Genomic DNA, 288,358 nt, shown 5'->3' on the forward strand with positions numbered 1-288,358 from the left:
TGTACCTTATTGATCACTGTAATATTGCATTTCATCAGAAACGAGGGTAAACGTGTCACAAAATGAGAGCTTAGGCAAAACACTGGGTTGTGCTGTGAGGCTACGAGCACGTCTTCAGGGTTGAAACAGAAACTTCTGATGATAGATGCTGGATTAGCTGTTCATACTGCAGTTGTGCAATAAGAAACTGTTTATTTAGAGTTCCCATGAGAGCTTTAATCCATGCTTCTATATACACAGAGAGGTAGGGCTGCCCTCAAGGTGAGCTCTTAGTGGGAGTGTGTGTGGTAGACAGATGATTGTCTGGAAGGAGTCACGCATGGGTTTGCAGCCACTCCTATGTGACACATTTCACACCATACTGGGTCATCAGAGGGTCAGCACTCTGCAAGGGGAGAGCAACAGAGAGACAGATGTATCCTCAAGGCCGTTTTATGCTTCTGCGTCGAATCAACGGCGTACCCCTACGGACCCCTCTGCGTCTACGCCAGACCCTACGCCGTAGCCTGACGTGCACCTCTCGAAAAAATGTAACTACACGTTGCAGCGATGCACGTGGTTCGGCCGTGGCTCGGTAGCGTTGTATTTCCCCCGACTCATTTCCTGGTTTTCATTCCTTCCTGAATCAAGGAGAGGGTTCACTTTTCCTGCTCCAGATTTCCCACCTTGGTCAGAAATCACAGGGGAGACACTTTGTTTCTCTCACTAGGACTCTAGAGTCGCTACTCACTCCAAAGCTAATCGCCGTCACTCTCTCCCTCGCTCTATCACCCACTCCCCCCGCCCACACACACACACACACACACACACACACACACGTCGGCTTGACGCACACACTAGCGCACAAGTATAAACTGATAAACTGACGTAGGCTACGGCAAAGCTCTGCGTGGAGCCTCCGCAGGACCATAAATTACGCTTTATCAATGACAAAATTCAACAAAGAGTGGGAAGCTCACACACTGCCTACACCGCGGTGACACAGAGCTGGTTTGGGTTAGTTCATTTGAAGAGACCTGTCTTATTTCCTCTTTTCTATATTTCCTATTGCTCCATAATTAAGCATTAGAATTTATTTTCGATCACTCGGATAATTGATGAAATAATCAGAACACTCGAGTACTAAAATAACTGATAGCTGCAGCCCTAGTGTAAAGGTTTCTCGTAGTGTAAAAATAAAAAATAAAACGTAGAGCCACATTACAAAATTCTGTTTTCCCCTCTTCAAATGTTGAATAGTCCTAACAGTTATGGGCAATGTGCTGTACAGCAGAGCCCTATTGTTTTTAATTAATGTGACAGTTTTACTCTCACATCAAGGAGAGAGGAATTTGGCAGCGAAAGGCGTTTCTGACCGTAGTATGAAATCGTTCACAGTTACAGTGCAGTAAGACACGTCTCCTGGCTGTAAATCTCACGCACACAGACAGACGAATCAAACACAGACACAACACGCACACGCACACGCACGCTGTGATTTAGGGTAATTGCAAATGACAAGCCTTCTACTCTGACATCCAACCTCTATCAATTAAACATCAAATATTATCTCCAACAGTTTTGCTGCCAAACACATTCTTCATTCCTTTCATCCCAAAAGCTGAAACACAATCCAGTCAGGGGAGAGAGCGAGAGACATTGGAATCAAAGCATGTTAATCAAGACCTACAGTGCATTATGCTGTGTGTGTGTGTGTGTGTGTGTGTGTGTGTGTGTGTGTGTGTGTGTGTGTGTGTCCACAGGACAGAGGGAGGGATGAAAGGAGTTTGATTTGAATACAATGACTTTAGCTATTTACTTAAAGCAGCAAGGCTATTCCTTAAAAACAGCTCCACACATGTATATGTGTGTGTGTGTGTGTGTGTGTGTGTGTGTGTGTGTGTGTGTGTGTGTGTGTGTGTGTGTTTGTTTTTGTTTTTGAGAGAGACGGTACAGCAAAAGGGAGCCAGAGTAGATGTGAAAATGTAATCATTTTTATTCTTGAACTCCCACCTCTCTTTCTTTCCCCTTTCTCCAGCCAAGATTTCTCTTCCTCTTTTTCCATGTCAGTGTCTATAACGCACTCTGACAACACACAATTCACTGGAGTGGTTTCCCAGCAACAGGAGAGAGGGTTTAGGGTTTTGGACCCTGACGGAGCCAAAAACGTCTTCCAGGAGAGGAAATTGATTCAGTGGAAGTTTTAAAAAAAGAAATCCTTCAAATCCAGTCAATAATCACCACCAGATTAAAAAAAACCCCACCGGAGTAGGGGTGTAGTGGGGGGTGTGGGGGGCATTGATTAGTCTTGTTTTCCGCTGGCCAGTACACAGAGGCAGGGAAATCAAGGGCTAGTAAACAGCCAATGAAACAGCAGGACAGTCTGATTAAAGACAGTAGGGCTTTAGGCTTGTGGTCAGAAATCAGTGTCCCCTCTCATCTCCTGCTGCTCTTCCCTCTCTCAGTCGGAACCATGTTTTCCTCTCCCAACCACTCCCTCCAACCCACATTCCTTTCTCTCTGCCTCCCCCCTGTGGCCGCTAATGATCATGGCAGCTCTTTTAGCTAGAAAATAATTCTCAATCAGTAAATGAAGTGGAACAGATTAGGATTCTTTTGCTTTTTTAAATCCCAGGAGACAAGTTAAGACTAACTACATTTATAGAGTAGTCTATTCTGATAGATATTTCAAAGCTGACGTAATGAGCTACCTTACTTTAAAATACATTTATGGATGAAGTGGTCCATTCTGATAGATATTTCCTACCTGACAGAATGGGCTACCATACTTTTAACTACAATTTTTTGATTTCCATTGATAGAGTAAGTAGTTCAATCTGAGGATTTCTTTGCTGACAGAATGAGCTACCTTACTTTAAAATACATTTATGGATGAAGTGGTCCATTCTGATAGATATTTCCTACCTGACAGAATGGGCTACCATACTTCAATTGCATTTATGGATGAATTAGGGTATTTTGATAGCCATTTCCTATCTGACAGAATGAGCTACCTTACATTTAACTACGTTTATGGATGAAGTATGGCATTCTGATAGATATGTTCTACCTGACAGAATGAGGTACCCTACTTTTAAAGTGCTCATATTATGCGTTTGGCTTTTTCCCTTTCCTTTATTGTGTTATATATCTTTTTTGTGCACGTTATAGGTTTACAAAGTGAAAAAGCCCAAAGTCCACCCCAAAGGGACTTACCATCTCCAACAGAAAACACTGTTCACAAACTGCTCCAAACAGCTCTATTGTAGTCCAGCCTTTACTTCCGTGACGAACGTGCGTCACTTTGTAACACACGTTATAATGCTCGCCTAGCTGCTAGCGTAGCACGCCCTCATACTCTGCTTCTGACTGGCTAGTAGTCCTTACCTTGGTACTGAGCATGTGTGACTCCCAACAAAGATGGGACAGAAGTGAGATGTCTCACTCTGTAGCTAAAACAGAGAGCTGGGGGTGAAAAGGGTGAAAAGAGGAGCTGCAGCAATGTGTAGTACAACAAAAATATGGTGTTTTTTGAAAATTAAACCACATAAACCTATTCTGGTACAACCTCTAAATACAATTATGAACCTGAAAATGAGCATAATATGAGCACTTTAACTACATTTATAGAGGATGTAGTCTATTCTGTCTTGGTAAAAAACTAAAGTCTTTTACCAAACAAATGCTGTTTTTTCTTTGCTGCAAGAAAAAAAACTAAGTCAAGCTGTAGGAACTGTAGGGCGATGTGAAAAGGTTCGGGTGGAGTGAGGGTTTGGTGAGCTAACAGAGTCTCGGTCAGAAGACGTCAAGTGATATGAGTGATGAATAAGAGCAGGGGGAGGGCAGGGTTTGATGCAACACCAGTGGTATTTTATTTTCTTATCCTTCAAGGTGATTTTGATTCTCTACTTTGCATTCATTGCATTCATGTTTGTGTGCTGCATAAAAGGGACAACAAAGAGATAACAATACAATTGGACAGTGGTCAATCAACACTTAAATTAATCAAATTATACCAATGAACAAAGGAGATGGGAGTTTACTACTCACAACTGCACAGGCTTTAAAAGATAATTCCAACAAACAATCTTTCCACATGGCTCATGTCTGGCAAACAAAGGAATCCAGTCAGCAGTGCACATGTTAGCAAAGTGACAGTAAATCAAATTGCTGATTTGATTTAATGATAATGTATGCATGTTGCCAAACATGCAACAACATGGGTTTGCGTGTGTTTTTTGAGTATCTCATGAGTTGTAACCAACTTAAGTGAATTTAAGGAAAACACGTTCAAGAAACGTACGTATATCAAGTTGAATTAACAGTTGTTTAGTCACACTGATACATGTTGCAGTCAGATTTGCTTTGCAATCACACATAGAGCTAAGGCGGTCATTATAGCAAATACAATCCTGACAGGGTGATGGTCGGAATCAGCCTAAAGCAGGGGTCTTCAAAGTTTTTTAAGCCAAGGACCCCTTAACTGAAAAAGAGACTGGAACAGGTACCCCCTACTACATATATTGTATAAAATGAAGTTGCATATTAAACTGGGCCTACAATTACGTGTAGGGCAGCCCAAAGCCTTTATACATAGCCTTTTGCTTGGAATACTAAGCTATTAAATTAGCCTAATAATTGTTGCCATGATTTATTAATCATTTTTTAATGTTAAAACCTTGTGAACCATGTGGCTCAGTGGATTCATTGAAAAAGCTTTCAGAAGTTAACAATAATTTGGAGGCCCCCCTGCATTGACTCTGAGGACCTCCTAGGGGCACCGGACCCCATGTTGAAGATCCCTGGCCTAAAGGCTTGCTCTACATTATCCCTTACTTACTTGATACTAACCTTCATCATGGTTAGTATTGTTTCCATATTAAGTCAAGAGACGATGTCACGTTTTCAAGTCCTGAAATTGTCTTCAAATGAAAACTAGAAATGTTCAGACTTTCCTTCAATTCACACGTTAATGAAGATAGACTATTAAATATTGCTCCATTTTTTAAATTTTTTTTTATTAATGTGTACTGTGAGACCCATATGGAACAATCATTAACAATCATTAAACAAAACAAACCATTACATGATCTGCCACAGAAAGACGAGGACAAATTTAAGGAACAACGGTAAATCCCCGTCATGAACACGACAGAGAGGATACACATCTGTCAGGATGAAGACTTTCAACCGATTATAATCACAAGCCCTGCAGTTGAGTTTCCCTCTAAAAATGGTGCAAAGTATTGTGCAAGAATTGGTAAGTTGACTGATATTTACAGTGTGTTACAATTCATTTTTTTCTCCTAATAATTATCCCGTCTCATACTAATTCAAATAAAGACATTCTAATTAAACACAAGAGATGACAGATCCAGAACATTAAAAGAAAATCCCCCCATAGTGGGAAACGATCTACAACATATTGTAGAGATAAGTGCATAGAAGTTATTCCAGGGTGTATTAATGATAAATGTTTGTGTTTTTAGTGGACACCTCACACCAGTGTTTGCTTTGAACAAATACCTCAAAAAGGGAGGCAACAGAGCAGAAACTGTTTCTGGGTACAGTGAATAATGATACAGCTTTATACACTTAAAAGTACAGTAGATGGGCGCCTGGTTAGCTCACCTGGTAGAACAGGCGCCCATATATAGAGGTTTACTCCTCGACGCAGCGGCTGCAGGTTTGACTCCGACCTGCGGCCCTTTGCTGCATGCCATTCCCCCCCTCTCTCTCTCCCCCCTTTCAAGTCTAAGTTGTCCTATAGAAATAAAGGCCTATATAAAAAAAAGTACAGTAGATAGCACTTTATGAGAGTCCTTTCACCCAGTTACTCATTAGTATCATAGATACATACTCGTGTTTACAAAAATATTTATTGTAAAGCTAAATATATTCTCGACATCATATTAACACGAAGCCCTTTGAGAAATCCTATTATTTTCATATTTTCTGTTTGCTAAGATTCTTTTCTCTTTTTCCTCTGCTTCACCACTGGTCATGCTCCACCCAGACGATCTTCTTCTGCTCCTCCCAGATGATGGAGCGCAGGCTGGTCAGCAGGGAGGCCTGGTCACTCCAGGAGTCCGGAGCCACGCTGTGATACAGGCAGGGCAGCTTGTCCAGCAGCGGCTCCTCGCTTTTCGAACAAGCCAACAGCTGCTCCTCCGACTGGCTGTGACGCTGCAGCTTTGACCTGGAAGTGTATAAATGAACCAGATGAATGAAGATCATTTTTGGATGTATTTTTGTTTAGTTTGTTTGTTTGTTGGTGGTTTGGTTTTGGACCTTTGATCATAACTGTCTAAATGATGTAGAACAGTGGTTCCCAACCAAGTTTTTCATACAACTGAACTATCAATATTAGTTAATTAGTCAGTTAGTTAGTTTGGTCAGCAATCGTACTGATACTAGCCTACTAGGCTACTATTACTTAAAATGAAGCTGAATATTTGACCATTTCTCCAATAGAGTGCGGATACCCGACCCAAGCCCAACGGGACCCGACGGGGCCGGGTTCGGACAGATATTTAGAAATGATGTTCTGGTTGGGGTCGGGCTCGGTCACATCACCGCGATAAGGCATTGAACATTTTAAATTTAAAACAGCTTATTATGTAGGTAGCCAATGGGCCTGTTCCACTTGATGCAAAGGTTCGTTTTTGTGATTAAAATACATTTCAAATATTACCCTAACATCCGTCTTCCTGTGTGCAGAAATTTGTTTATGTAGCTGTGACGTGCGCTTGTTTCCCTTGTGTGCGCTGATACGCTCATCTGTTGACATTTCCGAATGCCTTCCTACAGTTGCTTAATAAAAGCGGGCTTTCCACACAAACAAACATACATGTGTCATTAGTATGAGAACAAAAATGAGATTTTAACTGTGTCGGGCTCGGACATAAATATCTTAATGCCTGTCGGGCTCGGGTCGGGTTCGGTTACTGCTCTGTTGGACGCGGGCCGGGCTTGGACGGAAAAATGCGGCCTGATCAGCACTCTATTCTCCACTAACAGTACTTTTAACAATTTCTACCATTTATTCAGTACTTATAACTAATCATTTGAACTGTTTAGCCTTTACTTTAAAATGCTCATATTATGCTTTTTGGCTTTTTCCCTTTCCTTTATTGTGTTATATATCTTTTTTGTGCACGTAATAGGTTTACAAAGTGAAAAAGCCCAAAGTCCACCCCAACTCTGCTTCTGACTGGCTAGTAGTGCTGACCGAGGTACTGAGCATGTGCGACTCCCAACAAAGATGGGACAGAAGTGGGATGTCTCACTCTGTAGCTAAAACAGAGAGCTCAACACACAGGGTGAAAAGAGGAGCTGCAGCAATGTGCAGTACAACAAATATATATATATATATATATATATATATATATATATATATATTTTTTTTTTTTAATTAAACCACATAAACCTATTCTGGTACAACCTCTAAATACAATTATGAACCTGAAAATTAGCATAATCATAGCACTTTAAGCTATTTATTCATTAGTTGTAGCTACCTGTTTAAACTTCTGTGCTTGCTTGCTGACCAGATTTATTTTACATAACTGCAACACAGTGTTTAGGTGTTACAGTTGACTTAATGTTAATATGGATGTATTCTTTTTATCAAATCATAATTTCAACATTTTCAAATTACAATAGTTACAGATACAATCATTCCAGCATCGTACGGCAACGGCAGAAGTACCCCCTGGGGTACACATCACTGATGTAGACAATGTGACATCATATCAGTATATTCTCTTACAGCTACAATTGACAAAATGATTCCGTTCACCAAAACATCAACACTGAACGTCAGGTTTTCATATCAGTCCCTCAGAAACAGAGGGAACCGGTTTCACTCTAGTTTGAACTGTCAACAAGGAGAAATCCTCATAGAAGAGGCAGAGATACCAGCTTGTCCAGTGACAGCAGCATCAATAGACCAGAAGACATTGCAGCCACAGGAGTACACCACTTTTTTTTTTCGTTCTTTGCTTCAGTGGAAAACCTGAATGCTTATTCAAGCTACAACACAAGGCTGGTCACAAGAAGTTGAAGCCTGTTTGTTGTCGAGGTTAAACATCATTCAGGGAAACTACTGAAATACACAGTACACAACTGATGACACTGATACATAACAGTGCATTCAAAGGTGGATTACTCCTTTAAGTCAAGTGAATCTTTTTATTTATTTTCTAAAGATTATATTTTGGGCATTTTTTGCCCTTATTTGATTGAACAGCTGAAGACAGGAAATGGGAGAAAGAGGGAATGACACACAGCAAAGGGCCATGGGTCGGAAACGAACCCCTGGTTGCCATCACGTGGGGCGCACGCCACAACCAGGTGAGCTAACAGGGCGCCCCTAATGTAAGTCATAGGTTTGTTGCAAATGATGCAAAATGGAAGAGAAGGGCATCTACTGTATGGTCTTAAAAGCCTCTATCATTTTCATACTTCATAAAATAACTATTTAGGCACACTCGAAATGTCCTTCCTGGTTTGGAGCAACAGACAAACAACATAAATTGTTTTAACAAAATATAATATATGCAAGATCTGTTTAGTACCAAGGTGGCAAAACAAACCAGTGACCAAATACATCATGGGAATTACTGGATGTAACAACTTGAAGAGTAAATGTTTGTGTTGTATGATTGCACATCCATACAGCCTCTTTTTTTTCCCTTAATGTTAAATAGCTATATGTTTGTGTTATTTGTTTCTGTATTTATTGTTTGTTTATGTCATATTCATGTTTAATATGTTTATGTTTGCACCAACAACCAAGGCAAATTCCTCGTAAGTGCTACTTGCTTGGCAATAATCTTCTGATTCTGATTGTACTCTCCCTCTAACTGTGCGCCAGTATCTAATCTGGGACTTCTAGGTGGAGCGTTAATGTCAATTAAAGGACAAAATGGAAACATGGAAACTATGGCAGATATCAGCGAGGTCGTCAAGTTTGCCTAGAGTGATTATCTAAATGTGATTGCAGAGAAATGATAAGCAACAAGGTGAGCTCTGTCAGCACTGGTATGAAGAAGAAGAAGAAGAAGGAGGGTTTACTTAAGTTTCCGTGCACTGCGCGCTGACAGGCCAATGAAGATGATAATAGGGAAGATCTTGGCCCGGTGCAACCGCCGCACGCAGTCCAGCCCCAACGGCAGCACACAGTGAATCCCCTGGAGGAGGAGGAGAATACATGGAATATGGGTTAAAGAAAGAGGATTTTTAAATAAGCACGAGCGCAGTTTTCTAGGAGCACATGAAAAAAATATATGCATTCATTCATTCACGATGTGAACACAGCACCACAAATCTGCAGCCAGATGCAGTGGGTGTGGTTGTCTTGTTGCAGCTGGTTTACTTTTTTTTAATGGTTAATAAGCGCAATGATTACATTACATTTAGCTGACGCTTTTATCCAAAGCGACTTACAGTTGCTATATATATCAGAGGCCGCACACTAGGGGGTTAAGTGTCTTGCTCAGGGACACATTGGCTGATGTATCGCAGTGGGAATTGAACCCAGATCTCCCACACCAAAGGCATGTGTCATATCACCACCCCACGATGATAGAAACACATAAGGAAAAAAATAGTTTATATGATCCCTCAATCAATCTGATACTTTTTTGTCATAATTCTACCATATATCACGTTGCAAATGGTTACATCATATCTTAAAATGTGACGCAGCAGCGTTTTGTTTTTCAGAAGACATTTCAAGAAGAAAACCTGCACTGCTGAATTATTTCTTTGATTTTGAAAGTAGGATGTGACAGACAGGATTAATGAGCTCCAATAATCCGATGTCTCCCACATAAACAACAGCATAGAGGGTTATAACAAGCCGGGCTGATGTGTGTGGTTACTTTGTAGCAGCCTGATTTATTAAATCTAAACATTGTAGACGACTGTGGGTAAAGGGCCGGATGCTGCAGACTTGTAAAGCTCGTGGCTTACAGTCTGGACTAACGTGGTGAAACAGCCGACCACATAACACGTCTTCCCTAGAGCCCCACTGCTAGAGGCATTAAGAAAATGTGATTTGTCACCACATTTTTTGCTCAAAAATACAATACTTAAAAGTGAACAAACCTAACAGCCACATACTGTATTTCCTTTCCATCCTCTTTCGCACCACAATTAACTGAGCCCCATTCTTTGCTTTTTGAGCAACCAGCCTCCAATGTAAGTGTTTTAATATTATATCAGTTGTGGATGTTCTGACCTTCTTCATAACTTTCTCGACACACTGCAGGGTGTAGCAGCAGTGTGTTCCCTGCTCGAGCTCTTCCAGGATCTCGGACCTCTGCAGCCGGGCTGCATGCTCGCTAGCGCTCAGCACCTCTGTAGAGCAGAAGGGGGGTGATGATATATGTGAAGTCATATGATAATGTCGTGAAAAAATGATCAATATATTTCAAACTCTATATGAAGATATGCGCAGGGATTCCGCCAGAAAAGTTGTCAAGCCCGGTAGCAAGTGAGAGAAAACTAAAAGCTAACTGGAGATTTAAAATAACTACGTGTACGTTTTCAACCGAGCCGTCCCAATGTAACTGTAGCTTTGATAACATCTTAAAAGTACATTAAAATCTTATTACCAGAGACTAGGCTTGGTGGGGGGAAACTTAGGCCCGGTGGGCTTACAACACACTGGGGGAAACCCATATTTACCTTTAGTAGTGGCATTATCTTTAATTAATTTGGTACAATACCTGAAACATCTTCTGCATGTCGTTCTCTTAAATACACCGATCCGTGTAATGATCAAATCTTCCCACAGAGATCATTAAACTTTCATTTGGCTCTACCATCGAAGGGAACACTGGCAAACATTTGTCGTCTTTATAGCCTATATCATTTTTTATTACTATGTATTTTACTAAATGTATTTCCTTCCTGGTTTTCCGCGACAGCCAACATTTGATCTGTCAATTCAAACAGACTTATCTGTCAGCACAGGAAGGTGCTTCCCTCCTCTCCGTATCTAAACATGCATCTTCAGTGGCATATGCTCCAGCGGAAACAGTTATGAAATTTCATCATGTGACGACGCTGTGTTTCCTACCAGGCTCACAGAGCTGGAAGCCCTGCCAGTCTGCCACCTTTTTGTTCAGGCAGTGTCCCAGGATGGTGGGCAGCAGCAGGACAGGCCTGCAGATGGGTGGGAAGATGGGGGTGACCAGGCTGTAGGGCATGAGGGTAAGACAACTTTTGGGTGCAGATGTAGCCCCTATATAGGAAATAAAATACACTTGTGTGAGACAGGTAAATGTTTTCATACAAAAACCATTCAAAATGTTTATCAAACTGCGGATTCAAGAAGAAATACAGCACCTTTGTTACTGTGCAGCTGCCGGCTATCAATTTCATTGATAGTGTCAAATCATCAACAGGAGTTATCTCAGGCCACTTTACAGATACAGTAGGTCTACACAAGACAAGAGCAAGCATTTGTACCTGGTTCTGTGCTCTTGGTATTTTCCTCCTCCACACTGACCCACAGTGGGCTCCTGCCATGACGTCCGGTGCCGACAATTCTCACCGCCTTCTGCTTATTCTGTTCCACCACACGCCCAGCCTGTTGTGAGAGAGGAATATAACCAGAAGTGAGCACAGCGAAATATCAGATGCAGTCACTGGGTGGCAGTATTTTCCGATTATTCTTACCTTTCGAGACTTCTTTGTTTGAAAGCTCATGTCTTCAATTGCTCGAATCAGAAGCCGCTGTGCCCTGTGCCATCAGACAATGGTTTCAGTTTAAAGCACTGTGAGTGGTGATTTTCTTTTCACCTTTCCCTTGCACAAGTATGCAGATGATTCTGACTCCCTACCTACTGTATGTATACCCCACAAATTCTATATTCCACATTGGTGTACCAACCTGTAATAGTTGGGTACGTTTCCAGTCTGGAGGTCCAGTAGCTGGCAGGGGTGAACTTGGCTGGCGCGCCATGAGTCCTCAGTGCCAGCGGGCCGAGTGTGGGTTACATGAAGGATGTCGTTGCAGGACACAGCCAGGGTTCCGTTTGGGCCGGCAGAGAGAGACATGTTGACACGTACGTAGAAGGAGTCTCCGGATATTGTCTCACTGCTCTGCAGCTGCTGCAGCAGCGCCTCATAGTCTCAACAGGCAGAGGAACACACTTCAACTAAAGCCACTGTATGTTTGTCTCTTATAAATTATTTACATAGTCTTCACTTGCTGTACACCATGATTTCAGGTGTGGTCATATAAGCTCCACTGTCCATTTAAGGTTTAACATTAAGCATGCTGTAACTACCTGCTCCAAAGTTAAAACCCCCTCTTATGTTCCTGTAGTGGTTTGAACCAAGCAACTGACTGACAAACAATGATATCCTCTCTTGATATAGGGGCTTAATATCCCATTAAATACAACACAATCACACTCTTGAGTGACAAAATGGTGTTGGCACAGCACACCTCACTTCTCTGCAGTCCGTATGAAAGCATGAGATAACCCATTAACAGTTGGCCATAGGGTCAAAAGGAGAAGGGTTTCAAGATAAAAAAAAGAACTCAAGGTTTTGTGCTTTTTACACTGTTTTGTGCTGTGTCTTTATGTGATGCCCTTTGGATACATTAATATTGTACTCTGTCTCAGTAGCTCGTCTTGTGAACCTCGAAGAATGTTGAATTCTTTGAACGATGCAAAACACCCTCATAAATACAGCAGCTTGATCAACATCATATCCTGTTGCTATTTCAACAAGTAGCAGTGTCATAAGTTATCTCATGTGGCAGCTGGCCACATGGCTTTAATCTCTAGAGAAACAATCTGCTTCCTTATAACAGCTGAAGCCATAAACCTTTATTTCCAACTATGGCTGAGATACAGTCACTGTGATTTGTTATAAAACAGTCCTGCCTTATGAATTTGCTCTTGCATGTTTGTACGTGTTTATACATTTGTGTATGTTTGTGTACAAACATATTTTCTCTAAGCTGTGAATTATTATTATATATATAACAAAAAAAGTACTATTTTGGCTTCAAGAATGGATATATGTTTCAGAGTGGGATGCAACATCTTCAGTAAAATGTATGGAAATGATTTATGATGAGTCATACCATCTTGGTTACAAGGCAAAAAAAAAGAAGTTTTATGTACATGCTGTGGGACATACCATCTTGCCTTGGCCGGAGGGAGAGGTGACAGAGGCCTGTGACTTGGCCAAGAGCCCACATAGCTTCCTCTAAAGTGGAATCCTCCAGCACCATCCTCAGAGCCTTCTGGTTCTGCTCGTACCTGACCTGCAGAGCAAGATTATTATGAGAAACGCCTCCACTTTAGGCAGTACGATTATAATTAGTGTTCAGAAACACACTTCAACCCACCTCCACTATCTGTGCCCCGCGGCTGATGCCAACAGTATGGGCAGGGGTCCCTTCTGTCACCTGGTGCACAAACACTCCGGTCTTATTGCCTCCCACCACGGTTAGCTGACTGAGCAGTGCCTCCCCCTGCAGGGAGATGCTGAGAACGCGGCCATTGACGCGAATCGCTTTCGGACGCGAACGCATCAGGAAGGGAGGGTAAGAGGTTCTTGACACGCTGGTGAGAGAGCAATGAGGATAGAATGCTTCATCAAACATTTTGATTATTTTAAGGATCACAGTTAACTTTTGTGGAAAGGAAAAATTTTACTTTTCACTGAGCACAGAGCCAATCCTTTCATACTCTACAGTTTATACAGTGTGGTCTGTACATTTTTAGTATGGGTGGGGGGAAAATAATAAATTGTAAGATATGTGTCCCATTTAATCCCATGGGAAAAGATCGTTGCTACACTTTCGGCATAACTATCGTATATTTACAGTTTGAATTTCGTCACGGCATGTATATCACAGGTCCCTAAGGTCTTACAAAGCTTAGCTAACTCCAATTTCAATTTAATGCATTTTTCAATACAGCCTAGTATAGTAATATTTTTCGTGGCAGTACTGTATCGATACACAGATGCCAAGTATGGGTTAAGTGTCTTGCTCAGGGACACATTGGCTGATGTATCGCAGTGGGAATTGAACCCAGATCTCCCACACCAAAGGCATCACCCCACGATGATAAAAACACATAAGGAAAAAAATAGTTTATATGATCCCTCAATCAATCTGACACTTTTTTTGTCATAATTCTACCGTATATCACATTGCAAATGGTTACATCATATCTTAAAATGTGACGCAGCAGGGTTTTGTTTTTCAGAAGACATTTTAAGAAGAAAACCTGCACTGCTGAATTATTTCTTTGATTTTGAAAGTATTAGATTAGATTAATGAGCTCCAATAATCCGATGTCTCCCACATAAACAACAGTATAGAGGGTTATAACAAGCCCGACGAACTGCCTGAAGTATGTCCTGAAGTTGGCATTCAGATGTATGCCGATGACACTGTGGTTTATGTGTCCGGCAAAAGCCCTGTTGTTATCAGCAGTACATTGACTAAAAGTCTTGAGAAAGTGTTTGATTGGCTAAACAAATCATGTTTAACACTTAATCTGAGGAAAACTAAATCTATGTGTTTTTCTATAACAAGAAAGCGGATAATAAATGATCTTAACATTAAAATGAATGGTGAACTCATCGATCAGGTCAAAAGTCAAAAGTCATATTATATATCATATTTGAATGTGCTCATGTCTTTCTGAACACTATGATCCTGTCCCACCTGTCGTACTGCACCACTGTTTGGTCCCAGGCTAGCCAAACTACCCTAAAGCCTATTGAGAGGCTTTCTAACCGTGCCCTAAAATGTTTAGATAAAAAGCCCATTCGATTCCATCACTTTTACATTTTAAATAAACATAAAATCTTAAACTTTGTTAATTTTGTTAATCTTAAATACATAAAGTTGTTTTTTAAATGTTTGACTGGACTTGCACCTGAGCCACTTTGTAAATTTGTGAACAGGCTGGAATCCTCCAGAGCTGCTGTATGTGGAGACTGTAAAGTTCCATTTTGTAAAACATCTTTTGCCCAAAATGTTTTTTCTGTGAAAGGAGCCAATCTGTGGAACTGGCTTCCTACAAATATAAAGACTCTAACTAAAATGTCCACCTTTAAAAAACTATCAAAAGCATGGTTCATACAGCAGCAGCAGTGTGATCATGACATATGAAATGTATAGCTGTGTGTATGTGAGGTGTGCATCTGTGTGAGCTTGAGTAAATGGGTTTATTTACTACACTTATTTGTATTGCTACTAACTGGTTTTTGGACTTTTTATTGTACTCACTGTAAAAATTTGACTCCTATATTATTTTAACTGTTAAAAGCCTTTCTAGGGACAGGTGTTGCGAATTAGCCATGGCTATAAACACTGTGATACAGGCATCGGATTGTTCTTTGTGTAATAATCTATGTTTTTTGTATCTGTCCCTATTCAAATAAACAGAAATAAAGGGCCGGATGCTGCAGACTTGTAAAGCTTGTGGGTTACAATCTCTATCAATCTTTTACTATACAAATTGCACATGAGAATTTGACTTTTTGGTACCAGAATGATATAATCATTTGCTTTTTCAGTCCACTAGAACAACATGTATCTTTTGACAAAGTTTTGCTTTGGGTACATAATTTGTTGGAAAATGGTAATAAATTGTAAGATATCGCAATATGTTTAAAATCGCAATAATATCGTATTGTGACATAAGTATCGTGATGATATCGTATTGTTGGCCTCTGGTGATTCCAACCCCTTATTTTTTGTAGCGAGTGGCTCTGTACTTTAGCACAGGGGATTTGGACAAAATTGTTGGAGTACTCTTTAAAATGTGAGTCAGCACTCAGTCATTGTTTCATTTATGTAAACCCCAGTGTGCTAGATGAGACATAAAACATGAAACAAGACCCGACTTTCTGCTACATATGCCCAGAGCTCTTACAGTATAGCTCACTTTTAAATCTAAGTTAGTAAATGGGCTAAAGGTGGGTATGTTGTGTTAAATTAACCAGTGCTGATTATTTATTATTATCTCCACTAACTTTATTTCCAGCATTTATTACTACCTACTGTATGCCTTCATTTTACAGTCTATTGAACACATTCAGGTAGACTGGCGTCTGTTTTACACAAAAATGCTTAGTAACATGAAACTCTTTATTAATAGCAATGTTGTGCCCAGTGGACCACCTCACCCATCAATGCTGGAGCCATTAGACGAGAGAAGCCTGGGTGTCTGCTTGTCTTCACTCCCCACTAAACAAAAGAGAGGCTGTTTAATCATTTGGCATCAAGGATGTTTCCCAGGAAATAATGTGCGTGTGAGTTACTGTGTGACTTTACAGCCCTGGCACAGGTTCAACATTGAACAATGGCTAATTAAAGTCCTGCGAAACAACACCAAACCATCCACCCAAAAACACATTTACTTAAACAAAGAAAGTTTGTGTGTTTTCTATACATACCATCGGGGATAAACACAAAGTCTTCAAATAGAGATTCAGTATCCACTGTGTCCAAGCTGCAAGAGAGAAAAAGATGAGAGGAGAAAGGATTTGTCTCGCTCACTTTTCTTGCACATACAAACATGTACACGTACACTGATAATGCTGAGCTATTTACTTTATACTGAGCTTACTTTAATGCTAAGTGTGAGATAATCATCTGCCCTATTACAACCCACAGACTGGTTTGGTGGGTACAGTGTTGTAATGTAACAAAGTACAAATGCTTTGTTATTGTACTTAAGTAGAATTTTTACATTTCTGTACTTTACTTTGTTATTTATATTTCTGGAAACCTTTACTTTTACTTCATTACATTTCCTAAATAACATTTATACTTATTTATACTTTTACATTTCCTCTAAGCATCTTTGTTACTCGTTACTACAAAATAAAGTCAGAAGAAATTTGTTAGATGGCAAAAAGCAGTTTGGCGAATCATTGCTCCTAGATTGCACTCCCCATTCCAGTTGGTGACGTAATGCCTGTTTGTTGCCATGAGCCAAAGGCATGGGCCAAAACTACAACTAAAGAAGAGGCGGAGGAAGCATACTAACTGATAGTGTAATGAAAGCATCTGCTGGAAGCTCTGCCGCCAGCGTAACAGGCGATGAGCCCCCCCCTGACGACAGTGGGGTGATGAAGATAACGTTACACACCTGTGGCCATATTTGTAAGAAATGTCTTCGTACGTTGGAGTGAAAGATTCTTCCTCCTCTTTGTTAATGTCAGACTTTAAGAAGGTGTGGAAACCCTGAATGCTTTACTATATGGAAAGCATTCCTGGCATATGGAAATATATTTACACAGTAAGGTTTATTGTAGGTGAGTGAGCACACACACACACACACACACACACACACACACACACACCTGTTGTCTGTGTATAGAGCTTCCTCTCTTCTGCGGAAAGACTCTGGACTGGGGGGCTCTGGGTTTTGGGATCGGACACTTGCCGTAGAATCTTCACACTGTACACATAAACATGGCATACATGTACAGACACATTTTAATTATTTACTACTATACTATACTATAAAAAGTGCAATAATCAAGATTTTGCTTTAAATCTTGCAAAATGATCAGTAAAAAAATGTATGGCCTTTAAAAGCAGATATCAAATCTAGGCCTGGCTATTATTTGAACACATTTTTAATACGGAACATAAGCTTCAGTAATTATACCAAAATATTTTTTTTCTCCAAAAATATATTTTTTAAACAAAACAATTTTTTGAATTTTGCAGAATATGTCCAACTTTAAAAAAAAATATTACTGTTTAATGTTGCTTTAATCTATATTTTTCTTATTGTCAACAAATCCCAAAAATAGACCAAAGCCAACAATGTTTCCGACTTCCTTACCCTGCCTGTGGCATGCAGTGTTGGGTGTAACGTAACTATTTTTTTCGGGTAAAAAGTAGTGTAACGCACTACTACGAAAAATTTGGTAACGAAACGTAGATCCCCTTTTCAATTCGGCGCAACGTTACTTTTCCCAGGGACAGATTTGACAGCGACACTGCCTTCTCAACTGGTATTGGATCGGTGCATAAACTCCAGTACTTCCCGATACCGATACCAGCATTTTAGGCAGTATCGGAGCCGATACCGGAACATCTCTAGTTCAGACACTTCACTGATAAACCAGAGATTAGCCTTATGGTCAAAGATAGTTTTTGTATAATTAACTTCAGTCTCTGCCAGAGACCCCTGCTTTTAAAAGTAACGTAAAAGTAACGAGTAACGTAAAAAGTTACTTTCCATATGGGGTAACTAAGTAAAGTAACAGATTACTTTTTTAAGAAGTAACGAGTAACGAGCAAACACTACTTTTGCTGAGATCAATTCATCTGTAGTTTTGCTCTTCATGGTATTTGTTGACAATTACTAAAAATATAGACTATTGTCAGCCTTATTCTTTAACACAAGCAGCTGTACAAAGACTTTAACTAAATAAAAACATAGAAAATCAAACAAAAATCAAACACTTGATCAGTCATTGGTCAGTGTAAAAAAAATGTCAATACCCAGCCCTAATAAAGTAATTGTGGCTGAGCACGTACGCATGCACGTACTGTGTGTCTTGGGATCGGCATACTGTTTTTTATGCACGACATGATAATTAAAATGATTCATTCATTCATTCATTCATTCATTTAAACACACTCACCTCTGACCTCAGTGACATGGGATTGATTGCGTCCATGCGGCAGAGTAAACGCCTGGTAGGGGATCTGAGTGGGCATAGTTCACAGCTGGATCTCAGGCTCTCCCAGTCCATCTCCGTCTCCTTCGACAAAAACACAGAGATTAGCATTATTACGTCAGTATTTGTTGCGTTTATGGGTGTGCTGATGTGTGCTTGTGTAAGAAATTACATCAAAACTTTGCCGTTGTCCTCTGGGGCTGCGTTTGGCCTGCAGGCTGAAGACCTGCTCTTGGAGCTCCACCAGCTGACACCTCAGGGTGTCCTTCTCAGCCAGGATGCGGGCGATCATGGTCTGGGCCTCGTCTCTGGACAGGTACGCCTAGGAACGGGAATCGTTCAAATTTACTTTGCATAGCTATTTTACTCAAAATGGACACACCTTGTTTCTTGTTCATGCAAACAAACACAACACAAACAGGCTGAGTTCATGCCTCATGTAGAAATCACAAAATCAGGATAACCACAACGGTCTAACCTGTCACGCGCCGCCTGTAACTCAAACAGGGGATATGCACCTGTCTGAGTCAGGGATTGTTTGAGTATTAATGTACAAGGCAGCGAAGCTGGCATGTGGTATGCAGAATGTCGTCAAAGTGGTGTCTGTGGCTGGTCGCTTTGTATTTTTTGACACATTCTTGTGAACACAACAACTCAGGAACAACACATGATAGACACTTGGAGAAGCACCCATGTTTGAATCATATGCCTATCTCACTGTTTATAATGCATGTTACAAAAAAACCTTAAATTGAATGATGCAATCTGATTTTGAAGCAAAATTGCAGCATAGTATATCTTGTAAGACAAGGGGCCTTTTTGGTGTATTTGTGTTTAAAGCTACTATCTTGATCTTAATTCAATATATCTTAATTATTTGATCCAACATGGTGGATATAATAGAACATCGGGAAATTCAAATGACAGTTGCCTTGTTTTAAAATTTAGGAAGTCAGATTTTCCTGTCAAGTACTGACATTTTCTGCCAGCTTTTAAAAACATTTTTGAATGAAAGAGCGAGAGGCATGAAACAAAAGGTATCAGTCACATGCAGATGCAACTCCTTTAAAAAATGGATTCTGCATATCACACTGCATCACATTTTGTAACAGATGCAGGCTCAAGCACTCGCTATTGCATTCTATATGGATCTTTGAATGGTCCTCTCTGTACCAGAGGAGAAAAATGCACGCTATTTACATAAAGGATAAATAAATAAACTAAATGCATGATTGACTAATTATACCCCGGAGCTGTCAACTATTATCATATTATCGTCTTGTGTTGTGCACAGCTCCAGTGGAGCAGCTTGCAGCTATGTGGCCACCTGACAGCTGTTAGGATGTAGCTGGATTGTTCATTTCAAGCCTCAATGACGTTTAAAAGAGATACTGGAAGACAAGTAAGAGACGCTTTAAGATGAATCATTCCCGCATGGCATCGACTGGTGTAACACAGCTAAACACTACATTTATGTACGTGTAAAAGTTTTGTTCCTTTAATACTGCTCAATTTGTAGAATAGTAATTACAGTTAACTTAATTCATGTCCCATATCAAAGAGACATAAATAATTACACCCACACACACAACAGGGAGATCCAGACAGTAAGATCTAAATGAGAGGGGTTGATATTTGATACTCTCCACAACAAGTAGGCTGGGTAAATACTTTTTAGGCACAGAAAATCGTCAACTTTCCCTCTTTAGCGTTAAGCTTAGCATAGCCCCATTGCAACCATAACACTGGCTTGTCCGCGTCATCCTACCCAGCTCCACCCTGTCGTCAAAAGTTGTCACATCCGGTTTCAAAAAACCAAGATGGCATAGGCCATATTGCCAAACTAGAGGCTTTGAAACGGCAGTCCACATACCAATGAGTAAAGTCACGGCTGCTACTTCCTCTATTCTTACAGTAAAAAAACAGAAAATACTGCTTGGAAAAGTGACTTCATCTTTACGGGAGACAGGACAATTTGAGTGGCGAGGGTGTTAAAAATTGCTTACTTGGTCTCTCTCTGCCTGCAGTTCTTTCATCTGGTTCTGAATCACTGTGCTCTTCTGCTGGTGCATTTTACAGTCCAGGGTCAGCTGCTGCACCTGGAGGCTCAGGCACTCCTTCTGATCCAAGAGCTGAACGCAAATAGACACACATTACTCCAATGTGGCCTCAAGTGTTTTAGGGCTATGTTATAGATGTACAGGATTTGATGAGCGAGTCAACGCTACTAAGCCACACGGAAACTACTGTGTTCTCTGAAATAGATAATGATGGTGTACTGTATGTAGTACAGAGTTCCCACAAAGTTTCATTGACAAAATTTCAAAACTATTTCATGACTTCTCTATTGACCGATACAAATTGTATTAGGTATTAGAGAACCATGAAATAATAAATGTACACGTACCCGGCATTATTCAAACATATCACATTCCAACTCTATTTTCAACTAGCTGGCATACACAGAGGGAGAGACGGAACGAAAATGAAGAAACGCACGTAAATAGTAAACAAAACGTCACGCGTCGACGCATATTGTAGGCCTAGGTTCCGTCAACATCTACAGAAAATAAATACGTGGAAGGTTATCCACGGAAGATCACTGTAACGACAGTAACACAACAAAATTCCATGATTTTTCTAGGCCTGGAAAATGAGATTTGGAAATTCCATGATTTTTCCAGGTTTTCCATGACCGTGGGAACCCCGATAGTAACAATTTGTTGTCACTTTATTATTGTATTGCCCAGTCAGAAAATAGTTTTAATTAGAAGTTTTCCTCTGGCCAAAGGCTTGTGTACGTCATGGTACTCTAGCAGTGGGATAATCATAATGGCTCTTTTCAGTGTAGTAGATGTTTTGCTGAATTTGCATGACATTTCCTGATCCATGAAGCCACAGTTAAACACACCCACGCACCCACCCCTTGCTTGTCTGTGAGCAGCTGTTCGTTCTCCTCTCGGTAACACCTGAGCTGCTCTGCGAGCTCCACCTGGCTGTCTATGGCCTCCGCCAGGTCCTGGGCCAGGATGTCCTCACGGGCCTGCCAGAGACACATCAACAGAGATACAAACATGACGTCACAAGTTGCTATTTTACTTTCACTGTTTTACGAATATGTGCCGACAGTACAGTACAGTACAGTACTCCACATAAATCAGCTGATAACACAGAATGATTAAATGATTATTCTCACCGGGTCCAGTTTTTCCACTTTCACCAGCTGGCAGCGCAGACTCCTGACTTCTTCTTGCAGTCGCGGAGTGTCAGCAGGGGAGGCACACCTGAGCGAGCATTTCTTCTGGAACTCGTTCTCCGTTTGGGCCTTCTGCAGCTCAGTCTGCAGCTGATATATCTGACCCCAAACAAGAACAACAATGCTGAAGGGGCTGCAACTAAGACTATTTCCACTAGGGCTGGGCGATTTATCGATATTATATCGACATCGATATATATGAGGCTAGATATCGTCCTAAACTTTGGATATCGCAATATATGACACAAGTGTCTGGTTTCAAAGGTTGCACAGTAATGTCATTTTCTGAACTTACCCGCATTACTAGCTGTTCTATTTATTTTACCCACTTAGTCATTGTATCCACATCTCATTGTGTGAACATTTTGTGAAAGCACCAGTAGTCAACCCTACAATATCGCCGCAGTATCGACATCAAGGTATTTGGTAAAATATATTGTAATATTTGATGTTCTCCATATCGCCCAGCTCAAATTTCCACTATCGATTTTGTTCAATTATTCGTTTAATAAATACATTTTTGTCTGTAAAAAAAAAAATGGCTTAATCAAATAACTTCAGCACAAAATGTTAATACACTATGCAATGATACTCAGGTAAAATGCATCTGTGGTAAAAAACCAAAATGTTACAACCATGACTGAAACACTTCAGCTACCATGTTTAGTATCAACTGCGATAAGTGTATCAAAAGGATCTCTGCTCTTTTATGGCACTCATCATACCGAGCCATGACTAAAGGGTTATGCCAGAGGAGAAGAGGCTTTGTGCGTCAGTGACTTCTTTTAAATCACTTCTTAAAACTCATTTTTATAGACTTGCTTTTATGTGATGTCTCTTTTATCGTCTTTTGACCCCCATCATCTGTTAATTTCATTTGATTTTATTTATTCATTGTCGTTTTTACTGCCCTTTAAATACGTCCCATCTTCAATTTTAACGATTACAATGATGTGTATTGATGTGTGTGTGTGTGTGTGTGTGTGTGTGTGTGCTTCTGTCAAAGCACTTTGTAAATTTTTGTTTTTAAAGGTGCTATACAAATAAACATTATTATTATTTTTATTTTATTTTGATTCCTGTGACAGGTACAAATCTTTCAAACTCCACAATCCCAGTTTGTAATTCTATGGGCCCTATTTTAACGATCTAAGCACACGGCGTGAAGCGCATGGTGCGTTTAGGGCGGAAAAAAGGGTCCGTGCGCCGGGCGCATGGTTCAAAAGGGTTGTTGTCCCAAAAGACAATATACAACTGTTTTTACACGCTGTGTTAACAATTTACATCAAGCTACGTTGCTCAAATTTCAGTTCTTTAACCCTACATTTTTTTTATGACTTTCCCCTGAGATCACAGCTTTGTGTCAGGGAGGAGAAAGTCATTCTTTGCATTTATGAGTTATTTTAAGGTGAGAAACTTTAGTGAGGATCACTGACCTGCAGGTTGAGGTCATGGAGGCGCATGTTTACAGCTGATTTCTCCTCGATGGCTGCTGTGTAGCGCATATACACGTCACACTTTTCATCCTTCAACTTGGTGACGTCACGCTGCAAAGAACACAAGTGTCTCCGCATGCGTTCGTTTTCAGTCTGAAGGCCTCTGGACTTCTCCTCCAGGTCCATTATCTTCCTAATCTCCAACTCAAGGGAGGCACAGTGAGCACTCTTTTTACTAGCCTCGCAGCGAGCCTCCTGGAGCTCCTTCTGCATCCCCGTCACGGCTCTGACCAGATACTCTGTCAGCTCCGAGTACTTTATCAGGCCTGCGAGGAGCGCAATGCAAGTCAGACATAAAGCAAGGTAAACTAAGACAAATATCCCCTTAAAATTAAGAGCATGTAAAGCCACTGACCACTGAATCTTGAAGGCTCAGTGCTGGGTTTGCGTCCAGTGACTTGGGTGTACAGGGTGGGGTAGTGGATCATCAGGCTCTCCAGTAAAGCCACAGCCCCATTCCTCCCCTGGGTCCTCAGCAAGTCCAGCATATAGCCTGGGAATGGTAGAGCATAATGTAACGTTGTCTAAAACTCCAACCCTAACCCTTGAATCAGCAGGCTCAATCTCAAGATAAGTGATTCCTCTATGAATGTCTTAATCTATAGGTACATAAAAACACTGCATTTTAATTTATCTTCAGAGAAAGCAAGCTAACAATTGTTCTCTACAATAACCACAATCAAGAATTAGAAAATAAATACAATAAGCAGGCAGCATAACATATTTTTTGTTTTACTAATAAACATTATATGAGTGTGGCTGGAATTCCAACTGTATCTTGGCAATACCCTCAACAGTCAGTGTAAGCAAATCAGGTGCAGTAAAAGAGGACGGAGCACAAGCCACTTGTCGTCTACAAACTGAAGCTACGCTTTTAACATTGTTTAAAATCCAAGAAGCAACAAGCCAAGTCAGAAATCTCACTGGTTCTCATGCTGCGGTTGGTGAGGTTGTGGCTGGAGAGGATCTCATCCTCGTCCATCTCAGTGAGCACCCTGGCCTGCCTCAGGTACGGGATCAAAATGCACGGCCGCACACCCAAGGAGATCCGGTGGCGGTTGTCGTTGATCAGTTCCCACAGTTCCTCCTCGCTCATGTCTCCCATGTCTGGACCCTCAGGAACACACTCCCCTGCCATCCTGAGTGTGTTATGTGTGTTTGATAGAGATACGGTTGCCTGCAGGTGAGATGATGGGCACGGCTAGAGCGAACTTAGCGAACACACACACACCCACACCCTTAGCTGTAATGACATAGGCTCATTCCTGGTAACAGACAGCATAGCATGCTGACTGGAAGAAGAGCTCTATAAAAGGGCCAGGAAAACCGGTAAGACAAGGGCTCTGCAATGCAACAAGGGACATGTGCAAAAAGAAAATTATGCAAACGGGCCTGAAAAAAAACACACACACACACACACACACACACACACACACACGCGTCTCTTCCATTCATACTCTTTGTAGCTTTCTAACCTGTGTTTGCTTTCAACAGCTAATTCAACATCTAATCACACCATAAACCATAGGCTGTGGCTATGGCAAAAATGAACAAAACCTCTCACTAACACAGAAATGTTAGATGACATGCCAGTTCGCATTAATAATTCCTAATCATCACAGTAAAGCAAACACATACCTGGCCTCCGCTGACAGGAACACTGAGCTCTGCAGTGCAAAGTCCTCCGTTGAGGAAGGAAATCAGGTTGGAGGCGTAGCTGACATGAGTTGTAAGCGCAAGGGCAAGGGCTTTATTCATAATGTAACCTATCTTACTGCCAGAACTTACTGTTTACTGTACTGTATGCAAACAAATGGAGCGCTATCAAGGCAACATACTGTCAATGATATACCGGCACAAAGGATGTAGGAGATCTAACAGCTACAGCAAATAGCAAAATAAACAGCAAAATATGGAAATGTGAAGAAATAGTTTGAAGGAATATCTTTTAACTATAGAAGTGAAAGAAAAGTAATGCACAATAACATTTGTGTGGAGCTTAAACAAAGCACACACAAATTGTCTCACAGTCATATTTCTGTATTTTCAACTAATGACGCGGCCAAAGATCAAAGGACATTATTAAAAAAAGGGTGCATGTGCCAGTAAACTGCAATAGTGACTCAGAAAATAATATGGAAGTCGTCCAATTGACAACATTACTGTCACTAAAGCTTGACAGATAAACAAACATACAGCATGACTCTACGGCTCAGTAACAATGCATGTTCAACAAAGAGGATTAACAAAATATGATCCTTTCACCCCCGATACAATAGTCTGTAACCTGACCAGCCTCAGTCAACACAACAGTACAATGCCCGTTCGTCTTATCATCTCATATACAGTAGTCAGGACAACTAAAGCCCATAGCACATGTATAATCATTTTATTCTCTGTCCAAATCTGATAGGGTCTGACCCACCCAACCGCCGTGTTTGGCCATGCTGTAATTTCTCAAAATACCTTTGGGCTTGGATCAGGTCAGGTTCGTGAAACTTCCGTTTTTTGTGTGTGTTAGTCCACAGTTTATGCAGACCTTAAGGTCTGTGTAATGTCATGAATGATGTATCCTGACTCCCGCCTCTCAATAATGAGGAGACACGTTATACAATCTCTATTTAATATGGCGTATGACAGTTTTTGGGCAGCGCTGAACATTCCAGAAGGCACATGTCGGAGATCATGTCACAAAGTCTGTTAGTGCACTGAAAATACTTTAGTTGACTTTAGATTGTAATAAATGTGTTAATATTAAAAAGAATATATCTTATTTATTTTACAGAGGAAATTCTCGTCTTTTTTTTTCCAGGCTTGGGACCAAAATAACTGTAATGGTTTGGCCTCAGGTCAGGCTCAGACAGATTTTTTTGGGACCGATCATAGCTCTAATTGTAGCCAAATGTAGCCATAACATAATAATGTCAAAAAGTACTGTGACAGTAGAGTAGAATCATAAAGTCAGTGAACTGCCTCAGTAATGTCAGCTACAGCATCATCTATATCAATAATAATAATAATAGATTTTATTTGTAATAGGAGCAAATCTCAAAGTGACACAGTTAAGATCATAAAAGCATGGTAAAATCATCAATATAGAATACAAATAGACAGTGCAACGACTTGCAGGCTTAATTAAAACTCATAAGTGCTCAAAATAAATGTTTTTAGTCCTTTTTTAAAAGTCTCAATAGTTTGAGGTGCCCTCAGATGGTCGGGGAGGGCATTCCAAATCTGAGGAGCGGCAGAACAGAAAGCTCGATCACTCATGGTGCTGAGCTCAGTCCTGGGGAGAAGGAGGCGGTTTGAGTTTGTTGAACGGAGGGATCGAGTTGTAGTTAGAGGGGTGAGTAGTTTTGTCAGATGGGGAGGGGGGCATTTCCATAGATGCACTGGCGGGTAAGAAGGGAGACCTTATATTCAATCCTGGCGGAAACGGGAAGCCAGTGAAGTGAATGGAGAATGGGTGTGATGTGGTCGTATTTTTGTACTCTCATCAAGATCCTTGCAGCACTATTGTGAAAATACTGCAGTCTCTGCAGGCTTTTGTTAGGGATCCCGATGAGAAGTGTGTTACAGTAGTGCGTATCAGCTTTGCTAACCATAGCTAACATTTGCCACCATAAGCTACTGTAGTAGTAAGTAATGCTGTAGCAGAAAACCCCATGCTTGTATTGAAATTGGGCAAGGGTGTGTTTTATTCTCCATGAACAGAACTTTTGACAGGAAGAATGGAATATTTCTTCTTTCAAAAAGTAACAAAGCCTCATTTCAGGGTCACACATCGTCGCTGGTGGGAGAAAACCTTGTATGTCCAAAACCGTATCTTTTCAGAAAATGGTAAAAAAAGGCTTTATTTGAAATCAATTTCTTTTAGACAAAGTCAGACAAAATCATCCCGTCACTGTTCAAATATATGTAAAGCCCACAGACGGACACAAAGGGTAACCAAAAGCATTGATTTATGAACAAATGTTGACAAAATATGGATGAGGTTTCTGTCCGACAGTGACAATATGTAGGTCAGATTAGAGAGCCTGAGAAAGAACCTTAGTAATGATGTTAGTATCTAATCATAACAACGGAACCCAGCGTTCAGAAGTCCTAATCAGAAGCCAAGGAGCAACTTTTAAATACCTTAACTGGGAGTTAATTGGGCATAAATATTTGTACTTAATATTTTCCCAGGCAAAAGATGACAGATAAGTTGAAAGTGGGACACCTCAGGTAATAACTCAACTTTACACACACAAAATATATGCTTTTCACATCAGCATATTAAGATAATGAAAAATGAATCTTTACATTCTCTATGGATGAGAACAGCTTCAAAGGAAGTGCCTGTTATCTATGATAATGTATGAAGCTATTTATAGGAGACCAAAGGTGCTGTTAGCCTGGAAGTGCAATACATGTTTTCCACTGTGCTGTACAGAAGAATGCCTTAACTATATTTCCTGCTAACAATTACTGTAAGTCAGACAGAAGTCAACTGTCATATCCAATGAGTAACTATGAGCTTGGTGTGCCATGAGCATAGATATACGCGAGAGAAGTGTGAGAAAGAGTGTGAGCCTGTGCACGCATACAGACAGTTCTAGTCAGACAGTCTGTAGGGTGCCTCTGTGTACTCTGGAAAGTCCTAACAGAACTAGTACAAGATGGTGGTCACAGTGAGCGTGCAATCAGAGGAGCTGGTTCCACAGCATTGCATGGACAAGGCTGTGTGGCAACCGCTGCAGGAAAGTGTTGAAATCACTTGACGTCACTGTCGCGTCAAGCAGATGTGCTGCCTTGAAGGACGGCCTGCAGCCGCCAGTGATTGGACAAGTGGCATATGTTGTTGATTCCAATGTTTGACAATGCAGACATGGTGTGAAATGCGTCGCCACAGTGATCCATTGTATGATGAAGTTGCAGTCTTTTAAGATGAATACTGATGTGGTGAGAATGTTTTTTATGTCAGTGATATGTAGTGTTTGGAGTAGGGCTGCAGCTATCGATTCTTTTAGTAATCGAGTATTCTACCGATTATTCCATCGATTAATCGAGTAATCGGATAATAAATATTTTTGCTTTATAGTAAACAGCAATAGTAAATATAGTAAAACATCGCTATTTGCAGAGTTGCATGCCGTAGTTGTGTAAAACAGCGCGGTGGACGAGAGCAGCAGGCGTCTATGTTACCTTGTGTCAGGTTGTTCCGTGGAATGGATGAGTACACTGGACGTTTTCTACTGAGATGATGTAGCAGCATGTTTGCAGCTTTAAATGATCCCAAACCTTCTGTCGTTTTCTCTCGCCTGTCTCTTCTCTTAGACCCTCACTATTTTCACTGTCTTCCTTCATTTGTAATCTGCGCCGTCTGTCTTGTGTCCACAGAAGCGTAGTAATAGTAATAATCATCCGTGCGGAAACACAGTGAGCTGTACGTTAGTTACATTGATTAAACGAAGCTTCGAGGTAAAGAATTTTGCATCGAGGATTTTTTTTAATCAAATTATTCGAGTAACTCGAGGAATCCTTTCAGCCCTAGATTGGAGTTACTGAGTGGCAAGGTTATAATCGTTAACGAAAATGAACGAAATAACGAAAACTAGGTGGGAAAAAACATTGTCGTTAACTGAAATAAAAATAAAAACGAGGCATTACAAAAAAACGATAACTAAACTTAAACTGTAATGTCTGTTTGCAAAACTAACTAAAATAAAATAAAATTATCGAGTAAATGTCCTAATTAATAACGTTATATCTTTCCGACCATGACATTTCCCGTAGACATGTATAAATCCCGACATTCCACGTCAAATTGAACACAACATAGTCCGTCCCTCTCGCCTGGCATCATAGCGGCATCGAAAGTCGGAAGAAATCGGCACCTATTTGATTATGACTGTGTCAGATAAAGTGCCTTGCAGTGGAAGGTGGTAAAATATGTCGTCAATTTATTGACATAAATTGATATTATTTTAAAATCCCATGAATTTGAAAGTACATTTGAGAAGCGCACACAAGCTAGGAGGCTAACGTAGCTTACCTTAACAAGGTAAAGGAGAACGCAAAGCCCCCTTTCCCCGAAACAGAAGCTAACTCCGGTAACGTTACGAGCATGGATGTATGGATACAGGGCCAGGCAGCATGACGGAGACAACAGCAGGACAGAGAACACTACAGGAGGGCTTTCACCGGTGACCTGATAGCTGCTGGTTAGTAAATACGCAGGAACACCAAAAGCGGGAGGAAGCGTGGGTTCATATGTGGATTAATACTGGGACGTCTACACAACTGTGTGACTCGACTGACTAAAAAAAGTTCGCCACTTTACTCGAACCAAAATTGAAAACAGCTGTTCATGTCTTCTTTAGTCTGTTGGCTATTTAGGTTTTTTTCCTGGAACACGTCACTTACACATTTTGCACTTAATGCGGTGTTTTGTGTAGACTGTTTACATATTTATGACCATATGTAGGCTACATTTTATGTACTGGTGTTATTGTTGAATACATTGTGAATACATATTTCTAAAATGGTATGATGTTTTTGTTGAGTTATTATTACACAAACATTTTTCTGACCTTTTTGAATCCCCTGACAAATAACCCATATTACAAAAAAAGTAAAAAAGTTTCCTTTTTATTATAATATAATAAAAAGTAAACTAAAACTAAGCATTTTCAAAAAATAAAAACTAAACTAGCAAACCCGCTTTAAAAACTAATTAAAACTAAACTGAATTTGAAAACAAATATTGTATTGTATTTGTATTTATTGTATTGTATTTATGCTCTATCTTTTTATGGGCATTAAGGTGGGTATGTATTTTTATGGATGAAATAAACATGACTTGACTTGACCAGACTAAAGTGCCATTGTCAACCAGGATGAGTGTGATCAGTTAAGAGTATGAAGACACATCTCCACCGATGGTGAATAAGCAGGTGCAGCGTTTTACAAGAAACTACCACAGATGACTAACACTATGTTAATTAAAACATATTACAGATTCCAGCTGTAACTGCTACCCAATTATTAATGTTGCCCTACCTGGTCAGGTAAAGCAAAACTTTGCCATGGCTCCACAACAATTAGGCTCGATGGTGTTTAAAGCCCCCAACGTCGACTTCAAGGCAGCGCTGCGACCTTCGACTTCAAGGCACCTATAACCCTAACCATTGCCTAATCCTAGTGCTGCCTGGAAGACGACGTTGGGGGCTTAAAACACCAAACACCAACAATTAGATGTGCGCTGTAGTTTCTGTACGCTAAACTGAAACTTTGTAGTGCAGTGCTGTTTTTGAAGTTAAAAATGAACGTGCTTTTATCATTTTGTACTCACAGGATATTATGTAATATGTGCACTGACAGATGTAAACCAAACTTAATAGACCTCACAAGAGAAAGCCAAATGTATTTCCAAAGATTCTGGAGCTGTCTCACCACCATCCACAAGTTATTTGAGTGTTTTGACGCCGTTTCCTTCGTGCATTGCATTGTGGGACATTGGTGTACGTCACTGGCACACTGAATTAAGGGTTTTTAGTATGCATACTTGATCCTTTGAGAATACTTAATTTAGCCACAGCTAGCTGTGTGGGATGAAATTAGGATGCAGCAAATAGTAGATTACAAGAGTAGTTGTGTTGAATCTTTTGTGCACATAAATCAATCTTAATGAGCAGATTGACCTGAGAATTAAGATGACTGTAAAAAGAAGAGAAGAAAATACTGTAAGTAATTTAAATGATGGATGTCACACATTGTATGGCTACTAAACACTGGATTAGACACGTGTTGATTCATCAGGGCTCTTTTTGTAATTATGCAGGCTGCATGCTTTGAGGATTTTAATGTGATTGAAACCTCAGAGACCTCAAGACTGTTTCAAATCCCCCATACAAGTTAAAAAAAAGTGGAAAAAGGGAATGATTTAAGAGCTCAAATGTGCTGCTGTCTGCCTTTTTTTAGTAACCGAACGAATAAAAGGTAAATGAGCTCAATACATGATTATACTGAATGAATAAGAAATCTGATTTTTTTTTTTGTCATTGCTGCATTAATGGCTGGGACAATGTCACTGGCATTGTTTTATGTATGTTACTACTACTTTTATCACCGTTTTAAAACTTTTAGTACCACAAATCAATTCCATACTAGCAACTGGATTGAACTGTTTCATATGTCTTTATTTTATTACATTTTGTTTCACAATCTTAGTTTCATTCAAAGCATAAAAGAATGCAAACAGTAAAATAAATGAGCTCTCATTCTTCTCCGGTCATTACTTATCTAATCTTTCCCTATTACCTTCACCTCATGTTTTACTCCCTTTCCATCCTCTTCTCCTGTACTCACTGTCACGTCTACATCCTCCCCTCACTGTCGGGACATCTGCTCCAGGGCCTGTGTGCGTGTTGCCAGTGCTAGCGACAGCCTGCGGAGCGCCCCCTGGTGCTCGGGGAACTCCTCGCACACGCGGTGCAGGATGGTGCTGGTAGTGTGCACGCGCTCCGTATGGCTCTGCAGAGTGGCTTCAACGGATTCGACGGTGGACAAGGCTTGGTAGCTGCCCTCACACACCCCCTGCAGCTTCTTGGTGCGGCTCTGTAGAGCCACTAGGTGGGCGAGGTTCTAGAGAAAGGGAAGGTTGAAGAATGAGGGTGGATATGTTCTGTGCATTAACTTGTTAGAACATTTACAACACTGATCACAGAAGGTAGAACTATTATTAGTATTCTGGGTGTATGGGAGTAGTTTCCATTTAGTGCTTTGTCAGTACCCAGAAATGCTTTAAGGAACATTTCCACCACACCTTGATTCATGTTATTCAACAATTACGGGCAGAAGACTGAGGGTGCATATTCCAGTTCTGATCGGAGACTTGACTAACACATACCAGAAATTATTTATTACTTAGGTATCTTGAGCAATGCTCTTGTGTTTGGTTCATTACAGTTAAACTGTCAACTGGAACGTCCCGTAAAGTCAGATTTACTACTCAGAACTTCACCAACCCCCAACCTCACAATCCAACAGGCTGCTCTGGGCGTCAACTGTTGTGAAAGTTGCAAAAATGTACTGTTTATTCAGAAAAGCTTCATTTGATCAGGTAAGTCCCATTGAGATCAAGATCTTATTTTCAAGAGAGACCTGAGTACATACATATCAATTGTGATAGTTACAATAATATAGATATAATAAAATAAAATTAAATAATAAGTCAATTAAAACAAGTTAAAAACAGTCACAGCTAAAATCAATCAGGACTGGGACTAGATTTCTGGAATGAGCCGTTGTAAGCAGAGTATCAAGCTTCAGAGTACAAGGAAATTCATTCCAAATGTATGATGTATAGAATCTAAAAGTCAGTCTTTCCCAGATCAGTGTTTCTCAGTGTCTCAGTGTTCTAGGAATCCGTAAGACGGGTGTTATTACAGCCCGACCGATATATCGGCGGGCCGGTATTATCGGCCGATATTAGGCATTTTCCAAACTATCGGTATCTGCATTTATAATGGCAATAAATAAATATTTAAAAAATAAAATAAAAACGGACGAAACCCCCTTCAACCATGTTCTGAGTGTTGGCGTTGTATAGTTTGTCCAACTCTACAACATCCCTGTTGGCAACACTCTTTGATTTTTTGTTGTTGTGTTTTTGTTCAAAGGATTTTAAGTTTCATATCTTAAGTTTGTATTTTTATACATTTTATTTATCAGAACTTTAATATATTTTGATGTTCCTCTGTTCTGTTGTGACAATAAAACAAGTTTATTTTTTAAACTGCATTATCATATTATTTTAGTGAGGACTCATAAATAGCTACAAATAACTAATGTTAGGGAAATCTGTTTATGTTTCGTTACACGTTTCTGGATTTTTTAAATATACAGTATATCGGCCGATATAAAGGAATATCGGATTTTTAAATCACCAAATATTTGTATCAATATCGGCCTTAAAAATCCGGTCAAGCTCTAGAGTGATGTCAAATATAAGGGCAATTTTTAGAGAACCCATTATATAAATAAAAGCAAATGTCCTCAGGGGCGTTGACTGTGGCCGGAACACTAAACACCCGGAGGAGAGGAAGCTGGGCTGAAGAAATTGTGGCATAAGAAACAGTGGCAGCGTCTTGTGGCTTGTGCAGGGCCAAAGATGATAGTGTACAAGTACCTCCTGGATTTTGTAGCGTGTGGAAAATCTTTGCTTCATGTCAGCGACCTTCTTGCTAAGACAGACGCAGCTCTTGCAGCCAGACGGTGAGGTGAGTGCAGTCATGGCTGCTTGAGCGTGTGCTCAGCATGTTTCACTGATACCTTAAAATCCAGATGTATGATTGCTAAAATCCTTTATCCACTTAAAATATCTGGTAAAAAACAATCAAGATCTAAAAAGCGTATTGTAAAAAAGTCATAAAACTAGATAAAAGTCTGTTTCAAGGAGAGCTTCTTGCGGACAACACAACGCCTGCTACTTGTTCTGTCTTATTTGCGTCATACACACAGTATTGTCCATCTTCTATCTGTGGACATGTTGCTACAGTGTTTGTATGCACAAAATACAGCATAATGCGATTTTATTAACTGGTATTACTATGGTTAACCCGGCTTGAGTCCCACACAAATTTTTACTGAAACGCGGTCAACTCGGGTGGAATATCATTCCCAGTTCCGAGCTCCGACTTCTGAGGTTTATGGAACGCAGCATTAGGTTAAGACAGTGAAGAGTCAGTCACACACATGATGTAGGTACAAACCAGTATAAAGCACAAATACAAAATTTTGAAGCCGATGTACTATATAGGTTGCTGGTATGTGTCGTAATGCGGTACACTGTACAGTATGTGCTCCTTACCCTGTCTTTGGTGTCCTGGAGATTTCCGATCTCAGGGTCAAGGACGTAGCTGGTGCCACAGAGTTCTATCAGCTGCTGCTTTTGCTGCGCAAGCCTGTCGCTCAGACTCACCTGGCTCTCCTGTAGCTCCCTGATCACCTGCTCACACTCTACCACATGCTGAAAACATACATTGTGCATATAAGACAATTGTGAATCCTACTTCAGGCACATAAGCAAATATGGAAACGCCACGTCCCCTACCTTGTGTGTGTCCTGGATCTTGCGCTGCAGGGCCTGTGTGACGCGGCTCAGCTCGCCCTTCGTAGTCTGTCTGTGGGAGCCGTGAACCATGGCCTCCCTGCGCAGGACGATGGTCTCCCGCCTCGCCACCGTTGCTTCACTCTCCCTCAGCAGTCGCTCCTGCTGCTTCATCAGCTGGGTGAGTCGCACCTGCACCGACACACACACACAGTGTAAAACAAGCTCAAAAAAATCTAAGTAAAAGCATACAAATCATTACCAGGCTGTGGTGCCTTATTCATTTTACCTTTTAAATGACTTGAGAGGCCCAGCCATTCATTTTTTATTCACTCTAAATTAGGGCTGCACAGTTTGCACAGAAAATATGGGATAACAATAAAAAGTGTACTCAGTTTTGCCTTTCTGCTGCTTTCTGCTACAATACAACAAACTGCTTGTTGAATAAAAAAAACCCAAAGGAATTTATTTCCAACATTTTTCTTTTATAACAAATTGAACTGAACAAAAAAGACACAAAAGAATGATATTTATATTTTTTAATGATACTCTCGTTTAACTAGCCCCGAGTGTCTTTCACGATGTGTCACAGTTTTTCGTGATTTTCATGCACAGGGTTCATACGCATTTTAACCAATACTTTTCCATGACCTTTTCATGACTTTTCCATGACTTTTTAGGCAAATTTCCATGACTATGTATTCCTGAAAATGTCAGTCAACATTATACAATAAGAATACAAATCTGTGTTAAAGTTTACCCTCAGAGGTTTAACAATAAAATGAATGACAATTTATGTGGTTCATAGTGGGAGTCGTAATATCGCGCCACGAATAGAACAGTGAGGTTAGGACGACGTGAAAATACATTTATTAATCACATATTATTATACCGTGTTAAAAAAAAAGTTCCATGACTTTTCCAAATCTTTCTGGGTCTTTTTATGTTTCCAAAACCTTTCCAGGCCTGGAATTTGCATTTTTCAAATTCCATAACTTTTCTAGGATTGTTCAAAACGTATGATATCGCGGTGACGATTAAACTAACTGCAGACCTGTCAGCATCGTAGAGGACTCGGGTCTTAAAGACGTACTACGGTTGGCATGTTCTGACCCGTCTCATTGCTGTCGAGGGGGACAGTAGTTTTCACACATACACAGCCTGTACGACACGGAGATAAATTCCAATCAACTATGTTGACATGGCAATAAAGTTTTTAATTGAATTGAAAAAAGCAGCCCAACTGGAACTGCTGCAAGGTGCTGCAAACGCTGTCTCATTAACCATGAAGAAACCATTTCATTTGGCTAAAAGGTGAATACATGGTGAACACATACTGTATTACCATTACATATGTATTAAGGAACAGTAATAGCATTTCTATGCTGCATCTTTCCTCATCACTCCCTGTCATAACTCCAGCATAACAAGAGCAGGTGTATTTTCATCTCAAGTAGGTCATTAGTACGGGAGGTAATCAATCTGTAACTTAACTACTTGATCTCTGTGTGCTGTGTTCTTATTGCTGTTGCAACTAACTTTTTGGAGGTAGGGGAGATGAAAGGCGTAACGTGTGTATTATAATATCCAAATATCTGACCTAAAACCTGAAGGCTTTTTCTTGTCAAGATTCAAGACATATCAAGATACTCCCCTCTGTCCGTGAGTCACTGTACATCTAAAACAAGTTCCACAGTGCAAAGAAGGTTGGGAATCTTGTATATGCATAATGGTGATGGTGAGGGCCAGCCATTTGTACCAAAGATGTAATTTCAGGATTCATTGTAGTTCTTAATCCTTTTCACCACAGTGTTTTTTTTTTTAACCTTTTTTTTCCAATTAGTGTGAGGTATGAGGTGTTAGGGGTACATTTCTGTATTTCCAAAGTGTTCTTAAAAATGTATTGCCTTAATATACACACTGTACAGTACATGTATGCACATACAAAGGAAAACAGCTGGATGATAACTCACTATTACCGTTTACTGTCTTTACGTATAACCGCACTGTGTGCAATGTGTTTACCTCCATTCGGTGTATCTCAGCCTTCATCATCTGGATATCTCTCTGGCCCACCTCTGAGTCCACAACTGAACGAGTCTCTTTTACAAGCTGGGTCTTCTTCTCCCACAGCATAATCTGCCGCCTGCCACGCACAAAACACACGCACACAACAAAAGACGCATGTGAAAAAAGTTCCCAATATGTGTGGTATGAGCTCTTGGCAAAAATGACAAAACCAGATTGATGTGAGCTGCCAATGCCAATTGAACAATTTAATTCCAATAGATTTAAGGTATTACATATTGGTAAACACTTGACTTATAAATCAGTATTGGGGCGGCTGTGGCTCAGCTGGTAGAGCGGTCGCCTACCAATTGGAAGGTTGGTAGTTTGATCCCTGGCCCTGCAGTCTTATGTCGAAGTGTACTTGGGCAAGACACTGAACCCCGAGTTGCCCCCGATGCTGCGCCATCCGAGTGTAAATGTGTGTGAATGTTTATCTGATGAGCAGGTGGCACCTTGTACGGCAGCCTCGGCCACAGTGTATGAATGTGTGTGAATGATGAATGGTTCCTGCACTATGTAAAAGCGCTTTGAGTAGTTGTTAAGACTAGAAAAGTGCTATATAAATGCAGTGCATTTACATTACATATATTTAAAAAAAAACTCAAATACCCTATAGGGAACTGTTTACTAAGCAGGGATCTAAAATTAGCTACTAACCATAAGAATATACTATCATAATTTTTTTTTTTGCATAAGGCCAACGCATACATTTTTGTTAAATAACTCGTTAGGGAATCAAATTCATCAAGTTGATTGGCATACAGACATAAAAATATAAACCCATGTTGAACAGAAATATAAACCCATATTGAACAAGTACAAAATGAATATTTGACTGACTCTGCCTCCACCAGACTGTTGAGGAGTCTCTCTTTTTCCTCCTGGGTCTTCTCGTGTTTCATCTGCATGTCGACAGTCTCCCGCTCTGCCTCCTAAACACATTACATCACCTTTGTTAATAATAATTTTACAACTGCAGAGAAGAACAAAACAAAAGATGAATGAAATAATCACGCCGTGCCTTGAGTTTGTGAAGGAAGTCCGTCTCCATGAGTGCGTTCTGCTGCTCTAGCGCCTGGCTGAGCTGACCGTTCTTGCTCAGCATGGTGTTGAGCTTCAGCAGGTCTCCGCTCAGCATCTTGGCATTCTTTTCCAGCTCCGCCTCCTCACGGTGCTCTAACTCAATCTGACCTGGTGGGGTTAGAGTTGGTTTAATAGCAGCTCATGTACTAGTGAATGGGGAGAGATGTCACACTCTACGTTTACGTGCACATAATATTCAGGTTTTTGCCCTTATTACGAAAAAGACAATATTTCAACAAAGCTGTTTACATGGCTAATGAAAGTGAATATTCCACTAATATTCCCGTTTATATGCAGCCGTGCAAAATACGATTTTTTCAAAGTTTTACACCGGTGGCGGACTTGTTTGACCGTGCAAACACTGCCTCCCTCTTTCATTCCCTCAACCACCTTTTTGAAAAGGTCAGAGTTGCGATGTTTGTGCATATCCCAAAACCTGTTAAAATCCAAGTCTTTCACAATGTTTAAAAATAGGTGTGTTTCTCCTTCTGATGAGATGCAGGCTTTTCTTTTGGGCATGCATCTCTACCGCAGCCCTGCAAACTGTTGGCTTGTTGGTTTGTGTTCAACAACCTATTGTGTTATATCCTTTTTGTGCACGTTATAGGTTTACAAAGTGAAAAAGGCCAAAGTCCACCCCAAAGGGACTTACCATCTCCAACAGAAAACACTGTTCACAAACTGCTCCAAACAGCTCTATTGTAGTCCAGCCTACACTTCCGTTACACACACGTTATAATGCTCGCCTAGCTGCTAGCATTGCACGACCTCATACTCTGCTTCTGACTGGCTAGTAGTCCTTACCTAGCTACTGCGCATGTGCGACTCCCAACAAAGATGGAACAGAAGTGAGATGTCTCACTCTGTAGCTAAAACAGAGAGCTCAACACACAGGGTGAAAAGAGGAGCTGCAGCAATGTGCAGTACAACAAATATATGGTGTTTTCTGAAAATTAAACCATGTAAACCTATTCTGACATAACCTCTAAATACAATTATGAATCTGAAAATGAGCATAACATGAGCACTTTAATCTGAAAATACTATATTCAGAAAAAGGCCTTATGTAGATATTCAAACTGAATATGCTGTTTACATGATCTGTATCAAAATACTCGCAACAATAGTGGAATATTATGTGAATGTAAATGTAGTCACTGATGTTGTTAAATACCTAAAACTTCACAAATAGTTACATTCTCAGACATGCTGAGCCGCCTACGTATAATTTATAATTATTTAATGACTTGGACCCGTGTTTGTACATGTGTCTGCTTCTTAATAACCAGATTACGTACTCTCCAAGCGTATTTTCTTCTGCTGCATGCCAGTGTACTCTGTCTGCAGTTTGAGCATGTTCTTGCTGTTGGCTTCTATCTCCCGGGTCAGCCCTACTAGAGTCCCCTGCCGTTTCATCCAGAGCTGCTGGTCACTCTTGATATTCGCTGCCAGCTCCTCGATCTGAGCCTTTAACGCCTCTACATTGATTTGCAAAGGACTCAGGTCCTCAGTCTGGGAATGGAGGCACACAAATCAGAAAGTCTGATTGTTAAGATTTTCAGTTTCTAATGTACGTATATTTCACATAAACAACAGACAACCAGGGATTATTACTGAGGCCACAAAATCTCTCACCCCAGTGCTAGCTGCGATCTCATAGATCTTTTTGTTATGGTTAGCAATGGTGGCCTGCTTCTGCCCGATCAGAGTAGCAAAGGAAGAGATCTTATTCTGGTTGGTTGCCAATAACTTGTTGTACTTTGTGATCTCCTCATCCAGGGCCTCCTGGGTGATGGCCAGGTTATCCAGATGTTGGCCGACCTCGCTGCTCTCCAGTCCCACCGCCACTACAGAATTCTCCAGTTGCCACAACTGAGACATCTAAACGAAAGGAAGAGACGATAAGCAGGAGAAAAATATTACATCATTGTATGAGCCATTTTCATTTTGTATTTTATTTCAGGTAATTTTGCCCTGTGCCACTAGGGGGCTGTATGTGCTTTGTGGCTCAGCTGACTTCGGGTCAGCCCAGGTAGGCTATTTACCTTAGAGGAAACCCAGACACAGGTGTTGCTGATTTGGGAAGCAAACAGTTTTCGACTGTGCCTTTGTGCCTTGCCTTCGGGGTGAGCAATTTGGTTTGTCGTTTTGGTTACATGTATTATGAGTCAAAGTTATTGCCGTTGTATGATATATGGAAGTAAATAAACGGTGCGAGATAATTGTAACATTGAACTCTCAGTTTGCTGTGTTCGAGCGCACTGGGCGCACGTCTAAACCTAATCCGCCGTATTAGCAACCAGTACTAGACTTCGTTTAGGACTTAGTCAGTACATTTAGGTCGAAAACTGCTTCGATTTGGATAACCGTTCATCGAGAGGACGTGGACCTGTTACATAGTGGATTTAAAGGTGTTCGTTTGGAAACGACGTATGTGAGGTGGGCAAATGTTTGGAGTTGCCAATTGCTGATTGGAGCTGCACCGGAGCAAGCTACAGGGCCACCGGGACACCATTCATCAAAGCCGCCCAACGCTCGATTGGGGTATGTGGTGATCTGATCAGCGCTGATATTGTGAATGGCCATGGTAATTTGTGTGCATACATTCGCGTAAACCCAATGCATTGGTAGCAAACTCGCAAACCGTCTAAAAATAACTTTATTTTTAGCATCTAGACGAATTGTTGCGCAACATAAACTATTTTGCGGGCTTATTGATTAATTTACTTTGTGTGGTCATTATGGCCGAAGAGGGAAAAGGCCAACTTGGCCTTCAGACTGAACTTTGTAAGGGTGCAGGGGTAAAAGCTGTAACTGAAAAACGTGTGGTTAAACACCCAAAGCTTTGTTGGAAAAAATAAGCACTTTAGAAAAGGAAAGAAAGTCTAAATTTGGTAAACTGTCGAACTCAAAAGAATCTATTGCTAAATTGATGGGTGATAAAGAGCATGTAACTGAGGTTGAAAATGAATTTAACACGTTCAATGTGTTGTGTGACAAAATACAGCAGGTGCATGCATCTTTATTGGGTTTATTGCCTGCTGATGAAGCAAACAAACATGAAATGTGGTACCAAGCTAAAATGTTTTATGTGAGTTTATTGTGGATACAAATCAATGGTTGTATGACACTAAAGCTTGTCCAGCTATCAAAGTGGGTGATGATCATGATGATGATTTGCCAGGTCAAACTGAAAGTCAAAATGAGCAAACTCAAACTGTCCAAAGTGAAAATGTAATTGGAGCAACAGAAACGCACACGGTTGTTGATAACACTTTAAAGGAACATGAAAGGGATGGTCCTCAAACTGTTGACATCAATGCTGGAAATGAGGTTGAAACCAGCAATGGAAATGGAGCTGCTGGTGGAAAGGATGAGGAAGAGGAGGATCAGATTCGACCTCAAGACAGCATTTCAAATGTGCAGTCAAGCCACCATGGCTCAAGTAGCGGATCCTCAAGTAGCAGATCTTCCACTTCTTCAGCCAGACGCAGGGCGAAGGCGGAACAGGCTGCGCTCTTGGCTCGAGCCGCTGCTTTAAAGGATAAGCATGCATTGGAGGAGCAAGAGCTCATCTTGAGGAGAAAAAGGGAGCAGCTTGAGCTGGACACTGAGATAGCTGCCACTTCTGCTAAGCTAGCAGTGCTACAGGTCGGTAGCAGCGTTCATTCAAGACAATCTGATGGAATGGCTTCCTACATCAGGAAAGGGGCTAGATCTAAGCTCCCGCTCACCTCTCTCAATACACAGGCCTCAATATTTGTGTCTATGCCCTCACAGCGACATGCATCTCTACCACTGCAAAGCAATGCTTCACTATTAGCCACGCCAACTATCATGCCAAAGCCAACTGTCATTCAAGATTCTCAACCCCCTCAGTTACAATCAAAGACACACAGGGAGAAACTGAACTATCTAAAGGAGAAAGGTCTGTGTTTCAGTTGCTTGTGCACAGGACACTTGAGCAAGAATTGCGACAAGTGCAACCGAACGTACCCCAGTGTTTTGCACATAGGAGAGAAGGAAAGGGTTACTCAGAAGGATCAGAAGGATGGTGAACAGAAGAATACTGAGCAGTCAAATACTTCTGACAGCTGTACAACATCCTCCTGGCGGACATAAAGGCTATGTTCCACCAGGTTAAGGTGGCAGAGGAACACCGGGACTACTTAAGATTCTTATGGTGGCCTCAAGGTAACCTGGAGCAAGATCTTGTACAACATCCTCCACTTGTAGTCTTACAGGGGCTGGCCACTGCAATGGAATTCTTCCCATTTTGCCTGTTAAGGTGAAGTGCTCAAAGGGAAACAAGGTTATTGAAACCTATGCTTTTCTGGACCCAGGGAGTACAGGAACTTTCTGCACCAGGAAGCTCATTGAAGCTCAGGAAGCTCATCAAGTTGAACATGGAAGGACGTAAATTCAAGCTTCATATCCGCACCTTGGGCCATAATAACGCAATAGAAAGCTCCGTTGTTTACAGTCTGGAGATTTCAGGACTTTCTGGTGAGTGCTTCTATCCACTTCCCAAAGTGTGTACCCAGAAAGAGATGCCTGTCTCTACAGCCAACATAATCAGCGAAAGGGAGCTGAGAAAATGGCCTTATTTAGAGGACGTAAAGATTCCCCATATAAACACTGATGTTGACCTGTTAATTGGCACAAACACCTCCAAGTTGATGGAGCCTTGGGAGGTGATTAACAGTCGTGAAGATGGACCTTACGCGATCAGAACCCTACTGGGGTGGGTAATAAATGGTCCGTTACGAGGAAGTAGCAACTGTGGAAGTGACCACCCTTCAGTTTATGGCAACAGAATTGCCATTGACAGAATTGAAGAACTGTTAACCTGCCAGTACAACTACGACTTCAATGAGCGAGCTTCTGCAGAACAGGAAGAAATGTCAAGGGAAGAAAAGAAGTTTGTGGAGATAATGGAAAGCTCTGCACAGCTTCAGAATGGACACTACACGTTTCAAATGCCTTTCAAAGGGAAAGAGGTTTCGATGCCTAACAACCTTGGTGTTGCCATGCAACGTGTTCGTGGTCTAAAAAGGAAACTTCAGAAAGACGCAAGCTTTCATGAGGAGTACAACAACTTTCTTGCTGATGTCATTAGCAATGGCTATGCCGAAGAAGTGCCGCAGCATCAGTTGGAAACGCCAACAGGGAAGGTGTGGTATATCCCGCACCACGGCGTGTACCATCCACGGAAAGGAAAGCTACGAGTGGTGTTTGACTGTGGAGCAGAGTACAAAGGGGTCTCGCTCAACAGTCAGCTCTTGCGAGGACCGAACCTCACCAGCTCGTTAGTTGGAGTTCTTATGAGGTTCAGACAGGAACAAGTGGCCATAATGGCAGACATAAAGGCTATGTTCCACCAGGTTATGGTGGCAGAGGAACACCGGGACTACTTAAGATTCTTATGGTGGCCTCAAGGTAACCTGGAGCAAGATCTTGTAAAGCATCGCATGACCGTCCATTTATTTGGAGCGGTTTCATCACCAGTGTCGCCTGCCTTGCTCTTAGAAAGACCGCTGAAGACAATCAGGCCAACTTTCCAACAGAACAGACGGACACTTTCAAATTCAAGCTGAAAGTCAAAGAGAAGCCGGCAACCAAGCGAGGCATGCTATCCATCATCAGTTCCGTCTACGATCTATTGGGATTCCTGGCACCTCTAGTACTCCCCGCCGAGTTGCTGTTGCAGTTATGCAGGACGAAGTGTGTTTGGGACAATCCAATACCTCCAGCTTTCCAGCAGAAGTGGAACAAATGGCTGACAGATCTTGAGAAGGTGGCATATTTCAAGATCCACAGATGTGTGAAGCCTGAAGGATTTGGGAGGACTGTCAGCGCCCAATTGCATCACTTCGCCGACGCGAGCGAGAACGGCTATGGTACGGCTACTTACCTCAGGATGCAGAACATGGATGAGAGGGTTCATGTTGCTTTCTTATTTGGCAAAGCCCGAGTGGCCCCCCTGAAGCCTGTAACCATTCCCCGTTTAGAGCTCACCGCTGCCATTGTTGCAGAACGAGATGCTTCAATCAGAGCTCCAGCTTCCACTAAAGAAGACTTGCTTTTGGACTGACAGCACATCAGTTCTTAAGTACATAAAGAATGAGGACCGAAGATTTCAAACCTTTGTAGCAAACAGGGTAATCACCATCAGGGACAACTCGGAAGTTGAGCAGTGGAGATACGTTCCCACATCCCTGAACCCTGCTGACGATACTTCACGTGGATTGAAGGCAGAAGATCTTGTGAAGCAAAGATGGATGGAAGGCCCGGAATTCCTACGGGAACCTGAAGAAACGTGGCCAACATTTCCTGTGGATACAAGTGTCACTGCCGACGACCCAGAAGTAAAGAGAAGTCTGACGGTCAATGCAATACTTGTTGACACCATCGCCACATCGCAACTGATGACCCATTTCTCTGATTGGCAAAGATTGAAGGTTGCAGTTGCATGGCTCATTAAGCTGAAAGGAACTCTGCTCAAACTGAAGGAGAAAAGAAAAGAGTTGGAGCGTGCAAACACCAGTGCTACTGGAGCAGCAAGGTTGGATGTGCAAAAGGAGATGCAAGCTTTCTCAACATCACTTGGGAATCAGAAGGTGACGCTGGAAGATCTCTTGGAGGCTGAGACCTCCATAATCGCTTTTTGCCAGCAAGAGAGATTCCCCACTGAATTTGCTGCACTAACTTCTGGCAAGCCACAAGTGCCGAGAAGTAGCATCATCCTCAAATTGGATCCGGTTCTAGAAGGAGGACTTCTACGAGTTGGGGGATGGCTGAATAAGGCATTAAACACCCCCTCATCTTGGCAAAAGACCAACACATCTCCGACCTTTTCCTCCGTCATGTCCATTTACAGCTTGGACATGGAGGTAGAACTCATGTTCTTTCCGCTACAAGGAGAAAATACTGGATCACAAGTGGACCTACTGCAGTGAGGAAGATCATATCAAGATGCCTCATCTGTAAGCTCCATGGTGGAAAAACCGGTGAGCAAAAAATGGCAGACCTGCCAGAAGAGAGAGTGGTTCCTGATCTACCGCCGTTCACTAACTTTGCCGTAGATTACTTTGGGCCTGTTGACGTGAAAAGAGGGCGTAGCATTGTGAAAAGATATGGAGTAGTATTCACTTGCATGACAAGCAAGGCCGTGCACCTGGAAGTGGCCTATTCCCTTGACACAACTTGTGCATCAACGCATTGCGAAGGTTCATCTGTCGAAGAGGACAAGTCTCACACTTGAGATCCGACAATGGCACCAACTTTGTGGGTGCAGAAAGGGAGCTGCGAGAAGCCTTAGCCTCTTTTGACCATGAGGCATTGAAAGAACCTTGTCCCAGAAGGGAATCAAGTGGAGCTTTAACCCTCCAGCTGGGTCACATCATGGTAGCGCTTGGGAGCGCATGATACGGATGATCAGGAAGATTTTGTGCTCTGTGCTCCGTCAGCAAACCTTGGATGATAAAGGGTTCCATACCGTGCTCTGTGAGGCTGAAGCTATGCTCAACGATTGCCCCATCACAAGGCTGTCAGAGGACCCCAACGACCTTGAGGCGTTGACGCCAAACCATCTGCTACTCCTCAAAGGAAAACCAGTTCTCCCACCAGGACTGTTCGACAAAAGGGATGTTTACGCAAGGAGAAGGTGGAAACAAGCCCAGTACATCTCTTTTGGAAGAGGTGGATCTGCGAGTACTTACCGCTTTTACAGGAGCGTCAAAAATGGAACCAGGAGAAGAGGAGCTTTGGTCATGGTTGCGGACTCCACAGCACCACGTGGGTCATGGATGCTAGGAAGAGTCCTGCAAACCTTCCCTGATAAGAGAGGTCTGGTACGTGTGGTTCGTTTGTAGACCAAGACAAACATCATTGAATGACCCATAACCAAAATATGCTTGCTTAATGAAGCTAAAGAGTAATTGGTTCCCATTTCAAATGGGCTATTTTTTCGGTATTTATGGCTCTTTTGAATTTGGTGTAATTGCTCTGGCAGACGCAATTAGGGGCTGGAGTGTATGAGCCATTTTCATTTTGTATTATTTCATGTAATTTTGTCCTGTGCCACTTGGGGGCTGTATGTGCTTTGTGGCTCAGCTGACTTCGGGTCAGCCCAGGTAGGCTATTTATCTTAGAGGAAACCCAGACACAGGTGTTCCTGATTTGGGAAGCAAACAGTTTTCGACTGTGCCTTTGTGCCTTGCCTTCGGGGTGAGCAATTCGGTTTGTCGTTTTGGTTACATGTATTATGAGTCAAAGTTATTGCCGTTGTATGATATATGGAAGTAAATAAACGGTGCGAGATAATTGTAACACTGAAATCTCCGTTTGCTGTGTCGAGCGCACTGGGCGCACGTCTAAACCTAATCCGCCGTATTAGCAACCAGTACTAGACTTTGTTTAGGACTTAGTCAGTACAATCATTATACTGTATATCTTTATTAGGGCTGTCAATCGACAAAAAAATTTAATCTCGATTAATCGCATGTCTGTTCTAAATATACTTTAAAAAGGATATTTTCTAGTTTTTGAGACTCAACGTACTCCGGTCGTAACTAAATTCACATCGACAGTACATGCAAATAACTTGTCAAGATAACCATGTGGAAGGTGAAACTGAATTTGCCATTCAAAAGACCCTTCTCTAAATCCATTTCTGCTCAAGGAGTTTTGTTTCTGCTAGCCATCCACAACGTTACTGCTGAATCACTTACTGATTTCCCAAACTCCGGAGCGGCCTGAGGCCCAAATCACACGCACGTCAAAAAGATTAGTGGTGTTAAAAGGAATTTGGGTTAACTCGTTATTAATTTGTTAATTTTGACAGCCCTAATCATCATCCTTAGCATATTTTACATGTGTTGTTTGTAATGTTCTATCTTCAGCACATTGTACTTTTGATATTTTTGGAGTCCTCTTTGCCGTTTACTTTAGTTATGCAACTGTAGGGAAGTGCATTAATAAATTGCTAAGTACTCCTTTAACTAAGACAGGTCCACTTCCAAACTGAAGACCTAAAAATATAATATACTTATTAAAATAATATGATGTTAATTAAAGCATGATTACGCACTATATGTGTATATAGAATGACTCTTTGGACTCGGTGAACAGATATTTGCTTTCACAGCACCTTACTACTGAACGATAGTCAACCATCTTACTAGGCATTCCCACAGCCTGAAACACAATGATTATTTTTTTTTTTTTAACTTTCTTATTCCCATCTTTACCTTATCCTTCTTGAGTGTGGCTATCCTGCTGGTGAGCCGTTGGGAGTACTTGGCAGCCTTGTTGTGAGTGAGCTTGTGCTGGATGTAGGTCATGATCTTGTCCTCCGACTCCAGACGCACAGCACTCTCTTTCTCCAACTGCCTCCTCTGATCGTTCACTTCAACCTGGTGGGTGCTGGTTTCCTACGACAATGCAGGAAATAAAATTGGAGAGTGAAATGGTTTCAGAAGGAAAGAGAAGGTAGGAAGACATTGTGACTGGACACCTCTCTGGACAAATCAGAAGCCTTTTGTCCCTCAGCTACCTTAGAGAGCCTGGCCAGGGTGTGCTCCGTCTCCCTCAGAGTGCGGAGGGAGGCACTGTAGTGGGCCTGCTGAGCCTCTTGCTGGGCCTGCTTCTGGCTGATCAGCCTTTTGGAGGTGGCACAGTCCATCTGGGACCAGTTCAGCTGCATAGTTAGTGTCTCATTTTGCTCCTGCTCTTCAGCGATGAATCTCTTGTAACCTTCGATCTCTCTGTCCAGCAAGATCACCTGATGCTCAATGGTACTGAGGGAAACAAAGCAAGCAGTGAAGATTCAATAGATGCATGCTTTTATTACCAGCCAGTGATGCGTTTGTGCAATTTTGAGTACTTTGCCAAGTGTTTATGTCTGTCTATCCGCCGAAAGATGTTGTCACTGTGATAGTGTCACAACTGTGCAAGAAACAGTCACAAAACTTGTGTGCAGTTGTGGTCCAAGCAAGGGCGCCGGAAGTAAGAGGGTAGGAATTAGGGAAGGGGCCCCCTGCTTTACACCCCTGGCCCCATTAACCGTGCAAGATGCAGTCACGAAACTTTACAGGTGTGTTGTTGAGAACAAAATTAAGGCCAAGATGAAAGATGGGTGTGGTCAGAGCATTGGCGCTGGAAGTAGTGGGGAAGGAAGTACCCCCCCCCCCCCACATTAAGCCTCTGGCCCAAATTGACGCCTTGGCTGGTGTGATCCCATCGCAAGATGGTCTCTAGTTTTGATACTTTCTGTTTAAATCTCTTGCTAACATTTTGTGTCCAACTAATATTGTGTTGTATTTTCTACATATTACACACGTGCATATATTTTTGCTTCAGCCTGAAAAGCAGAGGCTAAAGCAACAACAATCTTTCACTACAACACCATCCCAAAGATGCTGTTCATGAAGCTTTTCTCCAGCAGGGACATTGTTAGTTACATGTACGTTCAAAATGCATTAGCACATTTAAAGCGCAGTAGCATATTAACATTCAGCCTTTCCTTGCCCCCATTCTCACCGCACAGCCTCCTGCATCGCACTGAAGGCCTCGTCTCGTTTCCTCATGCCCAGCAGGCTGCCGCTCCACTGCTGCAGCAGCTGTTTACGCGACATCTCCAGATACTGCATTTCCATCTCAGCCTGCACAGACAAAAACATGACTGGACCACCTTACACCTCACGTGTCGTGACTGATGTTATGTATAGACACTTCATAGACACTCAGAATATGAGAATGAGAATATGCATAGTGTATTACTTCATTCAACCAATTCAAAATATGTTGTTCTGAAAGGGAATCAATATGGGGGTATGGCGACAACGGCATAACCAGCTCAAGTTTGTCTTTTTCTACTTAAATTTTGTGGTGTGAGACAGATACTGAAGGCTTGAGTCCATCAAATCAAGTCAACACTGTATTGTCATAATAATCACAGGTACTATGTTGTCTTTGTTGTCGGTTGAGACAAAGTTATTAGTTGTACTCATAAGAAATATGTTTTTAAAGTTTTTTTTAAAGATAATTAAAACCTAAATGCAGGCTAAACCAATATAAACACTAATTTGTGCCTATGTATATAAAGCTTATCAACCCTAACATGTAGGCTGGCTGGGTTGTGCACTATGTCATCGTGCAATAAGTAGGTTATTTGGGGTAAGCAATATGTTAGTGGTGCAATACATGGGCTGTTGGATTGTTCAATATGTCATTGTGTACTGCATAGATTATGTGGAAATGTGTCATTTGTGCAATACACTCCTGAACAAAATCTTAAGACCGGGGGAAACATTGCAAGTTTTCCGCATTTTGCGCTAGTGGATCATAACCGGGTTGTAGTACTGCTTCAAAATGCCAAAAGAAGAAACAGGAGCGAGAGACAAAAAATAGAGAGTAGGCAATTTATTGAAAACTGCATTTAAACTTAAACAGGCTGTTCATCAGCTGATCAAAGGTTTAAGACCATAGCCCAAAAATAAACCCACAACAGAACTAAAAGTGTCAAAAAAGGACTCAGTAGTGAGTAGCCCCACCGTTCTTGTTGATCACTTCAAACACTCGTTTCGGCATGCTTGATGCAACTGTTCCCAGGAGTGCTGCTGGGAACGTTGCTCCATGTGGTGAAGATGGCTTCACGAAGGGCATCCAGGGTCTGGAACTGACGTCCGTTTTTGTAAACTTCCCTTGCCATCCATCCCCAAATGTTCTCAATGGGATTAAGATCAGGGGAACACGCAGGATGGTCCAAAAGAGCAACGCTATTCTCCTGCGTCAGGCGGGCGGTGTGAATTGCAGCGTTGTCCTGTTGAAAGACCCAGTCTTTACCGCACAGACGGGGGCCCTCAGTCAAGAGGGATGCCCGCTGCAACATGTCCACATAGCCAGTCGCCGTTTGACGCCCCTGGACAACCTGAAGTGCCATTTTCCCATTGAAGAAAAAAGCACACCAAATCATGATGGAGCCTCCTCCACTGTGCCGCGTAGAAAACATCTCCGGTGGGATCTCCTTCTCATGCCAGTAACGTTGAAAGCCATCAGGACCGTCTAGGTTACATTTTTTCTCGTCAGAGAATAAAACTTTCTTCCACCTTTCAATGTCCCATGTTTGGTGCTCCCTTGCAAATTCCAAACGGGCAAGTTTGTGGCGTGGGAGGAGACGTGGCCTTTGAAGACGTTTTTTTGTTCTTGAAGCCCTTCTCTCGCAGATGACGTCTTATGGTTATTGGGCTACAGTCAGCACCAGTAAGGGCTTTAATTTGGGTCGAGGATCGACCTGTGTCTTCACGGACAACCCGTCGGATCCTGCGGCTCAGTGCAGGTGACATTTTTTTGGGTCTACCACTTGACTTTTTTGTCCCATAACTCTCAGGATCTTTTAAGAAATGTAAAATGACTTTGTCTTACTGCGTCCAACCTTGGCAGCGATGGCGCGTTGCGAGAGGCCTTGCTTGTGCAGCTCAACAATCCTGCCACGTTCAAAGAGAGAAAGCCTTTTTGCCTTTGCCATCAGGAGATCATGACAGTGTGACTGCCTGAAGAACAATGACACGAAAGCCATATTTTTGTGCAGATTTTACCTTTTTATGCCTATGGTCTTAAACTTTTGATCAGCTGATGAACAGCATGTTTAAGTTTAAATGCAGTTTTCAATAAATTGCCTGCTCTCTATTTTTTGTCTCTTGCTCCTGTTTCTTCTTTTAGCATTTTGAAGCAGTACTTACAACCCGGTTATGATCCACTAGCGCGAAATGCGGAAAACTTGCAATGTTTCTTAAGATTTTGTTCAAGAGTGTATGTAGGCTATATGGGTTGTGCATTATGTCATTTGTGCAATATCTCATTGTGCAAGGGCTGTGCTACACTTATTGCGGAGAATGCAGCCGACAGAGTTGTTCAAATAAAAACTGCCACTGAAAGGAGGAGTTAATGTGCTTACTATATAGGTACCTGTCTAATGTACTGTATATGAGAGCATGTTTTGTGTTGCATGAGCGTACGTGTTGAGAGATGCTTTTTTTCTGTATTTTGTGTTGTCTTTGTAAAGCTGCGGAACGGACAGAGTCCAAAACAAATATTATTATCTTATCTACATTAACAATGGATTAAATGTGAAAGGTGTCACTTGTAGTAATGAATTCACGGATACTGTAATTACCACCTGATGCTGCAGTATTTTAGAATTTTTTAGTTCACTGTTTTGGTTTTCTAGCCCATTACTGACTGCACGCTACCTGCCCAGCATCAAACAGCAAACAAAGTTAGTGACTAGCATTAGCATGTGAACAAAGTGGAGCAGCTAAGTAGCCAGATTTTTCTCTTACGAGTTGGTGGAGACCAAAACAGAGCTAAAAGGAGATTGAATATTGGACTTACATTCGTTATGTGAAGGCTGATGTTGCTTTGTATCCAATGGATGTGTAGTTAGCCAACTGTTTGCTAACACGTTAGCCATAACAACGACATAAGGTGATAATTTGTCAATGTTTGAGTTTACAGCTAGTAACCCTGTGTCCAAGTGGCCAAAAACATATACTGTAAATGCAGCTTTATTCTTTAATTGGAAATGGTTTCAGTATTACTGTAATAGTTGCACTAATGCACAATACTTGCTTTGTGATTGAAGCCACTTTCAACTCAAAGGTATATACTGCATTACCTCAGAGAGAGCCTCTTTGGCTGTCTGTGTCTCCTCTGCTTGAGCTTTGGCTTGGGCCTCGTACATGGCTATCTGCTGTGTCAGCCTCTCCAGTTCCTTTGTTAGACGCTCCACATACATGTCCTGATGACCCAGGAGTATTTTCAATCAATCACAGTACATTCATCAATGATAATGATGAATTTGAAACATCTGATGTTTTTAATCTGTCCACCTGCTTCAATTTCTGGTCTTCGGCCTGCGTCTTCTCAGCTCCCGCTTTGCGTCTGGCATTCTTCATGGCTTTGACATTAGATTGCAGATGTTCACTGACTCCTTGTGTGAAGACGAGATTCAGCATCAAGTTGTCCATCTCCGCCTGTAACTGCGACACTGGAGAAAATACACAGGAGTCAACAGTAGCTCAGTCAGTAGGGACTTGGGTTGGGAACTGGAGGGTTACTGGTTCAAGTGACCCCATACGGACCAAAGTATGGTGGTGGACTGGTAGCTGGAGAGGTGCCAGTTCACCTCCTGGGCACTGCCAAGGTGCTCTTGAGCAAGGTACCAAACCCCCAACTGCTCGGGGCGCCTTTCCCTGGGCAGCCCCCCCCTCACTCTGACATCGCTCCATTAGTGCATGTATAGGTACTGAGCATGTGTGTGTATTTCAGGCCTGTGTGTAATGTGTATTCTAACAACAGAGTGAAAACATTGTAATTTAATAAAGTATTCATTATTATTATTATTATTATTATTATTATTATTATAATAACGCAAGTTTATTGTTTTTCAATTCAAAAAATAAATCTAAAGAAAATAAAAAAATAAAGGTTTAATGGTTGAATCTTTTACAAAAAACATATCAACCTGAAATCTAAACCTAATTTAATTTAAAGGATTTAACCAAGCTTTATATTACAATTTGAAAAGTATAATTATTTGGCACTTTAATCTAGACTCATGTGTTTCAATCCACATGTCTTCTACAAAGACTTTTCAGAGATTGAGTTACCATCATAACCAAAGAAAGTGAACTTAAAATAGACTCAAACTCTTGGGTGCTCTTGTGTGTGTCTATACTCCTTTGCCTGGGCATGGCTGCACAGACACATATGTGTTGCTGACTATATCAGCTGTTTAAGAGGCTCTAGATTGTGGTTTCTGAATTTTCAGAAATTACAGGCCTAACTAGAGTTGTTATTGCTTATATGGTGTTACCCTAACCCTAACCCACCCTTGTTTTCTTCTCTCCTTTCTTCTCTCTGCTCTTCTTTCTTTCTCCCTCGGGTGCTCCTGGTCAACTGATTGGCCTGATAAGCCTCCTGACTGTTTCAAGAGGGAGGTCTGGTAGCTCAGTTTTCATGGCTTTGTCTCTTAGTTCAGTTTATGCAATGTTTTGATAGTTGGGGGGGGAGTAGAATCCTCGGGTATTGGTGTCCTTTTAATATATTGCTGGTCACAAGGTGGAGCCAAATTCTTTTGTTGTGGCTGTTACATGATAATCATCAAATAATTAAATCAATAATCTTATAAATGTTAATTATAGTTTAAAGTAAATGGTGCAACACTAAGAATGAAATATAATCCTGGTTTAACACAAAAGCTAGCCCACCACATTGCCAGTCAGTCTCACCATTGGCTTTGGCTTTGACGTTTTGGCCAGTAGTAAAAGAATACTGGCTCTTCATTGCCTCCAGCTGATCCTGGGCCTGTTGATGTTTGCCTTCAGCCTGTGCATTGGCTTGATGACGGTCATCCAGCCTGGTCTGGAGTCTGGCCAGCTGCTCCTGAATCCTGTACATCTCAACTCCTATCTCCAGTATGTAGTTGGCATCTTCCTTCTCCATTGCCAGCTGGGCCATTGGGAGAGAGAGCACAGACATAAATCAGAAAACAAATCATCCAATCGTCTATCATTCTATTAGACTCAGATGGTTTCCTTTTGTCATGCACACACTCTGTCACAGATAGTTTGTGTTATAATAGACATTTGGTGATGTCATGACTTTTTTATTGTTACCATTTTTATGCTGGCTTTTCAAATGTAATGCTGTATCCAGGAAAAAAAGATCAAATATATATTTTATTTTATTTCTATGCAGGTCAACACCGCCATCTTCTGGACATACTGAGACACCATAGCTGTAAAGTCAGGAAAACGTAAGCTTTGTGTGTATGTTAACCACATGTTGTTTGCTTCTGCTTGTGTATATCTGTGTACGTGTGTACGAATAGAGCAACATTGAGAAGAAAAAAAAAATGCAGATTCTTTTGGTATGTTGACAGAAAAGTAGCCCACCTTTTCCTTCAGTCCCAGGTTGATCCTCTCCAGCTGTTTGCTGAGCTGGCTGTTTAGAGCAGCTTGTTGCCTTCTGACCAGGGGCTACCAACAGATCAAACACGGCATTAATGACATGACACTGTGCTAAACATCTAGTATAATGTTTATGAACTTACTGTACTACAGATATCTATGACTTCAAGCAAATTCCCCTTTGTGCAGCGTTAACATGGAGTGCTGTGCTTAAACTTCAGCACACTATGCCTGAGTTGCAATACCCTTTCACCCTGCCATACTATTTAATATGCTAGAAAAAAGATTTAGTATGTCCAAATACAGTAGATATTATGTCAAATGCCAAAAATACCAGGATGTCCTACTGCATCTGGTCACATTTTGCAGTATGCATGCTTTTCTGGCTATTATGACCCACAATCATTTGCACAGCATACAGTATATGAGCAAGAGGGTGAAAGTTCAAGGTGCAATTTTATGAAGTAGTATATCCCAATTGCATGCATACTGCATGGAGCAGCCCGTACTTTGTAGAGGCAGCTGCAGTAAGTACTAAATTAAATAGATAAATAAAAAGAAAAAATATGCGATTTGGAACTCAGCTTGTATATTCATTACCAATGCACCTAATACATAATATAGGCAGGACTCAGATGAGACATTGGCACCAAGATTCTCTTTAAAGAGCAGTAGGACAAAATCTGTTCATTTAATAAATGCTGATTGCGTAAATATTGAAGAAGATACAGACATGTTCAGAGTCCAGAACAACGAATTCGTCCTCCTCTTCCTCCTCCTGGGCCTCCGGCAGTGGCTCCTGGTCCTCCATGTCTTCTGATGTGTTAAGGTTGGGGAGGTGAAGTGTCAACGGCACCTGAGCAACATTTGCTTGCACTGAAACACAGAAAATAAACTTGAAATGTGAAAATGTATAAATATGGCTAAGTGATGGAGAATTTGTAAAAATGTACTTGAAATGTTTGTCTGCCTTTGACCATGTCTTCTAAATGGATATATAATTGTGTTTTTTCGGCATATACTGATCTACGCTTTTGTTGCCATTCTCTTTGTTCAATGCAAATACTGGCAGGATCAAGAAGGTTTAAAGGACCAGTGTGTAGGATTAGTGGCATCTAGCGTTGAGTTTGCAGATTGCAACCAATCGAATACCCCACAACAGAACTAAAAAGTAAAAACGCAAAAAGGTCCTTTCTAGAGCGTGTGGTTTGTCCGTTCTGGGCTACTGTAGAAACATGGCGGTGCAACATGGCAAGCTCCGTGGAAGAGGACCCGCTTCCTATGTAGATATAAAGGGCTCATTCTGAGCTAACGAAAACACAGCGATTCTTAGTTTCAGGTAATTATACACGAATGAAAACATCAATATGAATATTAGTTTCCATTTCTGGCAATAGATCCTCCTGAGTACTACACACTGCTTCTTTAAGTTAATGAAGGCACTATAATCTTGGAAAGAGGAGGATGCTGTCCAAAGTACACTCCATCCTGGACAACTCCTCCCACACACTCCACAATACACTGGTCAGTCTGAGGAGCTCCTTCAGCGACAGACTCAGACACCCAAGATGCGCCACAGAGCGCCCCCAGGAGCTCGTTCATGCCTGTGGCCATCAAACTATAGAACTCCTCCCTGTTGAGTGTCACAGCACGCATCTCCACATCCCATCTCAATATTCTTGGACACTTATGTACAATCATTCCTGCAATAGTTATCAGCTACTTGTATTCATACTGTAACTGTACACTGCACTACAATAGAATTTGTACAATCTATTGAAACAATCTTTTTAACCTAATGTGACATTTTAATGTATGTCTTATTGTAGATATGCTACTTATTTACTGTATACACTTATTGACTTGCTCTTTTTTTACTCTTATTTTACCTTGAATGTGACTGTGAGCAACTGCAACTAAACAATTTCCCTGAGGGGATCAATAAAGTATTCTGATTCTTATTATCACAGCATCTTGCCCTTGGACAATAACGTTTCCTGTAGTAAATCTATATTAAATAAAAGGTCGGAATGAACCTTTGAACCAGGGAATCCCAAGCAAAACCAGCCTAAATAAGCAGTTTTACCCTACTTACTCTATGTAATTTTGACTGATTTCTGTGTTACACGGGACAATTTAATTTCCCTCAGGATGATACATGATATTGTATTGAACTGTGCTATGTTGTGTCATACTGTAACTGTTGCTTTGAACTTGACTGTAAATCCCAAACAGGGTTAGTGTGTGACTGACCAGTCTTGCATTGCAAGACATTTCTCCAAAGTGCTGAGTACACCGCCTATCTATTCTGGGAAAGGAGAAAACCCCTCTGGCTTTTTTGTACATCTTTAAACCAATCACAACCGTCTTGGCGGAGCGAAGCCTCGATAGTGGAGATAGTGGAGATAGAGAGAGAGAGAGAGAGAGAGAGAGAGAGAGAGAGAGAGAGAGAGAGAGAGAAGGGACATCCGGTGCGTGATGTGAGGCGTTATACCAGCAATGTTTATCTGTTGAGCCAGACTAGTGTGTGACTGACCTGAATTAGTGGATGCAGGGGAGTAGTCATCGCCACTGTGGTCCAGGTGAAACTGGGGGGTCGAGTCATCAGGCTCTGGCCCTGACTGATTCTGTGAGCCACACTGGGACACAAACAGAAAGCATGTATGAAGGCCATTGACATGATTTAGACAGCAAGTAGCGTAAGACACACATTACATGTACACATTTTAGACTTTTATATTTGCTGTCCCATAGGACTAACATTGTATACAGACGTTTAATATGCTTGAACTCCTTATGTGACGTGCATCCACTAACAAAGACTACAAGTGCAATATCACACAGCAAATTGACAAAAGATGAAATAAATATCCCTTTGTCTATATATTAGCTCGACTTTTCTTTATTCCTCAGGTATAGCTACCTGTTCAAGAGTCGCTTCACAGTCCTCTGCTGCTGTGTCACTTCCATCCTGCAGCTTGCTGTTTGTCTCGGTGTGACTGGAGCCTTCCTCCCTTACCTCCTCCCCGCCTTCCTCACCTTCAGCACTCTGCATTGGACCTTTGTGTGATGACGACCAAGAGGTCTGAAGATAGTTACGTTAGTTACGTTAGCATACTTTTTTAAAAACGTAGCGTTAACGTTAGCTGTTAAGCTATTTTTCTTCTCTAATTAACGTTTAGAACTAACCAAATAAATAACGTTACACATAGTGTGAGCTAGCTACGTATTAGCGTATGGTATTTTTCAGCTGAACAAGCAAACTCGCTTTCAGTAGCTTGCTAACTAGCTATATGTTTCAGAAAACACCTCAAAGCTAATATTAACGCCAACACTAACGTTACGCTATTTTAGGTTAGTTGACGTTAGCGTAAGTTGGCTAGCTAGCTAACGTTACTGGCTCAAACAGAGAAGTTAAGGCAAACATTAACAGTTACAATAATGGACAGCTAACCTTAGCAAACAAATACAGCCTCTGAATGGATTATTAATAATAATTTCTTAATTTTGTCTTACAATTAGCTTAAGCTAGCTATAACGTTAGTTACTCACCACCGTAGCTGACAAACCAGCACACTAACGTTGCTAGGCAACCGTAAACATCCGTTGGAGGAGGAGGGGTGCAGGGTAGATCCTAAATCGGATCTCCTGGAAAGGTCGACGTAGTTAGGTTTAGGCATGGGTTTAGGTATGGGAAGTGGGGATAGGTTATGGTTAGGGTAATAATACCAGGGTAAGCCAATCAGAAGCAGAATAAGACGGGCTACGAGGCACGTCCTTTGACTTCGCCACGTCTAGCGGACCCGATCTAGCATCTACCGAGGTTGCAGTGAGTGCTCAATATCCCAGACCGGATGATGTGGTCAATTTTGGGACAGCTTGTCATAGTACAAGAACTGTGTGTGGACGTTCATTTTCTACTACTATTGCTAATTAAAAAGTAATACAATAATTATTACCATGAGTTACTGACATTGCTGCCATGCTTTTAGCTCATCACATCCATTACCTTTATTACAATTACAGTATATGGTCACATCTTAAAAACCTTCCCGGTTGAATGTACCAATTTTGGGCTGCTGGTGTTTGCTAAACTCCCCATATAAAGCATTTCAGAAAAAGCTGGAAGGCAGAGTTATAGTTTAGCAGGCTAACTTCAGCCACTAAGTACATTGAATACTGTACTACACTACACTATGCCTCTTTAATCGACAAACATAGCGAAATCCAAATCCATTTTTTTATATAGTAAACCTGATGAGTTATTTATATTTGATGCATTGTTATAGCTTAAGCTACCAATCACCATATCAATGTATTGTAATGATCATGTAATACTAACAGGGGTCATTCTGCTGCCTATGAATTTGTTTCTTTTAACACACTCAAGATTGCTTTATTTTAATCTGGAGTAAATACAAAGTAAGTGAGATTTGCTTCTCAGAAAAGAACATTTGAAGCCAAAGAACTTTCATTAAAAGGCTTTCATTAAACCGATTTATTTGCTCTATAAATAAGGCAGATACATACAATTACTGATTTTGGCCTTAAAATGACCTTATCTTAAAAAGGCATCAATAATTCACAGATACAAATCATGACATGATCTTCATATATCCTCAAAAATCTTATTTCATTACGTTTATTCCAAAGAAATAGACAAACAAATTCAAACATAACCCACCTCGTGTAGTCATTCTAAAAAACAAATACTTAACAAAAACTAACCAAGGCATAAAGGATTTGTGTTGCAGTGCTTTAGTATCCTAAGAGAGCAAAAAAAATGAAAACAAGGTAAGAACTCCTGTAAACAATGTTAATGCAGCTAGGTATTGTAGCACATATGCAAATATAACCTCACAATGCTATATCAACACAGCATGTGTACCTTTGAGCAGAGAGAGAGATCTGGCACTACAGGCCTAATCAAAGGACTTTGGTTTAATTAGAAATATGACACGGTTAAAATGGTATTTTCAGAAAGGAAACCTGTCGATAAGGCTATACATTCTTGGCAATAGATGCTTCACTATATGGTACATACCTTAACGTCATCTAATTGTTGTACATACAGTATGGCGGGTAGAGTCTTTTTAAAGCACTGTCACATATCGAAGTTGGTCATTTAAATGAACTTCTAACAATATCATCACCGCCATCAACATGAACACAATTAAGTAGAAATGATGTTTAGATAAATACACCACGTGGTACTCCATACGATTGAATGACACCTGGAAAAAAGGTATGCAAGATGAGATAGTGTTTATCATAAGAAAAAGAAAACTTGCTATTTGTGTAAGAATTTCCATACGACAGTCAAAATGTGACTGGGTAAAAACTCTTGTCATACAATAACCAAAACTATCCACACATACATTCAATAGGCATGTTAGAAGTGTCATACTTCTCATTAGACATAAACTCTTATATCATATCTATACAAGCTCATACTACAGTTAACCTTCAATCATTGCACTTCCTCTGTTTGTCATTAGCATGGAATTTACATAGTGAATGACAGTTGTCCTAGGTAATGGGCGTCTGCTCTTGAGCATTATTTCCACACAGACACGGACAGGGGCATCACCAGCGTAAAAATGGGGTCTTGGCAAATATAGGGAGAGTTCAGGGTGTGGTCACAGCACAAATGAATACTGTTAACTGTTAACACCAGATCAAAAAAACGCTGACATAAAGCCACTTAAAGTTTGAATGTTTCACATGGTAAATAAATCAAGTATCTGAGCTTCTTCGATATACTCTTTGCTTACCCTTTGTTCATTGTCAACAATGGAAATGACAACTCCATAGCACACTTATCATTTACTATGAAACACCTCTAATTTCAACATATTACCATGTTGTAAAACTCCACTTACTGCATTGCTACAATCTAGGGGCTACCACGCTCTATCTCACTCTCTAGACTCAGCAGAAACTTGGGTTACACACTGAGGTATCCACGTAAGAGTGACATGACACTGTCATGAACAAGTCATTAACGTTTATGACATAACACTTCTTTTAGTAAGTGTCATTCGGTTTTTGTCATGACAAGTTAGGGTTGGAGTTAGGGTTCATGTGTCATGACAGTGTCACGTGACTCTTATGTAGATACCTTCAAGTAAAGTGTTACCGAAAACGTGTCACCTGGAGGCTGTAAGGTATCTGGTGAATGCTTTCACAATGTGTTCATACGACATTATATACTTATGTATCCCGATATAACCCCCCTTATTAACTTAAACCAACCAAAACTCTGAGCCAACTATGACTCTCTTCACATCCCTACTCAATAGGTTCTTATAGTTTTATAAATCCTTCATAAATCACCTTTTCCTCTGGCACAATAAATACTACTGAACAGAGCAGCAAGCGACAGGTTGTCTTTAGTGTTTCCTTGGTCGACTCCACCTTGTTCCTTTAAGATTCATAAGGTTTCCTCTATGGCAAGTGAGAAGCCCAGTCACTACGGGACTGGATTTGTATTAGCGTCTGACCGATATCCACTTTGGCTCCAGTTCCAGTTGAGACTTCATAAGCTGTAGGAAATACTGTAAACAATCTTCATGGCTGGCTGGTGCTGTCCTTCCCTGGCTGGGAAGGCTCCGGGTCCACTGCGAGGCCAACTAAGGGTCCGCCGGCTGTGCGTGGGTCCATGGCAGAATGCATGACAGTCAGCCATATATCGTCCATGTTTGGCATTACAAAGACTTTCTAAAAGAGGAGAGAGAATGATAGATGGACAGTCAGTGATCTTGTCTGTCATTTGTTTTTACTATTCCTGACACATGTAATGTCTTGGAGTTTGGACCACAAATAGTGAGCATATAATAATAATAATAATAATAATAATAATAATAATAATAATAATAATAAGTAGTGTGCAACTGTTAAACCTAAAATGTTTCAAGTCTCTTAGGCCCTAGTGTTCTTATGTGGTTTTAATATCCGTCCGGAGTGATCCAATCACAAGCAGACAGCCCAAAAGTACGTGTGTTCACACCTGGCAGTAGAATGTGTGTGTGTGTGTGTGTGTGTGTGTGTGTGTGTGTGTGTGTGTGTGTGACCACTTGATCGTGATCGGATCTCACTTCCCCGCTCTTTATGCAAACAAACCCGTACATAGCTCTCGTTTGCACATACCGGTGTAGGCTGGTTGTGTGTGTGTGTGTGTGTGTGTGTGTGTGTGTGTGTGTGTGTGTGTGTGCGCGTGTATACATTTCAGTCGTTACTCTCACATAAATGATATTGTGGTCTGAGTGATGGGATCTCAATGCATCCTGGGTGCCTTCACACCTGTACTTAGAGCTGTCCACTTGTGATCGGATCCGTCAGGACAGATGTAAATACCAGGTGAGAATGAGGTCCTAAAAGATCATTCTAGGATCATAGACTAGTGTAATATTGTAAAGATGTTGGATGGCTTAGATCTTTGGAATCTTTGATATGGTTAGCTTGTAGTATTCGTGATTTAGGAGTTGAATATAATAAAATATGGTGGCACAGTACCAGCATTTATAACAGCAGAATTTCACACCAAATGCAATTAATTCCAATTAAACGGATGCAGCGCATCACATGAGGTTCAACTTTGGTGAACTTTTACATGTATCTTTCTTCTTTGCCTTTACGTGCATTCTGGTTGCTTATGTCTCATGTCTGTCCATTGAAAAAAACAAAGGCCTCCGTGTCTCTGAATTACAGAGCCTAATAAAAATCACAATGTAGCATTAATCAATACCTGGAACTCCTGGTCCAGTTTTTTCTCTATCCAGTCCGTAACGTGAGCCAGGGTGACTACTCGTTCTCCCAGTTTAGGGCGCGCCTTCAGTTCCAGGTGAGGCGGCTTCCTAAATCCATACCTACAACGGAAGAGGTCAAAACAATTAATGGTTTCATTACAAACACTATTAAGAGTTGGCAAATGAACTAATATTTTGACTTGTTGACAGGGAAAGCACAGGGGTTACTAATACCACTAATGATGTTCTATTCCAGAGTCCCAGTGACAGTGAGCCAGCATGCACAAAACATGGACCCCCGGAGCCAGCTTACCTAATGGGCTTTTTTCGACATGTCCCAGTAGGAAAAAGCACACGTGTCAACAATCGCTGTCATGGCTTACTGGGACACTTGATGCAACCGAGCCATCGTTCATGAAATTTGTTTCCCCTGTGCTTTTCCTGCGATGACAAGTCAAAATGTCTGCCGCCAAAAGATCTATTAATGCAACAATAAAACATGCAGTTGCAGGGTAGAATGCATTTCAGTTGTTCCGAGTACAGATATCCTATCCTATCCCACATGAGAATGAGCCACTGTTCAGAAATAAAAAGGATGGGCTCTTCTCATGTCTACTTTGTTTCTCTTCCCATCCTCTCCTCCATCCTCCTGTCTGATCCATCCCGGCGCTATTCTGAAGGATGTCTCAATTTCTAAAATGCATCTCGAGGAGAGAGAAGGCTTGCCGGAGGAGCTGTGAGCGAGGATGCGCACAGGTGTGCCAAAGCACGGATGTCTCGTTTTGTTAAATTCCTGTCGCCCCGACTACAAGGCGAGGCGAGGAAAGGATGTGAGGATGTACGTAATGAGAAGTGGGGTATGTGTCTTAGTAACTGTCGACACAAGTGAGGACATTGGCTTATTAAGACTCATCTGAAAGCCATCTCTGAGGAAGATTTGATTATTTGTCCCTCTGACTGAAACGGTAATTCACTTTGCACAGAATTCCAATAATTACGTAGTAGAAAACCAAATCAAAACAACAACAACAACAACAACAACAATAACAACACTCCCTTTACGTACCATATCCTGTCAGTGGGTGGAGGGGGTATGTTGACAGCAAGCATTCCCTGGAGTTCCTGCACCTCCACTGTAAGCAGAAGGGGTGTGTTGGACACTTCCTCCATCTTCTTCTTGATGAACTCGGTTTCTGTGGCCTTCTGGAAGTATTTGGACTTGGTGATCTTGTCCACGAAGCGCATGATCTTGCTGGGTTTGTGGCCTCCGACCAAACTGCATTCAATAAAAAAGGGGGTTAGGAGTTAAAGTCACATGCTAAATTTAGCGTAGCTGTACTTTCCATGTGATCTAATGAGAACGTGGTTTTGAGTCATGACATTTCATATTTTGTAATGAATTCCTAGCCTTGCCTGCGAACATACTGTTGGCAGACAGTTACGTCTTATGTCTCAATTAAAAGGATTTTAGGTCAGTACTTTATTTTCACTGGGACCTTCATCTTACCCGCTAGAGGGTCTGTTTCAAAGTTAATAACAAGAAAGCTTTGGTCTCAATTTTTTGTCTTCTTAAATCAATATTATATAATCCTGTGATTATGGAAATGGGTTAACTGAGCACAGAGAATGTATATGAACTCATTCTCACCCCTCGGCTCCCGCCGAGTCATTTGAGAGCTCTGAGGAGTCTTCCTCATCTGATGAGCCTGCGCTGGAAGACTCTTCATCACTATCAGCCAGGCAGTACGTCCGCGGCCTGTATCTGGAAACGCATTAACAACACAAATGGATTAGGGTGAGACGCACGCACACATCTGTGCCTCTGCTGCGTTTCTTTGTGCTTTGCACCTGGATTCTATTGTACTGTACCAATGACACAATGAACATATGAGGCATGGAAACACTCAGAAGGTGACATGAGCTGTAGTGGGCCAATCACATCATGTCGCATTAAATCGTAAAAAAAAATAAAAAATAAAAATAAAAAAACTGCTTGCGGTGATTTGCTGCGAGCAAAAATTATACAAATAGTTAGTTTTCTAGATCTGGGTACAACAAGGATTGAATTCAGGTATGGTTTGACTGGAGAAGTTTTGATAATAACAGAGTACCGATCATAGACTGTATCATATTAATGGACAAAGCATCCAGTTCGGCGAAGTGCTGCAAATGCGGAAGTGCCTTAAACCTGCATTCTATCTGAATTCCAGCAGGGGGCGACACAAAAGGAGGTCGGCTTCTGTAGAAGTCTATGAGAAAGTGATCCGCTTCTCACTTGATTTATCTTACCTCAGTAAACATTTTCATAATGAGTTTATGGTCTCAATCGCTAGTTTGAAGTCTTCTGCAACACAGAATGATGTTCATTTTATTTTTTTTTTAGATTTTGTGCATTTCTGCCTCTATTGGACAGGAAAGCTGAGACATGAAAGGGGAGAGGGGGGGGGGGGGGGGAAGACATGCAGAAAAAACGTCACAGGTCGGATTCGAACCCTGGACCTTCTGCGTTGAGGAAAAAGCCTCTGTACACGTGCGCCTGCTCTACCAACTGATACAAACTGCTAAACAGCCACATGATGTTAATTTTTTGAATTATGGTCTCGTCGATTTTAAAATCGGCGATAAAGCAGGGGGTGTTTTAGGGCTATGATGTGATTGCCAGTGAAAGTGTGTAACGTAACGTAGAGCGTAAGCAGCTCCTCCCTCACTCCTCCCTCTCGTCTAAAATCGTCACATCCGCCACCAGGATGGCTGCGCCCGTAACGGCAAACTCGACGACTCATAGCAGATCTCCACAAACCAATGGGTGACGTCACACATGCTCTGTCCATTAATAATAACAGTCTATGGTACCGATACCGAGCCCTTGTGCTCAGCATGTCTTCTGTAGCGTTACCGCTTTCAACTTTCAGATGTAATTTCATGTGAAACTAAATCTTGTTTACTTCTCCTTTACTGGAAATCAATCTAGCCCTGAACAGTACATACTGTACATGCGCACAGTATTTTATGGATGCACCAATCCAATGGATAGGTAGCAGGGGAGAAAAAGTTTCATTGGTGCATCTCCACTGCATTTACCCTGACATATATTAACATATTCTGTTCCTCTTCATTGTCGAGAATGGATTTGGGGGTTGTAAACAGCCAAAAACACAGATGAAGGCACTAAACACACTAAGAAATGAATACTTAATGAGATGCAGCACTGGGTTGTAATGAAATGAGACAACCCAAAAACTATAGATGTACAAAAGTAGAGAATGAGAGTTGAACAGAAGGGATCATTGCTGAAAGCAGCACTCACCAAGAGCAGAAACACATCCGATTAACAGCCGCATAAAAAGGTGGAATCCAGAAGGTAAAGAAGGAATAGCAGAGAAAAGAAAAAAAAGACAGCAAAGATATACAATACTGAGTGAGAGCCAGACAGAATGTAGCAGAGACACATATACTTTCAAGTAGAGGGGAAAAAAGGGGCGTCTAATCCAACCGAAAAACATCTTGAGGCTTTTCTAAAATGTCTCACCCATCTTTGCCAACTTCCCCAAAGCGGACGCTTTCGCCCTCCTTGCCCAGGCGAATGAGGTTCATCTTGGTTTCCAGGGTCATCAGAAAGGAACCACTGTAGGAAATCTCCAGGTCAAACCACAGACCTGAAGGGACACACAGTGGTTATTAGACACGCAGGCTCAGTTATGATACACTGGTGTGTATAAGGTTGACAAATATCTACGATCTCTTAAATATCATCGCATTTTCCAACCCTGTTTACGAGTGATACTTGAATGAAGCCGAGTTAAACCTAGGTGGCTAAGAGTTTTAAGGCCAGTCTCAGTCACCTCGGGCCACAGTCCTCCTCCCTGCCTGTTAAATCTCTCCATCTTTCTCTCACTCCTTTGTTTTCCCACCTCTAACATTCCTCCCTTGCCCTTTCTGTGGCACAACTTTATACCCCAAGCATCACAGAAGTGGGGACTCCAACAGAATGGCTGCATAAACAGGGCTCTCCCTCTATTCCTTTCACCTCTGCTCTATCAAACCTGCTGTAATCTGGATTATACAAACGCCTCAATCGAAAGCCTTGCTTGCATGGGGCAAACTATCCCCCCCCCCCCACAGAATCACATGTTCTGGTGTACAAAGAGCCACATCTAACCATAAATGTGGGTGTGGTTTCTCTTTATACCACTGGGAGGCAGCAAAGAATGACAGACTATGCAGTCAATGAAGTGAGGAGTGAGTGAGTCAGAGGATGGCAGCCATTAAAGAGATTCTAAATCAAAAACACATTGCACTTTGCTGCAACTACGCCCCATGTGCATTTAGTATGCAATGTAAAAGTCCATAAGGTGTGTACAAACACATGATGTGACATTTAGTGCACAGCTACCGCAGTCCTTATAATCTGATTACATAGCTTTCCTGACAACAGTATACGTGGCCCAGGTCCATGAGTGGAAAAAGTAAAAATGTTGTTCAGATAGGATCAAGAAAAGTGCTACTGGAAAGCAAAAAACACGAGGACTAACAGCAATGAGACTGAGTGGATACGACTCTCCCCACAGCGCTTTGGTGGCACCAGCTGGTTGTGCTAAATGATGCGATAATGCAATGAGTCTGGTGTGTCAGAGAGAAAAACAATCAAAGTGAGAGCGAGTCAGACAGAAACAAGTGGAGAAAAAAAATTAAATGTAAGTCACACGAAAGAGCCCAACGTTAAAATGGACAGGCAGTCAGACAGACAGAGACAGACAGATAGACAGAGGGTGAACAGGGTCTGCTGAACCCAGTGGGCTTTGCTACCCACCTGTCCTGGGGACGTGGTGAATAAAAAAGTGTGTGTGGCTGTGTATGGGTTTATGCAGGACACTGAGGTTTGTTAGTTTGGGGAGAGAATAGGAAAGCCTCAGTGCAAGCTGCTGGACACAGGGCAGCGCTTCCCTAATTGGGGTGAAGCCGTATGGCGAGAAGTTAAGAGTGCGTGTTGCACACGCTGCGAAGAAATGCCTTCAATAATGCAGGGGGACTGCTTGTGTGCATCCAGTAATGGACATTCCAGAAACTGATGAGCATGAAGCAGAGTGTGTTCAAACACAAATGTGCATGGACACAAGCGTACAACATACTCCTTTGTTAGTTAGTTATGTGCACGTACACAGCTGGAGGTTTGTCGATCCATTGCACTTGGAATGATTGTTCCAGGAAGGAGCTGGGTCAGACGGCAGAACTTGAGACGCCAAAAAGGACTCAAAAAGGGGAACTAAACTGACCGTTTCTACTACCACTTCAAGGTAAAAGGCTATTGATCGTGGAAACACACAGCAGAAAAGAGGAATGAAATATTCACTTTCTCTGAAGAGGCAGCGTATAAACTGTATAAAAACAGACTCAAGGCTCAGTAAAGCAAAACGCCTTCATTTATCTTTAGTCTTTTCTTTGGAGCATGTACCTCTTTCCTGCTTCCTTTCACTTCCAAGAAATAGGTCTAAAAATGAAGCACTTGGCTGTTTTAGATTGACAGTGGGTTATCTGGATCAATTCACTTGCAATCGGTTAGAAAGTAATCAAAACATTTGGCGACATATTGCAGTTTCCGAATGAAAGTGCAATTAAAGCTGACGACCTAGACATAACATCAACAAAATGGTGGCTTTCATACACTGATTGTGTTGCGAGTGGCTGTTGAGGTGTGTTTTGCCTGGAACACATCCAGTAAATGCAAGTGGTGCCTCAGTTGGAGATGCAATCAATTCTTGCTCTCATTATAGGGGTTATATGAGTGCAGCAGTAATAAAAATGAGGCAGTGACTCATAGCACAGGAGGGAGGAAGAGATATACGGACACAAAAGCGTGAGTAAGGACAAAAAGAGGAAGATGAACTGAAAGGGAAAAATAAGAGGAAGAGAAAAAGTTGGAGACTGTACATCGGTCACTGAATGAACAGGAGAATGACAGAAGCAATGTGATACAAAGGGATGGAATGCTCAATGCCGATGCGCGTCTAAAAATGACAAAAACTAGAACACAGTCAGCTGAAAACTTCCGCGATACTTGAACCAACATAGTTGTACAATTGCAGCAGGCGAATGCTCGGTCCCTCACATAGCTAACTCTGGACTTATCCGATCCACAGAACCAGAAGAGCTGCTAAGGTGTTTACAGCCTGAGTGTGATCTGATTGTACTCAGCTAACACCTCACTAACCAATCAAATTATACTCTGTACGCAAAGCCTTCATTTTTGAAGTGTTCTCCAGGATCTATCGTACACAACACCTTTGGTAAAGGAGATTTATTCAAATTAAAAATCGAGCACACGTCTTTTGTAACACGTGCAACTGCCCAGTAAGCAACACCACCCTACTGAACTTTGAGCAGTGTCACGGTTAAGTCAGGTCGTCTGGCAGCAGCAGAGGCCTGTACTACGAATCCAGATCAACATGCCCTGGATTTCTTTCAGTTACCCGGCTTCACTAACCCTAACAACCGTGGCCCCCGAATAACCTGTGTCACGACGGTGTTTAACAACTAGTTCAGTCAACCCAGGGTTTCCCAATCCAGCAGCGCGCGCGTTCACATAAAAGAGGCGGGGTTTGCGCACCACGACCAATCGCAAACATCTACCATATTTTAAACAAGAAGAGCAAACTATAATTATTACATAAATATGAAGAACACAAACACGTTTTACAGGCAAAATGCAGGAAGGAAAGCTGGCAAAAAAAAGCTGACGCTGTTTTACGTAAATCACAACGCTTATCCTATCAATATCACTTCCAGTGGTGTAGTCTACGTGATAGTAAGCTCCAGGATTTCTATATAGGCTACCCACTTAAAAATGCCCAATGACACGTAACAACATAGGCAACTTACCATTATATTTTTGATGCATTTTGAATCGTCATCCGTGCTTTTTTCTTAAACATCTATAGGCTGAATAAAGGTATTTTTACCGTAAATTGGTGCATTAAAGTGTATCGGAATGCAGGAAATGAAGTTGTTATTGGCTATGGTTTTATTATTGCTCACTTATTGGGGCTGTTCTTTTTTGTTTTGTTTTGTTTGTGTGTATTTTTATTCTAATCAACGGATTATTATTTCTAGTATTTGAAAAATGTATGGAAAGTTGCTTAATGCCGATTCACGTTTACATGAAAGTCTTACCACAAGCAATGAATCAGAACAAGATGATGGTGTGACCCTTACTGCCGTGTTATATTTTATTACAGCATTCTCATTTGATTTGATAGCGACGTCTGATGGTAAATATTGTCAGCATCTCCGTCTGGACAGTGTTGTTTTCAGGTTTAGGATGGAGAGCACGCAGACACAGCCTCAGTACTGTGATCTTATTAGTCACAGCAGGAGGACAAGAGAAAGAATGGAAGCAGTGGCCATTAGACACAATGTCACTTCTAGCTACATTGGGGATCCATGCAGTAGATTGCGAAAAGTATTCACCCCATTTGACATTTCACACTACTACTTGTACTGCTCATGATTTGGATTTTTGGAAAGATTGTGACAAAGCTCCAGTTCCTGTTACTCAGTGCTCTTGGTAAGTGAAAGTAAACTGTTGGATTGGAGACCTACAGAGGCAATTGTAGACAAAGTTACCTATTTGCAATCGGTCAAGCTACAGTAGTTTAAATGAGTTCAACTCTTTATTTCACCTTTGTTTTCACCTCTGATCATGACACTGAAGAAGTGGGTGCACTGACTGACGGAAATTGTGAAATCGGGCATAATTCTTACTTTGAAGAAGCTTTGTCTCGTTTATTCCACATATACTGTAGGTTCCAGCCAAGCGGATGTTTGCCACTTTCTCCTGTGTGTGCTTGTTTGACACAGCTAGAGTTCAAATGTGGACCCCAGGAAGGGTAGCCGATTCTAGTTCTACATCAGCTAATGGGGATCCGTATAAAATCAACAACAAGATCCATGTATGTGCATGGACATAACAAATGTCGAGTGATGGAGATCGATCGATCCATCTATCTAACTAACTTTTACAGTACAAATAGAACTACTAAAAACTTAAACCTTCAAGAGCCACCTACCTCTGTGATCATTAGATTTTGCAGTTACCTAATATTGATACTGTCAATATTGATTTCTATTATTTAGCTAGCGGTTTTGAATAAGCCCTCCATGGGCCTTCATTTCCCTCTTTCTGCATAAAACATTCATTGTTATTGTTATTTTTTTTTATGTCCTTTGTTTGATTTTTGAAAATCCAAACTCTTTAGATTGGTGGTGATGAAGCAAAAATGATGTCACTGCCACACTAAATGAATAACGTTTTAGTTAGAAGGATACTGTTGCGTAAATAGACATCTTTAGGGATCTGATCATATTTGTGAAGGTGTTGCATGTGTAGAAATGCTGCCTCCTTTAATGAGCCAGCGCCTTTAAGAAGGAGCAACATTGTACCTGGCCTAGAGAAGAGTTTTCACAGAAGATCAGAAAGTGTCTGTGGAATTGGAGTCATTGTGTTTGTGTGTACAATTCATTGTCTAATGTGTGAAACATTTTGTGTGTGTATTTGATGTTATGAATGCATGCACTTACGCTAATGCACTGACTCAGGGGGTGAAGGTGCAAACTTACTGTACCACCTTCACTAACCAATTTCCTGGGGAAAAACCTGACACTTTACCTACTTAATATGAGTAAGCTTCAACGCAAATACATCCTGACAGACAACTAGCTAGTTCTTTTCTTATCTCCAATATTGACATAGCTAACTGACTGGCAGACATACTGTGTAGGTGTGTTGTGCTTTCAAACATAAGCACTCATGTATGCTCTGTCGAGAAGCAAAGTCTGCACAATGAATGGAGTCTTCCCAGAATACAGTGCACAGAGCTCAATGTACCACACATGTTAGCGTTACTGGCATGTCTGGCCAGTATCTCTCTACAGAAACCACAGAGTGTGAGTGTTTGTGTTTGACATCGATTTCTCTCTTGCCTCTGTAGTCGATAGAGGGTTTGGATGCCCCAAGGATTCTGGGAGTGGCCGAGCCCATGTCCAGTTCTGTCAGGGTTAGCTCATTCATGAAGTAAGGTAACTGGGAAAAAAACAAACAAAAAAGCACACAACTGAGCTGAGCACATATAATATACAAATAACATTTGCAGATTAGGATCTAACCAAATTGGGAATAAAAACCTGTAGTTCATAACCATACACCTTCCTAGTATATAGGATGCCAGCTTGAAAAAAAAAAGAAAAAATGGATACATGAATCATGAAATAAATATACTCATGCACATAGACACTTAGACATGGATGACACACTCTACCCTCCACACCACAGCTTATAATCAACTGTCTCTACAGTACGTGTCAGAACTGTGTTCAATCTCTTTCCACAATTGTACTGAGACTCTAAGGTAACCTGCAGTTATTGCCACAGGCCATGTGGACAGTCACACAGACCAAAACACGTTGTACGGTTGAAGCAAAATAGGTCTGCCTGGGGGACAGGATCAGTAAGAAACAGCAAGATAAAGAGGCTAGAAGTGAAGGGTGACGCGTTTCTCCCTCTGCTTCTAAACTAAGTGTGGAGCTGTCGGGGCCTTTAAAGAGCTGCCCAGAGGTACAAACAGACATTTGAAGAGCTTAATTGCGTGCGTGAATCCTGTGTGGACTTGGACACGTGTTGTTTTTAGCAGGACGGTGAGCATGACTCAAAGGACTCTTTACTTTGAACTTTCTCCTCTCGTCTGGCTGTTTAAATTGAAATCCCTTTTTAGAGTGAAAGGTGGTTTGGGGCCTTGCGCCACTCACCCGTATTTTGCTGAGCTTCATCTGAATCTTCTTGGAGACCAGTTCAGCCCAATAGGGCTCGGTCAGGAAGTCCCAGCAGACCCGGCCAAGAGCTGCATTCACCCAGGCAACGGTATCCTCCTTCTTCTTCTTCTTCTTTTCCTCCTCCTCCTCCTCCTCCTTCTCCTCCACCTCCTCCACCTCCCTGGGCTGCACTTGAGATGAACTGGAGCTCGGAAGCTTAAGACACAGCAGGCAAGTTAACAAACTAATGGAGCTATTTAGGAGAAAATAATGTGAATCTCATCTCTTTTGTACAGGATTCTAAAACATTTAACCCCCTACAATACAACGTATTCTACCCCTGTAAATATTCCTGAGTATACACCACAATATCAGCTTGTTGTTGAAATCACTTGGAACAGTAAGGTTAAACTGCAAATGACGTGAAGTTTGTCACCTATCAAAGGAAATTAGAAAGGAAACGGTGTTATAGTGTGAAAAGATGAGTATATGTGCTACCTTCTTATCAGCCCCAGGGCTGCTCTGAGGACTCTGAAGAGCAGAGTTCGCAGCTGCAGGGCTGACTACCGCCTGTTTTGGCAGTAAGGAGGCCATGTATACATTGTAGTCAACTAGTGGTTTGGTTTTGGCACTGCCTGCTGTTGTTGAGGAGACTGAGGAGTCCTTTGACCTGGGCTGAGATGCCAGTGCCTCATCCAGACTGCCGCGGCTGTTGCTGCGGCTGTGAGAGCTCTGAGCTGTGGGCCATTGCCAACATTAGAAAGAAAAAGGTGAGGAATTAGATGATGTGCTACGTTTTTGCCGTTTGTAACCTACTTTATTACTACTACTACTTATGAGCGGAAGTGCCATTTCTCTACCCGTATAGTTTACAAATATATTCGTCAAAAATAAAGACAAAATGAAGGACAAATGAAGAAAAATCTCTAAAATTGTCTTCTACATTTGAGGAAGGAGACAATTGCCTTGTGGACAGCGAAATCGGTTTTGCTCACCATTCTTACTCCCGGCAACACTAGAAGCTTTCTTCAAGTCCTCCTTTAGCTGGGAAGCTGACAGAAAGTGCTGGAACCACTCCTCCTTCTCTCTCCCAGTCCTTCCGAACAGAAAGAGGGTCAGGTCTCTACTGGACGAAGACGACCACCCTCCTGTCCCCTCTCCTCTGTCCCTTGTGTTGGAGCTCTCACCGGGCTCCAACCTGTCACCCTCGGCCTTTGACATGAAGTCATCCTGTTTGCCAAGTTCAATGCATATGGGGTATTTTTTGTTCCATATACGTTTCCTGGCCAGGCTCGGAGGTGCTAGATATACCTGGGGGATTAGGGAAGGCAGACCTGAGTCACAAACAGTTGGGTTTCAACACATTTTTACCAAGTTTCACGGCTTTTTAAAGACAATTTAAAACCATAGAGGACATATTCCACGCTGTAGTACGTGTCATCATCTATGTTAAAATGTAACATTGTTTAGTGAATAGCATATTCTAATGAACTAGCCTTGGATTCAATTTATATAGACTTGCATATCTCTGAATGTAGCTGTATAATCCTTTTAACATTTCTACTAGTTTGAAAGGTGAACAGTTGACCTTTACCTCAGTTACTGGAGGATTAGGGAAACAACTTAAAACTAACTACATACTTTGCTGTTGGTGAGGTCATAGATCTTCTGACTGATGTAGGTGACATCGGGTTTTGGTTCATTGTGTATGGCACGGCGGGCGACGTTATGGTTGGGTTTAGACAAACGAATGATGGAGCCCTCTAAGCGGACATACACAGAGTGTGTCAGTGTGGCGTGGTATGTCTCTGGGTCATAGTTCGATATCTCATTCATCCAGCCCTGGAGGGAAGACATAAGCATTTGACATAATGTAGACTTTTCAAGGATTGGGATACAGAACAATCAAACTAGAAAACAGTTTCAAATCTGACATTTAAATAAGTTTTCTCATATATAGTTGGGTCCGTCTTTAAAAGATGCAATTGAAGAGCGAAAGATGCTTTGAACAACCGCAAACAGAGAGAGAGAGATAACAATCTAAAACTGTGCCTGGAAAATGAGGACACTGTAAATATCTGTTCACAGTGTACTGTCTTGTAACCGCTCGGTCTTTTCAAGTGGAGACAAACAGTTTGTTGTCATTTGCTTTCAGTGGTAGACTTTGAAGCTCCTCTGCCTAAATTCAGCTCAGGATCCACATTTAGTTTGTTTGCTGCTATGACACTTCAATGCAAAAAATGTGTGCATATGCATCTTACATTGCATGTTTGCCTTTATTCTCAGTACTCAGCCTCAGCTCAGCTGTACCCATTGCCATGATGAAGTCAAACCCTCTTTCAACAGTTTTTAAAAACACACAATTCGGTGGTATGTTTCTTTAACGTATACATTTGGCGTGGCACAGAGTTTAATCAGCACAGGTAATTAAAATGAACTCCTAAATTACTGAACAAATGATGTGTGAATGTCCTGCTTCAGTTTTGCTTCTTGCGTGTTTGTAGCCTGTCCTCTTACCAGGTTACATGGTTAAAGGGTAACTCTCGCCAAAATGCAACCTAGGGTCTTTTTGTGAATGTACCCGAGACAAACTTTCGTTTAAAAGCATATTTAGGATGGAAACGCCACTTTTAAGATGTACCGTATTCTCATTTTTCATAGAAGTGCCCCTAGCACTCCCATTCAAAAGGCCATTTGACCAAAAAACGAGAATACGGTAAATCTTAAAAGTGACGCTTCTGTCCTAATTATGCTTTTAAACGAAAGTTTGACTCGGGTACATTCACAAAAAGACCCTAGGTTGCATTTTGGCGAGAGTTACGCTTTAAGAGGAGGTTGTGCGGCTCAGGCGCTAGCTGTTTGGAGACACCTGGAAGCTGCTTGACATCCTCCTGGATCCATCTTTTTACAGTCTATGTATCATTTTGTCATATGGATTGTATAATGTGATTTCATTATGTTGGTCTATTATATACACACACACACACGTCATCGTCTTATGTAACGCTGTCAAAAATAAAAACATGTTTCTGTTTCAGTACTGAAATCAACAAGAAGGCCATCAGCAAGATTCTTTAAGGCGATTAAGGCCTTTGCGGCACGACAAAATGAATTTGAGGAAGTTTTAAATATTCACTGACCTTATAGATTTCTGGTTCCTTAATGTCCAACTTATTCAGATTCCACAGCTTCCCAGGGTGTCTGGAATGTCTTAAAGTACTGCCAGAAGGTTTTGGTCCTGTCAGCCACACAACACCAATGGCCAAAAGGAATCCCAGCCCAATCCCAAGCAGCATTCCTCCTATGTAACTTGGCAGAGGTAATACTAAATACCCATAGACCAGTACAGTAAGGAAGATGAGAGTATAGTGTGGAACACTAGGTGCCGGCTCAATACTTTCAGATTCATCTTCACTGCACGGTTCAGTACTACCACTTAGTGGCACTTTAGTTTGACTCCCAGTTCCAGTATCATCAGTTCTATCACCACCATCACCTTCTGTGTCAGTACAATCCTCAAAGTCCTCACTGTACAGGATGCAATAGTCCTCATACTCTTGTTTAGCAAGAGCGGACATAGAGCATTTGTCCAACGACATGGAAAGTAATGATTTGTTGGGGCTCTTAGTGTCAACAGAGGGGGGAACAGGTGATTCAGCTGGACCAGAAGTTGAGCTGTTGGGGCTCTCAGCCTCTAGGTCACCTCCTTCTTCCTCCTTGATGCAGTAATTGTTGTTCTCCAGGTGATCATTGATAGAAGCAATGTTGGAGAGTTCTGAGGCACTGGCAGAGAGGGCCTTGGGCCAGTAAATACTGCTGCAAGCTAAGCTGCCACTCTTTTCATCCATTATCTTACTCAACAGTTGGAGCGGTTCGGAGATGACCTCAGAGAGACGCCGCTTAGTGTCTTCATATCTTGCCTCCACATCTGAGACTTTAAAGAAGCTGCGGTTTTCTGGTGAAGTTAACGGAGAGGAAGGAGCGGTTTTAGAGTCGCTGGCTGACGATGTGGTAGCAGACAGCATCCGGGACTGTTTGAACTGCTTGAAGAGTTGCAGGTTAAGGCGGGATTCTGGAAGACGGTAGGGTGTGGAGGAGGGGGAGGAGGAGGACAACTCCTGGGATGTATCTGAAGATAAAGATTTGACAAGAGTCTTCATCAGGTGCCTATGCCTTACTGTAGGAGCCTCAACTGAAGGGATCCCGTCACGAGACTCCGTGTCAGAGGAGAGAGACTTCATCAAGCTGAGGAAGGGTTTGTCACTGGAGGGAAAGCTCAAAGATTTAGGTGGAGAGGAATTTAATTTTGAGCCTTTTTGCTCAACATTATGCAATGGCAAAGTGTGTGTGGGAGGACGGTTAGTGCGATGTCCAGGACCTGGAGAAAGTCTGGATGATTCAGGCACGACAGCAACTTTGTCTCCAGTGTCCAATTGCACGCTTTCAAACATCTCCTCACTTGCTTCTAATGCTGTCAGAATCTCTTCACTTGCTTCTAAGGCTGTCAGAATCGCTTCACTTGCTTCTAAGGCTGTCGCAATGTCCGAGTCATCCTGATTGGCTAAGGTAGTGGAGACAGTTGTCCTGTACAGATCTTCTTCCTCCTCCTCTTCCTCCTTCCCAAGAGCTGAGAAGTGGATGGTGATGGTGTCCTTTGATGTCGATCGCTGGACATGGAGCTTGGGGGACAAGGCTGGTGGCTGTTTTTCTTTGGGGTGAGCGCTCTCTGCATGGCTAGGATGCTGGCTATTCATTGCAGTACTCCCACTAAGTCGCAGTCTGCGAAGAAGGAGAGCATTTCAAATGATAGTAAATTGAATATTTTTGGGTTTTGGAACTTTGCATGCTGGGCGTTTTTATTATTTCTGACATTGTATAGACAAAGCGATTAATCGAGACAATAATTGGCAGATAAATCCATAATTAACACTTTCAAAACCTCATTACTTAAAAAAATAAATACATAAATAAATAATCATACACTGTACACTTTCAGAGAAATGTTTGATTGTTTTGAAGTGCTATACATTCATTCATGTATGTTTTTCCTCGAGTTAAAAAACTGGGCAGAAATTGGGCTTTTTGTTTTATGTGTAACAGCCTTATTACCACGCAACTAGCCAGCATGCAACAATTATGGTTACAGTTTTGGACAGTGGGATGCTGTTGAAAGTACACCCTTGAACCAAGATTATTTTATTTATTAGTCCTCTAATAAGTCCATCTCATTGAAAAGGCTTGTTAGTATATTGCAGGCTAGAAAACCAACAGACGCTATCCAAGCAAATGATGAAAAGGTTTTCACTGTTGGTAAAGGAAGTCATCTCTTCATATCACTTCGTCAGGCGATTAGCCATCCATTTGATTGTTTCTTAATTTAAAAATATCTTAAAATCTACCATGTGAAAGCAGTTGCTTAATTTAGGGTGACTTGAAATTCTGTGTATTTTGTAATGTATAGAAGCAAATAGCTGTCCGATAAGCAGCAGTGACATAAGGACTGCAAGCAACATTATAAAAAAAAAAGGAGAAGATGATGCATCATATTCTCAAAAGACAACCTGCCAATACATTACAGGGTCACTAACCATCCATCTAGGAAGGACAACAAAAGGTATACAGTATAATGTTAATGATGCCATTTCCAGACAAAAATGTGTATTTGCATGTGTGCCTGTGTGAGTGCTGACAAATGCAGTGTATGTGTATGTATCTCTAAACCAGTTTGACTGCCTCAGACTTCAGTTCAGCAGCAATCAGAAATCTTAAAATTACCACAAACACACACACTCACCCCCCGACCACCACCCACCTCACCACCTGCTGACACTTTTGCAAATACCTACCACAACTAACACAGACTGCTCAAATACTCTGCAAAATCAAGGAGTCTAATGGTTTTGAGCTTCTGTATATTACATTCAAACCAAATAAAACCTGACTTGTCTTGTGACTTTTAATCCCATTTTAAACCTTTGCCAAAAAAACATTCAACAATTGCCATAATGCTCCCACAGTCCTGACAGGTCTTTATAACTTAGTTATACTGTGTGACATGCATAAAAACACAGCCTTCATGGGGACATGTCCAGAGACAACAGACGCCAGCCAAAATCCAGATAATAAATTGAGGTTCGGATTACGTAACTTTGCATGATGATGCAGATCGTTGGGCACCACAACAAGATGCCTGAAGTGCATTGGTTGATTAACTGACAGCAATTTCAGGAGTATTTGTATGGGAAAAAGAAATGTATCCAACTTTATAAAAGAGTACATTAGTAAAGGCCACGGGGATAGGCCAATGGACAGATATTCAGATTCAATGTAGAACATTCACAGCCAACATTTTAACTTAAAGTGCTCATATTATGCTCATTTTCAGGTTCATAATTGTATTTTGAGGTTGTACCAGAAAATGTTTACATGGTTTAATTTTCAAAAAACACCATATTCTTGTCCTACTACACATTGCTGCAGCTCCTCTTTTCACCCTGTGTGTTGAGCTCTCTGTTTTAGCTACAGAGTGAGACATCTCACTTCTGTCCCATCTTTGTTGGGAGTCGCACATGCTCAGTACCTCGGTCAGCACTTCTACCCAGTCAGAAGCAGAGTATGAGGGCGTGCCACGCTAGCAGCTAGGCGAGCATTACAACGTGTGTTACAAAGTGATGCATGGTTGTCACGGAAGTAAAGGCTGGACTACAATAGAGCTGTTTGGAGCAGTTTGTGAACAGTGTTTTCTGTTGGAGATGGTAAGTCTCTTTGGGGTGGACTTTGGGCTTTTTCACTTTGTAAACCTATAACGTGCACAAAAAAAAGATATAACACAATAAAGGAAAGGGAAAAAGCCAAAAAGCATTATATGAGCACTGTAAGGAAAAGCTAACCACATTAATTAAAAGGGGAACTCCTCCAATTTTACACATCAAAGTCTGTCTACATGTCTTGGGAAGTACTACTGAAATCTGATTATTGTCTTAAATTTGAAAATCTGGTCTGGGAAGAAGTGAGTTCACCAGACCTCTTTAGCCCACTCCTTATCTATGCTTAAGGCTAGCAGCTTTAGGCTTTTTAGATATTAGCCGCTACTAGCATAACACAGAGAATCTCTGACTGAACGTGGTTCAGTTGCACTGTGAGTAATGTAGACGCCAGGTTTTGACAAGGAGGACGAACGCATGGAATAAAAAAAGACGATATTTCTCTGGTGCTACTGCGTCAATTTTGCTTTTTGCTTAGAAAAAAGTTGTTGTTTGGCAGTACTTTCGGTCAAAAGAAGGCGATGTGCGATGTTCAATTTGCAATGCCGATTTGTCTCGTGGTGGCAAGGACCCTAAACAATACACAACATCGCCACTGTTGAAACATTTGCGTATGAAACATCCGAAAGAATACAAATCCTTGGGGGTGGCCTACTTTATGGGATTATAAATCTAAAAGGCTAATATTTTGGATATTGATTGGATCTTGAGATAGGGTATACGTAGGCTTATGCTAATTATCAAATTAGTTTTTCCCACTTGACTTCCTGGCATAATGTTGACTATTCTTTTTTGTTTTTTTACAGTTAAAATAAAATTAAAAATACACTGCTTTGGTTTACTTGTTGTTTACTTTGTTAATGTGTTTACTGTGTTAATGGACTGAGGATGGGAGTAGGATTCGGTATTTGGTTTCGGATTCGGCAGAATCTTAACCAGTGGATTCAGTATTCGGCCGAACCCCAAAAATCTGGACTCGGTGCATCCCGACTTGCCACGCAAAGAAATTTGCTTCCGGTTTGGTCTGAAAACACCTTGAAGCTGTACTTTTACTTAGCTAGCTAAAAACACTCCCCTATTCAACACTTGACATGTGGCATCTTGCAAAACTCAAACATAAACAACACAATTAATGTTTGGAACATTAAACTGTATACTTTACAGGTTACATTTCCTCTACTGTTAGGCAAATGTGTCCAGTCCTGGTCAAACTGCTGCCTCCATTTGTATTAACATATATGAAAATAGAATCATGGTAATCTCTTGGTGACATTGGCATTTTCGTGCCTTGTCCAGACAACAAATGTGGCATGACATCATGCTGGCTCACTCACATACAGACTCAACTTGGCTACTTATTGTCACATGGGTCACGAGTGAGCTTGTTACCCAGCCAGGCAGTCTGCCAGCCACCTCTGTCCCTATTTAGCCAGCAACACAATGAGGCCATTCTAATGGATCGCCAGTTAGACATGGATTTCATTTCAACATAAAAGACTTAAAAAGGACCTAGCAGTATTTGCTAACAGCACATTAGGATTAGTAAGGGGAAGTATGTATCCATGTATGCGTCTGTGTGTGGGCTATGTAAGCTGATTCTATCTCCCAATTTATTATCGACCGATATTAGGCATTTCGTACTATCGGTATCAGCATTTATAATGGCCGATAAATTAATATTTAAAAAATAAAATAAAAATGGATTTGAAACGGTTTGTTTACCAGAGGGCTCTCTACAACGTCCCTGTTGGCAACACTCGTGTTTCACCCTTTAAGTTTCATATCTTAAGTTTGTATTTTTATACATTTTATTTATCAGAACTTTAATATATTTTGATGTTCCTCTGTTCTGTTGCGAGTTTATTTTTAAACTGCATTATCATATTATTTTAGTGGGGACTCAAATAACTAATGTTAGGGAAATCTGTTTATGTTTTGTTACGCGTTTCTGGATTATATTGTTTTTAAATATATATCAACCGATATATCGGATTTTTAAATGACCAAATATTTGTATCGATATCCGCCTTAAAAATCCTTTATCGGTCGGGCTCTACTGTCTAAGTGTATATACACTGACAATAAAGTCCCGTTTGGCTTGCGTCCCTAGTGTCTTTTTCCTGAACATGTGAACAGCCTAAGAGGACAGAGAAGAACGAAATATTGCCATTGATGCTGATGAAGCCAATTACAGGAGGGAGCCAGCCTCATCAACCCTCATGTTTTGCACTTATTAAAGACATGCTCACAGCTCACTTCTTCTGTATCAAGTAGCACACACTAGTAATGAGAAGAGACTCACAGAGCCATATGTATAGAGTGCAGTATAAAGGTGGATGAATAATTTCTGTCTCATCATGTATTTTTTGTTTTTGTTTTGTCAATGTATATGTCACCATTATGTGTACCTTTTCATTTATAGTGAATGAGTGCTGTATGACTGCTGACCGTCTCTGTGTTAGTCCTACGTTACCTGCCTAGGGACTGCAGATGAATAGTTATTTTTACTAATTCTGGCATATTTACATGATGTTTCTATACAACAATGTTCATAAATATGCATGAATTAAATGAACCGGAGAAGGACTCGCTAGTGAGGTGAGATCATAGCAGTTGCAATTAAAAGCTTTCATTTAATCCAAAATGTGTTTTGACGCAGTGATGTCTCATAATGTGGAGTAGCCTACAATAGATTCATCCAATGTCTAAAAGGGTAAGTTACATTTCTAAATGCAATCTTTCATACATATAGGTATCAAATGTGTGTGGTATTTTTAGCAGAAAAACATGTTTTTTTTTTTCACAAGATCTATGGAAAAAAAAGGTGACAAAGTCTTACTATAAAAAATCTGCATGAAAAGCCTTATAGGTGCCCGGTTTTTTTTTTTTATAAAATAAACTAACATTATGTTTACATTCAGTGTAATTCACCCACATTCATTGTGTGTATCCTTGAGGTCTAACACACATGTTAATGCATATTCTTCCTTATAAAACATTTGCAAAACTGGGTTTTAAGTGTTTTTAAAATCACGTGTTTACTTGCTACCAGTCTTGAAAATTAACATTAGTAATAAAGAGTAGGAAATAACATGAATGTTGCATCCTTATTAGTGAAAGGGTCTATAGAAAATGACAGAACTAATATTGCACAGTGAAGACTACGGATCTGAACCAATAGTTCCCCTTGGCTTTCCAACTGTCATGCTGCAGCTAATGAGTCACTTTGAGAGCAGCCTGGTCTAATCTGCTGACCCCTTGTTCTCTCAGTATCGTTTTCTGACAACATGACCCCTAACGTCTGTTGTCAGGTCAACAAAACATCTTAGAATGTACACAGAAGCCTATTACTTATTAGCTTATCATCATACTTATTATGATGGGAGAAATTCTTTGTGGTGGAAATCTTTTGACAGTGCCGCAGGAGACAATGATCAATGTAGCCACAACACACATTTTCTTTTCTTAACATGACCTTTTCCTGCCGTTTCTCTACTGTTAAAGTTCAAAACCATGCTCTAGAGATTTCACAATGTCATAATAGGAGATGTAGGAAGTCCCTAACTGAAGCAAAAATAGCTAAATGTAGTCAGAGGAAAACTGGGTCCGTCAAAAGAACAAAAATGTACAACCTAGATAAAAGGAATACTTTTACCATCATTGACTGATGCCATAAAACTGGAAGTGTACCATACGAGGGATGACCCTTCTTTCAACATCGAACATTAAATCTACTGAGGTGTAATGTTTGAGAAACTTTGGTTTCCTTTAATAACCAGTTTCACGGATTGCACTCAGCGTCTCACAGTGGGACCACCTCCTGCATGACCTCATCAGAAGCTCAAAATCCCATAAAAGGATGTGACTGTCAGGAAGGGAAGAAACCCTCCCTCATACCATGCCATGTGTCATTCAGACAGTTGACCTTTTCCTTTGCAACACATTAGCAAAGAGATATGCATGGTGAGACAACTCCTTACTCAGAGAACCGTGGTTATGTTAGTTCTATGCATTTGTTTAGTGTCTAACAATGGGAATTACTGACGCCTGGAATCAGTATATTACAGGAAAATCCTAAGCAACAGAAGTCACACTATCCACAGAGTGAGCCAAAGGAGGGGCTAGAATACTGAACACACATTGAACCTGGTAAAAAGGTATAGGTGAGGACCAACCTCTGGTGTGCGATTATCCTGATTGGACACCCCTTAGAACAGAGGCCATGAGGTGATGAGATGAGACTGGCAGCTATAGGCCCTTGAGGTGTCAGTATGCTTCAATTAAAAGGCTTATCGGAATTTGGGATGTTTGCATTGAATAAGCAGGCCCTCTTCACGCAGCAATTGGCTGGGTACAGTATGAACTTCTAGCTCTCCCTGTATAGCCTACCTATTTGCATTTGCCCCTTTATATGCTGCAAGGCTATTAGCCCCGCCTTTGAGTGTGGACTTTGTGGACACGTTTGCCTTCATACATGGCCGCATGACTCGCTGTACGATCTAGTTCCCAACACTGTGGAATGCACCCTTTAAAATGTTGTACTTTCTTCAACAATCCAGGGAGAAAGAAGCGTCCTCATATGATGTTTTGCCCAAGACAAACAATTGGTCACTTTTCCTAAACCCCTTAAATGTGTCCAACTATATCCACTCTGAATGACAAACAAACCTTGGACCACTAAGAAAGCAAATATCAGTCAACAGCTCTTTGCAGCTCACTTACGAGTGAACCTGAATCATAATAAACAGAACAGTTAGGGAAATTGCTGCTATGTGATCATGGGACAAGACATGCCACCTGGGGACCACCACTAGCCTTCATGGTCTTCAACAAAAGACAATGATTGTGTTTGTTTTTCAGAAGCTAAAAAAGTGTCTGCATAGAGACTGGACACTTTTTTTTAACCTCCCTACATTCATGCCTCTATCTCCTAAATGCATATGGCCCCAAAATAACAGTAGAACTGGCTGACAGTGTTTCCGGAGTTTGCAGCTCAGTAACTACACAGCCAGGGTGTTTTTGCAAGTCATTCTGCCTGTTACTTTCTGCCAATACAACACCACGTGCCAGCCCCCTCAGAGGATCTCAAATGTCATACACCACTGTTTCAGATGACATCAGTGGCACTAAGAGGATGTTTGCTAAGGGACAGAGATTACACTACAAGAGAAAAAGACCTTAAAAAGACTTGCAAACATGCTCACACATTCCCCCATGGAAGACTTAACGAAATCCCAGATCGCTATACTGTATCCAGGTTGCCTATGAAGGGATTAAAAGAAGTCCCACATTAAATCCTGCTGTATATTTGCAGTAGTAATTGCTTTGCCTGTGCTTACACTGTCCAGGCGCATTTCCACCTGGTATTTAAATCCGATCTGAATGATCCGATCACAAGTGGACAGCTCATAGTGTGTTCCCACCTGGCAGTGGAATTTGCCTCCAAAATGCGTCTTGAGTGACCACTTGCGATCGCATCTCTCTACCCCGCTCTATATAGAAACAAACAAGTACATCATTTCTGTTTGCACATACCGGTAGGCTGGTTGTGTGTTAGAGAGAGAGAGAGAGAGAGAGAGAGAGAGAGAGAGAGAGAGAGAGAGAGAGAGTGTGTGTGTGTGTGTGTATATATACAATTCAGTTGTTACTCTCAAATAAATCATACATTAGAAATGTGCAATGACTATAGTCTGTCAGGCAGGAGAGGTTTGAAGAAGTTATTTTACGTTTCGTATTCGCTTACAGGAGACGTGTTAAGTCACTGCTGTTAAAGACCCAACGTTTCCTAATTTTGCAGCTTCATAGTTAAAGATGTTACAAAACAAAATGAAGGTGGACTTTTATGGTGAAGAATTTATAGGAAATTAAACCATTCCACTGCTTTTTTAGCCGCTGCTTTGACCACTGGCTACTAAATAGCAAAGGGAGAAGCTGCAACGCAAGAAGAGGAATGTCTGTAGTAATATTCTACATATTCGTGAATTTGGGTACGTTTTATTAAACTAAAAATAAGGTTATTGTATACTGGAGGCTGTCTTTTCCAGGCAACCGCGGTGCACAGAGCTCCAGACAGCCGGGGATATAAAAACAGGTAGCACCGGAACAAAAACAGCGACACATCACCAACAGTTTGGTAATAACATCTAAAAACGCATAATTCACTCTGTTGTTTCTGTGACATGTGAAATACTTTGAATGAGTACGTAGTTCTGCTCACAGTTGAGTAGGCGGTCCTTAATGTGTCCCAGGACACAAACAAGTACAAACTACCATAAGAATGTGTTCACGTTGCCTAAACCACCTCCGAATATTATATGGGGTCTCAGTTAAGCCAAATATTGGTGTGTGTCTCACAGCCCAGTGCTCCCATTAATGCTACTGCCAACATTTAAGCTAAAGTAGCTAACAGTTAACTACCATGTAGGCAATGACTATTTACAGATATCTAATAGCTGCACAAGAAATGTATGCCCCATTGTCTGGGATTCTTATTAAACCGTAAATGTTGAGGTGGGACAAAGCTTAACATGACTAAGACATTTCTATAGAATGGCTTTGTTTGAGATTTCTCTCATGTGAACACTTCAAGGGGGTGGCAGTAGCTCAGTCCGTAGGGAGTCCCAGTACAGACCAAAGTAGTGTGGGAAAGAGTGTGGATTGGTAGCTGGAGAGATGCCAGTTCACCTCCTGGGCACTGCCAGGTGCTCTTGAGCAAGGCACCACACCGCACCCCCCCAACCGCTCAGGGCGCTGGTCCAGCACTGGCACCTGGCCCACTCACTCTGACATCTCTCCATTTGTGCATGAATAGGTCCTGAGCATGTGTGTGTGTGTATTTCAGGCCTGTGTGTAGTGATTTCTAACAAACAGAGTGTAAATTGTAATTTCCCCACTGGATAAACAGTATAAATATAAATAAATTCAAGGCCTCTTCTGTGCTTTAACTGGATGACACATTTAAAAAAGAGAAGGCAATAACCATCAGATTACGTGGACGCAAGTCTGTCATGTAGTGTGCCTTCATGTTTCTCATTCTCCATTTGTTTTTCTAATTGTAGAAATATGTACAGTGTAGATGAGTCAGCAGAGCAGTATGGTAGCACTCAATGTGGTTAACTAACTGCATTAGTTGAGACAAAGGTGTGCGTGTACAAGATTGTTTGAGTGACTAAGAGGCAGTGGTAAACTGGTCATTTCAGATTCCATTTTCTGACAAATAAACAATAGCAGCCCAACAGAACCAAAACTGTTCTCTCAGGAATGCTGACAAACTGGTGAGACAAGCGGGGATTGAAATGTTAGGTGGTGAGATCATGACATGTCTCAGCCTTCCCCCGCCAACTAAAGCACACGTTGCCATTGAAACAAGACAAACCAACCTAGTGTATTATTGACAAAATATGATTATGTTATTGCTTTTGGAAAGTCAGTGTGCAGATGTCACCCTGTGCAGGCTGTTAAATCTCAAACTAGCAATATTCTATTTTGGACAGGCCTCGTTCAATTGAAAAACATTTTTTTTATTTTTTTAAATTAGTCTTAAGACACTCATTAAAAACACTAATAAACAGATATGCAGTGTATCATTTCAAAAGTTTATGTCCAAAAAAAATAACGAGTCTTTCCTAAAATCCTGAAAAGTGACTCTTTAGAAATAACATGGTTTCTGTTAGAAATGTCCCGCTCTCTCAGCATTTACAGTCAATATATTGGGACAGAGCAAAATAATATTTTCAGTGTGAGAGTGTGAATTCAAGTTTTTTTTCCCCTCTTTTTGCTAATATTCAAACATTCTGATTCTAAAGCCACGGCGACAGATTTGGCAGAGTTTTACACTTGATCTCAAATGGCCTTCAGGGTAGTTGGATTGCTCAATTACTGCCTGCAGTGGATCAGCTGTTGTGAATCATAACAGTGAGAACGCACTGGCTCGAGGAGAGCATGTGACAAAGCGCCCACTGAGGCAAGGACGTAAAAAATAATCCTGTATTAAGAAACAGAGTGGGAGAAACAGTAGGCCTTCACAGTGACCCTGGCTTTACACAACCACAACAACAACAACAACAACAACCCAGACTATCCACTACTACTTGCTTTTACAGAACATAAAGAAGCCTTTGTGTTTCTAAATACAGTTACTTAGTAAGATTCAGCCTATTGCAAACCATGTCGGTTCACTGGCCTACTAAGGGCAATACATACAACGCTGTACATTTCTATAGTTGACCAATGCACCTTGAATTATTGTAGTTGATTAAGCTTTTTTAAAAATTCTTTAACAATAAGGATCATGTTTGTTCAGCTTCCATGTGCATTGTATTTGGCATTTTTAGAACACAACTGAGGATTGTACAATTTTAAGAACATATCCTAATTGTACAATCCTCCCAAATTATAGTCTTAGTTTACTGGACCAGTAACCGTCTAGTGATGTAGGCTACTGTACATTCATGTAACAACAGGGGGAGGACACCTCAATGGTTTTTGACCTTGTATTTTGCTGGGGGGGGGGGAATAACTGATGAATATATTCTGTTCCATTCAGGTTTACAGTGTGCATGGGATTTATCACTTAATTATCTTTATAGTTTCTAGATTTTAGAGTCCAAGTTCTTCAGTGTCTTTATTTTCTATGTCCATATATACACAAGGGAGCAAGGCATATAATATGTAGAGAAGGAAACTCGTCCTCTATAAAAAATAAAAGAAACGCGAGAAAAAGCGTGGCAGATAATAGGCTAGCGGACAGACTGAATGACAATAAAAATATACATTTATGAACTACTGCTCTTAACTGAAGCCATTCAATGAGTCACTTGTCATTTGCAAAAACGAACAGTTGTACACTTTGCATTAAAAGCGAGCTGTGGAAGTTAATATGACTTAGGAAATGTATATTTTAGCCCATGAGAGAGAGGGAGGAACAGAGTGAACGAGATATTTACGCATCATATTCTAGTCTAGAAAATTGATCTTCATGGTAAATCTCCTGAGTAACATTATTTCTGCTTACTTTTAAGGCAAAGAGTACAACTGTTAATTAGTGCAAATGATTAGTAGCCTAATCCTTGAATGGAGTGATTATGACGGTTTCAATTCAGAGCAGTGGTCAGTTAATGTCTATATTTAGGCTATACTTACACGGTCGGTCCGTGATCGTCTGCTACGCTTTCTCTCGCCGTTTCATTACAGCGGCCGTGTTTCTTTTATTTTTATACAAATAATGTGTTTCACATCATCATACTTCCACAAGAAGCTGCTGCTCACTCTGTATAAAGTATGTACGATGCGTATTCTCCATTTTGGCATCAGTAAATCTGTGATCGACCTCGCGGTCTTTTGAGGAAAGCCGTGGACGCGCATCTATCTGAATTACTTCAGCCTGGCTCGACCTAGTCGCTCCTCCTCAGCCTGGCTTGGCCTTTGTGAAACGCACCAAGCCAGGATGCACAGATTAGACTAGGTCAAGCCTCGCTTTATCAGTTATCCTGGATTTATATATTCTGCTTTTGTGAATCAGGCCGCCGATGTTGTTCGTGATAAATAATGCACTCCTAACTTAACTGCTTAACCTCGTCAACAAGCCCTCATTATTTTTAAATGGACCCCTTGGCTTCCGTGGTGACAAAACCGTGACATGGCTCAAGCACAGAGAGCTGCCTCTCCGGTTACAGATACTGACTCAGTCAGCCTTAACGTTAGCTCCCAAGAGAGAAACTTTAACTAGTTTTCAAAGCCGAGGAAAGTTTATAAGACATTTTAGCTTGGGTTGGTCTATTGTGGTTTTGTTTTCAACATTTATTTCATTAGAAAGTTCTTCCACTGCCATTTTAGCTGTCAGCCTCACTTCAATTACTATTCAATAAAAGCTAGTCAAATGTACAGTTCTTAAAAACAAGCCACTCGTAAAACAAAATAAAAAAATAAAAAAACATCGTATAGAACAAGACACTTGCTATAGGAACAAAGGAGAGTCAAGATCACTGTTTGAATTGAGTGCGAGAGATCTACCATGTAATCGTGTTTTGCCGACAGGCTATCAAGACAAACCAGGGCTCTTTTCGTGAGGCATCGGCCTCTTTCTTGGGTTTAGTTGTGGTTTCTATTACTGACAAAATTGATGGAGAAACGAAAAACAGTCAACTGTCTCTAAACCGTATCTCATCGGCAGAAGGTTAAAATCACTAAAACACAACACAACAAGCCTAACAGCGAGAGAATGGTGCAGTAAGCCAAGCCACAGTCTGCCTCCAGGCCTTTGGGGCAGCCATCTACATAGCTAGCCACATCTGGTCGAACCCAAGAGAGGACTGGACCAACTTCCTGCTTCGTCTCCAAACTGTTTTTTCCAGTCCTTTCCACAAATAGAGAATGAAAAACAGACAACAGTCGTGTTTCCGAAACGGCAAAATTAAAAAAAAAAGAAAGAAAAAAAGTTTTCAAGTCAAAGCAGATTGAACCTTTTCTCCATAGAATTTGGGCTGCAGATGTTTTTCTTTTTCTGATGACATTTACACAACTGAAACTGTCTGCCTGCGTCAATCTAGGTAATTAAACTTTCCTGTAGCCCAATTCACTTTCACAACCTCAGTCTTTGAAGCAAGCATGAGGCCTCTTTCACACCGGCTGCGTGGCGTGAGCGTGTCAGCTGCGTGGCGTGAGCGTGTCAGCTGCGTGGCGTGTCCGTTTTTATTTCGGCTCCCATGTTAACAGGTTAGAGCTTGCACACTGCCTGCGTGACACGCTCGTCTCAAAACGTGTGCATGCTAGAAATAAAACCGACGACTATTTTTCACGTGACACGCAAGCGTAGAATGGGCAAAATAGAATAGGAAGAGACGTTAATATGTCATTTTGACACAAATACATATTAATAAATGACATGTTGAGGTTTGAAAGTCTCTAGGTTTTGACATAAATGCAGATATAAATGTAATTTAAAAAAAAAGAATAATAATTATCGATTTTCAAATATTGCACCTGTCGATACTGCCGACGTTGTCTTTGCTGTAATCAAATCAGTATATATATTTATGTTTAACATAAATAATAAACATGGTATTTCATTTTATCAATGGGAAACAGCAGTGACACGTTACTGGTGTGCAAAGACATCGAAAACGCCACGCAGCCACCACGCAGCCGGCACGCAACAGAAACGCCACGCTCACGCCACGCAGCCAGTGTGCAGGAGGCCTGAGACATGAAAAACACTGATAAGAATATCAGATTTTAGGGCTGCACATGTAGTCATTAGCTATTGTATAAAACTAATGACTTCACATTACTGAAAGATTTCATTATTACAATATCGTATGTCATTTAAATAAAAAAGGTGTTTAAAAGAACTGTCCCTCTTACCATCAGAATTTCTCAGAAGCATCTCTCAACATAATCAGGATGCTCAAACAAGGCAATAATTGTGCCCTCCTGGCCAACAATAAATCAAACAGAACTACGAGTGTGGAATGCAGTAATCGTACATGTATTGTTATCAGGGTTGGACAAAGTGAAAGGAGCTGGGGAAAGCATTTGCCAGCCAAACTGTAATGACAAAAGACTAGCCTACATTATTATCAAGTGTGAGAGCCGCTCACGGGAGACTGAAATGGTCTGTGCTATGTCATTGTATTCCAGCCTAATCTGTAGATCATGGTGAATGTGAAATTCTAAAAAGGAGTGGCTTTAATCTTATTTAAAAAAAAAAAAAAGACCGCTGCACTATTCCTCAGGGCTCGAATTAAAATAGCAAATGAATTCCCTGATGCTCAGACATCTCCATTTTTCCAGCCTTTTGCACTCACACAAAATGCTGCCTGTGAACGTACTGTAGCTTTGTGAATAATGTCTCGGTTTCAAGCGAGAAACTGAAGTAGTATTTATAGACGGGCTATATTTATACATCTCCTAACCTCCTACCTCGCTTCTGTCTCTTTCCTCTGGTAACAAGTGAATATTATGACGGTAGCAAGATGAATGGCTCTGTCAGCGTAGAATGGAGGCTGCACCTGAAACAGGTCCGTAAACGCTGCTGGCTGGCAGACTGACACGTTATCCCGATGTCTCAGTAATGGTCATTATTTCAGGGGTTGGACAGGCGAGAGAGAAGCACCTGATGTTTGCGGGCACCTGCTTGAATGAGGAGGAACCTTTATTTATTCAATCTGAACCTTTATGTTGAATTCTGGAAATATCACATGTCCAACAAAGCCCTGGACATTGCCCTGATAAAAACTAAGACACACACACACACACACACGCACGCACGCAGTGTGTAAAGCCTGTTTTACAGTTCTGCGGAGGCTCCACGCAGAGCTTTCGCCGTAGCCTACGTAAGTGGCCTGATGTTTATACTTGTGCGCAGGTGTGTGCGTCGAGCCGGCGTGTGTGTGTGTGTGTGTGTGTGTGTGTGTGTGTGTGTGTGTGTGTGTGATAGAGGGAGCGAGAAGTGAGAGAGTGACGGCGATTAGCTCTGGAGCGAGTTAAACTAACTGTACTCATTTTTGTTTACAGCTTTGTGTAGTTTTTACCTGTTGGAGGGCCACACTGCTTTCGTTAATGCCTTTGCATTGTTTCCAACTGTGTCAAGCTGGGCCAGTTTTATTGACAAAGACATTCTCCTGTCTCCTGTCCAGTTGCCTCAAGGCTTCTTTGGATCAGAAGCTAAAAACAGATCACAGTGGTACAGTAACAATACTGTACAAATGTTGAGCAATAGCCTTTTTTTCTATCAAGTAGACAAATGTGGTAAACTGAAGTCATACTCTATTGTATAGGTGCCAGTGAACTGCTTGTGACGGGCCATTGAAACAGGAAGAGATCAATTTCAGGTAAGGTGTGATTGTACTGTAAGAACAAGGTAGTCCAATTGTCATGTTAATTCCACGTTAGCTGACATCAAGAGAGTTATACGGGTAGCAGACCTATTATGATTGATACATCTTTACTTATGTATACATATTGCCCATGTCATACATCTCAGCTGGTCAACGTTTTGACCAAAACAAGAACATTTCAGTTTTATAAAAATAGGTCACACCTGGTGTGAACTTGGAAGGCCACAATGTGAATCAAAGCTCTGAGCAGGTGTACAGTCAACAGGGGTGTAGGCCAGTTCCTACACAGAGTATGATAAGCAGGGCATGTTCCGTGTCTCAGCGTGAAAGATGAATATGACACTCGAGGGAAAAAAGAAAAGAAAACACACACTAGTGAAAGGTCACCGCACCTGCTGCTCAAACCATAAACCTTCTGTCTCTCAAAGCTGTGAGAATAATGCTTTTTCCTTTCTCTAAAAAAACAAAAAAACAAACTGACGCCGCTCTCTCTCTCACTCTCTCACTTACACTTTCTAACATGACAGCTAAGCTCACACAGTGTACTGGTTCAGTGTCTTAGCTGTGACAGATGTCATGTAAAGGATATATATATAATCAATAACAAACAAAAAAAAAAAAAAAAAAAAACATGAATTTATCCCACCAACAAATGATGTGTGTAGCCAATGTCTGACACAGCCGATACCTCCCTGGCTTAGAAATCTATTTTTCTTACTGTACATAAAAAAAATTAAATAAAAAGTAGCTGTAATTCTAGTCGCTTCCTCTCAACTCATCATTGTTGCATTTCTTCCGCTGAATACTTTGTCTCATATGGCACAGTGGGTTCACCACATCCAACCCATTTATTATTTTTAAACTCTAAAGTATGACTCGCTCTTCATCACAAAATGTATGGTGAAAGTAGCTAATGGTTAAATTAAAAAATAAAAAAATAGCAAACCAGTGTAAACATGAAACATGTCTCACAGCATGTGCAATGATGTCAGCCCAGTGTGGAGCTACTTTACTTCCCAGAGAAAAAAAATGTTAAAGAATATGTAAGCCAATAAAATGATGAGGCTTTTTTACATCTTTGTAGGCATATCTATCTATCTATCTATCTATCTATCTGGACTAAGGACTACTGTCATGAAAGCATGATATCACTTTAACAAAAACAAAGAACTAAACAAAACAAAAGAACTCTGCAAATGCTCATATGAGTACTATGTGTAAGGCCGGCTGCACACTGGCTGTGTGAGCGTGGCGTTTCTGTTGCGCGTCAGCTGCGTGGCGGCTGCGGCTGTGGATCTTTCTGTCTTTACACGCCAGAAACGTGTCTGAGGCGGTGCTTTCTGCTGCTAGCCTTGTCTGTGCACATGTATGTTTCCCATTGATAAAATGAAATACCATGTTAAACATAAATATATACTGATTTGATTGCAGCAAAGATGTCGGCAGTATTGACGGCAAAATAGGCTACAGAATATTTCGTTCTGTATTGACAGGTGCAATATTAAAAAATCAGTTTTTTTTTTTTATTATATTTATATCAAAACCTAGAGACTTTCAAACATCAACATGTCATTTTATTAATAAGTATTCGTGTCCAAATGACATATAAACATCTTTTCCTATTCTATTTTGCCTGGAAACACTTCCAACACGCTTGCGCCCGAGACGTGCGTGTCACGCAGGCAGTGTGTAAAGCCTGTTTTACAGTTCTGCGGAGGCTCCACGCAGAGCTTTGCGTAGTCTACGTAAGTGGCCTGATGTTTATACTTGTGCGCTGGTGTGTGCGTCAAACCGGCATACGTGCATGTGTGTGTGTGTGTGTGTGTGTGTGTGTGTGTGGGGAGTGGGGAGTGGGTGATAGAGCGAGGGAGAAGTGAGAGAGTGACGGCAATTAGCTCCGGAGCGAGTTAAACTGACTGTACTCATTTATTTTTACAGCTCTGTGTAGTTTTTATAAAATGACAATAAAGTATATTGAATCTTGAATATCAGGGTTCTTTTTTTATAGATTACTTGGGGTGACCTCTAGCTCACCCCGTAGAGTGTGCGTGCGCACGTAGGCCGAGTCCTTGGCAGCGGCCGTCCCAATCCGACCCACGGCCATTTGCTGCATGTCCCACCCTCTCGCATCCCTTGCCTGTCTATAAAAGCCCCAAAATATACTTATTTATAGGCTAGCAGTTCTTGGAATTTGTCCTTTGTTTGGTTAGTTTGTTGATAGTGAAAACAAAAAAAGAAATGATCCTATGCACTTAATCATCCCCTCCTGTTATGTCTACTTCCAGTTCTTACCATGCACGATGTTTTTAACCAATCACATTTTCTGTCACATACACATTAGATTAGACATCTTCATTTTCCCCCCATTCAGACAGTGCCATGTCCGCTACATGTATTCTCATCTAAGATACGAAAGATTCTCTTTGTGGATTGAACACTGCCATGTTTCTAAGAACCACTAAAACACATTCCAGATATGTAGTTTGGATGTATGTGCAACAATGGCATACATTTTAAAATCACACAATATATTCAAACTTGAGTTTAATGCAATAAAGAGATCCACTTTTATGTATTACATGTATGACTGGACTTTTGATATCATGTGCAAAACAAGGACCTCTTTATCTAAGATTGTCAGTATTTAATTAAATCTAGTTTATTTCGAATCAAGTTATTTTGACAGAAATTTGTAGAAAACTAACACGATAAAGAAATGATTATATTACAGCTTACGTGGTACAAATTAGACTACAATGTTGTTGTGACTTTTAGCAACAATTCATTTAACAATCTAAATGCGTCTCCAAAAAAATAAAGTGAATGCTGTAGTATCTAAAGTCTCTTCTCCTTGATAGTCACAGCATCTTGGCCTTAAAGGTCCCATGGCATAAAAAATTCACCTTGAGGTTTAACATTAATATGAGTTCCCCCAGCCTGCCTATGGTCCCCCAGTGGCTAGAAATGGCGATAGGTGTAAACCGAGCCCTGGGTATCCTGCTCTGCCTTTGAGAAAAAGTAAGCTCAGATGGGCCGATCTGGAATCTCCCTTTATGACGTCATAAGGAGGAAGGTTACCTCCCCTTTGCCCGCCCAGAGAATTTGGCCAGCCCATGAGAAGGAGAGCAAACGAGCAAAGTGACAGTTGGTAAAGGCCACACCCCCACTCTCCACCTAGCCCCCCCCCCTCTCTCCTCCTCAATAGCATTTAAAGCTAAAGACACAGAAATGGTACATCCTAAGGAAAGCTCATTGTGGGACTGGCTCTAGTGGCTGTAATTCTGCACCAAGGCTGAATTTCGGGAAAGAGACTTCAGATACAGTATTAGGGGACCACTAAGGTCTATATAAAAGAGACTTCAGATACAGTATTAGGGGACCACTAAGGCCTATATAAAAGAGACTTCAGATACAGTATTAGGGGACCACTAAGGTCTATATAAAAGAGACTTCAGATACAGTATTAGGGGGACCACTAAGGCCTATATAAAAGAGACTTCAGATACAGTATTAGGGGACCACTAAGGTCTATATAAAAGAGACTTCAGATACAGTATTAGGGGACCACTAAGGTCTATATAAAAGAGACTTCAGATACAGTATTAGGGGACCACTAAGGTCTATATAAAAGAGACTTCAGATACAGTATTAGGGGACCACTAAGGCCTATATAAAAGAGACTTCAGATACAGTATTAGGGGACCACTAAGGTCTATATAAAAGAGACTTCAGATACAGTATTAGGGGACCACTAAGGCCTATATAACAGAGACTTCAGATACAGTATAAGGGGACCACTAAGGTCTATATAAAAGAGACTTCAGATACAGTATTAGGGGACCACTAAGGCCTATATAAAAGCATCCAAAAAGCAACATGTCATAGGACCTTTAACAACCCTGTATAAAGGCTTTGAGAGTAGTTGCTCAGACACAAGTTGAAGGTTTTGTGTTGGTGTCAATTCTAGATCTAATAACTCATGTTAATGCAAATGAGAACATTAACTATGAATCATTGACTCAACAACACAGCAGCTGTCTGCTGAACCAAGCAAGACTTTACAATCTGCCATATGCCTAAGTAAGGAAGGGAAGACTGCAATAAGATTACGAAGAGAACACTGTAGGAGTGCAATGATCAGAGTCAGTGCCATAATCGTGTAGCAATATATCTGAGACCTGTAAATGATCATGTGATGAATTATAACAAGGATAAGGTGAGACAAAGGGGATTTTAGAAACGGAATGGCACCAAAAAGCATGTTCTGGTGTGTATGGCTAGGCCATGGCCTGTAGGTATGTTTGTGCAGATCCCTTCAGCAGATATTGTAATCAATAAATCATTACATGACTTTGGCCCCAAGATATCAAAGCCTGTTATGAGTCGAAAACACTTATACTTGCAACACTAATGTGACATGTTGAAATTCCGTTAGAAAAAGTAAAATAGAAATGTAACGCACACTAAGGCCTGCATTAAGGTGCTGACCACTGGAAGTAGACTTAAAAGTAAGAAAAAAGGGTTGCGCACTCTGGCTCCATATGATTTTTTCTTATATTTAAATGACATTTCGTCCAGGCCCCCAGGAAGTGTGCCAGGCTTTAAAGACAATTTGACATTGCGGCCAAACAGCAGAATTACAACTTCAGTGTACATCATGTGATTTTGCAGAGGCACCGTGGCTCCGTTCGGCACTTAGCACCGCCCAAGACCATGGTGGTTGATTTAAAGAAATGCCAATAAACCAGTCCACATTTTTCTCCCACCCCGGAATGCTGTGTGGACTAGCCAGACCTTGACGTGTGGAGGAAGGTCTGGCAATGCGAGACTAGCGGCGCGCTAAACTGGAATTAGCCGGCCTGGCCAGCAGAGGTCTCTAACGCTCCTGCTCTATGGGTCCTTTAGTACGGAGGAGCTGATTATCCGGGTAATTTTATACGCAAAATTGTAACTTTTTTGACTTAATGCGGCACTGAGCAACTCTCATGGGAAAAAAAAAACGTGGCTTGCCTCGAACGCTGTATCCAGGTATTATTTTACAGCCATCGTTTGGGCCCTCAGGCCTTCTTCAACAATCAAAAAGGCAACAAACTTGGTTGATCTTAAAGAAGATCAACATGGTTTATTGCAGCAACAGTAGTAGTACAAACTGGTGAAATGGGAGGAGCTCATTATGCATAGAAACCTTGTATAGCATTACATACTGTATACCTTGAGGTCAAAGTGTGCAAAGAAACCTGTAGAACACCTTGCTGCTATTGACTTTAACCATGCATACTTTAGGGCCTTTAGTTGTAGGCCCTGGACGTCGTTTCTAAAAGCTGCTGGAAAGTCAGTCAACTGGAGGCCAGGTTTGCTGAGAGCTAATCAGCCTAATACATTTTCAAATGTTTTATGCACCAGCATCACGACAGGTGATTGACAAAGATGGCAAACCTGCTCTTTGCAGTTCACATGCCAAACACAATTTCTTTTTGTATTATCCCACATATCTGTGTTCCTGCAGGATCTATATACATATCCCTTGATATGGACTTATTTCCCTAACGTTTCCTATGATATGTGTTCAAGTATTTGTGTACACAGATGTCTGCGAATTCCTACTCTGATCTTCTTTCTCCTGAGCTATGTTTGTTCATCCTCTCTCTTCTCTCTCGGTCTATCTAGACTTTGCCCTCACTAAGGTCATTTATAGCTCAGGAAACGGATCAATAATCAGTTCAAATTTACTGGCAAAGTGCTTACCTTGTATCCTCAGTGCCATTCAATCCAGCCTGGGAGTTGCATACTGCCTACTGCAGAGTCAAGTTTCACATGTCCACGATGCTCAGGGGGCTTCTGTGAAACACATTATCAGCCAGAGAAATGCTAAATCATTACAGACTTAGGTTAAAAACACAAAGACTGCCAGTAAAGGGAGTGTTTCTGCTTCTACTACTACGTAAGTAGTTACATTGGTAGCCTTTGTGTGCAATGTTTACAGATAATGACTAACCATATGGCAAACAATAAAAAGCATTCCTGGTAGCATTTAGCCTAACATATGGGTGTTGTTGGAAGGAGTTATATCGGCTAATACGCAAGCTAACGTGGTCTAAATAGAAACGTGACAAGCTTTAATATCAACCTAAAAACGACTAACGTTAGTGAAAGCAGCCCGTCTTGTGATGCAATTATCAGAAGCTAACAACAACATTAACTGACAGAGTTGTCCTTCCTTTATTAGCTTAAATATAACCATATTGACTAACTGAAAAAAAAACTAGCTGGCGACAAATTGAATCACGAATTAGTTTTTAAAGTCCCTGGTGGCCGAGGTCATCTCCTCAAACCCGCAGAATGTTTCGAGAAAAAAAAAAGAGACAAGTCAAAGATAGCTTACCGTGTCCAGGGGACTTCATTTTGGTCTGGATACACCGAACAAAGCTGAACTTCCAAAACGAGTCCTACGGCTTTTTCTCCAAAACGGTAACATGTGTGTTATCAGTTCCACGTACCAAGTTGTATCAACGGCTCGTTTCTCGCCCAGCCTGTTGACAACTGACTAACTGGGCTCAGTTCCTTAAAGAAAAAAAAACGCAGGAGTCTATCAAGACCAGACCAATCGAAACCGAGCAGCGGGATAAGAACTGTTCCTGTCCGCGATCGACAATCGATTTCTCGATAGAGCTTGTTAGGCCTAGCGCAGATTAGGCAGATGTGAGAAGTTAAAGAGTGTAACATGTAAATAAGTTACTACAATGTTGTTGCACAGTGCTTTCTGGCGTATCAATGCAGGAAACAAGAAAAACACAAAACAGTTATTACCAAATTTACAGCACCTCATAATTAAGCAAGATTGTGAGCCCTTGTTAAATTAATATCTTGCCCTACAAAATAACCGTCCAACAGAAACGAGCACAGGTTTTCCGCCAGTTTTATCAAGTTATAGTGTATGGGCAATGAAATGCTGATTAAAATCCCTCAGAATAAAAACATTGTTCAGACCAATCTGCTGTAGGAAAACATGAAATATATTCTCACACTTAATGTCCAGTCCTGTGATTGAAAATAGGCATGTATGCTTTCTTAGACAGTATAAAAAAAGTAATTCATACACACATTCAATGATGCCACCCAGTGTTAGTGGACTGCAACTGTTCTCATTAAATTGAGGCTAATGCAAGCTTGATTTGTGGGCTTTACTGTAACGTGTGTGATCTGTTATAAGTCTGCACCTTTTGGTGTCACTGTTTTTATTTTAAGCTTTGTTTTAGTGATGACTGCTGTTTAGCTGCCACTATATAAACCAGGTTATTATACCCATAAAAGATGCTGTGTGCTTATGAGTGAGTGCACGTGTTACATAACCCAAGTTTATGTGTGTCATAGTTAACTGCACCATAAATGTCACATATCGCTCTCACACATGGCAGTTAAATGATGCTAAATCAAGAGTTTCATACATGTTCTTTTCTTCATTCTTGGCTTTAAGTTTAATATGTAAATAACTTGTATAGGTCTTATACGTTAGCAATTCACAGGTCTAGAGAGAGTTTGATTACACAGCAATAATTAACAGCAAAAACATCCACTCGGTTTGACTTTTACACACATGATTTTCTCCTCAACTTTTCAGGACTAGACATGATGCACTTCACATGCAATACATTGACTGTCTTATTTCATAAGTGACTTCTGTCACACAACAGTTTAATGGCGAAGGCGAGGTCCACTGAATAAGCTAACATCGTAATACAGGCAACCACTGTTTCCATGATTACCAGTTCTCCACTTTTATCAGGGATGCTATACTGTTCTCTCAGCTGCAGTATCTTGGAAAAACAAATCACCGTGGTCACCATGTAGAGCACCACCCCAATCAGACTGAAGCCGGCCAAAAATCTGTCAAAAGGCAGAAAACATTGCCCAGCAAAGTCTCCTAATATTACCACAAGTGTGACTACAGACATGAGAACACAGGCGCCGTATGACACACCAGAGACCACCAGCTGCCAAGTGTGTACACCGTTGGGCGGCCCACTGACTGTCTCCAGGAGTAGGGGTATCATCTGACAGCCTCCCCAGAGTTGGAGTATCTTGAGGAGACCAGGCATGCTGCCCATGTAGCCTCTTTGTTCAAGGGCTTGGGTGCAGAGAACGTAGGACTCAGAGGTGTAGGCCAGGAAGGTGATGCAGGAGGCCACAGCAGCCGCCACAGGGCGCGGCGACACCTGTTGATGGTCCAAGATGATCCAAGGGAAAACCACAGAGGCACTGAGACACATCAGTGCGCCTAACACTGCCGCTGTCACAGTCAGGTTCTTCCAGGATATCGGGATAAGGCTGTGGAACTGGATGACGCTGAGGATGTGGATAAGGAGTGTAAGGGTGAAGAAGAAGCACCAGGTAAACATGCAGAAGATCCTGAATGTGTGGAGGTGTTCGAGGTTAGATGCATTTTTGTTTAACTCTGAAGGTTCCAGCGAGGCCGCAAGGCTGAAGGTGGTACAGCCGGATAAGATTTCCCATGTCCGCACCAAGAAAAGGGGACTGCTGAAGTCTTTGGCCTCTAGTACGATCACAGGCATTGTCACAATGGTGAATCAGAGAGATCCAGAATATAAGACAAAATATATCCTTAGGTGTGTCAAATGATACCTCTGTCTCAGTTCCTCCAGATTGATTTAAAAAAAGAAATCTTGCAATTCAAAAACTTCATCAACCAGCTAATGCAAAAAGCACTCAAAGCAAGAATAGTCCACTGCAGTCAATGTAAACACCTCCGACAAATGTTACCTTGAACTGTCAGGTATCATAAAATACGCATGCCTTCTCTCGGTTCTGTTCACCAGTGCTTTATCCTTTTTACGCTCAGAGTAAAACTTCAAAAAAGTTTCTCTTGGAACGTATTTTGCAGCACTGTCGATGTCATAGTAGGCCTCGCCTACTTCCTTTTTGAGGTTGCAGCAGTGCTTTCAGTCTTACTGTAGGTAGGTGCAAAATGACCACAATAAAAAAAACATATGCAAATAAGGTTACCTTCCTCCCACCCTTGATTCTCATGAAATGCTGTTCCCTTTTTTTTCTGAGGTCATAAAGTACTGTGGGTTCAGGTCTCTCTGCATTACTTGTTGACCTCACTGCTAGAGGCATAAAATATGGCCACAGGTAGTTCTCAGAATAGTTGTTGCCATGGTGTTTGAAGCTGTCTGTGGAGCATTTGAATTCAGGCAGGATGTGTTGAGTTGTTGAGTGCTGTAGATCATTTGAGTGAAGTGTTGCTCAAAGGATCTGGTTGTGGGTGTGGATCTGCTTTACTCTCAGGGGAGAAGATAAAGAAACTGATATTGTGAAGAGCATCTTCTCTCACTTTTTATTTGACAACACTTAGAAATGTGTTGGAGGTTTTTGGCTGGAAATGAGTGTTTCGACAACTGTGTGGGTGCCAGCAGCAAGCTGTAAATTTTGTATTGTCTGAATGTATGCATGCATGAGAATGGCTTTGTCTTGTATAGACACCTACACTGTAAAAAAGGGTTCATGTGTATGTGTGCATGCGCGTTTTCATAGGGCATGTGCGACTATGTTCTTTGTTTGAGTGCATGTATACATCAATGTATGTGTGCATGCATGTTTTCATAGGCATGTGTTTGTGTGTGCATGTATTTACACAAGCACAAAGAGTGCTCTAAAGATCCCAACCAATCACTTTGCCTCTGTGTGTATCGGCACACCTGCTCTCTGTGTTATAAATAGACGGTGGCTACATCAATTCCCTCGTGTCACACAGCTCAAGTTCAGAAACTTGTGTTTTGACAGAAGGGAGAGAAGACACTCTCCACAAAGACAGACGATAGCTGATAAGCTGTGCTAACCTGCCGCCACACAATCATGGCTGTAATGTGTGTATTTGTATTCTTAATAGCTTAATAAAAGTTAAGATGTAATCTGATTAGTTTATGGTTAAGACTCGTAGGGCAGTTTTATTTGATGTCTTCTTCTTTTTTTTTAAATCATTTGATATTAAAATACAACTAGTTCCTTTTCATCAGAATCATAATTAGAATCAGCTTTAATGGCCAAGTAAGTGTCAACACATACAGGGAAATTGACTCTGGCTTTTTGTTGCTCTCACAGTACATACAGCACACAGAAATAGACATATACAGTTTAAACCATGGACAACAAAGCTGTACATAGTAAACAAGGTATTTGTATTTTTATGCTGTAATCACAATAGGATGCCTATTAACAACAGGTGAGGGGACTGCTGATGAAAACTAGCCATTAAGCTAACTGCATTTAGTTAGTGCATTTACTAACTTTTCATTTTTTTTCTAAAGAATTTTAATGGGTTGTCTGTCCATTTAAAAAAAAGATTTTGAATAGAAGAATAAACATACACTTACTACTTACTTACACAAAATATGTACGGATTTGAATTTGTATATAAAATGTATATAAACATATGCGCGTACATACACATACGTTCGTACTTACACACATGTAAACAGACAGCTCAATGAGGATTGTAAACAGGAAGACAATAGGGCAATGCAAAAGTGCAAATGGTGCTGGAATACATAATTGGTAATGTGTTTGTAATGTATTCCTTTGAACAGAAATGTACTCCACTGTACCAAAAATATAAAATAAACACAAAACTACATTGTGGGAACAGTTTCCCAATGAAGGCTACATAGTATCTATCTGAGCGAAAGAACTTTTAAGATTTGTTCTTCTTCGATGCCAGACCGCAGCCCTGATACTTGATTGCTTAATTGTTTTTCCAAAATGATGTCAACAACATCAAATATTAAAGGGGACATACTATGCTTTTCCGTGTTTTCTGTCATATCTCCAATGTTATAATGTTGGATTTTCATGTGAAACGTGGCCGAAACTTCTATTAATGAGGTCAATGTATTTTAGACAAATCCCTGTGAGCTAAAACGTTCAGATTTCCAACTATTCTGAACACTCTGGTTTCAACCGTTTTTTCTTAAGCTACTGCAGTGTTAACATTGTCTGCATGTAGCTAACTCATGGAGCCCCTAAGGGGACATGAGCAAAAAAATCTAAAGTTTAGTTTCATGTGCTCACGTGAGCGCATGAAAGTTTTACGTGAGCATGCAAAACTTTTGTGTGAGCTCATGAAAGCCGTATATTGATGTTGCCTGGGCTACGTGGTTTAATGTACCTAAACAATGATCATTTACCAAATTTCTCTCTCATATTGCTCCACCACTGAAAACTGTCAAAAAATCAATCCAAACATCCAATTATTATGGACGTTATCTGACATTAAGCGTTTCCGCTTCATTAGAGCCTAGGAAAAAGCTTAACATGGTTTAACGTACCTAAACAACGATCAATGATCCCCAAATTTCTCTCTCATATTGCTCCTCATAACCACTGAAAAAAACTCAAAAAATCTAACCCAAAATCCAATTATTATGGACATTATCTGACATTAAGCGTTTCTGCTTCACATTTTCAGCAGGGCAGCAGAGCGGCTGTGGGTTGACTCTCCACGGTTCTCATGGGCTTAATATGTTTTAGAATGTCCCTGTTGAACTCAGAGTGTGGGGGGGAGACACATGAATTTCAAAAACTCCGCACCAAAATGATTTATTATTTTTATTCAGGAATTCAACTGTCATGTAAACCCGAAAAATACAAATAAAAAAATCATTAAAATCATGAACTCAAGTGTCATTATGAAACACATAAAACAAACACAAAGTGTTGGTCTGTACAGTTGTGCTGTTAGTTATATGTAGTTTGCTGCTAGCATGCAGCCTGACGTCTGACTCCCCTCGACGCCTGATTGTGAAATACCAAACTCCTTCCTACATACATTGCAAAACGCTTTGTTAGCGTCACGTAAAACTGCAGGGCTATTTCCCTACTCAGCCCTCCCCGTACCTGCAGAGACATTTTTGCTTTTTAGCTACGTGTTCATCGGGTCCCGGGACACCAGCCTGAGCCTCCCTTTCAACATGAATGAATGAAAAATACCAATGTGTGTAATCATAATTTGCGACTAATGATCTATCAGACTATAACTACTCGAGAGTCTGCTCTTGAGACTTTGCTCTAATTTTCGAGACAATTAGGGCAAGATTCGTGAGACTCTGCTTGGATTTCGAGACTGTCCCGAATTTTTCAGGACGTCTAGTCACCCTAGTAGACTCTTATGACAAATTGAAGCCTTTTAGCATCTATATAAACTCATCTTTTGCCGCCATCCTTTCTAACCGGAATTCTTTGCTGCAGTGCCGCTGACTGTGGCACTGTTCATAACAGCGCAAAATGGGTTTCAAAGCGGCGCACATGAAAAAAAATATGAAGTTTAGTTTCATGTGCTCACACAAAACTTTTATGTGCTCACGTGAAACTTTCATATGTACACATGAAAAGGTTTTGCGTGCACGCATGGAAGTTTCACGTGAGCACATGAAACTAAACTTTTTTAGCCCCTCAGGGGCTCCGTACTAACTACAAGCTAACAGCAGTAAAATATGTCATCTTGGCTGCCAGTGTCATTAAATTCTCCCCAATTCCGAGTCACATTACTCCTGAAACATTTTCTGTTAGTAGTATTCGGTTTAAAAGCCGTTATCTGCAATTTTTGATGGTCGAAAGTGCTGCTTCGTTCCACTACAATCTAACGTTAGCATACTGCTAATTATTAAGCAGCTACATGCTAATGTGACATAGCTGTAATCTTGGCCAATGCTGGCTCCCCAAATTCCGGTCACTTTACTGCTGGGACATATCCAGTTGTGTAATATTTGGTTTAGGTTAGTTAGGTTAGGTTACTTAGGTTTAGAAGCCTTTATTAGTGATTTTTCATGGTACAAAGTCCTGCTATATAGCTACTCCTTTGCAGTAGCTCCAGCTTCAACTAGCTAGTGAAAAACGGAGTGGAGGATCCAGAGTTTCCAGGAAGCATGCTGACAAATCAGAGCAGACTGGGCATTTTCGGGAGGAGGGCTTAAAGAGACAGGCGCTCCTACAGAGCGTCTCATACAGAGGGTGAATACAAGTGCAGCAGCCATGGGCAGTATGAGAAAAATAAAAGTGTTTTTTAAACATTAAAGCATGTAAACATGTTCTAGTACAAACACAAAATGCAAGTATAATCCTGAAAATGCTATATAATAGTTGCCCTTTAATAATGATTTAGTAATTCTTGCACAGAGAAATATAGAAGGTTTCTGATACATATCATAAACTTGAAGATTTGCTTGAATCTACAGCTGTTTTTTTAGTCATTTCTGCATGGAACTTCTGCCCCTCTGTGGTAACAATATGAATCTTAACTTTTCACAGAGGTCCCAGATGATTGGAGCAGAGATGGAGGACTGCCTGTAGTACTGGATGAGCAGCAGCAGAGGGGGGACATCTTCATGTTATGAACACAGATGCAGCAGGAAGAAAAACCTGTCTGTACTAACTACTACTACCTCTTAGAATACAGAATACAATGTACCCACCTTCTAATAGTGACCAAAACTTTCATCATACTGTAGATGAATGCACATACTTAGTGTGTTTGTACAATATACAGTATATATTGGCACCGAACCCCCAACTGCTAGCCTGTCCAGCAGTTGCAGCTCCCTCACTCTGACATCTCTCCATGTGTGCATGTATAGGATCTGAGTATGTGTGTGTATTTCAGGCCTGTGTGTAGTGTGTCTCATTGCAAGCTGTAGTTCCAATGAGTCAACCCGTAGGGGGACTGAAGCGGGAAAAGTTACATAGTATGCCTTTAATGGCGTTTTTCCATTACATGGTACCTGCTCGACTCGCCTCGACTCTACTCGCCTCACTGTGCGTCCGTTTTCCATTGCAGATTTTAGTACCGCCTCAGCGTGGCTGGTCGTCATAGCGGCGCCGCAGTAAACTGCCGTGACCTAACCCGACACAGACACAGAACGTGGAAGGTGTGTTGTTGTTCCCACAGCCAGAAGACACATTTTATTTCAAAAGAAGCTGGAGGCGGCAAAAAAAAACACAGCTGGCTAAACTATAAAAATGGCGGGTTTGTTCAGGACACCCCCCTCTGTCGCTTTCACGTCACCTTTTGCTATCGGCTCAGCTCGCTTGGAACCTCGACTGAGGTGGTACTAAAAAAAGTACCTGTTAGCAGGTACCAGGTACTTTTTTTCGTAATGGAAAACCAAAAAAGGCGAGTAGAGTCGAGGTCGAGTCGAGCAGGTACCACGTAATGGAAAAGCGCCATAAGTAAATGATCTGAGTACTTTTTGGCTATATACAGTACATTATTGCTTCCTGTTGACATGCTTCTAAGTTGTAATTTTTGAATACGTAAATGATTTTTTATCCAATACAGTAATGTTGTAATTTTAAAGGCTGTTTTAATGGAGAAATCATTAAGAACGTTTCCTGAAATTAAATCAGATATGTGTTTATAATGGTTGTTGTTGTGATGATGTTGTTGTTGTGGTTATTATTTTTTCAATGTATCATTGATAGCAGTAAAGTACTTATTGTTAGAGGTAAAGATATTTTAACTGACAGTAGAGCTTAGGGCTGCACAATTAATGGAATTTTAATCACGATCGCAATTTTGGCTTCCCACGATCAAATTCACGTGATCGAGCGATATTTAAAATGCTTTATTCCGTTCATAGAACGCTCTGTATCAAAGTTTTTTTTTTTTTCAAAGCTCCGTAAACCACTCTCTGATCACGTGCCTCCATGAGCCAATCAGAGTGGTTCCCTGCACCGCGCAGCTTAGTTTAGATCAAAGCACGTCTACGGAAAGCCGTTCCATTCCCTACTCAGCCCCATTGTACCTACTTTGGTTGCAGTTCCACCAGAGTTCCACTGGGGGTGATCGCGGTCCAGTGCTAAATGAATGGGACTCTATGGAGCTAGACGGCTAAATGTGTCTCTTTCGCCTGATTGTCGTTGAGAAATCTCAGATTTGATTGTAGTTTTTGCAAGTTCAACATGGATTATAGGTCAAAAGTTGAATGAACGAGTACTTGTGTCCTTTCGATTTGTTACATTATATATATATATATATATATATATATATATATATATATATATATATATATATATATATATATATATGTATGTTGCAACTTTATAATAACCATCCAGACACTGTTTATAGACGGTTTACAAACCAACTAGTAACCCTCAACAAAGTGTTAGGAATATCTGGTCCATCTATCGATGTAATGTTTATAGATGTTTTAAAAATGGTTTCTTAAAGGTTTACAAACATTTTTTAATCATTACCCGATACCTAATATAGTAAATGAGGGATATAATGTGTGTAACAATAAACTGTTAATTTACAGCACTAATAATAATTAGTAAACATTATTAATTATAATTTAATTGTTTGTTAACAGTAAAATGACTGTTTGCTAACAGTTAAATGACAATTAACTAAAGATGAATTAACTATCAATTTACCATCTATTAATGATGGTTATTATAAAGTGTTACCGTGTTTTATTTTGATCTAAAAAAGTTAATACTACTGCTACTACTACTTCAACATCTACATAGCACCCTCCAAAACCAAGTTACAAGGAGATTCAGAAAAGACCAAAACCAACAGATGCACACTGCAATAAAATACAAACTATTAAGATTAAAATCTAAAGAAATGTAACAGTTGAAATGAAAAAGTACTAATTTGCAGTAATGTATTTTCTAAGGCTGTCCTCGTTTCATTTCTAAACCTCTCATTGTTGTGATTTGTATGTAAGACCTGTAAGATAGATGATAAAAGGTTAGACTATAAAAATGCCTTAAGTGGAATTAATAACATCACAACCTGGCTCAAGGGCCATGACAAAAGAGGGAACGAGGCATCATAAATGATCAAAAGTGATTTATTTAACAAAAGAATAAACTAAACATATCTTTTGTAATGTGCAAAGTGTGTCTCTGTAACTTAAACAAACTCAAAACAAGATGTGGCAGGCAGGATGATCAGGCCATGGTTGATGTCTGGATTGCAGTGAAGAGAGAGCCTGTAGTCTGACCAGGTGGAGCTTTATCCCCACTAGCTCACAGCTCCCAGGTGCACCAGATCTGCAATCAACTCAAAACAAAGATGGGTAAGACCAGAGAGGTATCACTCCTACAGAGAGGCCCCACCGGATCACACAGGGGCCGTCACACATGGCACTGAAAGCAAGCTAAATGAAAAGAGTAATAATAATAATATCTTTAAAAAATAAAATAAAAAAATCTATTGGAACATTAAGCTTCCTCATTCCAGTAAAGGCTCAGACGAGAAACAAAGTGTGACATGCTTCAGATGAGCAAACAAGCAAGCGTGTGACATTTTGGTTCATGTGGTGAAGCAGGGTTGCTATGATCAAGTACTTAACATTATAAATAAATAACAAATTCAACACTGGTTGCTATGGGCTCGTCACCAGGCTTCCTCAGTCATTGTATATTTTAGCATAGGTAAACTTGCTGAAGCTGAACACTATCCAAAACTCCATTTCTCAGACAAGGGTCAATTTGGGGGCTTGCATGCACCCACTCCTTCCTTCTCAAATGCCTTGAAAAGGCTGTCGTTTGCACAATTTCACAAATAATCACGGGGACTGAAAGGATATTTGAATTGGGTATGGCTGCAGCCTGGAGACCTCCTGTTTCTGACTGCTGGTGCAGTCCGCGAGCTTCAACTTTGCAAAATAAAAGCTTTATGTATGTTTTAGTACGGTGTTTTGGGTGTTTTTGAACTAAACAGTACGGCAATCATGCTAATGAATACAATTATTTTTTCAGCAGATGTCTTAGTTACAACACAATGGAGCTAGCAAAGTAGTTTTGTGTTTATATGTGCGAGCGGGATTTATTCAGTTTGGGAAATCCCACGGTCTCTAAAGCTACAGCTCAAATTGTCTGGCTGACTATACAGGGAGGGACCCATCTGCTAGCGATAGGGGCCGAGACTGAGAGAGCTACATGAATAAATATGCACCAAACAAGCCACTTTGAAATTTTGCTGTTCTCATGAATACAAAAGTTGGGTGACCACGAGAGACCAAATGTGAAACACTTAAGATGAGCAAAAAAGCAAACGTGACATTTTGGTTCATGTGGTGTAGCAGGGTTGCTATGATCAAGTACTTAACATTCACACATTAAAAGGAGGAACTGTGTCTTTTAATTAATGCTACGTTGCTATGATTAATCCTACACAAAGCAGCTTTGACAAACTTCGCAAAACAAGATTTTGTGATCATTTCACAAATCAGCCAATATATACTTTCATGTTTTGTGTTTTAAGGTGGGATGCATCTGCAAACTTGCAGCACAGACAAAGAGCACAGTTCAATCGTGTGACACAGGAAATGATGTATGCTTCTCTTGAGATGCCTATGTATGTGTCATTTAAACACATTTAAAGGAATTCAAAAAAGAGCAAACAACAAAACATGAAATCCAAATGGGGTGAACCATCTCATTTTTATAAGCACTACTGTATAAATACCTGGAACAGATATCATATTGGATGATAGTGCTTAAACATGCAGTAGAAATAGCAACTAAGAATAAAAAAGAGTTACTGTCATCTCCAGAGATACATACAAACTTCCTGTGTCACACAGTGAAACTGTGCTATCTGTTAGCGCTGCACGTTTTCAGATGCATCCCACTTTGAAACCCTGCGAAACAATCTCTAGATACTGTATATATATTGAATAATATGTGCAATAATAAACTATAAGCAGCATTTATTGTCTGTACACAATTCTTTCTTTTAACTGTTTGAACGGCCCTCCATCAAAGCAGCAATTTTTGCCCTGTTGCCAGTTGCCACACTACAATTAACCAAAATGTCACACATTTGTTCTTGGTTCAGTTTTGTTCATCTGATGTATTTCTCAGTGTCTCATGAGGTCGAGCTCATTTACTTGAATGAGGAAGCTTGCTTTTGCAAAAGCTTTACCGTTTATAGAGCTTAAACTAAGAAGGAAGATGCACCATATTGAATAGGCCATGTAGGCCTAGTTAGTCATTAGGTTACTGTAAAGAACCATACCGTCTTTGAAGGTTTAACTCTTAAACTGCAAACTATCCATCCATCCATCTTCATCCGCTTATCCGGGGTCGGGTCGCGGGGGTAGCAGCTCCAGCAGGGGACCCCAAACTTCCCTTTCCCGGGCCACATTAACCAGCTCCGACTGGGGGATCCCGAGGCGTTCCCAGGCCAGGTTAGAGATATAATCCCTCCACCTAGTCCTGGGTCTCCCCCGAGGCCTCCTCCCAGCTGGACGTGCCTGGAACACCTCCCTAGGGAGGCGCCCAGGGGGCATCCTTACCAGATGCCCGAACCACCTCAACTGGCTCCTTTCGACGCAAAGGAGCAGCGGCTCTACTCCGAGCTCCTCACGGATAACTGAGCTTCTCACCCTATCTCTAAGGGAGACGCCAGCTACCCTCCTGAGGAAACCCATTTCGGCCGCTTGTACCCTGGATCTTGTTCTTTCGGTCATGACCCAGCCTTCATGACCATAGGTGAGGGTAGGAACAAAAACTGACTGGTAGATTGAGAGCTTTGCCTTCTGGCTCAGCTCTCTTTTCGTCACAACGGTGCGATAAATTGAATGTAATACCGCACCTGCTGTGCCCGATTCTCCGACCAATCTCCCGCTCCATTGTCCCCTCACTCGCGAACAAGACCCCCAAGGTACTTGAACTCCTTCACTTGGGGGTAAGGACTCATTCCCTACCTGGAGAAGGCACTCCATCGGTTTCCTGCTGAGAACCATGGCCTCCGATTTAGAGGTGCTGATCCTCATCCCAGCCGCTTCACACTCGGCTGCGAACCGATCCAGTGAGTGCTGAAGGTCACAGGCCGATGATGCCATCAGGACCACATCATCTGCAAAAAGCAGCGATGAGATCCCCAGCCCACCCAACTGCAACCCCTCTCCACCCCGACTACGCCTCGATATCCTGTCCATAAATACTACAAACAGGATTGGTGACAAAGCTTAGCCCTGGCGGAGGCCAACTCACCTGAAACGAGTCCGACTTACTGCCGAGAACCCGGACACAGCTCTCGCTTTGGTCGTACAGAGATTGGATGGCCCTGAGAAGGGACCCTCACCCCGTACTCCCGCAGCACCTCCCACAGTATCTCCCAGGGGCACCCGGTCATACGCCTTCTCCAGATCCACAAAACACATGTAGACCGGTTGGGCATACTCCCAGGCTCCCTCCAGGATCCTTGCGAGAGTAAAGATCTGGTCCGTTGTTCCACGACCAGGACGGAATCCGCATTGTTCCTCTTCAACCTGAGATTCGACTATCGACCGAACCCTCCTTTCCAGCACCTTGGAGTAGACTTTACCGGGGAGGCTGAGAAGTGTGATACCCCTGTAATTGGCACACACCCTCTGGTCCCCCTTTTTAAAAAGGGGAACCACCACCCCGGTCTGCCACTCCTTAGGCACCGTCCCAGACTTCCACGCAATGTTGAAGAGGCGTGTCAACCAAGACAACCCCTCCACACCCAGAGCTTTAAGCATTTCTGGACGGATCTCATCAATTCCTGGGGCTTTGCCACTGTGGAGTTGTTTAACTACCTCAGCAACCTCCACCAGGGAAATTGATGCCAATCCCCCCTCATCCTCCAGCTCTGCCTCTATCATAGAGGGCGTATTAGTCGGATTTAGGAGTTCCTCAAAGTGCTCCTTCCACCGCCCTATTACCTCCTCAGTTGAGGTCAACAGCGTCCCATCCTTACTGTACACAGCTTGGATGGTTCCCCGCTTCCCCCTCCTGAGGTGGCGAACGGTTTTCCAGAAGTACCTTGGTGCCGACCGAAAGTCCTTCTTCATGTCTTCTCCGAACTTCTCCCACACACGCTGCTTTGCCTCTTTCACGGCAGAGGCTGCAGCCCTTCGGGCCCTTCGGTACCTTGCAACTGCCTCCGGAGTCGTCTGGGATAACATATCCCGGAAAGACTCCTTCTTCAGTTGGACGGCTTCCCTGACCACGGGTGTCCACCACGGTGTTCGTGGGTTACCGCCCCTTGAGGCACCTAAGACCCTAAGACCACAGCTCCTCACCGCAGCTTCAGCAATGGAAACTTTGAACATTGTCCACTCGGGTTCAATGCCCCCTGCCTCCACAGGGATGCACGAAAAGCTCCGCCGGAGGTGTGAGTTGAAAGTCTGTCGGACAGGGGCCTCCTCCAGACGTTCCCAATTTACCCGCACTACCCGTTTGGGCTTACCAGGTCTGTCCAGAGTCTTCCCCCACCCCTGACCCAACTCACCACCAGATGGTGATCGGTTGACAGCTCCGCCCCTCTCTTCACCCGAGTGTCCAAAACATATGGCCTCAGATCAGATGAAACGATTATAAAATCGATCATTGACCTTTGGCCTAGGGTGCTCTGGGTACCAAGTACACTTATGAGCATCCCTATGTTCGAACATGGTGTTTCGTTATAGACAATCCATGACTAGCACAGAAGTCCAACAACAAACAACCACTCTGGTTTAGATCAGGGAGGCCGTTCCTCCCAATCACGCCTCTCCATGTGTCTCCATCATTACCCACGTGCGCGTTGAAGTCCCCCAGCAGAACTATGAGGTCCCCGACTGGAGCCCCATGCAGGACTCCACTCAAGGTCTCCAAGAAGGCTGAATACTCTGAACTCTTGTTTGGTGCATATGCACAAACAACAGTCAGAGTTTTCCCCCCCACAACCCGCAGGCGTAGGGAGGCGACTCCTCTCGTCCACCGGGTTAAACTCCAACGTAGCGGCGCCAGCCGGGGGCTTGTGAGTATCCCCACACCCGCCCGGCGCCTCACACCCTGGGCAACTCCGGAGAAGAAAAGAGTCCAACCCCTATCCAGGAGTATGGTTCCAGAACCAAGACTGTGCGTAGAGGTAAGCCCCACCAGATCTAACCGGTAGCGCTCCACCTCCCGCACAAGTTCCGGCTCCTTCCCCCACAGAGAGGTGACATTCCACGTCCCCAGAGCCAGCCTCTGCTGCCCGGGTCTGGTCCGTCGAGGCCCCTGACCTTCACTGCCACCCATGTGGCAGCGCACCCGACCCCAGCGGTTCCTCCCACAGGTGGTGGGCCCATTGGATGGAGGGATGTCCGCCACGTAGCTTTTTTGGGATGTGCCCGACCGGGCTCCGTTGCAAACCCGGCCACCAGACGCTCGCTGACGAGCCCTCCATCTGGGCCTGGCTCCAGACGGGGGCCCCGGGCTTCCTCCGGGCAGGGTCACTTCATCCCTTCCTCGATTTTTCATAGGATTTTTGAACCATTCTTTGTCTGGCCCCTCACCTGAGACCACTTTGCCTTGGGAGACCCTACCAGGAGCACAAAGCTCCAGACAACACAGCCCTCAGGTTCATAGGGACACACAAACCTCTCCACCACGATAAGGTGATGGTTCCCGGAGACTGCAAACTATGTATATTCATTTTGTCACATTAAAGCACACAAAGTACAACTCCAGTAAAAATGTAAAACTATGTAAAAATAAAAATCCCATCAGCTCCTTCAACTTGTGCATGATTTATCATAAAGGATTGTGTGACTGTCAGATCGGCACACAGAAAGAGTCACTCGGTTAAATGGCAATGGGACACAGGATCCAGCTAAGTCTCAGCGAAAAGGCAGCTCAGCTCCCAACATCCCGCTGGAAACCGACGGAGGCACAGAGGCCACCCTGCTCGCCGTCCGACGCCTGCGCACTGGCCAGCAGGATGCCCAGCAGAAAGGTGGCAGTTTGCTCGTAAAATAAATTTAAAAAGACTCTCGTCTTCTTGTTCGTCCACTTAAATCTGTCTTTGTTGATGCCCGCCACGTGTGCAAACAGAGCGGAAATATTGGGTGAAAATGAACTAAACTTCTTCGTTTTGTGGCGGGTTGCAACCATAAAATGACCTAAAACTATAGCAAATAACGTTTCCATCAGCGTTTATCGCATATGCCGTATATCGATCAAGATAAAATCCGATGAGACCGAACGTATTTCCTTTGAGTCGATATTCATGAAATTCAATCGAATTTTACTGTTTCCATAAGGCATTTTTCATTCGACTTAACTCGGATAAAAACGTGTGGATGGAAACATAGCTTCTATCTGCTGAGGAGACTCCGGTCTTTTGGAGTTCAGGGGGCACTCCTGAGGATGTGTTTTGTACTCTGTGGTGGCATCAGCCATCTTGTGGTCTGCTGAGGCAGCAGCATCGCAACTGCTGACAGGAAGGGACCGAACAAACTGGCTAGAAAGGCCAGCTATGTCCTGGGATGCACACTAGAACCAGTGGATTTGGGAAGAGAAAGGTGAAGGATAGCCAAGCTATCATCCCTGATAGACAACATGTCCCCATCTCCTGCAGTCCACTCTGACAGCACTGAGCAGTTCCTTCAGCAGGCAGACAGGCTGCACTGTGTGGAGAGATAGCGCAGGTCCTTCCTTCCTGCTGCTGTCACACTTTATAATCAGTACTGCTCCAAGTAGACTACTTACCAAAACTGACAACTCGCTCATGTGCAATATCAAGGTTTACTTATCTGTGCAATATTATTTTCAATATTTTATATATATTATATATTTTAATTATTCAACCTTTAAGTCTGTTAACTTTCTATATTTCCCCCTTACTGTTAACTGCTTTTTTACTGTTTGCACTATCCCCTTTGCTGCTGTAACACTGCAAATTTCCCTGTTGTGGGGCTGGTAAAGAATTAGCCAATCTCTTACTTTTTAAATATGTTGCGATGGGGTTAGGGTTAGGGTTAGGGTTAGACGTTGCATGGGGCTTAGGCCTGCAGTCTAGTCGGGTCTTGGACACATTCACAGACACAAACACATTTTTGTTTCTTGATCAGAAATGTAACTTGCTTGACATTTATCTGGCAGGAATATGGCCAGGAATATTTATCATATCAGGCAATATGTGCGTTTGAACTCAAAAGGACCAAGAACGAGATGTCAACAAAAATAGGAAATAAGGTAAAAGATATGTGAAAAGAGTTAAAGTACAAGTGCTTAGGGTTTCAATAAACACATTTACTTAGTGTAATTTAAATACCTAGGGACTGTTCGTTATTCATTTCAGGGGCCACCGGAGGAGTTCTGGAATCTTTAACAAAATAGACCTGACCGTCTCTTCACCAGCAATACATTTTGGATGACCCTCCCCAACAATTTATTGATGCATTCTGTACTGGTTTGCACTCAGCAATTACATACAGATGCCCATTGTTTTTTCACAGCCATGACTTATGTGACTAAACATCTGCATTCTCATCTTACGCATCACACTCTTATGGTGTGGTGGCCATTTCAGTAGATTTACTCACTAACATAGTTGTGGAAACACAATAAGCATGGAAACTAAATGCACACTTCCTGCATTACTGCATTACTTCAAATACTAAGTTACTCATCTAGTAAACTAGTATTCACAGGAAATAAAACAATAAAACATTGAGACCATTCAACAAAGGACACTGGGAAATAACAAATTCAACACTGGTTGCTATGGGCTCGTCACCAGGCTTCCTCAGTCATTGTATATTTTAGCATAGGTAAACTTGCTGAAGCTGAACATTATCCAAAACTCCGTTTCTCAGACAAGGGTCAATTTGGGGGCTTGCATGCACCCACTCCTTCCTTCTCAAATGCCTTGAAAAGGCTGTCGTTTGCACAATTTCACAAATAATCACGGGGACTGAAAGGATATTTGAATTGGGTATGGCTGCAGCCTGGAGACCTCCTGTTTCTGACTGCTGGTGCAGTCCGCGAGCTTCAACTTTGCAAAATAAAAGCTTGCGTCTGGTATGTTTTCGTACGGTGTTTTGGGTGTTTTTGAACTAAACAGTACGGCAATCATGCTAATGAATACAATTATTTTTTCAGCAGATGTCTTAGTTACAACACAATGGAGCTAGCAAAGTAGTTTTGTGTTTATATGTGCGAGCGGGATTTATTCAGTTTGGGAAATCCCACGGTCTCTAAAGCTACAGCTCAAATTGTCTGGCTGACTATACAGGGAGGGACCCATCTGCTAGCGATAGGGGCCGAGACTGAGAGAGCTACATGGATAAATATGCACCAAACAAGCCACTTTGAAATTTTGCTGTTCTCATGAATACAAAAGTTGGGTGACCCTCACCCCTAGACTAAAAAAAAATTGGATGACCCTCCCATGAACAAAGAATAAAAAGACATGACCCTCTCCTATTTTCCTCCGGTGGTCCATTCCATGAATACCGAACGGTCCCCTAGTTATTCTCTGAATCATAGGGTGTTTTATTTTGATCTAAAAAAGTTAATACTACTGCTACTACTACTTCTACTGCTTTAGTTATATAGCACCCTTCAAAACCAAGTTACAAGGAGATTCAGAAAAGACCAAACCAACAGATAAATAAAGTACAAACTATTAAGATTAAAATCTAAAGAAATGTAATAGTTGAAATGAAAAAGAACTAATTTGCAGTAATGTATTTGTTATGGCAGTCCTTGTTTCATTTCTAAACCTCTCATTGTTGTGATTTGTATGTAAGACCTGTAAGATAGATGATAAAAGGTTAGACTATAAAAATGCCTTAAGTGGAATTAATAACATGGCACTGAAAGCAAGCTAAATGAACAGAGTAATAATAATAATATCTTTCAAAAATAAAATAAAAAAATCTATTGGAACATTAAGCTTCCTCATTCTAGTAAAGGCTCCGACCACGAGAGACCAAATGTGAAACACTTAAGATGAGCAAAAAAGCAAACGTGTGACATTTTGGTTCATGTGGTGTAGCAGGGTTGCTATGATCAAGTACTTAACATTCACACATTAAAAGGAGGAACTGTGTCTTTTAAATTAATGCTACGTTGCTATGATTAATCCTACACGAAGCAGCTTTGACAAACTTCGCAAAACAAGATTTTGTGATCATTTCACAAATCAGCCAATATATACTTTCATGTTTTGTTGTGTTTTAAGGTGGGATGCATCTGCAAACTTGCAGCACAGACAAAGAGCACAGTTCAATCGTGTGACACAGGAAATGATGTATGCTTCTCTTGAGATGCCTATGTATGTGTCATTTAAACACATTTAAAGGAATTCAAAAAAGAGCAAACAACAAAACATGAAATCCAAGTGGGGTGAACCATCTCATTTTTATAGGCACTACTGTATAAATACCTGGAACAGATATCATATTGGATGATAGTGCTTAAACATGCAGTAGAATTAGCAACTAAGAATAAAAAAGAGTTACTGTCATCTCCAGAGATACATATAAACTTCCTGTGTCACACAGTGAAACTGTGCTATCTGTTAGCGCTGCATGTTTTCAGATGCATCCCACTTTGAAACCCTGCGAAACAATCTCTAGATACTGTATATATATTGAATAATATGTGCAATAATAAACTATAAGCAGCATTTATTGTCTGTACACAATTCTTTCTTTTAACTGTTTGAACGGCCCTCCATCAAAGCAGCAATTTTTGCCCTGTTGCCAGTTGCCACACTACAATTAACCAAAATGTCACACATTTGTTCTTGGTTCAGTTTTGTTCATCTGATGTATTTCTCAGTGTCTCATGTGGTCGAGCTCATTTACTTGAATGAGGAAGCTTGCTTTTGCAAAAGCTTTACCGTTTATAGAGCTTAAACTAAGAAGGAAGATGCACCATATTGAATAGGCCATGTAGGCCTAGTTAGTCATTAGGTTACTGTAAAGAACCATACCGTCTTTGAAGGTTTAACTCTTAAACTGCAAACTATGTATATTCATTTTGTCACATTAAAGCACACAAAGTACAACTCCAGTAAAAATGTAAAACTATGTAAAAATAAAAATCCCATCAGCTCCTTCAACTTGTGCATGATTTATCATAAAGGATTGTATGACTGTCAGATCGGCACACAGAAAGAGTCACTCGGTTAAATGGCAATGGGACACAGGATCCAGCTAAGTCTCAGCGAAAAGGCAGCTCAGCTCCCAACATCCCGCTGGAAACCGACGGAGGCACAGAGGCCACCCAGCTCACCGTCCGACGCCTGCGCACTGGCCAGCAGGATGCCCAGCAGAAAGGTGGCAGTCGGTGCTTAATTTCACCACGCTTAGCTCACTGTCCCCTCTGATGTAGAGATGAATATGGACCTAGAGATGGTTTTGCTTGTCCGTATAGTCGGGATCGTAGCCATAGGTCATGCCATCACCTTTCAACATCAACAACATAAAGCACAACTACTATTTGTAAAATAGACAGTTAAGCATACATTTTGCAGTGCTGACAAAGTTTATGCGCCCAATAGAACACATATACTTATATATACACATAAACATATTTAGGAAACCATTTTGGACTCTCTATTTCAGTTAATATGTGACCTCTAAGAAACTTCCTACACGAGTGTGTGGTTTTGTGTGGTGAATATACATATATACAGTGCTCAGCATAAGTGAATACACTCATGCTTAGTACTCAGAGACACAGTGTGGGTTTTGTCTGAGCGGGAAATCTCCTGGCTGGTCCGAGTACTGAGGCGAGCCGAGGAGGAAGGATCCAGGTCGTACGAGACTCGAGGCGGACAGGCAGGGAAGAGTTCACAGTAGTTTCCACTGGTGGAGGATTAGGCTGGATGGTGAGGCTGGAAGCTTGTAGGCACAACATAGGAGGCAGCAGGTCTGAGCAGACACTGGACAGAAACACAGGGAAAGTATGAGCTCAGAAGAACAACGACAAAAGCTAGGGTGCACAAGACAACACGGACACAACTTTGAATACACGGAAAACTCAGAGCCAAGTTACCACATGGGTGTAGATAACAAACTGGCGCCAAAGAGCTGATCAGCCCGGGTTTAAGTATTGCTGGAATGAATCTTGTAGATGAGCTGCAGCTGTGAGAAACTGTGCAGTGTTGATTTGGCCACGCCCCTTGACCTACTTTCCTCTGAACACGCCTCCAGCACTCCAGGTGGAAAAGCACAGATACACACAGAGACACACAGACAAACAGAACAAAAACACCCAAAACAGGGCGGAGAGAGAGCTGCCCATAACAATGCTAAAGTTGACTAGAAAGAGGAATAAAAAAAATTGATCTTAATGCCTTAATTAAAAAAAGAGGAAAAATCCAACCTTTAAGGACACCAATTTTCTTTGTGAATGAATAATGTATTGTAAATAAATATATGTTCTTCCTTCAAATACAGGGGGCATAAGTAAGTACACCCCTATGTTAAATTCCCATAGAGGCAGGCAGAGTTTTATTTTTAAAGGTCAGTTATTTCATGGATCCAGGATACTATGCATCCTGATAAAGTTCCCTTGGCCTTTGGAATTAAAATAGCCCCACATCATCACATACCATTCACTATACCTAGAGATTGGCATGGGGTACTTTCCATAATATCATCTCTCAGTGCAAATCAAACCAGCTATTAGGCCGACTATACGGACAAACAAAACCATCTCTAGGTCCATATTCATCTCTACATCAGTGAGGCAAGCGTGGTGAAATTGAGCACCGACTGCCACCTTTCTGCTGGGCATCCTGCTGGCCAGTGCGCAGACGGTGAGCTGGGTGGCCTCTGTGCCTTCGTCTGTTTCCAGCGGAATGTCGGGAGCTGAGCTGCCTTTTCACTGAGACTTGGCTGGATCCTGGTGTCCCGTTGCCATTTAACCGGGTGACTCTTTCTGTGTGCCGATCTGACAGCCACAGTCAAGTTGAAGGAGCTAATGGGATTTTATTTTTACATACATATATAACCGATTGCTGATTGCTCCTTGCCTCAGGTGACTATTAAGTTGGCGGGCATAGACGTAAAGTGTTTGCTGGACACAGGATCTATGGTATCTACCATGGTGGAAAGCTTCTTTAGAGAACATTTCCAGGACCAACTTCAGTCCTACCATTGGTTGTGGTTACAAGCTGCAAATGGGTTACATATCCCATACCTTGGCTATGTGGAGTTAGATGTTGAAGCGTTTGGCAGAAGTATGCAAAAGCGGGGCGTATTGGTAGTGAAAGACCCCCCCTAAGCAATCAACATCACCTGAGGTCCCCGGTATTTTAGGCATGAACATCATTCGTGGTTGTTATAAAGAGCTTTTTGACCAATATGGCCCCGATTTGTTTGATTTTTCAGCAATTCGAGATGCCCCCACACCTTGGCAGCGAGCCCTCCAGTTGTGCCACCAGACAGAGATCCAGACCCGTAGCTCCCAAACGGGCCTCGCTAGAGTTCGCGGTAAGAGAGCAGTTCACATTCCAGGGGGCACTATGAAAGTGATAGCTGCCACCTGTTCCGCTCGGTTTGGGTCCTCTTGTTTAGTCCTGTTAGAGCCATTGACCACCAACAATTACTTACCAGAAGGGCTGTTGGCGTCCCCTGCTTTGGTTCATGTTGCTCGGGGCACAGCATATATACCGATTGTTAACGTAAGCACATCAGCAGTCACTCTTTACTGTCGTTTCCCACTAGTTCTGTTGACAGAAGCAGAAGTTGTGAGCTTACCGACGGGTGTCAGTGAGGTTGGAGGTGAGCAAGTCACGGCTACAGTAAATTCTCAGGTTGGGAGGACTAGCCCGCTGCAGGAGCATATCAGGAACCTTGACTTAGGGGTTCTTCCCGAGGCCGAGCAGGACCAGGTTAGAACACTGTTGTTGAAACACGAGACAGCGTTCTCTTCTTTTGAAGGTGACCTTGGCTGTACCAATCTTATTGCACATGACATCCCGTTACTGGATGATGCGCCTGTAAAGCAGAGGTATCAGCGTATCCCCACTTCTGACTATGAGGCAGTGAAGGCTCATATACACCAGCTGCTGGAGATCAGGTTATCCGAGAGAGTAGTAGCCCTTACTCCTCCCCCATTGTCCTGGTTAGAAAGAAAGATGGCAGTATTCGTGTGTTGACTACCGGCAGCTAAACCGCAAGACCCGGAGAGATGCTTTCCCTCTTCCCCGAATAGATGAGTCCCTGGATGCACTGTCGGGAGCTAAATGGTTCTCCACCATGGACTTGGCCAGTGGTTATAATCAGGTACCCGTAGCAGAAAAAGACAAGGAAAAGACTGCCTTCTGTACACCCTTCGGGTTATTTGAGTTCAACCGAATGCCATTTGAACTGTGTAATGCACCAGGTACATTCCAGCGCCTTATGGAAAGGATGTTTGGAGCACAGCACTGCCACTCACTACTGTTGTACCTAGATGACATCATTGTGTTTTCTTCCAGTGTAACAGAGCATCTCAGTCGTCTGGATCTGGTGCTGAACTGCCTACAACAGGAGGGGCTCAAGGCGAAGCTGGAGAAGTGATCTTTCTTTTAAAAAAACGTCCAGTACCTGGGCCATCTGATCTCTGAAGAAGGTTTTTCCACTGACCCAAGTAAGATCTCTACAGTGGCTAACTGGCCTCACCCCACTAATGTCTCTGAGCTCCGATCCTTCTTAAGTTTTGCTAGCTATTACAGGCGGTTTGTGGATGGTCTTTCCAAACTGGCCGCACCGCTGCATCGTGTGGTGGCCGAACTCTCAGCAACAAAGACTCGTTTTTTCAGGAGCTGAAAGGACGGTTAGTGAGTACACCCACTTTGGCTTTTGCTAACTTCTCCCTACCCTTCATCCTTGAAGTTGATGCTAGTCACAGTGGTTTGGGTGCAGTGCTGTCACAGGAACAAGATGGTAAAGTGAGGCCTGTGGACTATGCCAGTCGAAGTCTACACCCTGCGGAGAAGAACTACAGTTCTATGAAGTTGGAGTTTCTAGGCATGAAGTGGGCCATGACTGAAAAGTTCAAGGAGTATTTATGGGGCCAAAAATGTGTGGTCTGGACTGACAATAATCCTTTGAGCCACCTTCACACTGCACAGTTGGGCGCTACTGAGCAGCGCTGGGTGGCTGAACTGTCTGCTTTTGCGGGATCACAAGACCCCGGGTCTGAATAAAATTCAGGATGCCTGGGGGTCTACAGTCTTCAAAGTGGTAAGAGTACCTGAGCCTGATGGAGTAATCTATTATATAGCACCATTGCATGACCCAACACACATTAGACAAGTGCACCGAACCATGCTCAAACCAACCTACACTCCTATACACTCGCAGCCTGGCCCATGGGACCCCTCTTTCAGTAAGCATCGGAGAGAGCGAGGCAGAAGAAGAAGATAGAGATGACCACGGAATAGGAATACTGCTGGAGACACCTGTACTGAACCAACCTACCATTGCTCAGCCAAGGTCACCCATAACCGCACCAATAAGTGATCCACAAGTGGAAAGTCCAGTCTCTGTTTCCCCTCTCCCACGAGAGGAGGCCTGTAGCAGTGGTACAACCACTTAGAAGAACTACAAGGACCACAGCAGTGTGCCACCCTAACCCTTATCGGCTCCCAGAACTCATACGGGGTGAGGCGGGTGGGGTTATAATCTCTCGGGTACTGGGCTCCTGCAGTAGCATAACTCCATGAATCTTTAGACCATGGGATTAAGTAGTTGTACATGGTCTGTTGGTGGGTCAAAAAAAGAAAAAGAAACGTGGGGGTAGAATGTCACCGGTACCTGGTGTGCCTCCTGTGCTGTTATTTGTTCCGTGGTTCGAGATTAATGCTCAGTATGGTTTGCGAGTTCGCTGGAGGAGACAGCCATGGTACTTTTGCTTTGTTTGATTGTCACTTTTACTGTCTGTTTTGCCATGCCGGGACAGACATTGACCTTTTTCTGTCCGTGCAGTATACAGCGCCGCTGCTGTTTTGCCTAGTCAGAGTTTTACACTTACTCACTTAGCTTACCTGTTTTAGTAATTTTAACTTATCTGTACTGGAACCTTTGCCTGTTTGTTTGTTGTTACGATGTGGTTTTATGTTTGTATTGAGGAGAGTTCATTTCTTTTGGAAACCTAGTGGTTGCTTGAGTTATTCGTAGAGGTGGTGACGTATAACTGGCTCATTTTACTAGTAACATTGCATGGTTTTAGTGTGTTATTTGGGTTTATTTTGATATTTGCATGTTGTGTTCATTTGTATCCTTGCCTTTTGTTATACGATCCACCCATGATGACCACTGCAACCACTTAAATAGTTTCCACTTCAATAGTCTTTACTTTAACAAAATTCTCCTCTCCTACTGTGTTTTGTATTTTTGGTTGTTTTGTCTTTTATTGCATTGGTTCTGATTTTAACTTATTTTTACAGTTACGTTCAAATGAACATTGTCTTCGGGTTTATAATAAATCATTTTGAGTTGCCCAAACCAACTTCGTCTCTGATCATTTATGTGGGCTTGACTGTGTAGTGAGAGTCCCCGGATTGGTACCAACTGATATCAAATTAAATTTTAAACTCCTTGGGTGAAAGTCCCATGATGGCATGGTCGACTGTGTTAAATTGCTAAATTTTTGGCTAAGCCCTCTATTGGGCCCAGTTACACATAGTTTTACATTTTTACTGGAGTTGTACTTTGTATGATTTCATGTGACAAAATTAATATACATAGTTTGCAGTTTAAGAGTTAAACCTTCAAAGAGGGTATGGTTCTTTACAGTAACCTAATGATGGACTTGTCTAAAAAACTAGGCCTACATGGCCTATTCAATATGGTGCATATTTCCTTCTTAGTTTAAGCTCCATATACGGTAAAGCTTTTACAAAAGCAAGCTTCCTCATTCAAGTAAATGAGCTCGACCACATGAGACACTGAGAAATACATCAGATGAACAAAACTGAACCAAGAACAAATGTGGTTAATTGTAGTGTGGGAACTGCGAACAGGGCAGACATTGCTGCTTTGATGGAGGGTCGTTCAAACAGTAAAAAGAAAGAATTGTGTACAGACAATAAATGCTGTTTATTATTGCACATATTATTCAATATCTATACAGTATCTAGAGATTGTTTCGCAGGGTTTCAAAGTGGGATGCATCTGAAAACGTGCAGCGCTAACAGATAGCACAGTTTCACTGTGTGACACAGGAAGTTTGTATGTATCTCTGGAGATGACAGTAACTGTTTTTTATTCTTAATTGCTATTTCTACTGCATGTTTAAGCACTATCATCCAATATGATATTTGTTCCAGGTATTTAAACAGTAGTGCCTATAAAAATGAGATGGTTCACCCCACTTGGATTTTATGTTTTGTTGTTTGCTCTTTTTTTGAAATAACAGCAAAAGTAAAAACAAAATCCTTTAAATCCGTTTAAATGACACATCTCAAGAGAAGCATACATCATTTCTTGTGTCACACGATTGAACTGTGCTCTTTGTCTGTGCTGCAAGTTTGCGGATGCATCCCACCTTAAAACACAACAAAACATTAAAGTATATATTGGCTGATTTGTGAAATGATCACAAAATCTTGTTTTGCGAAGTTTGTCAAAGCTGCTTCATGTAGGATTAATCATAGCAACGTAGCATTAATTTAAAGACACAGTTCCTCCTTTTAATGTGTGAATGTTAAGTACTCGATCATAGCAACCCTGCTTCACCACATGAACCAAAATGTCACACGTCATCCAATATGATATTTGCTCCAGGTATTTATACAGTAGTGCCTATAAAAATTAGATGGTTTACCCCACTTGGATTTCATGTTTTGTTGTTTGCTCTTTTTTGAAAACAAAATCCTTTAAATACGTTTAAATGACGCATACATAGGCATAATGCCTTGTACCCAGTCACCAACTAATTTGAATGGAGCTCACCTGTGTGTAATTAAGATGAAAAGACAACAGCTGGTTAGTCAATTTCCTACTTTACTGCCAAAATCCCATTACAGCGTATAACGATTTTTAATAATTGGAGGGAGCATTAGTGGAAGGAGAGAAGAAGACCTTGGACTAGACTGGCCATATGGGTCAGCCATGTAGGAACCCAGTAGAGGGTCAGTTAAAGGAGAAATCCGGCCGATTTTTACCAGAATCTTGATCGCTAGATGTCACAGAGTACTGTCGATAGGGAAAAAAAACGCGAGACTAGAGCTAGCCTTCAGTAACACTATTACTGTGCAAGCCACAGGCATCATTTGGACCGTTTCCATGTAGTAACATAGTCACTGATATGGTCATAACCACTACAGTGCTCAATTACCTATTTTTGAGGGGGAAATAAACTGCATGACCTCCGTGATTGACTCATCTTGTCTTTCGGTGAAGCGACCGATGGAAAAGAGGTAGGTGACAGTACAAACTTTGAATTTAAACGGTTTCTTCACAATGTCTGAGTTGAAAATGCATCTTGTTGTCACGTTAAGGGCCCTGTTCATGTTGCACAGAGATTTTAATCTTATTTTGTGTCTGTTAAGAGGCACAAAGGCACTCTTTAGAACATGCCCCCACAACTGGCATTTAAGCTAACTGGGAGCTCTGGCCATTAGCTGCAGCAACTCTAGTTTGCTAGCACTGATTTTGGTTGTTTTTTTTCCTATCGATAGTACTCGGATACATCTAACGATCAAGATTCCGGTAAAAAACGTAATATAAAAAAAATAAGATTTATAAAATGTGTGTACGCACATCTGTAAGAAATGTTCCCCTTATGAATCACAGATTACCCACAAGGGTCCATCCATCCATCTTCGTCTGCTTATCCGCTATCGGGTCGCGGGGGTAGCAGCTCCAGCAGGGGACCCCAAACTTCCCTTTCCCGAACCACATTAACCAGCTCTGACTGGGGGATCCCGAGGCGTTCCCAGGCCAGGTTGGAGATATAATCCCTCCACCTAGTCCTGGGTCTTCCCCGGGGCCTCCTCCCAGCTGGACGTGCCTGGAACACCTCCCTAGGGAGGCGCCCAGGGGGCATCCTTACCAGATGCCCGAAACCACCTCAACTGGCTCCTTTCGACGCGAAGGAGCAGCGGCTCTACTCCGAGCTCCTCATGGATGACTGAGCTTCTCACTCTATCTCTAAGCTACCCTCCTGAGGAAACCCATTTTGGCCGCTTGTACCCTGGATCGTGTTCTTTCGGTCATGACCAAGCCTTCATGACCCACAAGGGTGCGTACGTGAATTGGCCTCTTATCCTGCCCTGTACACGCCAATTTTTAACCATAAATAGTCAATGCAAAGCACCTCATGAATGCTGATCAGTATGTTAATGGCCTGCAGTTGTTCTTTCGTTATGCCGAATCATGACGATTGGTGGGGAAAAAGCAAAAAACTTCTCAGACGCTCGGGAATTGCAGCAAATTGAATTATAATTTCGGCATGTTCTCGCACAGTGTAGGTAAACCTGATCTATAGACCACCTATATAATAATACCTTCCAAAACGGCAGGCATTACGGCACTCGGGGACAGCTTCGATATACCAGACCTATATGATAAGATTTAACAGAACTATATATTATATCCAAACAAGCCTTAGTGATAAAGTTGAAGATTATATATAATATTTATATAAAACACATCTGCCATTTCCCTCTGGAAACAGCCGGTGGCCCCCAGAGTGGCGAGGACCTGTATTTGGACCGGGATGGCACGGTTCTGGCACGATGCCCTCTCTACTGGACCCAATTCAGTACATAGAATTTAAATCGGCATATTAGCCAGGCATCGTCATGGTCCCTGAAGTCTCTTTCTCTCCTGATTCTTCCATTGGTGTAGTCAGCACTGCCATCATGCAGCATTATGCGTGAAGAAAGTGGGAAAATTAAGAAATGTGCATGAGACATCAATACTTGAAAATATTACGAGTAATCGTTATTCCCATATTTACTTTCTTCAGTCTGACTTCAGTTCACCACCTCACCATCTGCGTCGCCAATTCCCATTGTCTAAAAAATGTGCGTACGCATGGGTCAGAGTTTGCGTGGAGGACAGCACATTCTCCCGTCAAGTTTGTTTTTTTATAAATCACAACCTTTGCGTAGGAAGTGGTGTACACACATTTTCAGCCCCGTTTTGTGTGTATGCCACATTTATAAATGAGACCCCTGAGCATCGCACATGCACATGCACACGCACGCACACACGCACGCACACACACACACACACACACACAGGTGGTTAAATGAAAAAAATGTGTGAGAAACACATATGCAATCAAGACTCCACCTTCACATCAGACTTACATATAAGATGGGTCAGATATTGTAAGTTACTGAACAGAGCTTGCTGTCAACAGCCGAGGTAAGACCCTGAGTTCTCCCCTATCTAGTATAGTAGATAGGAGAGTATATTATAGTATAGTTGAGTAAATTTTCGCATCCAATTCTTCTTATACCTCAGTCATTAGTTTAGTGACATCAAATTCATATTGAAATATTGCATGCATTGTTAAACTGATTCTGTGTTCACGCCTTTTACCTTCTGTCCCTATTTATTTTTTCCATACAGATGGCAAGGCTGTGGCATCTCATGCTCCTGTTCTCGGCATGGTGTCCTCTGTGTCTTCCATCCAGTGTAAGCTTCATTGGTACACCACAGCAGTGTGAAAAGGCTCCCTTTGTCCCTGGTTACAATCTGGGTGGAGATGGCTTCGACATCGTCACAATGGAGCGGAAAGGTGCCTATGTCATCGACACTGAAACATGGAAGCTTGGCAATGGCACTTGCAGGCTATACACAAACAGCTACATGAATGGAGAGAGCCAGAAGGTTCCAGCTGCCATGGTGGACTGGAGAACCCTCCCCAAGGGCAGTTTAAAGGTCTCCGCTATCCAGTATGATTCTGTCGAAACTCTTGTGAATGCTTCTACATTATCTGTGTTGAATGATTGGAAAATTGGGCTAGACCTCTCTATACCTTTAGATCCATCCATGACAGTGATCCTCACTGCTGGTCTTGGTTTTGGAGGTTCCCATTCTGAAGAATCTACCTTTGCCATGGAAAAGTCGAAACAAGACCACTACACCTTCTTTCGCCATTCCGTCGATGTTAGCCTCTACAGGTGAGTAAGTAGACAGATATTTGTCTTCTTTTGCCATAACCTTAACTTTATTTGGTCAGTTCACTGAGAAATGCTTTGTTTTAAAGGTTTCTAGGTGGTTGGCAGTAATGACAGCAATTTAGCTTAAAACAAACAACATAAAGATTGACATGTGATTAAAATGGAACTGTGATGTAACAATATATATATATATATATATATATATATATATATATATATATATATATATATATATATATATATATATTCTTGTGTTTTACAGCTACAGAATGAAAGCAAATCCTCCACTGAGTCATGAGGTTGAATCAGCTGTGAACTCCCTTCCGTCCTATTCAAGTAAGACAGAGCCATCATATCACAGTCTGATCGGCACATATGGTACACATTACATCACACAAGTGTCTCTGGGAGGGCAAATAAAAGACACCACTGCTGTCAGGACCTGCCAGACAACCATGAGTGGACTGTCAGAAACAGAAGTCAAAGACTGTTTGTCAGTTGAGGCCTCTGCTGGCTTGGAGAAAGTTGCTAGCATTAAGGCAATGTTACAATACTGTGAGGCAGAGAAGCAGAAGCTATACTCTGGTCAAAGTTTTAGCAGCACATTTGGGGAGCGTGAAACAAAGGTCACTGGTGGAGACCTTGCTCACGCCCCTAAATCCCTCTTTGGAGGCCAATCAGACCCCTCTATCTATGAAAGATGGGTTACCTCACTGAAAAAGCATACCTGATGTGGTCCAATACAGCTTAAAGCCCCTGCACACCATACTGCCAAGTGGTCATATTGCCAGAGCCGGACTGAAGCAAGTGGTGGAGAAGTACATCAAGAAAAATGCATTGTTTAAAAAAATGCTCAGAAACCTGTAAGATTGGGCACAGATCCAGCAAAAGGGATCCTTGTGCTTGTGTTTGCAACAGTAGTCAGAATATCAAGTCAAACTGCTGTCCTGCTGGGAAAGGTCTTGCAACATTAAAGGTTTTCAGGCTCTATGCAGAAGGTCTATATGGTGATGAGTGGAGTCAGACAGATGGTTCAGTGGAGGTTAGTTACGGTGATTTGAATAAGCGTACTGTCATCATAAGTAACAATGACAATCCTAAATGGCCAGAGACATTTGAGTTTGGACCCATCGTCATTAACATGAAAAACAGACTTACGTTCAGTGTTTATGATGAGGATACTTACTGGGACAGTGATCCGCTTGGTGGGTGTTCATTTGATCTGCGTAGAGGAAAAGTGAGCGACAGCTGCATGTTAAATCACGGTACCTTCTTCTTCTCCTACATAGTAGAGTGTGCACCAAGTCTTGATGGTGACCAATGTCAAGAATACATGCCCTCTCCGATGAGTCCCTCTTTGGCCAAGGTCTTCCACACTAGAAACGGGGTCCTTCTTGGAGAGACAGGGAAGAGGAATGCTAAATTAGCCAGTCAGGTTGAGGTCAGTCAGGTTGAGGTCAGCGGTCGACACGAGATGGGGGTGATGAGAGAATAAGGATTTAAGTTTATGATTATCTTGCATCTAGTTAATCGCATATTTCACACTGTTACTATTTCTTTATTTGACTTTTGTTAACAAAATAATTACGCATTCTCAATTTCTCAAATGTAATCCAAATACTGCATGTGTTTGTGAGGAATGTTCTTTTCTTCTGCTTCTTTCTGTTAGTTAAAAAACTCAAACGCCAATAAAGCATCAACAAAGACAACACAGGTGTCCGTGTGATTTATTGTATTAAAAATACTGTGTAGTTTTGTGGTTACATGTAAAATTGAAATGCATAATCATACAAATGCAAGCAAACGACTAAAGTCAAGACGGCACACATAGAAGGCTCTTCTCATTTTTCTCTTCATTTCATCCGATCGTTCCTATACATGTCAGGGCTGACAAAACTGACCAAAAATTGCGTTGTTTCTGGGCATTATGTCCATGAGAGGGCAAACGTAAGAGATACATAACTACTTTATAGGTATATTTATTTCAACAGAAACATATTTTAAAAGATCTATATACCTACACATTACAAAATAAACCATAACATGTCATATACTGTAAAACTTAATTTAAAGACTGGCTCTCAAACAGAGGCATTGACCGTATAAATTGCACGGTTGTGACGCTATCCCGGTGACAAAATTGGGCCGCAGACAGGCCACCTGGCAAAGTACTCAAAACTGCTCTGTGACAGATCCAGATACAGCGAATGTCTCCAGGGCTACATTTTACCATAATGACTCACAAGGTAAAAAACAACACCAGCCACCCACATGCTGTAGCAGATGGTAATTACAAATTGTTGTTTGTGCTTGTATTTGGCAAAATTACCAACTCTTTATTGTAGGGGCGCCTGGGTAGCTCACCTGGTAGAGCGTGTGCCCCATGTGTCCCAGGCTCAGGCTTTGCTGCAGTGACCGTGGTTGATTCTGATTGCTGCATGTCATTCCCCCTCTCTCTCCCCTTTCATGTCTAAGCTTTCCTATCAAATAAAGCCCTAAAATGCCAAAAAATAATCTTAACAAAACCTCTTCATTGTATGGGTAGAGGGCGAAGGATTTTGAAATTCATTTTAGGTGTCAGACTTCGTTCTCTCTAAACTGGGGATGAAACTGGGCACTTACTCTTCAAAAGATTCACAATATTAATTCATTTTATGCTACTTTAAATTTCCAGTTTTAAAATATATGGCAGCCTACAGTGTGCTTTATAGGTATCATGAAAAGTTGTGTTAAATTAAGTTATACCATTCCCCACATTCCATCGGTAAAACGCACTGTACTACACTAACTTTAATGTTATTGTATTATCCTCTTGGGTAAAGTATTTTATATCAATGAGCAGTCTGTGGCTTGAACTTGAGATTTATGCGATTTTTTATATAGCTATAGCATATTTCATTCCAAGTCAACTCAATGTGCCATACATTAAAGTGCATACAACAGCAGGTAACATAGGAAAATATTAAAGGGGTGATAGAATGCCAAACCGAGTTTACCTTGTCATAGTTGAATTACGACAGTTCGGTCGGTAAAAAGGACATAGAGAGAACCTCAAAGTCCCATTGACACCTCTTTCTAATGCAAATCTCACAATTTGAAACTGCTGCTGAAAACGGGCGAATCTCAACAAAGCTAAAAGTTGACGTCAACTCCTCAACTCCTACCTCATTTGGCTCTAGCTTCTATCTTTGCAACGCCCCAAAAGTTACATAGGCCACTGACTGATCTGGGACCAGTTTGTCTTGTGAATCTATGTCGTGCCCGCGGTGAGCTGGATGGAGTAACATAGTCACTGATATGGTCATAACCACTACAGTGCTCAATTACCTATTTTTTGAGGGGGAAATAAACTTCAAGTTTTTCGTCACGAAGGCATGACCTCCGTGATTGACTCATCTTGTCTTTCGGTGAAGCGACCGATGGAAAAGAGGTAGGTGACAGTACAAACTTTGAATTTAAACGGTTTCTTCACAATGTCTGAGTTGAAAATGCATCTTGTTGTCACGTTAAGGGCCCTGTTCATGTTGCACAGAGATTTTAATCTTATTTTGTGTCTGTTAAGAGGCACAAAGGCACTCTTTAGAACATGCCCCCACAACTGGCATTTAAGCTAACTGGGAGCTCTGGCCATTAGCTGCAGCAACTCTAGTTTGCTAGCACTGATTTTGGTTGTTTTTTTTCCTATCGATAGTACTCGGATACATCTAACGATCAAGATTCCGGTAAAAAACGTAATATAAAAAAAATAAGATTTATAAAATGTGTGTACGCACATCTGTAAGAAATGTTCCCCTTATGAATCACAGATTACCCACAAGGGTCCATCCATCCATCTTCGTCTGCTTATCCGCTATCAGGTCGCGGGGGTAGCAGCTCCAGCAGGGGACCCCAAACTTCCCTTTCCCGAACCACATTAACCAGCTCTGACTGGGGGATCCCGAGGAGTTCCCAGGCCAGGTTGGAGATATAATCCCTCCACCTAGTCCTGGGTCTTCCCCGGGGCCTCCTCCCAGCTGGACGTGCCTGGAACACCTCCCTAGGGAGGCGCCCAGGGGGCATCCTTACCAGATGCCCGAAACCACCTCAACTGGCTCCTTTCGACGCGAAGGAGCAGCGGCTCTACTCCGAGCTCCTCATGGATGACTGAGCTTCTCACTCTATCTCTAAGCTACCCTCCTGAGGAAACCCATTTTGGCCGCTTGTACCCTGGATCGTGTTCTTTCGGTCATGACCAAGCCTTCATGACCCACAAGGGTGCGTACGTGAATTGGCCTCTTATCCTGCCCTGTACACGCCAATTTTTAACCATAAATAGTCAATGCAAAGCACCTCATGAATGCTGATCAGTATGTTAATGGCCTGCAGTTGTTCTTTCGTTATGCCGAATCATGACGATTGGTGGGGAAAAAAGCAAAAAACTTCTCAGACGCTCGGGAATTGCAGCAAATTGAATTATAATTTCGGCATGTTCTCGCACAGTGTAGGTAAACCTGATCTATAGACCACCTATATAATAATACCTTCCAAAACGGCAGGCATTACGGCACTCGGGGACAGCTTCGATATACCAGACCTATATGATAAGATTTAACAGAACTATATATTATATCCAAACAAGCCTTAGTGATAAAGTTGAAGATTATATATAATATTTATATAAAACACATCTGCCATTTCCCTCTGGAAACAGCCGGTGGCCCCCCAGAGTGGCGAGGACCTGTATTTGGACCGGGATGGCACGGTTCTGGCACGATGCCCTCTCTACTGGACCCAATTCAGTACATAGAATTTAAATCGGCATATTAGCCAGGCATCGTCATGGTCCCTGAAGTCTCTTTCTCTCCTGATTCTTCCATTGGTGTAGTCAGCACTGCCATCATGCAGCATTATGCGTGAAGAAAGTGGGAAAATTAAGAAATGTGCGTGAGACATCAATACTTGAAAATATTACGAGTAATCGTTATTCCCATATTTACTTTCTTCAGTCTGACTTCAGTTCACCACCTCACCATCTGCGTCGCCAATTCCCATTGTCTAAAAAAATGTGCGTACGCATGGGTCAGAGTTTGCGTGGAGGACAGCACATTCTCCCGTCAAGTTTGTTTTTTTATTAATCACAACCTTTGCGTAGGAAGTGGTGTACACACATGCACATGCACACGCACGCACACACGCACGCACACACACACACACACACACACATGAGGTTAAACGAAAAAAAATGTGTGAGAAACACATATGCAATCAAGACTCCACCTTCACATCAGACTTACATATAAGATGGGTCAGATATTGTAAGTTACTGAACAGAGCTTGCTGTCAACAGCCGAGGTAAGACCCTGAGTTCTCCCCTATCTAGTATAGTAGATAGGAGAGTATATTATAGTATAGTTGAGTAAATTTTTCGCATCCAATTCTTCTTATACCTCAGTCATTAGTTTAGTGACATCAAATTCATATTGAAATATTGCATGCATTGTTAAACTGATTCTGTGTTCACGCCTTTTACCTTCTGTCCCTATTTATTTTTTCCATACAGATGGCAAGGCTGTGGCATCTCATGCTCCTGTTCTCGGCATGGTGTCCTCTGTGTCTTCCATCCAGTGTAAGCTTCATTGGTACACCACAGCAGTGTGAAAAGGCTCCCTTTGTCCCTGGTTACAATCTGGGTGGAGATGGCTTCGACATCGTCACAATGGAGCGGAAAGGTGCCTATGTCATCGACACTGAAACATGGAAGCTTGGCAATGGCACTTGCAGGCTATACACAAACAGCTACATGAATGGAGAATGCGAGAAGGTTCCAGCTGCCATGGTTGACTGGAGAACCCTCCCCAAGGGCAGTTTAAAGGTCTCCGCTATCCTGTATGATTGTGTCGAAACTCTTGTGAATGCTTCTACATTATCTGTGTTGAATGATTGGAAAATTGGGCTAGACCTCTCTATACCTTTAGATCCATCCATGACAGTGATCCTCACTGCTGGTCTTGGTTTTGGAGGTTCCCATTCTGAAGAATCTACCTTTGCCATGGAAAAGTCGAAACAAGACCGCGACATCTTCTTTCGCCATTCCGTCGATGTTAGCCTCTACAGGTGAGTAAGTAGACAGATATTTGTCTTCTTTTGCCATAACCTTAACTTTATTTGGTCAGTTCACTGAGAAATGCTTTGTTTTAAAGGTTTCTAGGTGGTTGGCAGTAATGACAGCAATTTAGCTTAAAACAAACAACATAAAGATTGACATGTGATTAAAATGGAACTGTGATGTAACTAATATATATATATATATATATATATATATATATATATATATATATATATATATATATATATATATATATTCTTGTGTTTTACAGCTACAGAATGAAAGCAAATCCTCCACTGAGTCATGAGGTTGAATCAGCTGTGAACTCCCTTCCGTCCTATTCAAGTAAGACAGAGCCATCATATCACAGTCTGATCGGCACATATGGTACACATTACATCACACAAGTGTCTCTGGGAGGGCAAATAAAAGACACCACTGCTGTCAGGACCTGCCAGACAACCATGAGTGGACTGTCAGAAACAGAAGTCAAAGACTGTTTGTCAGTTGAGGCCTCTGCTGGCTTGGAGAAAGTTGCTAGCATTAAGGCAATGTTACAATACTGTGAGGCAGAGAAGCAGAAGCTATACTCTGGTCAAAGTTTTAGCAGCACATTTGGGGAGCGTGAAACAAAGGTCACTGGTGGAGACCTTGCTCACGCCCCTAAATCCCTCTTTGGAGGCCAATCAGACCCCTCTATCTATGAAAGATGGGTTACCTCACTGAAAAGCATACCTGATGTGGTCCAATACAGCTTAAAGCCCCTGCACACCATACTGCCAAGTGGTCATATTGCCAGAGCCGGACTGAAGCAAGTGGTGGAGAAGTACATCAAGAAAAATGCATTGTTTAAAAAATGCTCAGAAACCTGTAAGATTGGGCACAGATCCAGCAAAAGGGATCCTTGTGCTTGTGTTTGCAACAGTAGTCAGAATATCGAGTCAAACTGCTGTCCTGCTGGGAAAGGTCTTGCAACATTAAAGGTTTTCAGGCTCTATGCAGAAGGTCTATATGGTGATGAGTGGAGTCAGACAGATGGTTCAGTGGAGGTTAGTTACGGTGATTTGAATAAGCGTACTGTCATCATAAGTAACAATGACAATCCTAAATGGCCAGAGACATTTGAGTTTGGACCCATCGTCATTAACATGAAAAACAGACTTACGTTCAGTGTTTATGATGAGGATACTTACTGGGACAGTGATCCGCTTGGTGGGTGTTCATTTGATCTGCGTAGAGGAAAAGTGAGCGACAGCTGCATGTTAAATCACGGTACCTTCTTCTTCTCCTACATAGTAGAGTGTGCACCAAGTCTTGATGGTGACCAATGTCAAGAATACATGCCCTCTCCGATGAGTCCCTCTTTGGCCAAGGTCTTCCACACTAGAAACGGGGTCCTTCTTGGAGAGACAGGGAAGAGGAATGCTAAATTAGCCAGTCAGGTTGAGGTCAGTCAGGTTGAGGTCAGCGGTCGACACGAGATGGGGTGATGAGAGAATAAGGATTTAAGTTTATGATTATCTTGCATCTAGTTAATCACATATTTCACACTGTTACTATTTCTTTATTTGACTTTTGTTAACAAAATAATTACGCATTCTCAATTTCTCAAATGTAATCCAAATACTGCATGTGTTTGTGAGGAATGTTCTTTTCTTCTGCTTCTTTCTGTTAGTTAAAAAACTCAAACGCCAATAAAGCATCAACAAAGACAACACAGGTGTCCGTGTGATTTATTGTATTAAAAATACTGTGTAGTTTTGTGGTTACATGTAAAATTGAAATGCATAATCATACAAATGCAAGCAAACGACTAAAGTCAAGACGGCACACATAGAAGGCTCTTCTCATTTTTCTCTTCATTTCATCCGATCGTTCCTATACATGTCAGGGCTGACAAAACTGACCAAAAATTGCGTTGTTTCTGGGCATTATGTCCATGAGAGGGCAAACGTAAGAGATACATAACTACTTTATAGGTATATTTATTTCAACAGAAACATATTTTTAAAAGATCTATATACCTACACATTACAAAATAAACCATAACATGTCATATACTGTAAAACTTAATTTAAAGACTGGCTCTCAAACAGAGGCATTGACCGTATAAATTGCACGGTTGTGACGCTATCCCGGTGACAAAATTGGGCCGCAGACAGGCCACCTGGCAAAGTACTCAAAACTGCTCTGTGACAGATCCAGATACAGCGAATGTCTCCAGGGCTACATTTTACCATAATGACTCACAAGGTAAAAAAACAACACCAGCCACCCACATGCTGTAGCAGATGGTAATTACAAATTGTTGTTTGTGCTTGTATTTTGCAAAATTACCAACTCTTTATTGTAGGGGCGCCTGGGTAGCTCACCTGGTAGAGCGTGTGCCCCATGTGTCCCAGGCTCAGGCTTTGCTGCAGTGACCGTGGTTGATTCTGATTGCTGCATGTCATTCCCCCTCTCTCTCCCCTTTCATGTCTAAGCTTTCCTATCAAATAAAGCCCTAAAATGCCAAAAAATAATCTTAACAAAACCTCTTCATTGTATGGGTAGAGGGCGAAGGATTTTGAAATTCATTTTAGGTGTCAGACTTCGTTCTCTCTAAACTGGGGATGAAACTGGGCACTTACTCTTCAAAAGATTCACAATATTAATTCATTTTATGCTACTTTAAATTTCCAGTTTTAAAATATATGGCAGCCTACAGTGTGCTTTATAGGTATCATGAAAAGTTGTGTTAAATTAAGTTATACCATTCCCCACATTCCATCGGTAAAACGCACTGTACTACACTAACTTTAATGTTATTGTATTATCCTCTTGGGTAAAGTATTTTATATCAATGAGCAGTCTGTGGCTTGAACTTGAGATTTATGCGATTTTTTATATAGCTATAGCATATTTCATTCCAAGTCAACTCAATGTGCCATACATTAAAGTGCATACAACAGCAGGTAACATAGGAAAATATTAAAGGGGTGATAGAATGCAAAACCGAGTTTACCTTGTCATAGTTGAATTACGACAGTTCGGTGGGTAAAAAGGACATAGAGAGAACCTCAAAGTCCCGTTGACACCTCTTTCCAATGCAAATCTCACAATTTGAAACTGCTGCTGAAAACGGGCGAATCTCAACAAAGCTAAAAGTTGACGTCAACTCCTCAACTCCTACCTCATTTGGCTCTAGCTTCTATCTTTGCAACGCCCCAAAAGTTACATAGGCCACTGACTGATCTGGGACCAGTTTGTCTTGTGAATCTATGTCGTGCCCGCGGTGAGCTGGATGGAGCTCTATCAATGAGAGCTAGCTAGCCTCCTCCGAACTCTGAAATTCACAAAAATGCATTAAATTGAAATCGGACACAAGTGTTAGCTTTGTAAGACCTTAGGGTAGCTGTAATATAAGTGGCGTGACAAAGTTCAAACTGTAAATATACTATAGTTATGCCGGCAGCCGGCCAGCTCCGCGGAGCCCCGAGCCCCGGTAGTCCAGTAACCCAGAAACGGTGACTTTGCCCTGGGTACGGAGCACAGCGGGCTGCCACTGTCTCGTCAGACTGTGTGGAGCTACTGAAGTCCGACACGTCTTGCCAAATTTGCAATTAGCCATCAATTTTTTGTAAAACATATTTGAGCTTTAAATAGTTGATTTCTCGGATAAAAAAGTCTCAGAAGTGAATTTAGTAACAAAATAGCAGACAAACAATGTATAACATTGCAGTGTCTGAAATATGAGACCTGCTGTCTCGTCTCCAATGTATGTGTATGTGCTTCGCTCAACCAATCAGCGCGCAGCTCATCTAAATCTAAATATTATTGAGCATACCATATTTGGAAGAAAAGCTGTCGTTCCAAATAGAGCCATTCCACAGGGATGCATAAGGGCCCATAGAATAGCAACCGGGTCATTTTCAGCCCAACCAATGTTACGTACCCTATTAGGAGACCTTAAGGAACAGTGTGAAATACCTTATATAATCACCACTTTAAATACAGAACAATCTAGAATTACCGCTTTGTTGTTGTATGCCTCTGCCAATCAGTCAAGTCATTGGCAGAGGCACTAACCCTTACCCTAACCCTAATTCGCAGTTTACGTTTGTTTCTTTCCAGACTCATATATGTAGTAAAGACTTTTGAGGCAATTTATTAAAAGCTATTAAGTGTATTTTTTAACAGGGTCTGTATCCCAACCCTTACCCCAACCCCCATTCCCCTAGGGGCCCACTCCAAGCCTCCACACAATCAACCACCAAACCCACACACACACACACACACACACACACACACACACACACACACACACACACACACACACACACACACACACAAACACCTATAAAATGTGTGAGAATCACAAAGGCAAGCAATCAAGACTCCACCTCCACATTACCACTATAACATGGGTCAGACATTGTAAGTTACTGAACAGAGCTTGTTGTCAACAGCCAAGGTAAGACCCCTGAGTTCTCCCCTATCTAGTATAGTAGACAGGGGAGTATGGCATAGTATATCCTATTCCTCAGTCATTAGTTTAGTGATATCCAATGTATATTGAAATATTACATGCATTGTTTAACTGATTCTGTGTCCATGCCTTTTACCTTCTGTCCCTATTTATTTCTTCCATACAGATGGCAAGGCTGTGGCATCTCATGCTCCTGTTCTCGGCATGGTGTCCTCTGTGTCTTCCATCCAGTGTAAGCTTCATTGGTACACCACAGCAGTGTGAAAAGACTCCCTTTGTCCCTGGTTACAATCTGGGTGGAGAAGGCTTTGACATCGTCACAATGGAGCGGAAAGGTGCCTATGTCATCGACACTGAAACATGGAAGCTTGGCAATGGCACTTGCAGGCTATACACAAACAGCTACATGAATGGAGAGAGCCAGAAGGTTCCAGCTGCCATGGTGGACTGGAGAACCCTCCCCAAGTGCAGTTTAAAGGTCTCCGCTATCCAGTATGATTCTGTCGAAAGTCTTGTCAATGATTCTACATCATCCGTGTCCAATGATTGGAAAATTGGCCTTGAAATCCCTGTAGATCCGTCTGCCAAGCTTAGTGTTGGTTTAGGAGGTTCCCACTCCAAAGAATCTACCTTTGCCATGCAAAAGTCGAAACAAGACCACTACAGCTTCTTTAGACATTCTGTCTACTGTAGCTTCTACCGGTGAGTATGTGCACAGATATTTGTCTTTTTGTCATTAACTTCATGCTTAAAGTGACAAATATGAACATTACTGTAATCTTAATACTTAATATTATATAATATATTAACTTAATACTGAGGAACTGTGTTTTACAGCTATAGAATGGCAACAAAACCTCCACTGAGTCATGACTTTGAATCAACTGTGAACTCCCTTCCATCCTATTCACGTAAGACACAGCCATCATATCACAGTCTGATCGACACATATGGTACACATTACATCACAGAAGTGTCTCTGGGAGGGGAAATAAAAGCAAGCACTGCTGTCCGGACCTGCCAGACAACCATGAGTGGACTGTCAGAAACAGAAGTCAAAGACTGTTTGTCAGTTGAGGCCTCTGCTAGCTTTGCAAATACTGCTAGCATTACGGCCGAGTACAAACACTGTCAGGCCAAGAAGCAGAAGTTAGGCTCTAGTCAAAGTTTCAGCAGCACATTTAATGAACGTATCACCGAGGTCATTGGTGGAAACATCAATGAGGCTGACATCCTCTTTGAAGGCCAATCAAACCCCTCTGTCTATAACAACTGGCTTAGCTCACTGAAAACCACACCTGATGTGGTCCGATACAGCTTAAAGCCCCTGCACACCATACTGTCAATTGGTCATATTGCCAGAGCCGGACTGAAGCAAGAGGTGGAGAAGTACATCAAGAAAAATGCAGTGTTGAAAAAATGCTCAGAAACCTGTAAGATTGGGCACAGATCCAGCAAAAGGGATCCTTGTGCTTGTGTTTGCAACAGTAGTCAGAATATCAAGTCAAACTGCTGTCCTGCTGGGAAAGGTCTTGCAACATTAAAGGTTTTCAGGCTCTATGCAGAAGGTCTATATGGTGATAAGTGGAGTCAGACAGATGGTTCAGTGGAGGTTAGTTACGGTGATTTGAATAAGCGTACTGTCATCATAAGTAACGATGACAATCCTAAATGGCCAGAGACATTTGAGTTTGGACCCATCGTCATTAACATGAAAAACAGACTTACGTTCAGTGTTTATGATGAGGATACTTACTGGGACAGTGATCTGCTTGGTGGGTGTTCATTTGATCTGCGTAGAGGAAAAGTGAGCGACAGCTGCATGTTAAATCACGGTACCTTCTTCTTCTCCTACATAGTAGAGTGTGCACCAAGTCTTGATGGTGACCAATGTCAAGAATACATGCCCTCCCCGATGAGTCCCTCTTTGGTCAAGGTCTTCCACACTAGAAACGGGGTCCTTCTTGGTCAGTCAGGTTAAGGTCAGCCGTCGACATGAGATGGGGTGATGAGAGAATAAGGAATTCATTTTATGATTATCTTTTTAATTGCATTGTTGACACTGTTACTATTTCTTTATTTTACTTTTGTTTACAACAATAATTGCACATGTTCTAAATTTGTGTTCTCAATTCTCCAAATATTTGTTTGTGATATGTGCTCTTTTCTCCTGCTTCTTTCTTGTTAGTTACCAAATCTGCCAATAAAGCATCAACAAAGACAACACTGGTGTCTGTCTGATTTTATGTATGAAAAATACTGTGTAGTTTAGTGGATTACATGTAAAAATGAAATGCATACTCATAATTGCAGAAGCATGTATAGACTGTCCAAACTTTAAATACTTCAAATATATGAACAAACTTTTGAGTAATAGCTGTTCTCTATTAAGATGGATTTTAGTTTAATCTGTGACAATCTTCTCTTCTGAGGCTAAGGTGTAGAGGGGAGGGATTCATGCTGAGAGAACACACAGATATTAGTGTATATTGCTTACTTCAACTTTATCCATGCTCAGTGATACTGGAGCTCTTGTATTAAACATTTTTAACCTACAGCTGCTGTGAGAAAACCATTTTCATCGCTAAAACAGTATAATGTCAAATTATCTTCCCCAATTCCCAAAATGTGGGATACAGGCCAAATGTTGTTTTCTGAGGTCATGCACTGTAGGGATCAGGGCCAATCCGAAGTGTATTGCAATACAAAACGTACTAACTAACACATAATCATCATATCATGGTGACATAGAAGAAAATGCACATGACAAGCAGGAGAGTCATAAAATGTGCTAGAGTGGGAGGAACAAAAACCTCAAATAAAGGAACAGAAACACATTTGAATGGGTTGGTAAAGAGTACGGGTGATACACAAGAAAGGTCAAAACAAGACAGACCGAAGAGTAAAGAGTGAATTGTTTCATGGGCCTTTTCATACCCACAGTAGGAGGGACACATTTACACTAGGTTTCATGTGTTTGTGTTGGAGGAGGGGCAATTTCTGTGTGTGTGTGTGTGTGTGTGTGTGTGTGTGCACACACACACACACACACACACACACACACACACACACACACACACACACACAAATAAATTGTCCCACCCAATACCTATTTTCCATTAATGTAGTCACATCATTTTTCAAAAAAAATCAAAAGTAGGAGTCATAAGTTACATTTCTTGTTATTGCTTTGTACCTTGCTGAGGCAAATTGTGCCTTCAAATGACTCTAAAGCCACCACACCTCACATCATTTTTCATAATTATACCATCACATTCACAATTATTAAATTTTGGGAAACAGGAAAAAGGGGGTGAATATCTGAAGTAATGTGTCATTTACAACCAGTTATTAGCTTGCATGCTCTCATCAGCCTAGACTATGGAACAAGCACCCCACCGTTACTGAAATGAATTAAAACAGATATACTGTGTTGATGCAAATGTTTTTTTGCAAAAAGCTGGTCAGCTGTGCAACTAGTTTAGACAGTCACAGACAGCCACAATATCATACCTCTGCCCATTCTTCGCCAGAACAGCACTCCGTGATCATAGGTAAAATGTTGGTGAGAAGTGTTTGTGTGAACTGTGGCTCTGAGCTTCTCATTAACTTCTAAACACAACGTTAAACTACAGGTTTGCTTCAACCCAGACATTATTGAATTGTTGTTTCCTAGCAATTATAATGACTGATTGAACTAACTATTCCGCTGCAACATCTCAACAAGCCACGCATAACCACAGATCATCCATTGTATTTCTCAATTGTTCAATTCAGATCAACTGTATTTGTTTATCCTAATCATGGTCAAAGTAGGCTGGAGCATATCCCAGCATGCAATGAATGAGATGGGTCATACACACTTTGAACAGTCACCAGAATATCACACTTAAATTAAAATACATTCATATCTACAAGTAAAACAATTTACAGTTCACCTATAATTGGATGTTTTTGGACTGTGGGAGGAAAACCACACTAGGGAATGGGGCTATCCAATGGGGCCCAATATTTGCACCACAAAAAGGATGTTGTGCAAAATAAAAATGATTAAACCTGATGGAGAGCAACTGCCAAAGGACTACACTTTGAGCTTCCCGTTTTCAATAAGGCCTTAATTGTCACAGGTTCAGCCTCAACCTTATTTGGTTTCTCATTCCATTCTCAACGTTTTTCCCAATACTAATTGGGCATTCAGACCGCTATCAGCACTGAGTTAAATCAACGCAGTGGGCTGCGTTGGTGGGGTTGTGTTGCTTCAGGTACCCCTGACACATGGAACACTGAACAATCCAACAAGTCTAGTTTGAGTAAGAGAGCCTTGCATTTGTATATGATGTACATGGGCCATGTTCCTCATGCCAGCATCAGATATCAGATCAGATCAAATAAAATCATCTGTTCAATAACGGCTGTCATTTCAGTGCAAATCATTGCAAATGGCAAAGCACTCCTCCACCTCCCCATCACCACCAGTCTTTGCAGATTCATCAGCTCCATTAGCCTTATCAGCCTTATCAGCCTTAGCAGAATCACAGTCGTCAGAAACATTAACCGCCACCACCACCAGTGTCTGGATTCATCTCACTGATGCTCAGGGTAGACACCTCTCGATTAAAAATCTCCCTGTAGAGTCTATCCGACACAAGATTTTTTTTTAACTATCACATATAATGTGTTATAAACATTTATCTTTACTTCATTCACTTGTCTTTCCTGATTGACCTACACCAAGCTCCACAGCCATGGGGTTCACAGGCTTCCAACTCTGAACAAAACCTTTGTGATTTTAAGATGTACTGATGGCTGGTTAGCCGGCTAAGAGGACACATATAAGGAGTTAGTATTTTCCTCCTCTTATAGGCTGGCTGAGTTAGTGAAAGCAAGTGACAGAGCTCATCAGTGTGTCTAACTTCATCAACACATCATCCAGTTATGTTGTCCTTTATAGTCACTCCTTAGGTTCTCTTATGGAGTCTACTGTTCTGTTAACTCTGCATTTCTGCTATAATACACACATTTTCATGGATATTTGGCTTCATTTTAGTAAGTTTGGGGACTGCTTTCCTTAATTCGAGAATCAAGATCAGAAATTCAATTTCTATAGTCAAGTCAATAGCACCATCTTCTGGGCAAAATCGGACCCCATAGATTGAGAGTGATATTCAACCTGCTGTGTGTGTGTGTGTGTGTGTGTGTGTGTGTGTGTGTGTGTGTGTGTGTGTGTGTGTGTGTGTGAGAGCTGCATGTTGTGTATGTATAATTCAAAGATAAGAAGCCTTCTTTCATTAAACATAACAAGTTGTAGAGGAAGGATAAAAAAACTAAGAATAAAAGTTAAGTAGCCCACCTTTTCCTTAATTCCCATGTTGATCCCCTCCACCTGCTTGCTGATCTGGCTTTCACCTCTGTATATGAAATATCAACGTAGCTTTCTGAGAGGCAAAAGCATCTGAGGACACTCACTGTGTTTATTTAGTAGAGCACAGCTCGCTCAAAACAAGTTTGAAACTGAAAATAGCTAATGTTCTCATAATGCGTCCAAAGTAGGGCTGTCAAACAACGCGTTAATTTCGATTAATTAATCTGAGAAAAGATAACGCGTTAAAAAAAATAATAACGCAGATTAATCCATTCCATATTGACGTTTGACCCGGAGCCGTTCTAGCCACCATTGGACTGTAAAATGAAGGAGGGAGACGAGAATGTTCTGCCTGGATCATTAACTGGAACATTTACTTGTAAAAATCTTCTTCCTGCCAACCCTGGCTACCAAAATCTGGTGCCACTGATATGTCTGCGCTTCTCTCTGATGCTCTGAAACAGACATTACAGGAAACACAAACACCGCTGCATGTGACACTAGTTAACACTATACTCGACAGCAGCTAATGTTAGCCTACCGCTAGCTAGTAGCTGGATTAAAAACGGTTAAAATGCTAACAGCTAACGCTAAATGGTGTAAAGGTTGACTGTGTTTTACTGTAGAGGATTCAACACCGGGATGTAACAATCTGCAGCTGCCGTCAGAGAAACAACACAGACGGTGCATTCAATGAAACTGGTAAACTACAGCCTCGTGGTGCATTTGAAGTTATTGTAAATGTCCTTTTCCCATCTGGTGGTTGTTTTTGTCATTCAACAGCAATTTACTAGTGAAATAAGTTATTGTTATTGTTATACATTATTATTAAATCATTTAATTTTGACCATATGGCCTTAGCAATAAACAAGCCGTTCTTTAATGTCACCAATTGTTTAGTACCCTTTTTTTTCTTTTCTTTTTTTACTTTCTTAAAAAATATCGGTTCAGGCACCGTTAATTATGTATGTGATTAATTTCGATTAAGTAATCACAGAGTATGTAATTAATTAGATTACACTTTTTAATCGATTGACAGCCCTAGTCCAAAGACATAATATTGCTACTATTACTTAACTTTGTGCATCAGCGCAAACTTCCATTCATCAAGTTGCACAAACATGACTTCATATAAATGCTAATGTTGCTCCGTAACTGCTGGATGTGTTAATAGGCAACTGTTGCTAACACGTTTTCCATATTAATATAAAATATATAGAGATATATCAGAGTTGTGTTCACAGTTTGTTTCCGTTGCCACCAAGTGGCCCAAAAATCAAATATTGCTGGTTTATAACTTATTAAGTTCACACAGTATTAGAAGTTCACACAATATTATAAACACAAAATAAGTTTTCAACTGAAACTGTAGCTCTTCTGTGAAAAGAGCTACAGTTTCAGGGATCTGAGATACTGTGCATTACTTCTCTTGGTGTCTCACTTGTCACTTTTATGGATATACGGCTGTTGAAACAAATTTATTTGACATCGAGGCAACTGTTTGAAAGAAAGCATAATGGAAGACTGAAAAAAGTGCAAGAAAATTCTGTGATTTAATGTAATCAAAATCAAGTTTTTTTTGGCAGTCATACTGAACTATTGGCATAGTTTGTGTTTGGTTTAATGTGAACATTGCATGTCTGCAGAAATACACCATCCTTACTATGAAGCCTGGGGCCAACAACAAGCTGTGGGGCTGCTTCTCTGCAGCCGCCCTCTGTTTGCTGTTAAATACAGCTATATATGGAGATATTAGAAGAAAATCTTTTTTTCGATTAAGATGTGGCCAAATCCTAGACTGGGTAGAAAAGCCTGATCTGCCGGCGATTTGATTTCGCCCCTAAGCTCAGGCTGGAAACCTGTACGTTAATCTATCCTGCTTCCGTTACAAATCTGCGGGAACCAATCACAAACTGGCTTATCCACCTGGCGCGCTATTGGTGCGTTTAATACGATGACGATAGAGAATAGACAGATAGATAGATAGATAGATAGATAGATAGATAGATAGATAGATAGATAGATAGATAGGTAGATAGATAGATAGATCGATAGATAGGTAGATAGATAGATAGATAGATCGATAGATAGGTAGATAGATAGATAGGTAGATAGATAGATAGATAGATAGATAGATAGATCGATAGATAGATAGATAGATAGATAGATAGATAGATAGATAGGTAGATAGATAGATAGATAGATCGATCGATAGATAGATAGATAGATAGATAGATCGATAGATAGGTAGATAGATAGATAGATAGATAGATAGATAGATAGATCGATAGATAGATAGATAGATAGATAGATAGATAGATAGATAGATAGATAGATAGATAGATAGATAGATAGATTTTTATTGATCCCAAAAAATGGGAAATTCCAGTGTTGCAGCAGCAAAATATCAGACACACAGCACACATACAGAATATATATGAAATAATAGGATACAATATACATGAAATAATAATAGGATAGAATATAAGAACAAATAATTTAAAATATATACAAGTTGGGAATAAAAATGTACAACTATTTAACTAGTATTGATAAAGCTGTAGATAAACCTATTGTGCAAGGTGCACTTAGTGCAGATATGATGTCTATGACTCTTATCTAACACTCAGTGATGAAGTGTTAAAAAGTTGAATTGCCTGTGGTAGGAATGATTTCTTGTTTCGGTCCGTGCGACATCGAAGCTGTCGGAGCCTCTTAGAGAAGGTGCTCCTCTGTTGGACCGGTGTGGGGTGGAGAGTGTGGTCGGGGTTATCCATGATAGATAACAGTTTGTTCAGTGACCTCCTCTCCACCACAGCTTCAAAAGTGTCCTGTTTGCAGCCAATAACAGAGTCAGTTTGGTCAGTCTGTTTGTGTCGCTGGCTCCGATGCTGCTGCCCCAGCAGATGGCGGAGGAGAACAGAGCGCTGGCAACAACAGACTGGTAGAACATCTCCAACATTCTGCTGCACACGTTGAAGGATCTCAGCTTCCTCAGGAAATAGAGTCTGCTCATCCCCTTCTTGTAAACAGCAGAGCTGTTGATTTTCCAGTTCAGCCTATCTGTACTCCTCAACCATGTCCACATCTCCACCCAGGATGCAAAGGGGCCACGGAGCCGTTCCCTTCCTCCTGAAGTCAGTCACCATCTCTCTGGTCTTATCCACGTTCAGCAGCAGGTGATTCTTACCAGTCCACTCCACAGCCAAGCAGCTTTTTGTTTACATTCAACAAGCCGGCCCCCGAAGCGCAGCAACCCGTTATCCAATTGCATACAGAGTCATTTGAACTGTGCCCGTTGATCACGCCTCTTGTGCAGTAGAAAATACAGAGCAGACTCCCCAGAATAGTGTTCAATCTTAAAAGATTGAGCTTGGTCTGGTGATAGCCAGACTAGCCAAATCCAACACCACAAACCAATCCAATAGTGTCAGGCTGTTAGCTCATGGTACCAAGGCATCGCAGAGCCTGAGAAATGTTTTAAAGTTGAATAGGGAAAACATTTCAAACTGATACAAATATAAGGTAGACGCAGTTGTTCCTTGTAATATCACTTCATGTTATATACAAGTTTCACTTTGACAATGAGAGTTTGTTTCAATGGATCAGTGTCAAAAACTGTAATTACATCCATGGTGATGTAGTGCAGTGAATACTTTTGTATCAATGAAATACTAGGTAAAAGGTAACAATAGCTCTTGTGATGAGCCCTGCTGTGTCCTGTTTGCTGTGTGATTCACCTGTCTCTCTCTCTGACTCTGACCTGAGTGTTCCCAGGTTATTAATGGCCATGGCTGCAGTGCAGCTCTGGGACCCCTCTGCCTGCTTTGTGGTTGCTGCTGTTTCAGCTCTTCCTCCTTAGCCTTTGGTGTGACTGTGTTATGTTGCTTTAGTTTAGTTGTATGATTTGTTTGGGTTAGATTGTTTTTATTGCACATAAGAAAATACATGATCAGTAAAAAATGAATAAGATACATACAGTTTATAGTGATAATATAAATAAATAAATAACTGAAATGTGCAGGTGGAGCCAAACACCCATAGGGCCACCTGACCGGTCGGTCAGGTGGCCCTCCTAATGCCTAATAGGAGGGCCTCCTAATACATTCATTTAAAATACAAACAAAGTTGTACAAAATATGTTGCACAGCTAAAGAAAAGGCCTAATTAATCAGGTATTAAAATATAAATGGTGCATTTTGCACACACACATGCACAAACACACACACACACACACACACACACAGACACACACACACACACATACACAGACACACACGCACGCACACACAGAGACACACACACACACACACGCACGCACACACAGAGACACACACACACACACACACACACACACACACACACACACACACACACACACACACACACACACACACACACACACACACACACATACACAGACACACACACACACACATACAGAAAGACACAGACAGACACACACACGCACACACACACACACACACACACACACACACACACACACACACACATTGACACACACACACACACACACACACACACACACACACACACACACACACACACACACACACACACACACACACACACACACACACACACACACACACACACACACACACACACACACACACACACACACACACACACACACATAGACACACACAGACACACACACACACACACACACACACACACACACACACACACACACACACACACACACACACACACACACACACACAGCTGTTACTAACTTAACATGTCGCTTAGTCTCACATTCACAACACAAGACCTGTAGTTGTAGTTGTGATTGTAAAAACAAAACACGTCACTTCGCTTTTTTTAGGAAAGGAAAGAAGTAAGAAAATACGTAGGAAAGAAGTTACGTAAGGAAAGAAGGATGAAAGAAAGGAGGCAGGGACATAAAGAAAAGGGAAGGAAGAATAAGTAAGGAAGGATGAAAAAAGGAAGGAAAGAAAGAAGATGGAACAAAGGAAGTACGTTGGGAAGGAGGAAGGGAAGGAAAGAAATGCAGAGAAGGAAGGAAGGATGGAAGGAAGGATGAGTCCGTTTACTGTCACAGAGGAGAGAAGAAACTAGAAAATATTCAATTTAACAAGCTGACCTCACACAAGTTTCACTGTTTTTACATAAAATAACTCAAAGTGATTAATTGATTATCAAAATAGTTGGAGATTAATTTAATAGTTGACAACTAATTGATTAATCTTTACAGCTCTAGACTTCATGTAAGTTTAAAGTAAGTATGCAAGAAGGGAAGAAAAGAAGAAAGGAAGTACATAGGGAAGAAGGTGGGGAAGTGAGGAAAAGTAGTTTGAAAGAAAGGAGGCGAGGATGGAAAGAAGAGGAAAGGAGCGAGAAGGATGGAAAGGGGAAGAAACAACAGTTGAGAACTCATCGATTCATCTAATCCATTCATTGTTGCAGCTCTAGTTCCTACTAAAGAATCATTAAAAACACAAATATAGTTTCATCAGGAACGTCCTACTATAAATCAAAATCAGAATCAGAATCAGAAAGGGTTTTATTGCCAAGTACGTTTTTTAACACACACAAGGAATTTGTTTTGGTGTTGTTGGTGCACGTCACACATTCTCTAAATGGAATATTAAACAATATAAGTATAGGTATAAACAATATAAGTATAAGTATATGTACACAGTATGTATTAAGTTAAAAATAAAGAATAAATAAAGATATAAATACAAAATAAAGAGTTCTGTTGTTGTGTTGAAGTGTTTTCATCCAAACCACCATCTTTTTTTCTTCTTATTTGAACTAGAATGAAAATGCAATGAACGCAAAGCAACCTTTTAAGTTCTTAATGTTTGTGTTGTTGTGGGTCTTACCTCCAGTGGGGACTGATCCCTTGGTGTTTGTGTTGGCAGACTGCTTCCTTCTCCACTGGACCATCTCCAGAGATGATTACCATGAGGAACCAGAGAGAGAGGATTCAGAAAGTTAAAAAAAAAAGTAACTCAGAGAGTCGGTAGAGAGAGAGAGAGAGAGAGAGAGAGAGAGAGAGAGAGTGTTATTTTTAGGATCAGAGGAAACAGGATGTTATTAGACACACACACACACACACGGTGTGAGCTCAGATCACTGCGTCATTGCCTTCTAAATGTAGATTTGCTGCTGTGATTCTTTGAAATGAATCCACCAATAATTAACTGCAGCTATGATTGCTTCTTGCAGCCTAAATCTGTGTGTGATAGTTTGATTTTCCTACAAACCGACCTGACGCCATCCTGACATCTAGTGGCGGTGACTGCATCTCATATTTAAATAATATTGCTCTATTTTAGCAAAGAAGTAGAGGTTTTTGTCGCTTTTTTTCTCCAAATACTCTCTGAGTCGCTTTAATTCAAATGTAACTGTGTGTGTGTGTGTGTGTAAAGTGCGTGCGTGTGTGTGTGTGTGTGTGCAATGAATGTCCCGCGAGATGAGTTTTACATATATACTGTATGTTTTATAATGATGCACCTTACTAGAGTGGCTCTACAATCTCATTGTACGTAAATGCAATGACAATAAAGGTATTCATTCATTCATTCATTCAACTCATCATTCATTCAAAATTCTAAAAAATGTTTTTTTGTGACAAAAAAACATTCTTGGTCTTAAAACAGAAACAGTGCGGTTGGGATCTGAACTCACAATCTTCCAACGTTAAAGCCAAAACTTAACCTGCATCACTATTGGGCCTCACACAGACTTAATGAGTCTCACACACAGGAATTAGAAAAGATTTCATTTTGACTCCATTTCAGTGTCTTATGCCAGGATTAGACTACACAAATTCAGCCCGATTTTGACCCAACAGACACGTCGCAGACAAAAGTTCTAAGTTGTGTCTTTACCTCTCGTAGTGTGACATTATCAAAGATCAGCGAACTAACGTCTGGGACGCTTTACGACCACGACACAGAAGGTCTCGCATGTGATAATCAGTTGTTTTTATCTTCTGTCTTGCATGAGAGACACTTGTTGTATGACAGACACTACAGTTGTATGTCTGTATATTTTAAGAGAACTTGTCCAAGATTCACAGTTGTATTTCAAATTGCATAATTTGTGCCCCGGCAACTTCTGTCGGCCATGGAGGGTTTTGTTAGATTTTTTTTATTGCCATCTTTACTTTCTTTCCTGTTCTTGTTTTAACCTGAAACAAGAATAAAAAAGTAAACCCCTAGAACCTTCTAAAGAAAAAGTCTTTCCTGTTCTTGAAAACCAATGATCCAGATTGGACTTGAACGCCCAACCTCCTGGTAGTACAGTAATGGTTCTACCCATTGAGCTATCTGAATTGATTAAAACCTCTTAAGTCTCAAAGATATGAAGATTAGTAACATGTTTATGTGTAAGAAGAGTTTTAAAGAACATCAGAACAGGTTTCAGGCTACATTGACAATGCTACATTTTGGTTTAAAAAGGAGTATCTTCTGCTACGTTTCCCCCTCGGGAGATGCTCTCATTCCCCCTGCTCTGGCGTTTCCCCCTGTCATTCCCCCTGCTCTGGCGTTTCCCCCTGTCATTCCCCCTGCTCTGGTGTTTCCGAGCCCCTAAACCGGAGACATTTCTGACCCGTTTTGGTTTGGAATCTGCGGGGTTGTGTTGCAGTCTCAACAGCCGCAAACGGAGACCTTTGTCAACACCGACACTGACGCCAATGTTTCTCCTCCTGATTGGGTCTTATCGGTCACGACGTCTCGTTCTCTGAGACTTAAAGCTACTAACGTTACCATGGCAACTACCAGCAGTGGGCGGAGTCTCCACGCTGCCTCCTGTTTGTGCCCAGTATACCAGAATGTTGATGAGATATGAGGTTTTGGTGTGTTAGTTTAAACAGAGATTAGTTCTTCTACTGGAGATAAAAACACTTAGTGAACCGAGATCACTTTTGGCTCAAAACTCAAATGCTTAAAAACCAAAACGTAGTGTTGTAAATGTAGTTAATGTAACTGTTAACCACGGCCAACTGTGTCCTGTCCTGCAGTGCTCATGGAGGGCCAGTGGCTCCAAACTGAATTTAAAGGAGTCACAGCAGGCCACCATGTTCTGGATCTTAAAGTTCAGGAAGCGGACGGGGAAGCCCAGCTTCTGCACTATGCGGGCGAACCGCCTGGCTGCCAGCTGGGCCTGCGCCACGCTGCACAAACACAGAGAAGAGAGAGATACGCTGTCTGGAAAACCATCTTGCAGCACCACAGATATTGGAGATAAGTCCAGACGGACAGGCAAACAGACCTCTTGGCTCCCAAACAGACCAAATTCCCAGATTTGTAGATCATAGCTGTGGTTCGCGGCTCGCGGAGCCTCATGATGAACGCCTTATAAACCTGAAACACAACTGGAGGAAACAACAGGCTGATTTACGGGTTGGTTTTCAACACGGCAGCTTGGATCACTTTGGCATATGACAGATTTAAATTTAAATAGTTCTCTGAGGCGTCATGAACTTTATGTGCAAAAATACATCCTGTGCAATGCTGTTTCCATGCTTGTAAAAACGCTTGTTCATATATTTATTGACTGGGATTACTGTGTGCATATCAGAGTGTATGTTAGAGTATTTATTTGTGTATTTATTACTTTCATATTCAGGTACGGCACTGCAATACGACGCAAAAATCCCCCTTCAGCATGTGTGTAGAACGCACCGGGCAGAGCAGCAGCTAAGAGAGACAATGATAGAGAGTGGTATGTCTAGAGACAACAGTAGAGAGTAGTGCATAGAGAGACAACGGTAGAGAGTAGTATGTAGAGAGACAACAGTAGAGAGTAGTGTATAGAGAGACAACGGTAGAGAGTAGTACGTAGAGAGACAACGGTAGACAGTAGTATGTAGAGAGACAATGGTAGAGAGTATTATGTAGAGAGACAACGGTAGAGAGTATTATGTAGAGAGACAACGGTAGACAGTAGTATGTAGAGAGACAACGGTAGAGAGTAGTATGTAGAGAGACAACGGTAGAGAGTAGTATGTAGAGAGACAACGGTAGAGAGTATTATGTAGAGAGACAACGGTAGACAGTAGTATGTAGTGAGACAACGGTAGAGAATGGTATGTAGAGAGACAACAGTAAAGAGTAGTGCATAGAGAGACAACGGTATAGAGTAGTATGTAGAGAGACAATGGTAGAGAGTAGTATGTAGAGAGACAACAGTAGAGAGTGGTGGCTGGGTTGGCTCAGTTGGTAGAGCAGGCACAGATAAACATAGAGGTTTATGCCTTGACGCAGAGATCCAGGATTTGAGTCCGACCTGTGACAATTTCCTGCATGTCTTCCCCCTTTTCACCTAGCTGTCCTGTCCATTAAAGGCGGGAAAGCCCAAAAAAATTATGTTTTAAAAAAACAGTAGAAAGTATGAAAGCCCGAAATTCTGCTTAAGGAGGGTGGATGGGTCAAACAACACAGGACTTTCCACCAGGAAACCGGGGTTTGTGTGCCGCATGTCACATCCTAAACCCAACCGTCCTGTTCTTCTTTTCCTAAACCCAACTGTCCCGTTCTTCTTTTCCTAAACCCAACTGTCCCGTTCTTCTTTTCCTAAACCCAACCGTCCTGTTCTTCTTTTCCTAAACCCAACCGTCCCGTTTACTGTCGTTCTTCTTTCTAAAAGCAACTGTCCTGTTCTTCTTTTCCTAAACCCAACTGTCCCGTTCTTCTTTTCCTAAACCCAACTGTCCCGTTCTTCTTTTCCTAAACCCAACCGTCCTGTTCTTCTTTTCCTAAGCCCAACCGTCCCGTTCTTCTTTTCCTAAGCCCAACCGTCCCGTTCTTCTTTTCCTAAACCCAACTGTCCCGTTCTTCTTTTCATAAACCCAAATGTCCCGTTCTTCTTTTCATAAACGTTCTTGTCCCGCGTGTTACTGTAAACGTACCTTTTATAAGCCCACCCACCATCTTTTCCTAAACCTAACTGCGTCAAAAGTGACGTCAATAGTTCTGACCCAGCACGTTTAGATAAAGCGCATTTAGATCTGACACTAAAGGAGACTTTTAGCATCAGTAACAACACCAAAGATACCTCACCAAGCATCCGTATTTTATGCGATGGGAGTGAGAATGTGTTGTTTGTGCTGACTCACTGTATCTGTGGGAGGATTTATTGTTTGCTGTGTCACTGACGTCACAAGGGTCGTGGGACGATCCTCTGGCGTCGACGTGGACGATCCACCGGGGAACTCTGCTGTAAGATTCTGGGAGCTGCAGTCCAAACTGCTGCCGCCTGGTAACAGTTCTTCTCTCAATCTCTGCTGTTTGTTTGGTTTCAGCTCAAGCTACATCTACATCGCTACGTTTTGGTTTTTAAGCAGTTGAGTTTTGAGCCAAAAGTGATCTCCGTGCACCAAGTGTTTTTATCTCCAGAAGAACTAATCTCCGTTTAAACTAACACCAAACCTCATATCTCATCAAAATTCTGGTATACTGGGCATAAACAGGAGGCAGCGTGGAGGCTGAAACAATGGCGTCAGTGTCGGTGTTGCCAAAGGTCTCCGTTTGCAGCCGTTAAGACTACAACACAGCCCCGCAGATTCCAAACCAAAATGGGTCAGAAGTGTTTCCAAATGTCTCCAGTTAGGGGCTCGGAAACGCCAGAGCAGGGGGAATGACAGGGGGAAACGCCAGAGCAGGGGGAATAAGAGGGGGCAACGCCAGAGTAGGGGGAATGAGATGGGGAAACGCCAGAGCAGGGAGAATGAGAGGGGGAAACGCCAGAACAGGGGGAATGAGAGGGGGAAACGTAGCAAAAGATATTCCTTTTTAAACCAAAACGTAGCGGTGGAGATGGAGCCTCAAACTAACAGTTTCTGGATCAGAGTCAGTGTGTCGTCTTTGCTCAGCGTCAGGAGCTCCTCCGGCAGGAAGCGGAAGAACTCTTCGTTCACCTCTGCCTTCTCCATCTTGGAGGAGTCCTGCAGCGAGAGACGACTGAGTGAGTTACACCGTCGACATATCTGAACTTAAAGCTTAGATTAAGTGATATTCTACTACGTTTCTTATGGTCAACAAATCCCACGAAACAACTTAAAACAACAATGATTGGATCCTACTACCAAGCATTGTCCATGTATCCACCAACCAGTCCTCCAAACCGTATGATGATATCTGATGTTTGTTTTTTATCCCCTCTAATACAACCCACAGGAGTGTTTTCCGTCCTCACATCTAAACTAGAGAACTTAACGGTCGCGGTTTTAAACATGCCGTTAACGTTGTGTAACGGTTTATGCTTTGTCTTTACAAGAGCCGGCTAAAGGAAGCAAATACCGGTGAATTAGCCGTGCGCTTCCCTTAGCCATACTTTTTCGGGGGTATCCATCATATTAAAAGTCGCCCAAATGAACATCAATGCTGTCAACACATCCGGGACCATGTTCTAACATGAGTCAACATTGCGCAAAAACCTTCTCACTGCTTTTCTCAGAAAAGTCACTTTATAGACTAATTACACATGTAATCCACACATGTATGAAAAACTGATGTGTGTATATTAATTAGAAAGTGATTGCCCAGGAAAAGCACAGCGAAAAGTCAGGAAACTGTGTCGGATCAGATAGCTCCACATATGGCCAATAGCAGTGAAAGGGTGTCTGAACACGGACGCAGTTTTTAGCTTCCTTTTGCCGACTCTTGTAAAGACAAAGCTAAAGTTAACAGTTAATCCTTGTGTTGTCTTCCTGTCAACCATGCAACATTTTGTTTTTCTGGGTCTAAAATGAAAACTATTTGGTTGTCTTTTTCGACATTTTTTTATTTTTTTCAAATGCTATAAAATTGAAACAACACCCAACTTCAATGAAAGTGGTGAACTGATTCTTTATTTTACTTGTGAAGCGCATTGTATGGAACCATCTACGTTATTTTATTTTTTTGACAATTTGGTTGAAAGACTTTTTGAAAACGGGTCATATTTGACCCGAGGACAACAGGAGGGTTAAAATGATACTCTGTTAGAAAGGTAAGAAGTTACACTTTACTTTGACACCATTAAATTAAATGAAAACATCACAAGATCATTTATATTTGTATTTAAACAGATACTCTGATAGAACATTAGCCAAAAAGTGTCCGAGCGTGGACACAGTTCCGTTATATATTTGTGTTTTTTAAAGATTTAGGACTTCGGTATAGAAACCAATGGGCTCGGAGCTGAGAGACACAGACAGGAAGTCAGACTTGAGATTTGCCCGTACTCACATTTTCAATGAAATTATCAAAGTACCGCTCCACCGGCTTGACTAGTTCATGGCTGCAGAATCTTTTTCCAGACGTTTCCAAGGAACCTAGCCTGACAAGCCAGACCCACGTCAAGATGTTGGGTCTGGGAACTCACCATTGACAGGGCTCAATCCGAGGGGCGGGATAAATGGTTGTCTTTCAAATTCCCTCTGTACGCAATAGGATAGCGCTACAACCAGGCAGAACAACGAAGAAGGTAGCGAAGCTAGTTGATAGATTCAACTTTTGCCGTATCCGGTTGGCAAAACTCACACAAAACACATCTTCCTTTTTTAAGAATGACTTCAGTGCCGTTCTTTGTTCTTTTCTCAAAGAAAAGCTTAACTCCAAGTCTTCCAGAAGACCGCTGTTCCCAGCAGCAGCAGCCATAAGCCCGCCCACTGACTCTATACACGATGTGATTGGCCTGACCAGAGTTTGGTTTTTCCAGCTCGCAAGCCAACGGAGAGTGCCTAGACCCCCCTGGCTGCAAATTACATTTGCTAGGGTGCGTCTAGATTTCTAGGCTACAAGGAACCTGGTTTCAGTCTGAATAATAATAAACTAATATTAAACTATTGTGATTATGTAAGATCAGTTGGGAAGCAAGGAGCTCAGTATGTCACATAAATGCTTAAATTCAAACATTCAAACAGACAGCTCATGGAAACTCTGTTGCTATGTGACAAAGATGGACAGCACCGTGTTTCTTTTCAAAAATAAAGAAAACATTTTTTACAATGAAAAGATGTTTAGGTATTTTATTACAGATGCAAACCCCTGTCTTTTTTTAGACAAACTTCCTGTATTTGTGTACAATAAAGTTTATTCTATTCCACTTTGTCTGCTGTAACACCAGCTTGTGCTGCATCTCACGTTGCCTAAATTGCCTCCTTGACTTCTCCACTTGCCTCCCTTCCTCGCGTCTTAGTCCCTCCCACCGAGGAGGCATGGGAGAGACGTGAAGAAATCACGGGAGGAGAGAGGAAATGAGCAAATGTGTTTTAGAGGGACGTCCTTTCCTCTGAAGCGTCACATGAATACGTCAGCTTTTTGGGAGGAGTTAGCAACTCCTTCAGCTACACGGCTTCCAGGAAGGCTGCTCTTGTGTTTCCTCGCCTATAGCTCCTTGATGATCCCTCCTCGATGGTCCCTCTTCGATGATCCCTCCTCGATGATCCCTCCTCGATGATCCCACCTCGATGATCCCTCCTCGATGATCCCTCCCCGACGATCCCTCCTCGATGATCCCTCTTCGGTGATCCCTCTTTGATGCTCCCTCCTCGATGATCCCTCCTTGAGGGACCTTTGTAAAGACTTTTCATTATGTTTAGTAAAACTGTGGGTTATATTCAACTGCTGAGAAACACAAGATGATAATTTCTCTTCTTTGTGACGATGCATCTTCCAGATGATCCAAGAGGCTTTGGTAGCATAACATGGATCCTACTAACACCAAGTAAAGTACAGGTACCTTAAATGTGTGGTTGAGTAAATTATTTCATTGTATTCAGATTAATTGTGATCATATATCCGGTTGTTTGGTTTTATTTCTGCTTTCTGTTTATCCCGACTGCAGATAATTACAGCAGCAGCTTCTCAGCGACATAAACAGCTTCTTCCTGTCTGCTCTTATTTCACAGGAACATCAGGGACTCGCTTTATTTCAGCTTCTAGCTCAGAGAGAAAGAAAGAAAGAAAGAAAGAACTCTTTATAGATGGAGAGACTTTTTCCTACATCTTTCATTCACTTATCCTTTTCCTTCATTCCTTCCTGTCTCCTATTCTCTTCCCCTCCGTCCTTCTTTACTTCCTGTCTCCTATTCCTTTACCCTCTGTCCTTCATTCCTTCCCCTCTGTCCTTCTTTACTTCCTGTCTCTGATTCCCTTCCCATCCCTCCATCATTCCTTTGTTCACTTATCATACTTACTTATTTTCTTCCTGTTTTCTGTTCCTCCGTTTCCCTCCTTTCCTTTTGTTTCCTTTCCTGTCCCGTCCTCCTTCCATGAAACCCCTAAAACTGGAGATATAGTCTATGTACTTTTTTTCACCCAACATTAAAACTAGACTCTCCTTTTCCCTGCAGCACTTCTTCAGAGTAGTAGGCTACCTTTCCCTGACACTAATAGCTGTTTACAGTGACTGCAGTCGTCTTGTTTGGGACCCTCCCACTGACTGTCCCACTGACTGTGCCCCTCCCACTAACTGTCCCCCTCTCCTACTGACTGTCCCCCTCCCACTGACTGTCCCACTGACTGTCCTCCTCTCCTACTGACTGTCCCCCTCCCACTGACTGTCCCACTGACTGTCCCCAGTTAATTGCCTAGTGCTGCGTGAGAGTCAGAACAGTGTTGAAATGTGGGGCTGAGTGTCAGTGCGGTGACTTTAAAACAACAATGTGTTGCATTGTGTCTATCTCCACAGTGCTGTGGAGTCAGGTCTGGCTAAACCAAACATACATTCTGGGATAGGAGAAAGAAACGCTCTGGGTTGTTTGCATTTCTTTAAACCAATTGTGGCGGCACGAGAGCTGACAAAACCCAACATCGACAACGCCACCCTGGGAATTTCGCCCAGAGAATTTGTTTGAATCACTACGTGTAATGCTATCAGTATAATTTTTAAGGACACACAGGTCAGTTTACAAAAGCGCCAAAGACGAGGTTCAACTTTCACAAAAAGTACATTTTTATTTCAATAAGAATAATCAAAGTTATAACACATATAATCAAATCAATCATAATCAATTTAAAACACATTCACACCAAAAACGGGGAGAAATGATAATAATTAGGGCTGAGGCTTACCAGTGGACGGGGAGAAGGGAACGAGGATGGTACAGGATCCCAGGGAAAGACACACACACCGTGAACACACAAACAGAAGCAAATGAAAACGGGGAGACACACAGCACACAGGAAAGGGGATACCACCACCCAGACACCAACACCACCACCTTCGGCTCTCAGCAATTAAAAATGGGGGAAGAAATGGGAAACACACACACACACACACACACACACACACACACACACACACACACAATTAAAGGGGGTTCACTCCCCAACAATAGAGTCAAAATCAATATTGAAAATGAAAAGAAGCAAACTGAAAGAAACTTAACACAGGATATCAACTCAAAACAACAAAAGACACTTATCAAATCAAAACAATACAATAACACTAATTATTATCATAATTAGATCAAAACAATTGGAACAGAACAGAAGAAACTCAAAAACTACTAATGGAAAAATAAACTCAATAGTAGAAAGAAAAGAAAACCAACAAATGTAACTTTTAACTAAATTGAAAACATACTAACAAAAAAAAATAAGAAAGTTTAAGAAATAAACAACTTGGTCAACTATTAATGTAGGGGGCTAACCCTTCCGCTACATTCACACACTTAAAAAGAACCCAGGCCCACACATCAGTGGCCGGACAGCAAGCCTCCATGGCTGCGGCAGCAAATGGTCGGATCGTGCACCTTGAAGGCAGACCGCAGTACAAATAGTAGAGTCTGTCTTCAATCGCGTGTAGGCAAAACAAACAGCAGAGGCCTGTACTACGAAGCGAGATCAACATGCCCTGGATTTCTTTCAGTTACCCGGCTTCACCTAACCTAACACCCGCGGTCCCGCATAAGCTGTATCACGACGCTGGTTATCAACTAGTTCAGTCAGCCCAGGGTTTCCCAATCCAGCGGCGCGCGCGTTCACATAAAAGAGGCGCAACATCTATCATCAGACAAACATCTACCAGAGCTGCATATTTTACATAAGAAGAGGAAACTATAATTCTCCATAAATATGAAGAACACAGACACGGTTTTGCAGGCAAACACAATACAGTCGCTGCTTCCTAAAACAGGAAGGAAAGCTGGCAAAAAAATTGCCGACGCTGTAGATGCGTAAATCATAACGCTTATTAATATCACTTCCCCATCAGTCAGGACCAAGATCTGACCATAATTACACTTGTGCACTTTCCATAAACTGTCGTTGCTTTAGCCTATTATTTCAGTTGCAGTGGGAAGCCATCGTGAGAGCAAATAAAATATATAAAAACAAAATTCAAACTGATGTGCGCATTGGCAACACATGGCTCAAGAAGCCGAGCCGATATGTAATTCCCTCCCATTACAATCTATATATTTCATAAACACATTGATATATACCCATTGATATACTGATATACACATCAGGGAATGCTAACGGGGTTGTCGGTCTCTAAATGTTTTAACTTTTATGTGCGCACCCCTTTCTCCCTCTCTCTCCCTCTCTCTCTCTCTCCCTCTCTCTCTCTCCACCCACCGAGCTCCACCTGATTTTCTAAGAACGGTGACGCCGTTATCAATCGAGTATAGATTGGTCAGTAGGTGGTGCTTTTACACCGGTTGATCTCTGATCTCCAACTTAACCTGCTCCCGACCAGGTTAGGCGTTCAGCATAAGTTACTATGTCGAGTGAACCCGATCATAAGTGATCCACCTTCGTAGTACAGAAAACCCTGGGTTGAACCTGAAGTTAAGCTCGTTAACGCCAAATCTCGCTTCGTAGTACAGGCCTCTGGTGGTTGAGATGCTCGGCGGCTAACAAGAATCTCCGGCAGCTTCAGTCCAATCCCTAGTGTTTACACAAAACAACAATTAACACCAAATAAACCTAAAAGGTAACTCCTACTGCATTTGGCCCACATACCGTTCAAGCAGAATTTGAGTCGATCCGGAGGGAGGAAGCTCCAAGAATGCAACGTGCACAGACAGCTATCAGTGCTACTCACTTTGCATTAACTGTGTTCCCTCGATGAGGTGGAGGATGAACCTGCCAGCCGAAGATCTACAAACGTTCGATATATAGTAAAGTAACGCCAGCGAATAACGAATCACAATAACAAAATGAATGCAGAAGCAGCCAAACCGCCACCTTACCTGACGCCCGAGCAAACAACTCACAGTGAGCATAACCCGGGAGTATAGCGCGCTCCCGTCAGTAACAAGCAAGAAAGGTAGTGGGAGGACTACTGGCTGTTTTTATACGGGGCTCCGCCGTTATGATTGGCCAGAAGCGAGCAGGTAGTTATGAGCTGAAGCTCATACTGCTACACAATCACAATCGTGTTAGGCGGCGCTAAGCTCCGGACGCAGCGACGATGGCTCTGCTAAATGGACTCAGGAAGGAACTTGTTTTGGTCAAACATTTGCACCCCGTAAAAGAAAACACAACATACAACATTAAATTAAGTTAACTGTTCCCACAATACAGCAAGGGGAGCTATTTAAATTAGCTGGATACATGGTGAAACCTCATTTGCTCTTACCAGTGTATCGCTGCATGTATTTCGTCTATAGCAATCCCACCAATCGGTCCCAAAACGTCCCAGTTAGAGAGTAAATGCCATTGACACATTCTTTGTAAATCTTTCCAATCATTCCCCGAAAGAACCAAGCAGGCCTGCCTTGTTGCACAATCCGAATTTTCTTCAAAACTCGCCATTTTGAACGTGCAGCTTGCTAGTTCGAAGAGAAGGGACAGAGAGCGGGCGGTCAGGCAGTTATGCTGGTAATGTACTTCAGTTAATCAAGATTAAGGTGAGAGTTAATGTCCTTTCCCAACATGGGAATATCAGGCCAAACGGTCTACAGGGCTGTTAGAATGTGACCAGTCAACAAATAGTATCATAGAAAGATAATCCACATACAGTGTCTGTATACTTATCACTAGTGCTTCATCCTTTTTCAGTGAATATGAATTATTATATATACAGTTAGGTTCGGATATATTTGGACAGTGACACAATTTTCATAATTTTGGCCCTGTGCGCACACAATGGATTTAAAATGAAATCATCGAGATGAAATTGTAGCGCAGACTTTCAGTCACTTTAATTTTTAGGGTATTTACATCAAAATTGGAGGAAGGGTTTAGGAATTGCAAACATTTTCATACATAGTCCCCTCATTTCAAGGGACTTAAAGTAATTGGACAATTGAGTCAAAAGCTGTTTCATCCATCAGAGAGATAGCAGAAACATTAGGAGTGGCCAAATCAACAGTTTGGTACATTCTGAGAAAGAAGGAACGCACTGGTGAGCTCAGCAATACAAAAAGGCCCGGACGTCCACGGAAGACAACAGTGGTTGATGATCGCAGGATCCTTTCCATGGTAAAGAAGAACCCCTTCACAACATCTAGTGAAGTGAAGAAGACTCTCCAGGAAGTAGGCTTATCATTATCTAAGTCTACCATAAAGAGAAGACTTCACGAGAGCAAATACAGAGGGTTCACCACAAGGTGCAAACCATTCATAAGCCTCAACAATAGAAAAGCCAGATTAGAGTTTGCCAGAAGACATCTAAAAAAGCCAGCCCAGTTCTGGAACAGGACTATTTGGACTGATGAAACTAAGATCAACCTGTACCAGAATGATGGGAAGAAAAAAGTATGGAGAAGGCTTGGGATGGCTCATGATCCAAAGCACACTACATCATCTATAAAATATGGCAGAGGCAGTATGGCTTCCAGTGGCACTGGGTCACTAGTGTTTGTTGATGATATGACAGAAGATGGAAGCAGCCGCATAAATTCTGAAGTCTATAGGAACATTCTGTCTGTTCATATTCAGCCAAATTCAACAAAGTTGATTGGACGGCGCTTCACAGTACATATGGACAATGACCCGAAACATACTACAAAAGCAACCCAGGAGTTTTTCAAGACAAAGAAGTGGAATATTCTACAATGGCCGAGTCAATCACCTGATCTCAATCCGATAGAGCATGCATTCCACTTGATTAAGACAAAACTTAAGGTTGAAAGACCTGCAAACAAACAACAGCTGTAGACAGCTGTAGTCAAGGCCTGGCAAAGCATCACAAAGGAGGAAACCCAACATTTTTTGATGTCTATGGGTTCCAGACTTCAGGCAGTCAATGCCTGCAAAGGATTCTCAACAAAGTATTAAGAATGAACATTTTATTTATGATTATATTAATTTGTCCAATTACTTTAGGTCCCTTGAAATAAGGGGACTTTGTATGAAAGTGTGTGTAATTCCTAAATCCTCCAATGTTGATGTAAATACCCTCAAAATTAAGCTGAAAGTCTGCACTACAATTTCATATCGATGATTTCTTTTCAAATCCATTGTGTTAGCGCAGAGGACCAAAATTATGAAAATTGTGTCACTGTCCAAATATTTCTGAACCTAACTGTACATATTTTGTAGTTCATATGCAGGTACACTTCCTTTTTGAGGTTGCAGCAGTGCTTTCAGTCTTACTGTAGGTAGGTGCAAAATGACCACAATAAAAAAAAACATATGCAAATAAGGTTACCTTCCTCCCACCCTTGATTCTCATGAAATGCTGTTCCCTTTTTTTTCTGAGGTCATAAAGTACTGTGGGTTCAGGTCTCTCTGCATTACTTGTTGACCTCACTACAATAAAATATGGCCACAGGTAGTTCTCAGAATAGTTGTTGCCATGGTGTTTGAAGCTGTCTGTGGAGCATTTGAATTCAGGCAGGATGTGTTGAGTTGTTGAGTGCTGTAGATCATTTGAGTGAAGTGTTGCTCAGTGGATTTGGTTGTGGGTGTGAGAAGAAGAAACTGATATTGTGAAAAGCATCTTGTCTCACTTTTTATTTGACAACACTTGGAAATATGTTTGAGGTACTTGGCTGGAAAAGAGTCTTTGGATATCTGTGTGGGTGCCTGCAGCAAGCTGTAAATCTTGTATTGTCTGAATGTATGCATGCATGAAAATGGCTTTGTCTTGCATAGACATAGACTGTAAAAAGGGTTCATGTGTATACATCAATGTATGTGTGCATGCATGTTTTCATAGGCATGTGTTTGTGTGTGCATGTATTTACACAAGCACAAAGAGTGCTCTAAAGATCCCAACCAATCACTTTGCCTCTGTGTGTATCGGCACACCTGCTCTCTGTGTTATAAATAGACGGTGGATACATCAATTCCCTCGTGTCACACAGCTCAAGTTCAGAAACTTGTGTTTTGACAGAAGGGAGAGAAGACACTCTCCACAAAGACAGACGATAGCTGATAAGCTGTGCTAACCTGCCGCCACACAATCATGGCTGTAATGTGTGTATTTGTATTTATTTGTTGACTGCTTAACAGAAGTTCTGATGAAACCTGATCAGTTAAGGCTTCGTTTTCCCATCAACATATTTTTCAGTCATCTCATACTTAATAATAACAATTTCCCCACTAGAAATTAAGAATAATACAAGTTATTTGGAAATGCTTTCCTATCCGATTTTGATTTTCTTTTTTTTCTTTTTTTTTTTTACCTGATTTTGATCCGAAGTGATAAAACAAATGCATTATTAATACAGACTTAGTCGTTCTTGTACAGACAAACAAAGGTTTCTAACTCATAAGTGTGTAGATTTAACAGAGCGCTCAGCTGTTGTGAATATGTCCCGTTTGTAGTCATTTATGCATGGAACTTTTACCCCTCTGCGGTAACAATATGAATCTTAACTTTTCAGAGGTCCCAGATGATTGGACAATTGGAGCAGAGATGGAAGGCTGCAGAAGCAGCAGAGGGGGAACATCTTCATGTCACGAACACAGATGCAAGTGCAAAGGAACCTCCTCTGTTTTTATTGTATACCTTAAACTATTTCACCCGTGTGTGAACCTGTAATGTAATAATGTAAACAAATAGCACACGTAGCCTACAGTAGCACTTATTTATTTATATATATATATATATATATATATATATATATATATATATATATATATCCATCCATCCATCCATCTTCATCCGCTTATCCGGGGTCGGGTCGCGGGGGTAGCAGCTCCAGCAGGGGACCCCAAACTTCCCTTTCCCGAACCACATTAACCAGCTCCGACTGGGGGATCCCGAGGCGTTCCCAGGCCAGGTTAGAGATATAATCCCTCCACCTAGTCCTGGGTCTCCCCCGAGGCCTCCTCCCAGCTGGACGTGCCTGGAACACCTCCCTAGGGAGGCGCCCAGGGGGCATCCTTACCAGATGCCCGAACCACCTCAACTGGCTCCTTTCGACGCAAAGGAGCAGCGGCTCTACTCCGAGCTCCTCACGGATAACTGAGCTTCTCACCCTATCTCTAAGGGAGACGCCAGCTACCCTCCTGAGGAAACCCATTTCGGCCGCTTGTACCCTGGATCTTGTTCTTTCGGTCATGACCCAGCCTTCATGACCATAGGTGAGGGTAGGAACAAAAACTGACCGGTAGATTGAGAGCTTTGCCTTCTGGCTCAGCTCTCTTTTCGTCACAACGGTGCGATAAATTGAATGTAATACTGCACCTGCTGTGCCGATTCTCCGACCAATCTCCCGCTCCATTGTCCCCTCACTCGCGAACAAGACCCCAAGGTACTTGAACTCCTTCACTTGGGGTAAGGACTCATTCCCTACCTGGAGAAGGCACTCCATCGGTTTCCTGCTGAGAACCATGGCCTCCGATTTAGAGGTGCTGATCCTCATCCCAGCCGCTTCACACTCGGCTGCGAACCGATCCAGTGAGTGCTGAATCACAGGCCGATGATGCCATCAGGACCACATCATCTGCAAAAAGCAGCGATGAGATCCCCAGCCCACCGAACTGCAACCCCTCTCCACCCCGACTACGCTCGATATCCTGTCCATAAATACTACAAACAGGATTTGTGACAAAGCGCAGCCCTGGCGGAGGCCAACTCTCACCTGAAACGAGTCCGACTTACTGCCGAGAACCCGGACACAGCTCTCGCTTTGGTCGTACAGAGATTGGATGGCCCTGAGAAGGGACCCCTCACCCCCGTACTCCCGCAGCACCTCCCACAGTATCTCCCGGGGCACCCGGTCATACGCCTTCTCCAGATCCACAAAACACATGTAGACTGGTTGGGCATACTCCCAGGCTCCCTCCAGGGTCCTTGCGAGAGTAAAGATCTGGTCCGTTGTTCCACGACCAGGACGGAATCCGCATTGTTCCTCTTCAACCTGAGATTCGACTATCGACCGAACCCTCCTTTCCAGCACCTTGGAGTAGACTTTACCGGGAGGCTGAGAAGTGTGATACCCCTGTAATTGGCACACACCCTCTGGTCCCCCCCTTTTTAAAAAGGGGAACCACCACCCCGGTCTGCCACTCCTTAGGCACCGTCCCCAGACTTCCACGCAATGTTGAAGAGGCGTGTCAACCAAGACAACCCCTCCACACCCAGAGCTTTAAGCATTTCTGGACGGATCTCATCAATTCCTGGGGCTTTGCCACTGTGGAGTTGTTTAACTACCTCAGCAACCTCCACCAGGGAAATTGATGCCAATCCCCCCTCATCCTCCAGCTCTGCCTCTATCATAGAGGGTGTATTAGTCGGATTTAGGAGTTCCTCAAAGTGCTCCTTCCACCGCCCTATTACCTCCTCAGTTGAGGTCAACAGCGTCCCATCCTTACTGTACACAGCTTGGATGGTTCCCCGCTTCCCCCTCCTGAGGTGGCGAACGGTTTTCCAGACGTTCCCAATTTACCCGCACTACCCGTTTGGGCTTACCAGGTCTGTCCAGAGTCTTCAACCACCCCCTGACCCAACTCACCACCAGATGGTGATCGGTTGACAGCTCCGCCCCTCTCTTCACCCGAGTGTCCAAAACATATGGCCTCAGATCAGATGAAACGATTATAAAATCGATCATTGACCTTTGGCCTAGGGTGCTCTGGTACCAAGTACACTTATGAGCATCCCTATGTTCGAACATGGTGTTCGTTATAGACAATCCATGACTAGCACAGAAGTCCAACAACAAACAACCACTCTGGTTTAGATCAGGGAGGCCGTTCCTCCCAATCACGCCTCTCCATGTGTCTCCATCATTACCCACGTGCGCGTTGAAGTCCCCCAGCAGAACTATGGAGTCCCCGACTGGAGCCCCATGCAGGACTCCACTCAAGGTCTCCAAGAAGGCTGAATACTCTGAACTCTTGTTTGGTGCATATGCACAAACAACAGTCAGAGTTTTCCCCCCCACAACCCGCAGGCGTAGGGATATATATATAACGCAACACACACACAGAACGTGTGTTGTTTTTGACTCTCGGCATGTGGCTGTTTGCCAGAAGACAAATTTAGTTTCTTTTTTGTTTCAAAAGAAGCTGGAGGCAAAAAAACTAAACTATTTAAAAATGGCGTGTTTGTTCAGGACACCCCCCCGTCTGTCGCTAGCAATGATGACGCAGTGATTAGTGACGATTCTCTCCGACCAATCAGTAGTTTGCAGGTTTTCACGTCACCTTTTGGTATCGCCTCAGCTCGCTTGGAACCTCGACGGAGGTGATATTAAAAAAAGTACCTGTTAGCCGGTACCAGGGACTTTTTTTCATAATGGAAAACCAAAAAAGGCGGGTAGAGTCGAGCAGATACCATGTAGTGGAAAAACGCCATTACTGTACTATTTAAACTGACTTCAAAAGTGCTCATCACGCAGAACCCTTTCAGAGTACAAGTAAATAAAGCAATACAGAAATACATATATTAATATTGCTGATTCATGATAAAGATACATGTCAGCAGCATTTTAACGTCATAGCTGGTTAAGGCTGAGCCAATTAATCAAACCTTAAACACCGTTTTGTGTGTGTTTTTCAACAATGCATTTAAAACCCTAATCTACAAAGATACTTGTAACCAGTGATGGAGTACTCGAGTCCTGGACTCGGACTTGAGTCAAACTCAAGTCGTTTTTCTCTGGACTCGTAACTGGACTTGGACTCCTGCACTGATGATTTGGACTTGGACTAAGACTCGGATTTATGAAATCGGACTCGAGCATTCATAAAATAGGACTCAGACCTCGGATAAGGTTTCTGACTACTTTTATGTGTAATAGGCAGCGATAGAGTATTCGAGTCCTGGACTTTAACAATTCTTTGGTGACACTTGAAATCTTGTAATTATAGTGCTGTTGTTCAGGTTATAGGGGTTCCTGAGAATTATAACATTTGCTTGACTGTCAAGCTAATAACAAGGCCACTCTTTTCACTCCCTGATAACTAAAGCTAGTCACCCAGTACAGTGATGTTGTGATTGTGAAGGCTGTTTATGAGGAGGGATTAAAATAAAAAATCTTATTATTGGTCACTTACGTACCATTTTATTGGCAATTCATCCCTCATAGCAGTAAAGTTATTATGATGACATTTAAACTCAGCCTGTTTATATACTTACTGGAACATACAGCTGGGAGGAGGCCTCGGGGAAGACCCAGGACTAGGTGGAGGGATTATATCTCCAACCTGGCCTGGGAACGCCTCGGGATCCCCCAGTCGGAGCTGGTTAATGTGGCTTGGGAAAGGGAAGTTTGGGATACCCTTCTGGAGCTGCTACCCCTGCGACCCGATACCGGATAAGCAGACGAAGATGGATGGATGGATGGAACATACAATGGTGTCTTTTAGACCGATGTTTCTCAAATGGGGGTACGTGTACCCCTAGGGGTACTTTGGAGTACTGCAGGGGGTTTGTGAGATTTTTGCGAAATTTAAATTTAAAGCTTTAGTGCGTAACTTTTTGATATTAATGAACGATCGTTACATCCAAGCCGTTGCCAAATGAGTTGCTACAAAGCTAATTAAAACTATCAGCTCCACAAAACTCTCTGTATTTATCAGTATGGCTATGTTCAGAAGATTGTGTCGCCCGGTGACTTTCCCCGTGCTGAAACTATCTGCATCGAGGAGGGGTGGGGGCACGTGCGTGACTACGGAAGGCTTGTATCATGTAGACGCGCCAACAGTTTTGTTGTCATTACATAGAATTCCTCATGGGGGAGACAGAAACTACACACTATAGCTTTAAAAATATGTTATCCATAATTCTTAAAATAATTATACTATAAAAATGAATAGGTTATCTATCTAATCTAAACATTTGAAATGTAGGATTTAAATGTTTTTCACTAACAAGGTTGTTCTTTAGTAAATCTATCACTGCCGACACTGTATTGTACCTCTTTATATAGACTTTTTTTATACCAAAAATGTTTCGCGCCGGTCCGGGGTACTTGGCTTAAAAAAAAAACTATTCAAATGATTGAAAAAAAGGTTTTAGAACCACTAGAAGCAAAGACTACTACAGTAACAGTTTAGTCTTCTTTAGACAGACACAGCTCAATGTACCTGATCCAAATCTGAGGGAAGGCCTATGTGTTTTGCCTCATGGAGCCTGATTAAAGAAATGTTGGTTTTGTCGAGAAGGTTTGTCCACAAACAAGTTCATTTAAGTTGAATTCCTAATATGCAAATGAAGGCAAGCTTACACCAAATGTACTGCAAAATAAAACCTAGTATGAAACCTCTCAGATCAGCAAAAATGAGTTGTTCTGATGGAGTACCATTTGTATATATAAAAGGAGGAATGGTGTTCTCTGATTGGATGGTACAGCAGAATAATCCAGCAAATTTACACATGAGAAATTTTGGGATGAACTTGTTCAGCAATTTTTAAAATAATCGTTCTTCATTTTCATATGTCATATGTGACCGGAGTTCCATTATATGATAAAGGAAGTCTTGTGTCCATGACTGGAGATGGTTGCCATTGATTTTGAATCTACAATTGCAATTTTGACCTTATGTCTACGTGCTGTAAGCAATGTTATCAAGTGTGACAGTTGTTAAACCACTGGGTGTTTATTGTAAAGTACATTCTCATGTTAAGGGACTTTCTGATGCTAGCTGGTTCGTCTAGTTTACTAGCAAAACCAACACCACAACAATTGATGATTCAGGTTTTAAAAGTTTTAATTAAATAAAGTCAGCATTTTAGCTGTTATAAGTTATATTGGAATAAGGGGGTTACTAGTTTGGGTGGTGTGTTGGGCCAGGGGAGTAGAAGCAATCCAAACATACCTGCAGCAAGATTATTGAAAAGGACCAGGGGAAAGATACAAGAGCATTGAAGCTCAAGACCCTGAATTTGCCTCAGAGTTTACTATGTTGTGGGGCTGGGTCATTGTGGCAGCAGCTTAAGCAAAATAGCTTGAAATTGAAATGTAAAGACAAATTTCAAAGCTCTAAATCTGTCCAGGCAAAGCCTCAAAACTGAGTGTGTGTGTTTGTGAGTGGGGCACTCATGAGGAACACCACTAAGACCTGTGGCAACAACAGGGTTTCATGGCTGAGATATTGTACACACAACATGCATGTTACTTGCCTGGGTGCTTCATGGCAGGATGGCAGGGAGAAGGATTCCCTTAATCTGAAGGCACGTGGCAGACTCTGAAACAAAGTGGAATGGTCTGATCAAAGTGGTCTGATGAGAGCTTTTTTGACATACTAAACACCGTAGCCCCTTTCACACATGCAAGGCAACACTGAATTTATCTAGGCATTACCTGAAGGAGCTGTATGTGAGAACGCAAATGTCTGAAACAGTTGGACCAGACTTTAAACAGACTTGACCCTGCCAGCTCTATAGTACTAATGTCCCATTGGCCCATGTGTGAACAGAGCAGTTCATTATCCGGAGAATTTACAGTGAGCAGGTGGACGCATTTATGGCGTTTCTATCATGGGGCTGGCGCGAAACAGGAAGAAAACAAACATCCGAGGCCGAAGAAGAAGGGTCATTTACACGAAGAAAACGAAAATGTCTAACTGTACAGACGAAGAGATTGGAGAACTTCTGAATCCTCAGACAAATTCAAGTAACAGAAAGAGACTCAGTTGTTTATGACCATATCACGAACTGGCTACATAATCCGAGCCACGTCCTGCCTCCTGCACGCTATACCCAGGCGCCACCCCTCGCCTAAAGCAAATGGAGTATTTTCTGTAAGTGAGAAGAGTCTGACACGAACAATCTCCTGTTGTGTGAAAGAGTAACTTCAAACAATGTCCGGACCTGATCTCTGGACATTGTCCAGGCTTGATCTGAGAAAACGGCTTTTGTTTGGATAGTGTGGCTTCTCTCTGCAGCAGACCCTGGTGGGCATGTGAGGGTAGTGTATGACATGAACACAATAACAAATAAAGACATTCTGGAGAAAAACATTGCAGCCTGGATGATGAGTTACACAGGAATGGCTTCATTTTTGCCAATAACTTACCCATAGTTGGAGCAGTTTTGCTGAGGAGAATGGGGAAAATCGGCTGTGGTCAGCTACACATATTCACATCATAGACTCATATTGTAGCTGTAACTTCGATAAAGGCTACATCTACTAAAAACATTTTTAAAGGAGGTGAAAGGAGCAAACTCCTTACTACATTTTTTTTTTTAAATAAAAAAAATAATCAATTTGGACAGGGCCGAGAAAATGCAGAGTCCAGTATAGATAGATACTGTAAACAGATGGATAGATCTTTATACTACTGTGATGCATAATACTGGAAAGCAGAAGGAGCCACATCAAAGTACCCCTTTTATCCTCACTTTCCTCTCGCCTGCTATCAAACAATGACCCCCTTTACCAGCACCCATTATTCAGACTCACCCGCTCTTCCAAAACAGGTCATCTTAGTTCTTCAACTTGACAATCTCCTGCTGGCCTGGCTTATCCACACCCCATTCCTTTCTCCTTTCCTTGCTGCTAGAAGAAAAGAGATAGAGGCAAGGGATTTGCCTCACGGTAGGTAGCTGTTTTATGTGAAGCATATGAGAAAAGAGAGAAGAAAGGAGAGAGGTTTTTTTGGTGAGGCTTGGCAAAGAGAGCCAGGAGCCCACTTGAGGAGCAGTGGGTCTTAGGGCTGGATGGTTTGTTTGGAGAAGCCCTCTCCAGCCAAAAGGAGGATTAGCTGCACACAGGTTCCCATGGAACCACGGCGAGGTGGGGAGGGCTTTTAGAGGTTACCACACCCCCGCATGACTGCACATGCATGCATGTAGACACACATGCACAAAAACATGTACATAAAACACAGACATAAACAGCAACACACACGCACAAGAATATGCACCTGTACCCAAAGTAAATTCATACATACACAAGGTGGTCCTAGCGATGGCTGGTTTGCACGACCAAGTGCTGTGGTGAGTACTCTGTTTTGAAACTTGTGTTTTGAAAATCAAAATCCTTTAAAAATTGTCAGACGATACCAGTTCTGAGATTGCATTTCCATTGATCTCCACACAGACTGTATACCTGCATGCGACCCAAGCCGCTCAAACGTGATTGGTCAATATTACTCGGCCTACAAACGGACTGCAAACAGAAAGAAGAACGCTTCCGATAACAAAATCCAGTCGCGGGGCCTACAGATTCTGCTTTCATATGCAGATATCAGTTTAAAGAGGTACGTTATTGGTAACAGCTGTATTTTTCCTATTATGACAAAAAAGGCCTGTTATTCAACTTTCTTTTATGCAGATAAGTAGTACTAAATAATCAACATGTTTATATCTTTGCTATCTTTTCGTTATTCAAGGATTTTTTTTTTCTGTACTATTTTCTTTCCATCCTCTTTACACATTGACACCTAAAACAAGTCACCTGATCTCTTGATGAAGGACACAGCATGCACGACACGTAAAGTATTACCAAGTGAAAATCTGCAGTTGATCAGGCTTGTTCTCATGAACCATTCGTACATATAGCTACGAAAAGTAAAGCACTGTAATTTGTGTGTATTCCACATATTTATTACTGTATGCACCACATTGGCTGCTGCTTTAAAAGAGGGTTCTGGTCTGTGTAGGGACAAGGTTAGAGTGGGGGGGATGGGTCATAAAACACAGCGCTTTCAACCAGGAAACGTATGTCCATGTCCCGGGAGTACTACTTAACGGTACCTGTGTTTTAATTGAAACCACAATCTTTTTTTTCCAATCTTAACTAGTCGTTTTGGTGCCTAAACTTAACTGTTGTCACTGCATGACGGTCACTTTTGTAACCCTAACCCTAAATTTAACTGCAAAGACCACTGAATGTGATGGGCCACGCAATTGCCTGGAAGGTGACGTTGACCATTGAGTGTTTTCAGAACCTGTTCACAGTGAGAGGATGAAGAAGAAACCGATGGTCGATGAGGGGTGGCTGCTGCCATCTGCTGGACCAGCCAAAGAATTATATTTTGGCGCGTGAGAATGGCCCAGAGTTGGAGCATTCACCATGAGTTGTCTCATTAGGTAAACAAAAAAAACGTCTTATGTTTATCACTTAACGCAAAGACAACATTCTTTGAAATATAAGTGGGCCTGAATATTTCTCAATATGTCAATATTGTTTTGCGTTGATCACATCTTTTATTGGACATGTTTTAACAGAATTTTAAAAGTGTTCCTGTTGTTGGTCTCTAGTGTCTTGCTCCCCTCAAGATATTCAGACAGATCACAATGTTTCACAAGCCTGTCTTAAGTCCATGGGTTTATATCAGTTAAATATCATTTTATGCTTTATATTATCTGTGGTTTGACTTCTTTCACAAACCTCATGTTAGTGACTGCTAATATGTGAGTGAAGACAAAGATGGGATCATATTCTGCAACATGTGGTATGGGACTGCATTAGCATTGCTTGCATGTCCTATGCTGGTGGACCCCCGTTGTGATATCGCCATCGAAACAGCTGCGATGACTACTGCCCCTCCCGCCATCGACTCACCCAGTTGCTGTGGCTGTCCACGGCAACCTGGAAATCTCTGGTCCCTTTCATCTCCCAGTACCACCCCAGTGGAGGATCGAACAACTGGTAGCACTACTGTCAACACCTCCCTGTGCATGCCACGGACAGCTCAGCTTAGCCTTGTGGCAAACATAGCACAGATTAGCGTGCCGGCAGTTATTTTCCCGAACATCTCTGACAGCATTAGCACATGCTAAGTCAAGGGCGTACGTGAGAGCCAGCTGTCAAATGGAGGGAATTCCTAGTGCTTCACTCAAGGCCGCTCCCACCATTCAAAGCAACGCTGCTCTGTCATGGCTCCCACGCTAGGTGTTAACTCGGCATCGCTAACAATTTAGCTTGGATGTCCTGGCATGTTTTTAAGAGGGTCTTAACTGGTGCTCTAGCCTACAGTACTGTCACACACGGGGCTACAATATGTGATTGTCACCTGTCACACAACACGGTGTCTTATGAGGAGGTTACAGGGAAGGCAATGGGAGAGAATATCTAAACTATACAGTAGGCCTACCTATTATTTAATAAAGAAAATGTTTTAAAAAAGATACAGATGTCCAGATGTTTTAAACACCTACTCATGGTTGTGCTGATAATGGCAGTATAATCAGACCGATAATAAAACAAAAAGTAGAGTTTTAAGTTCTGAATCAGGGACATATGATCTTACATGCTGCTGATACATAAATAAAAAGTTCTTGGGAAAGTAAACTGCATTTCAAAACTCTGATTTCAGGGCTTTAAATCCTGCTGACAATATTCTATATTTTGTTATTATTATCCTAAAACCAAAAATCACATTTCAACAATCACATCATTGCCAGTTGTGACTAAAGCACCAAATGTGTAACAATAGTCCCCAACAAATGCAAATATACTTGCTTGAAAAACGAGCAACAAGAAGCACAGCCCAGCTGTTTCAGAATATTATTGAGCCATTTTTTTAACTGAAACTATATATTTGTAGTGTGGTTTTAAAGATGTATGCCTTCAGTAGGAACAAAAGGGCTTATGGTAACAGACAGGGTAGGGATGCACAAAGTATTGATAGATCAACTAAAACATTGTTGGTTTTTGTCTTTTTAATTTTGAGAATATGTTGATATATATTATATATTACATTCCATTTGTGCAAACCTGTGTTGGAAAATGACAAATAAATTAGCATTGTAACCTTGTAATAAAAAATATAAAATATCTCAAACCTTATCCTTTAAATCCTACTGCCGGTGGGACATTTAGTCACACAATTTCCAAAGATATAAAATATGTCAGATATGAATTTAGAGAAAATGTGTATAAAATGATAGCTAGAACATATGCAGCAGATCATATACACACACATTTGGGAAATATGTTATAGATGACAGTGACAGCGCCCAGGGGAATTTTCTGACTATATGGAAACATTTTCACAACTGAGATCATTACACTACAATAAAGCTCATTTTGGTATTAAAATAAGAAAACAAAACCAGTCTCCCATTCACTGTCTATGGATCAGCTCCATACTTACCATAACTAAAGACATCACAAGTTTGAGACTTACTTCTCTGGTTTCTTTGAGAGAGAGAGTAGCTCATGTTCACAAATATTAATTAAACTTTCCTAGGCTGTCATAATATCTTGGAATTCTTAGGAGGAGGAGAATACTGCACATTACAGTGTGTATTTGATGTATTTGGCACTAAGGTTGTGTGAGTATTATATACTGACATTTATACTTTCACAAGAGCTACAATACACTGAGAGCCACACATGTATATACTGTCTAGTGCTTCTTACATTCTTTTCAATGGAAGGTTCGTATCTGGATTTGATCTTCTCTCTCTCTCTCTCACTTTTTTCAAAATCTTCATTTCTTTCCCTACACTTCTGTATTTGCTACCAATATGTGGATGAGCACAATACCATAAATAATAAAAGTGACTCCTAAATGAAGATATTCAAATGTTTGAGTTCTGTATTCGCAAAGGTGGCATTTATCACTCTGCATGCCAGTAAAACATAAAGCTTGTGCAGCAAGTAAGGCCTGAATAGAGTGGGTTGGCTTTAGCCAAATTCAACAATTCATGCTGATTTTAATTACTGCCAACAGGGCCGTGCATGCAACATTAAAGACCCAAAACACACAGGGCTACGTTTCAGGCAAGTCGTCCTCTCTCTATTTCCCTCCTTTGTCACTCTTTCTTGTCCTCCCACCCGCGGTTGCCCCCTCCTTCACTTTAATCCAGTGGCGGAATTTCACTCGACAAGTGATCAAAAGACCAGTCGTACGATGCCAGGTGCGGCTGCAGCTTCAACCGTTGACAACCACCTAGCAAGTTTCCCCCCCTTCCTTTTTCACTTCTGTTAAAAAAAAGAGGAAACCTAAACAAAGCTGGGCGAACTGCTGTGTGTGTGTTTGAGTCTGTGAAAAACAGTTTCTTTCCCCACCTCCATTATTTTTTCAGACTTTATTCTTTTTTTTCTTTTTTTCACAATGGGAAGTAGGGATGCTTTTTCCTTCTTTTTGACACTGATATGTGTTACCTAGTCTTCCGTCCCCCTCAGTGCACTGTGTGGTGGCCGGTTTGAGGAGTTCGGTGACAGTAAATTACGGCACTCTTGAGACAGACGAGCAGCAGGAGTTGTGGAACAGAGAGAGGATGCACGGCAGGTATTAGGCTTTATTAAGACTCAGCCACCATGGATTGGCACAACAACACAGCGTGCGGCTGTGTGTGAGTGAATAAGTGGGTATCGTATCTCAACCTATAGATGGTCCCCCACTGAAGTAAAATACTCATCAGCTCTAATAGGTATCTCATGTCGAAAAGTGTCACTGTACTTGTTTAGAGAATGTCACCACAGTATACCTTTATACAACCCTGGTTGTACAGATACAGCATATGCATTCTCCTATGTAAGGGAGCAGGCATCAATCCGGCTGAGATGATGGATATGTAATCATTTGTGACTGAGTGATTTCTAGATTTATAATGTTGTTCAGACTCAACCATGCTTGGGTTCATACTAGAACCATAATACAACTTATTGCACACCGTATCATTCACTTCGAAACAACACTGAGAAGTAACGCTCACAAGTAGATCTTTTTTGACAGGAAATATAAGGAGTGGAAATAAAAAAAAGTTTTGATATTGTCATTTTTCAGCAGAAGTTTAGGAGGCTCAAACTAATGCCGTGTTCATGTCATATGAGATGGGTGGTAGAGATGGGAAAGATTCCCATGTTAACGACTTATCGCTAGTGTTCACGTCGTCAAGATTACATGATTACAGAGTTGGATGTGTGAGGATTAAAATACTGTGCAGCAACACTATAACATAATTTTCTGCAGTATTTTGCATATTATTTATTTTTCACTACAACCTTTGTCTTCTCCATCCCTTCCATTTTATTTATTTATCCTCCCCTACATTCATTTTCTCTCGATCCGACTCTGTCCATCTTTTGCTCCATCTGCCTGGCTTTTTACCTGTCTATCTGTATGTCTAAATGTTTGTCTGTTTGCCTCACTAGCTTTCTATCTGTCTGCCTGTCTCTCTGCCTGTCTGTATGTTTGTTACCGTCCCAGTCTGTCCAAATATATGTCATTAAAGGTTTTTGGAAGATGGGAGAAAGAGGGCAGCAAAGGAACAAAGGAAGGGGTAGGGTAGGAGTAGCAAGAGACTTCATCTGTATTTGTAATAATTGTGAAACTTCAACAAAAGAAAAAATACATATATATATATATATATATATAAAACACCATATCCATTAAATTTGAAGATGGTCACAGATCTCGGCAGCCCTCTGCTGCTCAGCTCTCCAGGGAGCATCGTGCAACTGGTGACTCGAATTGAAGCCAAAAACTGTTCATCTAAATACACTGCCCACACAAAGATGACACAGAGCTGGTTTATAATCGACAAAGTATCCCTTTGAATACATTGAAAGACAGTCTTTGGCTGATGTGAGATGGCCATATTTGTTTTGTTTTATCATTGAGTGCCAAGTCTAGTCAGATGTATCAGAGCTCTTTGAAATTCTAGTTGTAATTAAGACTGTTGATGTGAGCGCCATTTACAAGTTGGAAACTCGTAATTACTCTGATATGACATGAATGCAGCATAAGCAACGTGTAGGCTTTCTGAGTTGCCATGTGGCCTAAGCAATCAATGCGTTTGTGTGAGCGAGCCAACTTTGCATATATCTTCATGGGGGGGGGTGGCGTGTTACTGACGGTGGGAAAGCAAATGAAAGCACGGTTGGCCTCCAGCTGTCGTGAACCCCCTCCCAAAAACTCAACCCCCCCTTCACTCTCAGGCCTTAACTATCCATCTAACCATTGCTACGTTCAGCTGGAAGCTTTGAACCAGTCCAAACACACACATATTCACACAAATCTGGGCTGGAGAGAGTTCAAGAAGTAGGGATCACTTCACATTTATGGGTCAAAAGAGTAACTAAACTAGAAATGTGGGTAATTTTTAATTAGGAAGTCTGGTGCTAACCAGGAGGAGTTTTAAGAGACTGATGTTGGTCCTCCGCAATTTGGTTGACATTTTGCAGTGACACCTTTATGCAAAACTGTGCAGGCAGTGACATCAAATGATACATCACTACTTTGCCATCACTGTTGAAAGGGCTGTTACCTGGTTCATGGCATGTGGAAGTTACTAGTAGGTAGTTCATCCCTATGTTCCCTCAAGGATTTCCTCCCAAATTAGGCCCTGTGTTCCCCTCAGCCTTATGTTCCCCCAACCCTATGTTCTCTCAGCCCTATGTTCCCTCAGCCCTGTGTTCCCTCAGGGATTTCCCGTCAAATTAGGCCCTATGTTCTTTCAGCCCTATGTTGCCTCATTTCTAAAAATATTTCCCCTGCATCAAAATTAGGCACTATGTTCCCTCAGCCCACATACCCCTGAATCCCCCCCACCCTAGCCGTATTTTATGTTTTGGATATGTGACCTTGTATTCATTACTGATCATCTTGGTTTCAGAGAAATGTCTTTATTCATATTTTTAACATATTTGAAAAGTCAATTAGGGTTAGGGGTTAGGGCTAGGGTTATCTAACCCTAACCCCATCTGTGAAAACATATGAAAAGCAGGTGGAATTCTTAATTGTATTATTATTCTGTGAAAACATATGGCTGAGGGAACATAGGGCTGAGAGAACAGGGCTGAGGAAACATAGGGCTGAGAGAACAGGGCTGAGGGAACATAGGGCTTAGGGAGCATAGGGCTGAGAGGACATAGAGCTGAGGGGACATAGGGTTGGGGAAACATAGGGCTGAGAACATAGGGCTAAGAGAACATAGGGTTGAGGGAACATAGAGCTGAGAGAACAGGGCTGAGAGGACATAGAGCTGAGGGGACATAGACACGGTCTCGCAAATTTAATGGAAATAGTGCTTTATTGACTATGTACACAATCAACTCTGCAATCAAACAACAATCCCGACTTGTCAACAGTGCGAGCACCTTTGGGTTGTAAACACATTGCCCGTCCATTTGTGTGTATTGGTATTGGGACTGAAAAAGTCGGATCAGTGCATCCCTAACATAAATCCTATGGATACTGGTTCGATGTAGGTTTACTACAACACAGATGTTGATCTTCACATTGTCTTCAGTTGTACATACCTTGCCTGTTACTGACATTTAATGTCAACCATCTATGCCGTTTGACCCAAACAATAATCTGGAGCTGCAAGAGAGTTAAAAAAAACACCAAAAAATATTGTCAAATGCTGTTTGACCCAAGAGTTCAGAGCAGTTAACGGGGAGATGTGCTTCAGATGAAATAAAAGGTTAAAACAGCCAGCTTGAAGTGAGAGAAAAGGCTTTATAAAAAGACTGCACATGTTGTTGTCCTTTCGAGAAATCGCTTGTTTTCCCCCTTTTGAAGAATTGGTTATGAGAGTAAATCTGACAGAAAATTACCTTACTAAAAGAATATAACTCCAAAACATTGAGTGACTGAAACAGTGATGATCACAGAAAATCAAGCAAAAATATTCAGCCAGTTCCTTTCAAGCTGATATGAAAATGGATTGTTGCGAAAACGAGAAAAGGGGGCCAAAGTAGTCTTTTCTGGCTGTTAAATTGGACGTGCATATGACAAATTTCAAAGGCTGTCAAAATAAAAAGGGGGGTGGGGGTGGGGGTGGGGGGTCCAGAAGAAGAAAGGGTTGAAAAAAATACATTTACATCATAAATGCACAGGTTCCCTTTCAATGGGCCTCTTCAAAACTCTGTCAGGCTTTTAATGGTAGGCAAGTTCAAAGTGGCACTAGACTCCCACTGCTTCCAGAGATAGAAGTAGAACAGTGTGTGTGTGTGTGTGTGTGTGTGTGTGTGTGTGTGTGTGTGTGTGTGTGCGCGCGTGTGTGCGTGTGCGTCTGCGTGTGTGTGTGCGTGTGTGTGTGTGCGCGACTGCATCCGAATGTGGTCACACACACAGTAGCATGTGAACTAATACCTTTCTCCTTCTGTCCCACATCCTCACTCCAAACCCTCTTTTGCTACTTGTGTGTGTGTGTGTGTGTGTGTGTGTGTGTGTGTGTGTGTGTGTGTGTGTGTGTGTGTGTTTGTGTGTATCTGATTGAAGGGTGTATACGGAGAAGTGATAGCAGGCACTTCTTTGTCACTGTCATTGTTCCCCTCCTCTACCTCTGTGATCACTCTGCTTTTAACCCCCCCTTTCCCCCCTCCTTATCCACTCTGTACCGCTTTCTCCAGTTCCATCCACTTTTTCTTTCTTTACGTGATTTCTCTGCTCCGGCTTCTCTTCCGTTCCTCTCTCCCTCCTTCCTCCCAGTTTGTCCTGGACTGTTGGCGAGGGATTGCTCGAAATGGCGTCTTGGGGAACGTTGCAAAACATTCTGAAAGCACTCCGGATCCCAGTACCAGCCAGCACCATCCAACCAGCCATGCCCCACGGTGATATCCCTGCATCAAAGCCACAAATCTTCCCCTTTTTCTTTGCCTTCCTCCCCTTTTCTCTGTCTCTTTTTCCACGGTGGCACTTCCAGCGGCTCCGAATGTTTAAACTTCATATATCAGCCTCATTACGGAGCCTCAAAGCCTTCCATCGATTCTAAAGGCGCTCATTTGAATTTTTAATCACACGTATGTACCAGTGCTGCGCTCAGCAACTATCCGACGCAAGCGTGCACATACACACCCTCGCGCCCTCATCTCCGCTCCTTCAGCTCTTTCAAAGTGCTCTGCCTCTGAAGTTTGGGAGTTCAAACTTTCACTTAGAAAAAGCCTCAGCTAATATTGCTCCGATGAGTTTAGAATTTGGAGTGATAAGCGCGGGCGCACAGTTCAGACGCCATTGTGTGCACAGTGGCGTTGCTTGTGGGCGGCAGAGCACTTGACTGGAGTTAACAGTAGCGTTTGATTGCCTAGTCGAGGTGTTACTTCGGCGTTACTGTTCTCTTTGATGTCAAATATGTAGTTTGAGCGTAGAAAATATATATAAAATATACACTTACATATCACTCAATCCCCTCGGTGGATATAATGTAGCTATGTAGGGCCTACTCACGCTCAGTTACCGTGTGCATACAAAGTCTTGGCTAAGCTACAGAGAGACTTTGTCACTCAAGCAATAACAGGGAGAGGGAGAAAGAATTCTTTAGATCTTCTTGCAAGAAGTACACCTTTGAATCTGAATTTCCTTGCAGAAAAAAGTGCTTTGAAATTCTAATGCATAAACATTATCTTCTTTCCCCCACCCTTCTACTTCTTGCTCCCTCCATTCCCTCCCTTCACCTAAAGCGCACAAGCTTCTGAGCGACTTTGGAAGAACTTCTTTTTAAGAGTCCTCAGTAACTTAAAGAAGAGGCGGTCGGGGATTTGGATATTGTTATGTCTCATCAAAGGCAGAGATCCTCAGCTATCCTCCCTTGCCTGTTCTCTTGCTGTCTGTCAACGCCCAGTCTTCAAGAAAGATGCTTCTCCTCAACACTACTGTACTGTAATTTGATATATCGCCCCCCCCCGGCTCCATCTCCCCTTACGTTTAAAAAAAAAAAAATCTTTGTTAGGGCACAAGCTAGCTCAGGGGAGTGCAGGCGAAGATGTTAGCACTAGTTCAGTCAGTTAGTTATCCTATTTTACGGCAAAATAAAACACAGTAACGGAAAAAAAAAGGTTGCATTTGGTTACTTTACCTGCAACCTATTCACGTGAACATACATCCACTGGTATTTTTCAGAAAAACACAAGAACACCATTGTTTACAGGTGGAATGTAAAGCTTTCTTGACATGACATAAAGGCTTCAAGGCCACATTTCTTTCCCAAATCATTATATTCCATGCTTGCAGACTTGGGTTTGACCCCCTTCCCCCCCCTCAGCCAGCAGAAAGCAAAGCAGGCAGAAAAGGGAACTGCTGTGGCCTCATGGAACACATATTTGCAGTAGCATGAAATAATTTGCTGTTTGAAAATGCTGCACTCACAATCTTCAGGCCAGTCAAAAGCCATTTCTTGATGTGTCTTTGCAATCCACCCGCTGCTGTCTCTGAATTTTTTTTCTTCTTTTTTTTTTTAACCTTCACACAGCGGGCAGCACAGTTAAGCGTGTGCCTTCCTGCTGTTGTCAGTGGTGGCTTTACCGCCTCTCGCAGTCCAGAGCGTCATCAGAGCGCCTACGTTCAATGGATCATAATGAAAAGCCTCATGATAGCGCATAATCAAACAGGAATTCCATTTATTGGAACCCATGCAGGGTCTCCATCTCATTGGCTTATAGGGACTGACTTTGATTCAGTGAATGCTGCCCATATGTTACCCCCACCCCAATTTCCCCCTCACATTTTCTATTTCTCCTTTCCACAAAACCGCTCGTACCCCCCTCCCTCCCTCCCTCCCTTTGCACCTGCTGCTGTGAACAGCAGGATCTCAGTGTGTGTTTCTGTTCATCCCTCCCTTTTTCTCCCTGCTCTCACCACTCCATCCCTCCATCCCTTTCTTTCATGTGTGCTCTGCTGTCAAGCCCAGCTGGATCAGGCCTGCCAGTCTAGTCACATGCAGTCTTTGTTGGTGCGGAAACAAGCAGTGCTAAACTACTGATGGTGAAGCAGCAAAACTTGTGTCTTTTGCCAGGTCTTTTATGTCTAGGTAAGACATTAGCATTATTTTGTTTTAAATGATATTGAAAGAGTGCATTTTTGCCATTGTGCTGCAGTAACAGTAATATTCTCAATAGTCAAACCTTCGTGGTACATGGTGTGTTTTTTATAAAGAAGAAATCTGTTCTTATCTTTAGCATCTCTCTTCGTGGTGACTCCCACACAGACACTCTGTGTCATTATACTTGATTCTGACCTTACAATAATAATTACAATTATTAATAATAAAAAGGTTTTTTTTTCAACTATGTGAGCTGTGCTGTCTTTGGAAACCCTATTCTGCTCTTCCCCCGACATTAAAAAGAACATGTGTGCCAATTGTATCCCTGGAGACCTAGACTACATAACCTGGGTCTGCAACAATCAAAGTTTTGATTGTTTTTCCATTATTTATTTAACTTAAATTATTGTTATATGGTTGTTGGTATAAATACACACATGATAATGTCCAGTCACACACACACACACACACACACACACACACACACACACACACACACACACACACACACACACACACACACACACTATTCAGGGAGTCTAGGCAGTTGCATGATAAGGACATGTTTTGTTTCAGGACTGTGTTCTCTGGGTCTCTGAGGTCAGTAGAAACAGGGTACAGGGGCCTGACACTCTGTAGCATACTTCCCAGAGAGAGAGATAGGCTCAACTATGAATTTGGGTTAAGCATACGTGTTTACGGCGTCCGCGATATCTTTACCTTGAAGGTTCAGCTGAACTTATCGCTTCCAGCCTTAGTTTAAATACATCTTCAGGAGGACAGGAACTTCAGAGAGTTGGGATGGTGCGACACTAAACACACCGTGGTTGAACTGCACTGCCTGCCTTAAATTCTCTGCTCAATTGAGTGTTCATCAAATGCTTCTGGGTAATTCATCGAGGTCTCTTGAATCTTCTTCTCGTATGTGAAATGAGTTGTGCTGCTCCTGAGTTTTTCCTGCTCAATGAAGTTTTAAACCCCCAACGTTGACTTCAAGGCAGCGCTGCAACCGTCGACTTCAAGGCACCTAACCCTAACCATTGCCCAATCCTAGTGCCTTCCAGGCCGCGCTGCCTGGAAGACGACGTTGGGGGCTTAAAACACCACACACTGTTTTCCCTTAACAACATGTATATAAATTGCTTGATATGTTCTTTTCACAAAACAATTCAATTCACTTCTTTAAAATGACATCTACTCCTAAATATATAAATATATACTGCTTGACATCAGGTGTTTCCTAAAGTCCATTCTTAGTGAGTGTGTGTGTGTGTGTGTGTGTGTGTGTGTGTGTGTGTGTGTGTGTGTGTGTGTGTGTGTGTGTGTGTGTGTGTGTGTGTGTGTGTGTGTGTGTGCTTGTGTGTGTGTGTGTGTCCAATCTGCAGACCGCCTGACTCGCCTCTGGATCCCAAACAACGAGTTCCGACCAGTGACAGAGCCCCGCAGGTGTGCCTACCCTACAGAACCAGTTTGTTCATTCCAACCGTCATTCAGTGGCAGCTGGTAAAAAGTCATCCATCTATTAGCTCATTTTTTCACAGTTTATCAAGTCTAGTCAGGTCCCAATATAACAAATTTGCCTCAAGGGGCTTTACAATCTGTAAAGCATATGACACACTCTGTCCTTGTCACTTAACCCCCCCCCAAAAAAAACTGAAAGGAGACATGATGACAGATACTTTGACCTATTCTTTTTTTTTGGGGCATTTTTAGGCCTTTACTCCACAGGACAGCTGAATACACGAAATGGGAGAGAAATCTCTATATACGGGCGCCCGCTCTACCAACTGTGCTACCCGGGCACCCGACTTTTGCCCTGAGAATCACTCATAAGTTCCCCATATGGCTTTTTTAATTATGTTGATCTTTCTTATTAGATGTATTGTTATAGTGAAGTCAAATAAAATGACAAGTCAGATTATCAATTTACATTATTTAAAGTATACCAATCTTGTTCAGCATAAGCTGTCATTTGACGTAGTAGTGATAATAGTAATAGTAATTTTTTTTTTAAACTTCAGCACGTATTGCTATTAGGGCTGTCAAAATAACGCGTTCATTTCGATTAATTAATCTGAGAAAAAATAACGCGTTAAAAAAAATAACGCAGATTAATCCATTCCATATTGACGTTTGACCCGGAGCCGTTCTAGCCACCATTGGACTGTAAAATGAAGGAGGGAGACAAGAATGTTCTGACTGGATTATTAATTGGAACATTTACTTGTAAAAATCTTCTTCCTGCCAACCCTGGCTACCGAAATCTGGTGCCACTGATATGTCTGCTCTTATTTTCTGATGCTCTGATGATACCGGCAACACAAACACTTATTGAAACGTGACCCCCAAACTTAAGTTCAAAGACGTCAGGGCTAAGCCCCAGATCTTCACTGACTCCTGATCCGCCCCTGGCTGCGCTGTTATGAAATGGTATTAATAATTGACATGTGTAGTCTGTCCATCGTGTACATGGGGCTCAGTGTGTAGCACTGGTCCGTCTGACTGAACTGTCAAATAAAAAGCTGAGACAGAAGATGAGAAGATTAAAAACAAATAAACAAGGGAGTGCTTGGACTACAGTATGTGCAATGTGTTCTGCATTGACGATGGAAATCACCTGAGAACCACTCGACTGGAAAGTAAGCATCAGCAAATCGTTCCTGATAACAATTTCCTTTCTTTTGGCAGAGCCAGAGAACCGTAGCATTCGTCACACTTAATATTATTTCTGGATTTGACTTTTTTGATTTTCCCGTGCAGCTGTTTCCATTTTTGTGCCATGTATCATATTAACTTGTTATATATACAGTCATGTGAAAAAAATAGGACACCCATGCTAAAGTTGACTAAAAAGAGGAATAAAAAAATCATCTTTTGGAAATTGATCTTAATGTCTTAATTAAAAAAAATTGAAAAATTCCAGCCTTTAAGGACACCAATTTTGTTTGTAAATGAATAATGTATCATAAATAAATAAAAGTGAAGGAGTTCAAGTACCTTGGGGTCTTGTTCGCGAGTGAGGGGACAATGGAGCGGGAGATTGGTCGGAGAATCGGCACAGCGGGTGCGGTATTACATTCAATTTATCGCACCATTGTGACGAAAAGAGAGCTGAGCCAGAAGGCAAAGCTCTCAATCTACCGGTCAGTTTTTGTTCCTACCCTCACCTATGGTCATGAAGGCTGGGTCATGACCGAAAGAACAAGATCCAGGGTACAAGCGGCCGAAATGGGTTTCCTCAGGAGGGTAGCTGGCGTCTCCCTTAGAGATAGGGTGAGAAGCTCAGTTATCCGTGAGGAGCTCGGAGTAGAGCCACTGCTCCTTCGCGTCGAAAGGAGCCAGTTGAGGTGGTTCGGGCATCTGGTAAGGATGCCCCCTGGGCGCCTCCCTAGGGAGGTGTTCCAGGCACGTCCAGCTGGGAGGAGGCCTCGGGGGAGACCCAGGACTAGGTGGAGGGATTATATCTCTAACCTGGCCTGGGAACGCCTCGGGATCCCCCAGTCAGAGCTGGTTAATGTGGCTCGGGAAAGGGAAGTTTGGGGTCTCCTGCTGGAGCTGCTACCCCCGCGACCTGATACCGGATAAGCGGACGAAGATGGATGGATGGATGAAATAAATAAATGTTCCTCCTTAAAATACAGGGAGCATAAGTAAGTACACATCTATGTTAAATTCCCATATAGGCAGGCAGATTTTTATTTTTAAAGGCCAGTTATTTTTATGGATCCAGGATACTATGCATCCTGATAAAGTTTCCTTGGCCTTTGGAATTAAAATAGCCCTCACATCATCACATCCCCTTCACCATACCTAGAGATTGGCATGGGGTACTTTCCATAAGATCATCTCTCAATGCAAATCAAACCAGCTATTAGGCTAACTGAAATAAAACCATGCCAATCTTTAGGTATGGAGAAGGGTATTTGATGATGTGGGGCTATTTTAATTCCAAAGGCCAAGGGAACTTTATCAGGATGCATAGTATCCTGGATCCATGAAATAACTGGCCTTTAAAAATAAAAATCTGCCTGCCTCTATGGGAATTTAACATAGGGGTGTACTTACTTATGCCCTCTGTATTTTAAGGAAGAACATTTATTTATTTACAATACATTATTCATTCACAAAGACAATTGGTGTCCTTAAAGATTGGATTTTTCCTCATTTTTTTAATTAAGGCATTAAGATCAATTTGCAAAATGCAGCGTGTCATTCCCCTTCTCTCTCCCCTTCAAGAATGCGCTGTCCTGTCAAAAATAAAGGCCTAAAAATGCCCAAAAAAATCTTAAAAACAAAAGACTTGTTATATATAGTGTATAAAAAAATTAAAGTACACGTTAAATAATTTTTCCCCAAAGATGGTTTCTGTCATTTTAGGTAGTTCTTATCACGCTGATGTTTTTTTCTGAGAAGTTTTGTTTTTATTAGTTATTTGATGCTAGTGAAACGTCATGATTGACAGCTGGGATTGACTTGTGCTTGGTCGGGCGAGTGTATTGGCAGGACTTTGATACCACCGCTCCACCGCCCAATCACTACTGCTCAAACTCTGTCTCCAAAATCACAAGATGGTAGTGCATGAATTGAAATGTGCATGAATGTGCACACACACATATGTTTGTGCAGGGCTGTGTTGAGTGTTGTCAGTGTTTCGGCAACATTCCTTTTTTTTCCCAGCAGACATTTGGACTCATCATAGCAGGAAAAGCTAGTCTGGCTATCACCAGACCAAGCTCAATCTTTTAAGACTGAACATTAGTCTGGGGAGTCTGCTCTGTATTTTCTACTGCACAAGAGGCGTGATCAACGGGCATAGTTCAAATGACTGTACGCAATTGGATAGTCCTTCAACCAATCAGACCAACATTCCAGGTGACGTACTTTTCCATTCTTTTGGCCACCAAGCTGGTAAATTAGGCTTTTACCAAAGCCGGTCGTTAGTAAGGCAAACACATCCTTCTTTTGTAGGCAGGGGTGTCGGAATGGGGGGGAAAGGGGACTGAATACCCAGGGCCCTCATGTGAGGAGGGCCCAAAAAGATGCTAGAATGAATAGCTGTGGATGTGGGGAGGGGCCCATAGAAAATGCCTTTCTGCAGGGCCCAGAATATTGTGCTACGCCCCCGTTTGTAGGAATTGTTCCAGGGCAAGTTTCTGTTCCGTTTTCAGAGAAAACTTGCCTTTGAAATCTTTTAAAACAGCAGCGACAGCGGCATCAACGGTTTCAGAGCTAAAGGCGGCCGTCATGTTGAATGTAAACAAAAAGCTGCTTGGTCGCTTCTCTATCGTCATCGTGTTAAACCCGCCAATAGCGCGGCAGGTGGATAAGCCAGTTTGTGATTGGTCCCCGCAGATTTGTAACGGAAGCAGGATGTAAACGTACAGGTTTCCAGCCTGAGCTGCAGGGCAAAATCAAATCACCGGGAAATCGGGCTGGGTTTACCCAGACTAAGGAAAAGCAAAAGTGAAACACATTTCGTTGGCTCAGTTCCATTAGGTGTTCCAGCAAGCCATGACAGTGAGCCAGCACATACAATACCAATGGAACTAGCTCACCTTAATGGAATGCACTTGTTCTAAATGTTATAAATTACACCTGTGCTTTTCCTACTATGACAAGCCAAAATGTCTGCTGTGAAAAAAGGTCTATTACTTTGATGAATGTAATGTTGCCATGTACACACTCGCCATGCAGGACTTTTACTTGGATTAATGGTAATGGATTATTTTCACATGATTGTATTGGTACTTTTACCAAAGTACAGGATCTGTATACTTCTTCCACCATTGCTGTAAACCAAGCCAAGGAGCTTTTTTTTGCCTGACATGGGTCAGCTTTTTATGTGCCCCATGCACCTCATTCAGGAGCAGCATGCCCACTGATACACACACATCTATGGAAACACGCGCATGCACACACTTACACACACACACACACACACACACACACACACACACACACACACACACACACACACACACATACACAAGCAAACTATACTCCAAACTTCATCCTAATTCCTCGCAAAACATCCGCCACTTTCTTGATGTTTCATTTACATGCACAGAAAAAAAGACGAAAAACATCAAAGATGAAGACTTCAACAATCAGCAATCACTCAATTAGCGCTCGACAATTTCTCTCTCATGCGCTCCAGAAGGAACGCATGGAGGGTGTTGAAGAGGAGCGGCAAAGTCTTTGAAAAATCATACTTTTCCCTTTATCACTTCATCTCATAGCAAAACAATTTATTCCTATTATCCTCCCAGCAGGGGGTCCACTGTCCTGCAAAGGTGTTCTGCAACGCTTGATAGGCAGAGAGGAGAAAACTCTTTTATTCTTTGCACCTTGTACCCTGGATACATTAAACAGAATCAAAGACGACATTTACATACCATTTGTGTTTCAAGTTTGAGGAGTTGAGACAGAAACAACGTTCATCCTGTGTGAAAGTAGGGGTGCTTTGACTTTCTGAACTTTTGCAGAAAGAGAGACAGGAGGGAGGGAAAGAGGGAGGGAAGGAGGGAGGCCAGTTTTTCAATGCAATTATCTTTTGTCATCTTGTCACCACTTCTCCTCCTTTACCGTCATGTCATAAATTAGTGACAAAAGCCTTTGAACGAGATTCTCCTTTTTTTTTTTTTCTGTAATCATTGTCTGTAGTCCTATGTATCACCTCAGTCTGTCTTGGTGTAAAATATGTTCATTATCATTTACACTTCCTATCAATAAACCCCACAGTCTGGATCAACGTAAGTACTTTTCCAGGATAATTGCCTGTCATCTGGATGTCCCTCACCATCCCTCACGAATGTCCCTCACGTTCCCAAACTCCGTTTTCTTCGGGAAAACAACAACAAACTTTGAGCTAGCGAGCTCCACGCTGAAAAAGGCAAGTTTTGAAGAAAATTTGGATCGTGTAACACAGCAGGCCTGCTTGGTTCTTTGGCGGAATCATTGTAAAGATTTACAAAGAATGGTATTGGTGGGATTGCTGTGGACAAAAGTAACTTTTGTCGCTTTCCCCAATGTTTAAGAAGCTTCTCCCGATGTTTTTGACACTTTTTGATGTTTTTTAAGCTTTTCCCGATGTTTTTGTCACTTTTCAACATTTTTGAACGTTATTTTATCAGTTATTTTCATGAAACACCCACATTTGATGAAATTAGTGAACTGATCATTGATTTTACTTGTGAAGAGCGTTGTATGGAACCATCTACGTTATTTCTTTTTAACAATATGGTTGAAAAAAAAAAAAAAATTCTGATATAGAAACTTTTTGAAAATTGGTCAAATTTGACCCGAGGACAACAGGAAGGTTAATATTGTATGTGGTGTTTTCTTTTGCAGGGTGCAAATGTTCCACCAAAGCAAGTTCCTTCCCAAGACCATTTTGCAGAGCCACCCTCGCTGCGTCCAGAGCTTAGCGCCGCCCAACACAATTGTGATTGGTTTAAAGAAATGCAAACAACCAAGAGCATTTTTTTTTTCTCCTATCCTAGAATGTATGTGTGGTGTAGCCAGACCTTACTCCACAGAGGTGTGGAGGAAGGTCTCGCAATGCGAGACTAATAACACCATAACAGGGTTTGGCTGCTCATGAAGCCCTTTCTAGGATTGCATTATGATCAAATGCAGCTACACATCTTACAGCAGGAGATGTCCGTGTCTCCTCATAGATCAAGAGTCGCCTCTTGTGATCGGATCACGCTCCGTGCGGCGATGCTGCCCAGTGGCCTTTGTGTTATTTTAATGTCATTTATGAGCTGGTGCTCTATGTTCTCCATATGGAGCGCTCTGTTATGTTTACATGCCTCCAGCTGCTTGTGGATGGACGTTCTACATGAGACAGTTGCACAGGAGTTTCCCTTAAGTCCTGCATTTACACAATATAAATACAGCATTTGAATAGGTGGTGCTGAAATGTCTCTTTAGACGTTCCCTCGATAGATGAGGTGGTGGGATGTGATGCAGGCACTGTGGACATGATGTACAGATTCAAAGAAGTAGGGGATTATAGAGATGGTTCTTTTGGATAAGCAGCACAGTCGGCTTTAAAGTTTCATTCCACACGCCTATGGTTTTAGTTTGACATGATGACACTCCATTATTTCAACTTTTCAAGATAATATTTAAAAAACATAAATATTAGATAACTTGGCCACTTTTTTGGTACTACACTCACTCGGCCACTTTATTAGATACCCCTATACAATCCAATACATACTGAGGCTTGGTCAGTGGGCTTCAGAGTCAGATACCGACGCACTAGGCATCCTTCAGCATCTGTATGTAACTCACCGGGCAGGGCAGGATGACGTAGTATGAAGAGCGATAATGGTAGGGAGTGATATTAAAGACCAAAAATCTGCTTAAGGAGGTAGGTTGGGGTGGCGGATGGGTCAAACAACACAGGACTTTCACCCAAGAGACCAGGGTTCTTGTCCCGTTTGTGTCTCCCGTGCCACTTAAACATACATGCTTTAACCCCACCCACAATCTTTTCCCAACCCTAAGTGGTTTCACCCTGCACATTGAAAATTGACGCCGCGGGGTCCCGACCCAGAGCATTAAAAAGTGACGCAAAGGGTCCTGACCAAGCTTGTTGAAAAATGACGCCAAAAGGATACCCAGAGCGTTAATAAGTGACGCAAGGGGGTCTTGACCAAGCGTCATGATTGATAAGTTGGGAGTGAGAACGTGTTGAGCATTCCCACACAACAGCTCTGCCATGTACTGTATTCTTTCCTTACTAGGCCCACGATGGTCAATTTTAGTTTCTGAGAAAGCACAGATTCATAGAAATATACTTCCAAGTTTGCCTAAGATTGATGGTGCATTGATGTATGAGTGTATGTGAGTTGCTAAGACAAATTCCCAACTGGAAGGTATCAAAACATTATTATTGTTCATTTTAATGATTATTGTTTATTGCCTATTTTGTTCAAGCTTGAAATTCCATCAACACAGTCTGTGAACGCAGCATGCTTTGAGCTACTCTGAAAGTCTCAAATACTCAAATCAAGCTACTGTTTTAACTTCAAGCACAATGATGATGCAACTTTGACAATAATGGATAAAGAATTGTGCTCACTGCAAGGACTCAAAGACGCTATCTATAAACACATTTCAAGTCTATGCAAGTTCGTCGTAATGAACCTTTTTTTCCCAGCAGATATTCTGACGCGTCATAGTAGGAAAAGTGCAAGTGTAACTAATTGTGAAAAGTGGAATGCTGGTATAATTATTATTATTAATTGCACGTGTGTTTTTCCTTCCATGACTACTCAAAATGTCTGTATAAGTCTACCGTGGAATAAAATTGACTGAAACCAACGGGGGCCTGCATGATAGAAAAAATGCTTCAAAACACATTTAAAACATGTATGTCTATGTGCGTGTACCTTTGCATCAAGGGCGTAAATCCCAGGGGGGTCTAAGGGTTGTCCACCCCCTAGAAATATCATTAAAACAATGCTGTGTATTGTAAATAACATAATGATGTATACTTAAAATATCTGTGTAAGTAGTAAAACAATACAAACCCCCAAAAAATGCTTTTTAAGTTTAGAAACATTTTGAGTCCCCCCTCCCTTGCCTCACAGTGGTTTGGTCCACTGCCTGCTGTACCTTAGGATCTGCACTAGACTCACAGTCACATCGGTAGTGACAGGAATGTAGTAAGTAGGCGGTTCAAGGCTGTTTTATTCACATTAAACATCTGATGAAGTTGTTCTTTTCAAAAAATAGAAATGATGCTGAGTAATTAATGAATTAGTCATGACAAAATGTTCGCTATGTTAGTGTAATATAATGTAGCCTAGCTTGTTTAATAGCTTGTTGGATAGAAATGCACCCACTACAGCTAAGGTTACCGCGGTGATAAGCCTAACGTTATGTGTGTAAACTGACATTAGGGTTAATATTGAAGATCTAGAGTTGTGTTTTGCTGAATATGAAGTTAAGTGGCTGATCAGTTAAATATATATCCTCTGTCCCAGAAGAAACCTAATATTTATGTGGAGGACGCAAGATCATTTCATAATTATAATATGACCGCGTGGTGAACCTACGAACTCATATTTAGACATCTGACGTTAAAGATTTGTGTTGTTGTTGACAAGAAGATAAGATCCTTTTTCAGTAGGCTTACACCAACGCCAAGTAAGTACAATAAGTCCTCATATCAAGACAATTTGGTAACATCTTTATAAGAATGGGTGCTTATGGAAATACTAACGTCACTATGTCACAGGCAAAGGAGACTGAAAGAACTGAGGAACAGGGAGACCAGAGACAGTCAGGTGGAGAGTCTCAGGGAGACCAGGGACAGTCAAGTGGAGAGTCTCAGGGAGACCAGGGACAGTCAGGTGTAGAGTCTCAGGTAAGTGTGTTTAGCTTAGTTCATATTTTTGGAGGTGTGTGGCTGTCAGGGTGAGCAGATGAGCTTTAACCAGTGGCTCACTAATTTACATTATGATCAGCTAATTTAACAAGTGTACAAAAGTATTTTTTTGAAAATAAGTCATTATGTTTTAAGGTATTTTTGTGGCTTGATTGTAAACAACTTAAACATAAATACATGGTTTTAAAGAAGAACATTATGGTCAATTTAGTCAGCTTTTTTGTTGAATCAAGAGAAACACTGAAAAGAAGGATAATGGTACAGTCTCCATGCTACACTAATGATAGTATTAAGGCTTTCCTCTGTGTACACATGTCCTCTACGAGTATGATTGGCTGTATTATTTATGTCCCCTTCAAAAATTGCTCTTCCAAAATGTTATGATTATTGTCCCCCCCTACTGTTAGATCAGATTTACGCCCATGCTTTGCATGTTAGGTAATACTCCTGACGTTGCCTTTTCAGGCGCTCCAACATTAAGGTGGTTCGCGGATGCTGTGCTGTGGCATCACTAAATAGTTGACATAATTCAGATGTGGAAGCCATTTTCTCTCACACTGCAGTTGTTGCTGGGTATGGAACCCCAAAATGTTCAGTAATAAATAAACAACATCATATAAACACAATTGTTCAAAATATGTGAATGAACCAACAATTTGTGAAATAATTGAAGAAATTATTAAAACTCAACTCATCATTACACATAATGATGTTAATAAATCAATTAATGGAGGTCTAAAGTTTAATAACTGTGCTGCACCTGACGAGCCAGATGGGTTTGTTAACACAGAACCATGTCAGTAGCGTCATTGGAAACTGTTTGGGAAGAGGCAGGCACTCTCCAAAAAGTACCTGGCAGGTGATTGGATGAACCATCTGTCTATCCCGTTTGCCATTGTTGTTGTTTTTTGAACGCCCAGTGGAGGCCGTCATACACACCTAAACCACGCCCGCAGCTGCCAGTAGCTCCTCTCTGGAGGCTGACTGGTGCAGTAAGCGGTTAGTTCAGACACAAACGCATTAGGTTGGAGCCTGACAAGATGGATTTTCATGTGACATGTGATCCCGCGATTCTCAGGTCATCTCGTGATATCGCGAGAATCCAGCTGCCGTGCAAGGTAAGTTGCCTGCACCCTTATCTGAACAACATCTGAAGTTTGTTCATCACATTGAGGGTGTGGTCTGTGTTGCCACTTATCCCATCATGCCATGCACATAGGGCTTTATGCTTCTTATTGACAAAAAATGGAGGCAAAATGCTCGCCATGTGAAGTTGCACCTGCTGTACATCCACAGTAACCTCCTCTGTCCACATACATTAGTTTTATTCACCCTTCAGCTCACTTTGAGACTCTAACCATCCACCCTCCGTTTTCCACTCTCCTCAGTCCCCCCCCCCCCCCACTCCTCCTGGTATTTAGCCCCTGTCCCTCCCTCCACGTTCCTGCACCTTTTTATCTTTACCTTCCCTCCTTTCCTCCCTCCCTCCATCTCTCCGCTGCCCCCCTCTGGTTTAATGAAGTCTGCTCTTGTGTAATCTTCCTGCGATCCGGCCCTCTCACCTCCCCTCTCTGACTCAGGTGTGTCCTCCAACAGAGAGCTATTGTTCTCCGGATCTTCCTCTGAAGCCTGCCTGGCACAAGCACACACCTGCAACCAACAATGATACCTTTATTCCCCTTACACACGCAGGCACACACACACACACACACACACACACACACACACACACACACACACACGCGAGAACCCTCGCACGACACGGCAACACGCAGAGGAACGAGCTCTCGTTATCTCCAGTGGAGGAATGAAAAGCTAAAAAGTAGCCGGGTGAGGGAGGAAAAGGAGAGAGTGAGGGGAGGAAAATGGCACAGATAACATGGCCAAGTCGTTTGCACAAGCCGGTGTCATATTTGATTACATCGGACAGCGGATAAGCTGGGTGGGTGCACAGAGGAGGAGGGAGGAGCAGCGGTGCACTCTGGTACAACAAGCTATTACCAGTGGCGACGCACGGTTAATGTTTAGTACACATTCGTGACAGAGACATAACTCTATTTGCATTCCCTGGCTCATTCCATGGCTTCACGTGCTCTCAGGCGATGCGTCTCACAAAAATCAAATGTGCTTTCCGCTGCATAAAAGCCATGACATGGGGATTTGCAATACACCTGCTACAGTTTATGTTTGGGGAAATGGCCAACAAATCCTTTTTTTCCTGTGTCTACCACTGAAACCTGAAGTCAGGGTGTACCTTAGGGCAGAAAGGGAGGAAGGGATGATGACAAAAGTGGCAGAAGGGAAAGAAAAGAGGGGACAGAATGAAGGAAAAAGTAAAGAGAGCGGGGGAAGGACAAGACAGAGGAGACACGGCAAGATAAAGGGGAAAATAAGGGGTAATAGAAGAAGAGAAAGGAGAGCAAAGGAAGGGGCAATGTCTCTTGTTGCTGAGATGTAACATCAGCATCACCTGTGAGCGGGCGCAGGCCTGCAGGCAGGCTTTTAAAGGTCTCAGATATCAGCATGTGTGTGTGTGTGTGTGTGTGTGTGTGTGTGTGTGTGTGTGTGTGTGTGTGTGTATGAGAAATATGGTGTCAGCTCTCATTGTGATAGGATTTCACCTCACCGTGTACAGTAAACACGCCGTCTTGCCCGAGGATGACACGCAGACACCAGGTAGAATCTCTCCACCCATCCCATAGGTTAGATGGTGATTGTGCGAGGTGTATTTCTCATGTTATAGCTGCACTGATCTTCACATCTTTAAAGCGACGGACTTGAAAGTGTCACCGTGTGTACAGTCAACACATTCTCATTCCCGGCGCGTCAAAAAGGGCGACCTCTAGTTCACCCAGTAGAGTGTGCGCCCCATGTAGGCTGAGGCCTTGGCAGCGGCCCGGGTTCGAATCGGACCCGTGGCCTTTGCCCTTGCCCTGGCCCTTGCCCTCGAATAAAGGCCATAAAACCCCCCCTCCAAAATAAAATCTTAAAAAGCGACGCTTCGTCAGGTGCCTTTGGCGTTAGTTACTGACGCAGAAAGTCTCCTTTAGCGTCTCGGTCAGACACAGCCCTTTGGCGTCACTTTGTACTGCTCTGGGTAGAGACCGTTTAAGTTAGGGAAAGATCGTTGGTTGGGCGAAAAAATGTACGGTTAAGTGACACGTGAACAAGACCGGACACGAACCCCGCTCTCCTGAGTCAGAGTCCTGTGTTGTTTGTATTTTCAGTCTTTCATACTACTTGCTACTGTTGTCGCGCTCTATACTACGTCATCTTACAGCGCCGCGGCCGAGCTGCTGCTATGCCCTGTGCGTTCCATACAGACATTTGAAGGGTGACTTGCCACTGACAAGCGCCAGTATTTGACGATTTGGGAATGAGAACGGGTTGGTACAGTGTGCGGCACAGTACACAGGAGTGTTGTTTTCTGTGTGAGGGAGTGACTGGGGTTAAATTAGGAGATCCACGTTTTGCTTCAAACTGAAAGAAGTTCACAGCCTCAGCTTTCCAATTCTTTGCCTGAACTGAAATTTGTGGTGGGAACACTGTAAAGTTGTGAAGTATTTTGAGAATAATCTAAGTGGGTTATATGTCTCTCTGACGTTGGAACATGGGGAAAAAGGGGTGGGATATGAGTGAAGAGGAGGGGTATGGGTGTAGAGGGGGGTATAGGAGGCCTTTTGTAATGTTACATGTGACAGCAGCGAAGCGAGGGATGGAAATAGAACAATGGAAGAAATGCTGAGCTTCTGAGGAGGCCCTCAAAGACTTCCAACTCAGAGGCTGATAAAAGCCCTTCTACTTCATATCCCAGCACCCCCTCTTCTGTCTCTCACACACACACACACACACACACACACGCAGCTCTCTGAAGAGAATATCTTCAAGCTTTGTGCGCGTGCAGTTGAGCGACAGATCGCCAGGGTGTGACAACGATGATGGTTTCAAGCTGAGGAGACGCGTTGAAACGGAGTCACGGCAGTGTCACATCCTGATCGTGGCGTGATGAAAGCAGAGTAAACATGGTAAACATGCCAGGAAATTTTGGTGAAAACTCTGAAAGTGAGCAATACAACAGGAGGATGCGAGTGTCTGAAAAGTGAAACAGTCTCTAACCACAGTTGGGTTGACAGTGGACTAACTGCACACTGTCTCTCAGGCTCAGCTTGGGAGCGTGATTCCTTTGGAATGTAATGTGAGGTGAATCAAAACATCTGTCAATAAAACTGCTAATTATAAAAGACCAGTCTCTTCTTATGACATGTAAATCTATAGAAGGAAAAAAAAAAAAAAAGACATCTTTTTCAGAACTCTCATAGTTCGTCTTAAAATACACTACTTGGGGGAAAAAGAAATCAAGAAAATACCATCATGGGCACCTGGGTAGCACATACAATTATGTAAGACTAGTGGAGGTGGGCTGTGTTAACACGGACTGGTGCTTGTATCCAACTAACTGCTAACTGCTGGTGGAGTTTGTGACTGTTAAATGCCGACCATTCTACATTCCACGTAAATATATAAGTTTATACTCTGTGTTTACAGCCCACCAAGCGCTAATGCTAGTAGCTATGTGTTAGCTGAACTTTACGGAGCATATGTGTGCGCACTAAATGTAGCCTGTTTCGTATGTCGTTTTTATATAATGTCGTTTTTATATATTTTTAAATGTGTAACACCACTTGAGCCACGGTGAAACGTTGTTTCATGTATATGGTTGAAATGACAATAAAACACACTTCAGTTGAATGCTGCCTCACTGTCTGTCTGTAAACGGTAGGCGTCGCTTGGGAGTAGACGCTAAAGCAGCGAAGCAAGCGCGTTCTGGGATTTGGTGTCTTTCATCCACATGAGCCAAAAACACATTTTCTGGCTTTTCTCGGCCTAGAAGCCACCAATTTCAACAAAAAAAAATCACATTTCTACTACACAAGTGACCCAATTTAAAGATATATTCATCTTTCCAACGGTGAAATATCCCTTTAAGAACGCTAAACGTGTAAAAAAGACAATTTAGGATTTTCCAGGAGGAGCATTTCTTGTGTTTCAGCAGAGGCTCGCTGTTTCCCCAACCTAATGTCCATCAGACAGAGGACTCTCTTGTCTTAAAACGCCTGATTTTGTGATAGTGTGATGTGTTTTATGTGTCTGCTGCCTGTGTGTGCCTTTAGTGCCTGCACTTCATGCTGTTGCTGAAGAACTTTTGCACTTTCATATCTTTCTTAGTTCCATCCTTCCGAGCCATGTTGAGAGAGGGAAGCTAATTAGAGTTGCGCAGCTTTGGAAGTTGAGGAGTAGGGGGGATAGTTAGCTGGCGGACTCATGGAGGCTTCCTGTGACATGATTGATTTGGACTGCTACAGCACAGCTGGGTGTCATTGCATGGCGACAAATAAAAGAAGACATCATCTCGTGGTAACGCCCCCCCCTCCCCCCCCCCCCCCCCCCCGCCAATGCCGCCACCATTGTTTGTCCCACATCAAAGCACAAAGAAGGCACATTAGCATTTTTAATCAGAGGCGAGGCTGGCCGCTGTGCAGGCACCCAGCGCTGGATTCTTACTTTAATCTCTGGGCGCCCCCCGCTTCTCCCCTCAAAATGATATCACCCAAAACACTGGGTACACACACACACACACACACACACACACACACACACAGACCATCACTACACACACACATTTAGACAAACACACACATTCATTCATATAAAGGGCCAAGCCCTGGTGGAAAATTAACGAGACCCATCTGCAGTCAGACTTCAATTAGCACTTGAGAGTTTGCCCTCATTTCGGTGGACAAAAGTCTGCACTCTTTTTCAAAAGCTTTTTTTTTTATTTTTCAGCCCAGCAAACGAGGGCTGGCAGAGGGGCCAGAATGCAATTGTCCTCCTCTGCCTTGTGTATGGCCTCCCTTGGAACATGCAGATGGATAATTAGGGCTATACTCCCGGTGAGAGGACAAAGATGATGCTAATTCCATTCATAAAGGGGTCTTCCGCTAATTACACACGGAGTTGCTCTCTCTGCTGAGTGAACAATTGCACAGCTGAGTGGTTAAGGTCAAGGGAGCAGCGTTCATGTTTGGAATCAAACGAGATTAGCTCTGATTGGTGTGTCCCTTCAGCCCTCTCAGGAATAATTTACCTAATAAAGTACATGAACTACCTCTTCAGTCAGCCTGAAGAGGCAAAAAAAAGTCTGTTGACAATTTTAAAATGTTCAGGCACAATATAATTTTATCCAAATCTAGATTTTAGCACAAAAAAAACCCCACAAAGTGGAGGATTTTAAATTTAATTTGGTGCTTTTGTCAGTGTTTGGGCCTAAATAACAAGTGACTCACTAATCAGGAGTTGGAAGAATGAAAGAGATGAAAATGGCGCAAAAAGAGAGATAGGAGACAAAAGAGGAAGCGAGAAGAGAAATATTCGGAGGCACTTCAAACAACCTTTCTCTTTCTTAAACTGTGGCTCTACACGTCTAACCCGTTAACTACAAATCATGCACACTGTATATTAATGCCGACAAGTTTCCAGGACATATTTTGTCGACTGATTTCCTCCCATCTAAAGGGGCATCAATCCGTTCATTTCACTACGCAATGCAAAGACAACTTGTCACATGCTATTGCCGTGTGATAATAACGTGTGACCGTGTGATAATACGACTGCAAACACTTCAAAACTCTTGTTGGTGATGCATTCAAGGACACTCTCCAAGAATTGCTAGTCTGCTAGTACAAACACGGCGTTCGTGAGTGATGTTGTCGCAAAATCAAAGCCGAAACAATAAGCAAACGTGGAAGATATCAAAAGTATACAAAGAATGTGTATGTGTTTATTGCAGTTTGAAGGTTGCTGTTTGGCAGCGGACTCTCAAATCTTGTCCTTGAAGACGCTGACAAGGAAAATGTTCAAAACCGTCCCAGTTTGCGACGGCAATACACAGTATGACAAACAAATGCCTACAATAAATGAATGACATGAAAGCAACATTCTAATTCACCTTTATTTAACCAGAAGGTCTCTTGAGATATATTCCCTTTTAATGAGAGACTTGGCCACATTAGCAACATAAAATAGTTTTTTCAACATTAAATTTAGCACAATAAAGTAGGACCTGAAAGGAAGGAAATAAATGATATCCTTAGATTTTTTGAATGTGTTATTTGAATGTGTGCTACAAAGGCAGCATTTCCAAATGAAATTTGTAGATTATTCCCAGGATGCATAATATAAAAAGGCAGTTTTGTATGAGGGCATACAGAAGATTATCCAAATAGAAAATCTGGAGGGATAGCTGTTAAAAAAAAAACACACACACACACACACACACACACACACACGGTTCATTGGTAAACTGTGATTGATTACCTCTAGCAAGTTTCGAAGGCCACGTCATTTTATATATTTAAAAAAGGAACAGACAGAGGCTGCCTGGAGGGAAGAAAATCATTATCACCTGTGTAAATGTTTGTGATTTGCAGTGGATAGGGTAAAATGTGCAAATCAACCATATTTCAAAGGGGCTGTACTTGAAATAGTGAAAAAGAAACAGTAGGTTGGGATTGCCTGCACAGACCGTTTCCCAATATGTGAAATACCTACGTTTTTTCACAGCCACATGCACTTACATGCGTGCGCGGCAGGACCGGCTATCAAATCAAAGAACAGAGAAGATCGGACTACAACACACATAGAGGGAGTGTGACTTCATTCTCTGCTCAGGACACCATTACTCCACTATATCTTCAAATATGTGTTTGTCGCTATATATATATATATATATATAATAATGGATTGCCGGACCTCCACAGCGCTGTTAAGTAAGGTCTTACACATACACACATACACTCCTGGATAGGAGCTCTGGGTTGTTTGCATTTCTTTAAACCAATCACAATCGTCTTAGGCGGCGCTAAGCTCCGGACGCAGCGAGAGAGCCTCGGAAGGCGAGGGACATCCAGCGCAACATCCAGCAGGGCCGGATGGGAGGCAATTATCCTGGAAATGTCGTCGATCCAGACTAGTTGCTATATTAATGTTCAAAATGTCAAGTAAAGCCCCTTTAGGATCACACATTAACCAGCAAGCCAATGCTTCTATCAGCGCAGTCATGTGTAAAGACCAACACATTAGGTGGAGTATTCATATTCACTAAATGCTCACAAAATGCCCGACAACTGCTTGCCTTGTTTATATGCAATTTTCATAGTTGTTAACTTTTTGATGTATTCCTACCTAACGACCTACAGTGTCAACTTTCCTTTGAGAACATTTCATTCTTGACAAATCACCACATTGGCTCATAACAACAACAATTGCAAGAAGAGGCAAAATACGAAGATCGGAAAACAATAAAAGGAAAGGAGTTTGGTGGAGTGGCTGGAAGAAACAGGCCTAATCTGCATGATCATCACTATGGCACGCGCCAGTGATCAAATACGGAGGGGGCTAAATAATAGATCACAATGGGGCTGTCACTGCCTTTTGTTTTGATGTGTGCACTGTGATGAGGCAGCGACTGTGCCTCGCAGTTTAACTTACAGACTACTGCTCATTTACAGTAGGGTGGTACCTTTGCTCCGTCACCCACCGCACATGACTCGATCTGGGACGAGAAAGGACCGGGATAAGAGAGAGCTGTCACGCCGAGAGACGATATAATGGCGACTAAAATTAGACAGTGATAACATTTCTTTTCTGGAGAGAGACTGAATGAAAGTGAACAAACTTGAGGCGAAGGTTTGTCTCACCCCACCGCAACTGGTAAAGCGACATCGAAACGTTCGAAGCGGCGACTGTGATGTACACGGAAATGAAAGAGCCAAAAATACAGGAGGGAGCATACGGGTGCTGATTACAATGTTGAGGAAGAAAGAGAGAAAGAAGGGGAGGGGAGAAAACAAACTCGAGTCATCATCGCTAATCGTGTTATCATACTTTTGATGTGTCACTGGCACACACAATGTATTTCCATCATTTTTATGACTTTAAGTGAACACATGATGGCAGGGGATTACATTTGTCAGTGTGTGTGTGTGTGTGTGTGTGTGTGTGTGTGTGGGGGAGAGCTTTGAAAGAGATATGCTAATTTAGCCAAGGAGCTAAAAGAACAACATCAAATATGTACCAGTGAATAGCCAGGAGACTTTCAAGTCTTAATATCCGTCAGAAGTGCTTTATCTTAGCACCACAACCTGCATGTATAGCAAAACACAGGAAAAGAGCCAGTTGTAGCTTCAAAGCACCGCTGGTCCATGAGTTTAATTCCAAATCAGGCTCAATAAAGGTTATCAGCTGGTCCGCTAATGAAACAAAAGGCGAGTGCACATATGCAAACGTTGTTGGCGTGTTTCGCACCGCCCCCTCTTTCTCTTCTCCTTTTACTTTTGGTAGACGTTTGATTTTCTTTTAGGGTTTTTATTTTTTTTTCTTTTTTATTTTTTATTTCCGCCAGCATTTTAAGTTCTGCATCAAAGTGACTGGAAACAATACCCGACCCGCCTGAATCTGACTCTCTTCTCGCTCTCCCGCAGTCAGCGTTTGGAATCATAGCAGGGTGGTGCTTGTTTGATAGCTTGATAGTCATTTGTTTTGATCTGCGACTCCTTTGTCTCTGTTTGGGTCTGAAACAATAAGAGATTAGAACCCTAGACTGAGGGCGCAAGCGCGAGAAAGAACAAATGCTCTCTTTGTTGTTTTCCTTTCAAGTTTGCTTCTTTTTCGCCACAAATCTTGCAATCTTTTTTTTTCGCCTCCGAGTGACTTGCTGTTCTCTTAAAGCCCCCCCCCCCCCAAAAAAAAGAAGCCTTTCTCAGAGGGTTGTTATGAGCTGGAGCAATAATTATTTTGAGCTGTTGCATAGGCAAAAAGTTTGCCTCGCTCACACTGACAACAGGCAAAATTGGTTCCTGTGGTTCAGTGATGGTATCCCAATTATGAAACCATGAACACAGGGAGAAGGGGATGCATGATGTGAGCATCACAGCGAGGAGAGTGGTAATCGAATAGGGACCGTATTAAAGATCTTTTTCTCCATCTTCGCCATCAAACATCAAGGCAAGAGACAAAGAACAGGAAGAGAGAAAGTGCCGTCTACCAGTAGAAGGCCTTGACTGAAGATGAAAGCTTTCTAGGAATCAAAGAAGCTTCATCACTCATTATACCTTGGTGGGATGCCTCAATCCCCATCCGCTACAGTCACAGCTCAGGAGGCCACACTGGAGGTGGACAGAGGATGCAAATTGACGGTCAAAAACTTATATCAAGCCTTTTTTGGAACGACAGTGGTCAAACGTAATGCCTCGACATCTTAAATATGTTGTTTTTCCAATTTTCATCAATTTCAGTGTTTTTTGGGGATGGGAATGGTCAAAATTGGGAATTACAACGTCCTTAAGTGAAAAAAAACATTTGGTCAATAGACAATTCGGTAGCTGCTGGGGCTGCACAGTATATCGCTTTTTTTTATCGTCATGGCGATATCAACTTATATCAAAACTATCGCGAAAGGCTGTGACATATCGCGAAAGACACTTCAAGTTTTTTTTGTTCCTGTTGAAAGAGAACATCAGTAGGAAATTGCACTTCATAACGTAACTGTCATTCTTTTTGTAATGGTGCCTTTAAATATTCAATCCAGTGTTCAATAAACGAATGTTAGAAATAATGTCCTTTCATTTGTTTTAAACTCAACAAGCAATTTGTTGTATTTTAGCAGAATACTTAAAGCAGCAGAAAGGCAGTAATATCATTATCGCGGTATTCAACATTGTCTTTGGCATTTCGTATATTTTCGTCATATCGTGCCCCCCCTAGTAGCTGCACCTTCCCCATATGAAAGAATTCAGACACAGATATCTGTGTCTCTTTTCTCAGAAAACCCAAAGATAAGGCTGTAGGGAAAGACAGAGAGCTACAGTCAAGAGAGCGGGAGTTATGGCAGGGTTGGCAGGGAGGTCAGCGATTTTAATAAGCAGGACACACAATCTGATAAGGATGGGAGTCCACATTGACACACTTTGTCTATCCGGCAATGCGAGGCTCGTCCCGGACAGTCACCTATGCTGCCTCATTTCCTCCCATCATGCCTTCTTCCCCCCTTCACCACATCCCCTCCTTGTCCCCTCCCATCCCTCTGTTGTTTCGTTTTATCTCTGTAAAAAATAATGAAAGCATGCACTTGCAACCGCGTCTCCATTGATGTTCGAATACACAACCAGCAGATTCAAAAACACATTCTGGGATCAAAGTAAGAAGGGGAGGGGGGGGGGGGGTCTTCTTCTTTCCAATGAAATTATGAGCGCAATAGTCAAGGGTGCAGAGCTCATTTGCTAAGACTGTGAGGCAAATAGTCGTTAAAGAATGGCCTATAAGTAGGCATTAAATGGAAATGCCTGTGATTCCTGTGGATTAGCATAAGAACCTTTTCTTGCCAGGCCAGCTAATAATATTCATTTAAAATAAATACATGGGAAACGAATCTGTTTGAAAAGCGGGGCGATTGCACATATTTACCGAAGGGGGCCGTCGAAATGAAAGAATGGAGATTCACGGACTGCTCGGAGGGATGTGGACTTGCGAATCGTCGGTTCTTTGAAGTTCCAGAGACTCGGAAATTAAAGTCTTTACAAAAAATTAGAGGAGGAGAAAGGTTGCATGATTCAGTAGACTTGTGAGGGAACACATAGGCTGAAGATGGCAAGTGCTTATAGTAATGTTAAATGAATTTTTTCATCTTTTTTTGTCATAATTGTGTCACACAGCAGACCTTTGATCCTTTACATGTGGCAGCAGTCACTGTTGAACTGTGAGGAACTCTTCTGCCGTGAGTTTTTGACCCGGATTCAGCATGTAACGGGACACGAAAGATGTGAAAGTTTTCTTTTGTTAGTAGTCTTACATCTGTGACATGAAAAAAAGTGAGTTCTCTGTAGTCCAGACACATCAGGCCTCTGTTGCTCATACGGTCTCTGTTGCCTGTAAGTTCGTAGGCCAAGCCAATTAAAATGACCCCCCCTACCCCCCCTAAAAACAAACACACCCACTTCCACCGGGCCTTGTTTATATACCCTGTGTCAGCAAATGTGTCAATGTGTGTCCAGTGTGCGCCGGCTTCTAATGATGCTGGCCCATCATGATGGCCCAGTCAGACACTGACAGCCAAGCGCTAAAGTGGAGGAACTCCAGCCGTTTCTATAGCTACTGTGGAGTTCAAAGGCGGCCATCTTTTTCTGAGTATAACAAGAGAAGAAAGGGGCCATCACAGAGCAAGAGACCAAAGACGACCTCCGCGGTAACACGTCAAGCCTAACCCCCTCGACCCACAGACCCTTGCAGCCCCCCTCACTCCATGGTGTGAAGGCATGGTCCCAGGATCTGTGGTTGGACTGTCAGAAGCCTCGGACGAGGTCAACCCAGCCAGGTAAAGATTCTCCTATCAGTATTAAATCAGCCCACTTTCTTAAAGTCAAGGCTTTGAAGTGACACCAAAGTCTGTTGCAAGTATCTCTCATCTTATGTCCTTTTTTTCCAAAACACTGCAGTGTCGACATTTCAAGCATCTTTCAGCGTTTAATGTTGAGCCTTTGATTTTTTTTTTTAAGACACTAATTTTAACATCTTCAAGGGAGAAGCGAAGTCTCTGCATTTGGGTTCTTTTGTCTGCCCTTTCTCTCTCTTCATGATATGAAAAGATCTTAAAAGGAGAACTTGTTCAAAGGCGAATCTCCATCAAAAGTAATGCAGAATGTGCTTTTTGGTGACATTTTTGCTACTTGGCCATTTTAACATGATGCCTGTCATCCGAGGGCTACTTCTTCTCTCAAAAAGAGATTTCACAAAGTAGACAAAAGACCGCATTTCAAGAGGCAAACAAACTTAGATTGGGAAACCTTTGATATATTATCATGCAAAGTCTAACAGCAACCAACGCAGACTATGGCCAAACCTTGTGTTGTGAAATTTGGGGTATTCAGCATCGAGCTTTGAGGCATCCGCCACACATCTGGTAGAGAAATCATCTCAGTATCTGCTGGGTGAAACTGAAGACATATGGGTTTGGAAATGATGAACGAGGGAGCGGGATAGAAGAGGGAGTGTTGAAATAGGGAAAAGGACATCAAACTTTCTAGTGAAGTTTACATCACTCTATCCAATTACAAAGCGAAGATTGTTTTCTTATTACAGTAGACATATGTCATATGTAATAATAATTCCCTCTGTCCATATGACCGGGGAAAAGACCCTCCCTACAGCACCTGCAATGTAAAGGTGGGTTCGGACAGCACGTGAAGTGAATTTTAGATGTGGCGTAGTAAAATTCAAAGTCAATGGAAAGATGTCAACAGATGCAAATCTGCTGATTCAGGCAGCTTTATGGATCTACTTCATAAACGTACAGACTAAAGAGGAAAGACACACCGTAGAAAACTGGTGAGTTCTGAAATCAGTCAGAGCTGACATGACAAAAACACACAGAAACACTTTGCACACAGTCAGTGTGTACCAGGGGTTGATGCATAGACTGTATAAGTGAAGCCAAAACATCTCGGTCGCCCCCCTGGTGGCTGGCTGCAGTATAGGTCATAAACTCCTCACCGGTGTATGGGCGGGACTTCGATACAGCGGCTTTTACAGTCTCTGGTGTGTACGTGACTAGCTAGCTAAAACAGTTACGGAACACAAATAAAGACTGCACAAGCTGTCCAGCAGTCAAGTTTGCGCGAACTAGGCAAGGCAAAAATTAGCTTTGCTTTCTGTCTAAAGATGAGGGAAACAATTCAGTCTTCATTAAGCAAAAGTGCATTCAAAAGTTCGGCCAAAGCTAACATGACGCTCCAGGAGTCAGAGCAAAGCTGCGTCACAGCCTTCTCAATCATTTGAATGAGAACAGTCTGGTGACACAGCGGGGATGCCAAATGCAAAGATCCCCAGCAAGAAAAGCAGGGTTGTCCTACAAAAAAGTTGAACCTGGCTCAGCTTTTGCCGCAATGCAACATTTGGCAAGACGCTGCGGTGGCCAATCAAAAATGTGCTACTGTTTACTTCAAGATTGTTGCAACGGAAGACTATCATTTCCACCGTGATAGTTCTCCAGAGTTGTGAAATACTGTCTCATTGTCAGGGTTGGGAGGGTTACCTAAAATGTACAAATTCCCTGTTAAACAATTGTAGTCAGTAACCTAATCCAAGTTTCACGATATTAAAGTTAGTCAGTCCCAACTAAGTCAGACTGCTGAAGAACCTATATTAGCTTCCACTTAACTTTAGAAAGCATAAAACAAAGATTATACATTTTCTTCCATGTCTTGTAGTGTAGAAAGAAACTATAACTCTTTCAACATATGTATATCATGTGTATTGTATTAAGACAGATTTGATTCCTTTAAATCTTGTTTTCTGTCCTCTCTTGGCTAAACCTCAACAACACACACTGTAACAGGTGTGGTGCAGCTATGATGTCAATCTTGTCCCTTTTCCATCCTCCCTTCCCCTCTCAGCCAAGGACACCAGTTTGTATCTATGTATGGAATCATCAAACAAAAGTGAGCTTCACATCAAATCAGGTAAAGAAGGCATGCCCAGGCACTTCTAACAGCCTCCCAAAGATGCCTGTTTCAAGTCCTCACAAGAAGGCTGCCTCTCATTGAAGTTCAAATGGATAGCTCTTGGGCACAAGCTTTCTAGGGGGGAGGGAGGGTAGCTTGCTCACCTCTGTACCGAACTCACACATCCTACAAGGGAGCTACGTGAAGGGGGGGGACTAAAAGTGCAGCTCATGGGCAAAGCAACTGATTCCTTCTTTTCTGTCTCTCAAGTAGCCCATCATCCCCTTTTATCACCCAACCGCCCCTCACCGCCCCCATCCCCTCGAGCCACTATTGCAATGTCAACAAAATTGGGGCTGGAAATGTAGCCGTCTGATGAAAATCAGCTTGCTCAATGGGATCCTCACATGAAAAGAACAGCGCCTCAGCACAGATTCCCGTATCTATCATTATGAGCCCCATCTATAGTGAAAATGAACTAATTGTTGTAGTTATTGGGGCCTTGTTATCCACAGTATGCCCCAGCTGAATGGTCTTTCGCCACAAGGACCTGTCATTGAATTAAGAGACAATTAAACTACAAAGGGCTCCATTACAACTCTGCCACTTTGATGAGGGAACAATAATTCCACCAATACCAATCCTTAGGGTTAAACATCTGGGGGGAAACAGTGTTAAGCTGTAGTAAATTAAGTCAGAAGGGGGAAGTTCATTTAATAGCTTGGAACTCCCAACCTCAGACTAAATATCTTTTCCCATGAGCCTTTGCCTGCTGTGCCCCTCCTCCTTCTCTGCAGTGAGGCCTAATTTTTCCTGTTTTCACCGAGAAGATTTCACGGTTCACAAGATCAAAAGCTTGCATAAGCTCTGCGTTTGTTTACATCAGCCTACACCCAGGCAAATAAAGTAATGTTGACTATCTTTCTCTTTGGCTTTCCTGGCTTGCACTCGTCTGCCATCACACATGACCTCCCGCCTCCACTCAATGCACATTCTCTGCTTACTTTCTCCTTCCAACACTCCCAGGTGAATAGGAAGACCATTCCTTTCCCTAACTTGCTCGATATTCATGAAGCGATTCCAAAGAACTTGGAGCCTCTGAAACTCCCGTCTCAATCTGCGAGAGCAGTGACGTCTTCTCCGTCTCCACATGGTGCATTTTGACACATCCCAAATAAGGTCCTTTGACGTTTGAAATGTGTGACAAGAGGGGCAAAAACAACCACCAAATCAACACATGAATAAATGATGCGTTTGCCTTCGCACTGTCCCCATTTAGACAAACCACAGGCCATCTTTCCTGAAAGTTGTCTGTGACTCATTTAGAGCTCAACTGTTTTGAATGAACACGTCTCTTTGATGTTGGGCGGATGTCTTTATAGTTCTATTGTTTTATAATTTCCCACTGAGTCCCTTAAACAATAGAAACCAAATATCATGCAAGCCAATATCTTGAACCAACTGCTTGAATTTTACATATTGCAATAATTTGTTTGTGTTCAAATCTGTACCTCTTCTCCGCACTACGTGTTCATGAGAGCTGCAGCTCTCAGGGAATTATGCAAGTATGGTTGCTTCTTTGGTAATTAAAAAAAAAAAAAAGCCTGTATCTTCTTAAATCACATTTTATTGACCTTGCAACATTTCATTTGTCACCAAGCCAATATGTTAGTCACAACATGTTTGCTTCAAAATTCACAGAACATAATAAAAAATTGCTCTTTGACATCAATTTGAAGACCTTTAATGTAACCAAAAGGAATAATGGACCGAGGAGTATTGTTGAGGTCACATATCGTCAGTGGGAAGCTCAAGATCCAGATTTTTCCAACTGTTGGTACTACATCTGCTCAACATCAGTTCCATTCATCTGTCATCACTCACTGGGGTTCGTTCTCCTTGCTAGCATCCCTCCTGCTCCACCACTTGATGCATTTAGCATTACCAGATGCTGAAATGCAAAAATTCATGCAAAAACGCAGTCAGGGGAACATTTCACAAAGTCATTTGCTAGCATTGCATACACACAGAAATTGTGGCAGCATCACTTTTCCGGTTTCGGCCCCAGGCTGGTTGCAAATCGGCTCCATACCATTTCAATAATATAGAAACAAAAACAAATAAACTATACTGAACTGTTGTACACTGAGAGGTTTTTAGAACTATTGATAGAACATTGTACAAAGGGCTAACTGTTAGCACATTAGTTACGGTACACCTAGCAAACAATGTACTGCTTATCAGCACTGACCCAATGATGCAGCCTGAGCAACATCTGGCACATTAACAGAAACAGGTTCCCCCCCAGAACTCGTGGCCCAAACACACACAGCATTTTAATTTTTAGAAACAGTAAAAGGAAGCTGTGGGGTTTTCTTTAGTTTAAAACAAAACCACTTTCTCCAACTCCATTTCTTGTGATGTTAACTGTGACAGCAAAGGAGTATGTATAAGTATGTATAAAACAAAAGACAAAATGGAAACAATCACAGAACAACATCAACAGAATTTATTGCAATAAAGCAGATTAAAATGCAGCCTAATAACATAACTAAGAATAACTGTAGTCATGTCTTTTATCCATGTTTGTTTTGTCGATGTCATCTACTCTCTCTTTCTTTCACACCATCCTCTACCGCCTGTCTTGCCGCTATCAACAGCCGAAACAGCCAAACAACTGATCATGATACTTTTTTGAGTGCAACTAAATTATTGTTAACACACATACACACAAACACACACTCATTAATTCATTTTATTTTAATTTAATTTTAAATTTAAAAAGAAAAGAAAAAAAGGATGAGGCCACACAGTTAGTGGGGTCTTAAGGCTGTTTTCTGCTTCTGCTACGCCGTCGCTCCTACGCTCCAACTAGCATGTTGCTACTCGCCACAGTAGGCTGCTTGAAACACCGACTATCAACACACAGCACGAGTTGACTAATCACAGTCCTTGCGGTCTGCGTCGCCTCGACGCGAAGTTACATATTTTTGGAGGTGCACAACGAGCTACGGAGGAGGGCTCGGAGGGAGGTTCGCGGCGACGCAGAGGGGTCTGCGGGGGTACGCTGTTGATTCGACGCAGAAGCATAAATCAGCCTTTAGAGGCCCCCTAGAGGTCGGAGGCCCTCGGGCACTGGCCCAATCGGCCCGGTGGTAAATCCGGCCTTGTGTGGAGTAGTAATCAGGAAGACAAACACTGCCACATGCAGTGCATATGCTTGTGTGGAAAGCTGTCGCTTATGTCAATGCAATGCAAAACTTGTACCAGATAGCAATGTTTTGGACTTGTGACTCAATATTTAGAGTATGCTACTATATTTACAAAGTTTTTAGCACTTTGCCTTGCTGTCAGACAGCCCTTTCCTGTCCACAGGAGTTTCCCCTCTCTCTCTCTTTCGGTCCGTTTAGCCTTCCTCTGCAAAAGTTCATAAAGGTATCCTCTTGTCTCCACAGTAAATGGCATTACATTGTCGTTGTCATAATCACCCATTATTATATGTTAAAATGTTTAAAAATAAACATGTTTATTATATATTTGTTGTCTCTTCCATAATCCACTAAAAGTCTGAGCCAAACAGCTGATCTGCGGCGTAATACAGTGTGGGGCACAGTCGCACTTCTGCGTAGGAATGCGCAGGTTCTGTGTTTGGAAATATGTAGCGCCAAAAGAAAAGGGCTGTCTGACGACAAGGTAAAGCGGTGAAAATATTCCTGATATAGCGTACACTTAAACTGATATTGCTTATTTTAGGTTGACCGGTTGGTTTCTCCAAACTGGGGATGTGCAGACCGCTATCTACTGTAGGTAATACACTGACTATGCATTAGTACCTCATACAACTCCACTTCAAAATATTAGAACTATCCCTTTAAGGTTCTTGAACCTTCAACCATTAACCAAAGTACTGCAGATGAAGTTCACTAGGTGAAGGGAAAGTGGCTTCACCAAAAACAGTAAATCACGCCAACCTTCAAACTGCTGTTGCATCATAAAATAACACCTGGAATAACTGATAGATGATATTTTACAGTGTAAGAGTATCTAAGGGTGGAGTTCCTTCTATATGAAAGCAGGCCAACAGTTCCAATACATTTACACAAAACCTTTACTTCCCACAATCTGCGAAAATTACGAGGATCTCAGACGATAATACTTCCCACAGCGTATGTAAAGTCTGGTCTTGAGCAGATTACAAGCCAAAGGTGTGCAAAGGAGAATGGAATTCTCTCTGCCCCCCCCAACTCGCGCTTCCACCCCTACAAGGCAATTGGACAACCAGAGATTCATGTGGGTAGAGGCTGGCACACCTCAGAGACAGAAGAGGAAGAAGGGGGAGCAAAGTACCTGGTTCTGGTTCTCATGCAGGCTTTATAATGGCGAGACCAGTGCCAACAGTTGAGGTGCCCAAGGCATACACAGTGAAAGAGTTACAGCAGGGGAGTGTGCACCATTGAGCCTCAGCCAGAGAGAGAAACAGAGAATGTGAAAGAGGGAGACTTTGAATTTCTTTTCAAATAAGCGAAGATTTTCACTTTACACAATCCAACTCTGAAGACCAAAACTACAGCTTTTCTGCTTCAAACGAGAGACACTAGTTCTTGTTTTTATGTACAGTATACATTATGTGTGTATAATGCATTGTTTATATATATATATATATATATATATCCATGTAAATATCTTATTTCAAGGAAAAGCCTAACCACTGCCTGGGGAGGAGTCAAGTTTGAAGATGATTACGAGAGCGTATTTCCCTTTGCTCATCGCAGGAAACAAACAGTCCGACTCTGAATTTAACTCAACAAACAAGAACCATATGGCTGCCTTTCCTCTCCCATCATCCCCTTCCACCCCCCTCTTTTCCATGAGAAACATGTAAATACAAAGACCCAGAAACACATGTGGTTAGTCATAAAGCTGCAAATGTTAAACCCCCACCCCACCCTACCGCCGCCCCCCTCGATTTTCTTCTTCTTTTCCGCCCCCAGCCTCGACCTCCTCACCCGAGAAACAAACCCACAAGAAAGAGGGCGAGAGGGAGAAAAACTGAGTAACAGGAAAACAACAAAAAAGCAAGAACAAAGAATGTTGGAGGGGATCACAGCATTGGGAAACAGACTTAATTGCCTGTGTGTGAAAAGCAAAGGAGAAGAGGGACAAGCTGGCGACAGGGAGCCAGCAGACAGAGCTGCTGTGCGCTCCTGCAGACTGAGAAGCCATTTCCTCACAATGGTGGCCTCTTGTCGTGCCGGGGGGGGCATGTTGGCCCATCAGTAAGTGGCATGTGAGATGAAGAACACAAACAAGGAAAGACAGCGCCACTGCAGTCCTCATTAAGAGACGGCTGAATTGCTCGGTCGTCCATTAGCTCGTTCGGAGACGGATAGATTCCCTCGGAGGCTGTCATTTTGCGCCCCGAACGTTCTACCTTTTCATCCAACTTAGTCCCTTCCCATCATCAAGGCTGATTAGCCTAATCGTTTGTGCTTCAGGGGTAGTTATCTACTTGGGTGTTAGATGAAAATGGCTTGCAGCTGGGTTGTGTACAGCTCAATCTCTAACAGGTGCTGGGCTCTGTGGGTAAAGAGTAAACAGTGAGCCTAAGCCCCGAGCTTTGCCAGGCAGAGCGTCTATGATGGGAAACAGTCAGGCTTGAGGGCTCACACACCAACAACCCAGGTGGTTTTCAGAGGTTCATTTAGGCATGTGTAAACTCTTGGTGTGGTTTCACTTGTTTTGGGTGGTAAAAAATAATCTGTGAAAAAAATACAAAGGAAGGTTTAGATCATTTTAGCCACTAAATGATGATCTGGTTTCCATCTTAGCAAGGCAAAGAACATGAGATAGAAGACGGTAGCATTACGGAATGATTAAATAAAGACGTTTTCTCAAAAGAACTCCGGACAACGTCAGGAGAATCAGGTCCTGACATAGTCCAGAGTTTCCCTTCCACACATGTTTTGCACACAATGTGAGATTGTCCGTGTCCTCACTTCCTGGAAATACTCTGTTTGGTTTAGGCGAGGGGTGGCGCCTGCTGATCATGCGATCACTTAGTTGGTTCGTAATTTGGTCATAAACAAGCAATGATCTTGCCGTTCCTTGAAATTGTCTGAAGATTTCGGCGTCTGCCCTTACCGACAGAACTTCTCGAATCTCATCATCTTTCCAATTACATATTTCTGTTGCTGTCTTTGTGTAAATCATTCTTCTCGGATGTTTGCTTTCTTCTTCTTTGCGCAAGCCCCATGATAGATACACGTCATCAACACATCCACTTGCTCACTTTTAATTCTCCGCACAATGATCCGGCTCTATTCTCACGTGGGATCAATCAGGCATTATAGGGACTCTGTACTAGGGAGCTGACAGGGTAGAATCCGTTTAATGTCTGGTCCAAATGATTCACGTGCTGTCACATGCAGCTCCTCCGGGTAATGTCTAGATAAGTTCAGGGTTGCAGTGCATGTTTGAAAGAGGCATAAGATTGATGACACACTAAATACAAAGTGGATTTCTCGTATATCCTTATATTGACCCGAGTTGATGAAAATCCTCTGTTCCCTGTTTGCATCTCCTCTTCATAGGAATCAAGAGTCACATGAGCGCGTCACATGACGGAGGCTAGTTTTTATCCCTGTGGTGCCTGGGAGGCCTCCAAACCCAGAGTGCCCTCACCACATTTCCCACAGCCGTCTGGGGAATGGACTGCAGACCTGAAGGTATGTGTGAGGCACAACACTGAAGCACTATGGCTGTCTTAGGATAAAAGCTCAGAGAAATTCCCCAGTTTCTAAAAAAGAGCTCAGTTCAATATTGTCTGTGGCAGCCACACCCAAGCAAGACACCATGTATGGATGACAATGTCTGGACGCTGCTGCAGGTTCTTTGTGGATCATGTTGTGGTTTTTGAACATAAAGTGCTTTTTTAATCGACTTGAGCTGTAATTTGCTACATCTATTGTACACGTTAAAAATGTGACTTTATCATTGCTAAATTAGTACTGTGCAACTTATCGATACATCTTAAACTGCTAAACAAAACACAAATGGAGTTTGCAGCACCAGAACGTGTCGGTGTACATGTGTACGGCAAGAGCAGTACTGAAACAATTTCATCTTGCACTTTTGCACTTTGGTCAGAGTCGAGATCAACTGAAGTGATAATATGACAATAATAAAACTAAATCACAGATTGGACAGCCAGCTCCATGTTGTACATCCACACCCAACAGAAGAGAGAACAACCACAACAGCAAAAATGTAACAAATCCTGTTCTTGACGCCTGAATGAGAACTGTGTTCCTCCTCAATCCCAGTTCTCTTTTTAAATTTGCTTTTGGATTACTGACTATTATATTTAAAAGAAACTGCTTGGCCACTTGTAACCAAAAAGGCAACCAAAATGGCAAAGGCAGGCTTTATCTGTAGGGAATTTTAGTTTTCCCCACTTGTCTATGCCACCAACTTATGACTGGACTTCCAAGGCTTCAGAGTGGTGCTGGTTTATTGGTCTCATCTGTCCCAGATATAACTTTATGACAGAAGTATGTTTAGCTTCAAAGCCTTTTCTGACCCCAAACTCCAAACCAGTTCTCTGTTTGCATACCAAGCTGCCCGCAATGTAATGTGGGCCAACGTGTTAACAAGACTCAAGGTTGCCATATCTTGACACATTAGCATACTTTGTGTGTGTAAAAAGGCCCAAAGGGAGTTTGGTTCGAGCATTCATGTGAAAAACCTCAACGCCTTAATCATTGTATTTTTAGAAATGCCGCTCTCGATATTCACAAAAAAAGACAAGAGTCTGATGGATTCAAAATACACCACACACCCTCCAACGTGAGGCCACAGGCGAAGCCTTTCGACGACTGCATTCCGTCGGGTCACTGAGGAATGTGGACGAAGTCTCTTGCCATGACAAACTTGTGTTATCGTATCATTTGGCCGTTCTGAAGTTCTAAACAATGGCGGTCTGAGCGGTGGTCGGTGTAGACCAACTTTGCGCCGCATGGCATGATTCTATCTCTATTCCTCCTCTTGAGATCTGAGAAAGATACCGTCCTGCGGTGTTTACTGACGAAAGAACACTGCTAAATGGAGCTGTGGTTCACCGATCTGTAAATATGGCCCTTGCCAGCCAAATTGTTCCCCTTGTTGACAGTGGTTTGGGCCCAAATCTCTGTCTTGCCCAAAGAACACAGGCTTCCCTTGGGGGTGGTTTGAGACCCGACAGGGGGTAGTTAGACAAAATAGATAATGCCTATCCACTGCTGACACTGAGTTGGCAGAGGTAGAGAGAAAGGGAAAGAGACTGATGGATGCTCCCAAAATAAAGGAACAAAAGTTGTCTAAAAAGAGTCCTCTTAAATCAGCGCAGAGAGGGCCAGAAAAGTTACTATATGCTTTTTCTCCTTTGAGCTCGTGTGGACAGTCATGTAGTTTGTGATTACTGTAGGCATGGAACTACTATCCCTGAGATAATCAGTGTTATCCACAGTTTCCCAAGAAATCTGCTCATAATTTAAGATTGAAAGTTCATTCCTAATCTTTATCCTCAAAGTGCCGAACTCATCAGTGCCACGAGATGATAACTGAGACACTTCCATCTGCTGATGAACAACGTCCAATGTCTTCAAAGTTCCAGAACAAGCTGCTGAGTGTAGGCTCATTTTTGTTGTTGTCAATGTGCTCATAATTTGTTGTTTTCTAGTTGTTGGGAGCAGCATTTCATTTTGTTAAATCATAAGGTGAGTATTTTCAGAACAAATTTACAACAAAATATTTAGTTTTCACCACAGAGCGACGGTTTAGAGCAGGTTGTAGAGGTGACAGTGAAACTGGGATCTGGGATCTCCACCTCGCTGACAGATTTCCAGATATGACAGAAGCCCTCTGTATTTTCCTGGAAATGTATTTGCAGTTGCATAATTGATTATCACTCAATATACATGTTTCGTTTGGCTATCAATTTACAATGCTTACATCCCGAAAAATAAGCAGTTTCTGTCAATAAGTTGATAGAAAATGGAGATTTATTGACAGTGAAGACAAAGCCAACGTCTATCTCTACTTTTAAACCTCCTAACTTGTGCACATAATCTTAGAATGACAGGTAAAGCCAGTAAAAGGAGAAGAGTTATGTACTTGCTCAAAAGGCATGCATGCTAGTCAAAGTTATGTTGAATCTAGATATTCCCTTCAGATAACAGATACCCCCACAACACCCTCACATCCACATACACAACACCCTCACAACAGAATGGCAGAGAAACAAGATAGTTTGGGGTAGCAGGAAAGATAAGGAAAGATAGACAGATAGAAAGACAACACAAGAGAAGGGAGAGTGGGTGAGAGAGAGAGAGAGAGAGAGAGAGAGAGAGAGAGAGAGAGAGAGAGAGAGAGAGAGAGAGAGAGAGATCTCCAGCAGTGCCAGCCGAAAGAGGATCAAGGTGGTTTTGGATGAGTTTCAGAGGTAAGCTGCAGTTAAAACCCCTAGCTTGGACTGTTCACACGCAAATGCCAAGCCCCCACACACCCACACACACACACACACACACACAGACACACACACACACACACACACACCATGAAACACGACACAACACTCTGGTGTTTGGTGACAGGAGAGAGGACAGCATCCGCTGTTTGGGGATCGGTTCATGAATGCAAATGCTGTATTATACGCACCGTCCTTCCATCCTGTGGAGGAATAGTTGTCACACTTTTTTTCGTCTGTTCCATGTAGTTGATACTGACACTATAAACTAGCTCCTGTGCATGTTACCAAATGATTTCCATCGCATCCATGTTCCTGTGAAAAGGCTGCCTTTCTCCCTCTTCGCTAGGCCCTGTTCCCAAAGTTAACAATGACTACGTTTACATGCACATAATATACCGGTTTTTGCCCTTACTGCGATAAAATACAATATTCCCACTAAGCTGTTTACATGCACCCATGCAAAATAGAAGTTTTTTTTTTACCGGTGGCGGACTTGTTTGACTGTGCAAACACAGCCTCCCTCTTCTTGAAAAGGTCTGTGTTGCGATGTTTGTGCATATCCAAAAACCTGTTGGTTTCCAAGTCTTTCACACTATTTAAAAGTAGGTGTGTTTCTCCTTCTTTTCTTTTAGGCATGCATCTCTACCCCAGCCCTGCAAACTGTTGGCTGGTTGATTTGTGTACAGCAACCATAGCAACGCACGGAGCTGACCGTAAGCTGTAAACAGGCGAGAGGCCGTAAACTGCTGTAAAACCCCGGGATTGAGACCAATATCCCTAATGCGCTGTATCCATGTCCAAAGAATGCCTCTAAAACACGAATAATGCTGGCATATCCCACGTCGTAATCGGAAAATGCTAAATTTAGAAAAAAGGCCTTATTCAGAATATCCAGACGGAATATGCTGTTTACGTGACCCCTATCAAATTCCGAATATTGTCAAATTCGGAATAATAGTGGAATATTAGTGTGCATGTAAACATAGTTACTGTTATGTGTCTGCTTAATCCTTAATTTACATATAAAGTTTTAGTTTATTCAATAAATTATCATTTAATGTGTATAAAATGACACAGGCCTGTTTAGTTGGTCTATGGGTTCATAGTATTTTAGTTGTGGTTGTGCCTGTGATGTTGGTGAGGGGGGGGGGGAATCAGCTGCTCACCAGCTCAATCAAGCAGAGTACATACAGGTGTGTCTGATTAGCTCCTGTCAACAGGGAGGGACGGGTGGAGGAGAATAGGTGAGGTAGTTCTGCAGTGAAGGATATTTTATAATATCTGGGGGTGCTCATTGTTATGGGTGCCCAGGTATATATAAATAGTGATGTCAGCAGTAACTGATCTAAGTAAATGTAATGGTATTTTCTGGATCTAGTGTGTTAATGTTGCTTTTTCAGTTTGGCGCCCCCTATACTTACCTTTGCAGGTGGTAGGCTCCAGTTAGGTGAGGCTGAGATGATGAAGTGCCTTCAGAAGACCGGAGAGAGATAGAGGAAGGAGTTGGCAGCTTGCTGTGAGGTTGCACTTTTATTTGTTTGTTACTTTGCCTCGGTTTCATTTAGTTTTTTGTCTTTCCCAGGATTTATTTTGTGTCCTTGGTTTGGGTATGTTTTTGTTGTTGTCAAATAAACGTTTCCTGTCTAGCTTCTTAAAAATCCCTGTGTGAAGGTTCCTGGTGCACCACCACTTCATTGGCCTTTGCAGGAGGTGGTAGGGTGATGTTTAGTTGCCTGAGGCAGAAAAAAACGTCCTGTAGGAAGAACATAATGTATCAAGAGACGTATTTGGAATTGTGCGCAGCAGGTATGTTTAGGTGAAAAGAAATTTAAGTCATTTTTAATGTATCTTTAATTAAAATTGTCTATTTATTTTAATGACTGAAGATGGATGGAAAAAAACGACAAAATTACGGTGGCCGAGACGGTTCAACACAAACACAAAAGCCATAACACAAACACAGAAGCTACAACACAAATACAGAAGCTACAACACAAATACAGAAGCTACAACACAAATACAGAAGCTACAACACAAATACAGAAGCGACAACGGAAGTGAGCATGTTGACAAACAGAGTCGGTGGATGAGGTCCGTTTCTGAAAGAGAGGTAACTTCATAGATATAGAACGTTGGCTTTTGCGTTTGTGTTGTAGCTTTTGCGTTTGTGTTGTGCTTTTTGCGTTTGTGTTGTAGCTTTTGCGCTTTGTGTTGTGGCTTTACGTTTGTGTTGTGCCTTTGCGTTTGTGTTGTAGCTTTGCGTTTGTGTTGTAGCTTTTGCGTTTGTGTTGTGCCTTTTGTGTTTGTGTTGTGGCTTTTGTGTTTGTGTTGTGCCTTTGCGTTTGTGTTGTAGCTTTTGCGTTTGTGTTGTGCTTTTTGCGTTTGTGTTGTGCCGTTTGTGTTGTGGCTTTTGTGTTTGTGTTGTAGCTTTTGCGTTTGTGTTGTGCCTTTTGCGTTTGTGTTGTGCCTTTTGCGTTTGTGTTGTGGCTTTTGTGTTTGTGTTGAACCGTCTCGGCCACCGTACAAAATCCATTCGAGAATTGGATTTAAAAACGGCATTTGCAGTGCAAACATTCATAGTGCACAATCAACAATTTATTTGGACATTTCCCCATTTTTCTTTACTAGAAGCATTTTCTAAACCGCCACCGTTGCAGGAGGATCTACTGTAGACTGCAACAGCAAATATTTCAATAACCGTAAGATGCATGGAGGCATAAAATCCAAGTGAAACTTTTCTTAAACTGATATGAATGTGTTGGTGAAAATGTATTTACACAGATGACCCTCAAAGATGATTAAATCAATATTTTCATATTTATTGATGACTTGAGACTTGAGAGAGTTTGCATTCTCATAATTCAGATTTTACTGTTTAGTTTCACTCTCACAGCTCTCATCACGCTCGGTTCCAGCAGCAGCAGGCAGCTCTTTTCAGTGGAAAATTCAGATAAATCAGCTGTTCACCTGTCCAAGATCAAACAGCGGACTTGCGACTTTAGCGACTGGCTGGTGAATGTAGTGGAGCACTTAGCAACTAAGGAACCAGAACTTCCCCATGGGAATTAGTGGAGACCCAAACAGAGCTTAAAGGAGAGAACTATAGGACTTTAGTCGCTTTCCGACCAAATAGTTATATAGGAAAAGTCCACTTCTAAGCAGATCTACTAACTACTCTCCCCCAAAACCGTTTCTTCCATTTGCATTCACACTGGCCAAGTGGCCATAGGGACTATAGGAGGGGTAAGGGAGTGACGCAAGCACGGCAACGGTCTATAGCGTTAAAACCAGAAAACAAATACACCAAAAAAAGTATGAACTAAATCTAATGTATATAGCATATTTGTCATAATTTAAGCAAGTCTCCCGAAGAGAAACGGGTATCTCTCTCTCCCCCGCCTCTGCCTGCTGCGCTGTGTGTGTGTGTGTGTGTGAGACTGTGTGTGACGGCCGGCCAGCGAGGTGGAGTTTAACTCCGAAAAGACAGTTAACCACAGGTTCCCGTTAATCTTATGATGGACATGTGTTGTGATATTTAAACAAACGAACCGTCAACGGCGAACTAAAAGCCTCTTATTTACGAGAGCGGTCTGAGAGACCTCCAGCTTACAGCGGGGTCTCTGAGCATGACTGGCCGAGCGACGAGTTAGCGGTCCCGGCAGGCGCCTGCTGGCTGTCGCCTCACTTCATGGAGCTTCTCAACTCCAAAAACTTTGAAGCAAATGATCAATTTGGCATCAATTTTTGCAAGAGTGCCTATATTCGAAAACAAAACAGTTAATTTCTCGCCTAAAACGTCAGAAGTAAATTTAGTGATGAATAAGTCCCGTTGTTGGTCTGTCTGTACCGGAAACCCGACCCTCGTTGACCTAGGTTCATATGCTGAAAAGGGAAAAGAGAAAAGGCCGTGCCCTGAAGTAGGAGCTGAAAGAGTTACAGATACTGCGGCCAGAGGAACTTAAAAATCCCCAAATTGGTCCAGTCGGAACACGAGAAAAAAAAGGGTTCTAGGAATTTTGTGTTCTATGAACTGCAAAAATCCCTCCGGTCGGAAAGCGGCTTTTCATTCACCAGGTGGCCAGAAACATGACTCCAAATGAATGCTACTGTTGCTCTGTCGGCTGGATGAGTGAATAGGCAACTGTTTGCTAACAGGTTCGCGATTTATTAGATTGCTGCTGTTATTCATCAACCAGTTCAGCTTTAGGTATACTTAGTCTCTCATTCCCAGACCTTCCTCCACAGAGCTGCGGAGGAGAGTCTGGCTAGTTCACACAGCATTCCGGGATGGGAGAAAAACGTGCTCTGGTTTATTGGCATTTCTTTAAAACCAATCACAATCATCTTGGCCGGACTCAATGACGGCGCTGCCGCAAAATAGCATCGGGAAGGAACTTGTTTTGGTGGAACGTGTGTACGTTCAATAGTAGTTTTAGTCGTGTAACAGAAAACTCAGATTGGACAGATGGTCTAGCTAGCTGTCTGGATTTACCCTGCAGAGATCTGAGGAGCAGTTAACCATAGTCCTCGTTTAGAATGCCATTACAAAGAAAGCGGAAGGTGACGGACCTCCGGCCGAAAATCAGGGGCATCTGGCGGAATTTCCGGCGGCACCTGAACTATCCTGGAAATGAAACGGCGTAGATATAGACTAAGGTATACTAAACCTGTCAAACCGTCTTAATAAGACAACTTGTGAGTTATTTTAGCCCTTTCTCATTGTATTACAAGCATTATGGGATGCAATGAGTAAAATCGAGCCTGGACTATGCTTATGTTTTGAATTACTGATGTCATATAGGATGCAGCTTAACCTCGATGTAACCTGTTACACGCCAGATGGTTTGTTACACAGAACCATCTGAAAAGCCATCACTGGAAACTGTTTGGAAAAGTGCAGGCATGAAAAAGCCCTTGGCGGACGATTGGATGAAGCATCTGTCTATCACTGTCACTATCACGGGCTAACTTCAACCAATCAGATCAACGAACCATATGACGTAGTTGGTTAATGACACTCTTGCTGTAGCCAGTCGGGAGAAGAGCAAAAATTCCATCAAGAAAACACACTCCTAAACTACACCTGTAGCTGCCAGCAGCTCCTCGAAGGATGCTGATTGGTCCGAGCAACGGTCGTTCGGACAGACGAGATGGATTTTCGCGTGATGTCGGGATCCCGCGATTGTGATATTGCGAGATATCCAGCTGCTGTGCAACGTAAACCTCAATTAGACCTCTGTCGGAAATGTTGATCAAAAGAAGTTTTCTCAAATTCTTCTCAGTGCTTCCTCAAAACATTCCCTGCGTACAAAGTAGGGGTGTAACGATACAATCGATCTGGATTGATGTGTCCATTCAATCGTCAATGATCAAATATCATCGATACAAAGGTATCAAAATATCGACACATATTGCTATCTGCGATGCGCCTTTATTTGGAAATATACCACTATATATTTATTATTTTTATCAAAAAGAGTTGATGGCATTTAATTGTAATGTCTGGAAGAGCTTAGTATTGAAATTGTCGTATCACATTTTAGTTGCTTTTTGTAAATGTACTGTATATAAATATAACTGGTTGTGTTAAATGGGCTTTTGTATCATCTCGTATCGATCGTAGGCCCCCTGAATCAAATCAAAATCGTATCGTGGCAGACTTTGTGATATCAGTAAATATTATATCGTTAAACTAAGAATTTATATAATATCGTATCATGATATCAAGTGTGATTTACACCCTTAATGCAAAGTGTTGCGAAATCTGTCCATGCTAATACAAACCCAAATTCCAGTGAAGTTGGGACGTTGTATAAAACGTAAATGATTTGCTAATCCTTTTCAACCTATATTCAATTGAATACACTACAAAGACAAGATATTTAATGTTGAAACGGATAAACTTTATTGTCTTTTTGCAAATATTCACTCATTTTGAATTTGATGCCTGCAACACGTTCCAAAAAAGCTGGGACAGGGCCAACAAAAGACTGGGAAAGTTGAGGAATGCTAAAAAATAAAATAAAAAAAAAGATTGGGTATAAAAGGAGCATCCCAAAAAGGCTCAGTCGTTCACAAGCAAGGATGGGGCGAGTTTCACCACTTTGTGAAACTGCGTGAGCAAATAGTCCAACAGTTTCTCAACGTACAATCGCAAGGAATTTAGGGATTTCATCATGTACAGTTCATAATATCATCAAAAGATTCTGAAAATCTGGAGAAATCTCTGTACGTAAGCGCCAAGGCCTAAAACCAACATTGAATGCCCGTGACCTTCGATCCCTCAGGCACTGCATTAAAAACCGACATCATTATGTAAAGGATATTACCACGTGGGCTCAGGAACACTTTGGAAAACCATTGTCAGTTGACACAGTTTGTCGCTACATCTACAAGTGCAAGTTAAAACTCTACCATGCAAAGCCAAAGCCATATATCAACCACACCCAGAAGTGCCGCCAGCTTCTCTTGACTGACACAAAGTGGAAAAGTGGGCTGTGGCCTGACGTTTGAAATTGTTTTTGGAAATCATGGACGTCATGTCCTCCGGGCCAAAGTGGAAAAGGATCATCCAGATTGTTATCAGTGCAAAGGTCGAAAGCCAGCACCTGTGATGGTATGGGGGTGTGTTAGTGCCCGTGGCATTGGTAACTTGCACATCTGTGAAGGCACCATTAATGCTGAAAGGTACATACATGTACAACATATGCTGCTATCCAAGCAAAGTCTTTTTCAGCGACGTCCCTGCTTATTTCAGCAAGACAATGCTAAGCCACATTCTGCACGACTTACAACAGAGTGGCTTCGTAGTAAAAGAGTTTGGGTACTAGACTGGCCTGCCTGCAGTCCAGGCGTGTCTCCCATTAAAAATGTGTAGCGCATTATTAAGCGTAAAATACGACGGAGACCCCGGACTGTTGAGCAACTGAAGTCGTACATCAAGCAAGAATGGGAAGGAATTCCACCTACAAAGCTCCATAATTAGTGTCCTCAGTTCCCAAAACGCTTATTGAGTGTTGTTAAAAGGAAAGGTGATGTAACACAGTGGTAAACATGCCTCTGTCCCAGCTTTTTTGGAACGTGTTGCAGGCATCAAAATGAGTGAATGTTTGCAAAAAAAGAAATAATGTTTATCAGTTTGAACATTAAATATCTTGTCTTTGTAGTTTATTCGATTGAATATAGGTTAAAAAGGATTAGAAAATCATTGTATTCTGTTTTCATTTACGTTTTACACAACGTCCCAACTTCACTGGAATTGGGGTTTGTAGTTTAAGTTGTGAGAATGGCATGCAACAACCTGATCTGTGATGTCCTTGTGACTTCAGATGAGGTATTGGTCGAAATCTTGTGCTCTTTTAAGCTAAATGTTTAACATGGCGACAGCCTCGTAATCACTGCCAGCCTCCAATCAGCCCATTTGACCCATCTCCTCTCTGCTGCTCGGCCTTCAGTCATTAGAGGAAATGAAAGTGAACAATCCAACTAGCTTCTCTTGCTCTCACTTTCTTTCTCTCTCTTCAACCCCTTCTATCTGGCACTGTTTATGCATTTACTGAGATTGCTGGCGGGATTGTCAGAGAAAAAGGGTTTATTTTTTTTTATTTTTTTTTCTCTCTCTCTCTTTCTTTTTTTTTTTTTCGTGCAATCTCTTGCCTTCAGAAACCATTAATGCCCATTCAACATCAACATCAAGGCACAGCTTTGATGTCTATTCTGGCAACAGACCTCTTTCTTTCTCTGCTGCCTGCTGCTCTCTCTCCCTCTCTCTCTCTCTCTCTCCCCCTCTCTCCCTCTCTCTCTCTCTCTCTCTCTCTCTCTCTCTCTCTCTCTCTCTCTCTCTCTCCCCCTCTCTCTCCCTCTCTCTCTCTCCATCTCTCTATCCCCCTTTATCCCTTCGCTCACTCTTTACGCTTACTGTACAATCAAATAATTAAACGGATTGCCAGACAAAATGATTTTACCTGGCAATTAAATATGCAAAGCGAGTCGGCAAGCCGTGTATGAGAAGGCGATTAAAAAGGGGCCCACTGCAAATCTACAAAGGCTTCAGCAGCACAATAGGCAGCAGCCCCTGCCTGCCTCGCACACTAGCTTAGCCTGGGGAGTGACTGGTGCCTCTTTATACCAGTCTCACACAGCCATGTTTACAATAGCCCCAACCATGCTATGCCAATTACCACAATGCAAGGAGAAATGAATGCCACTGTTTGAAGAAAAGACAGGGATGAAAGTAGCGGCGTATGGGACATACATATGGGATGTATGGGGGCGAGGGGGGAACGCGTATGCTGCCAATGAAATCAAAGTTACACCACAGAAATGATCGCATTTCCTTGATGAAAAGACACTGTGAAAGAATCGTGCAGTTTCGAATTAAAGTGTGAGTTTGAAGAGTGAAAAGTCATGTTTCCGTGAAAGCAGGAACTTCAGGACCTGTGTATAACCTGCATTGCACTTCAACAAAGCACCTACTCGGACTGGAATGCCACAGAAAGGCTGAGAGCAGATAGCAGGGGAGGGAGGGGGGGGGGGAGCCAGAGCTTCCTGATGTGCAAGAGGAGGGAATGCGACAGTCAATGTCCATCTATCAACGCTCTGGTGGGGAAAAATGCAAGCAATTTTCCTGGATAGGTTTCCCTTCAAAGCCGGAGCCCCAAGAGGCTTTAAAAATAGAGTTGGGCTGGGGAGGGTGGAGGGTTACACCTGCCCCGTTCCAGACAGTTCAACAGAAACTAGCTGGTTCAGCCTGATTAAACCCTACTCATTGTACAGTTAACCCTTGTGTTGTCTTCTGGTCGACCATGCACTTGTTGTCCTTCTGGGTCAAAATTAACACTTTCTCTTGACCGTTTTTTTAAATATTTTTGACACGTTGTCTGACGTTTTTGTTTACTTTTTTTCATCACTTTTTTCAATGTTTTTGTCACTTTTTTGTATTTTTCGCTAACACCATTATTACCACTAGTTTTACACGTATTTTTGGAATTCATGGTCAATCAATCTCATTTATAGGATATTATACCTGATTTTGACTAATATCATGTTGATGGAGAATCACAGACGTGTATCTCAAAGTTTAATCAGGTTTTAAATCCATTTCAATTTTTTTCAAATGATATAAAATTGAATACCCACAATTCAATGACAGTAGTAATCGAGTACTTGCAATTGTACTTTATTTTTTGGGTAATTTGGTTAAAAAGAAGCCCATATTTATGATATAGAAGGAGGGAGGGTTAAAAGTGTGGAGGAATTGATGTTAAGGTTCGGGGAGTATGTAATGCATTGATCATGTGTTGCAAGTTTCCCCCGCACTGTGCCTTTTGATGAAGAAAAGAGCCTTTTGAAATTAATCTGCTAATTGGCTGCCAAAGAACTATCTTCTGAGGCAAAACAAGGAGTGTGTACAGTATGTGCTTTTAGAAAGAGAAAAAAACCTACAGTATCTCCTAGATGTGACAAGCATTGGCGGCTTGTTTGTCTTATTGTTTTTGCCATTTTGCCAGGAACGGGGTAGAAAGAAATGAGCAAATCATTTTGTGGGAAGTGAAAGCTTGTCAGTAATGACTGTTGTAATCTTTGTTACGTGGCTACCTCTGCTTTTTGCCAATTGCAAAAAGTCTCTTTTTATGTCAACTATTTGAATTGAGCTGTACAAGTGAGTGAGTCTGCACGCGCTCCCCAACCACTGAATTATTTCCCCCCCTCCCCATTGCTGAAGTGAAGCCAGATAATTGAGGCAAACATGGCTAGGCCCTCTGATAGGGGATGCTGGGTGCTTCATTAATGTTTGTGTTGACTGTCAGAGAGTAGCGCTGGTCCTCATTGCTCTTTAATAGGACCAATTAGCCCATGCCCCCATTTCCATGCTTAAACGTCTCCCATTTAAGTGCTGAATACAGTACTGAATACAGAGTGCACACATTTAACCACCGAGGGGCTGTAACGCATCAAAAGGTTGCAGGCTTTTAGTGATTTCTGTTTACGCAGGGAATTATACAGCGTTCATACATGAATTTAAACCGGATTTTTTTTTTCAGCGCAGAGACGTTGTTTTTTTTTTCAGGTTTCCAGTCCAGTCCTTTTTGTGAAACTCCCGACTGTATGACGCGACTACGAGACTGACTTTTAGAAATGATTGGGTTCAAATGAAGAGTCACCTCTCCACCTTCACCGTGCATTGTCATTTTTAATCACAGCGCTGCGCCTCTTTAATGGTGACGACTATACCATTTCATTACCGAGGAAGACATGGAGGTTATACAGAAGGCAGGTAACTGTCAGGAATAATTATTGCTCTACGTATTTAACAACAGGTTCCATAGACCTGTCCTACTGAGCACATTCTGTCACTTTCACTATTAATCATTTCACTAATAGCATGGTGTGGAGAGTCATTTCCACTAGCCAATATTTTTTCGTCATTTTGTTAGTGTTACATTTATCATTAAACAGCTGATACTGAGGGTTTTTTTTAGTCGTGTTTTAACTAGCATTACATGTGTTTTGCATGGCTTTTACAGTATTCCAGGAAAGGGTATGACATGCAACAAAGGTCTATGTCCAGAATCCAGACCAGTCCAGGCGTCTTGTTAAACACTTGACTGGTTCAATAATACTCTGAGTGCTGAATCCATGACTTATGCTTTTCTAGATTTTCACGACTACAAGAACCCCCAAATCAAACATATACGTTTATGCGTTCATGTAGGGCTGGGTGATTATGGAGAAAAATATTTAGGGCTTGTCTATATGCTTCGTGTTCCACTTCCGGCATTGTTCCGGTGCTGCAGGAAATTCCGCCGGATGCATGCATTTTCCGTTTCCTTCCTCTTTATTCATGTTGGCGTTCTAAACTCCAGTGGATTTCTGAGGACTATGGTTAACTGCTCCTCAGATCTCTGCAGGGTAAATCCAGGCAGCTAGCTAGACCATCTGTCCAATCTGAGTTTTCTCTCGCACGACTATATTGCCTCGGCTCCGTGCGGAGCTTAGCACCGCCCATGACGATTGTGATTGGTTTAAAGAAATGCCATTAAACCAGAGCACGTTTTCCTCCCATCCGGGAATGCTGTGTGGAGCAGCCAGACCCTCCTTCAGGGCGCTTTGAGGGAGGGTCTGGCAAAGCGCGCTGAAAGACTAGTAGGGTTGACTAATGGTGCTTCACAAAATATTTTCACAATAAGAGTTGTGATAAATAATCATCAGTAATGCGGATATAACAATAAAGTGGGTAAAGGCAAATAATAGAACAGCTAAAACAGTCTGATGAATTCAGAAAATAACATCACTTTACTGCAATGCAGCCTTTAAACCCAGGAAGACAACACTTTATTTTATATTAGGATATCCAAAATCCAAGACGACATCAAGTCTTATGTCACGATATCGGTATATTATTGATATATGGCCCAGCCCTACATTCATGTGTCCCAGACAAACTTCAGTTGTGTATGTCCCTTAAAGTGGACACTACACTTGAGTCCACTCTAACGGTTCAACAAATATAATATTTATTATGTATAATGTTCTCTCACTAACGCTGGGAGGTTTGCTGTGCAGTATGAACTGGCTGGGATATGAAAAAAAGATATCAGGATGACGTAAGAAAGTGCAGTGACATCGAGTAACACTCGTGAAAGAAGCAAATCCAGGCACGACAGCTTTCATTTGAAAAATATAAAACTTTAATAAAGGCTACATCTCTCAATAATTACAATAATTATAGGTCCATGTAAATCTTTAAATGAAACTCTTTATATAATGTATAATTTACAGTTTAGATAGAATGAAACAAAACAAAACAAAAAGATTGTGGTGTAAAAAAAACAAACAAAAAACAAAAACATGATTACAGGATATTATTAAAAGCATAAAAATATCTTTTCAACATAAAACCCTTCTGAAAACCAAGGGATATATATTAAAACCCTGAAACAGGGTAGCACATGGTATGGCATCCATGTAGGCACAGGTGCTGCTGTACTCATAAAACACCAGCGGTACTGTGTGTGTGTGTGTGTGTGTGTGTGTGTGCTCTATGTTTGCATCACGTGTCAGTATCCATACTTCAGAATGCATAATTACAATGTATACAGGAGCTCTGCTATATACGATGTTACTGTAACAACATTCAAAAGGTATATCGGAGCCATAATTCTTCAACGGTTCTTTTTCTTTTTCTGTATTGTTTTTTTTTTTTCGACACGCTAGCCGACTTTCCTTCGAGAAGTCGCTCTCAGTGACCCAAACTTCGTTCTTGTTAGCACAAGTTATTTTGGTGTGCGGGCTGTAAACGCTGCCATTATTAGATGGTACAGCTTGTGCTCCAGGTCTCCCTCTCTGTGTGTATCTGCACACTGTTTTGACTCCCCTTCATGCAATGCCTGCTTCACAAACAAAGGCACAACAAAAACAAAAAATAAAGTCTGTCGCCGGACTGAGACAAAAAGAGAGAGTGAGGGGGGGGGAGACCGAGGGAGAGGAAATACTAGTGTGACAAAACCTAACATTACAAACTATCAGCAGCATATAAGACTGGGATCGACCGTTAGGATAGAATAGAGGGAGTGCGCCTCGTTAGTTCGGATCAGACAGGGCTACAAGGCTATGGGAGGTGCTAGGCTAGAGTCACATCCTTTGTGTAAAAGGTTAAAAAAAAAAAAAACTGAAAGAAATACTAAACTATATCACCACAGTATTCTCCCAACATTCAAAGCAGCTTGCCCATTGGCTGGAAATAGGGAAAAGGGGGAGGGACACAGGTTTAAGAAGACTTAAGGAAGGGAGAACTGGGGGGGGGGGGAGTGGGTTGTTTTCTTCTCCTTTAATAAATACTTAATAAAAACTTTCAACTCATGACAAAAAGCATCTCTATATATAATACATGTATGTATACATATATGCATGTATGTATATGCACATGTACAGACGTTTTTTTTTCTTTTTTTCGTAACGACGTTAGGAGCGTAACGTTAAGAGCAGGTTGGTGGCGCTGTGTCTTCAGTGCCTGCGAGTCCGTCGCACTCGGGCCGTGAACGCACCGTCAGTCTCTCGTCACGTCACAAAACAAACAAAACAGTCCTCTACATCTTCAGTGGTTATATTCAAGGAGAGGCGGGTCGGGACCGGCCTCCAATCATCTTTCATCGTCCTTGTATTGGTCTCTCGTGTCATTCCCTTGTGTTTCTAAGGCTGATTGGTTGATAAAGTCAGGGAGGGGCGGCACCTCCTCTGGGTTTCGGCATACTTCATTGGCTCGTCTTTCCTTCAATCACTCCTCTTGTGCTGGATATATTAACTCTGTTTAGCTTAATATTAAGAAATAGAAGAGAAAAAAAAAAAAAAAAGGAGTCCAGAGTATTTTCTGTTAATTACAAAGAGTCTCTTGCTCAAGTTTTTTTAGGGACAGCTTAGCTTTTGGTTGGGTGGGGAAGGGCATTGGTTGGTTGGCAACAAAGTGGCTTTTTAGTCCATCCTCTCCACCTTGCCCAGGACCTTGCCCTCATACATGGGCAACACGCTGGCATCCTCCCACACCTCCTCAAACACGGCGCCGCACTCAAACTCATCACTGGCTTTCTTGAAGTAGTACCTGAGGGGGAGAAACAAAGAGAGAGGTCCGTGATTAGAACATGTTCCGCGTAGGTGTACGCGGGAAAAATTGGACACAAACGAAAGCTGACAGAGTGGCAGCGGGAGTGCATCTGATACATTTCATCGTGTTTTAAAACCGCTTTGAGGCAACCTACACGACTTCTTCCATATACATGCTCGCGCACAGCTCCCTTTAGTCCAAATCAAACACAAACACACACTCTGAGAGCCAGAAATGGATCCTGCTCAAAACAACTTAGTCATAGCCTTCAATGCCATCCCGGCACACTTCAAAGGCAAGAGCCTGACTCCACATCACACCGCTGCACAAACAGAGCTGAACCCTCCGTTTAAACACTCCCTGTGATAATTCAAGCTGCAAGAAACAGCCTGTTTGTGTGTGTGTGTGTGTGTGTGTGTGTGTGTGTGTGTGTGTGTGTGTGTGTGTGTGTTCATCCGTGTGTGCTTGTCTCCTCGTCCACTGCTGGCCACTCTACAGATATCTAGCTGTCCTGCAAGGTCTTATTAAAGTTGAAGGGTTAATTAGAGGCTGTCAAAAGCCCCCCTCCCCCCTCCTCTCTCTCATCGGCAGTGCCCCCCCCCTCTGTGTCTCCATGGCTTCTAATTGGGCTGGCTGTCAAATGAAGGGCCTTTCTGTCACACAGGTTGGCATTCCAGGTGCCTAGTCTGCCTGTGACTGCAAGAGCACACGCCGCCGCTTGCACATTAACGCGCACATGCCCTATGTTTCTCTCTTACACACACTTGCCATCACAGACACAGACACACTTCGGGCAGCTTTCCGATCGCCAGTGGAGAACAGAGAGGAGAGAAAAAAAATGGGGAGCAGGAAGGAAAGAAAGTGCTGGGAAGCGGAGTGCAGGCCTTCCCTGGCTCGGTGAGTGGGTGTGATAGGTTGGATGTGGGCAGAGCCTGAGGGGCTTTACCATGTGATGGGGGGGGGAGCAAGTGCTCAGACAGTCTCCTGGAGGTCACAGGTCACCTAGCTAGCCCACTCTTCTTCTTCTCTCAAGCAGAGATAACTCCCAGGGTTAGCTTGGTCCCAGTGACTGTGAAGTCTCCTGGAGCTCCTAATGATTTCTCCTCTCTACTTTCAACCCAGCAAAAGATCAGCGGGAGGGGATTTAATGATAAGCTTTGTAATGGAAAAATGCCTCATTTTGCCCATGCCTGCGTTCAGAATACCAAAAAAAAAAAAAAAGGGAGAAATAAAAAGCTGTTTCATGAGCAATCGCTCAGCTTAGAGTCATTCAAACAACACATGGAAGGACGGGGCGTACAAAAACGTACACATCCAGTTTTATTTGCCATGTTGATTGTAATTACACACAAACGGAGGAGGAGGAGGAGGAGGAGGAGGAGGAGGTTTGTGTTACCACAGCTGCAAGACGTTCCACTCAAGTGTGCAGCGATGAGACAGAGGGGGTGATGGCTTTGTTTAATGATATGGCATTTCAGCAAAGTCTTCCTCTGTTGTCTTAAGCTTTGCTGGGCAGGATTTAGCCTCCTCGTCGTCATTAGCAGAAACCAAATAAATCCGTTACCCATCTCAATTTAATTGGCTGGATTTATCTTCTTTCTTTTTTTTTTACGGAAGAAAATGCTACATTTTCACTCACAAATAGTTCAAAGTCATCACTTTGTATCAGAGAGTGAGACAGAGAGAGAGAGACAGAAGGAGTCTTTCTATTGGAACACGTTTTATGTGGCAGGATTTTTCTCTCTTCGCAACATCTGGCACCAATATCGTCTGGCAGAGCCGCGGCGTACTGTTCTCCACTGTACCGCTGCCATGTCCAAATTAACCAACTCCACACATTCTACTGCCATTGAAGCCAGACGCTTCATCCCCACCTCCCCCTTCTTATTCACTCGCTGAAGAGTTATGGGATAGCAGGGGTGCAATGACTTGTTTGCAGGCCTTCTCTCTTGCCTAACAAGCAGATGTGGCTGTAACTTGATGTTGATGTCATGGGGCATGCAGGCTTTGTGTCTTCTCAGTGGCATACAACCTACGCAGTACTGGAACTGTTACTTGACGAAGCAAGCATTTAAATGGCCTCAAACTGGTATTATACTTTAAATAATAAGTTCTTACATTGTTTTCGGAGCTCCCCCTTATCATCTGACATTCACAGGAGGTATTTTTTCTCTTTTTGTTGCTGTGTTAACCGCTCTCAGTCATTAACAGAAGAAGGTGCTTGCGGCATTTGATTTTAATGCCTGATGCAATAGTGTGGAGGAGGAATTTGAAGGCCTCGCAATGGTCTTTGTGCGCTAAATAAAATGGCCCAGTCTTCAAAGCCATATTTATTAAGGCTGCTTTACCATGGAAATCAGTACCAGATGTGGGGGAAAAAATATGCTCCAGAACCCCCCCTCTCCCCCTCTCTCTGTAAGCTCTGAATACAGTGGATCAGCCCAGTTTCTTTTCAACTCCAGTATTTCACACTCCCACTCAGCAGACAAGCATATACAAGTACAAAAACAAATGCCCGTACGTACGCACGCAGAGCCCTGCTACAGCGTCAACCCCATCCACACAATGTTTGAATCAACATCTATCCGAGCGTGTTGCTGTGATTTGTGCGCCGTTGTCAGGGCTTCATAATTACCGGTAGTTGCCTTTCTTGCTAAGCTGTTCCTTGAAGTGTCCCAGGGTGAGGCAGTGGGTCTTCATCATGCTGCGATAAGGAATCTCCTCTCCACAGAAGAAGTAGGTGACCACTAGCTCCTTAGACCTGAAAACGCAAAAACGAAAACGGGTTTTAAACAGCTGCGCTTGTACGAGAAGGAGTCAGATTGGCAAATGTAGACAAGGAATCTTTGGAGTATAATTAATTAAGGAAGCCAACAAACAGTTGGCTCACCCAAGGGGTCAACCAATTAAAACCAAAAGAAGCCTCACAGTCAGGTGGCTGTAGCTCAACATCAAACACCCAACCCATTCAACAACAAATGTAGTAAGGGGGCCGATACATTTGAGTTACCAGGGGCTACTTATTGCATCTTTGTTGGGTTCCAGTGGTGAGTGTGTGTGTGTTGGGAGACGGGTGGGTAGTGAGGATTGCGTATTAAAGCATGTTTAATCTTAAATGATTAAAAAAGCGAGAGAAGAGGAGTTCAAAGACATAGCTATGCTGACTCACAACATCTCTCTTTGAAGGGAAGAGTGAGAAAGTATGTGAGGAAGAGGGTGGGAGAGAGAGGGACCGCTTTAAAACAAAGTGCCTAAGTGTATGAGAAATTAAATCTGTTAAACTAGAAAGCAATTGCAGTTTAGCTTTAGAAACAAAGATAGGATTGCGCCATAGATTCAAAAGGAGCGCAGTAGAAGAAGAGCGCCGTACTCGTCTGTTTGGAGTCCAGGGCTGGCGCCGGTGGGGAAGGCAGCTGCTGGATGGCTCCTGTCTCTCTGAAGGCTGCCGGCTGCTGTTGAATGCCTGTTAAAAATCACAGAGATCAATGACAAATCAATAAACACATCATTACAAAGGAAAACCAATGGACACCGTTTACAATGTATTCTGATGGGGCCAGTGCAATGTGGAAGATGGGCAACATGTTGGCAGTTTTAGTTTTATGTGTAAAGCTAAATGTGTGTTTCGAGTGCGTCCACGTTTGCCTACTTTTGTTTTGGTGGCTTAGAGACCTCTTCTAGTCTGCGGCAGGCCTCCTCTAGCTGTGCCAGGGTGTTGGGCGGGGGCAGGGGTGGCATGGCCGGGTCCTGGATGAACGGGTGGCCTGGGTGGTGGCCACGGAGGTGAGCCCCACTGCCAATGCCGCCTCCACCCCAGGTGGAGTGAGTCCGACCGGGCAGAGTCTTGGAGTCAAGCGGGCTGGACTTCTTTAGGCCTTGAGTGCTGGTAGGTATATAAAAAAAAATGGCCAATATATTACACCAGTTGGGAACTCGAGACACTAGTGTTGTGTGGTACAAATGATGTTGTGGCCATTCCTGACCGACACTCACCTGTGTGGCTTGTGCTTGCCCTGCCTCTCGCTCTCTAGGATCCACTGCCAAACATTCTGAGAGCGGTCAGTGGCGTCTAGGGGAAGGCGTGGGGAAGACACGCCCTCATCGATGGCCTTGACTGGCCGCCTGGACAAAGTGCTGCAGCGACTGGAGGAAGAAGGAAAGGCAAGTTAGGACCAGAGAGAAAAATTGGAGAAATCTGAGGTACTAAGGGCTAATGCACAATGTTTCAGCACCGCTCAGAAGTTACACTCACGCAGGGGTGAAGTCGGAATAATTGGCGCCCCCTGGAGGGCAGAGGCACTGCACGCGCTGAGCCGCCTCGGCCTCAATCTGCTCCTTGGTCTTGGGCCCAGCGTGGTGATGGTGAATGTAGTGGTGGTGGATGTGCTTTGTGGACGGCCTGCCTGTCATCAGAACCTTGGCGGCCCCGGGGTACGCACCAAAGAAGGGCCCGTGGCCAGAGGACACCATGGCATCGGTCCGATCTGGGGAGCGGGAGCGCGGTGAGTGCCGAACCACACCTGGTGACTGGCAGCCAGGCGTCTTCAGGACACGGGATAGGTGCTCGTCCAGGATAGCCTGGGGGTCTTCCTCGCATTGGCTGCCAGACGGGAGCAGAGGTTGATGGAGGGAGGCGCTGCTGGTCAGGTCACTGCTCTCCTCCCTTTCCTCCTCCTGGACAGGCAAAGAAAAGCAATGAAGGCAATTGACAAAACACGTACACACAGTCACATGTGGGAAAGGCAGCAAGTGGAGGAATTTATGTCTCAACTTACACCAACTTCTATCTACCGAACTCTGAAGTCAGTGAGAGCAAACGCCTGGATAACTTGATTCGAGTTTCCTTTTTGCCGCACAGTTATCTTCGCTAACAGGCTTCGGGTGTGCTTCATCTATAATGCAGAGTGTGCCTGTGCTTCACAAAGAGACTGGCACTACACATACTCGGCAAACGTGCCACTGGAGAGTTACTAAGTGCTAACTATTTGAAGGAGCTTCAAGTGTGTCTAGAAACATAAGTTTGAAAGTTCCTGCAGATGAAGTAGTGGAGAACAGAGTAGCTAAAACCAAGACAGACTTTCAAATCCCTTGGTCTCGCCCCTGTTCTTCGACATGCTAAAGCGGCCACAACGGCTTTTGTTGCACAATATGGAACCATCGTCCCGAGTTAACTCGGATGCAAGTGAGAATTTCTAAGTGGCAGCCATGCTTAATGTGGGTGGAGGTGTCCCGACATCCGTACCTCCTGGATCTGCTGCAGCCTCTCCTCCAATGAGCTCATGGTGTCCTGCTCTCGCTTCAGCTTCTCCAGTCGGGATATGAGCTGGGCAGCAAAGGCTGAGGGCTCAACAGGGGTCATTTCCTTAGGCAGCCGGTGTGTCCTCTGCAGGGTAAACAACACAGGGGGGAAGGACACTTTAGTGTGTGTGTTTGTGTGAGTGTAACTAAGTAGTGTTTTTGACAGATGCAATATGTTGCAGTAATCCACTGTCCTATCTTGTTCCAAAAAGCCTGCTACTATTCCAAAAGGCCTAATCCAGTTGCCCTTGCCCTCGAGCTAACCTGAACCTTCTCCGCCGCCCGTCCCTCCCCAGATCTTCTCATGCCCAGTGCCCTTGGCAGTGCCAGGCTGCTGGGTGAGGGGGGAGAGAAGGGGGTAGCGATGGCGGGGTAGCAGTTGGTCTCGCTCGGAGGGGAGGCCCCCTGCCTGCACCCTCTGTAGCCCTACCAAGCCATCAGCTAGGCAGCCTCTGAAGTCAGCACACTTCAAAGGGCCCTTGTCAAACATCAAACGCACACTAGGGGTGGGAGGGACACGCAGCTTTAAATCTCCGAATAAAAGCCAGATATCGACAGAGAAGAGAGAGTGAGGAGAGTAGAGGGGAAGAAAAAAAGGGAGAGGGGGACAAAATTAACAGCATGCAAAAAGAGGAAGGGGATTGAGATGTGCGTTAGTGAAGTGGCAATGGTGGCAGAGAGAGAGAGAGAGAGAGAGAGAGCGAGACAAAGAAGGAGGGAAAAGAGGGAGGGAGAGGATAGAGGAGTCAAATACTGGGAAGATCTGAGGGGAAGTAGTCATTTATTTTCCGGCTGCATGCAGGGCAGCTCAGAGGTACTCTAGTCACATTATCCTCCTTTTTCTTTAACTATATGCACCGGCTTCTCTCTCTCTCCCCCTTTATTATTATTATTAATTTTTTTTCTTCACTTTTTTGTTATTTGGCACACTGGCTTTCTTGATTTTGACTCTTTTTTGTTGTTGTTCCTCTCATCTCTTTGTAGACACGATGAAGGGAAGAAGAAGAAAGGCAAGCAGAGCTGCTGGCAAAGGAGCGCCAGCCCTGCACGGGGCCCCCGCTGCCTGGGGCTGGTGCATCATGGGAGACAGAGCCATCTCCAAATCAGGAGGGAGACATTAAAGGAGTGCAAGTGGGAAAGGAAAAGAGAGAGAGAGAGAGAGAGAGAGAGAGAGAGAGAGAGAGAGAGAGAGAGAAAGAGAGCGGAAGAGAGAAAAAAGGGCAGAACAGACAACACTTTCAATTGCATGCACACACCACACAACTCTTCCACATACACATACTTGTGTTTGGATGTGAAGACAAAAGAATTTCACATTTCTTTTCTTGCCTCAAACAGACCTGCCTCCCAACCTGGTGTTAATCTGTTCTAACCCAGTTCCCTATTATACCTTCCCACAACAACTCCAGCAGGTCAACAAAATCTTGAATTGAAAGCCCATATACCGTTTGACCCAAATACTAATGGGACCAGATATCAGGGTGGGAGTGGAATTGAACAGCGATGTAACGCCTGTCCATCTGCTGGGGTACTAACCTTTAGTTTTGGGAATCATTTAGCAAGCCAAGGAGTCACATCAGTGTTGAGTTCAATCATTACCATTAAGACCGTTGTCCTGTCTACTACCTATGCTGTAGCCACAGCCATCACTGACGCGTAAAACATATCAAGCTAGGGCTGGGCGAAATGGAGAAAATCAAATATCACGATATTTTTGACCAAATACCTCGATATCGATACCGCAACGATATTATAACGTTGACTATTGGTGCTTTCACAAAATATTGATGATGATTGAGATCTTTGATAAATAATCATCAGTAATGTGGATATAATGACTAAGTGGGTAAAGGCAAATAATAGAACAGTTACACCAGTCTGGTAAGTTCAGAAAATGACATCACTTTACTGTAATGCAGCCTTTAAAACCAGGAAAAGACAACACTTATGCCATATTACGATATCACGATATCCAAAATCTAAGAGGATATCTAGTCTCATATTACGATATCGATATAATATTGATATATTGCCCAGCTCTATATGAAGCTATGACCCGTTGTGACGTGCTACAGTTACTGAGACGGAATACAAAGATGGCAACGCAAGTTTATATTTACAGCCCGACAGAAGCTACTGGGAAAGAGGGGGAAATGGGGGGGGGGGGGGGGGGGGGGGGGCGAGAGAGAGCTTGAAAAGGCAAAAGAATAAGTGAAGTGGTATGCAAATCCTGCCTTTCATTTACCCTGACTTTTATATGAAAAAGAGCCGGGGAATGAATATATATTATTCTGTCACAACAGCTCTGAAAATAAATAAATAAATAAAATAAAGCACAACTCCTCAGGGGAATCAGGACCCAGTTGTCTGTCAGCGTGTAAAAGTTTGAGTTTAGCAGATTACAACAAAAAAAAAAGGAAACACCGAGACAGGAAGTAGAAGTTAAGGACTTACAGGAAAGTGGGGAAGAGTTATCTGGCCATTGATCTTGACACTGCGATGCATCTCTCGCTGGAGTTGCTTCTTAGTGCCCACCTTATATGGAGGGATCCCATCTCTGTAAAAAACAAAAACAAAGATATTACATTAAAAAAAAAAAAAGAGCCAAAGACCACTCAAATGACTTTTATTTCCAATTCATTTGGTCTAGTATAGCCAACTATGTAGTGGATGTTATTTTCCTTAATTTACTGCAACGCATCATGCCGGTCACAACACCTCCACACCAACTGTTGGTGCATTAGCGCCATTAGCCAATCTTTGAGGACAAAGGGCCCTTAGGAGGCAGTTCATTACTGAAGTGACCGACACAACACCACCCAGTAACCACCCACTGGGCACATTACAGCTAAATCAAAAGGCCAGGGAGCCCTTGAAGCCAAGGCAACAAAAACACACAACAAAACACACCAGGACAATGGTAAAGATATGCTAAACATCCCACTGTGGGCTTCAAAAGAAGAGCCCCACCGATAAGATTACATCAGTCCTTGTCAACTCTGACAGTGATTGTTTACAAAGCAAACGAATTAGCGCTGAACTCGGTGGCTGGTTGGAGACGGAAACTACAACAGCCTAGCAAGCGCTGCTTAAGTGCTGCTGGCGTTGTAGCTCTGACATATTAATATGAAAATAGAGACGTAGCTAGAAATACCAGTAGTCTCCGGACAATTAAGCATTTATTCTGGGAATCTTATTCTCCATTTTTCATTCTGTGTCTTCTATAGCTTTTCCAGTCAGCTGCCACTTAAGCTGGGCCAATTATCGTGGCCGTTTTGGCTGCTCAGAAGTGTCTGACCTAGCCCAAACGCTACTTTTTCTGCTGCCTCTTTGAAATCTCACACTCATGCACATATGCACCCGCTGCCATCTTCGTTTGGCAAGCGCTGTGCTGTGAGCCTCTGATCTCAGCAACATCAAAAGGCTGGTTTGTAAGATAAGGTAATGTTTGAAGTTGGTGCAGCAGCATTCCCCAGCGTCCAAGTAAATCCATAAATAAGATATAAGCAAAAAGAGAAAAAAAATCCCCCCCCCCCCAAATCCTCCTTTTCTTGTTCTTTATCTGGGGAAATGAGATTCAAATTTGCGGTGTGCCTTTTAACCACTGTAAAAGGACACACCAATCAAATTGTTCCCTCGAATGAGAGAGGAAGAAGCTGCGTTTTTTTATTCCAAACAGTTAGGGGTGCAGAGAGCCGGGGTCAAGGACAAGGAGAGTTCTCTGTGTCAGAGACCTCGGTGAGAACTATTCAAGGAGTATGACTTTGACGCAGTCGCACAACGAATCTATTACTTCTTCTTTATTCCCCTAAACAAGTTCTGCAAGTCACATTTCAGAGTGACGTTGCCAAGAAGAATCAGATAATGGAGCCAAGCTGCCGATATCACCCGTTGTTGCAGCAAGCTTCTTGTAAGTCGGGCCTACTACCGAAATCAATGCTTCACTATAACTGTACCCTTGAGACTACAAGCCATCATCCCTCAAGGCGCAGGAAGAAAAACAGGAAACTCTTCAAAAGTCAAACTCAACAGCCCAGAGGAACTTGTGCGCTAACGAGAACCTCAAACTTATTCGGCAAAAACATCATTCCCGCACAAAGCCTGCAACTTCCCTATCACTAAGTTTTGTTTTTATCAATCCAAACTGTCTGCCCCCCCCCCAGCTAACCATGTGGAGGCTTTGTCCAGGTTGGGGAAGAGAAAACAGCCGTGGACTCTTTCATGGTTTCATGGGCCCTTACTTTATGGGGATCTCCTATTCAGTTGTGCAAGTCATTTTCAAAGCAGCCAGCCACCCTCTTATCCCCCTAAGCTCCCCTCACCTAACAATAGGCTGAAAGCGATTCAGTTAAGCCCTTTATACTCCATGCACTTTATTTTCTCACTCCCTTGCACTTCGAGCCTAACCACTACTGCTATTGGCTCTGGAGGGTGGAGGAGAGAAGCTGTGGAAGGTTGGTTGGGTGAGGCGGGGGTTTTGGGGGGGGTGCCCTAGTCTGGCCAGGGGGGAGTTCCTCATGCCGTGTCCCAAGGTTTAGAAATGAGTAACCCCTGTGAAAGCCTCACAGACACATGATCTCAGCACGCCGCAGAGGCCAGTGGCAGGAAACCGACCCACCATGTGAGTAAGCCTCCTTTCATTTGGTGCCAACATTTTTCAATGAGTTTGTCTTGAGGCCCGAATGGCCATTTCCCTCCCCCTCTCCTCCAGCTCTTCAAAGGGAAAAAGCGATTAGATAATATGAAAAAAAAACAAGTCTGTTGTGGCAGAAGGGTGGGTGGGATGGATACATTTCAACTTCGAGGAAAATGAGGCAACGCCCCCACCCACATCAAGACGTTCTCATTTCTTTTCTTTTTCTTTTTTTTTCACCCTTCTCTCCAGCCTGCAACGCATCAGAATAAACTTCAAAAGGTCCTCAGACATAATGACTTTCCCAGAGTTATCTCCCTGGAGGCCACAGTAACAACTACACATTAATAGAATTACCTGGAGTCAATCACAGAGGATAATTAAAATACATTAGGGCCATTATTTAGCAACAGTGCAGTCCCCTGGCTTCAAGAAGCGCTGAGTCTGTTGGAATACCACGCCAAAATATTTTTCTTCACACCCCAAGACTTTTTTTCCTGGAAAGGTGTCGACTGAACCCTGATCCAGGCACGTTTTAGATACTATGGAAACAATACAAATTCAGAGCTTTGGCCAGGATCAACTTGAATGGAAATAAGCTTGCCACATTATCTGGGTTGAAATGACACTGACCAATCAACTTTTTGGATTTCAATAAACACTAAAACCACTTACACACTACTGTCCGTCATGGACATGGAATCATCTGTCGTAGCGTCACTGGAGATCTCGCTGTCATTGGCACTGGTGGCAGGGGCAAAAATGTAGCCGGAGTTGACAAAGTAGGGGCTGGCGGGGTCTCCTCGCCGGTGGGACCTGCGAAAGACCCAGGAAACAATTTGCCGCGTTTTAATGTGATGTCCCTCTAGGTCGTGATGTGAAGTGAAGACAGTGAAGAGATGTGACAGCTGGGTAAAGCCTACATGCTCTGTATTTCCTTTTGCTATTCATTCCATCACATTTGAAAAGCAAATGTGACAGCTTGCAGTTTGTTTAGTTGACATTTCCTTTAGGTGTCTGTAATTAGAGTCACTTTCATGAGCATTTGGGGCCAGAGGAATGTGACAACAATATCAGAGATGGAGAAGTGGGCTCTCTTTCATGTCCCTCCTTCCTAACATACAGGGGTTGTGTGTTTTGGGGATTGAAGGGTGATGGTTGGAGTGGGAGAAGTGAGCAGCCCTTCTGTGTGTGAATGAACAACAGCGTTTCCATTCTTTTTCTCTCTTGTGCTATCTCCACACCCTTTTGTTTGGGCCAGGGCCTGATACTCCTGCACTTTTCCACTCTGAAACTCATCTCTCTCTTTCCTTGGAGTGTTTTCTCCTCCATGCTCTCCCACTCCTATCTCTCTCTCTCTCTCTCTCTCTCTCTCTCTCTCTCTCTCTCTATCATCCAGTCTGTGGCCCCTCCTTTACCCATTCACCCCTGCTTTCCTTTCTAAAGTCTCTCTTTCTGTCTCTCTCTCCTGCTGTGTTGCATTCCTGTTTCAGTAGTGAAGGGGGTGGACAAGGAAGAGGGAGGGAAGAAGAGGAAGGGGGAACTTGAGCTTTAAAGCGGGAGGGAGAGAGGAAAAGGGGGAAGGAGGGCCCCTTTCTTTATGAGAATGCCTTCTGCCGGGAGTGCTGAGAGGAGAACCCCAGCATGACTAAAGCCGTAGGCCCCAAGCACAAACCTGACCTTTGGAAGGTCCACGCAAAGAGTCAGGTATTTAGCACAGCTGGGCTCTCTGCACCCCCCGCTCTCTTTCTCCATCTCTTTTCTTTCTTTCATGATCCCCCCCCGCCCCTTCCTGTCTTTCCCCCTTCCCCTACTCTTGTCTCTCCCTTTCTCTCTCCCAAGCATGCTTAGTCTCTGTCAGACAGATTTTTGTTTTCAAAAAGGAGAGATAAAAGTGTTGGATAGAAAAGAAAGAGGAAGGAAAACACTGAGACACACACACACACACACACACACACACACACACACAATATATGGCAAAGTGGGATTGGTGGTTGAAGCTGCGGAACTGAGCTGAGGATGTTTTGTTGTTTGTCTATCACTTTCGAGTTGAGTATTGGGAGGTTTCTCAAAAAGGAGGGGGAAAAAAAGAAATTTGTGCAGTGGCTAAATTAGTTCCACATGTTTGAGATGGAAATTGGTTGACCTAAAGAGATGGTGAGGGGCAGGGGAGAGGGGGAGAGAGTGGGTGACAGAGGGGGCTCTCTCCCTCCCGATTTTCTTTCAGTGAAAAACAAGAATGCGAGGGGATCACACCAGGAAACCAGGAGATGCCCACATGTCAACAAACCTTGTGCTTAGTGGTTCCTAACTCAACATGGGCCCTTTCAAGCAAATGAGTAACTGTGCTGTGATGTTATCTGACATCTTTTCTCATGAAGGATCAAATACTCAAGGGAGTGTTTACGTTGAGTTATTAGAATCTTTACACTGTTGTTAAAAATCGTGTCTCACTAAATGTTTAGTTACCTTGAGAAGGAGCGTATGGATTGTCTAAAAAGTGGACTTTTCTACGCAAGTATCAAGACATTGTCCAACCTTCAAGTAACAATTGGGTCCAGATGTGAGGACAAAGTAGTCGAGTAAAAAAAAACTTTTTTAAGTGCCCTTTGATGCAGGCTCAAGCATGAAATCCACAAAATGTTCCTGGCTTGAAAAGATTTCAGCTGTTGGACAACGTGTGGGACGAGCTCTTAAGGTAAAAGCCTTCCACAAACAGCTCGGCTTTCATCTCTGACCAAGAGAACAATATCTCCGTTTGGCATACGACTGGCTGCTAAAGTTCTCTTAACTCTGTATTGGCATTTCTCTGGGTTAGGGGGATTTGGTGGCCGTGGTTTATACATTAACTGTCTATATGGCTTAGGGGTAGAACAAAAGAATAAATACAGCATGACTTTTACAATAGCATCATACTGTCATGTAGCTGTAACAGACATGAGGGCTTGGTGTCTGAATTTGTGCCTGAACCCGGAGGAACGGTTTCAAAGCACAGGAAATGTGGGCAAGCCAGCAGAGGGCTGCCTGCAAGACACCATTTACTTAAAAGGAAGGCTCAGATCCATTGATGTTTTGTACCCACCCCGTCCCTCCACCCCTCCAAGCCCTTGACTAACTGGAAGGCAGGAGGGCACAAATATACAGGCATGTTCCTCTGAGACTATTCAATCTCTCTTTGGCATTTGTGAAATAACTGCCACATATTCACTGTAGTTTAACTAATGAAGAAATAGTGATCGCAAGCAAAGTAAGCAATACCAATAACATGCAAATCACAACACAAAATCACTAAGCAGCACTGAGATGTCATAACAATGCCATGCATGCTCCAGGTGAGCGCTGCTCTTACCTGCAACTATTCTCCAGCACTTCAGCGGCTGTCCGGATGGTAGCAGTAGCCCTCAGGGTTTTCGCAGACAGTCCAACCACAGACCCTAACGTTTTTGCCTTCAGGTCATTACAACTCCACTCCTCTTCCTCCATTAGAGGAGGAAGGTATCCGCACATTAGCTTGAGGCTGCCGAGACCGCCGTGGTTCATGTACGCCGCGTTTTCGCAGCCTGTGCGCACGTATTCGAGGTATATGTCAGAGGTCAAAAACATCTGGTATGCATTCTCTTCCATGTTGGACTGAATTTCCGTCTGTGCCTGGTCAAACATGGCAGAGTCTATTTGTTGTTTCTTAATACTATCCCTTATGAAGGTCTTGGTGGCGGGTTTCAGCTGCTTGGCGACAATGCTGTTGTTCTCGATGTACCGCTTGAAAATAACTTTGGCAACTCGCAACGTTTTGGTATCCTTTAAGTCCATTTGCCTGAAGCCGTTGCAGGCGAACCAAAAGTCCAAAGTGTCCACGCAATTCTCCCGCTCCAAAAAGGTCCTAAAGAGGTGAGCGCCGTCTTGGTCGCCCAGGAGAAAATGCAGAGACTTTGTCCACCGGACTAAGGGCGAATCCGGGGACGCGCTGCCCTCTGGCTCCCCGAGTCCATCCTCGTTCCTCCGCGGTGTGGAGCCGGGAGGCGCGACGGGCGTATCTTTAACCTTGCTCTGTGCTCTCATTTTGGCAGATCTGCTGGGGTTGAAGCATGGCGCCTCTCCCTCCTCCCCCGGTACCGGAGGACGAGGAGCATCTTCTCGGAAGCTACTGCTGATGTGCTCCGTAAGCGCCCTGCTCATGGCTCCAGCTCCGGTTGCAGTGTGAGAGTGCCTCCGCTGAGCTCCAGCCTAATCCTCCTCACTCTCTAAAAGCAGCGGGGGAGCTTCTCAGCTCCTCTTCACTCTGAAACACAAAGTATTGATCTAATCAAAGCCAGATCCTGCTGAACTTCAAAGAAAGACATCAAGTAAACAGTCCCTTTCAAAAACCCTCGCCGGGTTCACAGAGAAAGGAAATATGAAAGGCTCTTTTCGTTTCATTTATCTATTTATAATCTAAATGAGAGATCAACTGCAGCCTGCATTCTCAACGTGCATTGATCTGTCACATCAAAACACATTTTACAAGAGTAATCATCTCACACAGCCTCGCTCTTCGCCAAAACCGTATTCTCACAACTGTGGCTTACATGTGTTTCCCTAACGAGTCCATGTCACAGGCTTCAACTCCAATTAATTTCCAATCTGTTTCGGACGACAGTACTGTACCCCTGTCTGCACCACACGCACACACAAACTCGTTTCCACTCGGAGCCCACACTTGTCCTCACTCACCCAGAATGTTACAGACGAGTGGGAATGCATCTGATCTGCTCCACAATGACCTTACAAACGTTGTAATGTACGAGGGGTAAAATGCCCCGCGGGAAAAGCCTGTCGCTCATGCGTAAATGTAAGCGATCAATCGCCTCAATATCTGCCCAAGAAGGCTATTACAGGACATTATTAAAGCCATAGCCCGTGTAACGTGTCTTAACTACCAACACGACAGAAAGGCTCGATCTATTTGGAGTAAAACCTCATTCAGAGGCTGAATAATTGTACTCGGAGCCTCAGCGCCAGATCTAAAGAGACTTTTACCTTAAACGATACGCAGCTAAAACGACATAAACTGTGTGCTTGGCTTGTTACAAATGCTACATAATAATTCATCCAGTCTCTCAACAGGCAGTGTAACTCTACAGCATAATATAACCAATTCTAAAATCCAATGGATGAAGGCTGAATAAACGCGTAAAGGCACATACCATCGCAGAGCAGATCCAATCAGAGTAAAAAAAATAAAAAAAAAAAACGTTAAAAAGTTGAAATATTAGGCTTCTCCATTTGTAGTAAAGCCTAACACAGTCCAAAACTCTCCAAGCAGTAATCCAGCACACAAAAAAAGCGACGACGGACTATTTAAAGCCTGTGCCGTGGCACATGTGTCCTATCTCTCTGCAAAACAAGCGCTGTATAGTTGGATGTACCCTGTCCCGTTCAACAACTGACCTCAGAGTAGGCAGGCTCAGTCCCTATGTAGATCACTGGGGGTGTCAAAATCTGGAGGAGGTAAAAGAGGAGGTGGATGGGGGGGGGAGGCTCCGATTGAAGAATACATCCCACTTTTTTTCCCAGCTAAAAGACGCACCACCCGACAAATACACACACACACACACGCACGCACGCACACGCACACACACACACACACACACACACACACACACACACACACACACACACACACACACACATAAGCTTCTTATCTATCTCACCGTATTTCTCGCCCACAAACAAGAAACATAGCCCGCATTTCTCAACTTCAAAGCTCAGCAGCAGCACATCAAAGCGGCCAAGAGAGGGGGCCTGTGGAACAGCTTTCCTACAACTTACCATCCATGTACCCGAGCAGCCTCCCTTTTTGAAAACGTGAAAGTATAAAGTAGTCCAACAACAGCCTGTGTGTGCAACCGCTTCGGCGTAGTTCTCTGTCCTGTAATGTCCTATCACATTGGACAATTTTAAATGCAGCTGCGAATAAAAGATAGACGCGTTTTGCTCTCGACTTTTCTCCCCAGGTAGTGTTTCAAGAAGTCATGACAGGCGGCAGAAATCCTCCGGGATGTTTCTAAACCAACTGGGCTGAAGGTTTAACTGTGGACTTCAAAGGAACGAACCGCTGGCCTGGTCCCGGAAGATTTATAAAAATCGTCTGATTTTCGCAGCGACCAATGGGAAAAAAAAAATAAAAATAAAATCAACTAGAATAAAGATAAAGGAATAGAAACGGCTACAAATGACAGCATATTTTCCGTTCAACGGTTTCTCGGGATCAAACCCCATACATTTAGATGTTCATAAACGTTTAATAAACTTTTCTAGACAGGGAAAGGATTTACATGTATGCCAGGACCTTATCAAAGACAGGCAATCCAGAGCCAACTCCCCGAGGCTCTGGAGCGTCAGAAGTAAGTGATCTTCCGCGCCAATAGCATTATGCTTACGGTCCGTCTGTTACTACACAAAGTTTCAACAGAAACACAAAGCAAACAAAAGCGATACTTTCGTTGCTTGTGGCCTCTTCAAGTGACAGGAGGGAGTTTAGTTCGTTTACCTAGCTAAGGAGAAGCCATTATGATAGGGTGTAGCCTACAATACTTACAGTTCTTTGTGGTATGTGGCCTGTTAATCTCCTATTGTACAGCAAGACATGCATTTCTAATTTCTACATTGCGGTTTACAATGTATAGGGAGTTTGGGCTCATTATCCTTATGTAATTCCAGTAATATTCTCTCTTAATTACAGAATTACCAGAGTAAGGGGAGTGACAGTAAATAATGTGTGGTTAAATAGAATCTTACAATGCCCACAATGTATTTAAAACATATTCTTTAAGTTCCAGCACTGATTTGATAATACTATAGAGTGAAACAGTCAAATAATTTACATGTTAGTCACAGGCTTTTTAACCACAAAGATGTCAACCTAACACACTTGCCAGTTCCACATTCAGGGAAAATGGCACAGCAGGACATTTTGACTGAAATTGGACAGAGAGCAAAGGCAAGAGCTGTTCTCTAGTCTTTTAATTCACATGACTTCCCTAATGTCATTGTGACAGAATCTTAAAGAGTGGGTTAGACAGTGATCCAATCCCATGGTACTTCAAAGGCTATATTGTCCCTTTGATGTTGAAAATCAACTTTAAAGGAGAATATAATTATATAAGTCAGACGATTCAAATTCACCAAACTCTCATGACGGTACAGGACAAGGAAACTAATGAAATCCAACTTCCCCTGAGTTCCTCAACATGGCGATTAATTCACGTCGAGTTATACATCGAGAAACACGCATTCTGTGTAGCAGTTCCCATGTGGATTTATAGCTGTGTCAGCATCTTTGTCCGTTTGTCCACATCTTTACCCTCGGCCACATGGTTTAGGGTGACATGTAATCGCATCCCGCTCATCCAGCATGAATTGGCACTGTAAAAATGTCCACTGACCATAATTATTTTCAATTCAGATGCTCAATACTTTTCTCACGGCATCCTGCAGCCAACTTGTACATTTTTAGTTCTGACACATGTTGCTGAGTAATTTTAACGTGCTCCAGCTTTCTTAAAAATATGCACAATAGCGAGCCTTTCTTGTTTTCTCGGTAGAGCAAAGGAGTCTGGTTGATTACATTGACATCCCGCCAACCACTTCCTGCATGCCATAAGCTTGTCTGAAGATTGAGTCCAGCTTATTTTAAATGTAATCTTTTCAAGAAATGTTCACAGCAAGGCGTTACCACAAAGTACGGCCTCTTTACGGTCTGTCTGTCTGTGTCTGTTTGTGTGCACATGTATGCATGTGTGTGACAGTGTGAATATGAAGAGGTCATTCATAGCCACTGTTTATACTGGAGGGCTGCGTAAAACAAACATTGCTGCCACAAATGCAAACAATCCAGCGCCCAAAATGCACATAAAGCTTCCAACGCTTCGCAAAGGGGAAATGCCCGCTGCCTGCGAGATGGAACACAGAATGATAAAATGGGTCAGCAGCGTTGGCATCGTGGCGTTAAAGGGGCACTTGGCTGATCAGCGAGGACACATTAAAGCCATGAAATATGTAGCCGTACCGTTATCGGCGCACTAACATCTTTAAAGTCAGCTTTGAAAGGAGAATTGAGATATAGAGGGGTTATAAAAATGTAATTTTTGAAGTGCCGGACAATCTCAAAAGTGGGATATTTCCCATTCGGGATTAGATGTTATCTTCATTCAAATTAAATTAGGCTGCACATATCACTGCAAAAGCAAAAAAGGAGTCCACGGACAGTTACATTTTTGCTGAGAGGCAGGAATCTTCGGTCATGCTTTGCCCAGTTTGCTTTTAATGACCTGTAAAGATCAATGCATTTCTACAAACAAAACTGCTGCGATCACCAAATACGGAGCTGCTGGAAAGTGTCAATGAGAGCGCTAAACCCATGAGACCACACCTGTTGACCCTTGAATGCCCACTCTTGTGTTTAGCAGTGACAAAAGAGAGAGGGTGCTGTAAAGTAGCCCCAAGAAGCCCCTTTTTGATGTCGACCCTGCCCTGACCCCTTTGTTGGGGCCCAAACCATTTCACAGGAAGATCCAAACGCTTTAAAAGCACAATACAGGACGAGAGGGCTGCCACTGACTTGCTAGAAGCCCCAATAAAACAGGGTGACCTGGAGGCTAATTGAGAGCTCGTGGTTGGAGAAGAAATTAAAGGCATCTGGTGTGTCACAACAGATTGGAAATGAAGCTCCTCTTTAATTATAGCCTGCATGAAAGGCACAAAGAAAGTATGCATTCACTACTGTCGGTACAGGTGTCAGGACCAGGATACATGGAGACAGAGGACTTTAATTATAGTGTTGTGTAAGATTAGTATGTTTGAAAAAAAAACCCTGTCTTTCTTTTTGTCTTTCTTTCTTTCTGATTGTACTGTACTGCAGACGTTTTTGATGGTGTATCATTAGTCGCATCAGTCAAACAATAGGCCTCTCCCTTTTTGTTGCTTTTTTTTTTTCATAAGAACTTTTGGATTTGCATTATATCACAGCCCACAGTATATGTTCCCACAATGTGAACAAAAAAATTCCGTACAGCCCGTTTTATCCCCCCATCCTCCTTTCAAATCCTACACTTGCGTTTAAATAGCACAGAAAAACCAGAGGAGAGGGTGGCTAATTGCAAATAACCCAATATTTTGGAGTTCAAAGGCTTTAGTGGGTTTGGGTGATAATTTTGGCTGAAGCATCACCATAAACACTAATAAAATTAAGTGCGTCGGAGGGAGGAGGGGGCGTGGCCAGGCGTCCCTTTGAACAGACCCTGTGATCAGTTCCCCCTCTCAATTAGCGTATTGTCCACTTGTCCTTTCAGCTGGGAGGGAGGGGGCAGTCTCCCCCCTAGCTTCCCTTTGAAGTGATTATCCCTTTATCTCAAGCCTGAGCGAGGAATATCTTGGGGGACAATGGCAAATTAAAGCCCATATGGAGAGAAGCGTGAATGTCTGTTTGTAGGCTCAGAGAGAAATAGAAAAGAGAGAGAGAGAGAGAGAGAGAGAGAGAGAGAAAGAAAAAGAGGGGCAAATATCATCATGAGCTGAAGGGTGAGTGGTGGATGTCAACACTCATTCAAAAAAGTAATTTAGGGCTTGTGCCTGAATTGACACTTGTAGCAGAGAGACTTTAGAAGAGCTAAAGGAAGAAAAAAAAGAAGGGAGGGGGAGAAACAGAGAACGGAGGAATGGAGAGATAGAAGGATGAGCATGGAGAGAGCGGAGTGCAGTTGTCAGCAGAATCAGATGGCGGACACGCAGACAGGCTTGAAGAAGACACAATTAAAGTGTGGAGTTAAGACGGGCTTTGAAGTCGGACATGGTGCGTAACACCCTTAAAGTTTGAGAAGCCAGCCATTCATCCGCTTGTTATGGCTTGTTAAGACCATTCCTTTTAAACAGCCCAATTTAAGAAAATAAACTTTAATTTCAACTTTGGGAAAAGTCTAAATATATAATATATACAACAATCAGGTGAGGTTTGAGGAGAGTGGTCATCTTTTGATATTTGAGTAAGGGATTTGCTAAAAAAGGTGTGGGTGTGTAGGGGTGCGCTGAGGATGAATAATTACTTTCCCTTCCCACTCTCCCTTTTTTTTTTTTTTTCGTCTTACAATCCTGTTTTTCGGTGGCTTAAAAGTTTAATAATGTAGAGAAACAATGCCTATGATGCTTGGCCTAATCCGTTTTGGCTTGGCAAGCCTTTGTGGTAACCGAAACCCTATCTGATGTGAGCAAATGTTTGCCAAGCCAGCATGTTCAGACAGACAGACTGTCTTTACACGGTGCAAGATGATAATGCACAGCTGAAAAAGAATATAACACAACAACCTTCTGCACACTACCTGCAGTGCATTAATGAAAAGAATAGAACCTTTTTTTTATCCCAAAGATATTAATGACAGCACACTATACATAATCTAGTGTACGCTGTCCTCAATGCTCTGTATAACAGTTGCATTGTTCCAGCAGTAATTGCACCAAAACTGTTTCATGTGTATTCATGTTTGTCAATTTATCATGCTCGACACAGCAAGCGATCCTTCTTCTGATTGTGAAAGCGAGAGAAATGTGCGCGCGGTCACTTTGAGCTCCGTTAGCCGTCCTTAATGAGCATCAGACAAATTATGTAGAAAAATGCTTGATATGAAGCAACGGTCAGGCCTATTAGAGGCTAAACAAAACTTGTTACAAACGGCTAACTGGCCCAGGCTCAGCCTGACAGCAAATCCATGCACTGATAAGGCAAATGAAATGACCCTATTGATCAAATGATCCAGTGCTCTGGACAAGACTGAGGCGAGAGACAACAGCGACACCATATAAAACCAACATGCGGACGTGACGGCGGTTCATTGTTTGATTTAGTCTTTACGGCCCGCCATTGTGATATCAACCTACCCACATCCTGCCATTTCAGACACGCTCCAACGGAAAAGTGCGGGTGATTGCTGTGTCCACACACAGTGTCAGATTCTGTGGCAAAAAAACAAACAATTCAACGTGTGGTTGGCAATAACCAGACGAGTATTTCATCACCTGTGTGAATTGATACACAGGATTTGTTGTCCTTGTAAAACCAGTTTTCTTTTCACATGTAGCCCATTCCGCCTCGATCTGAGTCCTACTGGTTTTCATTACAGTTTTTTCCAATTGCTAACACACTTAAATGACATGCATAGCACAATTATTTAAACTGACACACAGAGAGCAAAACCTCTTCTGAAGTCTCCTAAAGTCTAAACACATTTTCTGCTTTACACACATTTTGCAATTCAAAATGGCACCTTTTAAATGCACTGAACACGGTTCTCTGCATAAGACACGACAATCTGACATAAATTTCACAGGTTTGCCATTTCAAAACACTGCCATTCAAAATGACACTACATGAGCTAACTGTTTTTCAGTTTATTGTTTTTTGTAGTTTTCATTGTTCAGTCTAATGTAAATATATCTGCTGTGCATATGTTGCACTGACTGAAAAAAAATAAAAATGTTTCAACAGCATGTGTGTGTATCTGCAAATATTTCTGTACAGAATTTTCTACAATTTGAACTATTTTAGTATTATGACAAAGCATAGTAAAGATGAGAGTGCTTTTCAACAGTGTGTAGTTGGTTAGACAAAAATCTGGTAATATGAATGAAGTGTGTGCCATTTGGTGCAAAAGTTTGATTTTGTAGTTTTGGTTGCAGTGCTTCATATGCAGGATATATGAGGTATTTAGCAGTTTGGGTGTGTGGTTTTGTGAATTGTGTTAAGTATTTTGATGAAACCAGCCTAGTTTGCAAAATTGTGTTTTAGCAATTGGAAAAAAACTGTAAGCATTTCACAGGGCATAGTCTATATTGACGACGATTCATTTACGATATTGCTCCGGTGCCTCTGGAAGATCCGCCGGATGTTCTTCATTTTCGGTTGGATGTCCGTCACCTTCCTCTTTCTTTGTGTTGGCCTTCTAAACTCCGGTGGATTTATCAGGACTATGGTTAACTGCTCCTCAGATCTCTGCAGGGTAAATCCAGACAGCTAGCTAGACTATCTGTCCAAACAGAGTTTTCTGTTGCACTGCTAAAACAACTTTTGAACGTACACATGTTCCACCAAAACAAGTTCCTTCCCGAGGCTATTTTGCAGAGGCACGTCATTGCGTCCGGGGCATAGCGCCGCCCAAGACTACTGTGATTGGTTTAAAGAAATGCCAATAAACCAGAGCACGTTTTTCTCCCATCCCGGAATGCTGTGTGGACTAGCCAGACCCTCCTCCACAAGTAGCAGAGTCACATCCATGTTTGCTTGTGACATCTGAGGTAAGAGCCATCCCGGCCCGGACTCTGAATGTTGTATAGTTAAAGTTAGGCGACTAGACACCCAGTTAAGACTAGGAAAAGATAGTGGTTAAAAATGAAAAAGAAACATCAGTTGCAGTTCTATGACAGAACGCAAACTCTGGTCTCTCCATGAAAACTACTACACGCCATTCACCAATCCAACCTGCACAACCGTACTTTCCATCTTGCTACATAAAAGGCACACTGCTTCCTGCATATGGCAACGAACATAAATTGTGCAATGAAATTACTTGGAATACATGCTGAAACACCAAAACTTCAAACTGGAACTTTTCCAACGTTAAAAGAATTAAGTGTTCTTGGTATTTTCAGCTATCAAGACTAAGCAAACATTGGCATGAGTAATACTCTTCTGTAACAGCATGTGTTGAGCCCTTAGGCAAGGCACACATTCCTAATTTTTTTTCAAGAAATATGATTTCCAATTGTTGTGCTGTACAAAAGAGGCTTTTTTTTTTGTTTCTTAGTGTTCAGCAAAGTTCTTTGGGATAAAAAAAAAAAAGAAAATCTGGAAAATATATTTAGTGTATCAGAGCTCAGAAATGTACAAACATGAATGTCTGATCATCAAGCATACAGATGCAAATTGCCGCAATGAAACAAGAGGGAACAAATATGCTGTCATAAAAATCCATAAAATTATAGCTGTCAACTGGATGTTTTGGCATATGAGATGATTACCTGCCAATCATGTGTGGTGATGGTGGGTTGTGTTCATTATCCTAAATGTTACAGTATGTGTTATAAGCTCTTCTGAGTTGTATTTAACAGTAGTGTCCATGTTTTCTCTGAGCTTGGAGGTCTTGTCAATAAAATAATCATTAAAATTATTTGCAATATGAAGAGGTTTAGTTAAATACACACCATCTAGTTCCACAAAAGAAGTCTGAGCTGTTGTTTTTTTTTTTTACCCATAATTTCATTCAGAACTTTCAATATTTCTTTTTTTACTGTACTTATGCGGGCTCTCATGGTTTTGGTCTTGGTTTTGGTTTCAAGGATGGGCCTCAAACTCTGACGCCAAAAGTAGCTCATACTAAATCACAAACTGCAGTTATAAAGCAAATCAGCGTAAAACTAAAATAAAATTGTGATTGTCATTTTATGCAAGCTGTTTAGTGAAAAACAAAAACGTTTGTAGCTTTTTGCAAGAAGATATCAACTACGCTCAACTAGATAGTTAGGAAGCTTTAAAGGCTGGGTGCTGGATCCTTAAAGTGAATTATCATAAATAAAGCTACTAGGACAGCACTTCAATTTGATCGAGTTCATTGCCACCCAATGGACATTTCAGGCGTTCAAGGGCGCTGCCAGAAACGTCCGTTGTGTGGCAATAAACTACCAAATTGGAATGCTACCCCAGTAGCTTTTTCACTGTAGAATAGAGCCATTGTATTCAGTAACCCTCTACCTACTTCGATGGCATGGATCCAGCCATTCTCTCCTGACTTCACTCACTCCTAATCAATGGTCTACTCTATAAGTCCCGCCCATTTCCTTTGTTCTGGCTGGCAGCAGCATGAATCAGCATGTGAGGGCTCTCTTTCCCTGCCATTCAGACACAAACCTATGGTCGTGCGTGATTAAGAAACCCATTACCGTCAAGCCTCATCATCATCTATCGCTCTGAATGTGTCCATATAGCGACAATATGAATCAATGAGTGATATTTTATCTACGTGTCGTGCCACTAAGTGGCCCACCCCACACGGAATTACACGGCACCAATACAAAAGACATTTGTCCACACACAACATACATTTACTTTGCACAAAATAAAGAATAAAGAAAACATATTACAGCAGCCCGATAGTGTAACCCATAAATTGTCCAACTAGAACTGAACATTTCATACATAAAACCAAACCACAGCCACAGAAAAATTAATAAATAAGTAAAACAAATACTGTAATCAGGGAATGTCACTTCCAGACAGAGAATCGTCGATACAAAGCCGTCTCCCTTTCAGCCCACGCTTGGTCTAAAAAAGTCTGCAAATAAAAATGTTGAATGTTCAAACAACCAAACTAACAGATCTATAGCTATAGAGAGCACAATTTGAATTTGCTCAGCGAGTCACTCTGGCATTCAGTAATGATGCTCATTAACTATGCCCTTGTAGCCGAGCTGCACCAATCACATCGGTGTATTTGATATAAGTGAGCCAGAGGCGAGCTAAACAGATGACGACAGCGCTGCAACGTTAGCCTGGGAAAACCCTGACGAACTTCCGGTAAATTTGAGATTTGCTCTGCAAGTCCGTCTGACCAAGAGCCCATTCAAACCCATTTCCAATTTTTCCAAATCGAGGCACCAATCACAACCGTTGAGGCGGGCTTTACATAATGACGATGGCGCAGCGCAGCGACGTTGAAGCGTCATCTCCTTCATCGCTCCGATTGGTTTTAAGTCTATCCAATTGCGCCCAGAGGCATTTGAGCGGCGTCCGTTGGTGACGCCCCTTTGGAAATGGGCTGTGAATGAACCTTCCCCAGACCCACTCTCGGTTACAACTGAGAAGGGTCTGGTGTCAACCATGCTACTGCAACGTCAAAGTCATTAGTAAACATTGCAAGATGGCTACGGATGAACACCAGTTGTTTGAAACGGCTTTGGCCGCTAAAATGAACGAGTTACACTTGGCTTTTTAATCTAAAAGATGAACAGAAGACGGAGCTCCAATCGTTTCTTTGCAAGGACGACGGTTTTGCTGTTTTGCCGACTGGATACAGCAAGAGTTTAATCTACCAGTTAGCTCCGCTGGTAGCTAAGCGTATGGGGCTCTGGATACGTCACCCCGTGTATTGTTGTGATTGGTCGTAGTGTTATCCAATTGCATGCAGTGAGATTTTCAAAAGCATGCTTGGTGCCCCCCCTCAAGTTGGGCCATTTTCTCATTACTCATTGCCAGACCCTTAATCTTTCGGATTTGGGTCTGGATTTCCAGGCTAACAGATCTATATCCTGCCTCATCTCCTTTGCTTTAACTTTGGTAAATGATTGCAATCTTAAATCATCATCAACATAAAATACAAAGCAAAATGAACTTCATTTTATGGCGATCTAAATAATAAATTCCGTCATCCTCACTAGTGCCTGACGAACAAACGGCTTAAATAAATGTCCTGAATGGAATCATCAGTTGTCCCTCTTACATTCTTACCAATGTACCATGGTTATGCTCAAGCTCCTGTGAACCAATCCTAGAGATACATTCACTAAATTTCAAGGTTAAGATTGAGAAAAAAAAAAGATTAGAATGATCATTCACTTTTGGCAAAGCTTGTCTGTACAAGCTGTACTGTGTATGCTATTAGATTTATTTATTTGTTCACTTACATTATTTATTTTTTATGGTCAATATACACATAGGAAAAATGTCTTTACCTTGTGGTGTGTAAATATACATATGTAGGAAATTGTAAAGAACATGTGAAATCTGATATAAATACTTTATGATGTAAACATTTAGCTATTCATGATGATTATTATATAGTAATGGAAAACGGGGTAGGATGTCCTTTTTGTATTATCATATTTAGTTTGTTTCTGTTTTTTTTATTATTATTTTAAAATGTTTGAAAATAAAGTTTTCATTCATATGCAAAGATAGTGACCACGAGGTTAAAAAAACCCTGCAGCTATAGGCAGTGCCACAGTTTCTATAAAGTATGCATGCATACAGTATGTTAGTGTATAATGTGCAAATGAGAGCTCATGTGGATGCCCACACAAGTTATGTGCATGCACACTCCATTTCTGTTTGCTTTTATGAAGTTCTAAACATATATCTGTGTGTTGTCGACTTTATTCTGCGGGGTTATGATATTGTAAGATGAAGAGTTAAACCCACCTACAGTGAATAAAGGAAGTCCCGGATACAGCAAAAGAGAGCAGAACCTCGGCTCTGGCCAGCTGCATATTGTTCGTTTATCCCTGAGAGAGTTTCTAAATCCATAACTAAAACTAAGATAAAAGTGTTTTGACCCTACTGTGGGATGTTTCCCAGTGTCATGCAGCTACTCAGCAGGTGTGCAGAGGGAGGGTGAGTTTCAAAACACACTGCGCAGCAGATAGGCAAAGAGGAACATCAACAAAGCACTGACTGCTCTGACAACCGACAGGGAAAACATTCCCACAGGGAGAAAACGAGATGGAGAGAGGGTGGAGAGACGGAGAAGATGTAAAGTGAAAGACAGAAAGAGAAGAGAGGGGAAGAGGGTCACAGAAGAGAGAGGAAGACAAAGAAAAAATGTTAAAGATGATCTTTTATTTGCATGGTATTTCTTATTTCTCTAATACTGAATATGGGATCAAATTTACATGTCGTGCCAGAAGCAAGCCAAGTGAAATTTGAGTTTTAGAGAGAAAGGGAACAGCAGAGAAGGGGGGGAGAAATTCAGCCATAGACACAAAGATACAAGCTTGGAACAATAATGGAAACACCTGTACACTCTATTGTTATCAGGTACAGCAGCTGCACAGGAAACACCACATTTGTGAAGCATGTATGTTCAGTTTTTGATGGCGTAGTTTGCGCTTTTCATTTGGATTGCATTGTATTGTAAGTGTACTCAGTTAAAAAAAAAATTTATAAAAAAAATATATAACATCTCTGTAGCTATGAATCAACACCTCTGACACATTTCAAGTAAACATGAATAAGAACATTTAAGGATCTACAAAAGTAGTATTTGTTGCATGGTTGGAGGAGGAAGTCAGGTGACGCGGTATAAAGAGCGACAAAGTCCACATAGGGAGGATGTTGGGGTGGATGGATGGCTCAAAGAAAAATAGAACTTTCACAGGAGACCGCTGTTCCTGTCCCGTGTGAAACCAAAAGTCCAAATTGACTTATTTTAACTTATGTACGCAAGTTATCTTGAAGTTACATCATGTATGTGACAATGTCCAAACCTAACCAAGTAGTTTATTCCCTAAACCTAACCAAACTGCGACCGTTTCACAACATTAACCACCTGTTCAAAACTGCAACTGCTACGTTTAGGTATGAGGACGTTGATCTGCTGCCACTGGTAGTGGCGCTAATTTAGGAAGCGCTTAGGAAACGCTTTGGGTCATATGTGGCCGTATGGCTGGACTGAAGGACTTGTTGGGATGTGCTCAGTCGGCTAGTAGAAACAGTGATTCATTGTGTGAAATTGGGGAAGTAAATGCAATGTGACTAAGAGAAAAGAGGCCACCTGCCTCTTTCTATCTGTATTTGTGAATGTAAATCTAAAGGGAACAAATTACACTGTACTGCTGTTTCCCTTATTTTATCCACCTCCTGTAAAGCAACCAAAAAACAACATTATAGAGGAAGGGCAAGAGGAAAGTAGCAATCAGAAAATCCTTTTTGGTTTCAATTCTTGAAAAACAAAATAAATTCATACACTTTACTGTTCAGCACATATGCTACTAAACCTTTCCTTCTATTACTATGAGCCAGTAATGCCACATCCAGTCCAATATTGGGAAGTCCTAACAGTATGGCAGGAGAATAGCAGAGACTGTGGGAGTGAAAAGGTCGACAGAGTTCACTGGGCCTCCTATTAATGAGTAGAGGGAAAGGCCGCCAATCATCACCGCTGCAATGTGTCAACAAAACAGTGTGAGAGGAGCATGCTCCACTGTTTGCTCTCCCACACCTCAAGATGACGGGATAGGTGGAAGAAAAGAAAAAGAAACAGAGTGTAAAAGGAGAGGGTTGACAGAAAGTTATTGGCTGCAAACAGGAGGCATTTGAAGCCGTGGTGGAGAGGAGGTCACTGAACAAACTGTTATCCATCATGGATAACCCCGACCACACTCTCCACCCCACACTGCTCAACGCATTCTCATGAATGTATCCGTATGACATAGTACGAAAATGTATACACACCAATACGTATGGCATAATGCATACGTCAAAAAGCAGTAGTTGGTGGTTAAGTTGGTTCAGAGAATAGGTGACTTTGAGCCGGGTACAGGGCACCGCAAGCTGACGGTCGTTTTGGCGGACATTACGGTTAAGGTTAGGCCACAAAATTGTGAGCGTTATGCGTGCAGTATACTCGCCATTCCCGACCTGTCGAGCGACAGTGTGACGTCATGGGAGCGCCGTAACTATTTTTACCCGCGCGTGGTGGTCGCGACACTAGTTGCAGTCTTCTCCTGAACAGAGGTGGCGCTAATGAGGAAAGGCTACCGACTTTGCTCTTTCTACGGACTAGAAGAATAAGAAAAAGGTAAACAATGGCAGAAGTGGCAGCAGCATTGACGTCAATCAATGTCAACAGTGGCTAAGATGATATTTGAGTCAATGGATGAGGAAGAACAGCTGCTTTTGAGCAAGCAGCCTGCTTGCAAAGAAACAAAGAAAAAGAAGGTGAAATGTTCGTCCTTTGAATAACGCCAGACATAAATATGGTGAGTTCAATATCCTCGTGAAACAAATGAGGATGATAGACGAAGAGAAGCACTCTGAATACTTGAGAATGTCTGCACGATTCCATGACCTACTTTGTCAGATCAAGCCTTTCATTCACCATAAAAGAACTCATCTTAACCCAGTGAGTTTACAAGAGAGAACCCGTCCATGCTTCCTGTTTCAGCTTTGTTGCGCGCCGCTGAAAAAAATCCTGGCGTTCCAGCCAGATCTACGCCACTTTGACGTCACATTGTCACGCGGCAGGTCGGGAACGACGACAAAAAGGCCTTTATGAGGCGACAATAGGTAAGTTTAGGCACCAAAAAAAAGTTAAGTTTAGGAAAAAGATTGTGGTTTGGATTAAAACTCCAAAGGAACATGCATTTCCTGGGTGAAAGTCTATGACCCACAGATCCACCCTAACCTCTTCCCTACGCGGTCAACCGTTCTTATACAACAGCAGTCACTGGGGTGCATGCAGCAAAAAAAATATGTGGAATGCTTACAAATTACAGTGCTTAACTTTTCGTAGCTATATGAACGTATGGTTCGTGAGAACAGGCTGCACTGGTCCAACAGCTGAGCACTTTCTCCAAAAGTCTCCGGCAGCTTCAAAATCGCACGGACTGCCACAGGAAATCATTCCTACCACAGGCAATACAACTTTTTAACTCTTAAACTCTGAGTATTAGATAAGACTCATATACATCCCAATACTGCTAGTAGCAAACTAGGTTTACTTACATCTTTATAAATACTATTTTAGTAGCTTGTACATTTTTATCCACCACTTGTATATACATTTGTACATTCTTTCCTGTGTATATTTTCTGAACAGGTGTTCTTATAGTCTATCCTATTTATTGTTTTTTTGTATATTCTGTATGTGTGCTGTCTTATATCTGCTGCTGTAGCACTGCAATTTCCCAGTTTGGGATCAATAAAGTCTAATCTAATCTAATCTAAAGCAAGGACGTTAAAGACCCACTCCCCCTCCCACCACTCCTCCTCCCACTCCCACTCCTCTCTCTCTCTCTCAGAATGAAATCCGGTGCCATAAAATGTAAGAGCGGGCAAACAGCTCCTCCCCAGCTTGTCGGGGAGTTTGTTTTAAAGTGGAAATGAGGCTGATGGCGCACTTGGCGATTAGCCCCGCGGCTAACATGAAAGGAGAGGAAAAGACAGCTGCTAATTTTCTCCTTTGACCTTTTGGCTCCCGCTGGTATTTCATACAAACGCTGATTTATGGAGGAGCCTAACAGCTCACTGCTACTGGAGGGATTATCGTAAGAGAAAGAGAAAAACGAAAGCTGACCCCTAGGACTCGCACTATCTCAATTCATTCATTTCATCTTTTTGTTTCTATCGCTGTCCTTTTCACTTCACATGTCCTTCTCCTCTCGCCCATATCTTTCTGCTGATTTCCCTTTGTTTCTCTGTCCGTCTGCCTTAGTGGATTTTCAACTCTTTATCTTTTTTCCCCCCATCTTTATTTGTAGTCTGTTTCTGTCTGCATGTGTCCTTCATCCTGCCCATCCTTCCACCCGCGCTCTTTCTATATATCTATACATCCTCTGTGAAATAAGCATTTACAGCACGTAGGTATGTATGAGACTCCTTTTTTCTGTGTCACACGCATTATCCAGGCTGCTGAACCATTAGTACATATAGCTACAAAAGTAATGCACTGTAATTTGTATATATTCTACATATTTTCCACAAAGTAGTTAAGGGAAAAACAGAAGACTTTCACCCAGGAAACGGGTGTTTGTTTTAACCCAAACCACAGTCATTGTTTCTAATCTTAACTAGTCCATTTGGTGCCTAAACTTAACAGTCAACGCCGCAGGGCAGTCACCTTTTGTCGGCTTAACTCAACTGTAACGTCCGCTGAAACGACCATAACCTCACAGTGCTCACAGTCACCTTTTCTTGGCTAGATTTAACTGTAAAGACCACTAAACGTGACCGGTCGTCACGTGATCGGCTGGCAGTGGCCGTTATTTCCGTAGGATAACATACAACTTGTTGTCCATACGTTTTTGTATGATAGCATACATTTTCACTAGGCCCTGTTCCCAAAATGAACAGTGTTATGTGTCTGCTTAATCCTTATTTTCAGTATAAAGTTTCAGTTTATTCGATAAATTAACATTTAATGTGTATAAAATGACAAAGGCCTGTTTAGTTGGTCTATGGATTGGGTTCAATCAAGCAGAGGGAGGGGTGGGCCACTGCTAAGGTGGAGGAGAATAGGTGAGATAGTTCTGCAGTGAAGGATATGTTATTATATCTGGTAGGCCTGTCCCCTCTTAGCCGATTAGTCGACTAATCGGTCTTCAGTCGAATGACTTATTGCAAAGGAACCCATGAGCACATCTCTGATCAACAATAACAAGATTTAAAGTGGTGCTTTTGGATGATTCTTTGTGGAGAAGCTCAGTCTTACAGATCTGTCGATTAAATCAACTAATCGATTAGTTGACAAAATCGTATGAGTGTTAGTTGACTAATTATTTCTTTAGTCGAGTACGGGCCTAATATCTGGGGGTGCTCATTGTTATGGGTGCCCAGGTATATATAAATAGTGATGTCAGCAGTAACTGATCTAAGTAAATGTAATGGTATTTTCTGGATCTAGAGTGTTAATGTTGCTTTTTCAGTTTAGCTCCCCCTATACTTACCTGTGCAGGTGGTAGGCTCCAGTTAGGTGAGGCTGAGATGATGAAGTGCCTTCAGAAGACCGGAGAGAGATAGAGGAAGGAGTTGGCAGCTTGCTGTGAGGTTGCACTTTTATATGTTAGTTTGATTCGGTTTAATTTTTTATTTTTTTGTTGTTGCAATTCCCGACTTTCATTTTGTGATGTTTGTTTGAGCATATTTATTTTTGTTAAAAAACACCACAGTTTTTGCACCTGTTTCCGGTCCAACTACTTAAAAACCCCTGTGTAAAAGTCACTTTGCATGAGATAGTGGTGTGACACCGTTCATACACCCTGTGGTGCAACAATGACAAAGATGACACCTTTCTCCGAGCGGAAGAGATTTCTCATCCACTGTGCAGTGCCCAGTCGTGAATATGAATCCACATTGTGTCCCACCACTATAGCTGCGGGGAGATCCCATCAAAAGTCAGTTTCATGCAAATCCCCATGTATGGATGGCTCCCATGTAAGGAGGCCCTAAAATGCCTCTGGGGCAGCAGAGACCCAGGATGGGAAGATCCGGAGGTACATTCCCTTCTTCCCCTCCTCCCTCTCTACTATTGCCTCTCTATTGTTCGTTTATCGGTGTTGCCAAAGGGGGAGAGAGGTGCACGGAAATATTTAAAACAGGCTAATCACTGGAAATCCCTACTTCAAACATTTTGCTTGGATATTAGCTCGAAAGCACAGCACAATTGTTCCTCTTATGCATTTTGAGGAGTCATCCAGTGCCTATGAGATAAATGTCCCTCATTTTCGGATGGATGCCTCATTACCTTCCTCTTTCTTTGTGTTGACATTCTAAACTCTGGCAGATTTATGAGGACTATGGTTAACTGCTCCTCAGATCTCTGCAGGGTAAATCCAGACAGCTAGCTAGACCATCCGTCTAATCTGAGTTTTCTGTTGCACGACTAAAACAACCTTTGGACGTACACACGTTCCACCAAAACAAGTTCCTTCCCGAAGCTATTTTGCAGCGGCACCGTCACTAAGTCCGGCGCTTAGCACCGCCCAAGACGATTGTGATTGGTTTAAAGAAATGCCAATAAACCAGAGAAGGGTTTTTTTCTGTCATCGCGATAGCGTCACAACCGTGAAAGATAAGTCACGAAACTTTTCAGGCGTGTGGTTGAGATCAAAATGAAGGCAGGGTTCGTAGATGGGTGTGGTCCGGGCATGGGCGCTGGAAGTAGTGGGGTATGAAGTAGGGAAGGAGCCATTGCCCCCCCCCCCACACACACACACACACACACACACACACACACACACACACACACACACACACACACACACACACACACACACTTTATGCCCCCTGGCCCAATTTGGTATTGTGGCTGGTGTGATCCCATTGGAAGATGGTCTCTAGTTTTGGATTAGATTGGCACTGGTAAACTGCTTGTGAGCATAAGGTTAACATATCTTTATACATGGAGCTTCAGTTTGAAGGCTGCACATTGATTACAGTTAATAGTCACCTCTAAACAGAATGAATAGGCTTGAAACATCTCGCAACCATCTGTTGCAGACTTTATCTGCAATAGAGGTTTTAAATATCTGCATCTTTTTTTTACGTTTCCATAAATGAGCATTTATATTTTGGAGCAAGACTGGCTAAGGCAGACCATAGTAAGAAAATCCCTATGAGTGCTGGAAACAGGATCAATAAACTTATTTTTTTTTTTTTTTACTGTCTTTTAGAAAATAAGACTTTAGCACTCAGTAATTTTAGTTATGTAATATCAATAGCTAAGATGGAGTTATGATTGTTGAAGCAACGGTTTATTTAACACAGAGAAATTCCTTTAGCATGAAAATAAAAAAACAAAGCTTCTCCAAGACAAAACACATCAGTAACATACAAAATAAATAATACTAGGAAATGAAAGAGTCACAACAAGAGCAGCTTGTCACCAGCCAGACTCAACAACCCTGCAAACACATGGAGGCACGTTGAATGCAAATAACCAAGGATTTCAAAATCAGAGTGGCTGCTCTATCAGCTGAAGGAAGATATTTATGTTCCTGGGTTTTTTGACCAGAGATGTGAATATGAACAATACATGAATTTCCCAAAGAGAGCCAAAACAGTGTCAATGTTGGGTTTCATTGGCCGTCTCTTGATATTACTACAAATAAAACCCTTGGCTCTCTGGTTTGAAACAAAAACAAAACCGAGAAATATCATAATATCAATATTAAATTTGGTTTTAAGGGTGGAATTTGTGTCTTTAAAGGAGACATATCGTGCTCATTTACTGGTTTATACTTGTACTTTACTTTACAACTGTATTGTACTAGAACATGGTTAAATGCTTGAATGTTCAAAAAATTGTTTTTTTTTTTTCATACAGTCTGTCTGATAATACCTGTTCTCCCTCTGCCTGAAACGCTCCATTTTAGCAAGAAAAATATGTTGCACCAAAGTTAGTTCTCAAGCCGTGGGTGGAGATACGCAGCTGGGCGGTGTACTATGATCAGCCTGCATGTGACTGTTGCCCTGTTCTTACCTGGTTTTAATATCAGTGATCTGACCACAAGTGGACAGCTTTAAGTACATTAGTTCACACCTGGTGTTAGAATGTGTCTCCATATGCTCTTAAGTGTCCGCTTGTGATCTGAAGTAATATTCTACATCAGTGGTACCCAACCCTTTTGGCCTGATGCACCCCCACAGCCCTGTCGGATGAACTCACATACCAGATCATGCAATACAATTGTTCTTAGACAATTGAACTGTCAATATTTAGGTTGGTTTGGTCAGCGATCCTACCACTAGCCTACTAGGCTATTGCTACATTGGGCGAGGCTGAATGTTTCAATCATTTATCCATTAACGTTACTGTTAGCTAATTGTTTGAACTTTTTACTCACTACTTTTGGATACCTGTTTAAACTTCAGTGCCCAAGCAACAGCTCGCTTGCTGACTAGTTTTCACACACTCTTATATAACTGCAATATGTAGTGTTCAGGTGTCACAGTGCGTTAACCCTGTAAATATGTGGATATATTCTTTTAATCAAATCATAATTTTTTATTTTTACAAAATTAGATGAGCTACTCTCCAATCTTTCCACGTACTCCTTGGCAACTGGGGTGCAAGTACCCCTAGTTGGGAATCACTGTTCTACATATTGGTGAATTCGGGAAGTTTTATTAAACTAAAAATAACGGTATTGTATGCTGGAGGCTGTCTTTTCCAGGTTACCGCGGTGCACAGAGCTCCAAACAGCCGGGGATAGTAGAGCAGGAAGCAACAGTTTGGTAATAACATCCAAAACACACGATTCACTCCGAGTGGTTTCTGTGACATGTGAAATACTTTGAATGAGTACGTAGTTCCACTCACAGTTGAGTAGGCGGTCCTTAATGTGTCATATAAAGGGGAGCCAAATCTGAATGCCGTGTTACATGCCATGTTTTTTTTTTTTTTTTTTATATAGGCAGCCCACAAAAACTGACTGACTGTCTTATTTCACAGTTTGTGGGTTACCAGGCACTCTAGATACCCAAATGTATGTACACAAGCACTGAAAAAGTGATTTTGCATGATATGTCCTGTTTAAGAGAAAACTGGCAGTGTTTTGTTCCCCAAATCAATAAAATAAATACAATTAATCAATACTTATAATTTTTTTTAACTTATAACCTTAATATATCATATATATCAGAATCATAATATATATATATCAGAATCAGCTTTATTGGCCAGGTTTGCGTAGACAAACAAGGAATTTATATATATATATATATATATATATATATATATATATATATATATATATATAATAAGAGTGTGTGAAACTGAATAATCAATCAATCTTGTAAAATAAACAATCTTTGCAGCCATGGTTTCAACTCTCTCTCTCTCTCTCTCTCTCTCTCTCTCTCTCTCTCTCTCTCTCTCTCTCTCTCTCTCTCTCTCTCTCTCTCTCTCTCTCTCTCTCTCTCACTCTCTCTCTCTCTCTCTCTCTCTCTCTCTCTCTCTCACTCTCTCTCTCTCTCTCTCTCACTCTCTCTCTCTCTCTCTCTCTCTCTCTCTCTCCACCGTTTGTTCACCCCCTCTGGGTTTCAGAGTTCAAGCAGGTCATTAGCAGAGTGTTTACAGTGGAAAAGAGGGCATTCATTAAAAAAATGCAAGTGTGTGTGTGTGTGTGTGTGTGTGTGTGCACGTGTGCCTGTCTGTGATCACCATGTGAATGCGTGCATGTATGTGTGTGTGCCTAACTGTGATCACAATGTGTGTGTGTATCAATCACTCCAGTGTGGGTGACGACGAGGAGCTGTTTGTCTTTCTCATAAAAGGGAAGGGGATCAAAAGGGCTGGTCTTCCAGCTGGACCTTCAATCACACTGGGACAGCGTGACTTTAGAGCCCTGGGCAGCTGGAGCCCTGGGGACTAATGGTGTGTGTGTGTGTGTGTGTGTGTGTGTGTGTGTGTGTGTGTGTGCACACACCATTTCCAGATTCCATGCTTGCCCTATACCCTATTCCCTATTCGGGATAATTCTGGTTTATTACAATTTGGGTTTTGTATTCATAGTCATCTGATAGAATCAGTTATGATAACATTGTACTCACAATGCAATTGCTGAGATTTGGGAACATGGCAACATTGCAAAAACAGACAAGTCAAGAAATATGACTATCAGACAGGTTTGTAAAAAAAAACGTTTAGCCAGATTATTTCACCTAACTTTATCTGGACATAAAAATGAGTGCACCTGAAATGTTGTTAAAATATGATTTTTGATATTGATTAATCAGCCAATTATTATCTTGATTAGTGCATTAATAGTTTATTCTATAGAATGTCAAAATAATAGTGAAACAAGCTCATCATAATTTCCCAGAGTGACATCTTTAAATAGTGTTTGTGAACAACAGTCCAATGCCTGAAGACATTTCATTTACAACATATATGACAGGAAAAGCATCAAATCCTCACATTTGACAAGCTGTAACCATCAAAGTTTTGGTATTTTTGCTTAAGAAATGACTTAAATGATTAATCGATTAATAAAAAAAATTGTGGATTCTTTTTCCTTCAATTGATTAATTGACTAATATTGCAGCTCTAGGTCAGAGTTGAACCAAGAAGTTGAGCTGTAAGATATGATAAATGTTTACAATGGGCAGGTTTGACAATCATTTGGATGTTCATCCTGTTTGTTTATTTCTCCGCCATGCTATCATGTTCCCAGATCTCAGCAGTGAACTTGATGAGATCAATATATAAATGTTGACCAAAACTTAACAAAAAAAGATCCCAATTGAAATAAACTAGAATTATCCTTTAATTTGATTCCGTAAGATGTTTGAAGATAGTGGCTTGACAGCAGGACTACGACACTAATATACACTAACACAAAACAGCAAATATGATAGCATGATCTCATAGAAATACGTGACATGATCACGACCTCCTAACACCGTAATAGGTTATAATTACATGCCGGCACCACGTAAACAATGCAATGGAAAGTTAGGATCCTTTATAGTGGAAGACACATATTCTTTAGTTCAACACCACCCTGTCTCAAAGTCTGCTTAAAGGTGCTATAGGTTGGATTGCGAAGATCCAGGACTTAGCCAAAACATGTGAACATCGACAACTTCTCAGTCCCTCCCTCTTTTCTGCTGAAGCCCAAAAAGGTCTCCTAAGCCCCTCCCCCCACAAGGGAGAATGAATGCGTGTGCATGAGCAGTGATTCATGTATGTAGCTCTAGTGGAACATAGGGTCAGTTTCAGCAAATATGACAGAAAGTTAGTTTTATAAGTCTTACCTACTGTACCTTTAAGGAGGACGTTGGGGGAGATGGATGGATGGATGGACGGATGGATGCGTCAAACAAACACGAGACTTTCACCCAGGAGACCACTGCGGTGTCGTGTGTGAAACCAAAAGTCATCTCTGACCTTTTTTTTTAAAGATTATTTTTGCTTTTTCCCTTTATTTGAAGGTGAAAGTGGATAGACAGGAAAGGTGGGGGAGTAACGTTCTTAACTTGCGTTACGTAACCTACAAAACATAATAAACTCGCGTCACATAGCCTACGTAAAGTACTTGACTTATGTCAAATAGCCTACATAACATAAGTAACTCACGCCACGTAGCCTAGGTAAAGTACTTAACTTATGTGACTTACTTAACTAACGCCACATAGCCTACGTAATGTACTTAACTTGCGTCACGTCTACATTTCATAGGCTACTAAACTTTTGTAGCCTACGTAACGTACTTATTTGAACCCAAACCATGATCTTTTCCGAAACCTACCCAAGTAGTTTTGTTGGCCCAACCTAAACTGTTTCTGTAATTTATTGTTAAGAAGTTACTTATATAATAAGTCACTTATTTCTGTGATATCTGTTTAAATATGATAATGTAATTACAGTATCCCAGCTTAGGGTCTGGCGAAAGACCTTTGATGCACGTCACCCTCCATCTCTCTCTCCCCATAATTCCTTTTCCACTGTATGCTATCTAATAAATGCAAAAAGTGGCCCAAAAATACTTTACTACATTCATCCATGTACCATAAACAAGCTTTTCAAGGTAATCATAATGCAGATGAATTGTCTGAAAGCCTAGTGTTACAATCAAGTGACTACAAACTCAACTTTAAAGCCATGGACATACTTACCCATTGCTGCATGTAAACTCTAAGGTTTCCTCCGAAACATTAGCTGCCACCTGTAAGAAACAAACACAAAAGTTGTTATTTACAAGTAAACCATGAACAAATGACAAATCCTGTCACGTTCTATAATTTTTGGCAAGTCGTGGTATCTTCAGGTTGTTCCCACACTGAAGCTCATTTGTTGCTGGCTCTGGATGGGGGGGGCAGAGGGTAGCCTCGATAAAACGGCCCATTTGTGTGACGTCCTGTTGTGTTCTTTACACCCCCAACAAAGCACAAGTAGACTTTATATTTTACAATTTCTGTTTTCCGTCTGATCGTTTATAGATTTCGATGTTTCCGACTGCACTTGAAGGCAGCTTTATTTCACAGGAGAGAGAGAGAGAGAGAGAGAGTGAGAGTGAGAGAGAGAGAGAGAAAGAGAGAGAGAGAGAGAGAGAGAGAGAAAGAGATGAGCGAGACATAGCGAGTGCTTTATTGTTGCAGGAAACATTCAGTTGTTACACAAACTCCCGGGCAGTTCAGTGTTTGTGTTTTGTTTTTTACCCTCATAGTGTTTTAAAACTTTCTTATGGCAGTGATAAAGGCAGTGATGTTTCCTGTTTCCTGTACGGGACTCTCAAACCGCCTTAAACCATAGCTCAAAACACACCAAAAAGTCTGATCCTCGGTTACATAATGGGCCACCGCAGCGTGACGTGGGGTTGCGTTTCTCTAAAAGTTGAGTCGGTCTTAGTCTATATCCACGACATTCCGCTTCCGGGATTGCTCTGTTGCCGCCGGAAAATCCGGCGGATTTCACTCATTTAGACTGTATATCCGTTGCTTTGGGCTTCCTTGTGTTGGCGTTCTAAACTCTGGTGGATTTCTGAGGACTATGGTTAACTGCTCCTCAGATCTCTGCAGGGTAAATCTAGACAGCTAGCTGGACTATCTGTCCAATCTGAGTTTTCTGTTGCACGACTAAAACTACTTTTAAACGTACACATGTTCCACCACAACGAGTTGTCAAAAACAAGAGGCTATTTTGAAGAGGCACCGCAGCTTTTCTCCCGTGCTCAGCACCACCCAAGACGATTGTGATTGGTTTAAAGAAATGCCAATAAACCAGAGCACGTTTTCCTCCCATCCCAGAATGCTATGTGGACTCGCCAGACTCTCCTCCAGCGCGCTTAGGAGAAGGGTCTGGCAAAGCGAGACTAAGTCGGTCTCAACTTTTCACCCCAAGCCCCCAGCGTTTTTATGCGTGTCCCCTGCGGCAAACCCTGCCACGGCCTAAGCCCACAACCCCTGTTCAAAATGAATGGTAAGACCTGACGAAGACTTGAGTGTCATACTAGCATGTTGTCAAAAGAGCAAGAATGCACATGGTACTGCAACCAGCAGTTCAGCAGCTACTCAGATGAGGTGAGAGCTCAACATTCTTACCAAAGCATCCCACAGACATAACTTATCAAATTTCCAGTGAAAGCCACCTCCGAGCTCCAAAGTTCTAAAATGTCACCCTACTTGCTTTTCTGCCTGATATAAATCACCTCCCTGCTTCATAAAAGGTATAGGATTTCAACCTGTGTGTGTGTGTGTGTGTGTGTGTGTGTGTGTGTGTGTGTGTGTGTGTGTGTGTGTGTGTGTGTGTAAGTGCATACATGTGCACATGTGGGAGTGTATGTATGAATGTGTGTGCATACGTCGAGGCAGCAAGATCAAAGCTGCAGGCGTGGCATGCAGAGCCTGTTGTACCTGCCATGTTGACAGTTTTTGTCTGGGAGCTTTGTCTGGACTGTCAATTTTTTTTATGTCAAGTAGGAACACACATGAGTAAAACTTTGTTTTAGTACATGGACTGGTTTCTCACATGTTGTTGGCTCCTCCCATATTGTAAGCCAAAGCAACAGGAACATTTTAAATCACATGATTTCCCATTGAAAAAAACAAAAATGTAAATAGTAAAAGAGTGAGTCAAGTAACGGTCCGGTCATTTGAGCTATGTTGATACAACAATTATGCAATCCTCATATTTCTACCGTAGCTATGAAATGAGTATATACTGCATCTTTGGTGTTTGTTTAGTAAAAGTTTTCTCTACTGATATACTGATGACGACGTTCTCTACATCAGTGTTCTCCAGGGGGCTTGAACTTTTGGTACTGACTGACACTGTTGGTACGGTAATTTGGGAAGACATCTTACCAGAGTCCCTAAATGCAGACTGAACTGGTTAAAAAACTCATTTGTGCCTACATGAATCAAAATGTTAATCAATTATACTTGTTGAGGCCGTGTGGGTTGTGCAATATGTCAAATGTCATGGTGTTCTGTTTATGTGGCCTGTGGCTCTCATTGATTTGCACTTTGTTTACTTGTGGATTGTTGTTGTTTAGATTTTCTCTATTTATTGACTTTGTTTTAATTGTTCCTATGTATTAATCCCTGTCTTATTGTTTCTATTTATTGATATTTATTGTAAGGGCAGCTAAAGTTGTCAGTGCCGGAGTTCAAGAAAAGTTTCCCCAAGGGGACTATAAAGTATAATTGAATTGAATCAGTGCAACATCTGCGTGGGTGGCCACGGACACTAAACATAGTATATCATATTATTTAAATTCCAACGGCCAAACAGGTGGTGAACCATCTGAGGGGCCAACGTTGCTAGCCGAGGCTCGGCTGTGATTTGAGCGCTCATACGGTACTCTGTGACTCCGACACAGGGCTATGACGGGCTCCAGTTAGTAGCGCACCAGGAAAGTTGACCATTTGTCTCTGAGCAATGCCGGCCCTCAGTCAACTGCTGCCAAGGGAAGTACCCACCAAGCTTGGATGATGAAATATCCATAACACATAATGCAAACTGGGAATTACTTTGAAAATGTCAAATGCTTGTCTATTTCAACAGACATAGGCGCCTGATCAATGGAGCAAGTGGAGCAAATGCATCCCTATTATTCAATTAGGGAAACAAAGTTAGTTTGTCATCCCCACTTTTTGTCTTTCTAAAAATAAACTTATCATCATACAGTCCCAGCAATCAGGTTTTTATATTTAAACAGCCTATATCAACAATCATTTGACTATTTTCAGCAACTGACAAAAAAAAAAAAAAAAAAAATGGCCCATTATGTTTTTGGACAACCCATTTTGAGTTGGTTCAGTCGAACCCGTCGCTAATTGTTTGCCACAGCGTGCTTTGGCTGTCAGTCTCAGTCTGTCAGCCCACACAGGAAACATTTAGTTTAACTGGACTGAAGATAGAACATAGGAAAATATAGGCTTGTGTATGTTCAACAAACCTGCTTACTCACTCCAGCCAAACTTTAAATTCACTAAAAGTAGAATTGTACTGTTCCAGAAATGCCGAACCAATTTGTTACTCAACGTTAGCTAACTTTGCCAACCAGCCCGCCACCCAACGTTGGCTCGCTGATGGGACCGGACTCACCTGTGGAGATTGGACGTTCGCGTGGGAGTTGAATTCTTAGTCATAGTTCTATTATCTTTACTGTTACTATAATGTCCACTGTTCATCATGTCATTCTATTAAACCCACTGCTATAATTTTTATGAGTCATATTTCGGTATTTATTGTATTTAGGTATTAGTCTCTACCCTCCCATCTGGTCGAGGCAGATGGCCGGCCACCAAAAGCCAGGTTCTGTCCGACGTTTCTGCCTGTTAAAAGGAAGTTTTTCCTAGCCGCTGTGTGCAATTGCTCTTGTGGGAATTGTTGGGTCGCTGTAAATTATAGAGTGGTCTAGACCTACTCTTTCTGTTGAGTGTCCTGAGATAACGTCTGTTATGATTTGACACTACAAATGAAATTGAATTGATTCAAAGAATCGACTCCTGTAGTGTAACATGGCTGTTAATATTTTGCATTGGCCCTGTTGATTTAAGTATTTGGGATCTAATCTAGACTGTAGTTTATTGACTTAATCCAAGAGGTTAGGTGGTGTAGAAACGCAGAAAATAAAAAATAAAAAATGTAGCAGATTAAAATACATTTCTCGGGGAGGACCGCCAGATGCCCGCCAAATATGTATCTTTCCGAGTTTGCTCCACCCTTTTTAAAACATAACCAGGCGCTCATGTCAACAGACACAATAATAAGTAAAGTACGCTTGCAGAGGTTTATCGGTGTTTTTTGCCCCCAACGGCTCCTTCCAGGCAGCGCTGCCTGGAAGGCACTAGGCTTAGGCACTGGTTATGGTTATGGTTAGGGTTAGGGTTAAAGTTAAGGTTAGGGTTAGGTGCCTTGAAGGCAGCGGTCGCAGCGCTGCCTGGAAGGAGCAGTTGGGGGAAAAAAACACCATCGAGCCTTGCAGAGAGGAGCTACAAAGGTAAAACCAACACATCTTTATGACATCTGTGTCTGTTTCTTTGAGCCGGAGACATGTAATATAACCTGTTGAGGATACAAGAAATGGGTGCATCATTGTCTGTGTGGATGTCATGACATCACCCAGGCTCTTCCCGGTCTTTTCCGAGTACTCAGTGGGGAAACGGGTTGTGAGACGAGCTTTCAAAAGCACAGATCAAAGGAGGAGGTGTGTTACAAATGAGGTGAATTACAGTGTAGGAAAGAGATAACCGGTGTGGCGACTGCACCCCTGCCAAAAAACCTTTCTCATAAACCTCTTCAAAGGTGGAAGACAGGTTGATGCAACATCTAAATATGTTCCACTGTGTGTTTATGTAAGCAGCTCTGTTGTTACCTTGTACGTCCAGTTTTAGCGGAGGATTATAATATGTCCTCGATGGATTTAGAATTCTTTTTAAAGTCAAGACTCAGACAAACCTTTCAAAGCCTGTTCAAAAAAGCATGGTCACCAAAGTAAAACGAGAAGTTGGTGGAAGGTTTTTGACCCTGCAGCTGTGATAGCTAAATGCATGAAAGCAGCTTGGCAATGGTTTCAGACCCATTCTTTAGGCAGCCTCAAAAAGGTTGCTTTATTTTATTTTTTTAGTCCCTTTGGAATCTGAATGATATTTCAGTCAAAAGGCGAGAGCAAAAGCCTGTGGTTGTGTGGGTGAAATTCGGATACCATCCAATGTTCAAAGCCTTGAAATACATATGCCACACAATGTTAAAGCATTCCTTTTCACAATTTACAATGCATAAACATGATGGTTTACAGAGGCCCAGGGTGATTATTTGCACAGAGATCTAGTTTCAGCTATTTCAGGTTTTCCTTGAGGCTGCCCCACCACGCCGCCTCACAAAGTGATTCTTTAAAGTGTTAAACCACAGGCCCCCCCCAGCCTCGGTGAACACCAAACACTGACTGTTTACACTTCAAAATATCCAACACAGATTGACCAGACAGCACAAGCTACAAAAGGCAACTCACGCATGTATGAAAAGACAACAAACTCTTTGGGCTTTTATGTTGTTTTATACCATAACTCTAATATGACAGCATTTCACACATTTCAGAATTTTTAAATGGTTTGGGTTAAATGGTTAGAGTTAGTGACGCTAAACGTGACATTTGTTAAGGAAAAAAAAACAAAAAAAAAGACTTGGCACTTCATTTTATTTTCAAACAGAACTCGAACCCCACTTTTTCTGGGTGAAAGTCCTGTTTGTCTGACCCATCCACCACCCTTACGCAGAAAGTTGACAAACTAGGGCTGGGTTTTAAAAAAAATCCATTTTCATTTGAGTGATCCGAAATTGATTCATAAAATCCAAGAATCAATCTTTCTGTCCATATCATATGAAACTAGAAGACCTAAGGAATCAATTGGTGATGCTATGCCAGCTATGTAATGCTAGCTTTTCTGTGTGTGTCTGTATAAGACACATAGATTGATAGAAAAAGAGTGTGTGTGTGTGTGTGTGTGTGTGTGTCTGTGTGTGTATGAGACGCACATAGATAGAAAGAGAGATTGTGTGTGTGTGTGTGTGTGTCTGTGTGGTGATGTGCATATGTTTACGTATCAGCTCTAACCGTCAGCGACACCCTGCGAGACGGGAATCTCGTCCTGCAGGGCGCTGTTAAAAGAAAACTTTAATAAAGTTTGAGCACTATTTATTTCATCTCTAAAGATCACTTTCAAAAGCTCTACTTGTCTCTGAAAGGAACGCTGACTTCATGCCAGCTATGTAACGCTAGCTTTTCTGGAAGGGGGTTAAGTAACCTTTCCGAAGTTAGGCTACATTTTGGCGAGGGAAAAACTGGCATGGCCATTTTCAAAAGGGTCCCTCTGTCATCTCAAGATATCTGAATGAAATGTCTCTCAATACTCACTGTCTGGAGAGTATGTAGAGCTGCACTTTATTTTGTGTTCATGTTAAATAAAAAAATACATTAACGTACCTGCTTTAAGGTCAGTTCTTCATCATTGATACTTTTAAGAATGCAGCAGGTTAGAGGGAACCTTGTACAATTGTAGAATCTCTTTCATATCCAAGCTAAATTAGTATAGTAACTGAAATGGTCCTAATCTAATTGATATCGAATCGAAAACAAAATGGGTATGAAATTGATTCGGGACTATGGGAATCGGAATGGGAAACAATTTGAAAAATCATTGACGATACCCAGCCCCTTGTACAAACAACTGCTGGGAGCGTTTTCCAGGGGAGGACAGTCTCAGAGGTATGCACCACTTCTGCAATTTCATGACAGCAATACATTGTTTCTCATAAAAGAGATCACATAGAGCACACAGTCTGTAAGCTGAAGTCTGACAAGTTGCACCTTAAAACTCAACTTTGCTCTGGGTCATGTATCCACGGCATCGTCTCTCTGCACATACGGAACATGAACTTACTGTCAGCAGCTCTGATAACACAAGACAGAATGCTCCAATTTCTCATTTTTCAAAAAAAGTTGTGAAAAACCTAAGCAGAGCAGCATCTCCACAAGGGCCCCACTGATGTATCTTGAAAGACTGTGACTTCTCAGTTTGCATTTGATACGGTGTCTTTTTAGCAGCCACGCGAGAAAAAAGCCAGTTATGGGAAAAGCTGCAAAAAGGGAGAGACAGGACGAGCTCCTGGGCCTTCAGAAGTCTTGTCAAAAGCCTTTCCTTTCTCTGCTTTGTCCCACTGATATTCATCTTGCCAGTTGAAAAGTGGAGAGACGGCAAAAACTTCGGGCTTGAAAAGAACTTTTTCAACTTCTAAGAGACGCCGCGCAACAGGACTGAGTATTTGATAAAAAGAAAGAGGAACACCTGAAACAGTAGGAATGGAAGGGACTTTCAGATGGAGAGGCGCGTTAAAGAATCAGATACCGTGTTTGGAAAACGGAGCGGTGATGAATATGGCATTGTCCTCTGGTGAGAAGAGGAACCAGGCATATGTTAATTCTGACGTGCTTTGTGTGCACACATCCCTAAATCAATTTGACATATCCCAATAAACATATACACTACTTAATCTTTCTCTATATTCTCAGCCTGAACGTGCCTGAGTGTGTGTGTGTGTGTGTGTGTAACATCCTGTGAGACAGGAATCTTCTCAGAACTGTCGTCCTGCAGGGCGCTGTTAAAAGAAAACTTTAATAAAGTTTGATCACTATTTATTTCATCTCTAAATATGAATAAAGCATTGTCCTCTGGTGAGAAGAGGAACCAGGCACATGCAAAGTGTGTTGATTCTGACGTACTTTGTGTGCACACATCCCTAAAATCAATTTGACATATCCCAATTAACATATACAGTACTTAATAATTAACTTTCTCTATATTCTCAACCTGAACGTGCCCGAGTGTGTGTGTGTGTGTGTGTGTGCGTGTGTGTCTACGTGTGTATGAGACGCACATAGATAGAAAGAGAGATTGTGTGTGTGTGTGTGTGTGTGTATGAGACACATAGATTGATAGAAAGAGATTGTGTGTGTGTGTGTGTGTGTGTGTGTGTGTGTGTGTGTGTGTATGAGACGCACATAGATAGAAAGAGACATTGTGTGTGTGTGTGTGTGTGTGTGTGTGTGTGTATGAGACACATATAGATAGAAAGAGAGATTGTGTGTGTGTGTGTGTGTGTCTGTGTGGTGATGTGCATATGTTTACGTATCAGCTCTAACCGTCAGCGACACCCTGCGAGACGGGAATCTCGTCCTGCAGGGCGCTGTTAAAAGAAAACTTTAATAAAGTTTGAGCACTATTTATTTCATCTCTAAAGATCACTTTCAAAAGCTCTACTTGTCTCTGAAAGGAACGCTGACTTCATGCCAGCTATGTAACGCTAGCTTTTCTGGAAGGGGGTTAAGTAACCTTTCGAGTTAGGCTACATTTTGGCGAGGGAAAAACTGGCATGGCCATTTTCAAAAGGGTCCCTCTGTCATCTCAAGATATCTGAATGAAATGTCTCTCAATACTCACTGTCTGGAGAGTATGTAGAGCTGCACTTTATTTTGTGTTCATGTTAAATAAAAAAATACATTAACGTACCTGCTTTAAGGTCAGTTCTTCATCATTGATACTTTTAAGAATGCAGCAGGTTAGAGGGAACCTTGTACAATTGTAGAATCTCTTTCATATCCAAGCTAAATTAGTATAGTAACTGAAATGGTCCTAACCTAATTGATATCGAATCGAAAACAAAATGGGTATGAAATTGATTCGGGACTATGGGAATCGGAATGGGAAACAATTTGAAAAATCATTGACGATACCCAGCCCCTTGTACAAACAACTGCTGGGAGCGTTTTCCAGGGAGGACAGTCTCAGAGGTATGCACCACTTCTGCAATTTCATGACAGCAATACATTGTTTCTCATAAAAGAGATCACATAGAGCACACAGTCTGTAAGCTGAAGTCTGACAAGTTGCACCTTAAAACTCAACTTTGCTCTGGGTCATGTATCCACGGCATCGTCTCTCTGCACATACGGAACATGAACTTACTGTCAGCAGCTCTGATAACACAAGACAGAATGCTCCAATTTCTCATTTTTCAAAAAAAGTTGTGAAAAACCTAAGCAGAGCAGCATCTCCACAAGGGCCCCACTGATGTATCTTGAAAGACTGTGACTTCTCAGTTTGCATTTGATACGGTGTCTTTTTAGCAGCCACGCGAGAAAAAAGCCAGTTATGGGAAAAGCTGCAAAAAGGGAGAGACAGGACGAGCTCCTGGGCCTTCAGAAGTCTTGTCAAAAGCCTTTCCTTTCTCTGCTTTGTCCCACTGATATTCATCTTGCCAGTTGAAAAGTGGAGAGACGGCAAAAACTTCGGGCTTGAAAAAGAACTTTTTCAACTTCTAAGAGACGCGCGCAACAGGACTGAGTATTTGATAAAAAGAAAGAGGAACACCTGAAACAGTAGGAATGGAAGGGACTTTCAGATGGAGAGGCGCGTTAAAGAATCAGATACCGTGTTTGGAAAACGGAGCGGTGATGAATATGGCATTGTCCTCTGGTGAGAAGAGGAACCAGGCATATCTTAATTCTGACGTGCTTTGTGTGCACACATCCCTAAATCAATTTGACATATCCCAATAAACATATACACTACTTAATCTTTCTCTATATTCTCAGCCTGAACGTGCCTGAGTGTGTGTGTGTGTGTGTGTGTAACATCCTGTGAGACAGGAATCTTCTCAGAACTGTCGTCCTGCAGGGCGCTGTTAAAAGAAAACTTTAATAAAGTTTGATCACTATTTATTTCATCTCTAAATATGAATAAAGCATTGTCCTCTGGTGAGAAGAGGAACCAGGCACATGCAAAGTGTGTTGATTCTGACGTACTTTGTGTGCACACATCCCTAAAATCAATTTGACATATCCCAATTAACATATACAGTACTTAATAATTAACTTTCTCTATATTCTCAACCTGAACGTGCCCGAGTGTGTGTGTGTGTGTGTGTGTGTGTGTGTGTGTGTGCGCGCGTGTGTGTCTACGTGTGTATGAGACGCACATAGATAGAAAGAGAGATTGTGTGTGTGTGTGTGTGTGTATGAGACACATAGATTGATAGAGAGTGTGTGTGTGTGTGTGTGTGTGTGTGTGTGTGTGTGTGTGTGTCTGTGTGTGTATGAGACGCACATAGATAGAAAGAGACATTGTGTGTTTGTGTGTGTGTGTGTATGAGACACATAGATTGATAGAAAGAGATTTTGTGTGTGTGTGTGTGTGTGTGTGTGTGTGTCTGTGTGGTGATGTGCATATGTTTACGTATCAGCTCTAACCGTCAGCGACACCCTGCGAGACGGGAATCTCGTCCTGCAGGGCGCTGTTAAAAGAAAACTTTAATAAAGTTTGATCACTATTTATTTCATCTCTAAAGATCACTTTCAAAATTTGCCGAGCAAAAACGTTTTTTTTCTTTTCTTTTTTTTTTATACCCCGGCTCTACTCGTCTCTGAAAGGAACGCTGACTTCATCAGCGCACCTCGAGAGTTTTGACGAAAATGAACGCTAAGCTCTGGAATCCTTCCTTTCTTTCGCTCAGCGGCAAAATGAATAAATGATATTCCTGCCTTTAATCGACGCACTCAGCCATAACAAAGAGACTTGGAGACACTTTGAGGACACCTAACGATCACAAGCATCAGCAGGTGCTTTTTGTTTTTTTTTTGTTTTTTTTTGTCGACGGACAGGCAGATCAAAAAGTGAGCCCCTTAAACGCTTCTTCCCACTTCAGAATAATCTCGCCTTCTGTCTCTTTCAAGCACAAAGTGGCAAGAGAGAATAATCGTCTCATCTTTACTCTCTTCGCAAGTTTCAAAGTTATATTGCCCGTGATGAAGCGCTCCGTATTGACGACTTCGAAGGTGCCTCGTCTCTTGAAAGAAGTGACATTTTTATCTATATATAGTATTAGAGTGTGCTTCAATTTAACTTTGTCTGGCGCGGAGCATGTCTGGTGTTGATGTGGTTGACAGCTGCTGGTTGAAAGACACGGGGAGAAAAGTACTGAAGATTCAAATGAAGTTTTGCCGTGACGACAGGGGCTTGAAGTATGCTAATCAATCGATGGGGTAGAAAATATGCTTGCTGGTGGAGAGAAAAAAAAGTGAAGAGAAAAAAACCCCAAAACTGTGAGTGACAGAAACTTGTCAGACGCCGAGATATCAAAAAAAGTCACAAAGTTTGCGTCGCCGCACAAGAGCCCCAAATCGCATGTGGTATACGCTACAAACGGTTCCACTTGAAACGCATTGCATTTGATATAAAGGAAAAGAAATTGGGACAATTCTCCATATGGTGTGGCAGCAAGCAAGATTCTTCTTTTTTTGACAAGGGGGGGGGGGGGCGCGAGCTTTGTCTCGGTGACACCTACGGTGAATTCCTGAGAAAATTCTCTGTCTAGGTCTGTCTGAGCCTCTTCTATCCTTCAAAGGCCACGGGCTATAGGATGTTGAATTTAAATCACAAAAGACCCTGAACTGTCTCAGCAAGTGAAGGTATAACAGATGATCAAACAGACCCATCGCATCAAATATATCAGACATCAATATCTAACGAAACAGATTGTGAAAGACGGACAAGACATCTGCTTCAAAAACAAAACGAGTCAGGGCTAAAAATATTCTTTCGCTGCAGTTGATCAGATGTTGTTTAGAAGCTTAGTAATGACGTCGCAGCCAGATGCTTACAAGTCAATCTCCAGGCTACCTGACTCTGAGAATTTGGGTTAAAAAACCACAACATGTGAGCTGCTGCTGTTTATTTTAGCTTTTTAGCTCGGCAGCTTTCATAACGCAGTCCTGAAAACAATCCATTCCAGATGTGGATCCCTATGGAATTCCAGGAAACACACTCCCATCTTTACTCATCTGTTCACCATCCATATGTATGACTCATACGTGTCAAAAACAACAGGTTAAGGCGCCTGAGACAGCAAATTCACCCCCAGCGATTAATCGCAAAGACTCAACGCTCTTTACTCCTTTCGTTTTCATCTCTTAAAGGTCCTATGACATGTTGCTTTTTGGATGCTTTTATATAGGCCTTAGTGGTCCCCTAATACTGTATCTGAAGTGTCTTTTATATAGACCTTAGTGGTCCCCTAATACTGTATCTGAAGTCTCTTTTATATAGACCTTAGTGGTCTCCTAATACTGTATCTAAAGTGTCTTTTATATAGACCTTAGTGGTCCCCTAATACTGTATCTGAAGTCTCTTTTATATAGGCCTTAGTGGTCCCTAATACTGTATCTGAAGTCTCTTTTATATAGGCCTTAGTGGTCCCCTAATACTGTATCTGAAGTCTCTTTTATATAGACCTTAGTGGTCTCCTAATACTGTATCTGAAGTCTCTTTTATATAGACCTTAGTGGTCCCCTAATACTGTATCTGAAGTCTCTTTTATATAGACCTTAGTGGTCCCTAATACTGTTTCTGAAGTCTCTTTCCCGAAATTCAGCCTTGGTGCAGAATTACAGCCACTAGAGCCAGTCCCACAATGAGCTTTCCTTAGGATGTACCATTTCTGTGTCTGTAGCTTTAAATGCTATTGAGGAGGAGAGAGGGGGGGCAAGGTGGAGGGTGGGGGTGGTGGCCTTGACCAACTGCCACTTTGCTTGTTTGCAAGCCATGATATCTCTTTCTTTCTCATGGGCTGGCCAAATTCTCTGGCAGCAAAGAAAGGGGAGGTAACCTTTCCCCTTATGACGTCATAAAGGGAGATTCCAGATCGGCCCATCTGAGCTTTCATTTTTTCAAAGGCAGAGCAGGATACCCAGGGCTCGGTTTACACCTATCGCCATTTCTAGCCACTGGGGGACCATAGGCAGGCTAGGGGAACTCATATTAATGTTGAAAAACCTCCATAAAGTGAAATTTTCATGCCATGGGACCTTTAAATGTGGATTTATCAAAGTTATTTCTGGGCTCTACTCTATATGGAGGGTTTTAATTGCATGGGGTTAAGCCTCTACATGAAGAAGATTAAATCATGCGCCTCTGTGTTAACCAAACAGACCCACACCATTAAGACAAAACAAACATGGGAGTGTCACACAAATGTTCAAGCCTGCAGAGGAAATTGAAAAGGGCCTTTTTGGTTGGATGTCAGAGCCACGAGCACTCTTCCAAACTCAATGTTTAATGTTAGAAAAATAAATCCTCACACACTAACGCATTCTCATGAACGGTTTCATATGATATATCGTACGGAAACTTATGCACAACAAGTCGTATGATATAATACGATTTTACTACGACAGCGACGGCCATTCGTGTGACGACTGGTCACATGACAGTTAAGTGTGGTGGTCTTTACAGTTAAATCTAGCCGAGAAAAGGGGGACTGTGAGCTGGCTGCATAGCACTGTGAGGTTACGGTTGTTTCAGAGGCTGTTACAGCTGAGTTTAGCCGACAAAAGGTGACTGCCCTGCGGCAACGACAGTTAAGTTTAGGCACCAAAACAACTAGTTAAGATTAGGAAAAAGATCGTGGTTTGGGTTAAAACACCAGTCCCTTAAGTAGTACTCCCGGGTAGGGCTGGGTGTCGTTTGGGTTTTTTAAAATGATACTTTTAATACGGGACCGGTGCCTGAACCGATACTTTACAGTATTTTACGGTATTTTACAATAACTTTGAATGCACCACGAGGCTTACTAGTTTCAAGTGAACGCACCGTCTGAGTTGTTTATCCGAAAAAGGCAGCTGTACACTGCTTAACGTCCTGCTGTTGGAATCCTCTACAGTGAAATACAGACACCCTTTACACCGTTTAAGCCGTCAGCATTTTAATCGTGTTTAATCCAGCTGCTAGTAACGGTAAGCTAACGTTACCTGCTGCCAAGTGTAGTGTTAACTAGCGTCACGTGCCGCAATCCTTCTGTTGCCTCATACGGATTACAGTGCATTACTTTTCGTATATATTTGTACGAATGGTTCATGAGAACAAGACTGCACATACTAACTAATCATGTCTGGCTCAGATTCACACATACAGAATAGATGTGTTCATGTTAGCGGACATGCACGCACACACATACACACACACACACACACACACACACACACACACACACACACACACACACACACACACACACACACACACAAAGCTATGTTATCACCAAATGTGATTAACGCTGTGAAACGATTAACATCAGGGTATTTATTCAAATCTAGACATCAAACGCATTCTTTCTTCTTTTTTATCTCCACAGATCACAGAAGTTACTGTCAGGGGAGAAAGGCGCCTTCCGATCAAGTCGGTGTCCAGCGAGGCTGGCCAAACAAGGCTTGCGCTTTCAGCCCAGCCGCCCCCCCCTTCGCTCTCTTTCATCATTTACAGAGGGAGCGTGCCGCTCCAGAGCCGTCCCCGGCCAGAACAAGGCCGCTCACTGTCAAGCGGACAATGGACAGTAGAGCTGGAGGTGGCAGTGGACTCATTGTGAAGCATGATGTCACCGACATCAGACCCTGACGCTGCCAGACACCAAGCAGAGGGTCAGCGAGTCAAGATGGTGAAATGGTAACAGTGACGCAGGGCTGTAGGGTCGAGGGGGCTGGGGGACATGAGTGGAGTTGTGTGTGTGTGTGTGTGTGTGTGAGAGTGTGTGTGTGTGTGTGTGTGTGTGTGTGTGTGTGCACATGTGTTCATGGTACAGCTGAAAGAAATCCACACTCTTAGCAAAAATATAAACAGTCATGCATGGAAACAGGAGGAATGAAAGAGATCCAGACCAGAGAGACAACAGCTGAGCGTTTGAACTAGTGCATTGTGGGGATGCCATCTGATGGTGAACTCTGCATAGGCACATTGTGTCAGTGCACAGCAACTATATAGTCACCCTATTTAACTCTCACAAAGGCAGTTAACTCTTCCAACCAGAAGTTAGACGCAGTATTCACCACTCCACACCAAGGTTCCATCTATGAGCAACGCCCTAGCATACCAGGTTCAAGCTTCTGCTTTTGTCATGTGAACAACAATACAGAAGTAGTCGTTGGCAATGTAAATCTTAGGTCTCAAACACCTCCAACAATGCTCATTCAATAACTTAAAGGCCCAGTGTGTAACATGTTTAGTTGTTCTTTAACAAAATCTTTGTTGCCCGTTCACAAACCTTTTTCATGAATATGTACCACCACAATCAATTCCAAGTATTCCTTTTGGCTTGAAATTTTACATTTGCGTTCGCATGAACTGGGGTAGACGCGCCATACTCATGCGCCATCATCAACATGATAAACTCACAGGTGCTGCTAATGCTGCTAATGGGTATCGTAGCAAGTTTGAAGAAGGAAACATGGAGGACCGCACGTATTCAAAATCCAAATTTCAGGAACAGGAGTCTTCTTCTTCGCCCAGAAAAAGAAAATCGATATTGAAAAGAGCAAGAGACCGGCTTTTTGAAGCGTGAAGGCTACCGTAGCTGTGATACGTACTTTGAACTGCGTGGTGCGAGAGAGTTGATTGTGATATATGCTCTCAACGCTAGATGGGAGAAATTCCTACACATTGGACCTTTAAACTTAAACTTAAAAAAACACAAAAGTAAAAGCCAAATCTGATTCTAAGGCAAAACAAATAGTGCAAGTTAAAAGTTAAGATAAGGATAAAATATGAAATGAGTAAAATCATACAATGAATTAATTTGTGTAGACAGTACTTTAAATGAATAAATGGAATAAAAAAGGAATTTAGTAATATATATGCCTGATGAGAGTAATATATATATATATGTGTATATATACATATATGTATATACTGTATATATGTATATATATACATATATATATGTATATATATATATACATACGATTTGGAGGTAAAGTAACATGTGATGAGCTCAGAGGTCAGAGGTCAGAGCTCTGTGGGATAAAAAGGTATAACAAAGCCGTTCCTGAGCCTGGTGGTGCAGGACCAGATGCTTCGGTGCGGTCAGACCGACTCAGCAGGCAGAACAGTTTGTGGCTGCTACTAATCAATCACTCAAACCCTTTCACGCATTCATTTACTCATAAATGTCAACATTACATAGTTTTGATTGCTGGCTCCACTATGGCCTATCAGGTGTAATAACCTCGACCTTTATAGCCTGTACTAGGCTGCAGGATGAGTTTTACATGTATTAGTTCCTTTCCCAGTTTGTATCAGATAATAATAATAATAATAATAATAATAATAATTTCATATGGCACTTTTAGAGCATTAAGCACTAAGTTGACATGACTTAGGAATCAGAAACCCATGTAAGCCTCCCCTCCACCCCATGACATACAACAATTACATGAGATCACACATTTCAAGCAGCACTTCATAAAACAGTGACAGTGTATGACAGAATGTTAATAGCAGACACACGTATGGAAATGCCTCTAAAAATACTAAAATGATAATACAAATCAAGCATAATTTAAATACGTAATGACAGTGAAGTTCAAATTAAACCATAAAAAAGAGAATGGAAAAGAAGACATAGTTAAGTGTAGGCGATCTTGTAAAAATGAGTTTTTAGATAACACAATTGAATCATGATTTCAGACTTTGAGAGGTAAATTGAAGATTGGTGGAGATTTCACCCAAGAGTACAGCAGGGTACAATGAAAGTGTCAGATCTTCTTAAAGGACCACAAAAAAGCATTTCTAATCCGACTATGAGGGCCCTGGCCTCAGATGCGGGCCCCCTAGTGGCACTTGACTGTACTTTAGCTGTCATTTTAGGAGGCAGGAGAGCTGCTGACATGAAATCATTTCCCACTGTGGATTGTTGATTGATGTTTTACTCCACAGGAGCGATTTAACCCTTGTGTTGTCTTCCCGTCGACCATGTCCTCCCTGTTTTGCCTATTTATAAAGCATAACGTATAAATGATCACCCGATTATATTTTACACCTTCAAGCCATCTTCATTCCAACTGATCACCACTAGTTTTACACAAAATATGCAGAAATTATGAGATATTTTCACTAGACCAGATGAATATATGTTGATGGATTCTCACAAATATGTCAATGTTTAGTCAGGACACTATTTTTTTTTTTATTATTTTGAATGGCAGCACAAGAAACTTTGAAAACGGATTAAATATGCCCCAGAGACAACACAAGGGGTTAAGAGCTTTCCTAGTTACCCTTTGCAGCTTAAGGAGTTGCGTACAAATAAGATGTGACATTAGTTGCTATGCCGCCTAAGGTACTTCAACTATGGAGACATTACGTGTGTGGGAACATCAAAACACTTGTAATTGTGGCTAATCCTGGACTAAGATTATTTCTAATGGGAAATCTTCAGTGGAGATGCTGCGACTCAATTTCCATCTGGGATTATTTAACTCTTTCATTAACAGGCTTACATCTCAGTGTGGATAATCAACCTTCAGTGCCTTGGCTTGCCATTCATTTGTTCTTGTTTTTTTTAAATATGATATATATATGATGTAAACACACACACATGCTTATTTATCTACTGTAATGTGGTGATACTGTAACCTTGCTGGATGCTGCCTAGTGTGAATTGGAGATGTGTTCTTTGCTTTTTTTTTTGAAGGGAACACGAGGCCTAGGACGCCCATGTAGGTCAAAAACAAATCCTGCGCCTCAAGCTGGGAAGCCAGAAAACTTCTTTGAGCATCTGAGGGAAAGGAGCAAGAGCACCGAGTTTCTTCCAGGTGCTGCTTTTTCACAGTGGTAATCCTGCCACGGCGTGACTGTGATTTTTACAGAAAATCTCTCCAAACAGGGCCCAGATGGTGGGAGGTAGAAGCACACACATACATGGAAAACACATTCATTCACAGACGCAAAGACACACACACACACACACACACACGACTGTATACAGACAGGCGTACACTAGCGCTTATGAAGTACAAAGCTCTCACACACACACACACACACTCAGACTTAAGGTGAGAACTCACTTGTTGCTCCTGGGTGGTCTCTGTGTAAAGATAAGGGCAGGCAGGAATAAAACCTGTTACGCTGAGACACAAGTTTGGGATTGTTCTGTTATGTTCCTCTTTTATACACAAGTCTGTGGCAGAGTACGAGCTTGTCGCTTTCTAAGTTTAGCTCTGACTACAGAGGGGTTTCTTAATGACAATGAGTCAGGACTGGAGCTATACAAACCTCTTCCTACTCGGCTTTATTTCTCCACTCATCAGCTCTGTTTGCCGAGGAGTTCTACAATAGGCTATGTGTCCTAATACAGGAGACACCTCTGCTTTGTAGCGGTGTTGGTCAGGCATGAAGATCCTGACAGTGGTTAGCATGTGGAGGATGTGGATATGGAGGACGTTTTGAAATGAAGAGATAAAAGAGTTAATCTTCTACCGTTTCTAAACCGATTCCCTCCATAGCTCCCTATTTATGTACAGGGAAAGAAAGAAAAAAAAAAAACTTGCTCCATCTCTCCCAGCCTTTCTCCATCTCTCCCTTTCTGTTTCATGTGGTTACTGGAACAACAATGTACATTCTGAGTGCTAGGCCTTTGATGTCGTTGCATTCACCGAGCCGTCTTAAACCGGAGGAGAAAAAAGAGAGGGCGAGAAAAACACGCAGGAGATGTTCTGTGGTGTGCTTTCTCTCTCTTTCTCGCTCTGCCTCTTTCCATCTCTCTCTCCCTGGCAAGGCATCTGACATCTCCCGGCAAAAGACAAATTCGGTTTCGCCTGTTAAGTCGTCAGTCAAAGCTGCGCAAGAGTTTTTTTTTTTTCCTCTTTCTTGCTCTCGCTCTCTCTCTCTCTCTCTCTCTCTGCCTCTTTCTCTCTGTCTTTGCTTCACTTCCGTGGAAGCGGTGTTGTGAAGGCCGCTTACACGCTTTTCAAACAATAACAGTTCACTCCCCCCCCCCACCGCAAGTTTCCTCTCTGCCAGAACCGTACACATGCCAGCACATCCTTTAGAGAGCCTTGAACCGACAACAAACGCTAAGCATTTTAACCGCCGAAAGAAAAAGAGGGGCCCATCCGCAAGCCCCTGTGTAATTAAACTAGATCTAATACTGTTATATGTTTCTCTTAGTGAGAGGGAACGTTTCAGGGGCCTCTTTCTCACAGCAGTGAATAGCTGTTTCCAGGTCAACACAATGCCCTGCACAGAGAGGAATAGAGCTATAGGAAAGGGACTTTTTCAGGCCTCATGGGAGTGAGATGTGCATTAAGCTCAAAGAACCCACCTAACTACCATGATGAACTTAACCCCTCTATTTGAGCTTCAACTTGCTGAGCTTACAATCACAGCAGTTACATGCACCTAAAGGGTAAGGCTGACAATATTCTATATTTTCTTACAGCCAATAAATCCCGTGATAACACCGACATCTGTCCTTATCAGCTCTGTTGCGCTGGGCAGTTTTCTGTTTTCTCCTGTGTTTCCCCTCCCTCTCGTGCGTCTGTACTTTGTTTGTCTGTTTGTGGGCGCCACCTTTGTTCTGGGCTTCTGGCAGAGTGACACACCTGACGGTCATCGCCAATCGACACACCTGGCGGTCATCGCCAATCGACACACCTGAGAGTCTTTTCCAATCAACCCTCCTTCTTAAAGACTCAGGCCAATTACTTCATGTCCCATGGGGCCTGCGATAAGGTCTGGGAATTTTGGACCGGGATACATGATAACCTATGTCGGATTGCAGGGACCCAGGTTCCATTCAGCCCACAAGATTATTTGTTCTGGGAGATGGGTCAATCCTAAGCGGGATGGATAAGCACATAAGAAGCTGGGTCCAGACTAGTTTAATGATAGCCAGACAGATTATTTTAAGAGGATGGAAGAATGAAGGGGCGCCTTCAATCCAGGAGTTGGGCTTGTGAGATGGCTAGGGTAGCGGCGTCATATAAATGGTTTGCCAGATTGGAAGTCTATACTAGAAAATATTGTAGTTATGATGATTGTGATGGTGGGGGGTGTTCATGTTGCAAGTTGTATGTTTGTATGTTGTTAAAAAAAAGTGTTAATCACAAAAAAAAAGACTCCTGTTGTTCATTGCCAGATTATTCCTATCAGGTGGTACTATAGCCAACTTTGAACTAAGAATCTAAGTCCGTCTTGCAGAATCTAGTTCATGGTCTTTGTTTCAAGTAACAACCTGTTTGTCTCTTCTGTGTCACAGAACTCAAAGCACACCGTCTGTAACCTGGATCTCAACACCAGCTCACCTACTCACCTGCATGCCCCTCACTCCATTTTGTTCTTCAGTTCTGGACTAAACTTCACCTTTGTAAATGAAACACTTCCCTTTAATCATCCGTCTGTTGTCATCCATGATCTGTACCCGCTTTTTGAGTCCAACTACAAAACGTAACAAAAATGAACGTGTAAGTCTTGTCGCTTTCCAACTTCCCCAGCCTGTCTGTGGCACCCAGCTCAGAGCCCATTCATTTCTACCTAAGACTTACATCTTTAGAAATGGTCTACGATTCCCACTTTTGAGCAAAATTGAAATTTTGAACGTCAAACACTTCATTTTCTGCAATCTGGTGAATCTCTCTGCAACAATTTGTGCCTTTTCTGCATCAATTTATGGTGCAAATGTCTTTATTTATGTAAAGTAAATTATATATATTTTTGGGGTGGGTTGCACTGGCCAGTTTTGATTGGTTGTAACCCCATCCCGCCTGTGAATTACGCCTTTGACTAAACTCATCCTTTACGTAATGCTTGCTTTCTCCAATAGGTTAAAACTAACCTCACAGTGAGCCAGTTCTTCCCTAGCACACACAGTATCACTCCACAGTGAAAGATTCCTGTCATGATGCTAA

At 42.1% G+C, this 288,358-nt stretch overlaps 7 protein-coding genes, 1 long non-coding RNA gene and 1 pseudogene across 11 annotated transcripts; 4 read left to right on the forward strand and 5 right to left on the reverse strand.

The window, feature by feature from the left end:
* Window positions 1-5,839: 5,839 nt before the first annotated feature.
* Window positions 5,840-25,132, reverse strand: card14 (caspase recruitment domain family, member 14). The gene is made up of 21 exons (XM_078265888.1): window positions 25,069-25,132; window positions 24,355-24,607; window positions 23,786-23,923; window positions 23,371-23,696; window positions 21,875-22,033; window positions 21,602-21,721; window positions 20,685-20,810; window positions 18,851-19,000; window positions 18,643-18,762; window positions 17,344-17,441; window positions 16,432-16,487; window positions 16,162-16,222; window positions 13,361-13,577; window positions 13,150-13,276; window positions 11,885-12,125; window positions 11,671-11,734; window positions 11,461-11,581; window positions 11,069-11,233; window positions 10,226-10,344; window positions 9,058-9,173; window positions 5,840-6,178 (listed from the first exon to the last, which is right to left on the reverse strand). The coding sequence occupies exons 2-21, from the start codon at window positions 24,566-24,568 to the stop codon at window positions 5,971-5,973; spliced, it is 2,946 nt and encodes a 981-aa protein (XP_078122014.1). The 5' UTR covers window positions 24,569-24,607; window positions 25,069-25,132; the 3' UTR covers window positions 5,840-5,970.
* Window positions 25,133-31,592: 6,460 nt separating this feature from the next.
* On the reverse strand, window positions 31,593-57,388 carry ccdc40 (coiled-coil domain 40 molecular ruler complex subunit). Its single transcript, XM_078265902.1, has 19 exons — window positions 57,205-57,388; window positions 56,576-56,737; window positions 56,189-56,291; window positions 54,386-54,528; window positions 53,638-53,721; window positions 52,972-53,191; window positions 51,571-51,728; window positions 51,357-51,479; window positions 48,221-48,342; window positions 47,235-47,478; window positions 46,930-47,112; window positions 39,314-39,559; window positions 38,977-39,190; window positions 37,617-37,786; window positions 37,436-37,527; window positions 36,551-36,671; window positions 34,529-34,717; window positions 34,286-34,444; window positions 31,593-32,058 (listed from the first exon to the last, which is right to left on the reverse strand). The coding sequence occupies exons 2-19, from the start codon at window positions 56,705-56,707 to the stop codon at window positions 31,804-31,806; spliced, it is 2,958 nt and encodes a 985-aa protein (XP_078122028.1). The 5' UTR covers window positions 56,708-56,737; window positions 57,205-57,388; the 3' UTR covers window positions 31,593-31,803.
* LOC144527692 (uncharacterized) lies at window positions 32,276-48,317 on the forward strand. The gene is made up of 5 exons (XR_013502843.1): window positions 32,276-32,491; window positions 32,523-32,536; window positions 34,559-34,706; window positions 39,458-39,607; window positions 48,228-48,317. It is a non-coding gene; the product is annotated as an uncharacterized LOC144527692 (long non-coding RNA).
* A 730-nt stretch (window positions 57,389-58,118) lies between the features above and the next one.
* Window positions 58,119-97,354, reverse strand: LOC144527698 (testis-expressed protein 2-like). Its single transcript, XM_078265921.1, has 13 exons — window positions 97,184-97,354; window positions 96,547-96,639; window positions 74,342-75,980; window positions 72,843-73,043; window positions 72,197-72,512; window positions 71,700-71,938; window positions 71,199-71,417; window positions 70,377-70,476; window positions 64,930-65,056; window positions 63,049-63,162; window positions 62,467-62,676; window positions 61,400-61,520; window positions 58,119-60,372 (listed from the first exon to the last, which is right to left on the reverse strand). The coding sequence occupies exons 3-13, from the start codon at window positions 75,953-75,955 to the stop codon at window positions 60,223-60,225; spliced, it is 3,411 nt and encodes a 1,136-aa protein (XP_078122047.1). The 5' UTR covers window positions 75,956-75,980; window positions 96,547-96,639; window positions 97,184-97,354; the 3' UTR covers window positions 58,119-60,222.
* Window positions 97,355-98,465: 1,111 nt separating this feature from the next.
* Window positions 98,466-99,371, reverse strand: LOC144528934 (myeloid-associated differentiation marker homolog). Its single transcript, XM_078267816.1, has one exon. It carries the CDS (start codon window positions 99,369-99,371, stop codon window positions 98,466-98,468), a length of 906 nt encoding a protein of 301 aa, XP_078123942.1.
* Window positions 99,372-125,847: 26,476 nt separating this feature from the next.
* LOC144527729 (perforin-1-like) lies at window positions 125,848-128,403 on the forward strand (annotated as a pseudogene). Its single transcript, XR_013502848.1, has 3 exons — window positions 125,848-125,933; window positions 126,141-126,694; window positions 126,957-128,403. The product of XR_013502848.1 is annotated as a perforin-1-like (transcript).
* A 3,536-nt stretch (window positions 128,404-131,939) lies between these two features.
* On the forward strand, window positions 131,940-134,494 carry LOC144527738 (perforin-1-like). The gene is made up of 3 exons (XM_078265971.1): window positions 131,940-132,025; window positions 132,234-132,787; window positions 133,051-134,494. Exons 2-3 carry the CDS (start codon window positions 132,234-132,236, stop codon window positions 134,267-134,269), a joined length of 1,773 nt encoding a protein of 590 aa, XP_078122097.1. The 5' UTR covers window positions 131,940-132,025; the 3' UTR covers window positions 134,270-134,494.
* Window positions 134,495-137,176: 2,682 nt separating this feature from the next.
* On the forward strand, window positions 137,177-139,471 carry LOC144527747 (perforin-1-like). The gene is made up of 3 exons (XM_078265983.1): window positions 137,177-137,232; window positions 137,414-137,949; window positions 138,085-139,471. Exons 2-3 carry the CDS (start codon window positions 137,414-137,416, stop codon window positions 139,226-139,228), a joined length of 1,680 nt encoding a protein of 559 aa, XP_078122109.1. The 5' UTR covers window positions 137,177-137,232; the 3' UTR covers window positions 139,229-139,471.
* Window positions 139,472-227,744: 88,273 nt separating this feature from the next.
* Window positions 227,745-245,668, reverse strand: LOC144527709 (axin-2-like). 3 transcript variants are annotated; one of them, XM_078265939.1, is made up of 11 exons: window positions 245,417-245,668; window positions 242,958-243,887; window positions 240,284-240,424; window positions 237,430-237,532; window positions 234,920-235,060; window positions 233,930-234,351; window positions 233,671-233,820; window positions 233,327-233,560; window positions 233,048-233,140; window positions 232,313-232,438; window positions 227,745-229,674 (listed from the first exon to the last, which is right to left on the reverse strand). In XM_078265939.1, the coding sequence occupies exons 2-11, from the start codon at window positions 243,782-243,784 to the stop codon at window positions 229,548-229,550; spliced, it is 2,364 nt and encodes a 787-aa protein (XP_078122065.1). In that variant the 5' UTR covers window positions 243,785-243,887; window positions 245,417-245,668; the 3' UTR covers window positions 227,745-229,547. The 3 variants fall into 3 exon arrangements, with proteins under 3 accessions (XP_078122065.1, XP_078122057.1, XP_078122073.1); XM_078265931.1 differs by lacking the exon at window positions 245,417-245,668 and adding an exon at window positions 244,792-245,027; XM_078265947.1 differs by lacking the exons at window positions 240,284-240,424; window positions 245,417-245,668 and adding an exon at window positions 244,792-245,027.
* Between the last annotated feature and the right edge of the window lie 42,690 nt (window positions 245,669-288,358).

The sequence above is a fragment of the Sander vitreus genome, chromosome 2 (genome assembly GCF_031162955.1).
Source record: "Sander vitreus isolate 19-12246 chromosome 2, sanVit1, whole genome shotgun sequence".
Taxonomy (NCBI): Eukaryota; Metazoa; Chordata; class Actinopteri; order Perciformes; family Percidae; genus Sander; species Sander vitreus.

Excerpts from the sequence above, each read along its gene's own strand:
- card14 (XM_078265888.1), bottom strand. The coding sequence starts at position 24,568 with ATGGCAGGGGAGTGTGTTCCTGAGGGTCCAGACATGGGAGACATGAGC. Across the intron at positions 16,223-16,431 it reads CTTTGTGTTTATCCCCGATG|TGGGGAGTGAAGACAAGCAG; the intron begins GTATGTATAGAA and ends TCTTTTGTTTAG. Across the intron at positions 6,179-9,057 it reads CGCAGTGCACGGAAACTTAA|GTCAAAGCTGCAGCGTCACA; the intron begins GTAAACCCTCCT and ends ATACACTTCCAG.
- ccdc40 (XM_078265902.1), bottom strand. The coding sequence starts at position 56,707 with ATGCAGAGTGCTGAAGGTGAGGAAGGCGGGGAGGAGGTAAGGGAGGAA. Across the intron at positions 51,729-52,971 it reads CGTCAAAGCCAAAGCCAATG|TGTCGCAGTTACAGGCGGAG; the intron begins GTGAGACTGACT and ends TATTTTCTCCAG. Across the intron at positions 47,479-48,220 it reads GCGATGCAGGAGGCTGTGCG|TACCATTGAGCATCAGGTGA; the intron begins GTGAGAATGGGG and ends TGTTTCCCTCAG.
- LOC144527698 (XM_078265921.1), bottom strand. The coding sequence starts at position 75,955 with ATGAATAGCCAGCATCCTAGCCATGCAGAGAGCGCTCACCCCAAAGAA. Across the intron at positions 73,044-74,341 it reads AGGAACCAGAAATCTATAAG|GGCTGGATGAATGAGATATC; the intron begins GTCAGTGAATAT and ends TCTTCCCTCCAG. Across the intron at positions 61,521-62,466 it reads CCACCCACTGACAGGATATG|GTATGGATTTAGGAAGCCGC; the intron begins GTACGTAAAGGG and ends CTTCCGTTGTAG.
- LOC144528934 (XM_078267816.1), bottom strand. The coding sequence starts at position 99,371 with ATGCCTGTGATCGTACTAGAGGCCAAAGACTTCAGCAGTCCCCTTTTC.
- LOC144527738 (XM_078265971.1), top strand. The coding sequence starts at position 132,234 with ATGGCAAGGCTGTGGCATCTCATGCTCCTGTTCTCGGCATGGTGTCCT. Across the intron at positions 132,788-133,050 it reads GTCGATGTTAGCCTCTACAG|CTACAGAATGAAAGCAAATC; the intron begins GTGAGTAAGTAG and ends TGTGTTTTACAG.
- LOC144527747 (XM_078265983.1), top strand. The coding sequence starts at position 137,414 with ATGGCAAGGCTGTGGCATCTCATGCTCCTGTTCTCGGCATGGTGTCCT. Across the intron at positions 137,950-138,084 it reads GTCTACTGTAGCTTCTACCG|CTATAGAATGGCAACAAAAC; the intron begins GTGAGTATGTGC and ends TGTGTTTTACAG.
- LOC144527709 (XM_078265939.1), bottom strand. The coding sequence starts at position 243,784 with ATGAGCAGGGCGCTTACGGAGCACATCAGCAGTAGCTTCCGAGAAGAT. Across the intron at positions 237,533-240,283 it reads TCCATGACGGACAGTAGTGT|AGATGGGATCCCTCCATATA; the intron begins GTAAGTGGTTTT and ends TGTTTTTTACAG. Across the intron at positions 233,141-233,326 it reads TCTAAGCCACCAAAACAAAA|GCATTCAACAGCAGCCGGCA; the intron begins GTAGGCAAACGT and ends GATTTTTAACAG.